General features: G+C 49.1%; 9 protein-coding genes and 1 pseudogene across 23 annotated transcripts; 4 read left to right on the top strand and 6 right to left on the bottom strand.

Moving 5' to 3' along the window:
• Nucleotides 1-12,040: 12,040 nt before the first annotated feature.
• On the bottom strand, nucleotides 12,041-29,560 carry MTFMT (mitochondrial methionyl-tRNA formyltransferase). 4 transcript variants are annotated; one of them, XR_016439351.1, is made up of 10 exons: nucleotides 29,358-29,557; nucleotides 29,063-29,275; nucleotides 26,702-26,824; nucleotides 24,994-25,096; nucleotides 24,252-24,327; nucleotides 23,692-23,783; nucleotides 22,944-23,025; nucleotides 22,046-22,128; nucleotides 16,907-17,256; nucleotides 12,041-12,307 (listed from the first exon to the last, which is right to left on the bottom strand). XR_016439351.1 is itself a non-coding variant. In XM_090029189.1 (9 exons), the coding sequence occupies exons 1-9, from the start codon at nucleotides 29,507-29,509 to the stop codon at nucleotides 17,056-17,058; spliced, it is 1,125 nt and encodes a 374-aa protein (XP_089885315.1). In that variant the 5' UTR covers nucleotides 29,510-29,557; the 3' UTR covers nucleotides 12,041-17,055. The 4 variants fall into 4 exon arrangements, 2 of the variants coding, with proteins under 2 accessions (XP_089885315.1, XP_089885316.1); XM_090029189.1 differs by having other exon boundaries at nucleotides 12,041-17,256; XR_016439352.1 differs by lacking the exon at nucleotides 12,041-12,307 and having other exon boundaries at nucleotides 17,191-17,256; nucleotides 22,969-23,025; nucleotides 29,358-29,560.
• Nucleotides 29,561-33,767: 4,207 nt separating this feature from the next.
• SLC51B (SLC51 subunit beta) lies at nucleotides 33,768-54,250 on the top strand. Its single transcript, XM_090029117.1, has 7 exons — nucleotides 33,768-33,834; nucleotides 35,817-36,032; nucleotides 42,252-42,347; nucleotides 45,715-46,083; nucleotides 46,778-46,921; nucleotides 50,527-50,617; nucleotides 52,869-54,250. The coding sequence occupies exons 3-7, from the start codon at nucleotides 42,311-42,313 to the stop codon at nucleotides 53,083-53,085; spliced, it is 858 nt and encodes a 285-aa protein (XP_089885243.1). The 5' UTR covers nucleotides 33,768-33,834; nucleotides 35,817-36,032; nucleotides 42,252-42,310; the 3' UTR covers nucleotides 53,086-54,250.
• Nucleotides 53,873-82,087, bottom strand: RASL12 (RAS like family 12). The gene is made up of 7 exons (XM_090029118.1): nucleotides 81,388-82,087; nucleotides 80,315-80,557; nucleotides 79,623-79,748; nucleotides 75,618-75,674; nucleotides 68,251-68,324; nucleotides 65,289-65,479; nucleotides 53,873-56,104 (listed from the first exon to the last, which is right to left on the bottom strand). The coding sequence occupies exons 3-7, from the start codon at nucleotides 79,738-79,740 to the stop codon at nucleotides 55,720-55,722; spliced, it is 825 nt and encodes a 274-aa protein (XP_089885244.1). The 5' UTR covers nucleotides 79,741-79,748; nucleotides 80,315-80,557; nucleotides 81,388-82,087; the 3' UTR covers nucleotides 53,873-55,719.
• Nucleotides 82,088-93,341: 11,254 nt separating this feature from the next.
• KBTBD13 (kelch repeat and BTB domain containing 13) lies at nucleotides 93,342-95,686 on the top strand. The gene has a single exon (XM_090028977.1). The coding sequence runs from the start codon at nucleotides 93,712-93,714 to the stop codon at nucleotides 95,149-95,151; it is 1,440 nt and encodes a 479-aa protein (XP_089885103.1). The 5' UTR covers nucleotides 93,342-93,711; the 3' UTR covers nucleotides 95,152-95,686.
• Nucleotides 95,687-109,754: 14,068 nt separating this feature from the next.
• Nucleotides 109,755-124,286, bottom strand: UBAP1L (ubiquitin associated protein 1 like). The gene is made up of 7 exons (XM_090028563.1): nucleotides 124,155-124,286; nucleotides 123,846-123,996; nucleotides 120,917-121,661; nucleotides 120,575-120,618; nucleotides 117,343-117,552; nucleotides 111,813-111,914; nucleotides 109,755-110,676 (listed from the first exon to the last, which is right to left on the bottom strand). The coding sequence occupies exons 2-7, from the start codon at nucleotides 123,969-123,971 to the stop codon at nucleotides 110,542-110,544; spliced, it is 1,362 nt and encodes a 453-aa protein (XP_089884689.1). The 5' UTR covers nucleotides 123,972-123,996; nucleotides 124,155-124,286; the 3' UTR covers nucleotides 109,755-110,541.
• A 6,201-nt stretch (nucleotides 124,287-130,487) lies between these two features.
• Nucleotides 130,488-141,562, bottom strand: PDCD7 (programmed cell death 7). 2 transcript variants are annotated; one of them, XM_090028575.1, is made up of 6 exons: nucleotides 140,803-141,561; nucleotides 139,871-140,009; nucleotides 138,429-138,665; nucleotides 137,474-137,561; nucleotides 135,570-135,731; nucleotides 130,488-131,486 (listed from the first exon to the last, which is right to left on the bottom strand). In XM_090028575.1, the coding sequence occupies exons 1-5, from the start codon at nucleotides 141,517-141,519 to the stop codon at nucleotides 135,614-135,616; spliced, it is 1,299 nt and encodes a 432-aa protein (XP_089884701.1). In that variant the 5' UTR covers nucleotides 141,520-141,561; the 3' UTR covers nucleotides 130,488-131,486; nucleotides 135,570-135,613. The 2 variants fall into 2 exon arrangements, with proteins under 2 accessions (XP_089884701.1, XP_089884700.1); XM_090028574.1 differs by lacking the exon at nucleotides 137,474-137,561 and having other exon boundaries at nucleotides 140,803-141,562.
• On the top strand, nucleotides 132,568-135,563 carry LOC149852062 (E3 ubiquitin-protein ligase Mdm2 pseudogene; annotated as a pseudogene).
• Nucleotides 141,563-142,335: 773 nt separating the features above from the next.
• On the bottom strand, nucleotides 142,336-181,167 carry CLPX (caseinolytic mitochondrial matrix peptidase chaperone subunit X). Of its 4 annotated transcripts, XM_090028564.1 has the most exons (16): nucleotides 181,010-181,166; nucleotides 179,249-179,428; nucleotides 174,557-174,717; nucleotides 172,011-172,128; nucleotides 162,558-162,712; nucleotides 161,861-162,020; nucleotides 158,943-158,984; nucleotides 155,440-155,616; nucleotides 153,200-153,364; nucleotides 152,857-152,945; nucleotides 151,231-151,395; nucleotides 150,141-150,440; nucleotides 145,741-145,833; nucleotides 145,394-145,500; nucleotides 144,098-144,188; nucleotides 142,336-143,448 (listed from the first exon to the last, which is right to left on the bottom strand). In XM_090028564.1, the coding sequence occupies exons 1-15, from the start codon at nucleotides 181,077-181,079 to the stop codon at nucleotides 144,098-144,100; spliced, it is 2,073 nt and encodes a 690-aa protein (XP_089884690.1). In that variant the 5' UTR covers nucleotides 181,080-181,166; the 3' UTR covers nucleotides 142,336-143,448. The 4 variants fall into 4 exon arrangements, with proteins under 4 accessions (XP_089884690.1, XP_089884691.1, XP_089884692.1 ...); XM_090028565.1 differs by lacking the exon at nucleotides 158,943-158,984 and having other exon boundaries at nucleotides 142,336-144,188; nucleotides 181,010-181,167; XM_090028566.1 differs by lacking the exon at nucleotides 179,249-179,428 and having other exon boundaries at nucleotides 142,336-144,188; nucleotides 181,010-181,164.
• Nucleotides 181,168-185,582: 4,415 nt separating this feature from the next.
• SPG21 (SPG21 abhydrolase domain containing, maspardin) lies at nucleotides 185,583-198,960 on the top strand. Of its 4 annotated transcripts, none has more exons than XM_090028578.1 (10): nucleotides 185,583-185,674; nucleotides 188,663-188,849; nucleotides 188,961-189,049; nucleotides 193,526-193,687; nucleotides 194,986-195,066; nucleotides 195,551-195,696; nucleotides 196,288-196,396; nucleotides 196,786-196,893; nucleotides 197,511-197,651; nucleotides 198,302-198,960. In XM_090028578.1, the coding sequence occupies exons 3-10, from the start codon at nucleotides 188,987-188,989 to the stop codon at nucleotides 198,422-198,424; spliced, it is 933 nt and encodes a 310-aa protein (XP_089884704.1). In that variant the 5' UTR covers nucleotides 185,583-185,674; nucleotides 188,663-188,849; nucleotides 188,961-188,986; the 3' UTR covers nucleotides 198,425-198,960. The 4 variants fall into 4 exon arrangements, with proteins under 4 accessions (XP_089884704.1, XP_089884702.1, XP_089884705.1 ...); XM_090028576.1 differs by having other exon boundaries at nucleotides 185,594-185,674; nucleotides 188,663-188,740; XM_090028579.1 differs by lacking the exon at nucleotides 185,583-185,674 and adding an exon at nucleotides 187,459-187,627.
• Nucleotides 198,961-199,236: 276 nt separating this feature from the next.
• Nucleotides 199,237-226,792, bottom strand: ANKDD1A (ankyrin repeat and death domain containing 1A). 5 transcript variants are annotated; one of them, XM_090028571.1, is made up of 16 exons: nucleotides 226,697-226,773; nucleotides 225,401-225,804; nucleotides 219,165-219,268; nucleotides 217,823-217,921; nucleotides 217,154-217,252; nucleotides 215,262-215,366; nucleotides 213,549-213,647; nucleotides 211,837-211,935; nucleotides 210,014-210,112; nucleotides 208,615-208,713; nucleotides 207,992-208,090; nucleotides 206,897-206,995; nucleotides 203,802-203,897; nucleotides 202,482-202,683; nucleotides 200,810-200,941; nucleotides 199,237-200,330 (listed from the first exon to the last, which is right to left on the bottom strand). In XM_090028571.1, the coding sequence occupies exons 3-16, from the start codon at nucleotides 219,210-219,212 to the stop codon at nucleotides 200,269-200,271; spliced, it is 1,437 nt and encodes a 478-aa protein (XP_089884697.1). In that variant the 5' UTR covers nucleotides 219,213-219,268; nucleotides 225,401-225,804; nucleotides 226,697-226,773; the 3' UTR covers nucleotides 199,237-200,268. The 5 variants fall into 5 exon arrangements, with proteins under 5 accessions (XP_089884697.1, XP_089884695.1, XP_089884694.1 ...); XM_090028569.1 differs by having other exon boundaries at nucleotides 225,103-225,804; XM_090028568.1 differs by lacking the exon at nucleotides 225,401-225,804 and having other exon boundaries at nucleotides 226,697-226,792.
• Between the last annotated feature and the right edge of the window lie 46,426 nt (nucleotides 226,793-273,218).

The following is a 273,218-nucleotide window of genomic DNA, read 5'->3' on the forward strand; positions in this document are numbered from 1 at the left end:
GATTCCAGTGAGAGCAAGGTAGCACCACTCAGACCCAACGACCATCCGTCATCAAGGACACTACACAGAAAGAAAGGGATTTCCTCATTCAGTCACAACCAAAATTACTTGGGGCTTATGCAGCCTGCCCTCCAGCTGAGCTGAGATCCTGCTGTGGAGTTTAGACTGAAGCACCCAAGGTCATTTATAAAATATTCTGCAGAAAACAGGAAAAAAAGTTATATTTTAAAAAATCCTGCTGTTTGAGCAGGAGTAGCTAAATGCTACAGTTACCAGTGCACTACAAAATGTCACGAGATCTCCTGCTCTGCATGGTATTGCTTTTACTGTCATTCATTAGTCTATAAGGTACAACTCTACCCTGCCTTCTGCCTGATCTCCGACTAACACAGCTAACTACCTCTCACTGTCTTTACTTGAAATTCAAGATGAGCATGCACAATCCAATTGCAGCATCCCTCCAGAGTCCAAGTACTGCAGCTCCCCTAATGAACTGGCAACTTAGCCCTCAAACTAAGCCTCAGTGGAGGGTGAATGCATGTGAGGTTTCGGCAATTTTCCCTGCCCTCTGAAAAGAGAACAGCTGTTCTGCTTAGCCAGCACTGATTTCTGATTACTCAGGCTGCCTTACTTGACCTCCACACTAGGAACTGAATCATGCTAAGGTGCTGGCACTTTATTCCACACCTTATCAGCAAATGCCCCACTGTGTGTGCTCTGCAAAAATAATCAGTCCTCAATACTTACTAGGTTACATGCTCATATACCGAAAGGCTTTCCAAGCACTGCTTTCAGAAACTTGGGCTGAGATCTTTAGAGGTGCCTAGAGAATACAGATACCCAAATCTCATTCATCTCAACCATCATGCAAAAGACACTGGAAATCTTACAAATCCTCTTTTCTGCCATAAAATTATTATAATAAAAGTGATATTTTTTATATATAAGTGATATTCTCAGACAACTGGGAATTTCCTAACTGTGGCTATAAAAATGTGTTTTTGTATGGGAGAATAATTTAGTAGCCTTGAGCAAAATGGTGTTGGTTAAAAACTAAAATAGCAAGGAAACCTGAGTGACATTGGCTACAGCAAAGCTTAAACATTATTCCTGAATTATAATTGTGTATGGATTTATTGAATAGTTATGGTGAGCCTCAATAGAGGCTTAATTGGTCTTCATGTTTTAAAAAAAAAATATTTTTTCTGCATCAAGGAGATTAGGCTATTTATATATGGCATTAAGAGAGGCAAGGCTCAGATGCAGACAGTGCCATCTGCCGGTTCCTGAATGATCTTGAATAACAAAGTCACAAGTAAGGAAACATTTTTTGCTGTAGTTGGGACTGAAATTGGGGCACTTTGCAACGGTTAATTGCAACGAATCTTAAACAAAGTATAATCTGAAGGTTTTCTCCTTTACTCTGATACTAAATTCTTGACACAAAAAAAATCCCTCTTCCAGGGCTTCGCTTCTATGATAATGCCTGATACAAATGTTGAGTCTTCTTTCACAGCGCTATCAGCTGATACCAAAAAAATAGCACTGATGCTCTCCGATCTGATGGTGACGCTGTTGAGTTGCTCCATATCACTCTAAAATGTGGCTCATGAAATGACAAGGGGCATGCTCCAATGACTGAGTGGTTCTGCTGGATGAATATTAATATACAGCCAAACACAATGGGATTCATACTCAGGCTTTAGGGGTGGTACCAAGATGATTTTCTTTCTGCCCAAACCTGCTGAAGGCATCATCTTGCTGTAACGGCAACTTTATAGAGCTGCAGCCAGGTCCAAAAGCAAAGACGTTTGAGTACCAAAACCAGGGACATAAGAGGAATTATTTTAAAATCACTTCTGTGACTGAGGCAGATGAACAATATAGGCTGATGGCCAGAAAACCTTTAATCCCAAATCATCTGAGTGTTCAGCAGCTCATTAATTTAATGGAAGTTGTATCTCATCATGCCTTCTGGCCCATGCTGAACAAGCCTTGACCCATCTTTTCGATCCCTTGGGATCAAAAAAAAAAAATGGGGAAACGCTGGCACTACCCATGCTATCTGTCTGGAGACTAGAGCACTTCAGTCGCTATTATTCAATCATAATCCCTAGACTACTTCTAAATTAAATCTGCCCCAGTATTCCTCATACTTCTATCACAGAGCGATTTCTATTACTACTTTCTTCAAAAGACTCAATTATGACACTTCACCACTGATCAGCTTCTCAAGGATCTCGCAGTGGGCAACTGCTGGTGAAGAACAGCAGGAAAAAGCACTGAAAAACAATAGTTTTAATGGCTAAACACACATCTTCCCACTGGGAGTGGTACTGAAAAGAAAAAAGAAGAGGTCAGAATTGCTGGCCCAATGACAATTGATATTTTAATATTTTTTTCAATCCCACATTGTAACTGGAAGAAAATGTCAAAATATTAGACTTTTTTGTGGAACAGAAGAGGTCCAAGAAATTTCAATGCAGAAAGAGCAGTCAACCGAGCACGTAGCTTTGGTTTCACAGATCAACTGGAAACATTTCAATTCAGCGAAAAACTCCATGATCTGGCAAGGTGACTTATTTATTTCAATTCTATAAGAGTTGTAGTCTTAGTTTCTCACAAACCCATTTTTTCCCTATAGACTGGCCTCCCAAATAGACTACACTTATTATTTTTAATTTTACTGTGACACTGAGACCCCCTTGCCATGAACCAGGATCTCATGGTACTAGCTACCAGGCAATACACAGAAGAAAGAGATGTGTGACCCAAAGAGTTTACCATCTAAACATAAGACAGGGTAACAGATGGCTACATACAAGCAGTTGGAGAGTACAAAGAAATAAGATAATATTATTATCTTATATATCAGATATCTATTATGAGAGGCAGAAATGGATCTTGGAGTCATCATTGATGCCAAGATGAACATGGGCCGGCAGTGTGGGGAGGCGGTCAGGGAGGCCAACTGCACCTTGTCCTGCATCCACAGATGCATCTCGAGCAGGTCCAGGGAGGTGATCCTCCCCCTCTATGCGGCACTGGTCAGGCCGCAGCTGGAGTACTACGTCCAGGTCTGGGCGCCGCACTTCAGGAGGGATGTGGACAACATGGAGAGGGGCCAGAGGCAGCCACTTGCATGATTGGGGGCAGCAGGGCAGGCCCTGCGAGGAGAGGCTGCAGGACCTGAACCTGTTCAGCCTCCACAAGAGAAGGCTGAGGGGGGATCTTGTGGCCTGTTACAAACTAGTCGGGGGGGACCAGCAGGCACTGGGGGATTCCCTGTTCCCCCGAGCACCGCCGGGAGTGACCAGGAATAGCGGTCACAAGCTGGCAGAGGGCAGGTTTAGGTTAGATATCAGGAGGCACGACTTCACGGTCAGGGCGGCTAGGGTCTGGAACCAACTTCCAAGAGAAGCGGTGCTGGCAGAGGAGGCTAGATGAACACCTTGTGGGGGTCGTTTGACCCCAGTACTCTTTCCTGCCATGGCAGGGGGTCGGACTTGATGATCTGCTTGGGTCCCTTCCCACTCTACTATGAAACCATTAGTGTATATGGCAGATGCTGGTCTCAATATACCACCTACCTAACTGTTGTCAAGTGATTTGTAGGCTCTGTGGCAAAACAGAGGTTGAAGGAGCATCTGGAGGACAACAATGTGGATGTTCACTGTGGGACTTCAAAAGAGTGAAGGCAGCATAACAGAAAGCAAAGAGGGGCAATTTAATAATTGAATATTGAGGTTGGAATCATGGGCCCTATAATACTGAGTGAGCCGTGATGGATAGGATATGGATAAGCCACAATGGGTCTTGAAAATAAAGGCACTCGGTTACGTCTGATACAATAGAGAAGGGATAGGGTCACAAAGAGAGGGGGATAGGGTCAGAAGCCTAGGGTAAAGACAATGTTTTTGAAGCAGCCCTTCTGGAAGGAGATGAGTTAGCAAGATAGCATGCATCAAGACCATAGGAGAAAAGTACTGAAGTAACCAACACACAAGAAGACAAGAGCTAGGACAAATCTTCCAGCCATGTAGGTGAACAGGAAAGATTGTAATTCAAAGCAGATTCTTTTATTAAGAATGCAAGACTTGGATGCAGTTTGGATCCAAGGTCCTAGGGGGAGATGCCCATGTTACAAGCCAGAGTGACAGACAGGATGGAAGAGTTGTCCATCCACAGGCTCTGCAAAATAAAGGGAGCAGGGAGAATTTGGTGGGTAAGGATTAAAAACACTGTTTTAGCCTCGCTGACATTGAGCTAGACAGCCAGAAATGGGCAAACTTTTGGTTTGGACAGCAGGAGAGAAGTCTGTAGCAGGGGACAAGCTGTCTGTATCTAAACACACACACACACACACACACACATAATTACATACGTATATATACAGACACACACACACAGAGTGTGTTATTGTTAATGTGCCCTGAGTCCAGGCCCCGGGGTAGAAGAGGTAAATGAGAAAGAGTACCAAGTGAAAGTTCACAAACAAAGCCGTTTAGCTTCAACAAACAGATGAAAAAAGTAAAGCAGCAGGCAGGGCATCTACAATTTAAAACTGCTAAATATTTTCCACCATTTTAACACTTCTGCAATTCATAAGACCAGTCACTTACAGCCCTTGATGCAATGGAGTTATTTAAAGTTGACACAAATTTTCAGCAAGATCCAGGCTTTTATCTTAACATTGTTCCAGGTTTAGATTATGATTCAGAGGCCTGACCTTCTTGGAGGACTGTGCGTTTCGGAAAGCCAGTCACAAGAGATTGATCGATTTAAGAGAAAAATGCTGTGACAGCTACTTTAACAGATGCTTCTTTAAAAACATTTCTCTCCATTACCCAAAGCACTTTAACAGATTTTGCTTTCCCTTACCCAATGCATCTCTCTCAGTTATTTCTCCTTCATACCCACCCACTCAGAATGAATTCAGGCCTGGTGCTTAATGTGCAATGACATCCCGTTCTCCTGCCCATCCTAAAATGTGCATACGCACTGCCCTGGAAGATCTGAAAGTGGCCAGTATGGCAGTCCTAGATAAGGCCACAAGGGACGCATCCAAATGAGCCCACACGTGCCTCTTACAGTGTCTCAAACCCCTTTGAGATCCCTGCCCAGCCCCAGTCCCAGCCCCCTGCGGCCCCGATCCCTGCCCCTCCACCCCATCACCCCCACAATAAAACAAAAACCAAACAGACCCTGGCACTTACCAGCAGTTCTAGCTGCCATGGGGGTCACTGGGGCCCTGCCTGCACAGCACAGCAGGGGGACAGCCCCAGCGGCCCCAGCCCAGGCCCTGCTGCCCTGGGGGGGGCTCTGCCAGGAGGTCCCACAGCCCCTGCTCCTGGGGTGAGTAGAGGCTTTTTTTTTCTTTTCTTTTTTTAAGTGCTGGTGCCTGGGGTTGGGGGGCAGTCATGGGGGCCTGGAGGTGCAAGTGGGGGCTGGGCAGGGCTGGGCAGCCTTTGAGAGGTCTGGGGGAGTTGGGGGGTTGGGGGGGCTGCAGGAGCCAGTGGGGGATGGGGCCAGGAGGGGCATCAATTGGCGGGCTGGGGTGGCTCATGTGGACCTGCAGGGGGAGGGTAGCCCCTGCGGGGTCCATTTGGTTCCTGCTGGGGGGGGTTTTAACCCCTGGTGGGGGGCTGTTACCCCTGGGGGGGCAACAAAACATAGGTATTTAGAATTCATTTTTATTATAGATTCACAGATGCTGGGGTCGCAAAGGACCTCAACAGATCATCAAGTCTGACTCCCTGCCTAGGCAGGAAAGAGCACTGGGGTCAGATGACCCCAGCCAGATGCCTATGTAGCCTTCTCCTGAAGACCCCCGGGGTAGGGGAGAGCACCACCTCCCTTGGGAGCCCAGTCCAAATTCTGGCCACCCGTACCATGAAGAAATGTTTCCTGATATCTAGCCTAAATCTGCTCTCTGTCAGTTTGTGACCATTGTTCCTTGTTTCCCCAAGAGGCGCCCTGGTGAACAGAGCATCTCCGATCCCTTGCTGCGTCCCCCTAATGAATTCGTAGGCGGCCACAAGATCCCTTGCAGAGGCTGAAAAGATCCAGGTCCCTCAGTCTCTCCTCAGGGCTTGTCCTGTAAGCCCCTAACCACTAGTGGCCTCCTCTGGACCCTCTCGAGTCTATCAACATCCTTCTTGAACTACGGCGCCCAAAACTGGATGCAGTCCTCCAACTGTGGTCTGCCCAATGCCACATAGAGGGGAAGTATCACCTCCCTGGATTTATTTGTCGTGCATCTGCTAATGCATGATGAAGTGCGGTTAGCTTTGCTGATGATTTCATCACACTGACGCCTCATGTTCATCTTGGAGTCCACTATGGCTCTGAGATCCCTTTCCATTTCTGTGCTGCTGAGAGGGTCACTTCCCAGCCAGTAGACATACTGGATATTTTTGCTCCCTAGGTGCAGCACTCTGCACTCGTCCTTATTGTGCTGCATCCTATTGTGTACTGCCCACTTTTCTAACCCGTCCAGGTCTGCCTGCAATCGTTCCCTACCCTCCGGTGCGTGCACTTCACCCCACAATTTAGTATCGTCCACAAATGTGGACAGAGTACACTTCACACTCACATCCAAGTCACTGATGAAGATATTGAAGAGCACAGGTCCAAGGATCGAACCCTGCGGGACCCCACTACCCACATCTTTCCAGGTCAATACCGACCCATCTACTACTACTCTCTGGGTGCAACCGCTAAGCCAATTTGCCAGCCAGCGGACCATGTAAACATCTGTGTCACAGCCTCTTAGTACATGTATGAGAATGGGATGAGATTCTGTATTGAAGGTCTTGCTAACGTCCAAGAAAACGACATCCACCTCTACTCTTGCATCTAAGGATTTTGTGACCCTGTCATAAAACGAAACCAGATTGGTCAGGCATGATCTACCTGCTACGAATCCATGCTGGTTTCCTTGCTGCATGATTTTTCCTGCTGGACTCCCACAGATATGATCCTTCATAATCTTTTCAAAGACCTTTCCAAGGATGGAGGTGAGATTGACTGACATATAATTACTGGGATCCTCCTTCCTCCCCTTCTTGAAAATAGGGACCATGCTGGCCCTTTTCCAGTCCTCCGGGACCTGACCCGAGAGCCACGAGCACTCAAACAGCCGTGCCAGTGGTTCTGCTGTGACACCGGCCAGTTGCTTCAGTACCGTCGGATGCAGCTCGCCTGGGCCTGCCGACTTGAACACATCCAGTCTATCCAAGTGACTCTGCGCCAAGGCAGCATCGAGCGTTGGTGTCCCTCTGATGCCCCTCTAAGAACCCATTTGGAGACTTATCTTGAGCCCTGGTCAGGAACACCGAGGCAAAAAGCTCATTGAATAGCTCAGCCGTATCCCCCCTCTCTGTCACTAATTGCTCCTCCTTGTTCGGTAGGGATCCTATGCTGCCCTGCACCTTCCTTTTACTCCCTACATACCTAAAACAAGATTTTTTCTTGTTTTTAATTTGTGTTGCCAGCCTCAGCTCTGTAGTTGCTTTGGCTTTTCTAACTGCCTTCCTGCAAGTGCGGGCCAAGTAGGTCTACTCCTCTTTGGTAGCTCCCCCCTGTTTTCACCACCTATATGCCTTCTTTTTTGCCCTTAGGCTGCCCTGGATTTCCCTGTTCAACCAAGGAAGTTTTTTGGCTCCTTTCCCTTTTCTCTAGTACTGAGATAGTTTCCCTCTGTGCCCGAAGGATCACTTCCTTTAGAAACAACCACCCTTCCTGGGCTCCCATCTCGCCAGTACTCCTATCCTGCAGTGCACTGTTGACTAGATGCCTGAGCACGCTGAAGTCAGCCTTCCTAAAGTCAAGCACTTCCACCCTACTAGTTATTTTACCCACCCTACGCCATATGGTGAATCCCACTGATCGGTGATCACTGTCCCCAAGGTGACCGCGAATCTGCAGCTCCCCTACCAGGTCCTCCCCTGTAGCCAACACCAAGTCCAGTAAGGCATTCCCCATAGTGGGACTGTATGCCTCCTGCGCTAGGTGAAGGTCCTGCATGCAGGTTAAGAACCTACGTGAAAGGTTGGATTTGGCTGACTGCTCCTCCCAGCAGACGTCCAGGTAGTTTAGGTCCCCCATGACAACCACGTCCCTAGACCACAGGGCTTGAGAGCTGCCTCAAGAACTCCAAGTCTAGCTTTTCCTCTGGGTGTGGCAGTCTGTAGCAGACCCCTACCACCAAGCCCCTTTTCCCTCAACCTCCATGTATCTTAACCCACAATGCCTCAGCTTTCTCCTCCTCTGATCCCATTTTGATCAGAGTAGATGTGTCCTTTACATAGAGAGCAACCCCGCCCCCTTTCCTCCCTACTCTGTCCCTTCTGTACAATCTGTAGCCATCAATGTGTACAGCCCAGTCATGGGTAGGGTCCCACCAAGTTTCTGTTGGCCCCACTAAATCGAAGTTATTATCTGCAAGCAAGAGTGCGAGTTCTTCCTGCTTGTTCCCCATGCTCCTAGCATTAATAGAGGCATTTGAGCCCTCTGAATGATACCTTTGCCCCGCCCTCCCAATCTGATGCCCAAAGGGCCTCTTGGTACTTACCTGGGGTATACTGCTGCATGTCTCGCAGTCTGTAGGTTCTAGACTCTCTCCATCTCCTGCCTCCCCATCCCCCATCATACTTAGTTGAAAGCCCAGCATAGGAGGTCAGCCAACCTGTAAGAAAAGAGACTCTTACCTTTTGTGGAGAGATGAAGCCCATCATGTCCCAGGAGGTCCCTTGCATAGAAGTGCAGAACGTGGTCCAGGAAGCTAAAACCCACACGACGGCACCAACTCCGGAGCTGCGGGTTGACTTCTCTGACACTGGTGATGTGATGTCTCCTGTGACTGCTGACTGGGGGGATCGATGAGAAGACCACCTGCACCCGTCTTCCTAAGCCTGTTCCCCAGAGCCCTGTAGTCACTCATGATATGGTCTGGACTACTATGATGATAGAGACACCGTTAGGTGTCCAAATTGCTTTAACACTGTAGATACAGCAATAAAACATGCCCAACTGGCCGCTGTCTCTGCCTCTCCTCTCTCTCTCTCTATATATAGTGGTCTTTTGTTTTAATCGTGGAGGAACATGGATTTTGGGGTATTTTACAGAATGACTTCGGGATTTTTTTTTTTTTTTTTTTAAATCACAGATTTTTCACTTTTCCAATAGGGAACACCAGAATTCCTGCTAGGGACCCTGCCTGCGCAGAGCTGGCATCTTGGACCCAGATGAAGGTGGCTGACCTCCTGGCCACTTGAGGCCAGGAAGACATGCTTTGACAGTTCAAAGCAGGTAACCACACTGGGAACATCTTCCAGGTGATAGCTACCCAGATGGCCAGGCAGTAGTGCTGCACAAAGGCCAGCCCTGCAGCCACAGCACACTGGCAGCCGGCCCAGATGCCTCTACTCGCCGTGCAGTCCCCAACTGGGTCTGGCAGGTGCACAGCAGGTCACAGCCAGGCAGCAGCCCCCACTGCCAGACTGCTGCAGTGGGTAAAGCGTGTAGGGAAGTCTCATAGCTGCTGCAGCAGTCCAGCTGGCCCAAGGGGTAGTGTCCCCACATACCAACTGGCCGGGTCCCAGAAGCTCCTGAGAGCGAGTAGCCTTGAGCTACTTGCCAGGCAGCTTTTTATACTGCTGGGAGCAGCACAGGTACTGGCCTCAGGCTCTAGCTCCCCCTGGCTGCAGATCCAGGAGGAGCCAGGCAGGGTTATTTTGCCCCACATGACCCAATTCGCCCCACACCAAAGTACATGTCTGGATACATGCACTGAGGCAAAAAGCCCCAACTCAAATTTGCACTGCTTCTATTTGAGCTGCTGCAAGCACCCAAGAGGTTTAACCCTGACCTTCTGGCCTGAGCAGAGCTTGGAACATACCTACTAGGAAAAGAAACTGTACTGAGTGAGCAAGGGAACCCAAGCCATCTATGCCCGCAGAACATATGGAATCTTGTTATTAAAAATCAATTTTCCCTTAGTATTTCAGTAGTAACTTTGCAGATAGGAACTGAATGGAAACAGAAACTGTGTTGTCTTTGTGAGCTCACAACATCGTTCTGCTGTTAGTCCAGGTTGCCCCCAAACAAAGGACTGGATGTATTCAAATCAGCTGGTTTGGACGATCTCCACCCGAGTCCCAAGGGAATTGGCTGCGGTCATGGTGGAACCCCTGGCACGGCTGTACGAGCACTCGTGGTGCTCTGGTGTGGTGCCAGAGGACTGGAAAAGGGCCAATGTGGTTCCCATCTTCAAAAAAGGGAGGAAAGAGGACCCAGGAAACTATAGGCCAGTTAGTCTTACCTCGGTCCTGGGGAAGCTCCCTGACAAAATTATCCAGGAGCACATCTATGAGGGACCAGTGGGGGAGATTATGCTTAGGGGCAACCACCACGGGTTCATTGGAGGCAGGTCCTGTCAGACCAACCTGGTGGCCTTCTATGACCAGGTCACCAAATCCTTAGATGCAGGGGTAGCAGTGGACATCGTCTTCCTGGACTTTCGGAAGGCCTTCAACACTGTCTCTCACCCCGTTCTCATTAAGAAACTGGGGGCTGTGGTGTGGACACCCACACAGTCAGATGTGTCCCCAACTGGCTGGAGGGCCGCACCCAGAGAGCGGTGGTGGACGGGTCATTTTCGACCTGGAGGGACGCGGGCAGTGGGGTCCCCCAGGGCTCGGTCCTCGGGCCGGCACTGTTCAACATCTTCATCAGTGACTTGGACAAGGGGGTAAAAAGCACCTGTTCAAATTTGCTGATGACACTAAGATGTGGGGGGATGTGGGCACGCTAGAAGGGAGGAATAGGCTGCAATCGGACCTAGACAGGTTACAGGGGTGGGCAGACGAGAATAGGATGGAATTCAACATTGATAAGTGCAAGGTGCTGCACCCGGAAGGAAGAGCCAGCACCACACCTACAGGCTGGGGAACTCCCTTCTCGGCAGTGCAGAGGCAGAAAAGGATCTTGGGGTCATCACTGATGCCAAGACGAACATGGGCCGGCAGTGTGGGGATGCGGTCAGGAAGGCCAACCGTACCTTGTCATGCATCCACAGATGCACCTCGAGCAGGTCCAGGGAGGTGATCCTCCCCCTCTATGCGGCACTGGTCAGGCCACAGTGAAGCAGTCAATCAGTCCATTTCATGCTGCTTCTGAATGTACCAGCCCTGGGGGATTATGTGTCAGGAAAGTCCCTCTTCTTAGATCAGGCCAAGAAAAATGGTAAGGATTCATAAAGACATTTTTTGGCTCTCACTAACAGACTTAAGATCAGCCCCTTTACAGCAGACTAAAGGCTCTGGGAGAGAGGTACAAAGACAGAGACTTCTGCCATTCAGCACCCAGGAGGTTGTGATGGGAAAAGACATGAAATCCTGCTCCCTGCCAGAAGCTTGAGGGTGCTGGACTTGTAGGTCTACTGAACCTCTACAAGCCAGAGGCTGCTGAGATCGATGCTGCACCCCTCATCACAGTAGATGAGGTGGGTTTCTAGACACTGCCCTTAGACCACCGGCTGACAGACTGCCCTCCCCAGAATAAAAAATCCAGTACAATCTTCAAGTCCAGTTGAATAGTTCATGTGCTCTTCTAAACTTTATAGCCATTTCCAGGCTTAGGTATCTATAAACACCAGAAGACAGTTACCATATTTTTTTGGGGCCCTGTGTGGGAGGCCAGTAGGGGGTGCTCCTGCACTGAGCCACCCACTGTACTGCCCAACCACCTTCCAGGCTACAAGTGCCTCCCTGGGGGTGCCACACATACAGCCGACCCCTTCCTGGAGCACACCTGCAAGCCTGGGGGTAATGCCATCACCATCCAGGGTCTGGATTGATCTTGGCCCTGTGCCCCCCGAGAAACACAGGCCTAGTAGTCCCTGAGGGGTACTTGACCCACTGCAAGAACTTGGGGTGCTTCCCTCAGTCTGAAGCACAAATAGTGGTTTCCCTTAGTCAACCAAACCAAGGGGACCCCAAGGCATAATCTAGACCCTCTCCCAGTAAGTCTCCCATGCTAGGTACAGAGGAGAACTTTATTGGTTACAAAGAGTAGATGTGGAATAGGGTACAGGGTAGAGCAATAGCAGAGAAATACCTTAGAGCAAACAATGGCATGGTAGCCTTTGATCACACTTCTGAGTTACTGCAAGCAATACATCTAGTTAGATTTCAAGAAGCTTACTCATGAGTATTATCCAGAGGCAGGTGGAGATTCCCTCCGGAGGCAGGCAGTTCATTGAATAGGAGTTTCAAGAGAGAACAAGTTTCAGATGGTCCAGCTTCTGAAAAGCAACAGGATTATGACAACTCAGCTGGCTCCACTGAACAGCTTTAAACATAAAGTCACTTTTGGGAATTAAATTAGTCAGAAACTTGAAAAGCAGCTTGACTTCATATGTGAAATTTAAAATTGCAAGAAAGCAGGTGCAAAGACTGGCACACTGAAGGATGACACACAAAGCACCAAATGTTGGTAGTTTGGTCATTACTGTATAATGAATAATGTTTTGCTGGTCTCAATTCTCTTTGCCTCTGGTCAAGAGGACTGCCCTTCTTTTCAGATATTGACAAGTTATATAGGACGAAGCTCAACACATCGTCAAGGTGTTTGAATGACTACAGAATGGTTCCTTTTTTCAATATAATATATTCCCCAGGCAAAATTTTACTATAGTTTCTTCTATTACACATTTTCCTCTCCCTTAGATAGGTGTCATCCAGACATCAGCTACAATGGTGTACTAGTCTTGCAGAATATTTTAATCCTAGAATTGAAAAGGGGGCAATAAACAGCAATTAACATGAGCGTTAGTTCACAAAAAGTTAGTAAGAGTAGCTATAAGGTTCAGAAAAAACAAACAAAAAATAACTCCAAAAAACCAAGATCTCTGGCTGGCATGGTCACAGGAAATAAGGACTTTAAATATGCTAAGAACAAAGCTAAAACATAGCTGTGGCACATATCCATTACTAGGTGAAATGTTATAAATTACTCTTCAGAAGCCAGAAGCATCCAATAAATATTTGTTTTCTGTATTTGAAAGGAAACATGACGGTTTCTATCACTTACGAATGGATTACTTCCCAGTCTTTTAAGTAACAAAGGAGGATGTCAAACATCATCTAAGTATAAATATTTTTAAATCAGCCTACCCAGATATATGACAAAGAGCCCAAAAATGTTGTCTAAGGACAGAGGTTTATTTTTAAAAACAATCCTTAAGTTCCAAGGAAATTCCAGAAAAGTGAAAGAGTACTAAGAGTGTTCTAACATTCAAAACATTGCAGACAGGATTACTCGGGTAACTACAGGCCAGTTAGCTAGTCCCATACAACATGGTAGAAAACCTGACATGGGTTTTGATCAATAATATAATGGTTAGCTGATGAGTATACACTCGATTCCATTGTCCAGTTCATTAATGAAGATACTAAACATCAGATGCAGGACAGATCCCTGGGGAACCCCACTGGATACTTGCTCCCAACTAAAACAGAGCCATGGATGATTACTCATTGAGCATGATGATCCAACCAGTTATGTACCCACCTAACAGTACTTTTGTCTTGTACTTTCTTAGCTTGTTAATGAGAAGTTTGTGAGAGAGAATGTCAAAAGCCTTGCTCAAGGCAAGGTATATCACATCCACTGCCTTTTCCCCATACACAGAGCCTGTCACCTTATCTTAGAAGGAAATTAGGTTGGTCATGCATGACTTGTTCTTGGAGAATCCCTCCAGCTGTCTGTGATCACCTTGCTCTCCTTTAGGTGCTTCTCAGTAGATTGCTTGAGGACCTGCTCCATGATCTTTCTGGGTATCAAGGTCAGACAAACTGGTCTGTAAATCCCTAGATTCTCCTCCTTCTCTTTCTTAAAGACAGGAAATATATTTGTTCTTTTCTAAGTATCTGGAACTTTCCCGACCTCCACAAGTTCTCCAAGAGGATAGTTAATAGCTCCAAAATTACCTCGGCCAATTCCTTCAGTACCCTAGGGCACTTCCTATCTGGGCCTGCCAACTTGAGAGCATCTTAGATTTGTAGATTCTAACTAATTCCTAACCTGGTTCTGCTATAACCCTTGAAACTATTTTTTATCAATAATCCAGAAAAAAAACATAAAATCTAAATGCGACTTAAACTGGCAGAATAGTAAATAACAAGGATAAGGTGGTCATACAGAAGAGTCTGGATTACTTGGTAACATGGGTCCATTTGAACAAAAAGCATTTTGATTCCAAATGCAAGGTTATAATACTAGAAAAAAGGCACAGATGCCAGAGGTACAAAAAGCACACCTGAATCCTGGAAAATCCCTGATTCGATCTGACCCGATTCGGTGGCCAAACCTCCGCACCCAAATCAAATCAGAGGACCCTTTAAATTCTCCGAATCAAATCAGAATTTTCCAAATCAATTCAGAGATTTGGCGATTCGGACATAGAGACAGCTTTAAATGTTTTTTCTGCATACCTCTAGGTAGCAGGTGGCTCGTGAGTACTGCAATGCTGGGGCACGTGGAGTGTCCCACAGAAGCATAGGCAGCATTGAGTGTCCCATAGAAGCATGGGGGGCTCCTCAGCGTGCTCAGCAGCAGACCCCGAAATGGATCAGAAACACTTCCAGTCCACTTCCGGGTCTGCCGGAGAGCATGCTGGGGGGCCCCCTCGTACCTCCTCTGGCTTGGCAACTGGTGCCTCCTGGGACTGGGGTGCATTTGGGATTCCTCTGTGGCTGATTGCCAAGCTGGGGGGTGCGGACAGAAGGGGCCCCACGGACTCCCCGGAAAATTCAGAAGTGCACCAGAAGTATCGTCCCTATGGGACACTCCATGCATCCCAGTATCGCAGTGATCACAAGCTGCAAGTGCTACCTCAAGGCATGTAGAAAAAGCATTTAAAGCTGTGTCTATGTCCAAACTGCCGATTATCTGAATCAGCATTGAATGTTCAGATTCAGATTCAGCTGAGTTGAATTGGGGACAGTGAACCGAATCAACGAATCGAATCACTGTCCTCAATTCAGGCCGAATCCGAATCAAATAGGGCCTGTTTCGCAAACCCTTGGTATCCACATTGCAAAAAAGACTTGGAAGATTTGAAGAAGGTACAAAAGAGCAACAGAAAAGTGATCCACAGGCTGGGACAAATGCTTTACAATGAAAAGATGTAAGGGACCTTAGCTTGAAAAAGAGATGATCAAGGGATGACCTGGTTAGACTCAGAGGGTTTAAACTTCTCCAGGGGAACGGAGTTGGAGGTAGAAAGAGATCCTGGGTGTTAATAGACTCTTTAATGAATAAGGTTTATAGAAGAACTAGTGGCTGGAACTCAAACTGGAAATAAGGCATAAAGTTTGACCTTTTCCAAAGATTAAACAGCTTCACCTATGATAGCACTTGGGAGTGGGTTTCACCATCTTTACATGGCTTCAAAAGGCTAGGCATCTTTTTGGTGATTTCCTAGCCAAATACAAGTTATTGGGCTCAAAACAGGGATAACAGGCTAGAGTTTAAGGGCCATAAGGGGAAAGACTAGATGATCTAATGCTTTCTTCTGGCCTTAGCCTCTAGGTCAGTGATTCTCAACTAGGGTGGCCCAGCACTGGTTAGTACAGTTAGGTTTACAAACATGATTCACAAGATAAACTCAGAGACTTAAAAAATAAATCAATGGCTGTGCCCTTTCTGAGTTCTCTGCAAGAGAAAGATTGCTCTGTTTTTTTTGCCTACAGAAAAAGAGTGAAAACTAAGAGCTGACACATTCCAAAGGGTGCCTCAAATCTAAAAAGGTTGAGAAACACTGCTCTAGATACTATAGCAAATACTGAATATCTGAAGGCTGATCTATCCATCCATCTATCTAAATGGCTTAGTCCATCTGTCGGTGTGTCTGTCTGTGCATAATGCTCTTTAAATACAAATAGCTTGAAAACTGTAAGATCAGAATATTTGTGTCTTCAGATAAATGTCTTTGCTAAACTTTAGCATTTGTTTAGTGACCACATCAGTATGATCCCAACTTCCAGAATTGGGAAAAAAAAAGTCAGGAGCCAGGGCTGTTTCAACTGAGCTCCTCCCAGGAGGACACCGGCAGCTCAGCGCAGCAGGGAGGGCAGAGGGAGGGGCCAGCTGAGGAAAAGCGGGAGCCAGAAGTGTGAGGCAGTGGGTGAGCTCCAAATAGGGCAGGAGGTGCCAGGGGGCAGCATGGAGGAAGCTCTGGGGCATGGGCGGCTGCTGTAAGGCGCGGAGCTTGCCTGCCCTTGCTCTTGCCCAGCAAAGAGGTGCGCAGGTGGCAGCCGTGCGCACTGGATGAGAGCAAGTGCAGGAACGGATTGGTACCTTCAAATGTTCAGCCTATTTGGTTAAGTTCTATAAATATTTAATTTATTTAAAAAATATAAAAAGTAAAATCTGTTTGTTTTTGTTATCTGAAATTCATCTGTCATTCTTGATGGATAATTTGCTAGTTTTAGATAATGGAGGAGCATACTGACAATTTCAAGAGAATGGTCATGTACAGAATTTGCTGGCAAATGTCCTGCTAAAGAAATACTACAAAGCTCTGCCTGGTACCACATGGCTACCCTGCATCTTTGCACAGATAAATACTTGAACCTAATGGGATTTAGGAAAATTGTTTCTTTCATAGAAACAGGATCTTGCAACTGGTGAAGCATTTCAACACTGTTTCCTGTATGATTTAATGGAAAAATCTGCTCTAAGTGTCTCAGAAAGGTGAAATTAACAAAACATTGATTTACCCTTTGAAGTCACACTAAAAACCCCAAACTTCAACTTTAAAAATTATGTATAAAAAGAATTTATTGTCCAAAGGTAAATAAAAAGATCAATTCATAGTCTTCACTATTTACAGACTTACGTTTCTTCTCTTAAGGAAATAGTACTTTGGAAAAAAAGGTTTTGAGGAAATCTTCACTGCTACCAAGATCAGCTATTCAGTTTTGCTTATAATAATAAAATAAAATATTTATTAATTTACAGGTGCCCTGCTCAATGGTTTTCATGCTGTTAGCGTGTTATAGTGTTCACCACCATTTCCTTTCTTCCTGAAGCTTTCTTTGTTGTGTTAAGCTTGAGCGTTTGAAATCTGCAATCCTCAAGAAACAGTTCTGAATTCCGCCGGAACCACAGATGCAAGTATCCATTATAGAAGTCAATAGCTGTAAGCTTCTTGTTCTTTATGACAGTTTTGACTCCAACCCAGCCTTCCTAGGAAGGGAAATAAAAGATGTACACTGTTTCTTCCAAACTACTAAAAGCCAACATATTTAGAAATTTATTAATTTAGGAATGCACTAATTTAAATGCTACAAAACACTGAAGTTGTTCAGTTTAAAAAAAGTTTACATTATCTGAATCAACCTTTGACTTGTAAATTAAAATCCTGTTACCAGACACAACAAAAGTACTTTAATCTACAACATAAAAAGTTTTATTTGGCTGTCACAGGGTGGGGTTCCTAGGGACAGCCGTGATGCCCCTAGGGCCCTGTAACCATGCCAGCTTCACCCTATGGGTGCCTTCTATTCTCACCTGCCAAGTCTCAATGGGTAAGAAAGATAATAGATGGTAGATAGGGAGGCTGCCCTCAAGGTGCTATGCAGTCACAGTCCTGGTGGACCCCACTAAACTGTGTGGGTTCTTAGACCCCTTGCTGGGTCCCTCTCTAAGTAAGTGCCTTATGGGACACCCCAAGCCTTATGGGCTACATGCATGGCGCAAAAACCGCCCCTTTATTATGCTCCATGCCTAGCAGATGGTATGCAGATGTTGTCTCGTGATGAGGCCTCAGCTTAGTTCGGCCTCAGTAACTGTGCCCTCTGGCGCTAGGGTCTCCTCCCCACATTGCTGCGCTCTCTGGTGCTGGGGCTCTGCACGGTAGCGTGCCCCAGTGAGGTCGCCTTCTCCCCAACAGCCTCATCCCAGTCCACCAAATTAAAAAGCAACAACATAAATATGATCCCCTGAGCTATAACATAACAGCAACCATAACCCTGGATACTTTATAGTCTCACCAGGAGCAGCACAGGCACCCAAGTGTATGTGCAGCTTTTCTACATGAACTCCACTCCCCCTGGCAGCTGCCAAGGCCCTAACTGCCTTCAGTCCCAGCCCTGGGGCTTATATAGGATAGTTGGACAAGCGCTGAGGTCCCGGAGGGGAGGGGAGCCAGGTGTCCAAGAAGAGTGGTCGCTCCTTAAGGAGATGATCCTCCAAGCCCAAAGGAAGGTAATCCCAACGAGGATCAAAGGGAGCAGGAGAGCACACAAGCCTCTGTGGCTCACCAAAAGCATCCGGGAATGTCTTCTTGCTAAAAAGGAGGCTTACACCCAATGGAAAGAAGGGGTCATAGATTTCATAGACATTAGGGCTGGAAGGGACCTCGGGAGATCATCGAGTCCAGCCCCCTGCCCAAAGGGCAGGAAGTCAGCTGGGGTCATAGGATCCCAGCAAGATAAGCATCCAATTTACTCTTGAAGGAGTTCAATGTAGGTGCTTGAACCACCTCCGCTGGCAGACTGTTTCAAACCTTGGGGGCTCGGACAGTAAAGAAATTCTTCCTTATGTCCAGCCTGAAACGGTCTCGCAGGAGTTTGTGACCGTTCGACCTCGTCATCCCTTGGGGCGCTCTGGTGAACAAACGTTCCCCCAGATCCTGGTGGTCACCCCTGATAAACTTATAGGTGGCCATCAGATCACCCCTGAGCCTGCGCTTTTCCAGGCTAAAGAGTCCCATGGCTCTCAGCCTGTCATCGTAAGATCTGTTTTCCTGACCTCTGATCATGCGCGTGGCTCTCCTCTGGACTCTCTCAAGCTTCTCCACATCCTTTTTGAATTGTGGAGCCCAAAACTGGATGCAGTACTCCAGCTGCGGCCTCACCAAGGCCGAGTACAAGGGGAGAATGACGTCCCGGGATTTGCTCGAGAAGCATCTATGGATGCAAGCCAGTGTTTTGGTCGCTTTACTAGCCGCAGCATCGCATTGCAGGCTCATGTTCATCTTGTGGTCAATGATGACCCCCAAGTCTTTTTCTTCTGTAGTGCTAACCAACGTAGCACTGCCGAGCTTATAAGGAAGCTGCAGGTTTTTCCTCCCAAGGTGGAGAACCTGGCATTTTTCGGTGTTAAACACCATCAGGTTCTCATCTGCCCATTTGCTGAGCTTGTCCAGGTCAGCCTGGATCACCCGCCTATCTTCTGGCGTGGATGCTTTGCCCCAAAGTTTGGTGTCATCGGCGAACTTGGCCAGTCCACTCCTGACTCCAATGTCCACATCGTTAATGAAGATGTTGAACAGGATGGGTCCCAGAACAGAGCCTTGAGGGACCCCACTGGTCACAGGGCACCATGATGAGTGACTGCCATCAATCACAACCCTCTGGGTCCGACCATGAAGCCAATTTCCCAGCCAGCGGATCGTGGTGGAGCCAAGGCCACAACTGGCCAGTTTGGCCAAGAGGTGATCATGGGATACCAGATCAAAAGCTTTTTTGAAGTCAAGATATATGACATCAATCTCTTCTCCTTTGTCCAGGTGATAGGTCACCTGGTCATAGAAGGAAATGAGATTGGTCAAACAAGACCTACCCGCAACAAACCCATGCTGGCTGTCCCTTAGGATGTTAGCCTGGGCCAGTCCCTCAAGGATGGCCTCCTTAATAAACTTTTCTAGGATCTTCCCCAGGATAGAAGTCAGGCTAATGGGCCTGTAGTTAGCCGGATCCACTCTCCTCCCTTTCTTGAAGATCGGCACCGCATTGGCCTTCTTCCAGTCTTCGGGCACTACACCAGAGCACCAGGTCATCACCAGGGAGGACTATTCTGTAGTTGCTCGGGGATGTACGGGGGCAGTTAGGAAGGCCAAGGCAGAGATGGAACTGGGAGTAGCTTCCCAGATTAAGGATAATAAGAAGGCCTTTTTTAAATATGTAGGGGGTAAAAAGAAGGTCCCGGGTAATGTGGGGCCCTTGCAGGACGCGATGGGAAACTTGGTCGTCACACCAGACGGCAAAGCTAACGTGTTCAACGATTTCTTTGCCTCCGTCTTCCTAAGTAGGGACCAGAACAGCCGCCTCCCTGCTGGGCCCCCCTCGGCCCCCGGGGGAGGCACACCTGGGCCATGGGTTAGCGAGGATTTAGTTAGGGAGCTTCTGGAGGGGTTGGACATATTCAAGGCAACCGGCCCCGATGATCTCCACCCTAGAGTTCTAAAGGAACTGGCCAAGGTCATTGCAAGTCCCCTGGCACAACTTTATGAGCACTCGTGGTGCTCTGGTGAGGTACCGGAGGACTGGAAGAGGCCAACGTGGTCCCCATCTTCAAAAAAGGCAGGAAGGAGGACCCAGGAAACTATAGGCTGGTTAGTCTCACCTCGATCCTAGGCAAGCTGTTCGAGAAAATTATGCTGGCACACATCCAGGAGGGGCCAGCAGGGGACTGCATGCTTAGGGGCAACCAACATGGGTTCATCAGTGGCAGGTCCTGTCAGACCAACCTGGTGGCCTTTTACGATCGGATCACCAGATCATTAGATGCAGGGGTAGCAGTGGATATAGTCTTCCTGGACTTCTGGAAGGCTTTTGACACTGTCTCTCACCCCGTTCTCATTAAGAAACAGGGGGGCTGTGGTGTAGACACCCACACAGTCAAATGGGTCACCAACTGGCTGGTGGGCCGCACCCAGAGGGTGGTAGTGGATGGGTCCTTCTCAACCTGGAAGGACGTGGGCAGTGGGGTCCCCCAGGGCTCGGTCCTCAGGCCCGCACTGTTCAACATCTTCATCAGTGATTTGGAGGGGGTAAAAAGCACCCTGTTCAAATTTGCTGATGACACTAAGATGTGGGGGGACATGGGCACACTGGAAGGATGCAACAGGCTACAATCAGACCTGGGCAGGTTACAAGGGTGGGCGGATGAGAATAGGATGGGTTTCAACACAGACAAGTGCAAGGTGCTGCACCTGGGGAGGAACAACCGGCACCATACCTACAGGTTGGGGAACTCCCCTCTTGTTAGCACGGAGGCGGAAAGGGATCTGGGGGTCATCATTGACTCCAAGATGAACATGGGCCGGCAGTGTGGGGATGCGGTCAGGAAGGCCAACTGCACCTTGGCATGCATCCACAGATGCATCTCGGGCAGGTCCAAAGAGGTGATCCTCCCCCTCTATGCGGCACTGGTCAGGCCGCAGCTGGAGTATTGCGTCCAGTTCTGGGCACCACACTTCAAGAGGGATGTGGACAGCATGGAGAGGGTCCAGAGGAGGGTCACTCGTATGATCAGGGGGCAGCAGGGCAGGCCCAACGAGGAGAGGCGACGGGACCTGAACCTGTTCAGCCTCCAAAAGAGAAGGCTGAGGGGGATCTTGTGGCCTGTTATAAACTAGTCAGGGGGGATCAGCAGGCACTGGGGGAGTCCCTGTTCCCCCGAGCACCGCCAGGAGTGACCAGGAATAACGGTCACAAGCTGACAGAGGGGAGATTTAGGTTAGATATCAGGAGGCGCGACTTCACAGTCAGGGCGACTAGGGTCTGGAACCAGCTTCCAAGAGAAGTGGTGTAGGCCCCTACCCTGGGGGTGTTTAAGAGGAGGTTAGATGAACATCTTGCTGGTGTCATTTGACCCCAGTATTCTTTCCTGCCATGGCAAGGGGTCGGACTAGATGATCTGCTCAGGTCCGTTCCGACCCTAGAAACTATATGGGCCCAGGGCCCTGCCATCTTCCAGTCAGTTGACCAGATACAGCTGCAGGCTAATTCCCTTGTTAGCCTGCTGTCATAGTAACCTGCACCTGTGGGGTTTCTGCCTGGCTTCTAGGACCCTCTCCCTAGGGAGTTTCTGCCTTTAAAGGAGCAGGCACCTTAGTGCCCTGTGACATTGGCCTAAGCCAACAAAACAGATGCATAAAAAGTTAATACACTGATTATTAAAAATAGCAGAAACAAGACTAAACATCATTAACATTCAGAAAAACGAACGGAAAACAAAGAACCATTACCTTGCAACGAACCACCAGTGCCTGGGAATGTTTGTCGTATAATACAGAGCCTGGAACTGTTCTGTCTTCATTTACTAAATGATCTGCAAACAAATGAGACGACTTGCATTTTCATGTTACTGAATAAGAGTGAAAATATTAAGCTTATATTTGTGCCTGTCTTTGAAGCACAACAATTATCTAAGAACTAGTAATTGCTCAAAAACACTTTGCTGTGCTTTATCCATTCCTTCATGGCGTACAGCAAAGAACAGCAAGTCACAACAGGTGTGAAAGTGACCCATGAGTGGCAACGGCTCTGTAGTACAATGTCTCATCTTATACAGGGCAAAGCTCCTCCATATTAATAAAAATATATTTTGTCTGCAGATTGAACAGTAAGAAGCCACACTCTGCAGTGTCTCATATTTCCAAGTAAAGGCAGAAATATCATCAGCTCTCCTAACAGACACTATCCATCTCCTCAAGGGACTTGCAAAGAGGGAGAGTCAGGGCAAGACCACAGAGGAGCTAATTTTCCTTGAAAGAGACACAAAACAACTTGGGACCCATGTCATTAAAGCAGCATTTCCCTCAATTATCCTCAGGTTTGACAAGGTTCCAGGGCTATGCCTGCTGCTCCCATAATGAAACCATTAAATATATTTTTAATCAGGCACAAATGTAGATGTTCACCTCAATGCACAGGGAGTGAAAATATATAAATCCCCCTGCACAGAGACAAGATCATTTCTCATTTAGAGGCAAGCCTCCCTTAAATTCCGTTCAACATTCAATTTTGAAATCTGCTTCATTTATATGTTGCCTTGTGCAGCTACACATTCACTTGCACTTAAATTAATTCACTGCGCCTGTGTAAATTTTACAGCAAAAGTTATTAACAGATTAAAGTAAATACCAACGAAGTCAGGCTTGTTATGCACCTCCACAAAATCCAGAAGTCTAACAGGACTACCCAGCCAGAGTGTCTGCAACGGGAACTAGAAACAAGATCACACACAGCACTTTCACAAGAGTCTCAGTTAATCAATATTTATCATCATATGAAAGTTACCTGCAGTAAATGGTACTAGGGCAGAAATTTAGGAACTGTTCCACAAAGGAGTTTATACATTGTAATGTACACAGTGCTGAATTGTTTCTTTGTGCATTCCTCCTTTATGAGCTATATTAAGTTATAAGACTAATTTTGAATATTTTTTGCCAGCCACCAAAATGGGTTTGTATTAATAACTTGACAACTTATCTGCCCACTGTTAACTTTTACTTAATACAAGAAAAATGTACAGGTACAAGCTTCATATAATTATAGTGAATACTGGAAGAATTTAACTTAAATTATATTACTCAGAATTTTTTTAAATACAACATCCCTCCTCCCAACACCTCTGAAGTCCTACTTACATCATTCCTGTTTTACAGATGAAGAAAGTGAAACAGATTTAATCAATTTGTAAAAAAAGTAATAGACAATTGTCACCTGAGCTAGAAATTCTCCCAAGTTATGCCCCCTATTCTCACCCTACTAGCCTGCTGCATCTCTCAAAAGAATCAAACCGTCATTTGAAAGGCTAGCAATTCTAAACACAATAGGGGGTAGAAACACTTTAAAAGGAAGGTTCCCCCAAAGTCCTATCTGGTCTTACTTTAGTTCCTATGGCACGGTGTAGTCGCAGTATCTGTTCAGCAGTTTGTTCTTCCCATTTTATACAACTCATGGCAGCAGTGATCTTAGGAGCTAGGATCAAAGCAGAGCGAGAGCCATTATTTTCTGCTTTGTGTTCGTTCACAGCTGAACAATGAGGTGAAGACAACTGCATAACTTATCCTGAGCAATGTCAGAACCAGAGGGCCTTGCAAGTTGATGACACTTTTGTACAAGCCCAGTAGCACATTTCCTAATGCTTCTGACGGGCGCACTGCTTATGACTGAACCCAAGATTTTCTTTTCCAGTGGGTGTTGGGAAGGCAAATATGGCTTCAATCTAAGGAAAGATCCTGCAGCATTCTTCCCCTTGCTCCAACGTGGCTGTGCCACAGAAATCACTAGGAGCTTTGCCTTTGGCTATGAAAATCAGAGCCAGCCCTACATGAAAGCCAACACACAACACATCTAAGAACACATGATATGGAATCATGGAGCCCAAATTCAACCTCCCCCAGTAATACAAAACAAAGAGAGGTTTCATTAATACTCTATACCTACCAAACGTTACTCCCTCCTGCGGTTGCTCCCTTTTATTTTCTAAACTTTCGGGCATGTTTTTCAAAACGGAAAGAAGCTGCAAAATGAGATTTTGTAAAGGACAAGATCAAATGTAAATGGCATATTAGAACTACATTAAGTATACTGCCAGAAACATTCTTCCAAAACAAGAACCCAGCATATATTTTGATCCATGCAACTTTCTATAAAGCTTACAAAAATCTCACTTCATTGTACCTAGAATACACCTACCTATACTATTCCATCCCCAAATCACCCAACCTCCAATTAAAAAGTGAATGTTCCTCAACTTTCTGCTGGTACATGGCCTAGCAGCATTGAATCAGTACTGGAACAAGAAGAAAACTGATTTATAGTCAAAGGAAAAAATTGCTGCTGACTTTAGTGGAAGTAGTGTCAGACCTGGCGTTTACATAGTGTTCAGAATTTCTTGCTTGGCTGTTTAAGCTAGAACACAGGCAGACTGAAATGAGATCTCTCTTTTACACCGTTGTACCAGTACTGCCAATGGCTCTTTTCAGCAAGACTTGATGTTCAGAACTGGCAAATCTCAGACCACCCAAGCTTGTAGTCAAAGGTTGCAGTCAACTCAGATGAACATCAACAGCAGTTCTGTTTATGTACTGGGAACCTACTTTTTCTCTTCAAGGAGCTTCTTTTGACAATTCAAAACAATAATTGCTTAGAAAAAATATATGGATAATAGGTTGTATAAATTTACCATGTTACCACCCAGTTTTGCTAATATTGCTTCTAGCTCCTTTGCTGTGCAGTGGGGAGGAACAGCAAGCTTTTCTTGCTTAATAATTGGACCAACATCAAACCTAAAAACAAATACACTGATATTAGTTTCATCCTTTAATAAATTATCACTTCACTCATACGTGAACAAGCATGCAGTTTTGCACAAGGCTTCTGTATTAACTCAAATAATCACTCTCCCTTTCTATTTGAGTAATAACTACTATGTTAAAAATGGCTTCACAAGACAACAGGTAAAAAACAGAGAATAGTATGACACAGCTGAACAAAAAACTAACCAAATACAGGATTTCCAAATCAAAAGGCAATATTTCAAAAGAAAGATGGACTGCAATATTCAGGCCTTTCACATCTTGCTGAGGTCTATTATTGGACAGAAGCTGGCAGGAAGAGTAGGTGGCACTTTGAAACCTGACACTAAAAGGGGACAGCATATACTTTTTTAAAAATACATGCTATAGGATAGCACTTCACACGTGTTCATTTTCAGAAGAAAACAAGTCTGTGCTGGGTAAAGTAGTGCATTGGCAGGGCACCCAAGATGCTTGCTAGGGCTCCATAAACTAAGTGCAAACTCCTTCAGACCCGTGCTGAAGACTAGCCCTAGCTGACCCAAGCGTTAGTAGGTACCTCATGGTTCAGGCTGAGGAATCAAAGGTGGCCAAAAAGTGATCTATGTCACTTCCTTGTACTGCAACTAGCTGTAAGAACTAGTATGCCTTAACCATGCCAGACTCAGGAAAACCACCAATAACTCGTGCATCAACCATTTACCTAGAGAAGCAAATTATCAGTTTCATCAAACAGCTGCCTAGATTCCAAGTCCTAGTCCTACAGAGTCCAAGACTAGCTTTGGCTTGTACAAATCACCAGCATATGACTTTGAAATGGTGGTTCAAGGTAATTTGTGAGTTCACTCAAATACAAGATATATAACGAGTCAGCAGGTCAGATCAAATTGCTGAACTACTTTCAAGTATTTTAAATATTAAGGATATGGATATGTGCACATATCCATTTCTATTAGCTAAAGTTAACATTGCGTAGTCAATATTTATAAGTTAACTTAACATTGGTAAGGTGCAGCTGGAATACTGCACCCAGTTTTCGGTGCTGCACCTCAATAAGGATGTGGATAACCTTGAGAGGGTCCAGAGGGGGGCTCCTTGTATGGTAGGGGCCTACAGGTAAGGCCCTAGGAGGAGAGACTGAAGGACCTGGATCTTTTCAGCCTCCGCAAGAGAAGGCTGAGGGGTGATCTTGTGCCCATCTACAAATTCTGCTGGGGTGGGGGAGCAACAAGGAATAGATGCTCTGTTCACCAGGACGCCCCTTGGGGTAACTAGAAAACAATGTACACAAACTGACAGAGAGCAGATTTAGGTTGGATATCAGGAAGAACTTCTTTATGGTAAGGGTTACCAGAATCTGGAATGGGCTGCCAGGGGAGGCAGTACTCTCCCTTACCTTGGAGGTCTTTAAGAGAAGTCAGGACAAGCACCTGGCCCCAGCATTCTTTCCTGCCTGGGGCAGGACATCGGACTCTATGATCTGCTGCAGTCCCTTCCAACCCTAAAAATCTATGAAATCTAAGATTTCTGAGATGCAACAGCATGAGAATGGATTGCTTTTTAAAAAAAAGAAAAAAAAAAGAATATTTAGTGTACCTTTTGGGTCTAATCTGCATAATTGTCACTCCAGTTACTGTATCACCATGAAGCACTGTGTGGATTACTGGAGCAGGGCCACGCCACCGTGGGAGACAGCTGGGATGCACATTCAACACGCCACTGAATCAGAATATTTGTAATTAAAGCAGGACCAGTAATTCTTTAATATGCTTGAATATGTATTTATGATAACAGCTTTTTTTTTTTTTTAAAGAAAAAGAAGGCATGTTTCAGGATTTTAGTGCTTCTGAAGAGCTTTCTTTACAATGTCATATTTAAAATGTTAACCCTAATAAAGAAAGCTAAAAAAATACACTACAAGCAGTCCTCGACTTAGAGCATTTCGAGTTACGTTTCGCACTTGCAGCGTTTATAATTTGACACCCTGTTTCAATGCCACGCCACGCCAGAGAACAAGTTCACTGTGTTGCCCATCTCCCTGGAGAACATCTGTCCAAACTTCCTTGGATGCTTTCTTTAAGAAAGCAGATGAGACTCCAGAAAAACCTGCAGCCTGAAAACTCCAGCCAAGAACCCTTCAAAAAATCCAACCAAGAGCCCTTCAAAACATCTAGCAAAGTCACCTCAAAGAAGTCCTTCCAAATCAATACAATTGCTTTTTACACTATAAATACATTCATGTAGCTTTATTACTCATCTATAATTGATTGAGTACAAGATTCTGGGGTATTTTTGGTGAAAATAGGGTATCGGGCCTTAGTTCAGGAACCAATCCCCCATTTATAACATTGTTTCTATGGGAAAATCGGTTCTGAGTTGCAACATTTCGACTTAAGCCACAGTTGTCAGGAGTCAACTGTGTCCAAGGACTGCCTATACCGTCCTCCCTATAGTTACTTTATGCATTTGAAAGCTTCTGCAAACACTCTGTTTCAAAACATTTGCTGCCAACCGCGCACCATGTAACCACCCTCTCAGGCAGGAACCTCCTGGCAGAACCAGTAAACATTCCTCGAAAGCTGAAAGACTTGCCAGGGACCTGGTGACTTGTCTATAAACTCATTGGGGGGACCAGAAGGGTTTGGGAGAGACACTGTTTCCCCTGGCGCCCCCCGGCATAACAAGGAATAATGGACAGAAGTTACTGGAGAGGAGGTTTAGATTAGACATCCTCAAGAACTACTTCACAGTTAGGGCAGCCAGGAGCTGGAACCAACTTCCAAGGGAAGTGGTGCTGGCTTCTACCCTGGGTGTCTTTAAGAAGAGGCTTGATGCCTACCTGGCTGGACTCATTTGAGTCCAGTTTTTCTCCCGCCCAGGTGGGGGGTCAGATCTACAAGGTCCCTTCTGACCCAACTTCTATGATTCTATGACTTGCCAGTAGGCAGCGATCCGATCCGGCTGCTTTGGATGGTAGCTATCCAACCCAGAGCTCCGAACCGGGTTTCTGCCTCGATCGGCAGAAGCAGCTCTGAAGTTTCAGAGCCACCTCGGAGATCCAGCCATAGAATATCATGGGGGAAATCAATGAAATATCTGTAACTTTGTTGTTTTTTGTCCGATTTGAATGAAACTTGCAGGGATGGCAGCCTCTGCTGAGGGCATGAAACCTGCCAAGTTTCAAGAAGATCAATGCAGGTGTTTGGGGGGAACTGCACCCCAAATTATTGAAAGCAAAACTCCTGTCATGTTTATGTGTCACAACACAGGGGGGTCAAAACTGCAGCGGTGGTAGTTCTTACTGAGGCCACAAAGTCTGCCAAGTTTCAAGGAGATCGGTGCAGGGGTTTGGGAGGGAACTGCACCTCAAGCTGCGGAAAAGCAAAACTAGTGCCATGGGTGACCCTGTGTGTGTTAAAGTGCAGCAGGGTGAGAGCTGCAGGGATGGTGGCACCTGCTGAGGCCACGACGCCTGCCAGCTGTGGAGGCGATCGGTGCAGGGGGGTTCTGGGGCCCTGCACCCCTAGCTGCTGATGGACAAAACTCATGCCATCAATTAGCACCTTCCTTTCAAAACCATGGCAAAAAAATTGATGCGCCGTTTTAAATTTCCCAATAATAATTTGGCATGCGGTGCTTTGCGCAGCACTGGGTTCAGCCCCCCTAGCTTTGGCCTACATCATCTCTAGCCCAGGTGCATACTCAAGCAGCGCACCCCTGGTATAATAGGTGGCAACCCTGCCCAGGCCAGATCCGACATCTGTCATAGCACGGCTTTACATACATACACAGCCCTTCTTCCAACCTACGGCACGCATTCGTCTGTAAAGATAAAATCCCCCAGGAAACTGAGCACTGGGGGACTTGTTACAAGTTTTAAGAAGTTAGGGGGTACTCGCTACTTAAAAGCTTCGGAAACGCTGGCCTATGCGACCCAAGCAGGATCCTCCGACTTACTACGGGAACTGCTGAATGAGGTCCTCGCTGAGGAGGTGCCCGAACGACGCCACCACCCCGACGTCGAAGCAGCCCCGGGGGCCTGTGTGCGGCCAGTGGTGGAGCGGCAGCTGGCACTGCGCGGCGCAGGTTTCCACGGGAAGGCTCCTCGTTGAGGACGACGGCAGAGTCACGACCTCCAGGCTGCTCACCAGAGCGTCCTGGCGGGGCTCCCTGGGCCGGGCAGGGGACAGCGGTGAGCGCAGGGGACACAAGCCCGCTGCCTCCCCCGTGACCCCGCCTCCCAACCCCGCACCTGGCGGCGTCCAGCGCCCTCAGCGACTCGACGGCGAAGTTGTCGGTGCCGAAGAAGAGCACCCGCCAGGGGGGCCCGGGCCCGGCCCAGCACAGGCCCCGGGAGCCGCCCTCAGACGCCCCGCGCCAGGCCCGCAGCACCCAGCGCCTCATGCCGCTCCGCCGTTCCCGACGTCGCACAGCGTGACGCAGCACGCAGCGACGGCGGGGACGCGCGACAGTGACGTCGTGTCGCCGCCGCTCCCCTCAGCGGAGGGGGCGGGGCTGCTTCTGACGCATGCGCAGTGGGGGGAGGGAAAGCCACGTGGAGGGAGCGTCGTGCTGACCCCTGTGTAGAGAGGCTGGTTGCAGGGCGAGGGGGGAGCTTTGTCCCCTGCTCCATGCAGTTCAGCTAGATTCGTGGATAGTCGTACATTCATGGATATTAAGGTCAGAAGGGCCTGACCCCCAGCTCTGTTCCTCCCCTGCTCAGCCTCAGCCAACGTAGCCCTGTGTCCGGAAGAGCTTGCATCGCTACTACGTGGCCTTTACATCAGGGATGAACAAACCTGCTCGCCTACACGACTGCTTGTCCGTGCACTCGGGGTGGAGCAGCAAAACGTGCGTGTGCATGCATGCATGTGCAAGCACATAGGGACCCGGTGATGTACTGGGCCCCTTCCAGCCCCTCACAACCTATGAATGATACCTATCCGCTTTATTGTGTCCTTCGACTAGCATGTGTTTAGGGATGGAACTGGGAAATAAAGAGTTCTCTAGACTGTAGGAAGCTGGCACAGACACTAGCAGAACTATCACTCTCAAAAAAAAAGAGTTTTTTAAAGTCCTATAGCTAGATAATACTCCTATTTCCACTCTCTGGATACTGAAATAATGTGAGGAGACCTAATACTTTACATCTTATGAATTTTATAGATGCTTCTCTGAGTTGTTATACAAGCAGTCCTCAGACTTACACCACAATTGGTTCATGAAAACCACGTCTTAAGTCAAAATGTTGTAACTTGGAACCAATTTTCCCATCGGAAACAATGTTATAAATGGGAGATTGGTTCCTGAACTAAGGGCCGATACCCTGTTTTCACCAGAAATAACCCAGCATTTTATACTTAGTCAATCATAGATGAGTGATATAGCTACATGAACGTATTTATATTGTAATTAGCCAATCACATCGATTTGGAAGGACTTCTTTGAGGTGACTTTGCTGGACTTTTTGAAGGGCTCTTGGTTGGACTTTTTGAAGGGCTCTTGGCTGAAGTCTCCCCAGGAGTCTTGGCTGCAGGTTTTTCTGGAGCCTTGGCTGCTTTTTTAAAGAAAGTGTCCAAGGAAGCTTGGACAGATGTTCTCCAGGGAGATGGGCAATGCAGTGAACGTGTTCACTGGCATGGCGTGGCATCAGATCAAGCGTCGTAAAGTCAAAACTGATGTCAGAAAGTTGAAATGGTGTCAATTTATAAACACTGTAAGTGCGAAACATTGCAACTCGAAGAGTTGTAAGTCGAGGACTGCCTGTATCTTAATCTCAGTGTTCTACCTTTCCAAATGTATGTCCTTTACCTTTTACATATATGCTTTATGCCATGTTGTAGACCTGCTACTAGCTTGTTTCCGCTCTGGTAAGATAGGAAAACGTCACATTCTAATCTAGGGCTTTGCAAAACGAATCCTCATGGAAATCTGCGGCTAGCATACAACTTGGTCAATTTAGCTCAAATCTGTATGTGCTTGCAATCTAGGTCTTCAGAGTCGATACTAAAAAAACAAACCATCTCTTTTGAACACAAGTCTGGAACCTTTGACCGCATGATTTAAAGTGGCTGCCTTCAAACATAGTGCAATGTGCAGAGTAAGTGGAAAAAAATTCAGTCAAAGAGGGTGATGACACTGCAGTCACACTGACTTCCTGCTGGCTCTGAGCAAAAGAAATTAGAGAGAGAGTAGCTGCTGGGTTTGAAAAGTGAATTTCTCTGGGTGTGTTTGTGGCTGTGACATTCTTTGCCTGAATGGTGATCATAACATAAAGAATGTTCTGTTCTGAAAACCAGAAGGTCAGGATCAGTGCATCATGAGCTGCCTTCTCCCATACGAATGAACATATCTTATCCTCTCTACCAAGAACATTCTTCTCTGCATGAGAAAGATAGTTTATGTATGTAACTCCCATCAGGCTTACTTTAAACTATGCATGCAAATTCTCTAATGTGTCCTGGTATCTTTGACACTAAAGATGTGTTCCACACAGTATCTAAGAATTGGGAAATATGGGAGATATTCCAGTGGAGATATGTAAGTTAGCCGGAAGGTAGACTACAGAATCTTTATACGTACACTTGGGGCAAAGTATCCATAGATGGCATTGCCCAATGCAGGCGTCACCAAACATTTAATTTACTAGTTTCATTTTTAACTGGATCACACAGGTTCACTCCCCTTTCCACTCCTGTTTTGCCCCAGTATTAGTTTTCTTGATAGGTCACTCCTAACTTGGTATAGCATAAATGCTTTATCATTGCCTCCACTCTTTTCAGGGAAAGCAGAGAGGGAACTCTTTATCATGTTTTTTAATTGATATAGAAAGAATGCCACAACAGACATCTTATCTCATATGGGGGAAAAAACACTTAGGCCAGGCGAAAAATGGCACATATGCCATGCGAAAAATGGCATTTATGCCCCACACCCTCAGACAGGAAAAATCTATTATATGGGACAAAAAGATGTTGTTTTTGTTCCCCTCTTCAGAACCTGCACTTAGAAAAACGATTGCTCCTAAAAGCATCAGTCTTCAATTACTGTACTGATCCCATCAAATCTAGCTATCCACAGTAATAAAATTAATGAGGCTGTGTAATGTCTCGCATAATTGACTCGATCAAGAGTGCTCAACCCCCAGCCCGCAAGGGCCCCCATGGGTTGGAAAATTTGATGGTGAGGGAGCAGTGGCAATTAATACCACCGTCCCTCCCCCACTGCCAAATTACCAAGCCCCACAGAGCTGGATCACTCCCCACCACAATAAGCTTGGGCCTGGGGTGCCCCCAGCAGTAGCTAGATCAGGGCTGGGCCCCACATGCCAGATTGGGTCCCTACCGCACTGGCCCCATGTATTGGATTGAGCCCATGGGCCTGATCTAACACTCACTGCTCAATATATCAGCTAGGAAGTACCACATGGCTGCATTTCCTACTGATCTATGCAGTGTATGTCTGGTCTAGCTCTGCTCTGTTTTCAAAACCGGTATTGAAAATGAACCCCCCCGCCCACCACCACCACCCTTCTGCTCCTACTCCATACATTCTAGAAACGAATAAAAATTGATAAATCTCCAAAGAGTAGGAAGGGGAATCGCCCCATGACAGTCTTCCTCTCTGTATTTCTGGGTTTGGAGCTTGAAAACTGGGAGTGGGTGGGCAGACCATACTTTTTAGTGGCTGCCTTGGGGCCAGTGCGGAGCCAGGGTAGTATAATAAAAAAGTATAATAAAAAATATAATAAAATAGCAAATTGAAGCCTCAGAGCTGTATCAGTTCCACTCCTTTCATCCTGTCCAAAATTATTCTTAAGGAGGCTAGAAATACTGAAACTGCAGGCTGAATTCTTACCAGACTCATTCATAAAATAAAGGTGTTTCATTTGCTGTGATTTCATGGTTTGAACTTCAGTAACACTATTTTTACTCCCAAATAATATCTTGACCACTGTAACGTAACTGTGTCACATAGATCTTTTATTACAACTTACTGTTCATATTCTGTATCTATTGTAACTAAAAGCCTACCTGGATATAAACTTTACTGCAGAGTTAAAGCAATGGTTTTATTGCTATTTAAATGTAAAGCTCACAGACTTTGCTTTTCTATTGGATTTGAACTCTGCTTTGGTGCACGGCAAAAAAATGTTTAGTTATTCTGTAACTAGGCACTTGGGGTCAAAGACACAGAAGGAATTAGAAAAGGGCTATATGAACTGATAAGCAAGGCTAAAATGCCAAGGACAGAGTCTAATTTTTTCCTAGAAATGCTGAAGACAAATTTGGGGAGGAGTGAGACCACACAATCAATGCCCCGGCTGTCTCTCTGCTTCCAAACCAGACATTGAAAAACATTTCCAAGACATAAAAAGGTATTTTCAACTGAACAGTGCATGTGACATCAGTGGATATATCAAGCACAACACCTATGGTAGTTGCTAAAAAAGGCAGCGTACATACTTTTTACCCTGGAGAGCATTCAATCTGGCTTGGGCAAGGAATGCTGTGGGCTGACAGCATTGCCAGGGCATAAGGACTCCAGATATTCAGTGGGAATCTTTGGTTTAATGTTCACAGACATTGGACAGAGCCCAAACAAATCCTCAGCCAGGCCCTCTTCCTCCGAACAGCAGGCCTTAGCCCTTTTTCTAGCATAGAGCTGGCACTGGAGCAGTTATGCCGAGCTGTTGAAAATGCAGGAGGAATCTTCTGAGTGCCACGCAGGTGAGTTTCCAGCCATTTGTTTTCTGCAGGTCCCCCTGGTGCAGGACACAATCCAAACCTTTGTTATGGAGGAATTGTTCTGGCTCCAGGCTCCTTGGGATCTGCAGGAGGTTAGGGCCTAATAATCAAGCTTCCTATTTAGATACCTAAATAAGATGCCTCATTTTAGGAGCTCTGGTTTGGAAATGTAGGCAAATAGGGCCAAGTCCACCCTGCCTTGGCTTTGAGGCACCCACTGAGGAATATAGTAGTGTTAAAACATCGCTGATGATCAGCTTCATAAAGGAAAGATCTTAGTATTAGCTGCATCCTCCTTTCTCTTGGAGACTGGACTGTGTCTGGGCCAAGATTTCCCCTGACTTCCTCACACCAATGTTGAATTGAGTAAATAAGGGGTGCACAACAGGACTGGGTCCTGCAACTGGTGAAACTGCTTGTTGAAACTCTAATATACCAATAGATGCATCATTTTGTATGAACAGTGACAAGGAAGAGCAACGCTGTACAGCGGCCCAAAGAATGGTGATAAAGCCGCGGCTGGTATGGCAGGGACTTATTAAATCATCCAGCTTGAAAGAAGGAAAAGTACTACAGGAAGCGTAGGAGAGAGAATACATAAGTTCCAGCAAATCCCCTAGCTTCTGGCTCTGGGTCTGTCTCCTTGGACAAAGAGAAGAGCCCTCCATACCCGCAAGGAATGCATTTCAGAATGAAAAGCTATAATCCTGTTGCCTGCCAGCCTGAAGCTTAATAGTAAATCATATCTGTTTGGAGAGGCTAAGTGTCTGTTGGATAAGCTTTTATTGGGGCAGGCAGGGATAGTTCTGAATTGCAGAGGGGGGCTCAGCAGATGAATCGTTCTAGGACAGCACCTTAACGTAAGAGGCTTTAATTCGAACTGGGAAATGCATGGAGACTGCAACCAGCATCCCCAGATCCTATGCTATTAAGCGAGACCTTGGCTGCTAAGAGCCTGACTGCTGCTTTGGAATGTACTTTTTTCTTTTGGCACATTGTTCAATTTTGGGCTAAGATACTTAGGTTAGATGAGCAGAAACAAAGCTAATGGGCTCCTGGGGCATTCATCCTTTTTTCTGAAATCTAGTTGTCAAAAATACTCCTTGCTCAGATACTATGCCATTGCAGGCTTTTACTGCTGATAGTGCTGCTGCAAGGATCCTGCTCTACATAATTGCCATATTTATACTGCCTTCAGCCCTTCTTTTGTAATGCTTGCTGGATGGACTTCAGTATGTTATGTGGCGCAAACAGTTATTGTGACATACCATATTATCCTTTTATGAATAAGTGTTGCCATTCTTTATTTGCGTAACCCACACTACCTGAACATAACTTGGCATAATCAAACTTGAAATTTAGAAATAGCGGATCAGAAAGGACCACATTTTGATTTGGAGTTGTAGGCTCCCTAATGCCTCTCAAAACAAGGTTTCTTAATAATGTGTCTATTAATATTTTATTATTAATTATCCACCTTACTTACCCATGGAGATGATAATATTGCATTTCCTCTCATTGGTGCTTTGGGCTTAATTCCTGAGATTATTCACATTTGCAAAATGCTTTGAGCTCCTCAGCTGCAAGGAGCAATATAGTAATGATTATCACAATAATTACTATTGTTGTAGCCATCATTGTCATAATAAGTATAATAATTCAAAGGATAATAATTATATGGATTATAATAATAAGGATGATGATGATAATAATAATAACAGCTTCATGTAACAAAGTCCAAACCAAGAAAATAATATATGTATGTGTGTGTATGTATGGCAGATATATCTTTTTAACCACAGAGCACTGTTTCAGAATGGAATTTTATTCACACTTCCCTTTTGACATGGATTATTTCAACAGCTCAAATAAAGAAACAAATAGTTCTTACACTTCATCATAGGGAAAAGTTCATTCACCCTATGTTGCAAGTGGCCCTGCTAAATGTGGGTGTGATTTTACAGAACTTTGACAAAGACGTACCTGTTGGTTTATTGCTTTCCACATGACTGCAAGTAGCTGAATGAATCACTGCATACGACTTAAAGAAAGTTGCAGCAAAGATCACCCTGCTAAAGGGAAACGCTGAATTGTGCTCCGCAGAGAGAGGAGCCTTCAGACCCCGACACAGGACTCAACATGAGACTATAACTAACTTCTCGAAGAACGACTTATTTCTGGTGAGTGAACCTTTCACTGTTTCTAAAGGGAAGCGTCCTTAGCTTTCTCAAGGGAGAGTGGAAAGATTCCTTGAGATTTTGTGTCAAAGGTACATGATGGTCTTAAGGAAAGGAGGAATTGCCTGTTACTGTCCGAGAAGAAAACACAACAGGAAAAACGTCTTCAAACGTTTAAGCTGAGATATATGGGAATCCTTGAAAATATAATGCAAATGAAAACTGTTTGGTATCACTTGGATTTGCTTCCAAAATTTTAAGTAGGCAAAAGATAAGAAATGGTAAAAAAAAAAATTGCTTTTTAGAATATTTGAAATATTAGAGCTTTGCTCTGAAGATACTGCCAACTTTGAACTCATCCTACAGTTTAACTTCCTTGGACATAAATTAGTGACTCCTGTTTATAAGATATTGCTGGTCTATCAGTCCAGTACTTGAGTTAGTCTGGAGTCTAGGAGAGCTGTTTTCAGGTACTGTATGTGGAATGACATATTATCCAATTTAACTGTTCAACATCTTCATTAACGATGTGGACATTGGAGTCAGGAGTGGACTGGCCAAGTTTGCCGATGACGCCAAACTTTGGGGCAAAGCATCCACGCCAGAGGACAGGCGGGTGATCCAGGCTGACCTGGACAGGCTCAGCAAATGGGCGGACGAGAACCTCATGGTGTTTAACACCGAAAAATGCAAGGTTCTCCACCTTGGGAGGAAAAACCTGCAGCATCCTTATAGGCTCGGCAGTGCTACGTTGGTTAGCACTACAGAAGAAAAAGACTTGGGGGTCATGAATGACCACAAGATGAACATGAGCCTGCAATGCGATGCTGCGGCTAGTAAAGCAACCAAAAGGCTGGCTTGCATCCATAGATGCTTCTCGAGCAAATCCCGGGACGTCATTCTCCCCTTGTACTCGGCCTTGGTGAGGCCGCAGCTGGAGTACTGCGTCCAGTTTTGGGCTCCACAATTCAAAAAGGATGTGGAGAAGCTTGAGAGAGTCCAGAGGAGAGCCACACACATGATCAGAGGTCAGGAAAACAGATCTTACGATGACAGGCTGAGAGTCATGGGGCTCTTTAGCCTGGAAAAGCGCAGGCTCGGGGGTGATCTGATGGCCACCTATAAGTTTATCAAGGGTGGCCACCAGGATCTGGGGGAACGTCTGTTCACCAGAGCGCCCCATGGGATGATGAGGTCGAACGGTCACAAACTCCTGCGAGACCGTTTCAGGCTGGACATAAGGAAGAATTTCTTTACTGTCTGAACCCCCAAGGGCTGGAACAGTCTGCCAGCGGAGGTGGTTCAAGCGCCTACATTGAACACCTTCAAGAGTAAATTGGATGCTTATCTTGCTGGGATCCTATGACCCCAGCTGACTTCCTGCCCTTTGGGCGGGGGGCTGGACTCGATGATCTCCTGAGGTCCCTTCCAGCCCGAATGTCTATGAAATCTATGAAATTAACGTAATTAAACAACATCACTGGGAATAGGTTCCAGCTGACCAAAGACAAACGGGGATCCAAACCTGATTATTGTAATTGTATTATCAAATTTATCATACTTAGTATGATAGCCCCCACTCCTCCAAAAAAACTCCTGCCTGAGCATATGCATTGGAGGTCTGGGCGGCCCTCATGCGTACACCATGATCCAGGAGGATTGACGGTTGCCACTTAGTATGATAACTATAGAGCAAGAAGACAAGACTGCCATAAATAATGTTTTATCAGATATTGTAAGTGATTGCCTTTCTTGAAGGTTAGGCTGAGCATCTGTGACTTGTCTCAGCTAGATGAATCGTACATGGAAGCAGAAGACCTTAAGTGAAGACTTCAAGGCCGGCTGGCCAGTTCATTTGATTTGCCATATGTTCCATTTTACAAAGAAATCCACTGGGAAAGAGTTCAGCTTTCCCTCAATGTGATCAGAAAATTGCAGCTGCAGTTATATATTATATAAACATCATTGCATCCAGCTTGAGGATGGTGTATGTATGCCTTACTGAGAGGCTTAAAAAAAATTGATGTGTATTAATCAAATTGCCTCTTTGCAGATGGAGGAGATTTGCTAGATTGGATGCTGGGGCTGTATGAAATATGCCCAGTAAGAAGCCACAATTTTAATGTTTTCTTACATCTCATTGTGATTTAATAAAAACGGTGCAATTGCATTAAAAAAAAAACCCTTCAAAACCCCACAGCTCCTGTTTTTTTGAGCAAAAACCTTGAGAATTTGGAAAAGTACATGCAGATGACTTTTTTTTTTTGCCAAAATATATACAGTGCAAATTTTGCACATTTCAGTGTGAAAAACCAAATGGGGGGAAGGAACTTTGTAGAAAAGATCAACCCAAAACGGTATGACAAAAAATGTTTACCAAAAGTGATAAACAACTTCCAAAATTTCACTCAAGCCCCAAACGAATCAAAGCTAGGAACATTTGGAAACCAACTTTCTGTTCTTGGAGCTTCCCACACGGTTGCAAGGGAGAGGTCTGCAACCGGAGGGGCTATTACTGGTTGTTGGGAGTGCTGGGTGCAGGAGGAAACAGGGAGGAGATTAATGATCTTGGGAGGTGTCACCAGCTGTCCCATACCTTCCTACGAACTAAAAAAGGCAGTGATTTGAACCATGAAATTTGGTAATTGAAGACAGTTGGACGAGACAGCTTGAAATACCATGTTTGATTTTAGATACCAGCCTCTCTCAGGACCGGATAGCTTATTTTCACAAAACACGTCTGGGTGTAATACAGATAGATGCTTATAGCTGCTGTTAGGATGCTTGAACACGGGGAGGGTTAGTTCCCTTAAACTGAAGTGGTGGGTTTTTAGCTTTGTGGTTTTTAATTGTAACCCACCCTTTCAATTCAGGGGCTTCTGTCACAGCGACAGCCCACCATCAGCTCACCTTGCCCCTGCTCCCGCCACAGGCAGGCTCTGCTGGAAAAAAACCCAACCAAAAATGGCAAGGGGCCTGATCCTTTTTTTCCCCCCCAGCACACCTAGCTCACCTTTCACACGGCGGGGGGAGTGAGCTGCTAGTGAGCCAAGTGGCCCCTGAACTGTGGGGGGCCCGGTCCTTCCCCCCCATGGTGGTGGCACCCCCCAGGGTCACCCAGGCTGGGTGCTAGGTGCATGCAGCTCACAGGCAGCACCCACTGGATCCAAAGTACATGGGGAGCTGGAAGCCTGGGCATGCTCAGGGGAGCTCAGGCTTGGCGAGCTTCTACCAGCCCGTGCATCATCCCCACCTTCCCACTGCCTGGGACTGCCTGGGAACAGGCTGGCTTGCCCCTGGAGCAGTGCAGGAAGGCAGCAGGAGGGCAGCTGGGTGTGCTGGCAGGCAAGGAAAGTGGTGGGGATGGTGCATGGGGTGCTCGACGCCTGCCAAGCCCGAGCTTCCCCGAGCCCACCTAGGCTTCCAGCACCCCGTGCACCGTTCCCACCGCCTTCTCTGGCTGCCGGGCATGTACACATGCATGATTTTTTTTTATCCATGATGGGACAATTTGCCCTAATCAAACTGAAATATATCAGAGGTGGTCTAAGTTACTATGCTCAAATAAATTTTTATACAAAAAAAATTGTGCATGTGTACATGGTGACACCGTTATTTAAGACAAATGACAATTTCTTGTCATTTTTTGTCTTTATAGAATCATAGAAAATGAGGGCTGGAAGGCACCTCAGGAGGTCACATCTAGTTCAACCCCCTGCTTAAAGCAGGACCAGCCCCAACTAGATCATCCCAGCCAAGGTTTATCTTAAAAACTGCAAAGGACAGAGATTTCACAACCTCTCTGGGTAGCCTGTTGAAGTGTTTTATTACCCTAGTAGTGATAAAATTCTTCCTACTATTTAACCTAAAATTCCCTTGCTGCAACTTGAGATTGCTGCTCCTTGTTCTGTCATCTGATAACAGTTTAGCTCCATCCTCTTTTGAACCCCCTTTCAAGTAGTTGAAGGCTGCTATTAAATCCCCCTCAGTCTTCTCTTCTGGGCTAGGGACAGACATTACACACAAACCAGTTTAAGTGATCAGAAACCAGGTGTACATGGCTCCACCATCACATGTACAAGCACCCTTAGACACCAAAACATTGTTTTTCTAGAGGTACAGACAGAAGCGACAATTTTCACCTGATCTGGCCCCTAGAAGTACTCTGTAGCCATGACCTAACGCAAGTGCCTGGCTGCAGAGCACTTTAAAAGGGCCCGACTCCGCAACAATCAGAGCCCTCATTACATGGGCTGCAAAGTAGAGCACCTTCATTAACTTGTGTCTGCGCGCGCCAGAAGCAAGGCTGGGTTGTTTCAGCCCAGCCCTGCTCCCAGCACTGTTTTCAGAATAGGAGTGGGGGAAGGGAGTGGAGGGAGCTCATTTTGGGGTTTGCCCAGTTGATGCTGGAGGGTGGAGCAGGTGGATTGGAGCCCCCCCACCCCAAGGTGGGAGGCTTCAATCCCCCCGCCCCCGCCCACCACCCTCCAACTCCAGGCTGGGTGAACCTCAGAACAGACCTCCTTTCCCTGCCTTTTTTCCCTCCCATCCTGAGACAGGCTGGGGGTTGGGGGGTGTGGGGGGCAGAGCTAGGGGAAGAAGCTGCAGAGACGCAGCCTCTCTCCGTGGATCAGCTCCATATTGGAGCTCAGTCCCCCACTCTCACAACCCAGCAGTTAACGTCTGTTGGGTCAGGAGGATCAGTTTAACTCATAGCGCTTGAGTTAGACCAGGGAGCTGCACTTCTGTCTGCATCCATATATGATGAATTATCTATATGCCGTTTTGTCCTTGTTTCCTGTAATCTAGTGCTATTGTCAAACATGTAAGACATTACACAACCATACCTGCGCATGTATTTCAGAAACCACGACTTTCTGTCAAGAGGCAACAAGAGGCATGCTTAGCGCTAGGCCATTAAATGTGACCTCTGAATTGTACGGAGATGAAAATCGATGATCTGTGGCAAGAGTAAATGCATCATGAGGTCTATAACTGAGAGCACAATTGTTTCATATAATAGTCAGGTCCTTGCTAATGTGGATTCTATGTAATATCTTAGCAAGTAAATAGTGATGAGTAATTTTAGGGGTCAGAGGACAAAATATGAACGGTGGCAAGTGAAAATCAGGGTAGAAAATGGATGCACAATTCCATGCTGTTATATAATCATTAATCCAATTTGGAGCCAGGGTGACTCAGTGATAGGTGATGAGACAGGGTGTCATTCACCCAGAGAGTGCTCGTAGTTCAAACCTACACTAGTTAGTCTGTGACTAAGTTTTTACCATCTCAAGGCTGTTCAGTGACCTATGCAAATTCAGACTCCTGTTCTCAGTTGATAAGTACCCTTATCTCAGGCACTGCCACTTCCATTTGCCAATAAGGGGAACTTACCAACAGGGTCTCAACAAAAAGGCTGATAACTGAAGAAGCCCCAGAGACTGCTCAGCCCTTGGACCAGACGTACCTCTCCTTCCAGGGCAGAAGCAGGTGTCAAACAGGGAGAGTCAGCATGGCTGTATGGGCTGGGTGGTGGCTGCTGCCAGAGGAGAGAGAAGGGGCAGGGGGAAGGGTAGCTGTTTCAGTCAGCAGTGCAAGGAATGGGAAACACCTTTCCACTTAGTCCAGCACCCAGTCCAGCACTGGGGGAGATCTCTTCCCCCCTGGGTAGCTAAGCTTCCCACTTTCAAGGCCCACTCATTTGCTCTGCTTTCCTTGACCGTCAGCACATGCTCTCCCCTTCTCCCCTCATCTGTGACATATGTTGCTGGAGTGAGTCAGGAGAGCCAGAAAAGGAACTTTTGCCACTTGAGGAAAGTACCCGAGGCAAAGAGCTTTGCTGAGGAAGGAGCTCCAGCAGCAGGCCAAGCCCAAACTCAAGGGATGACCTCTCCCTGGATGACACATCCTTGCATCCCGGCCGGGTAGCTCAGCCTAGGACAAGGGTGGGCAAAATGCAGCCCGCGGGCCGGATGCGGCCTGCCAGGCCATTCTATCCAACCTGCAGGGCTCCTAAAAATTTAGAAAATTATATTTATCTGCACCTGGCTGCCTGTCATGCGGCCCGCAATGGCTTGCCAAAACTCATGAGTGGCCCTCCACCCAAAATAGCCCAACCCTGGCCTAGGAGGACATAAGCCCCATCATGCTGAAAAACTACCACAGCACTGGTTCTATCAGGAGAGAATTCATAACTGGGTGACTCATTCTCTTTGCCAGGTTTCGATATCACTTCCTTTGAAGAAGGCCTTATCCACTTCAGGACTGCACCTACAAACATGAAGCTGCTCTGGATAATCCTGTTCCTACTGCAAGGTAGAGTTGGCTTTGAGGAAAGACAGTGCGTGTGGAGCAGCTCACACGCACAGAATTAGGGTTTTCTCTCTACTTCGTACTGCCTTCAGGCTGGGCAGGTGCATCTGTTGCTCAGGATTACAAAATGCATTGCTCCACAGGGCCTATTTTTTTATATGCACAGGGTGTGTCTACATGTGCATTTGTGGTGGCTTAAATTTACTGTGCAGTCAGTGGGAATAGGCGGGTGTCTAGGGGAGCCTGGGTGGTTCACATGAGCCTCTTGCTGTAATACATTAGGAAAGATATTCTAGGAGGTAAATTAGTATTTGACTCGCCCTACTGACATTTGAGGGGAAAGACACACAGGGGCTTAACCCACTTGAAAGTGCCGTTCATGCAAACACGAATGCTGTGTCGTGCAAACAAAAATGCACTGCACCAAAAAAAAGCTGCATTCAAATTTTCAGGTGGCCTACAGTAACTCCCATGTCGCCTACACACACCCTGTATGTGCAGGCATTAAAGTGCATTAACGCTGCATGTGGACTGACTTGAGACTAAAGTTAGTCCCAAGTCAGTCCACAAACAGTGTTACTGTGTAGTAAGGTGTCTACACATGCACTACTACGTAGTAATTAATCAGGCATAAACTTGATTCCTGCATGATGCAGGTATCAAATTCACACTCCAGTTGGCATAAGTCACCATATCTACTGTGCAGTATGGGCGTGCACATGTAGATGCGCAACTGTACAGCGCAGTAATATTGGTTACTACACAGTAAATGTGCATGTGTAGATGCGCCCACAGTTGCTCATCCGCACTGACACACACTGTCTGCAGTGGCCATCTTGACATGCAACTTCCCACTGGGACCTCACATACCTGTTTGAGCATGCCACAGGTGTGCTATCAAGGCCACATGTCTAAACATACAACTGGACCTCTGTCCTTTTGATAATCTGCCTCTGTATTTTCTAACACGTGGGCCAGTTCTTTCCTATATATTGCCATAAATTTGGAGCGGCTTCAGTGAAAGTTAATTGCAAGTTTTTCCCCTCCATTGCACACCTGCAGTCCCATCGATATTGTGACCGGTACATGAGTGACACTAAAGGCAAAATTTGACCTGCTATCATTCTTTGTAACAGTCCAAACTTATATTAGGGGCCTTTCATAGTTCCATAGTTGGTCGGGTCAGAAGGGACCCAGGCAGATCATCAAGTCTGACCCCCTGCCATGGGCAGGAAGGGATGCTGGGGTCAAATGACTCTGGCTAGGCGGCTGTCTAGCCTCCTTTTGAAGACCCCCAAGGTCAGAGCCAGCACCACTTCTCTTGGAAGTTGGTTCCAGCTCCTAGCCACCCTGACTGTGAAGTAGCACCTCCTGATGTCTAGTCTGAATCTACTCTCTCTCAACTTATGGCCATTTTCCCTTGTTACCCCCAGTAGTGCTCGGGGGAACAAGGACTCTCCCATTGCCTGCTGGTCCACCTGGCAAGTTTATAGGCAGCCACCAGATCCCCTCTCAGCCTTCTCTTGTGGAGGCTGAAGAGGTTCAGGTCCCATCGCCTCTCCTCATAGGGCCTGCCCTGCTGCCCCCTGATCATGTGAGTGGCCTCCTCTGGACCCTCTCCATGCTCTCCACATCCCTCCTGAAGTGCGGCGCCCAACTGGACGCAGTACTCCAGCTGCGGCCTGACCAGTGCCGCATAGAGGGGGAGGGTCACCTCCCTGGACCTGCTCGAGGTGGATCTGTGGATGCAGGACAAGGTGCGGTTGGCCTTCCTGACCGCGTCCCCACACTGCCGGCCCACGTTCATCTTGGAGTCAGTGATGACCCCCAGATCCTTTTCTGCCTCTGCACTGCCAAGAAGGGAGGTCCCCAGCCTGTAGGTATGGTGCTGGCTCTTCCTCCCAGGTGCAGCACCTCGCACTTACCAATGTTGAATCCCATCCTATTCTCGTCTGCCCACCCCTGTAACCTGTCTAAGTCCGATTGCAGCCTGTTCCTCCCTTCTAGCATGCCCACATCCCCCCACATCTTAGTGTCATCAGCAGATTTGAACAGGTGCTTTTTACCCCCTCGTCCAAGTCACTGATGAAGATGTTGAACAGTGCAGGCCCGAGGACCGAGCCCTGGGGGACCCCACTGCCCACGTCCCTCCAGGTCGAACATGACCCGTCCACCACCGCTCTCTGGGTGCGGCCCTCCAGCCAGTCGGCAACTCATCTGACTGTGTGGGTGTTGACACCACAGCCCCCAGTTTCTTAATGAGAACGGGGTGAGAGACAGTGTCGAAGGCCTCCCGAAAGTCCAGGAAGACGATGTCCGCTGCTACCCCTGCATCCAAGGATTTGGTGACCTGGTCGCAGAAGGCCACCAGGTTGGTCTGACAGGACCTGCCGCTAACAAACCCGTGGTGGTTGCCCCTAAGCATGATCTCCCCCCCGGCCCCTCGTGGACATGCGTCAGGATAATTCTCTCAAAAAGCTTACCCAGGACCGAGGTAAAACTAACTGGCCTATAGTTCCCCGGGTCCTCCTTCCTCCCCTTTTTGAAGATGGGAACCACGTTGGCCTCTTCCAGTCCTCTGGCACCACACCAGAGCCCCACGAGTGCTCGTACAGCCGTGCCGGGGGTCCTGCAATGACCGCAGCTAATTCCCTCAGCACTCGGGGGTGGAGATCATCCGGACCGACTGATTTGAACACGTCCAGTCCCCCCAGAAGGTCCCTGACTAGGTCCTCTCTGACCCTGGGCCTGGGTGCGCCTCCCCTGGGGCCTGCGGGGATCCTGGTGGGGGGGATGTCCCAGTCCCTGCTCAAAAAACTGGAAGCCAAGAATTTGTTAAAGAGATTAGCTTTGTCGTCTGGTGCTACCACCAGTTTACCAAGCGTGTCCTGCAGAGGCCTCACATTACTTGGTACCGTCGTTTTACCCCCTATGTATTTAAAAAGGGATCTGCCGTTAACAGAGGCATGTTTGGATTGAATTATCCAAGATTAGATAGTGAAACAATATGGGTCTCGTAGCGAAATTTAATGATCCCTCCACAATTATACTGAAAGAGAGAGGGGGAGACAGATCCCAGGCACAGCTCCGAGTCCAAGTAGCAAAATTACAGCTTGGAGACATGCACAGGGATGCCGAGATTCTGCTTCCCGCAGTGGAGAACAACAGCTCTTAAGGGATTGCCAAGAATGGGGTAAAATCCTGGTAGACTTGATGACAGCTCTTCCAAGAGAGAAACATGGTTTCTGCAAAGGTTTCCATGGGATTTTCCCTAAACCCAGGGCTTTGATCATGATCTGAACAGTGCTTTGTCGGTAGCTACATATGCCATGCTGACAGGAGGACTGCTAATGCTCTGCTTTCTCTACAGGCACAGATGGTTTTCTGATTAAAAATACCAAAGTCAACCTGTGTCTACAAGCAAGTACAGATAAGAACTTACTGATAGAGGACTGTAATTCTACTTTGAAGTCCCAACACTGGTTTTGGCAAAACAATTCCTTAGTCAACCGTGGCACAAGGAAATGTCTATCTGTGGCTGAGGTCAACAGAGTACAGACAAGTCCCTGTGACAGTAGAGCACTTGTAAACTGGGACTGCTTTAATTTCTGGCTTCAGCCTATGGGAATCCAGAAATACTTGGCAGTAAAAAAGAATAAAGCTGTTCTCACTGACACACAGAGCCCAAATTCCCAGTGGCGAGGCCGAGGGGAACAGAATATATGTGATGAGAAACCAGGTAAGCACTGGACACCGAAAAAGGTGAGCCACTTATGATGCTTGTGTAACATGAATGCAAATACACCATGACTTCACCTACATCTTTTTGCGCGTGATATGCAGGGGTGAAGTCTTTCACCAGACAATCACAGTATTTCTCTAGCAGGCAGACAGGTTGGGGACCCTGGATGCCATGGCCCAGAGATGCACTAATCACGCTTCTTGATAAAGGCCAGGAGTGCAGTGGGGAGCCCAGAACAAATATGTAACATGGAATTCACTATAGACAAGGTAGTGGCTCGCTTCAGATTACCTGGGACTTTTAGGAAAAGGAAGCTCTAAGTGTAAAAGAGCTAGACCCCGTTGCACTGACATCAGGGACAAGAGTGCCAGAGACCTCCATAGGTATAGGATTTGCACTTAAATTAGAGATCCCTTCCAAAAACCAGGAAACAGGGGCCATCACAAACATTTTTTTGCAGATTCCCATACTTTGGATGTCTTGAATCAACTTTTTAGCTTCAGACTCCACATGCTCATCGTCATTCAGGCACACACAACACCATTTTGCCTCCCCCCAAGACCGGCCCTATGTTAAAGAAATAACATGGCAACCCTGTGAACCACTAGCAAGGCTCTTCTCTTTGGAGCAGTTGCAACAAAAACAAAGGGTGTAGTATCTCTTCCTATGTTTCTTGGCTTTTTTCCTCCAGCAAAGACAAAAAGAAGCAGATATACCCCTATGGCTCTTGCAAACACAGGCACGCGCAGTGAGATGGAGGGTGACACCACCCCTGCAGCGTCTCTGTCTCAAGAACAGCTGAACGATTTGCTGTGGTTTTTCCGGAGAGAAGATTGTAAGTCCCGTTGAGAGACGTGGTATTTGTTGAAGACAACTGTCTGCTCATACTTTGTTGGCTAGTGGCAGATGTGCAGAGGCATTACCCCAGTACTCATAGTTTCATAGTTTCTAGGGTCGGAAGGGACCTGAGTAGACCATCTAGTCCGACCCCCCGCCACGGCAGGAAAGAGTACTGGGGTCAGACGACCCGAGCAAGGTGTTCCTCTAACCTCTTCTTAAAGCCCCCCAGGCTAGAAGTCAGCACCACTTCTCTTGGGAGCTGGTTCCAGACCGTAGCCGCCCTGACGGTGAAGTCGCGCCTCCTGATGTCTAGCCTAAACCTACCCTCTGCCAGCTTGTGACCGTAATTCCTGGTCACTCCTGGCGGTGCTCGGGGGAACAGGGACTCCCCCAGTGCCTGCTGATCCCCCCTGACTAGTTTATAACAGGCCACCAGATCCCCCTCAGCCGTCTCTTGTGGAGGCTGAACAGGTTCAGGTCCCGTCGCCTCTCCTCGTCGGGCCTGCCCTGCTGCCCCCTGATCATGCGAATGGCCTCCTCTGGACCCTCTCCATGCTCTCCACATCCCTCCTGAAGTGCGGCGCCCAGAACTGGACGCAGTGCTCCAGCTGCGGCCTGACCAGTGCCGCATAGCGGGGGAGGATCACCTCCCTGGACCTGCACGAGATGCATCTGTGGATGCATGACAAGGTGCGGTTGGCCTTCCTGACCGTGTCCCCACACTGCCGGCCCATGTTCATCTTGGCATCAGTGATGACCCCCAGATCCTTTTCTGCCTCTGCACTGCCAAGAGGGGAGTTCCCCAGCCTGTAGGTATGGTGCCGGTTGTTCCTCCCCAGGTGCAGCACCTTGCACTTGTCTGTGTTGAATCCCATCCTGTTCTCGTCCGCCCACCCCTGTAACCTGTCTAGGTCCGATTTACAGCCTATTCCTCCCTTCTAGCGTGCCCACATCCCCCCACATCTTAGTGTCATCAGCAGATTTGAACAGGGTGCTTGTTACCCCCTCGTCCAAGTCACTGATGAAGATGTTGAACAGTGCGGGCCCGAGGACCGAGCCCTGGGGGACCCCACTGCCCACGTCCCTCCAGGTCGTCCACCACCACTCTCTGGGTGCGGCCCTCCCGCCCGTTGGCGACACATCTGACTGTGTGGGTGTCGACACCACAGCCCCCAGTTTCTTAATGAGAACGGGGTGAGAGACAGTGTCGAAGGCCCTCTGAAAGTCCAGGAAGACGATGTCTGCTGCTACCCCTGCATCCAAGGATTTGGTGACCTGGTCGCAGAAGGCCACCAGGTTGGTCTGACAGGACCTGCCACTGATGAACCCGTGTTGGTTGCCCCTAAGCATGAAATCCCCTGCTGGCCCCTCATGGATGTGTGCCAGCATAATTTTCTCGAACAGCTTGCCTAGGATCAAAGTAAGACTAACCAGCCTATAGTTTCCCGGGTCCTCCTTCCTGCCTTTTTTGAAGATGGGGACCACGTTGGCCCTCTTCCAGTCCTCTGGCACCACACCAGAGCCCCACGAGTGCTCGTACAGCCGTGCCAGGGGTCCTGCAATGACCGCAGCCAATTCCTTTAGTACTCTAGGGTGGAGATCGTCCGGACCGGCTGACTTGAACACGTCCTGTCCCTCCAGAAGCTCCCTAACTAGTTCCTCACTAACCCTTGGCCTAGGTGCGCCTCCCCTGGGGCCTGAGGGGGGCCCATTGTGGGGGGGGGCTGTTCCGGTCCCTGCTCAGGAAGATGGAGGCAAAGAAATTGTTAAATAGGTTAGCTTTGTCATCTGGTGTGACGACCAAATTTCCTAATGTGTCCTGCGGGAGCCCCACATTACCCGGAACCTTCTTTTTGCCCCCTACGTATTTAAAGAAGGACTTCTTGTTGTCCTGGATCCGGGAAGCTAGTCCCAGTCCCATCAGACACCAAACTTTGGGGCAAAGCATCCACGCCAGAAGATAGGCGGGTGATCCAGGCTGACCTGGACAGGCTCAGCAAATGGGCAGATGAGAACCTGATGGTGTTTAACACCGAAAAATGCCAGGTTCTCCACCTTGGGAGGAAAAACCTGCAGCATCCTTATAGGCTCGGCAGTGCTACGTTGGTTAGCACTACTGAAGAAAGAGACTTGGGGGTCATCATTGACCACAAGATGAACATGAACCTCCAATGCGATGCTGCGGCTAGTAAAGCGACCAAAACGCTGGCGTGCATCCATAGATGCTTCTCGAGCAAATCCCGGGACGTCATTCTCCCTTTGTACTCGGCCTTGGTGAGGCCACAGCTGGAGTACTGCGTCTAGTTTTGGGCTCCACAATTCAAAAAGGATGTGGAGAAGCTTGAGAGAGTCCAGAGGAGAGCCACGCGCATGATCAGAGGTCAGGAAAGCAGACCTTACGATGACAGGCTGAGAGCCATGGGGCTCTTTAGCCTGGAAAAGCGCAGGCTCAGGGGTGATCTGATGGCCACCTAGAAGTTTATCAGGGGTGGCCACCAGGATCTGGGGGAACGTCTGTTCACCAGAGCGCCCCGAGGGATGACGAGGCCGAACGGTCACAAACTCCTGCACGACCGTTTCAGGCTGGACATAAGGAAGAATTTCTTTCCCGTCTGAGCCCCCAAGGTCTGGCACAGTCTGCCAGCGGAGGTGGTTCAAGCGCCTACATTGAACACCTTCAAGAGTAAATTGGATGCTTATCTTGCTGGGCTCCCATGACCCCAGCTGACTTCCTGCCCTTTGGGCAGGGGGCTGGACTCGATGATCTCCCGAGGTCCCTTCCAGCCCTAATGTCTATGAAATCTCTGCCTTGGCCTCCCTGACTGCCCCCCTACATCCCCGAGCAACCGCAGTATAGTCATCCCTGGGGATGGCCCCTCCCTGCCATCGGGTGTGCACCTCCCTTTTAGCTAGGAGACATTCCCGGATGCTTTTGGTGAGCCGTGGGGGCTTGTGTGCCCTCCTGCTCCCTTTGATCCGCATTGGGGTTACCTCCCTTTGGGCTTGGAGGATCGTCTCCTTAAGGAGTGACCACTCTCCTTGGACACCCGGCTCCCCTCCCCTCCAGGACCTCAGTGCTTCCCCAACTATCCTCCTTAGCTCAGTGAAGTCGGCCCTCCTGAAATCTAGGGTTGCTACCTCGCTGCTGGCCTTTGCCACCTTGCGCTGGATGGTGTCTCCCAGCAGGCGATGATCGCTGTCGCCCGGGTGGTCGAGCACCCACAGCCCCCTCACCAGGTCATCGCTCGTGGCCAGCACCAGGTCCAGCAAGGTGTCTCCCCTGGTGAGAAGGTAGCAGCCTTGTCACACCCCATCCACCCTAGCACTTCCAGGGCCCAAAAACCCAGAGTTTCACAACTGCAGCAGGACCTGAACCTGCAATTTTCTGATCCGAAGTGAGACACCTTATCCGTTAGGCCACGCAGCCACTCTCTGCCCGCTTTATGAGCTCTCTGCACTTTCCTGGCCCCTCTACCCTTAGAGCCAGTGTACACCAAGCTGCCCCATTAGGCCTATCTTTGCACAAAATGTTTGGCTGGGACAAAGTTGCCAGCATGCCTTTGCATGTGCCTTCACTTGTCCATGCTTTTCTTCTTGCAGCGTCAACGTGGAATTACTCCATCCTAGCCCTCTCCTTTGTGGTTCTAGTTCTGGGTCTTCTCCTCCTGGGGATGAATGTTACGGCCAATAGGTAAGACACCAAACTTTAAGGACTGGCTATGAAACCCACAGGTGGGGCAGGTGGAAGAGCCATGCTACTAAGACAGCAACGGGGCAGTGTGCACAGGAGTTAACCGTCAAACCTTCGCACACTTTGCACCATGGGCTCTCAGAAGGGGCAGGACTGCAATTTCCTCAAGGCTTGTGCTTTGTAGAAGTCCACAAAATACTTCAGGCAAAACGTTTTGCAATGCAAAATTCAGATTTTGGTCAACCAAGATAAATTGCAAATTTGTTTGCCCTTCAGCAAATTGTTTCAGGGCAAACCAAACTTTTTTAAAATCCCCAAATTATAAAGCATTTCATGGAATTGATATGCTTTGATTTTTCAAATCCAAAGGACATTTTCTTTCAAAATGTACACCGGTTTTCTGTAAAAAGCTGTTTTAAAAACACTTTGAAGGCCCTCACAAACAAAACATATTGGCTCATTGCTGGCCGGGCAGGATATTTTGTTCAACTTTTGTCCAATTTTCTTGGACTTCACAATTTTGCAAAAAAAATGGAAGCAAAAGAAAAATGATTTTGGATCAGTCTGGAATATTTTATTTGCAATATTCAGTTGAGCAGTGAACTGGAAAACATGAAGGCCACGTGCCCCCGGAGGCTGGTGGGGCACAGCGAGTTCCCGCAGGCAGCCACGGCGCTGTTGGGGGGGGGCAAGCACTGACCGGCAGGTGCACGTGCACCCCCTGTGCGTCGCCAATGCTGGAAAATGAGTTATACTTAAAAGCAGCAAGGGGGAAGGTACTTATGCACTAACACGCTGGAGGCTGTCTTCATGCCACTCTTCCCTGACAGTCACCCAGCCTTTTTAGCCTTGAGGCACCCCCTCCAAACCTTCTGTGAACTGAGCCATACCCCATGTCCAAAGCTAATGTATTCATTACAGTGCTTCCCTGCTTGAAGAGGAGCCAGGAAGGAGAAGTATCCAGCAGGGAAGAACCAGTGAGCAGAGGAGAGCTGCCAAAAGGGAAAAGCCTACCCTTATCTCCTCCGGGGAGTCTGCATCTAGCTCACTTACCACCTCCTCCACTTACCTCCTCTCTCCCAGAGGCACCCTTCAAAGGCTGTCCTGGCATCCTGGTTGAAAATCAGCAGCGTAGGGCATAGCTCCTGGATATTTTTGTGAAAAAACTGTATTTTAAAAAACAGCCTTCCTATTATGCTTGGCTTTGAGAAGAAGAGAACACAAATGAATGCCAGTGTGGATCTGCACCAAGTCAGAGCCACTCCCGAAGCTACCCTATATTTGTCCTTCACCACCTGGTTGGTAGTTCGAAGCCGGTAGGCACCTGTAATGGCTGAGCATTTTTTTCTGATGGTCACCGAGTGGTCTGTAGAGAAACAATTGGAGCAGTGGGCCAAAAAAGACATGGCGGTCAAAGAAACCATAGTAAGGCTTAACGCTTTGCATGTCCATCTTCCTTTCTCTGCATTTCCTAAGTGCTGTTCAAAGGCAAGTGGCTTTGATGATCTCTACAATTCTGCTCCAGCACAGGGCTTCTGAGGACAGGCAGTAAAGAAGGCTGGTGAGGTGTCCATGCAGCAATACCGCGCATTATTGAGGCACATTATAGCTGAGGCCTTTGCCACAGCTTGGTACTCTTATTAATCAGGGACTAGTCCCTCCTGGTCTGTGCTCTTCCACACTGACAGCTCCCACGTCCCTCTGCGGTGCTAGAACGTGGGCACCGGATGCAGCCGGCGGGGAAGCAGCCCCAGGCCTTGCGCCACGTTCTGTGTTATCCCTCCTCTTCCTCTGGGGAAAAAAAAAGGCATGCTGCAGTATTGCTGCCAACCCCACCCTGTCAAAAACCATGAGACAACCTCTTAAAAATGAAGAGATTTGGAGTGTAAATCATGAGATGCTATTTTTGAAGTGTGTATATGGGGGAAGGGGGTTATTTGTGAAGGCGTGGGGGGCTGTGGGTGCGTATGCAGCAATGGCAACTTATAGCGGGTGTGTGCAGGTGCACGTGCACCCCCTGAGATTGGCCGTGCACCCCCTGGAAGCGGCAGGCATGAAACTGGAAACTGGAAGTGGCACCCACCGCACAACGCAGTGCATCTGGAGTTTCCTATACATAATCAGCTCCCGTGTTCCCAGACCAGAGGACTTGAAGGAACGCAGCGTACCCCTGGTGGAAGTCTTGCTGCCACGAAGGGTCTGCCCCGAGCCTCCCATCACCTCTCACGTCTCTTTTATTTCTTCCCCCTAGGAAGAGGAAGATCCTCCTGTATAAAAAAGCTGCAGAAGGCGCGCTGTTAGCAGAAACGAGAGTCAAGCACGTCTTCATGCCTGTGGGGGAACAGAGCAACTTGAACCCTTTAACCCAGGATTTGCTTCCGAAAGAGCAGAAGGCTGGAGACGTGCTGGTGCAGTGGAGGGACGGGACTGTCACAGCTCTGTACGCAGACAAGTTTGAGGATGCGTGAGAGCGGGTGCAGTCAGTGTGGAAACAGCTCAACCCATTTCAGAAGTATTGTGCATCTCAGTTGACCTGGAAAGCCAGCACAGTGCATCGAACAGAACAAAACGGAGAGCAGAGGAGGTTTCTCAGCATAGCAGCTCTAGGCTCAGATACAGGCTGACCCGCACCTTCCCCCCTGCTTTCGATTGCCCTACAGCCCGATCTTTACTCTCTGCTGTCAGCCGGCCCAGGGATACTTCAACATGCCCGTTTTGCCCACCCTCTCTCAGATGTCGCCTGCCTCCATCGCATGAAGCCAAGCCAGACCGGGGGGGTGGGAGGCCGAGGAACGTGGCTTTCACAACAACTCTGGGAAGAATCCTTGAGAAAATGGTGCAGCTAAGCAGAGAAACTCAAACTATTCCAGTTGCCTTTATCAGCATATTGGGCAAAGGGGTTCACATTGTATAATTGGATATATGTGACTCTACTCTGCAGACAAATGCAATTCCAGACAGCAGCAGAGCAGTTACTGTCCCGAACTGTATATAAAATACCCCCCAGAAGTCAATAAAACATGCTGTCTTTCCTAGGGAAACTGCCTGTTCACTGTACACGTTGTCCTTCATCAGGATTTATTCACTGTTCTGCACAGACAGTAGGGAAACACCATCCAAAAACTCAAGACACATGGTAAATACATTAATCCTATGACCAAAAGCATGAAGTGTCCCACTCAAGGAGTCTTTTTGTTTTCAAAGTCCTTGCAAAAGAACATTGCATTGTAAAAAAACACACCCTTACAAAATATGTATTTTTGGTACACTTTATTTCAAGGTATAGGCAACATTTTTATATCATCTGAAGCTTTCTGCTTTCTATACAATCCAAATCATTTATTCTGCACTGAGATTTTTTTTTCTAAAAAAACCCCTTCTTTTGATTTATTGCTTAAGCAGTGAAATGCTGAGGCTGTTCACATACATGCCACCTTCCTTGTTTGCATCTTGAGTAGGCCGTAAGCATCGATACACTTCACCCTCTCTAAAGTTTCTGGATTTTAAATTTGAGAAGAAAATGGGGGTTCTTTGGTAATAACTTTGACTGGAAGTTTGGCAGAGATGCTAGACAGGCTTTCAGGCCCAAAGTCATCTGAAGGCAGTCGGTCCAATAAAAGATATCACCAACAATTCCTGGCTTCCTGTATTGCCTGGACACCACACAACACTTTGGTTTAGCTGACAGTCGTGCTTTCCCGGGAACCACGGATCAGCCGCCCGGGGCCCCGTTTCCACTAGAGGGCCCTGTGGTCACGACATGAAATCTCTCTTCCCGGGGACGCACGGTATCAGCACTTTGCTGGCGTTTGCAGCATGTACTGCAATCGGTACTTTCATCTGCACAAGCGCCGCAGCATATTGCCCAATATGGGATTTGGGACTGTCTGAACCAGCGGCATTTTTAGCATTTTTGTGGCCCTGGGCAGAAGAGCAGGGAGTGCCAAGCAGCACAGACTTCCCGGCTGCTGCTGCTGCGACAGCCCTTCTCAACCGGTGCCTGGGGCCAGCGCCCCCCTTGCCCGGCTCTTGTCGTGCTACTCTCTGAGCCGGGGGCCTGCCCCTGCTCTCACAGAAACTGGGAATTTTTCAGCTGATTTCAATGGAAGTCAAACTGGACTGACATCTGAATTTCCATATAAATCCATCCAGTTAAAAGGGAATCGAAGCTGTAAATTGATATGTTAGTAACTTTAGGGGGGAAACCTGCAAAGAATATTGCCAGTCATGGAAAAGCTGGAAAATTCCTCGTTACAAAAAAGCTTCCAAATCTCCTTCAAAAATCACCCTAATATTGGAAAAGACGGAAATGCAGCGCTCGCGTACCCGGAGCAAGCTTAACTCCGACTTCCATCTGCTCGGCCTCCCCCAGATTCCTGCCTGCGCACGGCAGGACTTCAACATTGCCAGCACGAACCAAATGCCACCCTGAAGGCCATGCCACTCGTTTCATCAGCATTAGCACAGACTTTACTCTGGGCTCAGCTATTACATGTGTTGCCCATTTTAGCTAATCCTCTAGTGTGCATTACCAAGGGCTGATTTTTCAAGACACAGTGCTAATTTGCTTAAGAAGGACAGGATGTGGCTTTGAAGGAGCAAAAAGCAAAATATATTTAACTCACGGCCAGGGCAAGGATAGTCCACTTCTCATCCTGTAGACAGCACATATAACATAGGTTTCCAAAATATATATATATATGTCTATGTACACATATAAAATACAGACGTCTTGCTTCTGCTATAACCAACAGCGACACTAACACCCAGTGCAAATGATAGGAGCAGTGTGCAAATGCCATGTCCGTAGTAAGCTGCAGGGAATGAACAAACAGGCAGTCATTCAGAGGGAAAGGACCAAGTTGCAGGGTCTTCTGCACTCTGTCCTGGGCCTCAATCGTTGCATCCTAACAAAGTGCTTTGTGTACAGCTAAGTCCATGTGTACTGTGGACAGCCGCTAATGCCAGGCAGCCAGCCACTGTTGCCCCAGAACAGCCCCTTGCAAGCTGTACTTGGAGAACAGTTCTCCAGGTCCCCCAAGCCCCGGGGGCTGCTGCTTTCCCTCAGGCACCGAAGCAGTCAGGGCCAGCAGAGTCAAGCCTTAAAAGATTTTAAAGCCTTTCAATAAGGTCAATGTGGGAGCTTTCCTCTTGCTCTGGGCCCGGGAAGATTTCACCGTGACCAGCTTGGCTTGTGCAACAGAGGGAATCTCTTTGTAGTTGACTGTGGAGAGCGTGTTGAACGTGCAGCTGGCCAGGCCGTGTTTGGAGGCCACGGGCGTTGGTGTCACCATGTGCAGGCACGGCCTCTCCTCGGTGATGAACAGGGGTCGGACGGTCAGGCTCTTCTCCATCTCCCGCCTCATCTCCCGCACGGCTTCGTGGAACACGTGCTGCACAGATTCGAAATCCAGGCAGGCGGAAACTTCATAAAGCAAGCACCCGTACTTGGCAGCGAGAGCCTGCCCGTCGGATTTGGTGACCTGTCTGATGAAGGAGAAGAGGACAGGAGGTGAGCAGAGTGTGGGGCGTGAGCCGTGACCGCTGGGATGCATGGGGAACGTTTCCTCTAGCGGACGCTACAGCCCTTGAAACCACAGTGGCCTGCAAAGTTGGGACTAGGGTTGCCGACTCTATTCTGGGAGGTTTCATCACGTGCCGTAACGACATTAATTACAGTGCGCAGACTCTACGGCAGGAAGGCACATGCACATTACTATTACGTTTTAAAACCCCACTGAACTACTGTATAAATCAGATGAGATATATTTTATTTAATGCATGCCCTATCATTTATCTCCTGGGTGACTCTCAGCAGTCTCCTACGGATTTATATCTAATTCCTGGAGACTCCAAGGCAATCCTAGGGGGCTGGCAACCCTATTAGCTCAGAAACAGAGGCTTTAGGACCCATACCAAAGCCCACTTATCTCATAGGAAAGACTTCGTTTGACTTGGCTGCACTTTGGATCAGGCCTTAGCTGCTGTATGCCTTGGGTTTCTGTCCCCACGTGACGTGAGGTCCAGCCACAGTGTGTTGCTGGCACTGCTAAGGGAGGGCTCAGACCCCAATGCAGGAATGGGCTTTAGAAGCTGCTCGACTCCAGAGTTGGTCCAAAAGTCTTCAAAGTTCATGGCACAGCTCCTGCTGACTGCAAGGATGCAGGGTCAAGTCCCGTATACCTTACAGACCAAACTCCTGTATTATAGGTGGATGAGAAATTGCCTATTCAGATATGCCTAGCGGAATATGCAGAAAACTCAGGCACCCTGTATCACATCGTACAGTAAAGGCATACTGTGAAATCTCTCTCCCTTCTCACATGCAGTCTTCATGAAATAAAGGCCTGGCTCACGGCTGGCTGCTTCACCCCATACTGCTACCCCACGGGATAGCCATCCGTCCACGCAGTCACGTGGCTCAGAGACAGCATCACACGGCCGGCAGTCAGTCCGAAGGCACAGGGTGCTGGACGCTCCGGAGCACGCGGAGCTGGCTGAGGTGAGGATGATGCCACTGTCCTCTGTCCCAGCAAGAAAAGGAGACAAGGTGAGCATCATTTGTGCTCTCCTGTTAGGAAGACCCCACTCACTGGCACAGCTGCAGCACCCCAGCACCGCGTCCCTCATTACAGGACTGTTCATGAGCACTGAATGGGGGAGGCAAACTGGATGCAGAAAAGGCGGGAGTGCTCAATGCTTTTTTGCCCCAGTCTTCACAGGCAAAGTCAGCCTCAGACTACTGCACCGGGCAGCACAGTTTGGGGAGGAGGTGAGCAGCCTTCAGTGGTGAAAGAACAGGTTAGGGACTACTTAGAAAAAGACGTGTACAAGTCCATGGGGCCGGGTGGGATGCACCCAAGGGTGCTGAGGGAGTTGGCTGATGTGGTCGCAGAGCCGCTGGCCATCATCTTTGAAAACTCTTGGTGATCAAGGGAGGTCCCGGATGATTGGAAAAGGGCAAACATAGTGCTCGTGTTTAAGAAAAGGGAAGAAGGAGGATCCAGGGAACTACAGACCAGTCAGCCTCATCTCGGTCCCTGGAAAAATCATGGAGCTGATCATTAAGGAATCCATTTCTGGGCACTTGGAGGAGAAGAAGGTGATTAGGAGCAGTCGGCAGGGATTCACCGGGGCAAGTCAGGCCTGACCAACCTGATTGTCTTCTCTGATGAGGTGACTGGCTCTGTGGATGTGTCGTACCTGGATTTTAGCAAGGTTTTTGATGCAATGTCTCACACCGTTTTCACAGGCAAGCTAAGGAAGTACGGGCTGGATGAATGGACTGTAAAGTGGGTAGAAAACTGGCTGGAGCATCGGGCTCAGAGAGTAGTCATCAATGGCTCGATGTCTAGTTGGAAGCCAGCGTCAAGTGGAGTGCCCCTGGGGTCAGTTTTCATAGTTTCATAGCTGGTCGGGTCGGAAGGGACCTGAGCAGATCATCAAGTCCGACCCCCCGCCACGGCAGGAAAGAGCGCTGGGGTCAGACAACCCCCGCAAGGTGATTGTCAAGCCTTGTCTTAAAGCCCCCCAGGGTAGGAGCCAGCACCACTTCTCTTGGAAGTTGGTTCCAGATCCTAGCTGCCCTAACTGTGAAGTAGTCCTTACGGATGTCGAATCTAAACCTCCTCTCCAACAACTTGTGGACGTTATTCCTTGTTATGCTGGGGGGCACAAGGGGAAACAAGGTCCCTCCCAAGCCCTTCTGGTCCCCCCTAGTGAGTTTATAGACAGTCACCAGGTCCCCCCTCAGCCTTCTCATTTGGAGGCTGAACAGGTTCAGGTCCCGTCGCCTCTCCTCGTCGGGCCTGCCCTGCTGCCCCCAATCATGCGAGTGGCCGCCTCTGGACCCTCTCCATGCTGTCCACATCCCTCCTGAAGTGCGGGGCCCAGACCTGGACGCAGTCCTCCCGCTGCGGCCTGACCAATGACGCATAGAGGGGGAGGGTCACCTCCCCGGACCGGCTCGAGATGCATCTGCGGATGCATGACAAGGTGCGGTTGGCCTTCCTGACCGCGTCCCCACACTGCCGGCCCATGTTCATCTTGGCATCAATAATGACTCGAAGATCCTTTTCTGCTCCCGTGCTTTCAAGAAGTGCATTTCCCATCTTATAAGTGTGCTGCTGGTTACTACTGCCCAAGAGGTCAAAAATGACCCATCCACCACCGCTCTCTGGGTGCGGCCCTCCGGCCAGTTGGTGACACATCTGACTGTGTGGGTGTTGACACCACAGCCCCCCAGTTTCTTAATGAGAACGGGGTGAGAGACAGTGTCGAAGACCTCCGAAAGTCCAGGAAGACGATGTCCACTGCTACCCCTGCATCCAAGGATTTGGTGACCTGGCTGCAGAAGGCCACCTGGCTGGTCTGACAGGACCTGCCACTGATGAACTCGTGTTGGTTGCCCCTAAACCTGACCTCCCCTGCTGGCCCCTCGTGGACATGGGCCAGGATAATTCTCTCAACAAGCTTGCCCAGGACTGAGGTAAGAGTAACTGGGCTATGGTTCCCCGGGTCCTCCTTCCTCCTCTTTTTGAAGATGGGAACCACGCTGGCCCTCTTCCAGTCCTCTGGCACCACACCAGAGCACCACGAGTGCTCGTACAGCCATGCCAGGGGTCCCACCATGACCGCAGCCAATTCCCTCAGCACTCGGCGGTGGAGATCGTCTAGACCAGCTGATTTGAATACGTCCAGTCCCTCCAGACGTTCCCCGACTAGATCCTCACTGACCCATGGACTGGGTGCGCCTCCCCTGGGGCCTGAGGGGGGCCCAGAGAAGGCATTTTGTTCAATGCCTTCATCAACGACCTGGAAGATGGGCTGGAGCGCACCCTCAGCAAGTCCACAGGTGACACCAAGCTGAGGGGAGCAGTAGATATGCTGGAGGGTAGGGCTAGGATTCAGAGAGACCTAGAGAAATTGGAGGATTGGGCAAAAAGAAATGTTGTGAGGTTCAACAAGGACAAGTGCAAAGTCCTGCACTTAGGATGTAATCCCATGCACCGGTTCAGGCAGGGGGCTGACTGGCTGGGCAGCAGCTCTGCAGAAAAGGACCTGGGGGTGACAGTGGACAATAAGATGGATATGAGCCAGCAGTGTGCTCTTGGTGCCAGGAAGGCTAGTGGCATCCTGGGCTGCATTGGTAGGAGCGTTGCCAGTAGGTTAAGGGAAGTGATTCTTCCTCTCTCTTCAGCACTGGTGAGGCCACATCTGGTGTCCAGTGTCCAGTTTTGGGCCCCCACTACAGAAAGGATGTGGACAAATTGGAGAGAGTCCAGTGAAGGGCAACAAAATTGGTTCGGGGGCTGGGGGACAGGACTTGTGAGGAAAGGCTGAGGGAATTGGGCTGATTTAGTCTAGTCTAGAGAAGAGAAGACTGAGAGGAGATATAATTGCAGCCTTCAACTACCTGTTCACCAGGGCAGCCTTGGTGTAAACCAGGAGTAATGGCCACAAACTCCTGGAAGATCATTTCAGGCTTAACACAGGAAAATCTCCTTCCCAGTCAGGGTGTCCAGACTGTGGAACAAGCTCCCTCCAGAGGTGCAATCACCTACCCTGGAAATCTTCAAGAGGAGACTGGACGGTCACCGCGCTGGGGTCACCTGCCCCCAGATGTCTTTCCTGCCCGGAGCGGGGGCTGGGCCCCATGATCTGTGAGGTCCCTTCCAGCCCCTTACAATGTACCTGCAGGGCGGTTGCAAAGGGGATGGAGCTGGACTGTTCTCCATGGGGGCTGATGGCAGAGCAAGGAGCAATGGGCTCAAGGGAAGTTGAGTTTAGATATTAGGAAGAATTTTCTTCCTAGGAAAGTAGTAAAACACAGGAACAAGTCACTCAGAGAGATGGTAGGATCTCCATCCTTGGAGGTTTTTAAGACCTGGTTAGACACAGCCTTGACTGGGATGATCTAGTCGGGGCTGGTGCTGCTTTGAGCAGGGGGTTGGGCTAGATGTGACCTCCTGAGGGCCCTTCCAGCCCTCGTCTTCTATGATTGTATGAATTGCCTTTCGAAGCAAACTTACTTCCCAGTCACTCATTGCACTCTCCACAACTGTGACACATGAAAGCAAACAAAAGTCCTACAGATCAACTGAGCCTCTCAGCGTCTTTGAGTAAAACAGAAAAAAAAAATAAATCAAGCTGAAGTAAAACTCCCTTGTCCCTGATGAAGAAAGAGTGAACCTCCTGTTCACTTCCCTGACTGCTTGCACAGATGTTCAGGAGAAAAGCCATGTGTTGCAAGCCGGGGAAGAGGCCAGGAAGAATCGTCCAGGAGACGCACGGGCCAGGGACGGATGAGCTGGTTTGAAGGACCACCAGGGCTGAGTGCACCTGGGCAGTCGCTGCAACCTGAACTGCTGCAAAGATTACAGCCGGCAGGTGACTGGATCTGCCCCTTGGATCACAGCAGCCGTCCTCTGGGTTCAAAGCCCAGCTTCGACCCGCTGTTTCTCAAGTCAGAGCTCCAAACACATCTAGCCTCTCTCAGACCTGAGCCTCGAAGCAGGGCCACAGCTCAGTAAAAGGCACCATCCGAAGCCCGCAGAAACATGGATCTGTCTCCTGGCACATAAAAGTGGGGAGCAGTGAGACCACTTACCCCCCGGGGGAGGAGGAAATCCCATGCAGGGGAAGCCACTGGAGTCTGCAGGGAGCAAGGCTGAATCAGGTGAGGCATCTTTAAAATAAGGGCCAGCACCTCCAGTTGGTCTCCTGGACCGGGATGCAGGCGCAGCTGCAAGGGGTATGCGTCAACACGCTCTGTTCAACTCTCCCCTGCTGGGCCTGGCATGCCAGACCGTTCCACCCGAACAGCGAGGCTTTTGGATGGAGCCAATGTCCCGCTGAGATAAAAAATCTCCGCTGGCCAGACAACGAGCCGCTGCAAGCGCTGGCATCCTCGCGGCTGGAGCCTTGGGCGGAGCCCTGTGATGCTGCCTCTCCTTGCAAGGTGCAGGTATGCACCGCTGAAGCCCTTCCCAACACTCGTGACATACCAGAAACGAGAACTCTTGGTTCCAGGATGATGCCTTTTATTAGACCAACTGGGAAATGGCAAGAGCACTGTCCTTTTCTGCAAGCTTTTGGGATCAAAGTCCCTTTGTCAGGCTCTGGGGAAAATATAGATGGTACAAGATGGTAAAAATAGGTAGGAAATAAACTTCGTTTTTGCTGAAGATACTTCTTCCTACAGCCTGCCCCTGGGGCAGGCCTGCTGTAATCCCTCCTTCCAGCGATGGGCCCTGGGGAACGGCCGTTGCAACTAGCTCATTGGCCAGGTCTGGGGAGCCGTATCCCAGTGCAAGTGAGACGCCCGACGAAATGCACAATTTGGCCATTCACTTGCGGGCCTCGATTGTCTGCAAATCCCGCACATGCAGGAGGGCCAGACTCATCTCCACGTGATTGGAGACCACAGGCGAGACATACACGGCCAAAGCCAACTCAAAGGTGCAGAAGCAGCTAGTCAGCACCGCAGCCCTCCTGTCTCCCTGCTCCCAGCCCGCAGGAGGTGATGAATGCCGCTGGGCGAATCCTCCTGCCAGAATAGCAGACAAGCGGCCGACAGGGCTGAAATGGGAGCAGAGGTCTCTAGGGGAATTAGCAGAGAGACCAGGCCCTCTGCCCTACTTGGGGAGCAGGCACTCAGGAGAAACCCCTCGCCCAGCGACATGAAGAAAGCATGAGCACGGAGGTCTGCCGAGACCCTGCAGTGGGGTTGTGGGATGCTGCCACAGACCACGTTGCTTTTATCCCCACTCCTACCCTGGGGCCAGGCCATGCGTAGAGGCTTAAGAGAATAAACCTGCTTCACTGACTGAACTGAAAGAAAGCAGAAACAAGTTGCTGTTTCATACAATCGAAGAAGACGAGGGTTGGAAGGGCCCTCAGGAGGTCACATCCAGTCCAACCCCCCGCTCAAAGCAGGACCAGCCCCAACTACATCATCCCAGCCAAGGCTTTGTCTAGTTGGGTCTTAAAAACCACCAAGGATGGAGATTGCACCACCTCTCTGGGTAACCTGCTCCAGAGTTTTACTACCCTCCTAGTGAGAAAGTTTTTCCTAATAGCCAACCTCAACTTCCCTTGCTGCAGCTTGAGCCCATTGCTCCTGGTCCTGTCATCTGCCCCCACTGAGACCAGCCCCGCTCCGTCCACTTTGCAACCCCCAGCAGGGAGCTGAAGGCTGCTATTCAATCCCACCTCGGTCTTCTCTTCTCCAGACTAAAACTGGAAAATAACTCCTTTATTTTCCAAATTGAAAATAACTCCATTTTCTCACCACAAGAAACATAACGGTGGGCATGGGGGAGTCCGTTTCCAACTGAACATGGCATTTGGCTCGTTTGGGAGCTTTTTATCACAGTGATACGAAGGTTTGGACTTCTCCACACTTTTTTGCAACGAGTGCCGTTCACATGCCCGGCAGGCCTGCCCTTGCCATGCCTCGGATGACTTTTTATCACAATGATACCAAGGTTTGGACTTCACACCTGTTTGCAGCCAGCGCTGGATTTGGCAGGGAGGCTGAGCTCCCCACAAATGCCGTGCCTTGTTGGCAAATCAACTCTGTGTCAGAAAAACTCCCAAACACCTTGCCCAGCTCAGTTCGTAGGTCTGGGGCTTGGTTTTTTCACTCGGGCAGCCGAAGCTCCTGCTTTCAGATCCAGAGGTCCCCAGAGATGACCCGAGGAGGAGCGTGGTCACGTTGGTGGCAGCCACAGCGAGGAAATAGTGGCCGATCAGGAAGACGGAGGTTACAAAGAGGCAAAAGGGAGTGAAGAAAAACTGAGCCGCCCCCGACAATGGAGCAGGCAAGGAGAAAGGAGATAAAATGGGACAGGCCCCTGTGAAGGACAGGGGGGCCGGAGTCCCTCAGTGCCGTGCGGACGCTGACTTGGACAGTGAACAGGGCCTCGCAAGCTCCAGCTGTGATCCTGCGGCCACTACTTAACCTTGGCAAAGAGAGGGGTGCCTCCAGAAAGGGCTTTGATTTCCTTCCTTTCAGCTCCCCAAGGGTTTGGAAGTGGGATGGGGCTGGCACGTTCTTCGCGTTTCAGAGAGATCCCGCGGCATCCTCGTCTTTACTCCACCCGAGAGGAAAGATCTGAACGCGGTGCCCGCGGCGCTGCCTCTCGGTAGAGCACGGCCCCCGGGGGCAGGATGCGTGCGGGGAGCTCTGGGATGTCGAGAAGCAGGACTCCCATATGTGCAAACTCTCGGGCCAAAGCAGCAGGAGAAGCCAAGCAAGCACAGCAGAGACATCTAGTCCCTGCAGTCAGCACCACGCACGGAAACGGCCAGAGAGAAAGGGACACGGGAGACGCGCAGAGCAGAGCAAGGAACTGGCCCAGACTCAAATGCCTCAAGGGGACGATCGGATTCTGTTGCGATGCAGCCTAAAAAACCCAGCTAAAATTAGCAGTGACCTCCCACAGCATATGGATATTAGGGGAAAAAGAAGAAAAAAAACTTAAGCAGAAGAGGCAACATCAGGCAGTCAGAACAAGCGTCCTCACGGCATGTCTATGGCTGTGAAGGATGTGAAGATAGGATACGAGGATTTGTATTGATCTGTTGCCTCCCAGCAATACAGAATAAATAACAGGGCTCAGAGCAGAGCCCGCGAGCACGTTCTTATGGTGGACAATGCAACACCGGCTGCCACTGGGCAAGGGAAGGTCAAAAGGAGAGAGACAATACGGCAGCGACAGCTGCACAGAGCAGAAAATACCCTCGTGTCATTACTACAGCCCAGTCGAGGGAGGGGGTGGAGGGATGGGTGCCCAGGGCCGGGCGGACCGGAGCCCGCTCGTCACAGAGTGAGTCCTCCCAGAGGGTGTTAAAACATTGCAAAAATCACTACCGGTACTGCAACGTCCTCCTGCTTCAGCAAAGAGATCCAGGACTGGATAGTATCCAGACTATCCTAAGCCCTCCAGGCCAGAGCTGACAATGGAGTGGGACAAAATTTAGGGGCAAATAGTAATTTCGCTGACAAACACCATTTCCACAGGACCAAAATTATTAGTGAAGTGAGGCCAATTATTTTGGTTGAGAAAAATTTGGGGGGGAGAGGGAACCACGTGGACACATCAAGGAGGTTCATTTTGCCAAAGCAATTAGACTGGATTGGATTCCTCTCAAATGGATGGGCATTATAGGAGGTGGATTGGCTTTTTGCTTGAAAACAATGGCTTTGTTTCAAAATAACATTTTTCCAAAAGGGAGGGGAGGAGAGGGGTCAAATATTTGGAAACAAAACATTTCACCTTGGCTTGAAATGAAAACTTTTGGGTCAGCCCAAGTCTTTCATTTCTCTGTGCCCCAAAACATATGACATGTAGGTTCCCTGAGTAACCTCAGGGGGAGCTTGCTGCTTAGATTGCATATATTAATATTATATATTCAGCAATATGATATGATATGATATGATATGAACAGAACATATATTAATACTATATATTCAGTGATATGGTATGATATGATGTATGATATGATACGAATGCAGAACACCAGGGCTAGCAAGCATCCACCTTTTTCCAGCATCAGAAACAGCACACACAATAAACCAAAGAATTAATACCAGCACAAAGAGCATCTTCATGGGATAGTCTGCATTAAACAATATCGCCATTCGGCGTGCATCAAGGACGGTTACCTGTATTGCTCCATATCTAACTTGTTTCCCAGCAGAAGGACAGGATAATTGTGCTGAACGCCTTTCGAGTGAAGGGAAATGATATCCAGGTACTGATGGCAACCTTCAAAGCTCTTTTTGTTGTCAATGCTGTAGACGACCAGGAACACGTTGGCCCAGTGGAGATAGCGCTCGCAGTTGAGTGGTGCATCCTACCGCGGTAACAGAGGACAGCATTATCACGGGCTGGTGCCACTATCACGGTCCGTCTGGGGGGCATTCACTCCTTGCGGGCTTTGTTTCAAAACTAAGCTCATTTCAAAAGGTTGTTTGACTTTGGACTTGGCTTAGCATCAAAAGGTTCATTGTACAGCAAATCGGTGACGTTAAGCAGATAGTGCTGCCCTGTACCATAGCAATCGGGAGCTACATAGCATCGGTGTCAGATTTTCACTCCGCCAGGGGTCCTGAAAGAGGAGCTGTTCAGGCAGCCTCTGGTCAGTTTAATCTGCGGGGTTTTTCCTTTGCAACTAAAAGGACTTCTTTTTGTGGCCTGGAAAGGGAGAGCATCTGATGAGAAGCCCTTTGGGTTGGAGATCCCTAAGGGGCCTAATTCAAAGCCCACTGAAGTCAGTGGGAGTCTCTGCGGGAGGTGGGCTTGAGGAAGGGGGAGCCCCCAGAAGAGAGGCGTGATGTGAGCAGAGGAGTTGAACTAAATCTGCTTCCCGCTGTCCCCAGACACAGCTCCACTTCACTTCACTGTGCCATAGGCTGAGCTTGGGATTTAAGTCTAAGGGACCAGATTCTTGAACTACAGACAAGTCTGCGATGACTAGGGCCATCTTGGCCCCGCTCCCTATGTACTGGACACCCCCCTTTTCCTGGCTTGCAAACAGCAGGGAAGGAGTAAGCCCTGATTTATCCCAGGTCTGTAGGACTGTCATACACCTATGCCCGCACAGGTATTAGCAGCTGATCTCAGCCAGATCGAGGGTCACGCTATTAGCAAAACATTCACCATTCGTGTCACACTGCAGGAAACCGAGATGACACGAAGTCCCCAGGCAGGGAATAATCAGGAAGAGTGGACTAGACTGGCATGCAGCCCAGGGGAAGCAGGGGCCGTAAAAGAGGAGCTGCTCCAGGGGATGATTCTGGAGTCAACCCTGATGTAATTGTTTCATAGCTGGGAGGGTCAGAAGGGACCTGAGCAGATCATCAAGTCCGACCCCCAAAACTCCTGGACCCGGGAGCCTGGGCGCACACCCAGGGTTGAATCTGCAACTCCACGGCCCTGGAGGCAGCACGCTCCCCTCTAGGCCGAACAACTAGACCACTGAGATCAGCACGTACCCCAAGGCTCAGTCCACCCAGGGTGGACCAAGCACCACCGATACTGTTGTCTTTTCAGGCTAGTTCTTTTCAAAGGAGCCCAAAAGGGTGCAGTGCTTGGCTCCTAACACATGACAGCGGGCTTAGGGCACTCATTGTGTTGGGCCTCTCTGAAAATCTTGTCAAAGACTTCATAATGGACACGGAGCAAGACATACAAGCCGCTGCCAAGCCACAGGTTCCACTAAGTCTGTAGGCGTTTCATTAATGCTGCTGATTTTACTGGGACAAAGCTTAGGTAGGAGTGATGGGCAGCGGCATAAACCCTAAAACAGGGCGTCTCAAAAAAACCGCACGCACGCTTCTGTCATCAGGAATACAGAGGCGTGGATCGAGGGGACTGATTCTTGCTCCAGCATCACTGCAAAACTTTCTTTCAGTGGTCACTTCCTCTGCACCAGTGGTTTTCAAACCCGGGCACGCAGCGCTCTGCCAAGAGGGACGTGCCCAAATTTTACATGGTGGTACTGCTGCTATTTGGTCCACACATGGTAAGGACTGGCATTGCCAGGTGTTGATGTCGGTAGCACTATTCCAGGAATAACCATGCAGAGATGCATCGGGTGGGGGTGGGGGTGTCGGGGGGGAATACATAAAGCGCCGTGAGTTAAAGCATCACCTCCACCCCGCAACCCAACAGACATTCGCCTGCTGGGTCAGGAGAGGGGATTGAACCTGCCTGCAGCTTCTCTCCCCCAGCCCTGCCCCTCCCCTGCTCCTGTACTGTCTGCAGGAAGGGAGGGAGACAGAGCAGGGGGAGCGCGCTGCCAGCTTGGCCTGAGCCGGAGGGAGAGGGGCTGCAAGTCGAGCCGCAAGGCAGGGGGGGCTCCAATCCACCTGCCCCCCTCCAGCTCAGGCTGGGCAAAGCCCAGCTGGCAGCTCACTCCCTTGCTGCAGAGAGCCCCCATCCCGCCACAAATTCATCCAAGGGAACACAAGTTCCTGAAGGCGCACCAAAGTGGAGCACCTTCATCTGATCCCTCCTTTGATGAGAGCTCGTTTGTCGGGTGACCGGCCACTTTAAAAGCGCTCTGCAGCGGTGCACGTGTGTCACGGCTATAGCGCACTCGCAGGGGGCCAACCCTGCAACGCACGTGCCTCCCACCTGTGCCGCATGTTGATCTCAGCACATCGTTCTGGTAACTAAAAAACCCAAACCTGCCCTGCAAAAAAGCCCAGAACAAATGAACGTGTTTTATTTTGGCATTTGCAGAAAGAAACCCTTCGATTTTTTTTTTCTGCCTGCCAACTCTGCTTTTAGCAACGTCTGCCACACTCTTCTAAATATCAGAAAGCATTAGGAAGAGGAACCTCGCAGGATGCAATGGGATGCTTCATTTGGAGCTTTTCCTTTGGTCTGAAATGAGTTTTATTTCAAGCTTTGCAGTTGTTGAAAATTTTGACAGTTTTTCAATTTGGGGTGACCTAAAACAGAAGCTGTCGGCTTGCTTTGGAAATCCCAGAGACCAGACAGAGCAAGCGCTCCCCCCGCTGCCACCAGACGGGCCCTGGGGGCAGCGGGGTCTCGCCAGATTCTCTGACGGCCCAGACAGCGCCCCCCTCCGAGCGCCTGCGCAGTCCTTCCCATTACCTGGTCAGCTGTGTCCATCACTTTTAACAGCACCGGCTGCTGGTCCACGATTTCTTCTGAGGTGTAGGTGTCCTCTGCAACACACAACGAACACAGCTGAAGGGGACTGCTTCCCTAGCCTATGCTACGTACCCAGCGAAGGGGAAAGTGCCGAACGCTGAGCGTCATCCCAAATATTAGCCAAGGGACCCCCAAGACCTTCTGTTGGAGTGAGAATTACTGACACGGTCACTGTAAAGAGCCCAGGGTTGGATCCTCTGGTGCCAGGGACGCTTCCTGGTGTCTTCCCACAGGTAGGTCCTGCCGGAGGACAAGAAGGTCACCTCCAGGATGCTCCTCCCAGAGCCTGGAGCCAGCCGCAGACCCCTGCCTGCCCCGTGCGGTGTGATCAGGAAACATCCTCTCTCAGCTGGCTCCTTCTGCTAAGCAATCGCCCTTTTAAACCAGAAGCCTAATCCCCTTTCTCGAAAGCGAATACAGCGCATCATTTCCTGCCCTGGAAACGAGGTTTACACTTCAATCATCACCGTTTCAACATCTCTCTTAAATTCAGTTTAACAAACAAGCCTACAGTAGGAGGGGAACCTATAGGTCATGTTTTGCTGTTAAAACCTCATCAGAATAAATCCTGCCACAAATGAGTGAGACAGGCATGGGAAAGAGGTTAACCCATTTCCGAATGAATGTGTTCTCGCTTGGCAAATAAGTGAATTCCTCTATAAATTCATTTGGTGAGGTTCATCTGTTGCTCATTAGGAGAGGAATGACACATAGCTGGCACAGGGGCTGCTGCTAGAGCGGAGGCGCTTTGATCTGACTTCACCTGGGTGAGGAGTTCACGTCTCAATTACCTTGAGAAGTCCAGGTTTGAAAAATTACAGCGAAGGCACGTGGTTTCTGTGCCCCCATCGGCCCAGAGAAGGAGCTGCAGAGCCCAAGGTACAACCACGGCAAATAAGAAAGACAGCAATCAACAGGAGGGAAGAGAACGAAAGCTTTGGTTCAAGGAAGGGAGGGGGCAGTGGGAGGAGGATGCTGTCTTGCTGCCCCCGTCTGCAGCGCTCACCCATTCCCGTGAGCTCCCCTTGCAGGGTGACTCAAGTGTCTTGCTGCAGCCTTGAAGGCATCAATTCAAGCCTCGCTCCGGGTTTATGCCAAAGACTGCCCCGGTCAACCCAGCCGTAGAGTCGAAGACACACTGGACACATCATTGCCCATGGGTGCTACTGGCTAAGGAACCAGTGTGCCTGCACAGGCTAGTCCCATGGGCCGCTAGGCATGACTGGACCTGGCTGATCGTCAGTCCCAGGAATCGGCTCTTGGTAATAACCATCCCAGTGCTTTGCATCTGCACTGTAACGGGCTAAGCACAGCCCCAGAAGCCAGGAATTGCTCAAGTGTAGTCAAGGCTGAGGCCCCAACCCCTTTCCAACCTTGGTCACCTTGCTTTTCTCATCTCCCTCTGGAAAATGAATAACACCCTAACGTGGCTCCTACATATAACATCCTATGTGGCTACTACACTCCCTTCAGCATGTCCCTCTGCAGCATAAGGCAGGGTACATCTGCACCTTTGTAGACTAACTGAGGTATATAGATAAAGCACAAGCTTTCATGAATCCACGTTCGGTTCATCGGAGGCCGCGTGCCACCACCACTCTGAAATGCATGGAGAAAAATGCAAGTCCTCTTGCTCCTAACGCACAAGCCCCTACCCAGGAACCTCCTTTAGCTACCAGCAATACAGACACTATGACACACTGTTGAGCAATGCTGATCCAATCCAGCACAGGGCATGCTGAGTGGCCAGCCCCTTGCGAGATCGATTTGCTGTCCTCACAGAGGAATGGGAAAGCTAGTGAGCCTGATTCACTGTTGCTTTACAACATTTGAACCCTGGCAAAACACCAGGGCCTTCCCTTCCACGGCGTTAAGCAGGAGTAACAATGGACAAACCTAGCAATGAGTGCAGAGCAGTCTCTCCCAAACCTTCAGCCGAGAGGGATAAAGCAGTGTGTATTTTAGTGCAGACCTATTGCCCAAATGCATCTGGGCATCTTCTGATAGGGGATAAGACAAGCCAGTTCTAGCACTGGTATGTTCAAAAGTGGCCTGATCTACAAAAGCAAGTAAACGATGCTATAGCAGGAGCAAGCAGCAGCACTGTGCTGTTTTCCATTGTGCTGCAGAGGCTGCCTTTTTTCTTGAGCAATGGGAGGAAAGGGGAAAAAAATACTTGCTAAGCAATGATTAGGACATGATATCAATAGTCTGCCACTCCCCCCCAAACTTTTTAGATTCGTATTTTTGAGAAGCTTTAAAACACGGGAAGGTTTCAACCTCGTCTCCATGCGCTACTAACTCATTTCTCCACAAGACCTGAAGGAAAGATTTTTTTTTTCCAGAGGCTGATTGCTGAGTTATTGGCTCTTTAGTCAGTCCTTGGAAACCATCCATATCTTGCTAATGTCCACAATCAATCATGTACAATTCTTCACTGTGTGCTGGATTTGGGCCTATAAAAATCGTTGCTAATTACCCAAACAGAGACTCAGTGGAAAAAATGCCCAGGACATTCAAGTGCAGTCAGTGCAAAATACAGCTATCTCCAGACTTCTGCATCTGTTGCTCTTTTTTTTTTTTCCTGCGGGGATAAAGTTTGCCTGCCAAGGTGAACACCGTTCCAGAATGCTAGTTTGCAATTGTGCCTGGCGTTTTGAACACGCTCGGCGCTTAATTGCACTCACAGCCTGATCCCAAAGCCTCACAAGCCAATGAGGATCTTCCCACCGACTTCAACAGGCCCTGGAAAAGAAAGGAAATGAAAAGATTGGGAGACTTTGTTTCTTTAAGTGATTAAACGCTGCCGCTGGCCTCTGGTTTTCCACTGGCTTTCATGGACCTTGGAGTAGGGCTGAGTTCACAACGTGTAAGGCTTCCAAGTGCCAGAGCCAAACTCAGGCCTAGTGCAAGCGGGTACAACTCCTCCCGTGACGAGGAGGGGAAGGAGCGCCCTGTGCTTTGCCCACATTCATGAGCAAGGGACCCGGGCAATTGGCTCTGGCCCCAAATTTCTTCTCCTGGCTTTGTGGTAATGGTAGAGAAAGTCCCTTCCCAGCTGTCATGACCGCGGGGTTGTTCTAGGCTGGCTCTTTGCGGCTGGGGTAGCTCATTAAAATCAACGTCTGTCTTTGGATTTACACTAGGAGCAAAACAATGAGCCCGGAGGGCTTGTTCCAAAGCCAAGATTGGCCTCAGAGACCCTCCAACATAGCTACAGCAGATCAGGAAACATTTGGAAGCATTTTGTTCAGTACTGAATTCTTTATGACAGTTGTGTTTCTTTAGGGCCATGTTCCTGGTTCAACCCAAAATGGTGCTAGGCCAGAGGGCCATCCTGCACTGACCAACAGATTTGGGAGGTAGCATGCTCCATCAGTTGTAACGGAGATGTCTGAGCCCCACTGGGGGGAGCGCCACGCGTCACAGCACATCTTTCTGTGGACAATTTCTAGCTGCAGAAGTTGATCAGATTCTTCTCCGCCCCCTTATATCAGTCTCTAACGTTCATCTCCTCCTGGCTGTGGGGGAGTGGGGAGGATCAAACGAGGTTTTGAATAATTCCAAGCTCATGATTCAATCCGCTCTGCAACAACAACCCAACGTGCGTGCATGGGATGGGGAATGACGAGCCTGTTAAGGGAACAGAATATACTTGCCCGATTCCAAGAGATTTTTCATGTGCAGCAGAGATAAAAGGAAAAATGAAACACGGGACATAAATGCTCATGTTTCAAGGCACCAGCCAGCCTCTAATGAACGGGGGTCAGGAGGAAACATCCCCCAGGGGAAAGGTTCTCTCATCACCACCTGGCATCTGGAACGGGCTCCCAAGGGAGGTGGTGCTCTCCCCTACCTTGGGGGTCTTCAAGAGGAGGTTGGATAGACATCTGGCTGGGGTATTATGATGCCAGCACTCGTTCCTGCCCAGGGGAGGGGGTCAGACTTGATGATCTGTTTAGGTCCCTTCTGACCCTAGAAACTATGAAACTGCCTATTGCAGGGGTCATGCATCTTCCCTTGAAGCAAACGGTGTTGGCTACTCCCAGAGGCAGGATAGGGGCTAGATGGGCCACTGGTTTAACTGAGCCAGGAACTTTCTTTGCTATTGCCTTCAGGAGCGTCTCGTCAGCCCCTTACTCCTGCAGATCGCTGCACCGCTCAACGATAAACCTTTCCATGGTACCAGGCAGGTGCAGAAACTTAAGCTGGTCCTCAGACCCGATTCATGGGTGGATGGGGACAGATCAGGAAAAAACAAAAACAGAAGTCCGTTTGCCTCCGTTCTCCCCGCAGAGGATTGTTCCAGCGTGTAGGAGCGGGCACTCCTGGCATGTTCCTACGGCCTTTTTTCCTTTATTCTTACCAGGGTGTCAGGGTGGGATGGAGGGACTTGAGCAGTCCACAGTCCTGGTGCTGACTGTGGGCAGGGGGGGATTATACCCCTTTATAAAGGAGCACATGCATCTGGATGCAAGAAAAACAGGAAAGAAAATCCTACAGTCTTTGCTCTGGCAAAGCTCCCACCGCTGATGTCAGTGAGAAACATCTCTGTGCAAGGACTAAGTACAGAGCGCAGGACGAATCGCTCTTGTGACTGCCGTCCCCCAGCCCCCTGGAGGTATGCAGCAAATCTAGACTCACTTTATTTTCACCCTCTCAACTTCCTCCCTCCCCACAGCCCCATCTTCCCAGCCACCAACACAGAGCACAAGCATCCCATGCTCCTGCACACTCATATTTCAGTTCTGTCATTTTTAAATAAAAGCAACTTTGACCCCGCGGAAGAGGGTTTCCTTTTATTTCTCCCCCTCTGGTGTCTGTCAGGGCTGGTTTTGTTTTCATTCTCATCAGCCCCCTGGGACAAGAGCTACGATTGCCCTTCTCTCATCCTTCTTGGTCCATCCATGTTCCCGTGATGTATTTTCTCACGTTGGAGCACAGTTATGTGACTCATAAAACAAGACACCAGATGGACTGTGCGGAGGGAACCGGTAGTAAAGGAACTACACGGTGTGAAATGACAAGCCGAGCCAAGCTGAGAACAGGAAGCCATTTCCTTTTTCTTATCCAAAAAAGGATCAGATCCTTCTTAACCAAAAAAGGATCCTCGGGGCAAGATCCTATTCCACCGACCAGGTGTCTAAGTCGACTTGGGCACCTATATGTGATCCTATTCCACCCAGTTCAGGTACCTGAAAATCCATGAGTGCATCCACCTCTGTAAGACACCATCCTCTTACCCTTCAGGCTGGCACAAAAAAAGCAGCGAGGAGGAGGACGATCCACCCACCGTCCATATTAACATTTTCTCAGGGACTTGAGCAGAGTGGAACAGGATCACACTTAGGCTTAGCTACAGAATCGGCAGAATAAAATATCGCCCTTTGTGCTCATCTGAGGAGACCCTGGCATCCTGTGTATAGTTTGCCTTGGTAAATGCTTCGTGGCAATAGGGGCTCAATCGTATTCAATGGGAAGCGCAAATTAATATGAACTGCACGGCAAGGTCTTACACTGCTGCAGCCCCCTTTTCTCTTCTAAGATCCCCATGGGAATAGACGGTTCCCACCTCTCACTTGCGTGCTGTGAATCTCGCATGTGGCTCTCTCGTGGGACTCCAAGCTCCACTGATTTGACGTGACTTGAGACCGCTCAGATCAAGCGGGCGTTTTGCCATCGACTTCAGCGGGAAGACGGCCTGGCTTTGGAGCCGCTAGTCTATGGGAGCTGAGGGCCCATTGCATGGAAGAACTGCACGGGCACCTGGGCACCAAGCGGGGCTTTCTGCTTGGAGGAAGACCAGGCAAGGCGTAGCACCCCCACAACTGCTCCCCACAAGGATCGAGCTCATCATGAGATGCCTAATGAGAATAACCCCTGCTACCTGCTACTGCCTCACAACCAAGGGGCTAGATCAGGCAATTATTTGGGCTGGAGGGCCACGGAGGGAGGCGGGCCAGGTCAGCACTCCCCACCCCCGGCCCGCGAAAACTCATCCGAACTCCCTAAGCTCTGCCCCCCGCTCGGCCGGGGGGCTGGGATGGGGCCGTGGGTGGGCAGGGAGCAGCCTTAGGAGTAGGACGGGTGTCAGGGGAGTAGGCCGGGTGCCCTGCCTGCAGAACTGGCACCTGTCACAGGGACGTGCGGGCAGCAGGTTGTGGCTGTGCCCTGGCCCCATATTGTCACTGCCCCGCAATCCCGACCCCAAGCCCAATCCTGGCCGTGCCCGCCTGCAGCCCCATCCCATCTCCCTGGCCTCGCTGTGCGGGTCCTGGGCTGGTCTGCATGGAGACACCACCCACCCACTCTGCCCAGCACCCCCAGCAGTGGGTGCAGGCAGAGGGGCTGGGGTGCCTGGGCAGCAGGGCCGGATCCAGCAGCGGTAGCAGAGATTGGCAGCTGGAAGGAGCCACCATCGCCAGGGCTGCCAGGAAGCAGGTCCAGCTGCCATGCCACTCCAGCCCTGTCACATGCCCGGGGGCGGCAGGACCAGCCACACATGCCTGGGCCAGGCAGGGGGCCAAGCCTGCGGACTGTGCAAAATCCCTTGGCAGGCCAGATCTGGCTGCGGGCCACATTTTGCCCACCCCTGGGCAGGTGAGTTATTCCCCATTGCACTGGAGCACAAAGGGGAGAATCATGCCCACTGTTTCAGCCTGAGACTAGCTGCAGAAGCACAGCTGGAATTGCTCTTAACATCAGCGGAGAATAATATTAATGAAGGCTCAAGTGCAAGACCCAGCTCAACTTGCAAGGCTGAAGCAGCCATAGCTGGAAAGACAGAGGAGGAAAGTTCCTTAGACATAAAAAATAAAAGCTTGGGCTTGTCACAACTTCTAGAAGCGCTTACAAATGCAATAAGACAGCAACTAACATCCCCAGCACAGCCCTCAGGTTGAAAGGCTTTCAGATGGTGACATCTGATCATATTTTGGCAACACAGATGTAAAGCGCATAGCAAATGAGATTTAAGGATAAAAAATAAAATCAATATTTTGCAGGTCAATTTGTGTCAAGGGGTTCATATTTTCCAACTCTTCAGCTGTTTTCAAAGAAGCATAATTATGGTTCCTTAAATGCCACATTCATGGAAACCTAGGCCGACAGAAGAATTGCTCTCCACTTAAAGGAAAATTGTTTTCTCATACGCCAGAGCGGAGAGCCAACTTGGTACCAGCTGGGTAAAGAAAGCTGCAGGAACTGGCTGCTTGGTTTGAAACGATACCAGTAATGGGGCAGGCAGAGAAGGGTGGTGGGAAACGGTATACAGGTGAAAACCAGGGGAAAAGAACTAAACGACTTACCCAAATTAGGATCGTATTCGCTTATAAACCTCTTGGTCAGAAACTTCACTGTTAGCGCTGCAAAAGGTGAAAAGAGGTGTTTAGTCTCCATTGTGTTTGTACCTACACACAACTCGCCCCCCTCGCTCGGTGGTAGCTAGAAGTTGCTGCAGCTTTGTGCCAAGGGAAACAGACCCGTTCTACATCACAAGGCAGTTTGGTGGCCCGTTTAGCTCTGCCCGCAAAATTAAAACATCTTTAGACCCTTCTTGCTTCCACCTCTTTTGCCTCTGTTTTAGTCTGGAGAGAGACAACCTTGTATGCAGGATATACATGCTTTTATCTTCCTGAACCCTAATTTCATCTTTGCTGACACAGAGGACATTTTCAAGGCCAAAAGATTAGACTGAACAAATCACAGTTCTCATAGGGATCCTGAGAGAGGAGGACTGAACACAGGGCTGGGAGCCAGGACCTCCCCTTCTAAGCCCAGCTCTGACAGTGACTCCCTTTCCATGGTCTTAGAAAAGTCATCCAACTTGCTTTTGCCCCAGTTTCTCTGTAATAACAGTATCTACCAGCCAGGCTTAATTAGCATAGGCCTGCAAAGTGTTTTGCAGATGCAAACCCCTAGACTGAAGTGTGCAGCGTTTGCCTGTACTGGAGCAGGTGGTTAGCACTGCAGCACTCTGGCTGTGTGCTGACTGCTAAGTGAGTAGTCAGTGCAATTCCTGCAGGCTAGCAATCCCGAGCTAACCTGTACCGGCAACGGCCGAAGAGCGGGGACTGGGAAGGGCTTGACTCCATGCTGTCAAGGTTTGAACTTGCCATCTCTGAGCCTGGAGATGTGGAGGTAGGCCACGCTAAATAAGCCTGAAACCAATTACTCTATGACAGGGCCCGCACTGACCTTGATAGATGCCGTTCCTTCAGCTGATACATATATTGCAATTAAGGCCAGTAAACAAGGGTTATGATAGGTGGGAAAAGTTGAGTTTCAACACAGGCTTTCAGCATGAAACTGGGACTTTTTGGCCTTTATTGTGGGGTGGGAGCAAAGAGAGACTCAGCCCAGAAGAGCTGCAGCACTCCCTGCGGGGAGCCAGGTTCAATCCCTGCACTGCCCAGCTCAGGGGGCCCGTTTCTGCGGGGGGAGCCCTCGCCCATGGCTCAGTGGCTGTTACGGGCAGGTGGGCCATTCCCACACCAGGAGTCATCCTGGCCTGAAGAAAATTCGGTGAGAACCAGTTCATTTTCCTGCAAGTTCCAGTTTCCACAAATTAGCGTTAGCTAACGACAGGGCATTTCATCCAGACTCCCCAGCCAGCACCGCGTGTCCCGCCGCGCGCGTTCCCAGAAGGACTGGTCACAACCACGTGCCCACAATGAGCAGGAACAGGAGAGCCCAGTCCTTTCCCGTCCCGCTCCCCCACAACACGCATGGAGCCAGAAAGCCCTGGGGGCCCGGGCCGCGCCGTGGCTTTGGTGCCCGGGTCTGCAGCAAGGAGCCTGGAAGCCTTGGCAGCGCGAGGGCCAGGCTTGCACCCTCACGGCGCCCACTGAGGTGCAAAATCATTCATTAGAAATAATAGGATGATGTGGTGTTACGTGGAGACAGAGGAAGAAAGAGATGGCTGGACCGTGGGAGCCGGTGCTTTCCAAATGATGAGCTGTCGCTATCTGGCTGCTATTTCTGCCCTTCCAAGTCTCTGAACATCGGCTGGGGCTTTTAAACCAGCTTTCCCCAGGCACGTCTCCTCTTTCTTTGTACCCTCCAGGCTACACTGATCAATTGTCACTGGAGTCAAAGCCCTGTTACAAGAGTGTAACCTTTCCTATCCCAACCCCCTGCCTAGCGTAGTCGGGGCTAGGACAGAAAGCAAAGCACTTGTGCACGTACTAAACGGTGAGTTAAGCGCTGACCGCCTGATCCTGCATCACTGACCACCATGGCAGGTTCACCGCGGCCTTTGAAGGGCGCAGCCTCAAGCACAGAGTCCGGGGCTGAAAGTCAAATACGTGCTCACATCTCTTGCTAAGCAGGGTCTATTATCTGTGTTCTCCATGCCTCTGCGTGTCCCGCAGCCTTACCCCAGTCAGAGGCACTGCTCAGCCAGCATCCCTCAGAAAACTGCTTAGGATCTGACGTTTCATGGAAGGATATGGCAATTTTCCACCACCAAGGAATGGGATGCCTTTGCGTCTTACCTTGGCCTTCGGTGTTAAATGTCTGACCTTTCCTAGAAGCTTTCAGAATATATTTGCTATTTTCTCCGCGCCTTGAATGGCCGGCACCGTCCGACTCAGAGTAAAGAGGCCTCTGGCTTTATAGGCGAAGCTGCACAAACAACACCCCCAGTAAGCCATTGAAAACTCTCCGAACACTTTTCCTGCAATGTGGACTCGATGCTGGGAGGCAATATTAAGTGTTTATAGGCTTTCTATGGAGATCAGCTTCATAACTGTTTCACTCCTGAGTAATACAGCTGTCCCATGTGCATGCTGACACTTATGCCACATAGCATTGCCATGAGCACACACAGCACGGCTCCCTGCAAAGTGCCCTGGCCTTGGGCTCAGAGTCACCTCTTGGGTCAGGCATTGAGCTGCCGGAAGCCACTAACACTATTAGCACTACCATCTTGTATTCTGCATGTCTTGTGAGCTGATTGCAACTGGGAGCTGTTGGGAAGGTGCTGTTGCTATTTCTACAGCACCTAGCACAATTCGATGGGGGTCTTTATTAGGGCCTGCAGGTGCTGTCACTGCAAAGAGTAGCCAGGCCTGCATCAGGAGAGCAGAACCAGTCGTATATGGGCCAGGTTTCATTCAGGGTTGCATTCACTTTAGGGCACCCACAACAATACAAGCTTTTCCCCCGGGAACTTAAGAGACGTTTTAGAAAGCATCAAGTGGCGTACAGGGAGCACTGGGTTTATGCAGGAACTGGGTCCCTGGCATCAGCCTGCACGGTGCACACAAAGGGAACGAAAGAAATTCAGATGCACGGGCAGGTCTCCGGGTGTTGGCGGGGAGGCAGCGATAATCAGCTATTACTCACGACGGCTTAACAGGCTCCACGAGGAAACGTCATTCCTGGGCCCAGCCGTTCCCACCGCACCTTCACCTTTCATTCATTCCCCATCCTGCCTGCCTTGCTCTGGTGTAGTGTCTTGAAGGGGAAGAGTCGTATGAACATGGGAGCTAGGCGCTGCTACATAGCTAGTCCAGTATAGTTGACTTTCCTCTTTAGGGGAACTTTAGGAAAGTCCTGCTGATGTTCCTCTTTAGGGCACAGCATCTATGCTAGCTAGTCTGCGGTAACTACAGAGTACTGCGGTAATACTTCTGACAGCCAACAGAGTCGAAGGGGTTTTGAGCCACGGATGCAGCTGCAAGGCACGTCCGCGTGTTGCTGAAGCATGGGCTTAACCGCAGAGGCAGGGCTTTCATTTGGACATTCCCCATGCTTAAGGCTCAGTGCACGCGTAAGCAGGTTGCTGGCTGGAGCCTCATCTGCAACTTCCCCCCATGAGGACGGAGAGAACGATGCCAAGATAGACCCATTTCCCGGATGCAGGTCTCACCCACTCAGCCCGTTTGCAAAGGTGACCTATGGTGCTAGAGGCATCTGGTGCCTGGGCTCTGGGCAGGATCGTGCAATACCCGAGACCCACAGAGCCAGTCTACAGTGCTGAGACCGCGGCGCCCATTCGCAGCGCAACGGGGAGGGAGGATTTGAACCCGGTCGCTTGGTTCGCAGCAAGAGCTGTGCAATCGAGACAGCACCTCGCTCCGAGCTCCCCCCCGCAGAGCTCAGCCCGGTGGTCGGGGGCAGGCGGAGTTACTCAGGGAGGGCAAGGCCAGTCACCAGGCCAATGGCAGGACTGAGACTCAAAGCCCAGTCCCCAAACCCCAGGCCACTGGGCAACGCTGCCCAAAACAGATGTGAAACGGGTGCGTTTCCCGCCCCCCCCCAAGTCACTGCTGGCACCCTCGTCCCCGCTCTCGCTCTCTTCCCCTCACCCGACTTGCCAGCTCCTCGGCATCCCAGGATGGCCACGTTGCACTCGGGCACCAGGCTGTGGGGCAGGCGGTCGGCGGCGCTGGGGGCGGCCCGGGGTTTGCCGAACTTCGAAGACATTCTCCTGCCTTTCGGAGAGAGCAAGAGGAGAGCGTGGCAGCGCGGCTCGAGGGTCGCGCCGCCCTGCCCTCCCGGGAGGGGCCCCGACGCACAGCCTGGGTGCCGCTGGAGACGTGGAGCCAGGACGGCGGGCTCCGAGGGCAGGGGCCGAGGCGCCTCCTCCGCTTGCTCGCGTGCCCTCCCAGGCCCCTGGCACCAGCTCCTCTCCAGCCCCGCTTGTCAGCCCGCAGCCGGCTCACCCTGCCCGGGCCCAGCCCCGCGGCGTGGGAGCAGGGTGCCTGCCTCCCCTCAGCAGCACAGAGGCACCCCCCGCTCAGGGCCGAATGACTTATCTTCAGTGAGCCTGAGCTCTGCAAAGCGCAGCCTGCAAAACCCCCCCCGGCCTCCTCGAAGCGCGCCAGGAAAAGTCCTGCTCCCCGCGTCCTCTGCTCACCTTGCCAGCCTCCCCCCCGCGCCCCAGGCAAGGCATCTGGCTGTGCCCGGGGAAGCCGGGGAGACCCCTTCCCCCCCTCCCGGGCACCCCACAGTGCGCGCCCCGTGCCAGGGCAAAGAGGAGGGGAACAAGAAGTCTCACCTTAAAGCCAGAGCCGGGTTGTCATGAGGGATGCCGGAAGGATGAATTTTCTGGGAAGACTTTCTTGCTTGTATCCGCGGAGCCAGGGCTGCCTCTGCACGCACGCACACGCGCCCACGTCTCCGCGGAGCGGTCCAGGGGGGCACCCACGCGCCGCGGCCCCAGCAGCTGCCACCCGCCGGGCGCGGACGAGCCACTGGGATCTCGGCGACGGCTCCCACGACTGCCTGCGCCAGCCCTGCGCTTGAATGAACGAGGCGGGGGGGAAGGAAGAAACCTCTGACTCCCTGCAACTTTAGCCACTTGAGCCCCAGCCAAACTCCTTGTAAGGAAAGCTGCTGCCTCTCTCGGGCTCGGCTGGCCCTGGTTCCCCATCCCCGCTGAGGGCTTTCCTCAGCAAGCTACGAACCCGGCCCCCGCAGGGCTCCCGGGGGGCTTCAGGGCGCCCAGCACAGCCCCCCGTGCCCTGAGCTGCGGCCCAGCGCCAGCCACTAGCAAGCCCCGAGCTGCTCTGCAAGCGCGCGCTGGAGAACGGCCTGCGCGGCCCGGCAGGCAGTGAGCTGGGGGCAGGGGGCGCTTGCTGGGAGAGCCCCCCGGGGCAAGCGAGATGCAGGGCTTGCAGTACCCGGGGCAGGGACCAGGCTCTGCGGGCAGGCTCTGGGCACAGAGTAAATCGACCGCCGCATCTTCCCAGGGCCCTCGGGAGGGCGCGGACACCGGTTTTCCAGCCCCCTGCTCCTTCTCGAAGGCGTTTTGCTAGAGGTCAGCGAAGGCCGTTTTATTTTCCAGAAAGTCATCAAGCAAAAGTGAAGCTCGCAGGCCCGAGGCTGCTTACCGGCGGGGGGACTAAGCCCCGGGAAGCTGCACCCAGCCCCGGCCCCCTGCTCTAGCCACTAAGCCCCGCTGCTTGGCTTCAAAGCAGACAGGGATCTGGAGAGTACCTGTTGCTGTAGCAACGAGATGCTACTGTCAAATTAAGCTGGAGCATCTCAAAGCAGCCCGGGGGCTTCGAAGCATCCAGCGGCGCTGGCTTCCCAGAGCCGGATGGCAGGGAGCAGAGCAGGAAAACTTACCCAGCGCTGGCGTCAGCCGGCGCTCCAGCGATGCAGAGCGGCGTCGGGGCCGCGCAGACCGCGTGGGCCGCGGGCCCGGTCTCCAGCTCCCCTGCGTGCGGGTGGGCCCCAGCACGCAGGATGCAGGCCTGGTCTCCGGCTCTGCCGGCTGCCTTGGAACGAGGGCTGCTGCCGAAACGTGAAATACTGCAGGGTTGTTATTGCTGTGCTCCATTCCAGCAAGGGCGGTATTTTTAAACCTTCCCAAAATAGCAGCTGATCACAAAGGTCCCTGCAAATCTTGCCTGTTCCTTGGAAAACAGCTCTGGCGACACTATCGGCTGGAGGCATCGAGCGTGCTCCTTTGCCATCCTGGGAATTCAGAGCTGCAGTGGGTCATTTTCCCAGCTGACAAATATAAATATGGTAACGGGGGCCCGTGCAAAATGCCTTGTTTTTCTGGAAGTTTTTGTGAAAGCCTTATCAGCACCACCCCCGCATCCCGTAATATACTGCTGCCATCAGCTGGGGCAGTATAGCAACAGCACGAGCTGCAAAGCACATCCCAGGCTTGCTAATCCCCCTTGGGCCCAATCCTGCAGCTCGTCCAGACAGAGCCCCTGCAGCCTGCGCTCTGCTCCCCACCCCACCTCCATCAGGAGCCCCTGCCGACACGGGCAGCGCCAAGCGGTCCAGGATTTGGCCTCTTGGGATGGCTCCTGGAGGCAAGTGCTGCTGGGAGGGGGCCGGAAGCCCAGCAGGAGTCAGAAGGAGCGCGGCGCAGGCCAAGGACGGCTCTGAGGCCGGACAAGTGGCCCCGGCCACTGCTGTGGCCACTGCAACAACCGGCTGCAATGCAGGTGCCCACGAGGCGCGTCGCTGATTTGCAGAGGGTTGAAAAAACAGCCGGGGGGGAAAAGGGTCACGGCCCTTCTGGTCTCGGGCAGCTCAGGCACCAGCCCTGGGCCCTTGACACCGACTCCCGGTGCAGTCCAGCCGCGCCGGCAGGTGGTGCGGGCACGCAGGAGTGATAGTCGCACACCGTGCTTTGAGAGGGGCCTCCACTAAGGGGCATGCCAGGGAGGGTGGCGCTCTACCCACCCTGGAGATGGGAGCACCGAGGCCCCAAGAGACTGAAGCCCGGCACGCTGAGCCCCACGCCCGTGTCTGGCTGCTTCTGGGCAGCGAGGCTTGCTACGTGCCCAGGAGTGCCCAGCTTTCGCTGTGCCGGGTACTCGGAGCAGCCAGCGCCTCAGCTGTCTACCAGAGCCCCCTGCCTGAGGGCCAGGCTTGATTTAACCTCATCCCCAAAAGTGCCTCCACCCCACCCCGCAACCGCACGAGAGTGTGCGCACCGCTGCCCCCCCGCATCTGGGCTCAGCTGTCCAAACCGGGCTTGTTCCTCGGCTGGGGGGGGCAGGACACGGGTCCTAACACCCCCCCCCAGCACAGCTGGCTCCAGTCTCCTCCAAGCTAACTCTGCTCCAGGTGCACCGGGGGAATGACATTAGCAGCTCTTCTCTTTCGGAAATGCCATCCCTGTGTATTTGCAAGGAAGCAGAGGTCAGAGCTAAGTGTTTTTATAAACCCCAGCCACAGGCGGGTATTTGGCAGGATAAATCATGGTAACAAATGCAAAGAGGACGTGCCTGAGACGCTGACGGATTGGAGTGCAGGGCTAATCTTTCCAGCACACAGAGTGGAAAAGCAGCTTTATTAGGCAAAGCAATGTAAATGTTTACACGATCTACTTTCAAAGGCTGCCATAAAACATCCTGTGATTCAGGCCTAAGGTGTGATGGCTGCATGGGTTTGCTGCGCTGCTTGGAGCCACAACTCACGTGGTGCTTCCCGGAGGGACGCGGGCCTCTGCAAACATGCTCCATTCTGCAGAGCTGCTATCAGACCTGGCAGGCAGGGTTTGCAGACGCGGCACATGTTGCGGCACAGATCTCTCGCCAAAGAGCAGGTCTTGCACAAGGTGCAGGGAGAGCGGTGTTGTCCAGGATCACGCTGCGGGAAAAGGATCCATTCTCCACATCAAATTCACGCTGCCTGGACCCAGCAGAGAGGAGGAGAGAAGAGAAGAGAGCTCCTCCCCGAAGCGCTCCCTCCCCGGGGCATTCAGGAAACCGCATGGCCTAGGAACGATGATGTGCACAGGGCTGGGAGCCAGAAGATCCTACTTCTGCTTAACCTGTTGCGAATTGCTTATATTAGAGCCGTGCCAGTCAACCCCAGCAAGTATCAGGACCCTGCTATGCGAAGAGTTTCCCATTTAGACAAAGCAGGTACAGAGGAGGAAAAGAAGCCGAGGGCAGCAACATGCTGCCCAAGGGCACGCAAAAGAAAGCAGCAGGGCTGGGGAGAAAATCCAGACCCCCGAGTGCAAGTGCAGTGTCCTGCCATTAGAGTAGGTGAGCTTACCTTTCTGCCTCAGTTTGTCCACCTATAAAATAGGCCCAGGGTTTTACCAGGGAAACGCTTCCCTACAGCCCACCATGTAGCAATTACAAAGCATGCTGACCACGTGAGGTGCTCAGTAAAGGCCACGTAACGTTATTAAGAATACTTGGGAAGGATGAGGCACGCAGAGACCTGGGACCTGGAGGAGGGGATGGCGTGCACCCCCCAGCAAGTTTGCAGATGCCACCAAGCTGTGGGGAGGGGAGGGCTGGGATTCAGGGCGACCTCGACAAATTGGAGGGCTGAAGCAAAAGGAATCTCATGAGGTTCAACAAGGACAGGTGCAAAGTCCTGTGCTTAGGACAGAGCAATCCCATGCACCGGGGCAGGCGGGGGGCCGACGGGCTGGGCGGCAGCTCTGCAGAAAAGGACCTGGGGGTGACAGGGGACAATAAGATGGATGTGAGCCAGCAGTGTGCCCTTGTTGCGGAGAAGGCTACTGGCATCCTGGGCTGCACTGGTAGGAGCATTGCCCGAAGATCAAGGGAAGTGATTCTTCCCGTCTCTTCAGTACTGGGGAGGCCACACCTGGTGTCCCGTGTCCGGTTTTGGACCCCTACTGCAGAAAAGTTGTCAACAAACTGGAGACAGTCCAGAGAAGGGCAACAAAAATGGTTGGGGGGCTGGAGGACAGGACTTATCAGGAGAGGCTGAGGGAACTGGGCTTTCAGTCTGGAGAAGAGAAGACCAAGGCGGGGTTGAATAGCAGCCTTCACCTCCCTGCTGGGTGTTTCCAAAGAGGCTGGAGCCGGGCTGTTCTCAGCGGGGGCAGACGACAGGACAAGGAGCAATGGGCTCAAGTTGCAGCAAGGGAAGTTGAGGCTGGATATTAGGAAGTACCCGCTCACTAGGACGGTGGTGAAGCTCTGGAACAGGCTCCCCAGAGAGCCTGCAGATCTCCATCCTTGGAGGTTTGTAAGACGTAGGTAGACAAAGCCTTGGCTGGGATGATGTAGTTGGGGCTGGTCCTGCTTTGAGCAGGGGGTTGGAGTAGATGTGACCCCCTGAGGTCCCTTCACACCCTCATTTTCTATAATTCGATGAACCCATCAGGCTGTCGTTGCATGAAGGTCTGGGTTCCCACTCACTCCCCTGAAATCCGGATTGGATCCAACATTTAAGAGGTCCTTACACTCAAACTCTGTGGCAGTATCCACGTTGTTGGGATGCCTCTCCTATCTCTGGCTCCCAGCTCCGGTGACATATGAATTAATTATTCAAAACAAAGACTGCAAGTTCCCTGTACAAATATCCAGCCAAGGGGATCACTCAGGCCATATCACACAGCAAAGCTAAACCTTGGCTGCAAGATATTCAAAGGAAACCTATAAATCTTATTTCTGGAAAGCAGGTTGATGGGCCAAGTTCTCGGCCAGCATAAATCAGCATCCGCTGAGACCAGGACAGTGCGGCACCTTATGCACTAACTTGTACCTGAAGCCAAGAGTTGACCTGATCCCAACTGGGGCATCGACTGAATGCTCTCCCAGAGGAGACACGTGGCAAAGATCATCCTTTTTGGTTCCACTTGCAAACTATGGTCCCAGCCTCGGGTATAACGCAGTGAGGGAGGGCGCCGCGGGTCCCAGGCCTGCTACGTGGGTGAAGAACGCGCAGTACACGGCGGGATCACGGCAGCTCTGCCTGGGAAAGGACGGACTGCGCGGGTGCAAGAAGTCACACTTCTTCCCTTGTTCGTTCCACGGCACCTGTTTTGCTCTAGCGCCAGATCTCCTTCCTCTGTGCTGGGCGAGCGAGGCACCACACCTGCCATCGCACGCTCCTCAAGAGACGAAACCAGCTGGCGCGCTGGGGAGCGCAGCCGCCCCTTGTTCAGCGGGTGCTGGGAGAGGCCCTGGATGCGGGGTGGAGGCCAGCGGTGGTAGGACAGCAGCTCCTCCTTCACCCTGCAAACCGGAGATCTTGAGTAAATGCACAGGCTGCGATTCTCTGCGCTGGCCAAAGCGGGATCTGGGCTGCTAAGAAAAAAGCTGAGAGTTTGGCCGTGTTATTCTTCCACCCGGCACCTCGTGTTGCGCTTTATCGTTCAGCAGGAGGGCCCTTCTGCTTCAGCTTGAGCTCTCCCCCACGCTCCTTCAGGGGACTTTGGTTTCGGCAAGCGCACCAGATCCCGGGCCTGGGGCCAGGGCGAGACGTGCAACGAGTCACGACTGCTGGAGCTCCATCGCGGAGGTAACGGCCAGGACGGGAAGCAGACTGAGGACGAGAAGGGACACAACAGGTCCTGTTTCTTAGGTAGAAACGAGTTGGTTTGTGTGTCTGGAGCGGGTATGCGTTACCCGTGCGCAGGGCAGTGACGACAGAGGTCCCAGTAATACGTTAGCAGGCCTCGCGGCACCCCGCTGCGCCCGCCGCCCTCCTTCGAAACGGCTACTGGAGGAGGAAACCCGACAGCCTGCGGGCGGTAGATCTGACGCCTCAGGACTGGCCGAGGGCAGGGACCAGCCGTAAATGTGCCGGCTGCGTTCATTTAAACGCGCACTCTTCTTTAGTAGGGTCTCTCTCCTGCAAAACGACATCTCCCCCAAAGCGACGTAACGGCTGGGGCAGGGAAGATGCGTTATCCATCTGGCACTGGAACGGCAAAGGGAGAACTGAGGAGGTGAAGAGGTGGAACAAGTCGCTTGTAAATGGCTCAGAGGAGGCTGCCTTTGTGCTGGGACGGAGCAGGAGTCGGGGTTGAGCGCAGCTGCTCTGTAAACCTGGGAGTTGTTCTCGCAAGATTTTGTCTCAACATTAGAGAAGTCCCGGGGGAAGAGCAGATCCTGCGCGAGTCCTGCCCGCCTCAATAATGTCAGACTCCTACAGGAGTGAGTCCCTTTGTCCTGAGCCTTTTGGTAGCGACCGAGTGTGAACCAGGAAAGCCCATCCCTTTGCCCCTGAATCCTTCCAGGGTGTCTAGCAGAGGCCTTAAGACCCAGAGTTTTGGACTGGAGACCCTGGATTCAGATATCCCAATTCCTGCACCAAGGCTTTGTGGGGACCAAGGCTAGCCCAGGGCTCCATGCAGACAGCATTTCCGCCCCTCTCCCACAAGCAAAGCAGATTTGCCTGCAATCGTGCGTCCTGCAAAGCATGCAGCACAAACCGGGCATGAGAGTACCAGAGCCCGGGCTGAAAACAGGCCCCTGGGGACCATTTTGGCTTAAACCAGCCGTACGCGGGAGATCTTGCACGTGCTGGACCGCGCAGCACTGGCTTCTGCAGCAGCACAGAGCTCTGAAGAAGGGGACAGATGTCTTAGTCCGTGGGGGTCTACCCCCGTGTCCTCCAAGGACAGCGGGATTGTGAGAAGAGGCTGCTCACATTTTCTCACACCTTGCAGCACCCTTCAAAGGATCTGGCAGCACCCCGGGGTACCCCAGACCCCCAGCTGAGAATCGCTGGATTGAACAGTCGCATCTCCCTTGGGCCCGGCGCTTTCCAGCTGAGACAGACCGTCCTTCCTCTTCCTCAGCTGAAGTCGATTCAGAGCAGCACTTGTCACCACTGAGCAGCAAACTGGCTCTGCTGCTGGCGTCCCAGCTGTGAGGCTGGGTAAGGAGGGAAATCCCAGCTGTGCCTGGCCTTGAACAGCTGTTTCAGAGGGAAGGGATTTAGTTTTATTTGCTCCACAACTGCCCAGGACGGTGTCCTTGGGTGAGTCCCTTTGCATAAGGCAGGCAAAGGTCTTCAGGGCCATGCGATATCTTTTATTAGACCAACTAAATAGTTGGAAAAAAGTTTTTTGTTTTGATAACAAAGCTCCCTTTGTGCTGCTGCAGAGAGGCGCCAGCGACGCCAGATACTCCACTCCAGAAGTCAGCCGGGATTCAGCTCCGCTAAGCCTCTGGCAGCCCGCGGGGCAGCCCCCTCTGCCCCCGCTTCGCTCCGTCTTCAGTGCCATTGCAGCCCACACCTTTGCTCGCCTCCACGCTCTTGTTCTGCCACTCGCTGCCACGAGACAATCGATCCAACTGCTCTTAACCGCTAACCGCTGCTTGTCACCGCGCCCCGGGGCCGATTTTCCGGGGAATCGTCTTATTCATCGTGGCTCGAAAAAGCACGTTCTTCTCTCCCCGATGTCACACCTCTGGGTCAACAGGCCTGCCCCGGCACTGTCCCCTTCTAGCCGCAAGGGCGCAGCGGCAGCTCCGGACCCGGGTACTTAATGGAAAGTGGAGCTGAGACTCCAGATGCGTGGACTGGCCCCAGGACTCCCAAATCTGCCGATCTGGGATCTGGCAGCCTCACCCCGGCCCCGGGGGGAGGGAAGTCATTCTAGCTGCCCGTTCACATGTGCTTCCCCCGTGTCTTTGGGATGCTGGGGCTAGTCGGTGGCCTGCTGAGACTCCAGCACAAGCTAGAGCAGCCCTTGACTTTGTGGTAAAGCGTCTTCTCCTTGGCACGTCACCGGCAGGCACTGGAGGGCACCCCAGGTGCCTCCCCTGCGTCTCTGGCACAGACCCAGGCCCACCCCAGTGGGCCAGACTGATGGGGCCATGCAGGGGACTGGCACCAAGCTGCAATGCCAGGTCTGCAGCAGCTGGGGAGACCCCGGCCTGCTGTATTGCCTGAGGTCTCTCTCTGCCCACTGGCCTTTCTGTTTTGCACCAATGAAGCAGCAAAAGGAGACAAAAAGCAACCATAGAAGAGCTGAGGCTAGAGCCCTCCTTCGAAAACCTGGCCCAGGATCATCGCCAACATTTCTCCAGGAGAAATGCATGCATCCATCGCAATGCTAGGCTCAAAAGCAGGAGCAGAGCAGCACAATGAAGGATGCTGGGCTTGTTTGCTGTTCAGGCCAGGGTAGAAGGGCTGGGGAACCCGGGACTCGTTCAAACTGGGATTTCTTTCCCCCTCACAGCAGTGATGGGAGCCGTTGGCAGCTGCCTCCTCGTGCAGTTGTTAACCCGTTTGCTGGGTCCGTTTGCTCCCTCCTCCATGGGGACCTTTGCAAGGCAGAGACATGCCTGGAGGACAGATGAGAGGGGTGTTGTTTTCTACATGCCAAGTCTCTGCTGGCCAGGAACCGCTGGGTTCAGAGCATCAAGTTGCTCAAAACACGCGGGGCTAAGAAGCACCCACCGTGCCTGAAGCCGTCTGGCAGCAGCCACGACCACCCGAGACCTGGCCAGTTTGGCTTGCATGCACGGAGGGCCACGAGCCCCTTCTCTCCCTCCCTTTTTAGGGGCTGGAAAAATGAACATCCTATTTGTGCCTCTTGCCCGATTTGAGGGAAGGGAACGTCTGCCGTGAGCTGTGTGAGATCCAGCACCGGGACAGTCACATTGTCCTGGGTCACTGCCCACCCTAGGGAGAGAGTTTCTGCCAGGACGCACTGGGGGAGGGTGCAGGGATGGCGCCTGCTCGTGCCCCCGCCGTCCCGAGATGGAGCAGTTCTGGCCTATCGGATGGCAGGCCTCAGTGGGTGCAGCCGAGCCGCTCTGCAGAAACCCCGCCCCCTCTGATGTGGGAGGGGCCAGGGAGCCTCGACAGCAGCTGAGTCGTGGCACCAGAGAGGGCAAATTGTAGGGTCAGGATGAAGGAACCAGAAGGAAACGCCGAGCAGCGATGCACGTATCCCGCCAGCCTCTGGCAAGCTGCCCCCTTCACCCCCGCAGAGCTGGGGCCCGCGACAACCGCCACATGTCACATCTGGGTCCCCCATTCGCGCTGCACAGCTGGATGCTTGCGTGCCTAGGAGCAAGGGGGGCAGGTTGCAATTGCTCCTCCAGGCCTTCGCAGTCTCCACGCCTCATTTTTGCAGGGCGCCCTTCTGTCACTCCTCTCTCACTGCTCTCCGTCGGGGTCCCGGGCAGCAGCGGGGGGAACTGGAAAAGCTGCTGGGAGGGGCGAGCGCACGGAGAAGTGTGCAGGCGGTCCCCCGCGGCGTAGGGACACGGGAATGGAGCCGCCCTGACCTTACAGCGTCCCGTCGTCGCCCCGTCACATTTTGCCTTGGGGTGTAGCCGCAGATTTTCGTCGGGATGGTTTCTGGTTTGCAGGATGCGCCGAAAGCAAAAGTTTATTTTTTTTTAAAAATGGGTTGAAACAGAAGCAAAATGTCTCAATCCAGCCCCCCCTTCGCCTCCCCCCTATTTGGAAGAGTTTATTTTTTTCTAATTTTCTCTCGCAGAGAATTTCAACAGTCTTCCACATCCGGGCTAGTTTGAAATGAAGCCAGACAGCAAGGCCTCGGCATCCTTCTGCGGAGGAAAGTCGTCCCCTGCATCTATCTCTGCGATGGGCTGAGAATAAAACCCCAGATGCCAGCCCCCCAGCCACACCGGCCCCCCATCCGAAACACCCCAGTGCTCAGCCGCTGCGGAGACATCCAAACCCCGCACGTAAACCAGAAACCCCGCAGCACCTAAGCCAGGGCTGGGCAAAACGCGGCCCGCGGGCCAGATGCAGCCCGCCAGGCCGTTCTATCCGGCCCGCGGGGCCCTTAAAAAATTTAGAAAACGAATATTAATCTGCCCCAGGCTACCTGTCATGCGGCCCGCGACGGCTCGCCGAAACTCAGTAAGAGGCCCTCCGCCCAAAATAATTGCCCGCCCCGACCTAAGCTCTGCGCTGCCCCACCTTCTGCTACGGCTGCTCCTGGGACGGCGTGCGTCGGCCGCCAGCTGAAACGTAAAGCTAAACACAGCGATGATTTATGTGGCTGCTAATTAGCTCCTTAAATAAACTACATGAAACGTCCCACATGGCAGCACCAACTGCCCGGCTCCGCAGCTCGGGGAAGTCGGGAGGCAGACGGCCCGTGGCCGGGAGCCAGGGGAACCCGATCCCTTCGTGGCTGGACGCGGCCCCCCCGAGCGAGCAGCGCCAGCTGCAAATCCAGGTGCTGAGAGCCAGAGGCTCTTGCTTAGGAGAAAGGCAAAAAGGAAAGAAAAAGGGGAGAGGGAACGTGCACGTGCCCGGCTGGAGCGAAGGGTGAGAGGGGGGCAGGCGAAAGACCCAGAAGTCTCAGCCGAAGCCAAGGGGTGGGGGGTGCTTGTGAACAACCCCCTGGGTGCCCTGTGCCGGAGGTAGCGCTCCTTCCCCCCATCGCCGTGCCAAGGGCAGGAAGCTGCTCTTCCCCCAGGCACTATTTCTGTCTCTCCTGCTACCCCCCATCCTGCACAGGCGGAGGCTCCCCAAGCTCATCGTGCCTGATCTCAGACCGTTTCGACCTATTCTTTAAAAAACAAACCTTTGCGTTCGGTGGATCCTGCCGACTCAGCCTCTAACCCACCCCCTGTCCCTGCAGGTTGGCACTGGCTAGAAGGGGCAGAGGGGGAGCTACAGGCCTGGGGGAGCCGGGTCGGCTCTGTGCCCGCTCCCCGGGGCTCCGCACACAGCGGGCAGAAGAGCGGCTTGCTGAAGGCTGCCGCGGCTCATCAGACGGGCCAGCCGGAAAGCTGTAGAGCAGCGGCTGCCAGCCAAGGTGGCACCCCCAGGGGTACCTCCAGGCGAAGCTCCCAGCCTTCGAGGAGGGACAGACGTTTCCGCTTAAGTTGCCCCCTCCTACACGTGAGCAGCAAGCCCACCTGCACCCTGGTGGGGCAAGGAGCCCGGTGCCCCGCTCAGCACTGCAGCCGTTACAGCTGCCCCGGCGAGGAAACGCTCCACCTCCCTCGCGGTGCCTGGACCAGGGTTCAAGTTGCACTGATTCTTGCGGGAGGGTCTGCAAAAAAAGTTAAGCTGGTTCATTGATTAACAAGTCCACCTAAGTGAAGGAGCAATCGGATCAGAGACACACCCCACGCCGCCACCGCCACCGCCACCAGGTTATGGTTTTCAAATCTTACCGGAGGGCTCTCATCCCTTGCGGAGGGGCTCAGCCCCACTTGACTTGCACCCTGGCCCGGACCGGGGAGGACGCCTGGGAGGAGCCCACGTGGAGGCGGGCAGATGCTGCATGGGGGGGCTCAGCCCTGCTCTAATCCGAGCTCCTGCCATGGCAGAAATCGGTGTTTGGCACCGTCGTCGCAGCACGAAAACCTCCCGTCCGACCCGTCATCTGACTGCCCTCGAACCGCACCGGGGCCTGTTCTAGAGCCGCCCGCTCCGTACCCCAGGCCTGCTAGCGTGCCGCTTGCTCCCCAGCCTGCGGCACGTGCGCTGCGTGGCGCCGGCGAACATCCGTTGCGACGACCCGGGCTGGAAGCCTCGGAGATTTGCTGAAGCGCGATAGCTAATTGCACTTGTAAAACTTTTATGAGGAAGAAAACAAACAAAGGAATCCAGGCTCTGTCCAGCTACGCAAAAAGCCACGGCGCTGGGTTGAAAGGCAGTGAACAGAAGCCAGCAGGAGATTGTGGTCCTCCGCCTCAGGCTCCAGCTCTACCCACGGACAACTTGTCCTCGAACCTGAACGTGCCCAGCAGCAAAACCGGCCGGAGCAGAGCACATCCCCTGTCGCGACACCCACCTCTGGATAGAGAGGTTTCCTTACGGATCCCGCTTCCTCCCTCTGCGCTTGCACCATCTGCGCTGGGCCAGCTCGCATGCCTGTAACCTCCCAGTGGCAGTGACAGCAACCACTGAGCTAGAAAAGCAACACTGTTAGGAAAGCACTAAATGTATTCTAGCCTCTTCTGATGGATTTGAACATCTGGAAGTCAGGAGGAAGAGCCAGTGCCATGAGACTAGCTAGCTCTTCAAGGCCTGCTGGCGACTGCTGGGAGGGTCGCAGGGTGGAAACCTCCGTACCCCTCAGAGAAAGAGATGGTCTTGCCATGAAGGTGCAGAAAGTGGAATCGGGAGCTATGGCCATTTCCATCTCGAACCTGGCTCACCCTAGGCAATATCCAACGTCTGCAAAATGGAGCCATGGTCCTTCTCTCCGTCGGGCAGTTGGTGCGAGGGGTACGGGCTAAATTCTGCTCCCAGATTTCATAGACATCAGGGCTGGAAGGGACCTCGGGAGATCATCGAGTCCAGCCCCCCGCCCCAGGGGCAGGAAGTCAGCTGGGGTCACAGGATCCCAGCAAGATAAGCATCCAAAAGTTACTTGGGTTTAGTCCTGGAATCAGGACAGGGCGGCCAAGAGCAGCGTAACCGAGGGCAGAGTTAGCTGGGTACCGGCAGCAGTACAGCTGCATCAGTGCTGCACTCTTCCCTGGCTAATGCAGCCCTCCTCACAGCGGGGCTGAGGCCACGTGCCTTGCCATGCAGCCAGTTTGCTTCTGCTGCCTCCTGGCACCTTCAGACCCGGCTCGGGGGGCTCCACAGCTGTGCACTGGTAGACCCAAATTGCCTAGAGGAGCCCACCAGGAACCCTGGGACAGATACCAGCTGAGCTCGCCAGAAGCGGCTGGTGTTTCTGGGCATCCCAGTTTGTGCACGCTCGACCTCGGAGGCCTCCCTACAGCTGAGAAAGTGCCGAGCCCCCAGCTTCTCCCAAAGCCGGGCTCTCGATCGTGGGACACGCAAACCCCGAGGCAAAAAAGATCACCAGTCACTTTTAGAAATCTTGACCTTCCTGCCTCCCCCAGAGCCCTTTTCAAGCTATTTTCAAGCCCAGCCAGGACGAGGTTGATCTCTCCAGTCCAATGCGAGCTCCACGTCGATCTGACGAACGCCTCTGCTACATCCCGTCGGCCTCTTCGCAGGCGCCCCTGGATTTGCTCAGGACAAACGCTGCCGCTATCAGTTGGCAAGTGCACTCCTAGGATGCCGTCTGAGCGGCATCCGCTTGCTGCTCTCGTTGCTGGCAGCTCCGATCACATGGGCCGCGGCTATCTTTAGCCGGAGGGCTTCGTATTACAAGCGAGCGGTTCGGAGCGGCTGGGAAGGCACAGAAAGATATCAAACCACCGAGAAAGAGATAGGAATTGCACCGGCTGCACGCTGGAAGGCGCCTTGGGTACCACTCCTGGCGTGCGGATGCATTACGAGGCACCGCCAAGTGCACGCTTGCTGAGTCGCCTCTCCGGCAGCCGGAGCATGACTCAGCACCAGAGCGGCCCGACGCCGCCCACCGAGACAGTCCGGATCAACGTGGAAGGGGCGTTTTTCGCCGTGGACAAGGCCCTGCTGGTGGAGCACAGCGACTACTTCTGCGCCCTCTTCCGCTCCGGCATGAGGGAGAGCACGCAAGAGGAGATCCAGCTCCAGGACCTGAGCGCCACGGGGTTCTTCATCATGCTCCAGGTCCTGGCGGGCGAGAGCCCCACGCTGAGCTGCGAGGAGACCGTCAAGGCGGTCGAATGCGCGGCGTTCCTGCACGTGAAGCCGCTGGCCAAGTACCTGATCAGTTCGATCAACTCTGACAACTGCATCATCCTGTATCAAGCTGCCGCCATCTTTGGCTTGCTGGACCTTTTCCACAGCGCCGCCCTGTATATCCGGGACAGCTACTCCGAGCTAGAGCAGTACTTAGACTGCCTTTCCCCCGACCTGCTGGACTACGTCGACTCTCTCGTGCCCAGCTCGTTTGTCGCGGTGGGGGCACATACGCCCACCTTTGAGTTCCTGGAGGACCTTTCGAGGACCATTTGCTACCTGGACGAGGAGAACAACGCGTGGAAGACGCTCTCCTGCTTGCCGCTGGCGGCCAGCACGTTCCTGGCCGGCATGGCCACGCTGGAGAACAAGATCTATATCGTGGGGGGCGTCTACGGGGCCAGCAAGCAAGTCGTAGACAGCAGCTTCTGCTACGACGCCGACACGAACAGCTGGAGTGAGTTCCCCAGCCCCAGGCAGCCCCGGTACGACGCCACGCTGACGGGCCACGAAGGCTGCCTGTACGCCATCGGGGGGGAGTACGAGAAGATCTCGCTCAAATCCGTGGAGAAATACGACGTGTCCTCCAACACCTGGACTTCCCTCTCCGACCTGCCCCAGCCCACGGCAGGGGCGCCCTGCGCCCAGGCGATGGGGAGGATCTTCGTCTGCTTGTGGAAACCCCTGGACACCACGATCATCTACGAGTACGAGACCCAGAAGGACGAGTGGCTTCCCGTCGCGGACCTGAAGAGGCCTCAGAGCTACGGCCACTGCATGGTGGCCCACCGAGACAACCTCTACGTCATGAGGAACGGGCCCTCGGACGACTTCTTGCGGTGCGTGATAGACTGCTTCAACCTCACCACCCGGCAGTGGGCGGCCTTACCCGGGCAGTTCGTCAACAGCAAGGGAGCGCTGTTCACGGCCGTGGTCCGGGGGGACACCGTGTACACCGTCAACAGGATGCTCACCCTCCTCTACTCCATCGAAGAGGACAGCTGGCGGTTCAAGAAGGAGAAGGCCGGGTTCCCGAGGACTGGCTCCCTGCAGACCTTTCTGCTCAGGCTGCCGAGCAGAGACCACAGCATTGCCACCTAGTCGCTGCCGTGCAGGCCACGGCACACAAGAGAGCTGAATAAAACGACCTCCCCTTCCCGATCCTCATCTCTTTCTTGCTTTCGAGCAGCTGCTGCTCCGGGGAGTCCCAGGTGCTCTCGCCTTCTGCGTTTGCCCTTCCAAGGGGCCGCGCCGGGGCGAGGAGTGCAATTCAGCCGCCTTGCCCGTGGTTGCCCTCTGCCCACAGTTACGGTGGATCAAGACCTCTGGTCCATGCAAGCCCCCCGGCGTTGTCCCCCGGACACGGGGCTGGCAGAGTCGCTGGAGACCTGCAAAGGAAAGACGCTTGAGAAATGCAAAGTAGTACCAGCTCGCCTGTGTTTTGACCGAATTCTGAAAACTCGCACCAAACCACCGCCCGAGCGCGGGGGGAGCCGGCACAGCGCGTCTCTGGATTACGGGGAAAAGAGTTTTCGATGCAAACGTCTTTAGCGCGTGTGAGCGACGGTTTCTTCGTTCAGGAACACGAAGCAGAGCGCCCTGTAACACGGCACGTGCTTCAGGCTCGGCCGGCAGACTTGAGGCTCGTTCAGCTGCCGTGTCAAAAATTAAAAAAACAAAACAAACCGGTGGGTCTCAGCCTTGTTTTCAGACTCCAGACAAATGCCAGCTCTTCACTTTCACATGGGTTTGGTTTTTTTTGCTATGGGAAAATAACAGAACAGTTTCTCTGTTGCGAAGCCCGCAACAGGTCAGGAGAGTTTTAGCACCAGGGATTTGTATGCAAAATCTCCGGGTTTCATTTGGGACTCGTGTGTCTGTGCTTGCCCACCTAACAGTGCTTATATTGCCTTCAGGCACCCTTGAAAGGATCCCACAGCATCCGGGGTGCTACAACACCCTCGCTGAGAATCGCTGGCTTCTCGGGTTATATTCCCGACACAGCTATTTCATAGATTTCATAGATTTCATAGACATTAGGGCTGGAAGGGACCTCGGGAGATCATCGGGTCCAGCCCCCCGCCCAAAGGGCAGGAAGTCAGCTGGGGGCATAGGATCCCAGCAAGATAAGCATCCAATTTACTCTGAGGAATACAGCTAAGGGCCTGTCTCCCTTTTCAGGGGACGGTGGGAGGTAGACTCGGGTATTTGGGCAGACCCCTTGCTCTACGGGGGGAGGACGGAGGCGCGATGTGGGGGGCTCTGCGCTGGGGACGCGGGCCGGAGGGAAAACACGGCCGTCCTGGATCGATCGCAGGTGGCTCTAGCACGGTCCGAGGCAGAGGCGGGCTCAGGGTTGGACCTTTAGGATCTGAGGCTGCATCTTCAGCCTAAAGCTGGGTCCAGATCTAACACTGCACAAATCCCAAGACACGAGAACATCAGATTTTGGCTCACAGCAGACAAACTGATCCGGCAGCCTTCACGCTGCTTCCACCCTGGACAGAAAATAGCCCGCGCCCAGCTTGGACTCGGGGAGACCTCGGGCCGGGGGGACCTGGGCATGTCACGTGAGCGGGCACAGTCCCCAGTCCCATCCTGGCTCCAGTCTCCAGGCTGGCAGGGAGGGCTGTCCTCGCTCACAACTCGGTGACCTTCTAAGACATTAAAGCACGAAGCCACGTCGTGCGTGGAAACTGCCGGGGAAGCCGAGCGCACCGTGCTGCAGCCACGTGAGCGCTGCCCCAGCAGCCGGGGCCTTCCCGAATGCTCTAGCTCCGGGACTGGCAAAGCAGGCTCAGCTAGCGCTGGCTGATCCCGCGGCACTGTTATGAACCACGCCACCGGTGGGAGCGATGGTCAAGCAACGGGCCGGCCGACCTCCCCAGCAGAAGAGTCCCAACATCAGCTGAGCTACATTAAAGGTGAATATGGCCCGGTTTGCAGCTGTGGGATGTGCAGAACATATTGGGCTGGATATTTCCATCCTGCCAGCCCCTCTCCTCCTCGGTGCGGTCCCTCCAGACGTGGGATGCACAGCTCGCACATAGGTACGGAGATGAGGAACGAGTGCCACCGGAGAGGTGCGGGGGAGCACGGATAGCCGGGCCCCGGGAGGCTTTGGCAGCTGGAGCGTGTCCCTGCAGGTGGAGTGGGAGGGTGCCCGGGTGGGGAGGCAGGGACCAGCCTGCCCAGCTGGGCTGGACTGGACGACCTGCCGGGCCCCTTCCAGCCCTGCTCCTCTATGCTATCTATGCCTGCTCGTGATCCCGGGTGCAGACTGGAGACTTGCTCACACTGAGATTGAGCCTGGCAGGTTGTACCGGCCAAGTGCGGGGAAGGCACCAGAGATCCAGGTGTGCGACTCATCCTCTCATGTCAGCCTGGCCTGAGCAGGGTCAAATATCCTGGGGGTTAAACACCCAGCAGTGCCTGGAGCCCCGTCTGCAGAGACACAACCTGCTCGGGGCACAACCCGCAGCCCTTACCGGCTGACACGGCAAGTGGGAAGAGAGTCACACGTGCAGCAGCTGCTGGACACAGGGAGCGACCTGGCCTGCACGGCTCGCTAGCAAGGAGCCACGAGAAGCACTTCTTGCCTCTGGCAGCCTGCAGCTCCCGTGCAAACGCCAAGGACGCCCACCGCAGGGGAAGAGCGCTAGCGCACGCGATGTTTCCTTCTGCCTAAAGAGCCGGATTCGCTTCCCCCCGAATCCCTTTGGGCAACGACGAGCAGCTTGCGCTCTTGCCACGCAGCCCGTGCGAAGCGGCCTGGGCTGGGGGAAGCAGCCCCCGCCGCTCTCCTGGCTCTGCGTGAAGAGCAGGGAAGGCCCAGAAAGCGCGCACGGCACGGGGGGCCGCGAACGCAGGTCTCCCAGCAAAAGCTGTCAGAGCAGGGGTACGGGTAGCGCCTTCGCCCGACTGCCCTGGAGCGCCTGCTAGTCCCGATTTCCCACGAGTCCTGTACGTCAGTCCCACTTTTCTGCTTACGTCTAGCTAAAAGATAGGAGTATTGCCACAGGATGTTGCAAGGTATGGGTCTGACCAGCTTTTCCTAGCATATTGCCGTTTAAACCAGGCTGCCTCAGCCATGCTGTAACATGGGCATTTTCCTTTGACCCACGTTGAATTCCCATGAGCCTCTGCCCTCCAGGTGCTTCCCCAAATCCCACAGAGTACCTCCCTGGCTCGGCATCTGTGGCAGCCCCGGCTGAGCCCTTCTGAGTCCGTCGGTTGGTTTTGGGGGCCAAAGGACACCGATAAGACCACCGAAAATAATTTAAATGCCCTTTACAGCAATAAAAGAAACCCCACGATGGGAGGGGAGAGGATGCACGACAGACGACGTGGGAGAGCTCTTAGCCATGCTGTTTCGTGCGCCGCTTGGGCTAGACGCAGCCTGGAGAACGTGCGAGGACCCACCCAGCACGGAGCAAACTTCGCACATACAAGCTGCGGACTAGGGGCCTTTCGGCCACCGTTCTCGATGCACCAAACAAAGCGGGGTTGGTATCGCTATCCCCATTTCACAGAGGGAAAGACTGAGGTCAGAAGGGTGAACTAAGGCCCAGCATCGCTGTGGAGTCAGGAATGAGGTGGGTCCCGTTGAGCCTGTTGGACTCGCGTGGTTGAGGCACACGGGCTTCCCTAGCCAAAGGCACGTGGGGCAACATCGCATCCAGCCATCCCCGACCACCTACAGCTCAGGCCAACCCAGCTGGAAACGGGTTCACCGGGCAGCCTCCAGAGCGAGTTCACACAGGGCTTCAGCACCCACCTCTAGAGACTCCCTTCAGCCCCTCTGCCCCCCGCGGCCCACCCCGACAACAGCAACGCCCAGAGCATCTCGTGCCCGGATCCCGCTCCAGCACCTGCACGGCCTCGCTCCAAGGACAGGGGATGGATACACACACGCTTGTCATTTTGAGACCTGGAGAGGATCCGTCGCAGCCAGTGCATCGGAGCAGAACATTTGCTCTCGGTCGACACAAGAAAACAAACACGCACCGTCCCTGGCTACCCACTGACCTGCCGCAGCCCAAAAACCTTTAAGATGGAGGAAAATACGCATTTCCTGTTTAGGTCCGGAGCCCGAGTGAAGACGTCAGCGAGGCCGAGAGCTCTCCCGGGAAGCCACGCGCACCTCGGTGCAACCACAGAGCTATTTAAAAATGATCCGAGTGCCAGAGACATGGGAGAATACAGGCATGCAGCTGGGATCACTTATGAGGATCTGCCGAGAGCCTGGGAAGAAAGCCCCCACCCCACTGATGGCAGCCCAGTAGGTCACTTGGAGCTGGGAGCCCGCTGGCAAAGGACGGTGACCTCTGAGCGGTCACTGTTAGCTGGGCACGGCGAAGACCAGTGCTTCTGGTCTGCAAGGAGAGTGAAGAGGGGAAACCTCCCTGGCTTCCTTAGTGAAGGCCAGAGCTCGAGTAGACCATGAAGGCAGATTTACCCTCAACACCAGTTGCTGTTGGCCAAAGCACCCACAGCAGCCATGACTCCCGCTCCATTTTGGGTGCCCCTCACTCCCAAAAACTGGACCTTAGTTGTGTTACAATAGCTTATCTATCCATCTCAGCAAAGCTCAAGGCCAGGTTGCACAATCCCAGCCTGAAGAGCATGGTGCTGCCAGAGGTTAAATAGATGAGGAAGGGAAAGGGTGAGAAAGGAAGATGCGTGTTGTCTGTTTTACAAAGGGGAAAACCGAAGCCTGAAGAGACTAAGAGTACAATTTTCAAGCCTTTTGTCTCTAAGTGAGACTCAGGCCTTTTAGGCTTTAAGTGAAACTTGGATTCTGATAATGAAACTTTTGCTTTCAAGGCCGTGAAGGTCCTGAATGCCAAGGAGGAGTTGGTAGCAAAACTGGCATTTGAATCCAGCAGTTCGAGCCAGTGCCTTCCCTATAAGCCATCTATCCTCAGTCAACCCTTACTGGGAACCTTCCTGGCCATCTCAATCCAGAGAGGCCTTCCTGAGTACACCAGAGAGATAGAGATGCCCTCTCATAAGGGAAAACTTTGGCCAAAACTTGCCTTTCAAAGTCCACTGAGACAAGAGATCAATTCTGTCCCAAACTCCCACAAGTTATGCAGCTGCACATCCCAACCTTTTCTCCAGCCCTGTTTGCATCTCGCTCCTTTATGACTTTTTCCAGCGTAACAGCTGCTCTTCTTCCACAAACAACCCCTCATATCCTAATGGAAGATGAAAGCGGAGCTTCAGAAAAGCCTGTTTTGGCCCTGCGTCGTCACCAGGAAGGAGAGGAGGAATTGGGGGTGCAGCTACTTCGGCTGCCGCACAAGGAAATCTGTTAGGGAGTCTGTAGTCGGCTGGGATCTCCGGGTTGTACGGGGGAGTGGACACCTTGCGAGGCACTGCCCAGGCAACCTCGCCGCCCCTAATGTTGAAGGGCTCGGGCAGAGCTACGTAAGCACGGTGGGCAATTTTCCACTCTTCCTGTTAGAAGCTGATCAGCCATCAAAGATGTGACGCTCCCAAGGCGATCTCTGCCGAGCACAAGCACACTTGTCCCCGCTGCGCTCTGGTGCCGAAGCACGTACCGCAGTACCCGGGTTAGTTGAGATCTCTTCGGAAATCAGACCTGTACTGACCAAACCTGCACCCGTTTGCTATTGCCCTTTCCCTGCCGTACCAGCTGCAGGACAGCCGAAGCCAAGGACGTTAACAGAGCGGCAATGCTATTCATTCCCAGAGCCTTTTTTAGTCGATAAGGATCATGTTCAGGGCTTAATCTGCCTGGCCAGAGAGCGGCTGCTGAGAGGAGGAGAACAGGGAAGATATCGGGGCAAGGCTGCCTGCATTCACCTTGAAGGTCTCATGTGTCTGGTGTTGGCAAAGCATCTGTTGTTTCCATCGCTGACCCTTTTTTGGAGACGTGCTGCACAGTTTTCACTCTGCTTATGGTTTCACCGGGGAGCGCACTGAACACTGGGCTGCTTAATTTCCTCCCATCATTTCCTCCTTTCTTGGATCCTGAGGGTCAGATCTGGGAAAATCGTGATCTTTTAATACCCAATTCATTTGCTTTTGCTTTCGGGCTGTTTGAAGAACTCCTACCCACTCTGTCATTTCTAAGACTTAAGCTCAGTATCTCCTGAAGGGCTTGTTTGGAGCTGGACTGGAGCAGAGATTATGCCCATCGGTGCATCTGAGGTTGTGAAGAACACGCCGAGCCAAAATATTATGCAACCATTTTCCCATAACTTGAGTAGGCCCCTACCTCGCAGTGTCTCCAGAACCTAAATAGAACAGAAGAGGATGCCAGCTCAGATGCTTCAAATTCTTACATTTCTGGCTCTAGCCAAGTCCTTGGCATTTTCCAATAAGCAGCCATGCAGCTCCGGGGCTGCCTTGTTTTCCTTAAAAAAAAAAAAAAAAAAGCCTTTGCCCATGTTCATTTCTAAAAATATTTGTCTGGTTCCTCTTGTCCTCTGCCATTGGTCTAGGTCCCCAGTGTCATATCCCCAGATTGCATTTCTTGTCCCTGAAGCCGTTTCCACTATTGCTACTAATGATTATAAAATGTCCCACTCTTCAGTCCAAGGATGCTCAATCTTCCCTCAGACTCCTGGTATGACTTCCCTTGAACCCAATCTTCGACTTCCAAGGAATTAGGTCTGCCTGGTCAGTTGGGAGCTGTGCCCAGAGAACCAGATGTGTGGGGCAGAATTGTGGAGAGCAAGGGCCTTTGTCATGTACAGGGCCCAGTGAGTGTTGGAAAACCCCAATATTACATCGAGTTTCACTGACTTCAGCAATGCTCTGTCTATCAGCAGAGGTTCACTGGGGCCCTACTGAGGCTTTGGCCAGATTTTTTTTTGCTTCCTATCCTGGAAATTGGTCCCTCCTTTCAGGCTTTTTCAATTTCTTGGTGTAGGAGTGTAGGAACATGAACCCTTAGAAGTGGGACAAACAGATCAACCAGGCAGAGCCCCAGCATGGACACAGCATGAGGATCCTGAGGCAGGCAGGTTAGTGTTCTCCTCACTGAGGGCCTCTGCCTGTCTGCCAAGGCCTTTCTTTTTGGCTGCGACAGGCTCACACCCAGCGCCACTACCAATGTGCTACAGGCGTGTCCTGCACTTCTGGGGCCACATCACACCTGACCCACTTTCCTGCCGTGACTTCAAGTTCAAGTAGGTGACCCTGTACTTGCCTGGAGGTGCTACCGTGGTTCTCTGAGAGTTATGGGGTGATCACAGTGGTGTATCTTCTGTGGGGCTCCTCCTCCCCTATAGCCCACCCATTTCCATTTGGGTGTTGTTGCCACTCTTGTTGATACATCAAGTATGGTGCAGCCTGATCTTCTCCATAGGGAGTCTGATGGGGCTTGAATCCACGTGTATCCAATCACTGCTTTTGGCTTTTCAAAAAAAGAAGATTAAACAGGTAACATGAACTCAATGGCTTGGACCTGGAGGCCAGGCAGGGCAATGATGCCTCACTGCTCTGAGTTGCCCCCCTTTCTTGTGCATGGGTTGCTTTGGGGCCTTGTGTACCCCTGCTGTCCCCACTATTGGGCCCCTTGTGCCTCTTGGTGAAATGACCTCTCTGTGCAGGACTTTCCTGATTTGGTGCTGGTCCAGATCTGGGTTCGTGTTGTGGTGGTCACTGCCATACCCATGCAAGGCCAGTGCTCCCAACAGATACTGTCTGGGGCATTCCCTGTCTGCATATGCCCCATTGGGCCTGTGCTATTTGGAGGCGTCTTCAGGGAGGTTTTCCCTGTTTCCCCCTGCAGGTTTCCTTAGTTCATCTACTTACAGCCCCACTGGGCTTGGGTCCCTTGGCGTGGTCTCCTGGGTGAGCACTCAGTCCTTGCCATGCTGCAATAGGGGAAATGCTCAGCTCCACCTGCCAGGAGCATCTGGCAGCACCTCTGGGGTGCTCATGGAGGGGAGAGCATCTACGGTTCCTCCAGCCATCCCGGCTAAGAGACAGCCGGTTTTCCCTCTGCCACCCAGAGGGCAGCCAGCTACCTACTTGCTGCTGGGGGAGTATCCAGCACCTCCTCGTGCCCCGTAACCGCGGGGAGCGCATCTGGCTCTTCCCTGGGCAGGCTGAAAATGGCTGGACCTGCTTCTGGCTTTCCCTTTGCTCCGGTTTCTGGCATACTTTTGGCCTAGCACCCCAGGGCTCCAGGCCAATTGGCGGACCACTTCTGGTAGACTCAGGGTGAGCTTAGTTCCCAATGCATGAGTTTTTTCATCCTCTATCAAAAAGAAGGGAGACATGGTAGATATAAAAGAATGTATATAAATCCCATTGAAAAGACAATGGTGCCAAATGCTTAGCTCATCACTAAGTCATGTCATTTGAAACAGTGCCCAGGGACTGAAGATGCCAGAGAAAACCCCACTGTATCCCAGTGAAGTCTGCTCTCATCACAAGTATCTTCATCAGAAACAAGAAATGGAAAAAGAGACTTCACAGAACCAGCTGCCAGAAGCGTTCAAATTTCATGGTTTAGCTTCAACTTCCCTACACTTGAAACAAGGTCCACACCAGACCTGTGAACTTTTCCCTTTTTAAATATTGTCTTAAAGTCAGCCAGGCCCCCCTAAGAAAATTCCCAGACCTCAGCAAAGTACTTCCAGGGGCGCCGTTTTAAATGGCAAAGATGTTGCTGAATCTGTCAAAAGACTGACTTTTAAAAAAGGTTTAAAAATGACGGTGCCCAAATACTGCGGACGATGAGAAAATGCGTGGCATATTGACTGACTCCCTGTACGACAGGCCCCATAAGCCCCATTATACAAGGCAACAGGACAAGCCTTGAAGAGCGTTTGCTTGCACTGGTTATGCGAACCCCTGAACGCTAGCAGCGGGCTCAGCAGGACTGCCAGGGAACCGTGAAATCTGAGCAGTTCTTTGGTCCCGACAAATCAGATCAGGCATTTTCTGGACACGTTTTAAAAGCATTCCTGTTCCATACAAGACAAAGACTCCAAAAATGCTTGATTTGCCGCCTCTGTCTGAACACTTAATGTAGCTCCATTAAAACTGTAATGGATATTGTCCCAGGCTTGAGCTGGAGACTGAATTTTAAACTTGCAGAGGTCACAATGCTCTTTGGTAAAAAGGTTTATTATGGATGCTTTTGAGCTGCAGCTGTGACTTTAAACATCTATGTCAACCCTAAAACTGAGAAGTACCACACTATTAATTACCCTCCTCGGTATATTGAGCTTTTATAGGTCCAATATAGGCTAAACAAAGGTCTTTCCATTCACCATAATGGCTTCAGATGCCTTAGACTTCAACCAACTGTTATTATACTTGCAAAACTACTGACGTCAGTGGAAATTACTAAGCACAAGGTTTGAGAGATCAGGTCAAGGCATCTTTCATTTGCCTCTGCCCCTGTGTGAGCTTCCTCGGCGTCCTCAAAATAGCCGATTGCTCTGGAAATGCTCCAGTCCCTTTGCGGGGAACAAGTCAGATCTCTGCACTTCACATTTCCAGTGCGCTTGTGAATCTGCAGAGCACATTCACTTTCATAAACACTTCATTTGTTACATGCTTTTATCTTCAGGCTCCCCCGGACCGCCCCTCCCTTGGCTCCCTTGCTTTCTATTAAAAATCAGGATCAGGTTGGGCTTTATAATATCAAAATCTCTTTATTTTGAAACAAGAACAACCGACTCGCTTTTGCACAGAAGCCCTGGTTCTCCTACGATGCAACGCGAAAGCAGCGTTTCTACCGTTCTGTCTCCTATCAGCCTTTTTTGATCCTCTCCCGCATTATTTGAGGAAAAAGTAACAAGCAAGGAACAGGCTGTAAATCTGTTTGCGCTGAAAATGCCAGTAAAATACTTAACTGTTACAACTGGAAACCTGCCACCGTTATTTGCAGACTGGCCTGCACAAACCCAGCAAAAGCAAAGCTCCCGGATTAAGTCAGTTAACACTTAACATTGTCTCCTAAAGAGCAGTGCACACAGGGCATCGTGCCTGAAAGCCACCTTCAGCTGAGTAATTGGTGCAAACCCATTTTAGAGTAGTTAAAATAACTATTACAGGCTTATGTAACCGAACCATGATATTTAACACAGCAGGCTTCTTTCCATGCCTTATAAGTATAGCTTCAAAAAGACCAAGCAATGCAAACCTTACCCCGTTTCCTACATTTTTTCTTCCTTTCATTTGCTTTCTTCCACAATGTATTGGTTTACTGAAATGAATACTAGTACAAGACAATGTTCTGCCTCTCTACACGTAGCACTTGAGCAAAGAAACGCACATTACCATTCCCCGAACAGTACAAGGATGTAGCAAAGTTCAGAGGGACATGCATAAACCCATCTCTCTACAAAGCTGAAGTGGAAGTAACACGAAGGTCATTTCCCATCAACTCTATATGCCACCCTTACATAGACCTTCTAGTTGCATGAAGGTAGAGAGAGACGTTATTTTTACCTGAACAGACAGGAGAAAAAAATATCTACTCCAGAAGGCCAAGGAGCCTCTAAATAAATGGTTTCAACCATGGCCCAGGAGCCACATTCATCCATTGTACAATGAGTGGGCATAACACTATTTGCAAATTTGATTTCCTGCACCGTAAGTTCAGCACTGGATGTTTTACAGTCATTGGTGTGGAACACGCAACTTATCTGCTCTTTCAAATCTTAATTGTGTTTACTTCTCCAAAGACTAAAGTAACGTTTTAAAATATTTCTTTAATCATCGGTTGACCTTTTGCAAGTTTTTTTTCTCCCAAGGTGACATCATCTTGGCACCAAGAAACGTGATGAAAAATTCTGTCTGTCGAATGGCCTTGCCTTATAAGGGCTGCGTTCAAAAATAAAAGCTCATATAACAAAGTGAAAAAGTCCTGAAGAGGAAACCATGTATGTGAGCTTCAGGACACAGCACCCCTGCTACGCATGAGAACCTGTTATACAAACCAGTTGTTCCAAGAGCACGTGTTGGGATTTGGAGAAACCATACCAGAGCTTTAAATTATTCCTACCAGGCTTACAGCGGCGGTGGACTCCCCGACATACGTACCAGTGGCACAGGGTCTGGCCCCATGCCAGAGCTTGCCATGTTTCATTCATGATGCAACGAAGGTGAAGGGAGACGGGAACATAGATGTCTCAGTATTAGCAACAGGCATTTGCTAGGGGGAACTATCCAAAACCCTGCAGCAGGCTGACAGCACATCCATGGAGACATTAATCAATGAAAGCCCAGCGGCCCACGTGGCTGGGATGGACTATACAATGAGCTGCAGCACAGGAAGAAGTGTGACCGCCCAAGGGCATCCAAAAAGAGCATTTTTTTTTAATGCAACCTGCTCTTGGAGCTGTAAACAAACAGAAAACTACCCAAGGAAGTGGTGTAACCAGGGTGAGGCAATCGGGGCAATTGTCCTGGGTGCTCCCATGGGAGGAAAGGGGAGTGGGCAAAATAAAACAGCTGCTACAACAGCTACGTGACCATGAGCACACCGGTGGCCTGGCACCAACCAGAAGTTGCTGCTGCCCATGCCCTGAGCACCTGGCTGCATCGCTGCACCCCTTGCAAAGGAGGAAGCCTCTTTGAACAGCGCCCGTGTGCAAGGTGAGGGGTGTATCAGCAGCCTCAGACCAGCTCACCCCGGGCAGCACTGTGAATTTTGCGACAAAAGTCCTTATTGAGCAAAGGTCTGCACATGGCCACACTGACTCCACCACCCCCACTGCGGCATGAGACTCTTACCAGCCCCACCAGACAGGGTCAGTCCCATCATGTCACTCTCTTCCTTGTGTCCCACAAACTGGAGCAGAAACATGAAATCAGTGACAAGCAATTCCTGGCCATCAAGGATGGTTTCAACAAGGACAGCCTCATCTTGAGGATATGCAGTGTCCAGTCTGGGTATTTGCGGACCATAAGAAAACTGGATATTTGTTCTCCACAAATGCCTTGAACCACACTGATCCCACATTCAACCTCGCTCTGATGTACCTTTCTGCCACCAAAAAACGCAAGTCAAGCCTGTTCGTTAGCCAAGGTGAACATCTAAATCCTGCAAATAACATTCAAAAAATACCCTGTAATTTGGGAATTCTGTCATTTAGTCAGTGTTGTCTTGAACGATGACTTAAGTCTTGCATCGAATCCAGCCTACCCATCAAATCCAGCCTGCCCTTCACTCCCAAAACTGCGTCTTCTAATGGAAGTTCAAGTCCTGACCAGAATTTTTGGATTAAGAGCAGACTTTTGCTCTTCAAAGATCCAGTCTATGTCCTGGATGGCTGACCATGACCCGAGGTGCTGAAGAGAGGCATAGCATGGGAAGACTGTGCCCAAAGCAGTCCTCTCTTGCCTTTCTGCCCCTCCTTCCTCCTATACCTTGGGCTTCACCGCGAAGCAGTGCACAGGAGCAGCAGCAAGCAGCAGGCACGGGGAAACTTTCACTTCACTTTTTTGCCATCATTGAAGCCCATCTCAAAAAGGGGGAAAAAAAAGAAAAGACGATTTCAGTGGCAAAAAAATGGGATCAATTCTTCCCTCAGCAGCCAACTCAACTGTTGGTCTAGAAATCACTCTACGATTCCCAGATGCCTTGCACTCCATGACACACACAGCCCGAGCTAGCTAGGTGCAGCAGCTGGAGTATGGGCCAGGAAGGTACGGTGCCCCCAGCCCATCCTTCTGATACTCCCCCCCACTTAAGCAGCACCTGGGGCCCAGGCCGCACTCACCCACCCAATGTACACTACTGGTGCTAACGCTATGGCGTGATTCTTGTTTGGCTGGTTGCCTGGGCCATTCCCAAACACTCAGGTCACTTCCTAGAGCTTTTGGTGGCCAAAAGTATCATCACATACTAAAACACATATCGCTTCTTGTCAAGTTTGCTCTTGGATGAAGAGCAAACCCTTCAGTCCTCCCCAAAAACAGCCAGGCAATTCCACTAATGTTACTGTTGCTTTAGCTGTGTCAAAAGTATATGGTTATTCTCGCTGCAACCGATCCACTCACAAAATATCACACTCCATATCATATCCAAAAATCCTCACATTTTCAAGTTTTCTAGGTTGCCAACACCGTGTTTGAGCACAGAGCTCAATTTCCATCTCATTTCTGCAGGGATCCATTCTGCACAGCTCATCTGCCTATCACCCTCTTAGACAACAGCCAAGCCGAATGGGTGAACCAGATGACTGAACAGTAACTCTGAGTGTATCAGCTCCCATCAAGGTGACTGATGGTCTGCTTAGAAAGCTTCTGAACACACCTCTACCAAACAGAGTGCAATCTATGCCAATATGGGGTTTTCCTTGAAACTTCACTCCAGTTTGCCACGGGTTTCTCATGTCCAAGCAGCCTTATACAGCCACTTCATGACATCCATGTTGAACTACCCTCAAGGCCATGAAAGAAACCTACATGGATAATGCTGATCAACACCTGCATAATGCTGATCAACACCCACAGAAGGTTCCTCATGTCACAGCTGGAGATAGTCTGGTTATCAGTGCAACATCTGGATTAAAATAGGCCAACCAAGAAACTGAATTATTAATCCCTACAGCTCTATGGAGCCATTCTGCAAATTAACCCCAGAACCTTCCAGCTGGACTTGCCATTAATCAATGAAAAGCTCTCATGTGTATCCCTGTTCAAAAAGATCATCGATAGCCTGGTCCATCATCAAACAAATTCTGGACCTGAAGCTGGTCTGAGGAAAGCTGCTGTCCTTGTTCATGTGGGAAGGATACAGAGCAGCTGAACAGTCTTGGGAACTAGCTAAATGTATTCACACATCTAGCAGCCTGGCTAGAAAATCCCGGTCCCATGCTTGTTGGAAGTCACCTTCCAAGGGTTGGAGGGGAAGAATCAAGAATTTATTGTTTGATGGCCAGCCTTACTTAGCAACATGTCCTTGTCCTAGACCAATCCTTTTTAGTCATGCCTTCACTTTGGAGGGCAGATTTTGATGGATGTCAGCCCAGTGCTGTCATCTATCTGTGCTGTTTATTTTTTCATACCATTGCCCACTCCAGTACCATTTCTCTTGACTCTGATCCATGCCTTTTGGCCTGCTTCTCACTGTCTGCTGTTCAGTGCTTGGCACCCTCTATTTCACTGGCCTGTTGGATAGAGATTGGGGCCCGAAGGGGTCTAGGCACCCTCCAAAACCATATCAAGAGCCTGTCTTTGCTCCCAAGGAATTTACAGCCTAATTAGATGAACAAAGAATGGAAATACAGTAGGCTTACCCCCAATTTTACAAAATGGGTGAAGGGGCAAGTCCAAAGTAACACAGAAAATCTGCAGTCGAGTTGAAATTTGAACTCAAGTTGCTTATGTCCCAGCTCTCAAGAAGTCCTCTGATACTGTATGAGGATATGATCAATAATTGAGCAAATGTTCTATATATATCACCAGTTTAAAAGCTATGGGAGAGAAGCACAGGGACAGCTTGTTCAACTTAGCTGAAATCCACTGGACTTAGAAATCTTTTGGAAGGACACAATGGAAAAAGTGGTAAATAGTTTGCAACTCATTAAGGACTGTCCCTGCTAAGTTGTGCCAGTTGGCATTTTCACAGGAAAAGAAACAATAAATACATTCCCCCCCCCCCAAAAAAAAAAAACCCTCTCTCAAAGCAATTACATCTGTATCGGATTCAAACTAAGATAAAGTGCTTGAGTTCATCTTTGTGAAAACATTGTCCTCTGTAAAGCTGCCAAAGCCCAAGTGACATCTAGCAAGGTGATCCGGATCAGATGCATTCCTCGTGTGCCGGTTACTCAAGGAGAGGGGAAAAAACCTCTTCACTCAACATTTTCCAAGTCTCAAAGTCTACATACAACCCACTTAGCTGAGCCACTGCTCTCCACTTTTGGGAAGGGTGGCCTCGTCCCAAGTTTTCTTCAATTGGACACAAGATAAAAGACCGGCAGCAGAATCGTTCCTCCAGCCCTGTCCAGATTTCACAGAAGGGCTGTACGTGCAAGCCTTCAGACTTGCATAACCCATTTTTCACTTCAGTGGACAAACATGTTACATTAGTTACCCACATCACTGCAATAGAAGGCTGTTTTCTTTGCTTGCACTCAGTTAATCACATGTTCTTTTTTACTTTCTGCTTTAAAAGGAGAAGCCAATATGATTTGGGTTACAACTGTCAAACAGGACTCAGACAAGTTAGTTACATATACATAAGCCAGAAGAGGTTTGGGCCCAATTCAGTCTTATCCAAGCTACCGAGATAGTTCACAGTGCACTTGTGCAGAGTGGGCAAGCAGAGAACTGTTTCTGACATAAAATCTTTGAATCCCTTGGGTGAGATGTCCAAAAACTCGAGAAGAAAATGAGACACAGCTCCGAGAGTTCGTTTCAGATGAGCTATATTATTTTTTTTAGCGTAAATTAAAATCATGCCTCTATAATGATATTGATGCCAAGGGTGCTTCAGTGGTCAATCTAATGCTGGAAAAATATCACTTTGTTGCCAGGCATTTGTCACTGCGATCGTGTCATGAGCTCTTCCAGTGCTTTATCTCTCTGATTCTCACACAGCAGAAGAACTTCTTTGATTTCGGCTTGCTGGAAACCCATATCATCAAACTGAGCTAAAAGATGCAGGAATTCAGCTGCCTGGAAAAATAAGGTAACAGAAAAGAGCAGTTTTTATCAGTCTGAGAATAGTCACAGTAAGGTTACAACTGAAGCAATAGCAGCATTGTGCACCAAAGCTGAAATCAAACTAAATCTAGCAGAATCATGTTACTTTTGGTTTCAGCCTTGCTCTTCAATGCTGAAATTATGCTAGCATGTTTTTATGGACACTTAGTGAGTTGAACAGAGCTACGGGCTCATTTTTAATGGTGGGGAATTATTACTTCTTCATTTCAAGACTGCATATAAGAAATCATTCAGTAATGTTAGGCTGTAACTTCACTATTCCAGATGAGTGGTGCCATGTGATTTCAGAGTGGCCCCATACAACAGGAAGATGAATGTTAATATTTGAGAGGAAATAACCAATATCTGAAACTATACTGCATTACTAGTCCATGCTATGAAATAATGCCGTGAAAAATATATCAGGAAAACGCACTAAGTGTCATCTGGAATTCGTTGGTAGTGCTTTTGCTGTCCCCCCAGTCCCTCAGTCTGTACCAGAGCTGGCCTCAGTGTTTTCAACAGCATTTTCCCTGCAGGTAAATCATTAATACATGTCTGTGGGTTAGAAGCTGGAAGGTTGTTAACTATTGCAGTGTAGCTTTCCTAACAAGAAGTGAGCAGAGTTCAGTGCGTGTTCAGAAAATGGGGCTAATGCCAGAGCAGCACAGGCACGAAGCTCTTGGCCAGGTCTCCACACTACTGCAAGGGGCACTGCCTTGCAACCCCCTGCCAAGTGAGACTGCATCGAGGCACAGCCCCGGTGCTGATGCACAGGGGAAGGCAGGCACTGAATGGAGAGCCCACGCAGAGGTCTGAGCACCCTGTGGTGGAGTCAACAGGGAAATGAACCACCGACGAGGTTGTGAATTTGTAATATAGCATTTGTCAGTGCGGGGGCTATTAAGTGTAGCAAGCAGGAGCATCAGCAAAGCAGGCTTACACAGATGCACTGAATTTCTAGTGTGTTGGAGCTGTACCCCTCAATAGCTCCATGTATTGCCCACTATGAAAGTGGCCCTGGATGGGGTGGGGAGGGGGTCGTTTTGTCTAGTAAAAAACCTAAGCAACGTTCGTCTTTGCTCCGAATGCACCAAATTGCTTCTGACCTTCTTCTCAGAGTACTGGAACATTTCCATGGCTTCTTCCACCTGCCCCTCTTCATAGCCCTGTTTCAGCAGCCTGTCGCAGGCACTAAGATAACTGAGAAACTGCAAAAGGAAAAGGGAGAGAAAAATGGGATTAATATAAAACACCCCTTCCAGCCTGGAGGGTGGTCCAACGAACACTGCTTGCATATGCAATACATTGTAAAAGAGTCCGCCTGCCCAAGCCTCCCAGCACAGGTCTCAAAGGTGCCCCGGTACCACCTCAAAAGCTTGAACTTATGATACACCTCTAAAATGTGCATGAGTTATAAGCTAGATCATGTAAGGTACTGGGCCACTCAGCACCTGGCATGATTAGGCTTCCAGTCTGGAATCCATCCTGGGGACTGCTCTTGTGGTTAACATGCCACTGGGAACCCTCGAGGGGATGAGCGCATCACAGAGACTCCCAGGCATATGTAAGAACAGACAAAGCGCCACACTGGGTCAGAGCAATGATCCGTCTAGCCCTGTATCCTGTCTCCGACAGCGACAGAAATTGATCCCGAAGAGCGTGATCTCTCCCCTATTCATTACCCTCGCAGGCATCCACCATTATAGATTTAGAGATGCCAGAGGAAACGTCTCCAACCATCCTGTTTTTCTTCATCAAGCAAAGCGCCTTACAAGCGAAGGTTGGACCGAATTTGAAGTTGGAGAAGAGCTTGTAAGTGAAGCCTGGAAATGCATATGGCTTGCGTGTCAGAGTTTTCCCACAACCGGTCAAATGCTGCACGCTACAATCGCACTTCAGGGACCTGGACTTTGTGTCTTGCAGTCTCCATCAGAGATCAGCTGTAGCTTCTCGCCAGTTCTTAGGCATTACAGAGGATGGACTAGATTCAATGCAGGATTACTTCATCCCGCGTAGCGTCTCATGCTTGTCCTAGCTGGTTGTCAATGACTCAGACAGCGGGGCTTCCACCACTCCCCCAGGACAAGATAAAAATCTAAGTCCTGCCCATTCTCTGTGTGTGAGAAATAGGAACAAAGACAGCCACCGCTGGAGGAATCCAAAACGTGAACCCCGCTTGCAGGGAAAAGATGATCTATACATCTCGTTTAACAGTTGCTTCTATTCAAAAGAACGTCTCGCTGCGGTGCTAGGTGTGTGCCGACCTCAGATTCTCCAGGGCTCCCAGGGTCACCTTTGATGTTCAAAACTTCGGCCTTCTATGGGCTTGCTCCACCACTCTGGACCCAAAGGACAGCCTCAAGGGAGGCCTGTGTGCTGTCATGATTGAAAGTAAACAGTTATTTTTGGCTTTCCTCATTGTTCTTGGAGTGCTGACAGCACAATTCCCAGCGGTATCTTTTAAATACCATAAGAGTCCTTTGCTATCCAAAACCATGCGACAGGCAACAAACAATAAGTGAGCTATACAATAGTGGGAAAAGGGCCCAAATGGGCCATTTGAAGGAGAGATTGCAATTCCATAGGGTTCCCTAAGGCTGTGCTGGTCATGTGAATGTGACCTATAACCTCAGTATAACTTTTACCAGTTAAGCATGCTGCAAATTAATGGTCTGTCAGACTCCAGCAATGCCACAGCAAGCGGGAGGTTTCAATAAAAGATGATCCTCGTTGCTAAAGGTCCAAAAAAAATCTTTCAAAAGCTGAGAGTAGAAGTTGGCAGGATTCATATTTCTCCAGCAGTGTAGTAATAAGGATCAAAACACGTCATCTGAATCCATTCCCTATTAACAACTCCAACCTCAGTTGATTTGCCATCTATACTCATAATTTGTTGCCTTTGTTTTCCTCAAGACTTTAATCCAATGGCGTAATTAAGGCAAGGCAAGCAAGGCAGTTGTCTTGGGCACTGACGTGATGGGAGAGGAGTGGGGGAAATGCACAACTATGCAGCCACGTGATCACGGCAGTGGTGCAGCAGTAGCTGGAAGTCACCACTGCTCTTGTGCATGGCAGCTGCCCCGGGTGCCCAGCTGTGTTGCTGTACCTCTGCTTTATGCCATCAAAAGCCAGAGCGGTTGCTATATTTCTCAGGCTATTAACAGGGGCATATGTTTACAACGTGCAGCAGGGAAGGCGAGCCGTTCGGGGACTCTCACGCTGGGCTAGCAGAACTTGGAACTTATACAGATTGTTGTCGACTGGATGAGTTTATCATCTCCAAAAGGAACCTCAAGACTGAGCAAGGACAGGTGTTTACATGGCGAACTGTTAACCTTTTACAGCTCCATCTCATCTTCAGCACGGGAATATGAAGAAAAAGCATACCCTTCCTATCCCCGAGGAATGCATGTGCTTAGGGCCAACAAGCTGTCCATCTTGGTTTTCAAGTATCTGAACGCACCCAGGAAAGGTTAGGCAGGCAGGCAAGGAAAACCTAAATACACACCGAGCTATAAAGTTTCTGTCTTCCCAAAGCAGTGGTTACACCCTGCATCAGGAATGCTTTTAACCATCCTTAACATAAACTGGCCCAAGTGCCTGCATCTCCTACCAAGGGAAGCTTTAAGTGATTATCATTTTAGCATTATAACAAATGGAATAGCCCACCAAAAATAAATCAACCTTAAGGATCTTTTTCCATGAACCTGTCACTCAGGCACGTGTCTACACCCTCATTCATTATTTTAATCACCATGCTAGAGAAACAAGCAATCACAGAAAAGACAAGCAGATGCAGTGACTCCTGGAACAAGTTTGTCCATGATTAACAAGCCCATGGCCAATGTCATCTTAAGGTACCCCTCTGATTCCCTATACTACTGGACAAGGGAGAAGAGATTGATGTCATATATCTTGACTCCAAAAAAGCCTTCGATCTGGTGATCCCACGATCACCTCTTGCCGAAACTGGCCAGTTGTGGCCTTGGGTCCACCACGATCTGCTGGCTGGGAAACTGGCTCCGTGGTCGGACCCAGAGGGTGGTGGTTGATGGCAGTCACTCATCACGGTGCCCTGTGACCAGTGGGGTCCCCCAAGGCTCTGTCCTTGGACCCATACTGTTCAACATCTTCATTAATGATGTGGACATTGGAGTCAGAAGTGGACTGGCCAAATTCGCCGATGACACCAAACTTTGGGGCAAAGCATCCATGCCAGAGGACAGGCGGGTGATCCAGGCTGACCTGGACAGGCTCAGCAAATGGGCAGACAAGAACCTGATGGTGTTCAACACCAAAAAATGCCAGGTTTTCCACCTTGGGAGGAAAAACCTGCACCATACTTATAGACTCGGCAGTGCTACACTGGTTAGCACTACAGATGAAAGGGACTTGGGGGTCACGGTTGACCACAAGATGGACATGAGCCTGCAATGCGATGCTGCGGCTAGTAAAGTGAGCAAAACGCTGGCCCTGCATCCATAGATGCTTCTCAAGCTGATCCCAGGATGTCATTCTCCCCTTGTTCTCGGCCTTGGTGAGGCCGCAGCTGGAGTACTGCATCCAGTTCTGGGCTCCACAATTCAAAAAGGATGTGGAGATGCTTGCGAGAGTCCAGAGGAGAGCCACGTGCATGATCAGAGGTCAGAAAACAGACCTTGTGACAACAGGCTGAGAGCCATGGGGCTCTTTAGCCTGGAAAAGCGCAGGCTCAGGGGTGATCTGATGGCCACCTATAAGTTTATCAGGGGTGGCCACCAGGATCTGGGGGAACGTCTGTTCACCAGAGCGCCCCAAGGGATGACGAGGTCAAACGGTCACAAACTCCTCCAAGACCGTTTCGGGCTGGACATAAGGAAGAATTTCTTTACTGTCCGAGCCCCCAAGGTCTGGAACAGTCTGCCAGCGGAGGTGGTTCAAGCGCCTACATTGAACACCTTCAAGAGTAAATTGGATGCTTATCTTGCTGGGATCCTATGACCCCAGCTGACTTCCTGCCCTTTGGGCGGGGGCTGGACTCGATGATCTCCCGAGGTCCCTTCCAGCCCTAATGTCTATGAAATCTATGATTGACCTTCACTAAAAAGGCCCATCTCCACCAGATCCCAATGTCTGTACATTAGGGGGTTGTATGAAGCAGATCTCACTGTATCCTGGTTTAATTCCAAGTGTCTCACTAGCCAGTTTGGAGAGCAGCCTATAAATCTCATCATTGTGGTCAGAAGCAAAGCACAGCTAGGGCATCTGACAGCCAAAATGGGTGGAAGGATGAATTCAGAATCAAAGAATGAAGGAAGCTGCTGCCCCTTTTTTGGAGCAAACACCAGGCCAAGGGCTGGGAAAGCCACTAGTAAGAGCATCCCACAAGTATCCTACGCTGAAGAACAACACAGATTCTCTGGTACGTGGAAAGGCAGAACATCTAAAAAGCAATATGAACTCTCTCACGCAGTGGATAATCAGCCTGTGGAACTCATTGCCAGGAGACAATAACACAACTGAGGCTAAGGACTCAGAAAAATTCAAAAAAAGGACTGGGCACTGACATAACCACCACCCTCCGGAGCGGTAAAAGAGCGGTTGTGCACCACCTACTAGGACACAAGGTCTCTGTAGGGTGCACCTTCCTATTACAGCTGGTGGCAGCCCTGGACCACACTCCTGATGTCAAAATGGTATTGAATATACATGGAACAGGGGCTACACTTTGTCCCTTTCTTTCTCTCTGTCAAGTGTGAACCCTTTGTGGATGGAATAAATAATGCTCGCTAAACTGGATTACAGGAAGCCTTGCATTAGCCCTAGAGCGGGTTTGGAAAGGATGGCCCAGCAGAGAGAGTGGGAGCCTGTGACTGTGGGAGACTCAGGTTTCAAACCTCTGCTTTGTCTCAAAACTCTTGAGCAGCCTTGGGTAAGTCAGTCTGTGCCTCAGATCCCAATCTGTATCATGGGGCTAGTAGCACTCCCCCACCTCTCAGAAGTGGTGAGAGGTGAAATACAGTGGAGTAGGAGGTGCACAGGCACCATTGCAAAGGCAAAGGTCATTCAAGTCCCTAAAACAGGCTCTGGTTCACACGCAGAAGAGGAGAACTGTAAGTGCTGTGTATGCATTGATGACAGGCGGGAATATTCTGTAACGTCGAGGCATTATCTGTACATATTCAAGCCATCCTCATGCTTTGGTGTTGGAGGGGGACCCAAAACATCGCAGAGACAGACACAGTCCAATGCTGAGTAGACAAGTAGACGAGTCACTGAGATAATGCTACTGACCTCATGACTGGGGAAAAATAAATCCGTGCTAAAATGTTTCTGTACTAGGAAAATATGTCTAGGCTGTAAAAGAGCATCGGGCTTCATATTAAATAGGAAAGCAGATCTTAAAAGGCGATGTCTTCCAGGCAGCATTGCTTGCTGAAAGTCATTCTCATTGAGGATTTCAGGCACAAGGCAAAACCCTCAATCGCTTTAATTCTTACTCGCAATGAAGAGAAACGATCAACTCTTCCCAAAGCAGAACTCCTGAACCTTTTTCTCAGAGCTGCAGCCAGGTAGCCCAGAACCCGAGGGCAGGAGAGTCATCCTTACCAGGTGTTTTCTAGACCACTGAAGGAAAGTAACATGAGCTTCACTAACCTGACCTAAACTCTGTCTTCCCGTCTTCTGGAGAGCGAGGATAGCTCTGCGGATCGGATAACCCAAGGCTAAAACTGGCTCGATGAGGTCACGCTCTTCCTGGCTCAGCGCCGAGAGCAGGTCAGCCGTGGAGTCCGGACGAGTTCTGTGGGAACTCAGAGGTCGCGCAGCCCCAGAAGGGGCTGGAAGGCAGGAGCAGGGGCTGAGGGACTGAAAAATAAACAAGAGGACTTTATGTTCACTAATTAGGACGTATCCACTTAGAAGGCACTGGTACGATGTGACACTATAAAAAGAATTCTCTTCCTCCTCCTGCAAAACAGCAAGGTAATTGCAGATACTTAAAAGCACTGCTCTGGCATTTGTCATTTAGTGCAATCTCATTCAACTGTGCAATCGGAGGGAAATGTCCATAAATGGACTATCCCGGTTTGCTTTCCGTGTGCAACTGCGTGTGCTTGGATAAATACAGGATTATGTGTTAGCTGTCATGCATGTGAATCTTCTGGTTAAGCATCCTGTTCAAATGCTTCCTACAGTTTACGTATCTATTTATTTTTGTGGGGGGTTTTTTTTGTTAAAGCAGAGCATCCTTTCAGGGATCAGAACTTGTTATGTTTCCAGGGAAACCTAAACAGAGCAGAGGTGACTATGCCTGGAGGTTGGAAACTTGGGAAAACCGAGCCGCGCACTTCCAAAATAAAAAGCAAACAAAGCAACTGGCGCGGCTGTGACCATCACTCTGAGACACCTACAACAATTTGTCCACAAGGTCTCTCTTCAAAGGAAACTAGATTTAATTAAACCCAGGCCTGGCTGCAGATACCGATCAAAGGAGATAGCAGGCAAGCGCGATTATGTGGTAAATGGGTAAGAACCAGCTTCTACCGTCCAGGGAATCCCGTTCCTATTTATAAGCTCTTTACTTGTCCTAGACTGGCCAAGCAAGAGAGGATGGCAGTGCCAGCTGGTGTGGGCAGTAAGGCTGCCCTGTCTCGGAAAAATCAACTGTCTGAACACGTGATCTCCTATGTAAGTGTCTTGTGTAAGCAGGAGAGGGAAAGGAAGCCATCTTCAGTCCTAGGAAACAAATCTCCTGCTCAGACACGTGCATCCTGTCTAGGGCCTGCGGGAATAGTTGTGAGACTTCTGGAGTGAGAGTCAAATGGCTCGGGACGACAGATTAGCAATTACATTTAACAGCCATCGTACGTACAAATACAGGCCTGTAATTGCTCTGCAATCCCCATCTCTCGAAACTTCCAGCCATCACGTGAGAACAACATGGCCTACCATGCATTTGGGGCACCATGACTGTAGCCTTTCGGCACGAAGCCATTCATCTCTCCAGTAGCTAGGATTGTACTCTATCACGCAATTTCAATTTAAGAGGACAAATGGAAATGATTCCTTTGTCGTGCCATGGCCTTTACTGTACAGTTAAATGATTCGAATTTACAAACTGACAGTGGAGTTAGTCCAAAGTGATTTCTGTCCCATCTAAACTACAAATTTAGTGCAGGTACCAAACTGGGAAAGCCAAAGCCCCTCTGTTTATGTGAAAATACGATCAAAGCATGCAGTGATCCTCACAGTAGTCCCCCTTCCACCCTAAACAGAAATGATAGAAGGCAAATTTAGCAGGAGAAAGCAGCCCAGTCTTCCTGCTCATTCAGTGCAAAGCCTCCCACTGGAACAGCCAGAAGGGCCTGGTGGCTTTATGCTGCATGAAAGCCAGGGCTGGTTGGGCAACCTACTTTATTTCCTGAAAATCTTTGCAAAGAAAAGAGAAATTATTGCTAAATGTTTCAGGAATTCATTGAAAACTAAAATAAATACCCTTAATTAGTTGCTGAAAACAGAGAGGTGTTTCAGTTGGCAGTCTGGGAAATCCAAAAATATTTGAAGGGGGGTGTTTTTCAGATGAAAATGGCAATTGGCTTGCAAAAGTTCCTTTAATCTAAAAGGCATGTTTTCACCACAAAAAAATGTCAGCAAAACTCTTTCAACCAGTTCTCTGGAAAAATGACCCGAGGAATACCTCACAAATTATTTCAGCCTTTTTGGTCCCAACACATGTAGCAGGGCACTGAGGTGCCTGCTCCTTGTGGAGCGATAAATAAGGAATCCAGCTGCGGGTTGCCAGGGTAACCGGTGGGAGTCAGCTGACCGGAAGGGGCGGGGCCTGGCTCCCATATAACCCCAGGCTGAGGCCAGGCAGGCAGGCAGTCTCCCGCCAGCAGCCAAGGGAGAAGGAGCTCTGCCAGAGCAAACAGAGAGGAGAAGCCTGACTGCACAAGCTGCTCCTGATTGCTGTTATGGGGTGGAGAATTCCCTGGTAGGAACTGAATGTGGTTTTAGGCGGATGGCTTAGATTTTATGTTATAGCCCAGCAGCTTGTGTTTTTTTGTGTTCGCTATTTAGACCGGAGGACTGGGTGAGGCTATTAGGGGTTGGAGGAGGCCTCATAGGGGCTCCACAGTAGCGTGGGGACCCCGGCGCCAGAGAGGGTGCAGCATTCGGGGGTGCTCTGACCCCACTCCTGAAAAGGGGAGCAAAGAATCAGAGGCCAGGCAAAGCTGAGGCCGCCTGAGTCTGGCAGGGGGTTTGAGAGCCCGAGGGGGAGATTTGGGGCCAGGTATAGCTATGGCCACCTGAGCCCCAGGACAGCGTGAGAAGCCCCAGAGAGGGGGCAGCGTGAGAAGCCCCAAAGCAAGGGGGCAGCGACTGATGAGTGCCAGAGGGCCACAGTTGCGGGAGACAAGCCAGAGCACCAGTGAGGCGCAGGCTGCGAGACAAGCCAGGGCGCCAGTAGGGTGCAGAGTGGAACAGACCCTAACAACGTCAGGTACATCCGCGAGGCTTGGGCTGCTGTGTAAGGTGAGGAAAGGAGCTGCAGATAGCACCCCAGGCATCAGGGCAGAAAATGGGCAGCCTCCGCTTAATTAACATCCTCTAATTAAGCAAGTAACAACAAGGCGTGGCAGGCGAGAAGGTGGGCGGTTGGCCCATAGCCGATGTTGTGGGGTCACTAGTGGACAGACCCCGAAGAGGCACACCTGTCACAGCATACCAGTGACCAGCTGTTTTCTTGGTAGTTTCCAGTGTTGAGAAACCTGTTTACAGATACTCTGTTGCCTCCTTCTCTCCCCCCATCATGTTCATACGGAGCCAAGGGACCACTACAGATAGCACCCACAAATGAATGTGGTAGCAAAAAAATGTATCTTACCGCAACTATAGGCTTGTGTTTTTTTATTGGCGGCATCAACCTAGTGGTGGGCAGCTTCCGGCGACTGCAGCAAGGGGTGGCTGGAGGGGTCAGGAAGTTGCGAGGGATAACTGAAGGTGCTGAGTAGTTGCAAGGGGTGTCCGGGGGTGTTGGGTAGCGGAAAGGGGTGACCAGGGGTGGTGGGTAATTGCAAGGGGTGTCCGGGGGTGTTGGGTAGGGGCAAGGGGTGTCCGGGGGTGTTGGGTAGGGGCAAGGGGTGACTGGGGGTGTTGGGTAATCATACGGTGTGGCTGGAGGTGTTGGGTACAGGCAAGGAGTGGCTGGGGGCGTCGAGTAGTCAGAAGGGGTGGATGGCGGGTGTCGGGATGAGAGCCCCTTTCAAAGACCCATCAGAGGCAGGGGTGTATCTTCGAGAGCACCGTCGCAGCAAGAACGGTCTTGGCGAGAGTTTCTTGTCTATGGAAGCTCTGTACAAAGGGTGCACTAGAGCAGCGAGCTTCTTTCTGGCTCCTTCCAACTCATTCTTCACATTATTAAACAAAACCAGGGACCTCCTCTGCTTGTTCAGATCGGGGCTATTTGATTCATTGCAGTGTCTTTCAGAGGGTGGCTCTAACAGCCCTGGAGATGTCTTTGGCCTGCGCTGATCCAGCTGAGGGAAACGAGGCACGGCCTTTACGATGGTTTTGGTCTTTGGGATGATTATTTCCTCCTTGCTACTTTCCTCACAGGTCGATGAGGAGTACTCATCATCCACAGAGAATTCATCCTCTTCCGAGTACCACTCCTCGCTTTCTGTCTCGGAGGGCACACCTCTGCCCCTGGGGCGGCCACAGCTCACATCCGCAGCGCTGAGGCTCATGCATCGCCGAACGTGGTTTCCAAATGTCACGCCATCCCTGGTTTTTCCATCAGTTGCCTCGTTCTTCTTTACCCGGAGGCCCAAGTTCTCTTTCGAGTCAACCAAAAGCAGCCAGCAAGGTGGAGCTGTTGGGACAGCTTCTGTGGTCACGTGATGCTGGAGAGTTGCTTGCCTAGACGCAGCCTCAATCCAATACAGCACCTTCCTTTCCAATGAGAAATCGTGCTGCCAAACAGCAATAAGCAAAGCAAGTCAGTATCTGCAGAGGCAGCGCTGCTTAAAAACATTTTATGGGTTCCAACCTGCACTTTGATTGCTTACAAGGAGACTAAAAGCACGAGCAAGGGTTTCAGGCTCGGACACCATGCCCAGCAGCTCCAGCATCTCTCCACTGGAGCCGCAAATGGAAGCATGTTATTGGCACCCGTCAGGGATTTGCCCCAGTAGCTGTAACCCTGCAACTGTATCAGCCACTTAGAAATAACTGCAGGCAAATCACATGACTCCTCTCCAGAACTTTTTTTTTTCCCAAATCTTTCTGTGAATCTCAAAAAACCCACTATCTTCCAGAGCTGAGCTCACCGAACCTTGCTGCCCTACCTCAAATATTCGTAGATGATCCATTATATTGCTGAAGGGGAGAAACAGAATAGTTGGCAGAGGATCTTGGCAGGGAAGTGGAAGGACTATTTCCATACACTTTGTTTTAGAAAGTAAATATGCTTGTGAATTAAGTCTGAAGACCTGATTGAGAGACTAGGCCTTCCAACGTGCCCTGAAGTTTGCCAAACTAGAGCTCTTATCAGCGGCTGGATAAACACAGCCCATCGTCTAGGTTACACATTCTGTTTCTATTTCTTTTGGAGAACAGGGTAAAGCATTTGCTAGTTATGAAGGGGATGGGACCCAGGTCCTCTGATCAAAACCCCAGCACACTGGGGGGTGTCAGTGCTGATCCCGAGTCCAGTCTAGCAGCTTTTGCCATCTCCCGAGAACATTATTTTTCCCAGAATAAACAAAAGCCAACATGTTCCAAGGAGATGAGGGCAGGCCTCTGTGCAAATAGCAGTTTGCAGCCCAGGAGGCTGCTCACCTTGCTGTCTGCAAGCAATTACCCAGCATTACACACATATTGCATAAGAGTGCATGCCGCAGTCTCCTCCAGGAATATTTCGAAAAATATCAGGACATCAGCTGTAATAATACAATAGCATTACAATGCCACAGCCACGGTTTTGGTGTATGCGAGTTGCTTAGCCACCGGGGCAGGGCAGGGCTGAAGTAGTGAAGAGGTGGTATGGGCATTTTTAAAAGCTTTACAAGTGCCTCAACATCCACGGCAAACAGCTGTAAAACCAGTAGCAGGCTTCTCCGCTAGGTAGTGCAATGACTCCACCTGATGGTGAGAACACATTACAAACACAGACCCCGCAACGCATCTGAACTTAACTTAAAAGTCCTGCCCATCCTGTGGTTAAAACCTCATGGGCAATAATTCACAGAATCCTAGAAGACGAGAGCTGGAAGGGACCTCAGGAGGCCACATCCAGTCCAACCCCCTGCTCAAGGCAGGTTCATCCCCAACTACATCATCCCAACCAGGGCTTTGTTGAGCCGGGCCTTGAAAACCTCCAAGGAAGGAGATTCCACCACCGCTTTGGGTGACCCATTCCAGCGCTTCACCACCCTGCTAATGAGGAAGTTTTTCCTAATAAACATCCCTTGCTGCAACTTGAGATCAGCGCTCCTTGTTCTGTCAATTGTAGCCTTGCAGATGCGCACCCTGAAATAACGCAAACATCTGAGGACACGGACATAAACCCAGACTACAGAGAGACAATAGGAGAATCCATACCAGAAACCAAGTTTTCAGCTGCAATATAAACAGGGCCAGCCTGTGAAGACAGAACCTGTGGCAGTACGTGCATACTACCTAGGTAGTTGTACAGTGCTCTTCTGCAGACAAGGTGCCCAGGTGAAGAATTTGAGCTGCACCCTACCAGCTTGCTCACCAGTAGGGAGGAGTCTCATTTCTATTGCCCATCCAATCTGGTGTTGGATGAGACTGGGGGGAAAAAATGGGTGTCAAGTTCAGAAAAGAAATATTTCAAGGGGTTTTTTCTCTTTCCTCACTTCTATTAGCAAGAAAGAGGGACAGAAAAAATTATTCTTAGCATCAATTATAGGTCATCCTGAGCTTAGCAGCCTTTGTGTTAATGTGATGGAAGCCCACCATTTTTTGCATCTGATGGCATACAAGGGAGTGGTATGGATGGTATCAGTAGTCACCTTTGACTGATCTTTTGCTCAAAATCCAGAGCAAGACACCAACACCAACCAGCCCACACTTCCCACAGAGTAGTATGATGGGCTGACACCGACCCTGACTCGGAGGACGGGCAAACTTACCATCGTGCTCATTAGGATCTCCGTGCAGTCAGGAACCTCAATGTCAGGGGGGCTGATTAAACTGGTCCCCTTTGCAGATCCATCCTCAAAGCTCCCATACGTTCTGAAAGGCACGTCATCCATCATGGTCCTGCGACGCTTTGCAATCTAGCTGACACCAGTTATGTGAAAAAAAAGAGGCAAAGCAAATTGAATGCGAAAACGTGGGGTAAAGATACTTCACATGTCTAATCTTAACAGACACACAAAAACAGAGGAGAAAAGGATACACTGAAATGAACACAAATAACAGTCAGCTTTTAAACTTACAGATCAGATGTCTGTGGAAAGCACTTCAATGCAGCCCAACCTAGCAAAGGAGAATAGCAGTGCCCATTAAAGCCAACTCTATAATGCTAAATACAGTAATTGAGACTTGCAAACTAGAAATATTTAAGATTTAAATAAGCCATGCACTTATGTGCAGCACGCAACGGGGAGTCTATTTGGGCAAGTCCCGCCGACACTGAAACCAGTGATTGCTCCCATGACAGCATTCAGATTTTTGTCTCGCTGCTCAGTAATTCTGTTACGCACATATCTGGGCTGTCCCGGGACCCACACACGGTTACTGCTCTTCTCCAGACTGGTTACACATGGTCCCAGGCAGGAGTGCTCTCCACTCGCACCATGCTTAGGCCGGCAGAGACACTGCCAAGAGAACGCCTTTCACAGATCATTGAGGAAGGTGCCTTTCCCCCATGGACCAGCCTAGGTCTGGCATGATAAGGTTTCCCTTGCAGTTCACATCTACACACACCTCAAATGTTCCTCGAGTTACGTGATCTTTTTTTCCACCCTATATCCCCAACATCAAGAGCAGTACCAAACACTCCTTTATCCTATTCCCTCACATAAGGTCACAGAACTCAATTTGATCTCTTGGCCTTTAGCTAGCTGCTCCTTAGCTAAAGTAGCTTTCCACTGAACTTGACCCTTGATAGCCACCAACCCCATCTTGCACTGATCAAGCGTCCTATTGTTTTAGTACCCATTGTAAGCAAGGCTACCTTGAAGAGGTGGCAGAAAGTACCAATGTGGCATTCAAGTCCCCAGGAAGAGCTCAGACTACAGCTTTACTTGGAAGAGGAGAACACACAATGTCTTCATCCCCAGCTGTTCTCCACCACCAGTCTTCCCTTTGTTCAAGTTCAGCTTCCCCATGCAGGCTCATTACATCCCAGTCCTGGTTCTGACCTGGGATTCATTATTTCCCCTGTTCTCACCTGCCTGCTCCCTCCCTCTGCCTGCCCACTTTGTTCCAACCCTTCTAACCACAGAACAGAGTTGGGGAAAGGGACCCATCAGCAGAGATAAAGGCCGAAATGGCATCAAAGGCAGACACTTCCCAATTTCCTTACCCTGTAGAAATGTATGGATGACCTCGGGGTGGCAGATGGGCAGACCATTTCAATTGTTAAACTGGCAGTCACCCAAGAGCATGGGGGAAGCGCAGCTAAGCATATGTCTAGCCTGATCAACAAGACCCAGAAGCCACCTTTGTAAGTTCAGGACTCAGGAGCAATCTCTCGGGCTTCATCCTATGCGGCAGTGTATTTAGTGAGGCACATGGGATGCATCTGCTGAGGAGGCACTGGAGCAACTTAACAAGCCAGAGATTACTGGAAGAAGAAAATCGCTGCCGTTGCAGTTGCAGGCACGGACACACAACACGCGTTCTGTTGCGACTCCATATTCCCAAAAAACACCACTTCTGACTCAAATGTTATGTTAATACAGAGCCCACGCTCCCAGATTTACTCTTATAAATCCTTCCCATCGGGATAACATCTCTTCCACAGTTAGTATTAATGACTCAATTTAGTGAACAAAAAAATTCCCTGGGTTCTGGCTTCTGCCGAGCCAGGGCAAAAGAACCGAACCCACTTCCGTAGGGACTCAGCAATGACACTGTGCAAATCGGTTTGTGTAACACTGATCACCAAGTTGTGATGGCAAATCTTCCAAGGAATCTTGGAATCGAAAGCCTGTGCCTATTCAAAATACCTGCAAATTATTCAAAATCAGTGCTTATTCAATGCCTGTGCTTATTCAAAATCAGCAGCTTCTAACAATCTTTGCAAATATGGCCGGGGAAAGAGTTGGAATCATGTTTCCTCAGATGCATTTTCCCCTTTGTTAACCCCCCCAAAAACAACCAAACCCCACACCTGAGAGAGGGTTAATTTGCAAATGAGGATAACCATCTCAAAAAGGAAACAAGATTTATACAGCAGCCGATTAGGGTAGTGGAAAGAATGTGGATCTAAAAAAAGGAGGCAGTACATAAGCCCCTCTCAAAGCCAGACGCCCATTCATTAAAGAAGCTGCTGAACACAGCCTCACGCACACTCCCTCGTGGTAGCCAAACTGTTTATGGCAAGATTACAAGCAGAGCTGCGCTGGATTACTTATACGGGGATTAGGTGTGCCCGGTGTGGCAGTGTAAACCAGATGGACAGTAACCAGCTTTGCAGAGCTGCACATGTACTTTCACTAACATATTTCATAGGCAACGTGTTGGAATCCTACACAAAGGCAGACCATCTGCTTCCATACATAAAAGATGCATCAGCATTAGAGCCTGCATAAATAATGGAAAAAAAACAGATTATGGATTTAAAAAACAGTTTGTATATGCTGTTTAATTTCCAGCTCTCTGCACTTTGTGTATGGAAGAGCCCACACATGCTCACGCACACGTGTTAAATGTTACCTGAAAGACACTGTGCCCTGCAGAAAGAGCAGGATGCCCTTAAGTATGTAAAAAGAGATGTCTCTCAATATAGGACTGCTTTCATTATTGCCAGTGGCAGTCAGGTACATATATGGAGAAAATAATATTGTGTTACCTTCAGACCCACACCTCTCCTCCCAAAAATAGCTGTTATTTTTTATGAATAAAGGGAGATAGGGAAGTGTGACAATGCAAGTCGCACTGAACAGAAAAAAAAATTGCATTCTGATAGTTCCAAAATATTTGCTATGCAAAACTTTCCAAAATACCCGTACTTATCTATATACTGACTTAATTCTAGCAATATAGCACAGCCGTCCTTAGCATTATAATGGTATTCATTCTATGTAAGGGCTTGCATACAGCCAGAGCCATCCCTAGGGGTGTGCAGGGCCTGGCGTGGGGATGGTGAGTGGCCAGAGCCGGCAGCGCTCGGCGGCAGCGGGGCCTATGCAGCACAAAACACAGGGAGTGGGGGCGGTTGCCCCGATTCACCCCCACCAGGGACAGCCCTGCATACAGCTATACCAACACGGGAATGGGAATAAGCTATAATAGTATCATACAACAGACACAATTCTAGTACAGTTATATTGATTTTTTTTAAAGTCACTCCTGTTCAAAACAAGGATACTGGTGCAAAAATCTGTGCACACAAAGTGTAAGTAGGAGAGATGCTACAGAGAAGACGTGCAGACACAGTACAGTCACAGTACAAATGTTTTCCAAACTAACCTCTGAAGAACCAGCCAGACAATTTATCTGAAACTATAACGGAAAATTCTAATTTTGAAAATTAGCTTAGGGACCTTGTAAGATCACAGCGAAGGGGAATCGCTTAAAAACTAAAGGGCTTCCAGTTGGTACTGGTTTATAGCAAACTACTTTCCACAAGGATTTTGAACTCAGTCATTCTGTGGCTGCTCCACATTCACACCCGGACAGCTGCGCGCTAGGGAAGGCTACAGGTTAACAAATGAATTGTGTAGCAGGTACAAATATAAGCATAACTTGTCAATAAAATGTCTTACCGTCATGCAAAATCTAAACTGCACTGGGATCAGACCCAGAGGGGTCTTGAAAATCTTAACAGTAACCCAGTCTCTTCTTTTGATCTATGATACTTTTCAAATCATTAAAATACCAAGAAGCAAACCTCCTTGACACAGCTGTAGGTAAATCAGATTCAAATCTATTTGAACACAGATTTTTAGAATCAGAACACAGGGTTGCACATCATATTTCTAAGTTGTGCAAGATTTAGTGTCATTCTTTAGTTCAAGATGAAAACCATGCTTCTCTTTAAAAAAAAAATCAATATTTTTCTTGAAAACAGTGTTGGACAATATGACATCTTTAGCACCTATCCTAAAACTATGTAACTAAAGTGTACTTTCTTGCAGGCCACATCAACTGGCATTTTCACATTTTGAGTACAAAATGCATCTTACCTGCAAATGAAAGTCATGCAGCTCTTACAGTGCAGTTGTGAAAGCTGAATTGTTTTACACACACTGGCAATTCATCTGCTACTCAGTTCTTTAAATGGGCAGAAAAATCAGGTGTTTCTGACTTAGTTTCAGATTATAGTAGCTTAAGAAGGTAGCCTGTGTCACCAAATCCTTTTACATAACAAAGGGCCTAATCACATATGGTGAGCATCCTCTGGCCCCCTCACTTTCCAGCCCACTCACTTTTATGAAAAGAGGGCTGTTGCAGCTGTTGTACAGGACTAAAGCTTTGATTTAAATCAAACAAAAACTCTCAGGATTTGTTCTGGTATTGGTGTGAAGCTAAACAGCAGTTACACACACACACACACAGAGAAACTAGAATCCCTGGCATTTCCTATAGTACTTCATTACAAACTATGTTCTACAGTGCTTATGAATAGATAAAAAGAGATGCAACTGCTGCATCTAGTAAAAGCCTCAGATTCATTCTAATCCTTTCACATCATTAATACGGAGCCTGCACACACTAAGACCACCTAACTCCAGACACAAGCTCCAGTTGAGCTACAAACACGTCCTTGTAAAGCCCCCAAGAAAAATTATGTCAACTCTGTCGTCAACTACAAGGGAAGTTTTTGGAGGAATGCAAGTAGGTCCGTTTTTGTATATCTGATGTGTAAGAATTGGAGAGATAAAAATGCCCTCTGTCACATGGGAGCCAAGAAGCAGAGCTGCAGCCCACTGGCTGGAAGAGCCACAACTCTGTACTACCTGCATCACCTGCTGCTCAGAAGTAGAAGCTCCTCCAACAAGGATCCCAATACACGCTTTTGTTGCTGTTCTACAAATGGGCCCGGTCACAGAGCGACTTGGAAAACAGAGCCAGTGGCGGCAGGGCTTGGAGCTCTGGCGCTTTTCCTGTGGGGTTACTTTGCCAGCACCCCCTCTCTCTCCCAGCCAGGCTTTAGGGCTTAGCTTACATAATGCCAAGGCCTGAGCTTCCACTCTTAACCTCCCATCCCCCATTTACGAGTTTCCAGTCTTCTCTATATTTGTTTCTGCTTTAAGTATAAAACTTTTGTACATTTTACTTTTGTTCAGATCGTTTGACACGTGGTATCTATTTACAAGAAAATAAGTAACAGGGCAAGAACAGTTATAGCAAATCACACTTTACCTTTTTTTAAATTTTCGTTCCAGCAGGCCGATTTACCAAGCTGTAACTGCACGGCTGGTTGACCGGGTTCAGCATAACAAAGGCGGTACTATTTCACAGTGTGGTTTCTGTCCAGCACACAACAAACAGATCAAAGTGCCATAAGCTGCTGCTCCAGTCAAGCATGTAAAAAAAGATCTAAGTATTTCAAGGGGTCAGCTCAACTTATAATGTGCTAATTTCTACAGCTGAGAATGAGCAAAACATTCTTCCAACAACTACATGAGCCTGCTTACTACCAATTTAAATGTTTTACTCCTGATGCCTTAGCTTGTTCCTAATTTTTTGTTAAAAACAATAAAAACACATAGTTGAGCAAATTAGATGTACATGTTTTCCATCTCTCATGTTGTAAAGACACATTTGAAATGAAGTTACAAAAACATTAGTATAAACAAAAGCTATTCCAAATCCATACTGACTGCCATTCTTAACTCGCTCATCTGGATCCACACGCTACAAGTCTCCAAAAATTTTGACTTGTGTAACAATGCGTATTGACGTTCAACAGTAATCGTGCAGGCATTCAGATGAAAATATAACTCTTAACGTATTGTGGTACCTCACAATCCCGGAATAATTTAGGGATAGGATTGTATCATTCGTCTCCATATTCTCTGGAAGTTTTTAATATAAAGAGACAGTGTTACCCAACCTTTGTTGCTGATGTTGTTGAAGTTTGCTGGGGCAGAAAAGGCTATTTTTAATACGAAGGAGGGAATGTTCAGTCTCACACACACCGAGACCACCTAACTCCAGATGTCTAAATTAGGCTAATATATTATGTCTAAACAGTTGTATGATAAGAGAGCAACATATTGCCCACTGCAAATGTGATCATCTTGGGACTCTCCTTGGAGTCCCCAGGTTGCAGTAAAAGAGCACAGAAAAGTACAATCATTGATTTCCAGAAGCTCTAGAGGAGTCAGTCCACAAGAATCTACAGCGTCTAACACAAGGGAAGGCAATTATTTCGGGTGGAGGGCCACTTAAGTTATGGCAAGCTGTTGAGGGGCCACATGGGTATCCCTGCCCCTTGAAGCGTACCCTGCCCCCTGGTTGCCGTATTGGGACCAGAAGTCCTGCCCCCTAACCCCTGATCTTTGCCACAAGAAGTCCCTCCCTCGTCCCCAGAAATACTCCTTTTGTGGGGGAGGAGTTTAGAACCAGAAAAAAAATAAGTCATACGCTGAAAGTCAAATGCCTGCTAGAACATATTTTAATTTTATTACAAAAAACAGGTGTCATGGTTTGTGTATGGCATATAGGAGGGATTGGATAATAACTCAAAAATAAAGTCTCACTCTTATATTGTGTGGGAGGGATATGGTGGGGTGTGAGAGGCTTGTGCGGGGGGCATGGCGTATGTTAAGGTGTGTGTATATGTCAGTGGGGGTTGGGGGCTAGAGTGCGGGGGGTGGGGACTCCCCCACAGTGTGCAGCCCCCACGGCCAGCAGCACCAGGGGGAGGGGCTCAGGGAGCTTGTGGCCGGCGGGTGGCTCCGGCCAGCGCTGCGCGCAGGGGCGAGAAGCACAACCTGCCTGGCTGCTTCCAGCTCCCACACTCGCACCAGCTGAGCTGAGCTGATTCCTCCCGCACCGGCAATTCACCCCACCCCACCCATTCTTTTCTTATTCTCCACGCTTCTGGATCTGCAGCCACGGGGGAGCTGAAAGGGCCGGCCCCAGCAGTATAAAAAGCTGCCCTGGCAAAAAGGTCAGGGCTACTTGATCTCAGGAGCTTCTGATGCCCAGCCAGTTGATATATGGGGAGACATGGCCCTTGCCCCCTCTACCCACTGGAGCAGTCTGGCAGTGGGGGCTGCTACCTGGCTGTGACCTCCTGCCACATGCGACAGCATCCATCCCCTTGGACCTGCAGCCCCACATCTGAATGCCTGCCAGAGCTGGATGGGGACCACACAGCTGCCTGGGATACGGTACGGGCACTGCAGCAGAGCTGTCTGCACCTCTGGGCCAGCTGCCATTGGGTTGTAGCTGCACCCATGTGTGCCCCTGCCCTGCCATCTGGGCAACTATCGCCTGGAAGACGTGCTCATTGTGGTGGCCTAATGTGAACTGTCAAAGCGTGTCCTTCCTGGCCTCAAATGGCCAGGTCAGCCATCTCATTTGGCCTCCAGCTGGATCCCTGGTGCCAGAAATCCATGTTCTTCCATGATTAAAACGAAACACCACTAGAGAGAGAGAGAGAGAGAGATCAGTTGGGCAATGTTTTATTGATATATTTACAATTTTAAAATAATTTGCAAGCCTACTAGTGCCTCTATTAGGGGTACACTGACACTGATACCGAAAGCCAATTTTTAAAGAGGCATATCGGCAGATACTGATCTGATTTCCAATACAGCTGCATGCAGTTGGTAAGTCTGTTGTAGTGGATGGGGAGGAGGGAGGGAAGGGGTGGAGGGGCAGATCAAGGTCCCTGAGGTGAGGGAGAAGTGGGGCTGGAGCCGGGGCAGGTGCTGCCCAGCCAGGGCAGGCTGGGGTACGGGACAGAGAAGGTACGGTTCTGTTGCTATGGGCACCCCGGAGGGCACGGGCAGGAGTGGGGGTGGTACCCTGGATCTGTGTGGGGGGCAGGCTGCAGCTGCAAGTTGCACCACGATCTTCCCAGCACAAAAGCCTGCAGCCACCCTATTTTGCTGTAGTCCCTTCCCAGCACTGCTGCCACCTACCCCAAGCACAGTCCCCACACACTGGGAACACAGCCCCCATCACAGCCCCATGCCCCCTGGACAAGCTGTGGCTCTGTCCCACACCCCGTCCCGGCTGGACAGCACCTGGCCCATCCCCACCCCGCTCCCAGTCCCAGTCCACCACAACAGACTTAGCAGCTGCACACAGCTCTCCAAGCTGCCAGGCTGTGCTCCTCACCACCTACGTGCTGTGCTATGGCTGCATGTATGCACGGGCACTTATCAGGCCAATTTCCAAGATAAAGAAAATGGACTGCATCTGTGCTGATCTGATATTGGACCAATGTATCAGTGCACCTTGATCATCATAAAATTAATTCTAAACTTCTATATGCTTTAGTGTTTGCTTTTGGTTTTTTTTAATCATAGAAAGATCAGACATCGCCCTGACTTTGTTAACCAGAGTGTGGGGACAGCTGGCCCAGAAGCCACAGCTCCTGCCAGCAGGTCCCATCCTGACTGGCAGCTGGGCATGCAGGGTGTGAGATGTGGGGGGAAGGAGGGAGTGGGGTTTGCAGGAGGGGGGTGGAGGAATGTGGGGATATGGGTATTGGGGGGGATGGGAAGGATGTAGGGTGCATGGATGGGTGTGGGGCTTGGGGGGGAAGGGTGGTGTTTGAAGACGGCTGCCACATGCCTGCCCACCCCCTGCAGCACACAGGCCCTGGTGCTGGCAGCAGCAGTCAACCGGGATGTCAGGGCCATGGCCTGCTGTAGGCACAGCCCTGGGGCAGCACAGCACAACCTAACCTGCAGTCTGTACATGGCAAATGGAGCCAGCCCAACCCGGCCTGGCTTGCCAGCATGCACCTTTGGACAGGACTGGGATTTCCTGGTGTCAAATTTAGAGTCTGCACTGCATAAGCGCGGGGAACATTTTTTTTTTTTTTTAATACTTAACATGCCTCTTGCAGCATCTCAAACTGCTTTGACAATTCCTTGGATGAATGGCCTAATGAAAGAAGAAAACTGCACAAGTCATTTCACTGACTTTTGACGAAAGCCTGTCATGGTGTGTAGTAAGTGGGCTATGCAGAGAAAGCAGCAACACCAATGATTCAATGGACTCTTCTTCAATTCCTGATCTTGATGCTCATTTAGTAAGTGAAAACTCTGATTGATTTGATCACAGTTCTGTTTCAGACCAATTCAGCGTTGAGTTTGAAGTAGAGTCAATTTATTCAGATTATAGCCACTATGAAGGAGAGGAAGTCACAGATGAGGATGATGACGTGTATCAAGTAACTGTATCGTGTATCAAGTAACTGTATCAGACTGCAGAGAGTAATGCCAATTCATTTGATGAAGATCCTGAAATTTCACTAGCTGATTTCTGGAAGTGACCTGGGTGTAGTAAAATAAACCCTCCCCTACCATGGCATTTTGCCACAGATCCTGGGCTCTTTGTGATGACTGGCTTCCCAATTAAAAGATCCACTTATCAGAAAAAGAGCAAATTAAGAAGTCCCATTCAGCTTGAACCTGCAGAAGGTTCTGATGTTCTAGACTACAAGAAGGTGAAGATGGATGAAGGTAAAGAGCTGGATGTTGAAGAAAGTGATGACACTGCAGTACAAGCCTCTGAATCTCAGTGAAGTGAGTACTCTCAGTCACTTCAAGAGCGATGTGGCTAGCATTGAGAGGGTCCAGGGAAGGGCTATTTGCATGGTCAAGGAGCAGGCCCTATGAAGAAAAGCTAAAGGGCCCGAACCTATTCAGCCTCCACAAGAGAAGGCTGAGAGGGGATCTGGTGGCCGTTTACAAACTTACCAGGGGGGACCAGTGAGAACTGGGGGAGGCTCTGTTCCCCCAGACACTACCCAGGGTTACTAAGAATAACGGCCATAAATTGTTAGAGAAGGTTCAGGCTGGACATCAGGAGGCATTACTTTACGGTTCGGGCTGCCAGGCTCTGGAACGGGCACCCAAGTGAGGTGGTGCTCTCTCCTACCTTGGGGGTCTTCAAGAGGAGGCTGGACAGGTATTTGGCTGGGGTGATATGACCCCGGCACCCATTCCTGCCCAGGGCAGGGGGTCAGACCTGGTGATCCATTTAGGTCCCTTCCAACCCTAAGCACTATGATGTATGTCTAGCAATCTCTTTTATAGATTCATAGATGCTAGGATTGGAAGGGACCTCGACAAATCATCGAGTCCGACCCCCTGGTGCTGGGTCAGATGACCCCAGCCAGATGCCTGTCTAGCCTTCTCTTAAAGACTCCCGAGTTAAGGGAGAGCACCACCTGCCTTGGGAGTCTGTTTCAAATTCTGGCCACCCTTACCATGAAGAAGTTCCTCCTGATGTCCAGCCTAAATCTGCTGTCAGTCTGTAACTATTGTTCCTTGTTACCCTAAGTAACGCGCCCTGGTGAACAGAGCATCTCTGGTTCCTTGCTGAGCCCCCCCTAATGAGTTTGTAGGCACCACCCTAATGAGTTTTGTAGCAGTCAAGAGGACAAAGAGTTAAGAGAGAAAGAGGAGACAGAATCCAGCAAAGAGCCCTGTGCCATATGTCAAAGTAGATTAAAAAAATGACTGCATAGTACATGGCAAGACAGGACATCTCATGTCATGTTTTACATGCACGTGAAAACTAAAAAAAAAAAAGCAGAATAAGCCCTGTCCTGTCTGTAGGCAGCCAATTGAGATGATTGTGTTAACTTATTTTGGTTAGAAGGATGTTGAACAGAACAAGCACAGTAAAGCAAAAACATTGCAAGATCTCATAGCCTGAAACTAGGATTTAAAAATCAAAAGAAAACAAACTGCTTTTGTACATTTGAAGACTTATTTTGGAGGTCTGTGCCTAAAAGATGTAATCCAAATAACATGTGCACTGGATTTACAACTGAACTCACTCTACATTTAGTCATTTTGGAGGTTCTCTAAACTAGAAATGTTTGTTTCAAGATTGAGCGCAAGATTTCCTACCAAAAGTCACATACCGTATGCAGATATTAAAATGACACTTGTATAAGTGGGTGGCACACATTTTAAAAACAAATTCAATGCTCAGAAGAGACTTCTTGTACGAGTTTATATTATTGGAAGTCCTCCTACCTCTCTTTAATCATTATACATAGCATTTGTAAAGAGACAGAAAAGTAAAAACAATAAATTCTAGTATAGCTATTTCTTAGTGAGAAGTAATAGAAGGTTAGAATTCCAGATAAATCTTTTTGAAAAATAACACTGTGACCCATTCATCCTTACAACGTAAATCAATCTGCATAGATAAATTAGAGGCAGTATTTCTGCTATAAACTAACCTCAAGAAATGTGAAAATTAGTAAAGCATTTTTAACAGTCATCTGTTTCAGTCAAAAAATGGAATGGAAAAGAGTGGGTTTGGAATGCAGGAGCCATTATCTTCACAGAAACAAAGGCCCCATTTTAGTCACTATGTAACTTCTGGTTTTGACACCACCCATGGTTGGTACTAATGGAAGAAGAGAGTTACTTACAGCCTGGTCCAAAACATTTTTCAGGTCTATTTCAAATGATTTGATAGTCTATCCTGGTACTGATGGATAGATCCAATTTGGTCATACCTATACACACCTTTAATGTGACACTCCAAAACTTCACACTGTCTTATGGTAAAGTTATCTGACAGCAGTGGCCCAGGTGTCACTGATAGGAGGAGCTGGGAGGACCCATCCTGGAGGGATGCAGCTTCCTTCAGGATGATCTGCTGGTACCAAATACCGGTCCCATTCATGCCTGGAAGAGAAGAATGTTTACAAAGGATGTCTGTTCCATTTCACTTCACCCATAAGACTCCTTATGATACCCTGATACACAAACATTTCTTTTCATACTGTCTGCTACATTAAGTCAACTGATAAGATCACTCTCTGAATTACATTTTTTAAAACAAAAGCTTGAAGGCTGAACTCAGTTTCTTACAAATAAATGTGTAAGTTCCAAATGTATAGGGTGTGTCATACTGCACACTGATGCCTCTAGCACAGGGACTGGCCACCTTTCTCAAGCCACAGGCCAGAACAGCCCTGATCCAGCCTGACATGGACTGGGTGGTCTAGATAACACATCAGCTTGGAGGAGAGCCACATAGCTGGGAACTACACCTGCATTGCTGGTGTTTTGATTTGCCCCCACCCCCCAGAAGGGAGCAGTGCCAGGCCCAGACCAGTTAGGGTGGGGAGGGCAGTAGTAGTGAGGGAGCAGCTGCCAGCTGCACAGTCCTAGTGCAGCTCCTTGCTGCTCAGCCCCTGCAGGGGTGGAGCAGAGGCAAAGCCCTCCAGTTCTACAGGCCTTAAGCTGCTGACCCTGGCTCTAGGACAGCAGCTCCCAAACTCTGACAGATTGCACACCACCAGTTTAAAACAATACAACCTTAAGTGCCACCAGCTTAAGGTGTATGGTAGGGTATGTGGGAGAATTGTGTATTTGTGGGGGGTTCAGGGTATGGGTATGTGGGGTTTGTAGGGGTGAGGAACCCCCACACTTTCCCCACGGCACAGTAGCAGGTGGGGGTGCTCAGGGCACAGGCACCCGTTGCGGTGCGGCTCCAGCCAGCACTGAACATCACATATCCTTTGGGCACATCCTTTGTCAGGCAGTCTGTATTGCCAGCACTCCCTGGGCATGGGAGGGAAGCCCAGCACTGAAGCCGGCTGACTTTCCCACCCCCCAGGGGAAGGCACCTGGGGCTTTCTTCCCATGCTGTGCAGCCTCAGTGGAGAAGGCAGCCAGCTCCAGCATGTGGGCCTTCCCTCCCACACCCAGTGAATGTGAGAGCTACACATGCGTGCAGGGAGCACTGGTGATACAGACAGGCCAGCAGAGGCTGCGCCTCTAGTGATGAGCAGCACTGGCCAGAGCTGTGCCCCACCAGGCGCCTGTGCAAGGCACAAGCTGTGCAAGGAACGCCCCACCTGCTGCTGCTGCCACCACTGCCAGGCCTGCGCGCCATGGGGGGAGCACATGGGAGTCCCCCTGCTGCTTCCCTACCTGTGGTCTGGAGCCAGCAGGACACCGGGAAGTGGAGCAGGTACCCGAGGGCTACCCCATCTGGAAGCTGAGCTGGCGGGGCTGGGCCCCTCTGCCCATAAGGGTGGAAGCGAGGCAATAGGGCAAGTTTGGGGCTGTGTGTACATGTGGGCACCTCATTCCCACCCTCATGGGTGGAAGGTCTGGGTGGGGCACACATACCACAGGTGGTATGCATACCACAGATTGGGAACCGCTGTTCTATATTACTGCAGAGAAACCAAAAATAATTTGATACAAATTATCCAAGTTTTCTTAGCCTCATAAAGGTGAATAAGGAAAACAGAGATTTATAACCACCTGAAGAAACCTGATTAGCATTTGTAAGATATAACTTTGTATTCACAAGTCAGTGAACCAGGAGAGGCTGCAGTTTTATCTTTAAATATATGTATATAACCAAGCGCCACTTTAGTATTGTATGTAGTAAAGATGCTATTTGTGCTCACCTGATCTGGATGAGAACTGGTACAGAATGCTCAGCTTGTAAATAATACTGTTGGAAGGGTCGAAGCAGATGGCCAAGGGGGAACTCGTCTGTTACAACACATTAAAAACTATTCGGTAAAATGCCACAAATTCTGCTAATTTGTACATTAATTTATCAGAAAGATCTACATTCAAATCAGCATCAAAAGTGCTTTCTATTTTCATACTAAAAAAGCACTACCCATATAAGTGCAAGTCCTCCTCTCCGCTGCCCACTGCCCAGCAGGGAAACACACAGTACTAGATGGGAAGGATGAACAGCATTGGCTGAATGCCAATACTAAAGCCTCTACACCCTGTGGGAGGTTTACCACCTAAACCAATGGTGTGCAACCTTTTGGTGCAGCTCCCAGATGAGCTATGTGGAACCCGTGTGCCAGGACTGGGCCCTAAGCCACCTCCAGCTGGGTACTGCATGCCCAGACCAGGCCCCGGGGCACCAACATGCACCGTCCAACATGCTATCTAGCCCACAGGACACCCCACAGGTCTGGAAATTTGGCAGCAGGAGAGCGGCAATTGCTGCCACTGTTCCCCCACCACCAAGTTTTTGGACCCATGGGGACCCCTGCAGGCCAGCTGGCATGACTCCATGGGCTGGATCTGGCCCACGGGCCAGGGGTTGAGCACCCCCAATCGAAACAGCCAATTCAACCTAAACTGCTTGGCTTACAAGATGTGACGAGACACTAGTTTATGACATGGTTGAATTTCCAGTTCTTGCTGCCACACCTTTTGAATTTGGTAAATGTAATGAAAGAACTTGACTGAATTTGTGTCATCTCCATGTTTTCATGGCATCACCTATTTCAGCGCGTCAGCTTTTGCAAATGAAGCTTTATGCTATCACTTCAACCTTAACCTTGCTCATTTTCACAAAAACTCCCCACCAAAGCAAAATTTGCAGCCATGTACCCGGATTGCCAAACAGCACGGACTCGATTTCACGTTTCTGCTGCAGAAGCTTCTCTCTTTCTTTCTTCTGCTTCTTTTCCATTTCTCTTTTCCTCTCTTCTTCCTGCTCTCCTTCTAACATGACTCGTAGAGCTCTCTCTTCAGCTTCATACAGTTCAGTGCGTTTTTTAATCAACGTCCTCATCTTCTGAATATTATGTTCAAAAGCTTCATCTGCTGATGGGGGTGGACAGACACCTACAGAATGAGAGCGATAACTTAAAGAAAAAAAATCAACCTTGAAAGTGGTGATAATTTCAGTTTCACACTGAGAGGCAATTTGCAGCATTTTGGACAAACCTGCGTCTAAGTCAAGAATTTTTCTCACAGCTATCTTTCGATAAAATGAGTTATGTGGAGGAGTTTGGAATGGGAGTGAACCGGCTATATTCCACATGCTAGAAAACAGATCCTTGAAGGCAGTATTATAAAAGCATCTAATTAAAAAGTTACAAGTCTGGAATAAAATCTGCCTGAGCAGCACCTTCCCAGTGCTCCTTCCAGCAAGGTAGCTGGCACATGAAGCTTGTTGGTTACCCTCAAGGATGCTACAGAATCTTCTTCTTGGTGTGGCTATTTGTTACATTCACTATATACTATTAAATGCATAAAACATGATTGTTCATGTCTACCATTAACTACTACTTCTTCATCACCATCACTACCAAAAGAAGCCATTGATCAGAGGTGGGCAATTATTTTGGGCGGAGGGCCGCTGAGTTTCGGCAAGCCATTGAGGGCCGCATGACAGGCAGCCAGGGGCAGATAAATATTAATTATAAATTTTTAGGGGCTCCGCAGGCCAGATAGGTTGGTCTGGCAGGCCACATCCGGTCTATGGGCCACATTTTGTCCACTCTTGCGTTAAATAAAACATTTAAAACAGATCAAGGGTACCTATTAGAGACCAATATTTTGCAAAGTCAGGGAGTGGTAAGAGGTTAAACTGAGGACGGTATTATTAAAATAAATACCGAAAAGCAACCGAGAAAGCCCGAATCAGGATTTAAAGTGTTAAGAGCTCTCTTCCAATAAAGCCCTCAAGTGAACCTTTTACTTATGAAAAGATGACCCTACTACATCCCCTATGCCGTCTGAACCCTTCAGAAACTTACTGAGGTACAAACGCTGAGCAAGATTTTGTCGTTATGGCACTAGATTCTCACCAGAAAGTGTGCAATATTTCAGCGGTTGCATGAACTATAGAGATAGATTTAGCTTTACTCCATAAGCAGCCAGAAAGAAGTGAGGCTGCTTGCAAAGTAAGCGACTAATTAATATCCTGTCTTCTACCTTGTCTTTAACAGAGTTTGGCAAAAGAAAAATATCCCTTACCCCTACTGAAACTGCTTGTTATTTATTGCCTGCATTTTTAATAGTTCACAAAATCCCACCAAATTTACCTTTTCTTCCTGCTGCTTCTTTTCTCAGTTTCCTAAGCTTTTCTAAGCCCCGAAGGATTTCCACCATTCTCTTTGTATCTGCCTGCTTCCTTCTTACTTCAGATAAGACGCTGTCGGCAGCAGCTTTAAGTTCCTGCTCCTGCATTGGGGGCAAAAGTAGAAAGAAAATATGAACGCCAACAGGTACTCAAGAATAAAGACAGCATCAAGAAGCATAAAGGGAATAACTGAAATCCGTAACAGCGTCCCAGGACTGATGAAGTGTCTCATCAACAGAGGTGCGGAAAGTCAATCAAGTACGTTTTAAGAGAACCAAGAGAATGGACAAAACACAACAGAGGGGCCAAAAACGAAGGTAGTGGTCAAGGGATATGGAAACAGGCCGCTCTTAAACCTTAACTCAGCGGTCCTGAACCTTTTTCAGTCAATGTACCCCTTGGTCTCAGAGTGAGACTTCACGTACCCCCTTTCAGCGGGCAATTAATTAACACAGGTTGTTAGACAGCATATGAAATATACTTCACATACCCCCGGGGGTACATGTACCCCCAGTTCAGAACTGCTGCTGTAACTCTTCTGGGCAAATAAATGGGGTTTTTAAATTACAGAATTATTTTGCGGTTCTGAAACCTTAACATCCTCAATCCCAAAGCAAACAAACCCTGCCGGCCCGTCTGCACGTCACGGAGCAACGCCGCCACGGAAGGACCCTGATACCAGGGGAATAAACCTGCCCGCCCTCCACCTCCCACCGCCAACACCAGGTTTCTTTTCAACCTAGGACGACTTTAACAATCTCTGAAATGCCCCTGGCTTGACAACGGGTGCATGTGCCCAAGTTTGCCCAAAAAACCCCCAAACCGAACAAACCAAAGGAAAAAAAAAGGGGGGGGCAGGGAGCGCCTATCCCGGGTTAGGCCGGCTCCGCTCACCCGCGCCCTCTCGGCCGCCTCGTGCCCGCGCCGCGCGCGCCACCGGTCGATGAGGGCCTCGCGCTCGGCGGCGCGCGCCTCCTCCTCGGCGCGGGCCGCGCGCGCCCCCCGCCGCCGCCGCCGCCGCTTGTCCCGGGCCCGCGCCGCGCGCTCCCGCAGGGCCGCCAGGAAGGCGGGGGCGCGCAGGGGGGCGGCGCGCTCTCGCAGCGCGGCCAGGGCGGCGCCGGCGCGCTCCCGCTCCCGCTCCGCCCCGTCCCCGTGCTCCTCGCCCGCCTCCTCCAGGCGGCGCAGGGCCGCGCAGCGCGCCGCCACCTCGGCCACCAGCGGCAGCGCCCCCGCCGCCAGCGCGCGCGCCCGCCGCTCGCTCGGGGCCGCGCACGGCGGGGGCGGCGGGGCGGGCGCGGGCCGCGCGCGCCGCCGCGACACCAGCTGCGCCACCCACTGCTCGTCCCGCTGCCGCTCCGCGCCCGGCCCCGGCCCCGCGCCCGGCCCGCAGCCCGGCGGAGGCGGCGGCGCCCAGGCGGGCGGCCCGGGCCGGCAGTAGGCGGCGGCGGCGGCCGGCAACAGCAGCGGCGGCGGGTCGGGGCCGGGCGGCGGCAGGAAGGGCGGCGGCCCCGGGAAGCGCGGCCCGGGCGGGGGCGGCGGCGGGAAGCCGCGGAACGGGCCCGGGGGCGGCGGGAAGCGCGCGGCGAAGGGCAGCGGCGGCGGCCCGGCCATGCTCCCTCCTGAGGCGGCTGGCGAAGGGCGGGGTCGCGCTCACTGAATATGCATGAGGGGGTGGGACCTGAAGGGCGTTGGTTGCTCATGGGGGCGGGGCCTGGCGGAGTGACTGCGCATGAGGGGGCGGGGCCGGACGGAGGCTGACTGCGCATGAGTGGTGCGAGGGTGAGTGTTGCGTATGCGCCAAGATGTAGGGGGCTGCTGGTGCTGAATATGCATGAGGGGGCAAGTGGTTAGGCCGGCTAGTGATGAATATGCATGAGGCGGGCGGGGAAGACAGGTCGGTCGCGTGATGAGTAGGTATGAGGACATGCGCACACGTGGGCCAGTGATGAATACGCATGGAGGGCAGAGTGGGGCCGGTCCATGGGCCTGGAAGGTGCAGGAGGAGGTGCAGCGGGGGGAGGGTTGCTAGGGGCCAAGCTGGCGCTGCCTCGCCCAAGCAGCTGGGCACGGCTGGTGCGGGGCCAGGGGGCCCCCTTGCTCCTCTCCTCCCCCGCTGTCACCGCCGGGCTTGGGACAAGCAGCGCTCTGCCACTGCACAGACCAGATCTGGGCTAGCGCCTGCATGCGGCGGCGAGGAGGACACAGGAAGAGTCGCAGCGAGCCAGCTCCATCCCAACGGCACCATCCCTTTCTCAGGTACATGAAACCATGTTAAAAGTCAACTCCAAAGCAGGAGGCGGATCTGCGGGAAGGCCACTGCATGGGAACCAGGAGAGTGAAAGCGCTGCCCAGGCAGGCTCCTCATTTCACCTGCCTTGCACCTAGAGCTGAGCCTGTGTCAGCAAGTGGGATGACAGAGATAGGCGGTTCATGAATATCTGCTGTTTTATTCAAACACCAAAGCTGGTTTGGAAGTACAAAGAGTAGTTACACAGCATTTTGTTTCTTTAAAAACTTTTCTTGATTACACATTTCTCAACAACTTTCAAAACTAAGTTGTTTGTTGGTTTTCATTAAAATGGCCTTCAGTCCATTTGGGGGGAAAAAGGTAATTTCTAACAGAATTAAAAACCATTTTACTTTTCAGTCTACAAAAAGGAAAAGGAGGATAGCATAAACTCTCAGACTTCGGTTATCCTAAGTTAAACTGATCACCTCCTGAATCTTTCCTGAGCTTTGAAAGTTAGCCTTTTCTGACCCATGACCAGAAAAAGAAAAACATCGCTGCAGCTGGTTTAAAGTCATGTTTACTGTATCTGTTTTCTAAAAGCACATAAAGTATGACATGACTTTCTTATTTAAATGTTAAATCCTAAACTATTCATGAGACAATGAGGGCTAGGACCAATAAAAATCAATAGTACAAACAATTACTGCTATTACTAAACTAAAAATGGTAATGAAGGTTTTCATTAGCAAGTATGAATCAAAATTCAGGACTTACGAAAAGCTAGACTCACATCACTGTAAAGAATAAAGCAGTTGTAGATATCCATTTTAATTTTTTAAATGAATCAAAAGCCATACAAGTCCTTTAGAGTTTTCACAAACACTTTCCTAAAGGATTATTAAATTTATTTGGGTGTAAAACAGAAAATCAGGGGTCTTTGCTTTGCTGCAGATCTAAAAATCAAAAGACAAAAACACAAGATGCAACACCAGCATTTAAGTGTGTAACTTTAAAAAAGCATGGTCATGTGTACAGTCACTATTGATTACATCAAAAATATTATACAATAACTTTACTGTCTTCATCTCTTAATGTTATAAGAAGATAGGTTGGGCAAATATCTGGCACCAAAAAATTGATGCACAATAGTTCCGATAATTCGAACAAAATGCATATATTAGAACATAAATATTTAAAAATGTTATGCCAACATGGTATATACCACTGCCTTTACATCTTCACTGTCCTCCACAAATCCAGCAGGTTTCACCGGCTCTCTCGGTATTCCAGAGGCTCTGTTAAACCTATAGCTAATGGCAAGGTAAAGAAGTTAGGAAATGGCATTAGATATTGTATCCAATTATCGTAAATGTGTTACATTTTAGCAGACTTGCAGAAAAGGGTCATAAAGCAGTATCTGAGATTTGGAAAATCCAGTTTCGGGCATTTCTCAAGACAAATGTAACAAATCCCTCCAGCACCCATTTGGTTCTGAAAATGAACAGAAACTTAACACTGACCTGAACTTAACCCAAGTGAATTATAAGATGAATTCATAGTTTATCTATCCTCTAGTTAATATTAAGCTTATTTTCCCATTTGTAGAGTAATATTAACCATAAAAGTTTTTTTAGCTGTTGGCAATACCTGCATTGGGTTTAGTTCCAGAAAGCAACCCAGGTGCTGCCAAGTTTGTTAGAGCATTTTTTTTTTTTAAACTGAACAAAAATAATGTACAATTTATACTTGACATTATACCACCAAAGTCCAAGTAATGTCCAGTGAAGAAAAATCAATGTGATGATACAATAAATACATGATCTGATTTATTTAATTGCAAGTTTTTTTGACCATGTATCATATGCTGGATAGATCCAACGCCTTTAGTGTCAGACTAAAGCCCAGCATGACCTTGTAATAACCAAGTGTGCTTTATGCAGGAGAGCCTTTTGACAGTACTTAATTGTTTGCAGCGTCTGCTTGACGTGGCCAGCCTTCCTCTTCAACTCCGGAGTCATACTCTTCCTCAGATGAATCTTTAGTCGGAGCCCTACAATTAAAATGAATTGATCAGGTATGTTAAAATCTGAGAAGAGAACGAAGGCAGGACGACTGGGATGGAGACAGCACATTTTCTACTTTAAAACACTCAGGCCAAAAGTTTAATTTTAAAAACCCAATTTATTTGCTTGAAAGAGTTAATCACAGAATTCTTTTGTGATAACTGGCAAAGCTTAACCTTGGAATAACGCAGAGCCAGTGACACATATTCTGCACTTAATTCAACTGTTACCGAGAGAATACTGGTTTACACATCAGCGGTTCCTTCTACAGGAGAAAATCAACATGCTGAATTAAGCCTCAGCATCAATGTGAAGTAAATAGCAGCATTATTTCCATTAGCCAGAAAAAGTATGTACCTTAATGAATGCCACATGGGAGCTTTACGAGACCTACAACTCCTGACTCCTAGTCCTGTCTCTTAAACACAAGACCTCTTCCCATATCTGCATCACACACTAGTTAATGAGACTTAAAAATCACCCTTTGTCCAAGTCTTTAGATGCTCTAACTCATCACTAATATAGTATCATCCTAGCAGCATTGAAGTAATTATTACAGGAATTAAAACAGGAATTCAGCCAACCAGCCACCTCCAGGAACTCCTTTCCCCATCCTTTCACCTTTGTGGCAAGCAGAGCCTCAACCCCTCTCAGGAATACCAGCAGAAATACCTTGCAGACAGCCCAGGTAGCCATCAACTTTGGGCTACATCAGACTAAGAGAATCAAAGGAGCCAGTTTTGACTTTTTTCTCCAAGAATTTCAATGTCCTGCCCACTCCTAAGGACTAACAATGATAATTCCCCCTCTTCTTCAGAAAATTCAACTCAATCACCCATTTAAACAGAGCGTTTTATGTTCTTGATAAAGTCATTGTGCTATTTACCCACAGACAGGCAAATGTCAAGGTAAAACAAATGTCATGAGTTTAAATGTATTTGGTGATTTACAGTAATTTTTATATTTTTAATCAGAATGATTTCTGATTTTTAAATCAGAAAGCAGCCAAGGTGTCTAGACTATGTAGTAAGTGCCCTTTACCTACTGTGTACAGCACGTAGAAAGGATTCTTTGTTTTAAATGGCGCACACAATTTTTGTTTTCTTGTTTCTAACACACCTAGTTGACAAGCATTAGGGCACTTGCCTAGGTGTGTTATCAGTCTGCTGTGGTATTGCCATTCCTATTTTACCTAATGTATCCTGGCTCTTTTTTGCCTTCTACAACATCTTTGTCAACCTCCACACATACAATGTCAGAATTTGGTACTTCGAACATGGGCTCCAGCAACAACTTCTCCTATGAGAAAAGAAAAACAAACGTATTACACCTAGTCCTTCACACAATAATGGTTGGTTGGGTACTCTACTAGAAGAAATCTGACCACCCTTACCACTGGGAAAAGGTTTATTCTCTATACCTGAACATCCCACTTAAATTACCCTTAAAGAACAAACTCTCTTGGCAAGGACAACGTGCATAATTCAAATACATCTACTCAGGATACAAATAATTAGTGCTACTTAATGAAGAGCTCACCATTATAGATCGAAGACCTCTTGCACCAGTCTTCCTGTCCAGAGCCAGTCTGGCTATGGCTTTCAGTGCATCTTCAGTCACATTTAATTCACACTATGTGTAGAAAAGTAACATTGGATATTTTATTTGTATGTCTATGTTTTTCCCATCTTTCTTTTAACCATGCTTGTGGCAAAATTGCCTGCAAGTATTTTAAATGATTAGCTCATCCTTTGGTAACTTTTTCCATACAAAGTATTCAAACAGAAAGATCTCACCCGAGCCCTCTGGACTGCAGCATCTTCCACTCTTATTTAGGGTTTTTACTTTGGCACTGGTCCCCTGGACTATGCATATACTTCACTATGAAAAAAGTAGCCCAAGGTCTGTCCCAAGCCACAGTGTTTTGGCAGATTGGCATGGTTAAGTCAGGCTAGTTTCTGCAGTCAACAGCACATGAGACTGTGATATGGCCAGTCATGCTGGCAGTCTTAGGTTCCCTGGTCCAAGGATGGAGGTTTATACTAGAGGTGCACTGATAGCGGTTTTTGGGGCTGATACTGATACCTGATTTTTTAAGGAGGCATATTGGCCAATACTGATCTGATTTCCGTATCAGCCTGGCAGCTTGGAGAGCTGTGTACAACTGGTAAGTCTGGTGTGGTAGAAGGGGAGGAAGAAGGGAAGGGGCATGGGGATTGGGGCAGATCAAGGCCCCCACAGAAAGAGAAGAGTGGGGCTAGGCCAAACACTGCCCAGCCAGGGTGGGGCAGGTGCAGGTGCAGGATGGAGCTGTGGCTAGTCCGGAGGGTGGCTCCTGCCACTGCATGTCACTCGTTCAGCGGCTCATCTGGCACTCGCCTGGTGGCTCTCACCACTCGTCTGGGATAGCAAGGGGGTGCAGGAGGTGGCTCCAGATCTGTGTGGGATGTGCTGGGGCTGTGCCAAGCTTTTCCCAGCTGGGCTCAGGCCAGGAGGTGACGGTCCTGGGAGGGGACTACAGCGAATTCTAGGGTGGCTGCAACCCCCCCTTCCCCGCCCAATTCCCAGCGCCATGGCTGCCCAACCTGAGCCCAGCCCAGCCGGGAAAAGCCTGGTGTATCCCCTGCCCTTGCCCCAGCCCGCCCTGGGCAGATCCAAGCAGCAGGAGCTGCTGGATGAGCAGGCGAGTGCCAGATAAGCCGCTGGATCAGTAGTGCACGCTGCTTCCTCCCTCCCCCTACCATTGATCCACGGCTCTGTCCCAAGCCCACCCCAGCCCCACTCCTCCCTCAGTGCGGGGGCCTTGATCTGCCCCACCCATGCTTCTTCCCTTCCCCCCACCCCTTCACCACACCAGACTTACCAGCTAGAGGCAGCTCTCCACGCTGCCGGGCTATGCTTCTCACTGCCTGTGCTGCGCTATGGATGTGTGCATGCACAGGCCATTTATCAACCAAGTTATTGGCCTGGTATGGCCGATTTCCAATACAGACATTTTTCTTTATATTGGTGCCAATCTAATATCAGACCCATGTATTCACCAGACCTCTAGTTTTCACCAGGACCCAATCTAACCAATTACATTCGAACTAGCTTCCACAAAATAGTCTGTTCTAATCAGTTTTTGTGCAAGTAGAAATGGTTCAATTTTTATATTACAGTAAAAGCTGTTATCTGGCATCCCCCAGGAATGGGGGATGCTGGATAACAAAATATGCTGGTTAATTGAGTGGCCCAGGCCACCACTTCTCCCACCACGTCTGAGGTGTGCCGCTGCCCCTCCCACGACATCACCACCCTTCCCGCCACATCATCATCCCTCCTGTGGGCCCTGCAGGCTCTGTGGGACAGGGAGCCGGGCCCCACATCCTGTTTTGCCCCAGGGCCACGGAGGCTTAGCATCACAGGCTGCTTTGCCCCAGGCCGTGGGGGCTCAGAGAAACCAGAAGTGCCACGATGGGCACTTCTGGTTTCACTTCATCTTACAAGCCGGCATGCCAGTTAATGGAGCATACCCTTTCGTAAGATACCGGTTAACAGAACTTTTACTGTACTATAAAACGTCTCTATAGTAGTCCAGGGCCTTGAACTAGGTCCAAACAACATAAACATGACCTGTTATGGAAAAAGGCCAGAGTAGCCTTATAGACATGGTACCAAAACAGCAGAGCAGGTGTGGACAAAATGACCTGTAGGGCCCCTAAAAAATTAGACAAGTAAAATTTATCTGCCTCTGGCTGCCTGTCAAAGATGACCCAGGAGGCTCCAGTGGCAGGACCCAGCAGCAGCAGGGCCTGCCCCCCGCCGATGTCCAGCTCACAACTGGAAGTTTCTGCCTATTAGAGGCTTCTGGCCTGGGACCGTTTCCCACCTCCCTCTATCCAAAAGTGGAGAATAAGATGGATGGAGCAGGAAAGGGCAGAGTGGGAAGAGGATGGCCAGCACAGTAGGAGCCAGCCCGGCCCAGCTGGCACCACACAGTTCCCAGCTGGCTCCTGCTGTGCTGTGCAGTCCTGGCCATGCAGCCGGGAAGCCCACCGCTCTGGCAACACATGGGGGCGGCCATGGTGGCAGCGGTGGGTGAGGAAGGGAAGTGGCAGCAGATGCAGGAAAGAAAGTGGCAGCGAGTGGGAGTGGGAGCAGGAGCCAGCTAGAAAATGTGGGGATTGGACTGGCTTCTGCTGTTTTCTGAATCGCAGCCAGGAACTGCACACTACCAGGAGGTGCCTGGCCAAGCCAGCGAGCTCCGTGCCACACTGTGCAGTTCTCGGCCACAATGCCAGGACCGAAGAATGCAGCTACTGTGGTTCCCAGTTGGCTCCTGCTGCTGCCTCTATGGCAGGGGCTGTAAACCTGCAACTCCCACACTCGCAATGGGGGAAGAACCACACTGCAGCCAGCTGCCTTCCCTGCCTCCTGCTGTGACTCTGCTGGGAGTGGAAGGAGCCCCAATTCCCTGCTTCACTGCAGAGTCCAGCAGAGCACTGCTTCCCCCAGTGCGAGTACGGGAGCTGAAGGCATGCAGCACAGAGCCCCCACGATAGAGGCGGACAGACAGGCTGCGCTCCTCCCCACCGCGTGCAGTGCTGGCCGAAGCTGCGCTCCACCAGGCACTAGAGCCTGTGCCGGGCATAAGCTCCCTGAGCCCCCCTGCCTGCTGCTGGCATTGAGGGCTGTATGCCACCCTCTCTCACACCCCACAAACCTCCATCCCCACATATGCACACACTCCCCCCCACACAATATAAAAGAGATTATTTTTGAGTTATTATGCAATCCCTTCTATATACACTACACAAACACAAATCATGATAAATGATCTTGTAATAAAATTAAAATATATTCTAGTAGGTGTTTGACTTTTACTGTATGATTTGTTTTTTTCCTGGTTCTAAGATGGCAAACATCACCCCCCCCACCCCCCCCAAATGAGCATTTCCAGGGGGGAGGGACTTCTGGTGGCAAAGGTCAGGGGCTAGGCCATGGGACTTCTAGTCCCAATATGGTGACCAGGTAGTGGGCCAATTGTCGGGGTAGGGGGAGAAGCAGCCCTCCACCCAAAATAACTGTTTGTCTCTGTGGTAGAGGTTTTAAGGACAAATACAAACACTGGTGAAAATGAACTAAATGTTATCATACCTTCCTTCTTCTTGCAATTTCTAGCCAACCCCCCAACCAAAAAACATATCACTTGATAACATTTCAAGGAGGAAAACTAGGATTCATGGAAACATGGCAGATAGGAATAAAAACAAAAAAACCCCCATCTTATACCTTTAGATTCCTGGACTCAAGGTTTCAAAGCTAACTTGAATCAAAACAGAATAAATTACACACCTAGCTAGCAGAATAATGTCAAAAGGTTTGCTGTATGTTTGGTCAAACCAGTCCACATGGGCATTTGCTGAATTTCCATCTCTCTCTCACGAGAAATTAGGAAACACAATTGGCAAATTATAACAGAGGTCAGAAGACAGGGGGGAAAAAAAGTAAGTATTTACACATTCTTTATGTCACCTGACCACTATATACAAGGAAAATGCAATTCATGCAATAACGTCTTGCTCAACTCCTTATATCTGGGAGTCTTCATTTCCTGGCATGAAAACAACGGGTGGCAGCCTCCAGCTTCCTTTATGCAGTGTATGTTGCTTTGCCATGAGATAAAAATAAAAACTGCTCAAAACTCACTGAATCTGACATTCGAACAGAGGAGTCAGCAAGCAGTTCACAGCAAGATTACAGAATCTTCCGTCAAGCTGAATTTACTTGCGATCATTCAGTCTCAACGAACAAAAACATCCTCCAGCAAGTATGCATTCACACAACTCCAATTACTTACCTTTGAACAAAGGGATGACTCTTTTCTTTAGCCATAGAGAAGACATTAGTATAGACAAGTATTGAAGGGAGGTCAAAGAATAAGACAAAAATCACACCTTATCCATGCTGAATAATGCCTGGTACTGAGGAACCACCGCATTTCGTGGCTCAGTAAGAATCCGCACGAGTGTTTTTTCATCTAGGCTGTGCAAAGGAACCACCACGGGCAAACGTCCCACAAACTCTGGAATCATGCCAAATTCAATGAGATCTCGAGCTTCAACATGGCGCAACAGGCGATCCTTTTCTTCAATGTCTTGTTGTGCGTCTGTCTCCCCACTTAAGTTAGCAAGGTCAGCTGCTGCTGCAGCCCTTCTGCCCTTCCCCAAATTAGAGGGTGTCCCAAAACCAAGATACTGCAAAACAGACATCACACATATTTGTGGCTTGTTAGAAAGCTAAGATTTGCTACACATGCAAAACATGCATCATCTGCAACACCACATGCTGAAATAATCTACTTGCAACCTCCATACGTTCTTGAAGCTAAGTTAATACAAAGTTAAGCCAAGTCTATATGAACCCCCAGTCAAAAACACTAGCTACACAAAAAAAACCCCCAGCTTTCCAAATATGCAGTAGTTCCAAACTTATCATTAGATATCTATCTCCCCTACTGAAAACAAAAGCAACTCAACTTCCTCCTACCAGAAGCCCTAGGTAGGCTGATTATGTCATCCAGAAAGAGGAAGCTTATACATATCCAATTACTGATCTAAAAGCTGAAATTGAACAAGTATTTTCTTCTGTTCACCTAAACATTACAAATAATAGCCACGGTCTGTTTGGCCAACAGATATTACAAGTGAAGCTGTTGGCACTCACGTAAAACAGGAAAAGTTTCCCCTAGTTTTTCATTGTTTGTTCTCAGGTTCACACTTTTTTCAATGGATTTCCTCCACTGAAGCCCTACTATCACATGCAGAAGCCCTACCATCACCACATGCAGAACTGAGTTTCACACAGGTATGCCACTTTTAACAAATAAGGCAGATTTTTTCCCCCTCAAACTTAGCTCTCTTCATATCAGAACTCAGTCTGAGGCACAGAGAAAAGAATCTGCAGATACAATTTGCCCTACGCCAGTCCTAAAAGCTGCTACCAAGAGGTACCAAAAAGAGCTATTTTAAAACCATGCATCCTCACCTTTTCATTTTTTCTCCTGCTGATAATTCTGTCCAGACCATTAAAAGCACCAGAAGCTACAAAGAGGACATTTGTTGTATCAACCTGCACCGTTTCACCACGCAGCTTACGAGAATTCTTTTCTGGAACATTTACGATTGTACCTTCTAGTAACTTTAACAAGCCCTAGGAAGGAACACAGTCAATACAAGGAATTAAATAAAGAATCTGCACACTTATGGGATGGGCAGCAGCATGCACAAAGCTGTCTTTTTAGCACCACCTCCCAGCCTGGAAGCAACCCACCTATGTCTGGGCTAATTAACACTGCCAGAAGTTAAGCTGTTAACTATCTGCAACACTGCACCATGACACCTACGCTGCTCCTAGTGTGTTCCTAGTGTATTTTAACACGTATGGAATACAATAGCCTGGAGGAGGATACTACTCACTAGCAAAGTAAGTTTATAGTCTAGATGTGACCTTGAACCAGAATGTGTACCAAATTCCACTCATCTTACTTGCAACGATTCAGTGACTGAGTACACAATTGGGGCAAGCTGGATTTGGCTCACAATGCAAATAATATCAAGTGCCAGAGGGCTAAGCAAGATGCTTGCCTGGATCAATACTGTATTCCAAAGCAACAAAACATACATCCTATAAAGATATTAAGAATTACTATAATTACTTTGCATTTCTACAGAAGAAGGGAGTTTAGAAACCAAATTTTCCATATTCGATAGTAGAATCTTCCTTCAAGTAACAAAATTAATTTTTTGTGGCCATACACTGATGAAAGTAAGGTTTAGCCACATGCAAATAAGAGTATTAGGCCAGTATGGTTCTCTTCAGGTCTACATAAAATTTTATAGATTTATAGATTTTAAGGGGCTGGAAGGGACCTCACAGATCATCGGGTCTAGCTCCCCCGCTCTAGGCAGAAAGACAGAGTAATTTCACTGCAGTCATTTTTTGTAATTCTACGTCAAATGTGAAGCAGGAACCACCAAAACAAATATCCTGTTTAAAGACCATCTGGCTCCAGGGCTGAAGTATATAATGGAATCCTGATGTTTGTTTTCTTGTAACTTGGTCTTCATTACTTCAGTGGAATTAGTAAGTTGCAAGTAATTTACCCAAGGCCAAATGCTGAGAGAAGCAGAACCACAATCTAGGTCTTTCACCCTCTCACATGCTATCTTCCACATAAGCAGAGGTATTTCTAAATATTTTTCACTTGTCCGTGAACTTTTAGTGACTTTAGGGATTTAAATAAAGTGAAAAAAATTAGCTACTGTTGTCCAGTTTATCTAACCTTTCAGCTGAAAGCAAATAAGAATGCCTTCTGACAAAATTATTTCATCTGAAACCAGAGAAAGGGTGCTGATAGCCAGAAGTTTGTCTACAGTTAGAATAGATTTATAGTGGGTCTGACAAGAGACCACCCACACAAGCATCTTGCCTCTTGCATGTTTTATCCAGGTCTTTTTCAGGGGGGAAAAGAAAGGGTAGAGAAGGGTGGTGGAATAGTAACTGAAGTGTTCTGGGTTTAAAAATGAAGAAGCTAATGAAATATGCATCTATAAACTTAGACACGATCTGGGACTTGATGGGTGAAGTGTTCCACAAAGATGAAGTACTTACTTGCTGAACGCCTTCTCCTCCTACATCCCGTAACTGATGAATGCCTGGCACACTGCCAATCTTATCTACTTCATCCAGAAAAACAATTCCTACAGTTATAGAAAATGCAATTAAGGAAGGCTCTCTTTGGGAGAGAGAAATATAACCTATGCACTCAGAAAAATGCAGTCTTAAAGAGAACAGGTTGCTAAAGCAATGTAACAGATTGCTGAACATTACTTCAGCAACTTGCTAGATGACATGAAACAAAAGTTTATGAAGAGATGTAACAGGTTATTTGAAAGGTTTGCTAAGTTTCAAACTGTTTATTCAGAGCTTCTGAAGTCACGTGGCTCAAGTTTACCTTGCTGGGCTTTTTCTACATTATAGTTGGCATCCTGCAGTAGCTTTGCAATGACGGATTCAATGTCTTCACCAACGTAGCCAGCTTGAGTTAAGGTAGTACAATCACAGATAGCGAAAGGTACATCAAGGCATTTAGCTAAGGTCTGAGCCAGCAGGGTTTTGCCTAGGAGAAAACCACCACACATATATTTACACAACTTGTTTTGTAGTATTCGTAAAAATCCTGTGGCAATATACAAAACCACAAATATTCTCCTTCCAGAACCATCATTCGTCATTAGACAATTAACTTCCATAATTCCATCAATAATGCTTTTAGATAAGTCTGTTCTAAAATGGCATGTGCCATCAGCTTTGGTCCTCAGCTAACTGAATATTTTAACATTATATGACATTTTATCCATGTGCTCAAAGCTGTCTCTAAGACATGGTTCAGAGATTACACCTTTTATTAGACCAACTAAGAAATCGCAGAACTTCTTAGTTGGTCTAATAAAAGGTATCCTCACCGAACCAAGAGTTCTAGAGTTTTAAATAAAATATTGGCACTCATCTGTTAATATTTGAAAATACGATTTGCAGATGCACACTGCAGGGACACATTACAGGGATACTTTCTACCTTGTAGCTTGATGATTACAGTCAAGGTTCTTTGTTGCATGAAATAATTTATTGTAGGGAATGCATTTTAAATTTTGCAGAAAACTAGTTAGTTCACAGAGACTTAAAATCTGGCAGTTGGAAAGGAGAGAGCTGTAATATAATCTAGTTGTGTTTGCTATACTAACTGTATTACAGTACTGTAAAACTAATTTCAGTTTGTTTTATGTATGCTTCAACTTACAGCAAATTGTTTCAGTTCACCTTTACTGCGACTCAGGCTAAAACAGCTAATTTGTTGCTTATTACGTGCCTTTCATTTTTACTTCCTTCCATCTTTCCTAATATTCAGGCACAGCTGCCCAAAATAACTATGCTAGACTAATATTTCTTGAAACAGGGAACTCATGCTATGTTTGTGGCATATCAAAATACATTACGTAAAGGTCTAAACTGGCTATTCACTGATGCCCACGTGAATACAGTCTGGTGACAAGGAGGTCACTCTCAAAACCCCATGTTAAATGAAAAGTTTCCAGACTTCTGGTCCACAAATGAATTAACTGAAGGCAGTTAATAGATAAACCTTAATTTTCAGTGAAAACCAGTTACATTATTGCCCTCTGCAAAAGGAGCTTCATAACAGAGCTGGTTTTCATTTGTCAATTTACCTACATGCAGGTTTCCAGTCTAGGACAAGACAAGGACGTTCCATGTAGACAAACCCAAGCTTTTCAGCATTTTGATGGGGGTTGGGGATTAGCCTTCAAGCACACAACTGGAATTGTATATGATGGTTTATATGGGATGAGTCTGCCTTGGACAGAGGGTTGGAACTAGATGACTTCCTGAGGTCCGTTCCAGCCTTACTCTCTATGTTAATCCTATGAGCTGTGTGCATATGGGGAGGAGGGGGAAAACTCCATACATACATACACACATATTTGTCTTTCAAGAACAGCAACTCATTCTGCCAATAGATATTAGTTCATAGCAATCCACCACATCTTATCAAAAAGGCAGATACTAAAGTGCTACCAAATGTTATTTTAGTTAACAGAAACCTGCAATGAGATTTTCAGAGGGTTGGAACACCTCAACACATTGCTTTAACATGCTTATGTCCTACTTGTAAAATAATACTAGGAATCTGCATTGGATATCGTAGAACAATTAAGATGCCAAAGCAACAAAATTAGCTAAGGCACCCCCTCACACACAAACACACACACAAAATTGGTTGACTAAAAGCTAAAATGCATCCCATTCGATCACTCCTAAAGACAAAAATCACGGAGCATCTTACTCATACTTCTTCTACACACTTTAGGCTCTCAATTTCTTAGGAAGTCTCATGCTTTGGAGAAAGAAATTGCATGCAACTGAAAACTGTAGTTGAGACCTGCTCGTCAAAAGGCAGGATAGGCAAGATTTCTTTTGTAACAGCTCTTCCCCTCAACGTTCTCAGTTTAAATAGATTACTTGCGTTTCTCTGCTTTTAGTCACATGCCATGCTTTTACTTACAACTGGTAACAAAAATATCCTCAAATATATTATCTACATCAATCCTATACATCAGCAAATATGAATGTGTACCACAGAGGAGTTGGAATCTATACAAACACTCTATTACACACCTGACCCAGTTGGTCCAAGCAGCAAAATATTACTTTTTTCAAGCTTTATGTCATCATGGGTTGAATCTAGTACTTCGCCTCCACGTTTCTCCTGAGGCATCTGCTGATTCACTTGCTGTTGCATTGATGCTCCTAAAGCATTACCATGTGGACTGATTCCAGCAATCTGCAGCAGTTCTGAAATGAACAACAGAACCATTGTTGGAGAACCAGGTTTAACGTGAACTGGCAGGGTATCTGACACAACTGTTGCATATGTAATTAAGTTTTTAACTGAGGTTTCTTGTAATCTTTTAGAGCGGGGTGGGCAACTATTTTGGCTGGCAAGCCACTTAACGAGTTTTGGTGAGTTGTTGAGGGTCACACACAAAATCTTTCAGAAGATACCATTTTAACCATTCATAGGTAAAACAAGCCAAACATCTACTATACTAGGGGTGGGCAATTATTTGGGAGCCTGAGCAGAAGCTACTGCTTGGTGCAGGAAAAAAAGCAGGGCCCAGCAGTGAGCACGGCTGTCTCCCCCTTCCTGCTGCAGGGGCCTTCTTGCTGTGGCCACCCAGAGCCTGCACCAGGGCTCTCCCTCCCTGCCGCCACCAGTGCACAGCCCCGGCCTCGACCCACCCCACATAGGGGGTCAGGGTCCCTGCAGTACCCGCTCCAGACCCACCCACTGCAGCCACAGTGAGTGGTAACAGCCAGATAGAAACTTCTACTCCAAGTGGGGGAAAAAAACGGGCCCCAGGGGCAGGCACACCCACCTCCCCCTTTGCCATTGTCAGGCCCTTCTCACTGCTGCCACCTGGGAGTTGCGCTGGGGCTCACCTTCTCACTACCACTGCCCTGCTGGGTGCGAGGGCCTGGGGCAGCCCGGAGGTGGCAGCAGGGAAGAGGCCCAGCAGCGGTGAGGGGAAGGTGGCTGCACCTGCCACCAGGCCCCACTTCTTTCCCTCACCAAGCAGCAGCTTCTGCCCAGCCCCCACCATAACATCGTGGGCAGGGCAGGCAGTGCAGGGAACCCAACCACCTGTGCAGGACAGGCCAGGGCCTGGGTTATGTACTCAGCCTGGCACTCAGACCCTGCCCACACAAATCCTGGCTGGCCTCCGTGGAGTTAGGACCAGTGGCGGCAGCAGCTGGATGGAGCCACCACTGCTAGAACTGCTGAGAAATGAAGTCTGGACACAGAGCCACCCCAGCCCTGCTGTGTATCTGGGGGAGGCAGGATGCACCATGGGCCAGACAGCCCCTGAGCCAGGCAAGACCAAGGGCTCGCTGCAGGCTGCCAAGTCCCTCTGTGAGTCAGAATATGGCCCATGGGCCAGATCTGCCAACCCCTGCACTATTCTATTTTTTTTATTTAAAAAAAATAACCGTGGTCCTGATTTATGTTTTTTTGAATAGTGTATATAGATGCACTTACATAATAGCTCAAAATAAAAAATGTATTCTTACATATTTTGTGGGGGGAGGGTGTGCATGTGCGGGTGGGTGTGTGCATGTGGGTGTTGTGGGAGGATGGGTGTGCGCGTGTAGGAGGGCTGCCCATGCACTAGGTCCAGGGAGCCAACCAGGCGAGCGGGAGGGAGGGAGGCACACATGCAGCAGATTGGGGCAGGGCAAGGAGGTGCATCCCACCCCCCATTCTGCTCCCATCCGGCCAATGATGCTCTGCATGAGGCGAAGCCATGCCTGCTCCCTCCTGAGGAACCCACACCACACTCCTGTCCACACTGACCAACAGAACTGCCCTGGCCTGGCCAGCATGCATAGCTTCCTGATGGGGCTGCTTCCACTGCTGTCTGGGTGCTGCTCAGTTTCTCCCCGCCTCTAGAGGCTCATCTTCCCCCTGCTCCTGCTGTGCCACTCCAACTGCCTTCCACCCCCTTGGCTGCCCACAGGTGGCTGCTCATCATGCCAAACAGCCAAGGGGGTGGAAGGCAGCTGGAGCTAGAGCTCCACACACTGGCTGCAGCTTCCCCCCTGCCTGGCAGGAGTGGCACAGCAGGGGCAGAAGGAGCCACTGGAGGTCGGGGGAGCTGAGCAGTACCTGGGTGGCTGTAGCAGCAGCAGCAGGAGCATCCCCACCAGAAAGCTGTACACACTGGCCATGGCCAGGGCGGTGTCTTTGGTGGGTACAGGCCAGAATGTGGTGCAGGCTGCCCCAGAGAGGACTCGGGCCTGTGGAGAGTGCTGCGGAGGCGACTGTGGGCTGGATACAGTCAATTGGTGGGCTGCATCCCACCCGTGGGCCATATTTTGCCCACCGAGTTTTATAGTTTTATTCTTCAAACCTGTAATTGTCTAAGAAAATACATATGGATTTAAACAAGTGTAGCTGGTACACACATTGCAAAAGAGGATTTGCATTTACTTATGTTTCCGCGCAAACATTTTTAAAAGTTTGAAGAGATTTCCAAACACAAACAGCAATGCTGTAGGCACTCATCTAAAATATTCTAAATTTAAAGTAAGCCAATTAGAAACGTCCAGGTCTCACATATACATAAAGTACCCTGCTTTGTATAAAAAAAAGGAGAATAAAAGTACATAGGTAGGACAGTAAGTAAGGTATAAAGGCAAATGTAAAATTGACCAACCACTAATATATGTACAAAATCCAGTTATGCTGTGAAAAGTGACTATACAAAACTATCCCATAACAACAGTTCTGAAACCTGCGTACATTTAATGGTAAACTAAGGGGGGGAGACGGGGGGGGGGGGCGGAATTTGTTTATTTGTTTGGTTTAATTTTTTTTAACACATTTCTTTATTCCTTAGTAATATAGTGCTAGATTTTATTCACACTCATCCATCACCATAATTTTAAATTAACTCTAATTGCAGTGCAGGATTTTAAAATTTAAGATGATGGAATTGAATAGATATGAATGAATTTATGAACTGGTCTGCAGAAGCCTTATTACTGGTCACAGGTAGCATATGAAATTAAAGAAGCCAGCTTTACAGTGCACTTCAGGCTAGGGGGAAAAGCCTCTTGAGAACTATGCAAACGTGTACAAGTGTCAGTAAGACGGACAAAGCTGTCTGACTGTCAGAGTACAAACATAACACGGCAAACCTACATATCAAACCTTGCCTGGTTAATGTTGACTGACACAAGGCATTATCTACAAAGTAATGATTTACATTTCCCTTAGCCTCACATAGATGGTAGCAGAAATTCATAGAGTTCAAATACCTCAATTTTGAGTAAATAAGTCTCAGCTTTCACTAGTTTTATCATTTAAAAAAATACAAATGCTTATGTAAGGTATCTTTAGAAAGCAGCAGGTAAACTTTACCTGCCGTCCACCTAGGATTAGAAACCGTGGTTACCTCAGTCACAAATATTGTTAAAGCAGTTAATGAACTACTTCTGGGAGTAAATCGAGCAGAATCTGGCCAGTAATTTCAATCAAATCATCACAAAAACCATGTTTTAATGTTAATTTCAAAGGGTAAATATTGCAGAGGAGGACACGAGGAGAGTTCACTTACTTGTAAATCTGTACTCATCCTCCCGTCTTCTTATTTCTAATTCTAAGAGAGGATGAAAACAGTAATATAAAGATTATAAATGCTCCACCTCTTGCCCTCATCTGAATACACTTCATCAGGGTGTAACAAATATATTTCTAACAAGAAATCCCCATGTGAATTCTAGCTTTTATTCCATTCTAATACTCATCCCCATATAAAATGACAGCAGGCTGCTTATTCAATACAATAATGATCTTAATGTACTGTATTAAGATCCCCCAAAACCTTGAAATAAGATACTTATAGCAATAAATCCACACCATAAACTTGACTTAAAATAAAGCACTGTAATATTTAGTTTAGCACAGGCGAAGTAATTTTAGAGAGTTGCTTCAAAGGATTATCAGTTACAACATGTTGTATTTGCACAACAAAGGTTGTAATTTGTTGTATGCTCTTTGTCTTTATTCTGCTTCTGTTGAGTGTCCTATACAATAGCCACTCTGAGACACCACCACACCAGCATCAGTGCGAGTACTACCATTTGTGGTTTCTTCAATTAAAAATTAGAAATAGAGCTTTGACATAAATGCAAAAAATGAAAGTTGTTATTAAAAGCAGTATTTCTTTGTACTCAGCATAACACTTAAGATTTTAAATCAAATTGAAACTCCCTATAAACCAACTACAGTAGAGCAATCCTACTTCTAAAAGTAAAGTAAACTGATATGACTGCATAAATATTGTGCAGCCAAAGTACTACCAGCAAGTAATCTCATTTAAGCTTGCTGGATATTTAATATTAAAATGACTGAACAGATACTGTTGATGTGGGAGCAAAAGTACAGTCAATTATTCACCAGGTTATAGTGCACAGAATATAGATTAAGTAGACTAATTATGAAGTAGTAAAGCAGATTAGCAAGAAGTTTATAGGTGGCTCATGTTTATAAAAAAAATTTTTCACCTGAAAAAAGCGTGCCAACAGAGATGCTATTTAAAACAAGTTATCAAATACAAATTAGTGCTATAAAAATGTACAGCTTATCCAAATAAATAGCAAAAAAATGTACATACAGTGAAGGATTTGCAGCACATGAAGATAACTCACTGGTTCTCAACTGGGGTAACCTGACTAGATAATAGTGCACCGTGTGCCACGTGCACAGTAGGGGTGTGCGAAATGGGCCATATTCAATCCAGATTTGGCCCAAATCAGGGGCAATGATTCAGTTCATCGATTCACATCACTGTCCCTAATTCGATTCGGCTGAATTCTAATCTGAAGACTTGATGCCGATTTGGAGAATCAGCGATTCAACCACAGATGCAGCTTTACATTTTTTTTCTACATACCTCGAGGTACCGGGCACAGCTTGCGAACGCTACGATGCTGGGGCAGATGGAACGTCCCACAGGAGCGCCCCCGACGTGCTTGGTGGTGAACCCTGAAGTGGACCAGAAGTAATTACCGAAGTAATTCCGGTCCACTTCCAGGTTCACTGGGGAGCATACTGGGCCGCCCCCCCAACCCACACACACCTCCCTGGCTCAACAATTGGTCGTGGGGGGGACCCTGGGTGCCCCCCCCCCCAGACGACACCAAATCGCCGAGCCGGGGGGCACAAGGGGGCCCCACAGCATGTTCCCTAGAGCACCCAGAAGTGGACTGGAAGTGCTTCTGGTCTACTTCTGAGTCTGCTGCCAAGCACACTGGGGAACGCCCTGCACGGCTGTGGGACACTTCATGCCCCAGCACTGCAGCATTCACGAGCCCCTGGTACCTCGAGGTATGTAGAAAAAAACATTTAAAGCTGTGTCTATGTCCAAAACTTGCCAAATCAATTCAGAGGGTTCCAATTCAATTTGAAGAGATTAAGGGTCCTTTGATTTGATTTGGAGATTTGGCCACATCAGGCTAAACCTCTACTGAATCAAATCAGGGACTGAAGCTTTGCACAGCAAGACGAGAAAGCAAGACTGACTGCACGCACATGCTCTCCTGCCCAATAAGAATGGTCTGATAAGCCCCAGGCAAGCAAGAGGTGCCTGCTTTTGCCTCAATCATTCCCAGTCCAGAATCCTCTCTCCCCTCCCAGGGGGAGGCGTGTGGGGCAGTTCCACCTTCCCTGCACACCTCACTTTCTAGGAGACACTACGCAGGATCAGACCAGGAAGGACTGTAGCAAGAGCAGACACTCCTGCCTGGTTTAGGTTTATCTGATAACTCTAACAGCATCAGGAGTGCGCACATGTGCCACTGCTTTTCCCAGTCTGGCTGTGCATAAAGTGCATAGGCCACTTTTACCAGGCCACAGCTGTGGCAACACCCGGGTTGACAGCCACTGAGGTAGAATAACAGTGCCTCTCAAAATCGGGAGTGCTGTCAACTTCAAAAAACCCGTGGAGGAGTTCCCTCAGTCTAAAAAGGTTGAGAATCACTGAAACAGCTAAACAAAAAAACACAACACAACAGCACAACTAAGGAAATTTAAAATCTGATTTTAACTGAACCCTTGATAAAAAGCAGACTAAGTAGGAATATTATTTATGTTTTTCTTTTGTTTCCTGCATTTCATTCCACCTAGGCATTCAAGACAGACCAGTCCATTTTGGTTTGAGGTTTTCATGCAGTAAACACAAATATTTGCAACTATAGAAAAATAGTTGCAAACCCTATTTTGCTGACATATATTAAACAAGTTATAATCATTCATAATACTAGCTTTTGCAAAAATGTTTATATTTACCTAATATTTTGACCTAAATTGCTTGATAGTGTTTTAAGGGACAATTAAGTCTTCTTTATACAAGAAATACAGCACGGAACTCAAACAAGGTTTAAATGCAATTATTAGATATTGCATGAACACTAGGAGAAAAAAAAAAAGAGATGGCATTTTATATGTTCAAAAAATATGAAACATTATACAAACCTCTAGGTGTTAAAGAAGCTTGCTTTTCAACTTCTGCTTGCTGTCTCAGGTTAGCAGGAATATTGTTGTAGATTCTTTTGTAATGATTGTACACAGCAACTGAAAGCACTTTCTTGGCAAATGACTGCCCAACAACATACTTGTCGAGGTAGTTATAAATCTGAAAAATAATTCTCTCTTAATTTCCACAACACCTGCACATCACCTGTTAGAGTTAAAAGCATTACATGGTGCAAAGATACAAAGTTAGAATGGGCCAAGTTAAAACTAAACAACCCTTCCCTCCACCTCAGGTTCTGAGGCATCCAATTCTGAAATTCTGTGTATTTAAATTAAAATTCAAGATTCTGAATCATAATGTGCATTGGGCATAAATGGAGGCTGAACTCAACCTGTTGTCTAATAGTGTTCATTTACAAATTGTTTCACAGCTTATGGTATCAACCAAAAATGTATAGCTGGCTTCAGGATACCCAGTACTTAAATGCAATTATATTCAAAATAATACCCCGCCCTGTAGAATGCAATAGCTAAATTTGAATCTTGGAGAACTAACCATCTTTTGGGTTTGTTACAATTGCACTTTAAATTTTGATACAGATTTTATAAAGCAAAACATTCCAGCATGCAAGGCAATAGTCTAATGTTCAATGATCTAATGCAAGGCAGGCTAGTTGAGTGAAATTAAGAACCATACCTTTTTCGGTGCAGGAGGTGGCTTTTGCTGGAATGCCAACTTCACAGCTTCTGCTGCCGAGTCCGGCTCTTTAATCATGCTCTTTTTGGAGTCTGCCTCCGACAGCACAACGAAGAAATGGTGACATTTTTCACACTTCACAAAACGAGTAGAAGCTGCAAAAAAAGAGAAATTCTTCAAGCAATATTCATTCAACTTGATGGTTGCTTGCTACACAGAACTCAAAAGATGTCTGTAAGAAAATATTTTGTAAATTCCCTCCTCAGCCTCCGCGGTATATCTGAGATTGGAAAATGCCAAATCAGGAGAGACAAAAAGTACCGTAAATATGCAGCATTTACCTAGTGCTTTTCATCTGCTTACTTCGGAAGCTTTACTGTAAAAATCACCAGGCAGTGGAACGTTATACACAGAGATAAGTAAAGCACTGTACCCAAGATGACAGCACAGACAGTATGACAGGTGAAAAACCAGGTTTCTCCTTGTTCAGGACCGCTATCTTCCCAGGTTCCCCCCACGACAGCATATATGCCCAAGCAGCATGAAGCGTGAGACTACAGAGAACCTAGATGCAGCTTGAAAAAGTCCAGTGGTCCTCAAGGGATCAGCAAGTAGGCAGCTCTTGTTGGACAGGCCTGAGCTACTGAACCACATGATGTGGATCCACTATCACAAAGCCCAGGTAAAGGGAAAGGCAGTAAATGGTGTCCTGAACCACATGAGAGTAAGACAGTGCCATTTGTTTTTATTCCTCTTTGCGCAATTAAACTGACTGCTGTAGAAGAGGAGTGCTTAGGACAGATTTTCCTAAAAACCAAAGGATATAAAATTTGGTTCAGTGTCATTATTAGTCAACTTCAAGTCCACAGTGAAAGGGGTTTAGCTCTTAGTAGTATGAATATTTCAACCTATGTAAATCACACAAGCATTTATACAATTAGAAGAAAAGGCAAGAAACTGGGGGGGCAGAGAGGGAGTAGTTTTATTTTCCTTGTCTAGAGCTACCTTTCAGTTACCACTTCAGAAATTAACTGCCCTGTTTTCTGGCCTTTTTTCAGAAGTCATAGTAAAATACCTAAGAAAATAATTTGTTTCTTAAAAAGAAACTTGAATGCTGCCTTTAGTATCTAGCTCTTCAGCAAACAAAGAAACATTATGAAAATGCGTGGACCAGAAGCAACAAAGCTATTGCCTTTTTCAGAAAGGCCGAGATGAAAACATCTCCAGGAGATGCCAGTAAAGAACAGAGACATCATCCAAATTAATTGTTCAGTTCTTGCTCCAACACTGGAACATCCTGTTAAAAGACCAGTACCCAATAAGTGCAGCATGACCCGTTTCAAATGATAACAATTGCTCTGTATCAAGTGACCATTTGAAAAATTCCATGTTGAGTCTCTGAAGTTTTAAAAAGCTTTTAAAAAAAATAATAAAGACTGCATAGTTCAATTCTGGCTAACAGCAATAACAAAACCCATTTATTTATGCCTTTTACAGAGCAGATGTCAGCAGGAGCAAATCTGATATGACACTTGCACATTCAAGAACTCCACTGTTGGATAAATAAGACTAGCGGTTGGGATGCTGCTACACAGTCCTGCAGCAATCATGCTGCTCTTACAGCTACTCCTTATATAAACTATAAAATGATAGTTTCAATTTAAGATATGTTAAAGCTCAAAGATACCATCATGGAATAGGGATTATAACTTCTAATTATATACTACTTGAGACAATATATTCATGTAACAGTTTTAGAAGTTTTATAAATGGGTCACAACAGGCCATGGACTATATTAGGGGTCCAATCTTATGGGGTTCCCAGAGGCCCCTCTATAGATTAGTAAAGATTCAAGAAAACCAGTCAATCCAATGGGACTCAGTGCTCAGGTTAAGCAACCCATTAAGCATCTCTGTGATGCTTAGTTTCAGTTCTCAAATTGGATTTGTGTCTCCAGAGATCACATCCTTGTTAACAGCAGGATATGGAGATGAGAGATAACAGACCTGATTATCCACCCATCAGCCCTCCTATCTCTCTGCAAGTTTGTGTACACAGAATCAAGCCCTTACCTCTCCCTAAAAGTGCAAAGTTTCAAGAAGTTAAATGAATAGAGGATTGGTGGTGGTGTAGATCTGAGCAAGGAGGAGGAGTCTGGAGATAAATGCAAGGAGAGAGGGGCAGTAAAACAAAGGAGAAACATTTTGAGCAGAATTTTGTTGAAATTGCAAAATATTCCATAACAACCACTTTGCAGCAGCTGCTCTCAAGCAAACAGGAGGAACCAAACTAATTCTTGAGAACTGGCTTAATCTGATGATAACTTGTGAACAAAATCATGACAAAATAGATGGAACTGTCATAGCCAAAAGTTCTCAACACTGGGCTAAAGAGAAATGAAGAATATATGCTGGCTATCCTGAACCTACTTCCATAGACTTGAACAAAGGTTATATAAACCAAAAAAAATGCACTCTTTGTAGAAAACATTAATTAAATTGAGGCTTCCTGACCAGTGATTTAAACTGTGATATAAATCATGATTTAAATCAATGCGATTTAAATCAAATCCACCCTGCTGTTCTCCCTCACATGATGCTAATACTTGGCACTAGGGTCACAATACATACAGCAGCTCTCTCTAGGGGCAGACTGAACATAGGGAAACAGAAAATAAATGAAAAATTATTAAAAATAAAGCTACTTTTATTTTATGGTGCTTTCTGTTGGAAAGAATGCAGGATGGTTTTACAATCTAATTCTCCCATGATCCCTTTAAGTCAAGGGTGTCAAACATATGGCCCATTGAGCCCGTGTACCCAGTCCCCTGGGCTACCAGAAGCTGAGGGGCGCAGTCTGCTGCAGAATATGGGGCCCTCTAGCCCCATTGCCCATAGCTGTTGGAAGCAACATTGGCTTGTCATTGCAGCTGTCCCCAGACCACAGTTCTTGGACCCACTATTGTTCCCTCCAGTCCAGCCATCACCAGACCTACCATCACCACAGTGGCCACGACTCTGAGGACACCCATGGTCCACGCATCCAGCCAGGTGAGTTTGGAAACCCTGCTTCAAGAGAACAATCCCCAGCAATGCAAATAGGAAAGTAGAAGCACAAAGATGTTTTTCTCCAAGGCTGGAGCAAGTCAGTGGCAGAGGTGACATTATAATCTTTTGACAAAAAGCCTCATACTCTGAGCACAGTAAATTGTGACAAAGGAAAATAAAATCACTTTGTTTCCAAGGCAATGCTCAATTTTAAATACAAAATGACCTAAGATATTAGAAAACTGTGGGAAAAATTCCTTCTGATGCAGGCCACTGTGGAAATGCTTCAGACTGTGAAATGGAACGCAGTGTCTTAAAGACTGAAACCACGGAGTCAAAAATAAAAATAAAAAAATAATTAAAAAAAAAATCAATCAATCAAACAAAGCAAAACATTTTGCACCACCCGTTTCACAGAAGCATACACTTTAACTCCATCCCTCAGAACAGAGGTAGAAACAGAACTGATTGAAAACTGATGGGACATTTCTCTGCCAGAGAATACTAATTTCTTGAAAGAGAAGCATTTTGTAGAAAGGAAATATTTGTTGAAAACGATGCAACTAAGCACAGGCAAGTTTCTACCAGAACTCTTTCCACCTTCTTGTAGGCTCAACCAGTCAGCTTTTCTCAGCCTCCTAGGGTCTGTGGTACCACAGCAACACCTATAATACATTTATAGCAACTATGCAGGGGACAGGCAGCTGTGATACGGAGAAGAACTGTAACAATTCCAGCAAGCTGCTACCAGGTCTCAGAGCATATCTTCTTTTGGAAACACCATGTGCTTCTGAAACCAAAATTTTAGAGAATTTCTGCTTCATGGAAAACTGTGACAAGTTTGGATTAAAGGTAAACTGGAATTAAATCAAATTCCAAAGTGAGACAATTGTCAATAATTATAAATCCCACATTCTGATCAATTATAGCTATAGGAAACGTTACAGATTTCCAGTGCTGACAATGTCACGATAACAAGTACAGCCAACTTTGTCACTTGCCTCCAATTTCAAACTACTTCACTGGTATGGGAAGGTCTGCAAGCATTTTTGATGGAAGTGTAAGCAGTGAAAGCATGGAGAAAGAGGCTGAAGTACTTGATGCCTTTTTTACCTTGGTCTTCACAGGCAAGGGCAGCTCCCAGACTACTGCACCAGGCAGCACTATTTGGGGGAGGAGGTGAGCAGCACTCAGTGGTGAAAGAACAAGTTAGGGACTATTTAGAAAAGTTGGATGTGTACAGGTCCATGGGGCCAGATGTAATGCACCCAAGGGTGCTGAGGGAGTTGGCCAATGTGACTGCAGACCTGTTGGCCGTTATCTTTGAAAACTCAGGGCAATCAGGGGAGGTCCCAGACAATTGGAAAAGGGGAAATATATCGCCCCCCTTTAAGAAGAGGAAGGAGGGGGATCTACCTCAGTCCCGAGAAAAAATCATGAAGCAGATCCTCAAGGAATCCATTTCTAAGTACTTGGAGGAAGAGAAAATGATAAGGAAAAGTCAGCATGGACCCACCAGAGACAAGTAATACCTGACCAACCTGATTGCCTTCTATGATGAGATGACTGGCTCTGCAGATGCAGGGAAAGCAGTGGGCATGATGCACCTTGGCTTTAGCAAACCTTTTGATATGGTCTCGCACACCATTCTTGCAAGCAAGCTAAGGAAGTATGAGTTGGATGAATGGACTGTAAGGTGGAGAAGAACCTGGCTAGATCATCCAGCTCAATGAGTAGTGATGAATGGCTTGAGATCTATAGTTGGCAGTCAGTATCACATGGAGTGCCCCAGAGGCTGGTCCTGGGGCGGTTTTGCTTAATATTTTCATTAAAGATCTGGAAGATGGGATGGCGTGCACCCTAAGCAAGTTTGCAGATGCTACCAAACTGGGGAATAGTAGATATGCTGGAGAGTAAGGCTAGGATTCAAAGTGATCTAGACAAATTGGAGAATCCGGCCAAAAGAAATCTCATAAGGTTCAACCAGGACAATCTGCACTTAGGATGGAAGAATTCTATGCAGCGCTACAGACTTGAGACCAATTGGCTAAGTGGCAGCTCTGCAGAAAACGACCTGAGGGTGACAGTGGACAATAAGCTGAATATAAGCCAGCAGTATGCCCTTGTTGCCAAAAAGGCTAATGGCATCCTGGGCTGCATTGGTAGGAGTGTTGCTAGCAGGTTAAGGGAAGTGATTCTTTCTCTCTATTCAGCACTGGTGAGGCCACATCTGGAGTACTGTGTGTAGTTTTGGGCCCGCCACTACAGAAAGGTTGCAGACAAGTTGGAGAGAGTCCAGTGGAGGGCAACGAAAATGGTTAGGGGGCTGGAGGGTATGGCTTCGGAGAAGAGGCTTAGAGAACTGGGCTTATTTAGTCTGGAGAAGAGAAGAAAACTGAGGGGGGATTTAATAGTAGCCTTTAATTACCTGCAGGGGGGTTCCAAAGAGAATGGAGCTGGACTGTTCTCAGTGGTGGCAGATGACAGGACAAGCAGCAACGGGCTCAAGTTGCAGCAAGCAAAGTTTAGGTTGGATATTAGGAAAGAAAAAACTTTTTCACTAGGAGCGTGGTGAAGCACTGGAACAGATTACCCGGAGAGACAGTGGGATCTCCAACTTTGGAGGCTTTTGAGGCCTGGCTTGACAAAGCCCCAGCTGCAATGATTTAGTTGGAGCTGGTCCTGCTTTGAGCAGGGGGTTGGACCAGATGACCTCCTGGGGTCCCTTCCAACCCTAATTTTCTATGATTCTATGGATCTTGACTTAGTTTCACACTGCCATGGCATGTTGGAACCTACAAATTGCAAAGGTATTTGTTAAGTCACTGTGTGCAGTTGTAAGGTGAAGACCTTGTCAAATGAACAGAAAAGCACTTTTCAAAAGATATTTGCAGAAACAAAGCAACAGCACACTTTTAAAGCAAAACAAAAACACTTGCAGCAATTCTGTGATTCCAAGCATTCTCAAAAATTGTTATGGAGAAGACAACCCTAGAGGAAAAAGGGGCGGGAAACATTAATCTAAGGGTGTTTAAGCACACTAAATCTTGCTTTGGAGGCTGGGAGAACTGACAAAATGGGGTGAAGAAGGCGGCAAAAAAGAATGCCAATTTTACAAAGCGCTTATATCCGTAGCATTCAGCCAAAAGCATTAAAGTCATATAGTTTGACTCCACATATCAGGCTTCAGCTTTAGCTCACCGAGCAAAGTTCTTAACACAGGACTCCTTGCTCCTCTGTGCACCCTGACATAAGGTTGGACAGAGTGCTGCATAAATGAATCAGAGCAAAGTCCCTTTATTCCTTCAAAGGAGCAAGAAAGAGGGTTGGAACAGCAAAGTATCACAAACCACTGTGCAAGGTTGGCAGCTTTATGGGACAGAACATTATGACCTTCAGCAGATAGCCAGGATGTCATTTCAACATCCAACTGCGCTTTACTCCTCTATTCACTAATGAAGTAGTTCTCCAACTCAAATTGTACGTTAGCATTTCATTTCTTCTAATCCTTTCAACACAAGGGGGGAGGGCAGGGAGTAATTTAGTGTTTAAAGAGCAAAACAAAATGCCAAGGAACTCTGTGTTTTCCTTAGTTTCCAATGATGCGATTAAAACCCTGAAGGTTTGTTGTTGTTGTTGTTACACAAGTGACATTACAGGCTATTTCACAAAACACAACCAACACTTAATATGTCCAGAATTGGAACCTGTAGGACAATTCTGACAAAGCAGAAAAGGCTTAGAACATAGTTTGCTTGCTTGCACCCACTCTACATTCAGATAATCCCTGTAAACAGAGTGATTAAATATTAAAAGTAGTTTTAATCAGGGAGTAATGTATTCAATTTGATCATATGAATAAGAAATGGGAAAAGGTATGAATAAGAAATAGGGAAAAGTCCCAGAAGGAAAATGCAGCACGAGGGAACAAAGGAATATTTGGAAAATGAAAGCAGCTACAGCTCATTTTTTTTAAGTTCATAATCACCAGGAATCCAACTACTGCTTCTACCTAATAATCCCTAAACAAAATGAAAAGAGTCTACTCTTACTTGTTGTGCTTTTTGTGTAATTAATTGAGAACAAACTCTTTAAAAAAGACACTTAAACACCAAAATCAAGGAGAGTAAAAAATTATAAATATTCAACTAATTAAAAAAATGGATATTCTCACATTGTACTTTGACACATCAGTGCCTGTAAACTTCTACTAGCAAGGTAGTGGTAGTCCTGTTAAAGCAAAGTAATTATTTCTAGTTGTAAAAGCCTCATAACATCAGTTGAATCCAGAGCAGGTAATACTCTTGATCTGGTCTTCTGAAAATCAAAACTACATTCATTTGTTAAGCCTATCTCCCCTATTTGAAATGCATAAATTAGTCTCCTAGTTGCATGTTAGAGAATCATCAAAACGTTGATGATACCTTAAATCAGGGATGTCAAATATACAGCCCATGAACCTGATCCGACCCATGGAGCCCTATCAACTGGCCCACGATACTCTGTGGATCTCGGAGTGGCCCCATGTGCTGCACACTGGATCAGCCCCCCATGCTGTATGCAGCACCTACAACAAATCAATCCAGGACATGTGCTGCATAAGGTACTCATGTGGGGCCAGTCCGAGAAGCACACTGCACAAGATGCCTACACTGGGCTAGCCCCACATGCTGGATCTGGTGCACAGAGCCAGTCTGAGGGACGAGCCAGCCTGCAGGCCATTCCTGTGCTATCCACTTGGCCCTGAGGGCTGAATCAGTTTGACACCCCTTCCCTAAATTGTACCTGAATTAACAGCTTGAAAGCTTGCTAGTGAATGGGGCAAGGATTTTTTGTGCTATATTTTCTGGACCTACTGTATAGTCAGGAGAGCTGTTGGACAAGCTTTCAGGCATCAAGTGCCCTTCCTCAGGTTTAAGAAAAAGAGGCAGACACAAGTTGTGCTAAACTGCAGAAAGAAGACTCCATGTAAATGCAAACAGTCTGCTTGAAGGGACAGAGAAGGACAGTGATCTAGGAGTGAAGAGGCATTATCAGGAGCTATTATAAGACAAAAGTAGTGCAGTAAAATAGGAAAAAACTAGATAGTGGCAGAGGGAAGACATATTTGAATAATTCTAGCTGAAAGCACAGAAATCTCAGTCAATAGGTAACACAGGCAAAGGAAGCCATGCTCAGAACATGCATCTACTTGTTCCTGGGTCTCTTGAAGGCAGTCAGCTAGATTAAGAAATTTTGCACCACTTTCACTAACACCCTTTCCACAAAAGCCCTGCATATTTACTGTGCTATAGCATATTTACTGTGCTTTGTCCAGTTTTGTACTTAGAAAATCAGAAGTACCAATCACTCACAGAATCAGAATGAATGGGAGCTCACTACTCCCAAAAGTCAGGCCACTTACAAGCTGATCTCTTGCCTGTCCTGAGAAATTAATATAACAGCAGGGCAAGTTGCTTGTGTTGCTGGTGTATTAAGCCCATGAATGAGGCTTGATTACTGTAAATCCCTCCAACTTTTCTGTTGGAAGTTTGTTCAAAAACAGCAAGCAAGTCCACTCACCAGTTTCTGCAACTACTATACTACATCCACCCGTTGTTCTTTACAATGGGTGTCAGTTGACCTTGTTTTTTACAGCCTTTATAACAGCATTAGAACTGGCTAGACTAGAGACCTTATCCTTGAGCCTTACAAAAACAACTTAATGAAGGACATAGTTTGGTTTTAGAAACTTCACCAGTACTACTTAGTAAGTTGAATATTGTGCTTTTACTGTGTCGGAACTCAGAAAATGTATTTACCACTATTTATTCAATTTATATGCCAGCTCTTTCCAGCAAAAGCTCAGAGCAGCTTACAATAAGAAGACAGAACTTAAAAATAGCAGAAACAAGAGATCAAGAACAACCGAAAATAGAATAGGAATATCAAGATAAAAAACAGATACCCTGCTGAACAAACACCACGCCCTCGCTTTATCTGGTAAATGCCCAACTAGGGAGGTCTTACAGTCCTTCCAGAGTATGCCCTAGGTTCAGGCTCTGGGAGGTCTCAAGGAGGGAGTTGAAGAACTGAGGAGCAACTGCTAAAAACAATTTCCCTGTGTTTTCACCAAGAGGACTTGATATACCAATGGTATATGTAGGAGGCTGCTCTCAGCTGACCTTGGGGATCGCGACAGGGTATAAGGGACACGGTGGGAAATTCAGATCCCTCTGGACCCCACCACTCCAACATGTTTTCAGCGTCAATAACAAAGTTTGGACCATTATAGTGCTCAACATGGACCAATAATTATGTTGAGCCCTTTCTTACCTCTGCTGTGTTAAAACACTTATCTTCTGCTTCAAAGAAATAGGAATCATCCAATATGAATCAACACAACAACATTTTGTTAAGACTTACACACAAAGGTTTCCACATGTGTGCACAGGTCACCACACTTTGGGCAGCGCAGCTGGTTTCCTCCTTTCCCAGAGTTTCCAGAACCTGATTTCTTGCTGCCTCCCTCACTGACAGATTTCTGACAATAAAATATAATTTCAATTGTTAGTTCTGGACTGTGAATTACAGATTTGTTACATTATATATGCCACTAACATAATGAAAAAAGGTTGGTAAATTTAAGAATTGGCTAAAATATCTACCATCAGGATTTTAAAAAGGCAGCTAAAGTCTGCCACAATAAAGTTTGAAAGTCTACACTTTAAAAAAATGATGTCACAAGGACTAGAACGTGGTCTGTTTTTCAAAGAGCAACTAGTGATTTGGATCCCTGACTTGCGATATACTGAAAAAGGACAGTTCTTCAGAATGTATCAAGCACCCACTCTGCCGTGCTACATCTACATTAGGAGCAATCTGCTGCGCCAACAAAGTACTCCTAAGATATATCTCACTACCAGGGCTCCTGTCACTTTAGTAATAGCAGCAACACTGCCATCAGGAATGCCTGGGCCTCATGGCCCAAACGTAGCTCTGCCAACAGGAATTTTTCTGCCCAAAAGCTAGGCCAGCCCCCCTGAATCCCTGTCAGCCATGCTGCACCCACACCACACCAAAGCTTTTGCCAAGAGAGCAGGGTCAGCTATGGAGAGCGAGTTTTCTGCACATCTAGCCAAATAGTTCAGCCAGCATAAAGCTGCAATACAGACACGATAAGATGTGGATACAGCTTATAATAACATAGCTTATTCACACACCCCAAACAAAATAAGCCAGCCTGGTAAAACGGCACTTTGTTGGTATACCTGTGATGATCACGTTGCATGACCTGTAATTAATAGAGCTATGCAAGCAGAAATCCACCATGAAGACAGTTATATTGGCAGAGGGCTACAGTTTAGACATGACCGCCAGAACAGGCCCTTCCAAAGTGTTTCATATTGGGCACTCAAAATCAGTAGTTCCTTTGGTAAACTTAAGTACTTTTAGGGCAGCAAAACAGAATCAGTCAGTCACGCCCCCTGCAATTCCACTGCATGTCATAAGAGACCTAAATAGTTCAACCTACACCTCTTCTATACCTCCATCCCAGGGCTGGGCCATCAGACCACATTCCACAAGCAACACGGAAGATAATGCCTCTCCCTTTTAAAAGTTTTAAGGAGTAAAAGCAGTATCGATGTTAACATATTATTACCAACACCTAAGTTAGCAGTTGCTGAAATAAATGGAGCAAGTCATACCTCAAAGTGTATTTCTGCCTTTCTGCAAACTCGTATATACATTTCTCATATCAATTACACAGCTACGCTCCCAATCTAACAGGAAGAAACCTAATCTTTAGCTACGTTACAGAGTTCCACCAACAGAACTATGTTGAACAGGAGGGCAGAAATACAGCTCCCTGAAACTAATGGAGCTAGACTGGCAAAACCCCAAGCGTAAAGACAAGTTCTGCCATACAGTGAGATGGTGCAATTCTGACAGCAGCAAAGCTTTTTACCCAATAATTACATAGTGTACAGGGGACTCTGCCACCAGTTTTTCTGAGAGGTGACTCATTAGTAGGGTGACCTTATGCTCAAGTTGAGACAGTCCCAGATTTCAGAAGCTTGTCCTGGCTAGCTGTTGGGAATTAAAAATGGGCGTCACAGAAAAGCAGAGGTGTGGAGTGCTCTGACTCCCAGCCAGGCTGCAGTGTGGATTTCCAGGATTTCCATATGGTCAGCCTACTTATAATGTAAACAAAAAAAAAAAGAAATGGGGAAGAGAGAAAGAAATATGTGCATCTAGAGAACAAGTGAGACATTTGTGCATACCCTCCAGTTAGACTTTTAGACCTAGCAAAAGCCACTCTAACAACAATTTATTGAAGCACCTGCCAAACTTCTGTGTGTGGAGTTAAGAGCAAACTTACGCTGGGTAATCATTCACTTGAAAATGCTGCTTATTAATTGCTAGTAAAAGAAAGAAAGGAGGGTTGTTGGGGTTTTTGTTGTTGTTTTTCTCTTAAATATGACTAAATATGTAATGAAAGTAGCAGTTAAACAGATGGTAAAAATAAAACGAATCTTTTCACAAAAACATTACTGATTAACATACCTGCAACATGTTCCTGTTGAAATTAGGGAAAAACCATAAAACACTTGGTTTAGAGGGAAACTGTCGTTAGGGAAGTCTGTCAATTGTCAAAAAGATGAGTTGAAAAATTCCTGGGCTACTTCCTGACTGGGCCTTCAGCATATTGCTGTGGTTGTATAATCATGTCTTGCTATATTTTCAAAACTGCTTAATTTCCTTTCTGCTGTGTGAAAGACCCATGCCAACAAAGAATATAACAACAAAACGCACACACATTCAACAGGAAACTACATGAAAATATTTTTGCAGCTTTAGTGATCTGACAGGTGACTTGGAACAACAATAAGTAAACGGCCCAGAAAGGAGCGCAGGCTTTCAGATGAGGTCACCTTAAAATACAAGAGTAGGTAGCGAATATCCAATACCTTATTGCCGTCCCCAGAGCCATCCTTGCTTGCACCGTCCTTTGAAGCAAAGTATGCTGGTGTTTCAGAAAAACATCTAAAGGGAACTCTTCTTAAAGAACGCGTTTCAAAGGCTCCAAGTCTTCCTAAAACAGGGAGACGACTGCGACCACAAGTAATACCTGGAAATGAAACCAATCCTTTAAAGGACAAATTGTTCTGCTTCCCACTCAAAATGCTGAACACACATACGCAACGTATTACCTATGATCAGTTTGTTTCATGATATAATAGAACACAGGTAAAATACTCGTTACTGCTGTATTCATCACCCACTGTTGGGGAAAATTAAAGAAAGAAAAATCAGACGTACTAGTATTTGTAGGATGACAACACCATTCCTGACTTCCTCAACCCCTTCAAGACAATAAAGTGAACTTTGAAGGAATAGATTACTCTCTTAGGGATCAAAAGGTTACATGTATTTCAAATTTTTTTATAATATGATTCATTCTTGAGTTCCTTCTGTGGTAGAAACAGAACAACTATATGCCAGAAGAATAAAAGCTTAAATCAAATCGAATTCAAGATCTTGCAATGACAAACACCAGGATTTCCATTAAGCTTAACAGTTAAAGTCAATAAAAAGTTCATGTGTAAAGGACATCTGAATTGTAGGATAAGTAATATGCAAAAAACATCCTGAGTATGTATATACCCGCACACATTACTATGGGAAAAGTTACTAGAGCCTGATAAAATACAGGCACAAGGGCGGATGCACAAGAACTGTGCAGTGAAGATTCCCAATGGCATTACAATCAACAGGGAGTATAGTAAAAGCTGTGTTAGCTAGCACGAGTGGGGAACGCGGCATGCCAGTTATATAAAAAACCCGGTTACCTGAGGCAGGGGTTTTTGGCTGGATACAGAGCAGCGGTAGCGCAGGGTGGTGGTGGTGGTGGCGGCCACCACGTGTGAGCCCCCCCTTCAGCTGGCCGGAATTCGGGTTAGTAGAAATGCCGGTTAACACAAGTTTTGCTGTACTACTCAGTTAACATCAGGGCTAGTGCTTAGCTACACAACAGACCCTGTCACTCCAGCTAGCCAGGTCCATCTGTGTTGACAAGAGCCCTCCAACAAAGACACAGGACATGCTGACAGATGGATTTTTCTGTTGACGTAGCTACACCACCTCCCCTGGAGTGCATAAGCTCTGCCAATAAAAGCCTTCTTCTGTTGGTACACTTGTGCCCATGCAAGGACTTTTGCCAGTATAGGTATGTTGATTATATAGCAAGAAACCCTTTTTTTTTTTTGCCTGCCCCCCACTCCAGTGTGAAACCCCTCCATATGGCAAAAAGCCCCTTTTGCTGTATTTGCCCCCTTTTAGGGATGCTTTCTCTTTTCTACCTTTTCTTCCTTCCTCCCTCTTCTTCATTTTTTTAATAGAATATAAGGTGTATTTGTAATATAGTTTGTAGATCTTTTATGGGTATAAAATAGTATTCTGCATCTATATGCCACCCCCCCATTGTATTTGGTCAATTTGTTGCATGTGCCATGGCATTTCACCATTTTATAGCTTTTTCACTTTGTAACAAATGTACTTTTTAAAAGTTGTACCATGTAACAACGTTAGCAACTGCAGGAATCTAACCCTGGCTTCTCTGTATGAGTGGATCCCTGAATGAATCTTGGTTGGCTGAGTAACACAGTAACTACAAAGAATAACAAGTTATCCAGCATCAATTAACACGTTGGACACTACAGACTAATGAGAGGAAATGATCAATACAGAGCCAGGAACTCCCTGAAACTTCACTGTTAAAAGGTACAGAAGCCCTGGTTTGAACTAATCAACACCGAAGACCAACTCTTGGGACTGAATACCACCCCCTCCCCGCCCTTTGACTGCTCCCAGAGCCCTATTCATCACAGCAGTGAATTAATCTAACTTTATCAACAGACTCCCAAGACCACAGGTACCTGCAGACGTGACCCCTAGGGCTGACAGCTGCCATCCAGCAACCACCAAGGGGAACGTCTCACAAGGTCAATGACCCCTGGATTGGGTAAGCCCAAAAATTGGGGAGTCAACAAAGTCTGCCAGAAAGGGATAAAAGGCAGCGAAGAATGACTCCCAATCGTGCCCTCTTTGACCTGACCAGCACCCTGCCTCCCCAGCCAAAAGGACCAGCTGGCAACCCACTTCTGAAGCAACATCACACCGAAAGAAGCCTCAACTGGCCATCGAAGGCAGACTCCAGCACTTGAGGATAGGTATATCTTGACACTGGTGCTTAGTGTTCATAGCTAGCTACTGTGAGTGTGTGCGTGTTTAAGTGGATCAGCCCCACGGTTTATGATCTGACTTTGGCATCCGTCTAATAAGCGGGAATTTTATGATGATCCTGCGAGTTGATCCTTTGTAGCCAACAGTTAGGAGGTGTGATCTTTTCATGCCCTTACACAGACATAGCTATGCTGGTAAAACTTAGCAGGCCAGGCCAGGTCCCCGACACCCATGTCCAAAATATAAATCACAACACCAGAGTAGTAACTTTATGCGTTAACCTAATGCTTCACCTGGAGCCATTCAATGATTTTTTTAAAAGCACACATTCAACAAACATTCTTCCCAAAAGAAAGTGCATTAGCAACTGTTGAGGACATTTAAAAAAAGAGAATCTCTCCTCTTGATCTGGATGCCGTACTGCTCCAAACAATCACCAATGAAATAAAATAGTTGATTAATCAAACCTTTCAACATTAAGTCAAACAGTGCTTCAATTCAGCTCTGTATATCGAAAACTCAGTTATACAAATATGGTATGCCACCTTCTAAATGTGCATCGCATTGATGAAAAAGTCTCAATAATTCAAAAAGTAGATGATCCAAATTTATTTCATGTCCTCTGACATTAAGATATTGGAAGCTGTGCTGTACTAAGGACTAAATTTATCTGAATTGCATAACCAACTCACTGTATACAAAAAAAAAAAAAAGGACCAACCTTTAGCATGGTACTACGAAATAATGTGACTGCAAGGGGAATTATGTGGCCTTTGAAATGTCTCCTGATTGTATGAAATTATGCATGTGTTTTGCACGTGAAGTAAAGTGGTCTTAATTTGGCAGATTCTGAATCCTTAACTTTGACTTGTAAACATTTCTAAGTCAATCCCCAAGAATTCTGCAGTTCATGTTTGAGAAAAATTATTAGCGAGAGAATAGTGAAGGTAATGATATGTAAAAAAAAAAAGCTTACCTTTTTGCAAAGAGTAAGCATGCATCTTAATGATTCATTTTTAATTTTAATAAGTGACACAATTCAAAAAGGATAGACACACCCAAGCTCTGGATTACACACCAGCTGGGAGTTTCCAAGCTGCTTCATATACCTGATAGACAATTCTGGAGGGATTCCTTGGCTGACCTCAGAAAGAAACTGCAACTTGGCACCTATAGGAATTACCATCTCATTGGTGGGTTCAATTTTAAATTCCATTAAATCTGTACTGGAGAAAGGGAAGAAGCTGGCAGAACCAAGTGGAAGAAATCTCATGCCAGTAAAATCTTTTTAAAAAAAGGGACCGAAGAGGAAGTGGATGATAGTGCGAGAGGAATTAGATTGCAGCAGAGCTGAAATGATTTCCAGTCACCTCTATGATGGCTTTCAGTTTTTGTTAATCATTTTGTTTCATTTTATTGTATTTTCAAGCTGACTTTTTAAATCAAATCCTGCCACTAAAGGAATAATCCTATAATTCTGTTCCAGGCCAACCTGCAAATATTTTTTGTCTTGGTTAAAAAACAAAACAAAAAAATCCTCAATGGGTACATTTAAATGTCTTTTCACACACAAATTCCAATAAATGTATGTGCTTAAAAAAACAAAAGGTTTACGACAGTAGTTTCAAGGCAAGTCTCTGCAGACATCTTCTACTGTGAAATGAACACCAGTGATATTTGATCAAATCAGATATACAGCTTTTTTAGAACAGAAAACAGAATACTTAAGAGGAACTTGGGCGGGGGGGAAATCAATATAAAAGTCACTCTCCATTAAATAAAATCCTTCATTTCACTTGTACATGACATCCAGTCCCCCCACCAAGTTGTAGAATCAAGTTTCCCTGTTTTTAAAGATTTCTATTACCCTGATGCTCTGAGACAAATGTAAATCTGACTGCCTACACAGGGTACATGAGGAATCTGTATGTGAAATACTGCCACCTCCAAAGTGTAAACTGAAAAGATGCATTTCTCCTTCAGTTAAAATTATTATAGGGATTATTATAAAAATAAGAGACAAGAGAATTTTCAAGCTGGTTGCATCTCTTCAGCTAAAAATTCAAGTAGTGCTCTAAGCAGTTATTGTGTAAGGGTGTAAATCTAAAGTCCAACAGCACTTCTATATGTACTCTCTCACAAACTTTTTTTGTGCAGTTCGGCTTATTCCATTTTTCAGCGAGTTATAAGACACTCATCTGGAATAGCTTTATTCCATATGATTTCCCCATTTCATCAGGTCCTTACTAGCAATACCAAAAAGAGCAAGTATTTTGCTTCCGAAGCCTTGACATACTTTCCTTTAAATTCCATGAAAGCTATCAATTTACAAGATTTTGTAGGGTTTTGATATCTATTGCTTGGCCTTAGCCTTGATACCACAGCCAATGACACATTCTAGATAACAGTGTCATCACCTGCACTCGACAGAAGAGGTGGCATGTAGTCGACACAGCACATTAAGTGAGATGCCCAAGGTGGTAAAATGCCTTCTGGTCTCTCCTCTTGGTCGCAGAGACACCTGCTTGTTTGGCCTTCAGCGCATGCTGTTAAGCTCATCTTTTCTCCCACAAGGGGTTCAGGATGATATAAGCAGGCTGAAGAGGAAAAGTTAGCCGAATGAACATGGAGAAGACTTTTTACAATGCTGCAATTTTAAAATTAAATTTTTGAAGAAATATTACAGTACACATTCCAATAGAATAGGAATTTTACCACATGCATATTTATTTACATTTCACAGATTTCATATAGATTTCATAGACATCAGGGCTGGAAGGGACCTCGGGAGATCATCGAGTCCAGCCCCCTGCCCAAATAAAACTAACTGCAAAAGGCAGTTTTACTAGGAATATTTCACGCTCCCATCAAATACAGTTACATTTTCATTCCATATTTCAGCCATGGCTTTGAGAAATTCAGAAATCTTCCTTTCTAACTATTCAGAAATTCTCTCTCTCTCACACACACACACACGCTTTAAACAAAACTATAGCATTCAGCTATATCAAAAAATGTTTAAAATTAAAAACCCCCCTCTCTGTCCCAGTTATTACCATGTTTGACTGCTGCTGTAGGTCCACAGTTGATACCTAAAATCCAGTACGCTCCAGATACTGATTACCTTCACCACCACCCTTACTGCTATTCCAAAGTATCTGAGCACTTACTTTTTTTTTTTTTTTTTTGGCATATATCCTTGAAACCTTGGCAAGAAAAGAAATGGTGAAAAAGGCATCATTCTGTAGATGAGTAACTGAGGTCCAAGAGACAAGCGCTGATCCGCAAAGTTTCTGGTATCTAACTGCCGCAGCCGTCACCATGAGCTTAGAGCAGAACAGAAAATTACACCCAGGTCCTTCCTGTGGTCACACTAAATAAACTATCTTTGGTACGACAGAGAAATCACTCCTGGATTTAAGACTAAGTGCCAAACCCAAGTACCAAAGATGCATGATAACCACTGCGGTCACCAAGATATAGCAAATAAGAAATAGTCTTCTCTAAAACTTTCACAGGAAGCGCGATTTGCGGACACAAGCACGCAACCATGGAGACGAGTTGAACCCCTGAGCAAAACCCAATTCTGATTTATTAATGTTTCATTCGGGTTGCAGCAGACTCGGTTGAATTTTGTAAGGCCCGACCTACCTGACAGTGGCCCTTCGAACCACAGGAAGTGCCGGACTAAGGGTCCTACCAACACTGTGCAATGTGAAAAGCTTTTGGCTGGAGCAGGACTGGCAGCAAGAACCAGAAACGGCCCGAACGGGACGAGCGCGGGAGTTGGCTTCTCTGCGCAAGGTTTAGGGATGATTTCGCAGGCGGCTGCAGGCCCTGACACACGTTGTAGGCCCTTAAGTTAAAAACCACATGCTCAAAAAAAGGACTCTCCTGATGCCTGAACGGGGGGGGGGGGGGAGGGGGTGTGCCTGGAATCTTGCAAAGAACAATTTTGCAACTATTTTTCATTAACATTAATAATATTGAAGTGCAGAGATTTTTAAACCGACGCCCCCATGAGGCACATAATAGTAATAATAAAGTGCAGAGGTGTTAAAAGCGACACCCCCCACGATGCCCCCCCACCCGGGGGAAGATGGCGGAGGGGGCTGCAGCCCTGGGCGGGGGCCGAGGCCGGCCCCGCGGGAGGCGCTGAGCGGCCCCGGGGCGGTTACCTCTGTGCGCCATGGGCAGCGAGGAGCCGAGCAGCCGCGCAGCGGCGGCGCAGGTGTTGCAGCCGGACATGGCGCCGCCGGGCCGCGGCCCCGCCGCACTAGGCCCGTCCGATAAACACCGCCCGTCGCCGCGCCCAGCGCTCTGTGGCGTCACGAACGGCACTTCCAGTCCCCGGTGAACTACAACTCCCGACAGGCCCCGCGCGGGCCCCCGCACCCGCCGGCTGCTTGGCCCAGCGCGCGAGGCCTTCTGGGGTGCGTAGGCGCCGTGGCGGGGAGCAGATAGGCGCAGGGCATGGCGGGCCACCGGGACCGCTGCATGCCGGAAGTTGTGGGCCGCTGGACGGGAGGATGTGAGGGTCACGCTTGTGCGCGGGGCGAAGAGCTGACAGCGGGCGCAAGGTGTGACTCAGCGCTCGCAGCCTGCACGTGGCCAGGCTGGCAGAGCGCTGAGTCAGCCCCGGGCCGCGTGCTGAGCCCCGCGCTTCATTTTGCTGCTGGGTGAAAAGAACTTCCTCGTGTTAGCTTTAAGCGCACAACCTACTAGTTTCATTGTGCGACCCCTAGTTTTTGTGTTGTGAGAATAACTATTAAGTTCCTATTTCGTTTCCCTTCACCGTTTAGTTTCTTTGTACGAGTTTCCCTCGCCAACCACGGTTTTGAGTATCCACACTTAATATTCTATATATATACACCATTTTGGCTAGCACGGTATTTTGAGTAACCACGGTTTTTCGTGGCTGTGGCTGCCATTTTTCCCATGAGCTTTTTGTCTTGCCAACCAGGGGGAACTTTCAGGAACCTAACCCCAGTGGTTGGGAGGGAAACCTGTATACTTTTATCATGTCCCCCCTTTTCTAAACTGAATAGGGCTCTTTATTCTCTTCTCAGCCAGAAGCCCCACCATACCACTGATCATCCTGATCATAAGCAACACACGGGGGCACGTGTTCCCCCCCCCCCACCGAGATTGACCTCCGTCAAAGCTGCTGCCAGCTTATGCGGGCAGTCCCCCCCTCCCCCCCCGGGGTCTCAGGAGACACCAGTCATTCATGATCCTGACTGCCGAACTTACAGTGCCCCTCCATACCACTGATCATCTTGATCATAGGCGATGTGTAAGGATGGCACAGTTGGGGGGAGGCATGTGTCCTGCCTCCCCCCCCCCCCGAGATTGGCCACCACCAAGGGCTTCTGCTGGTTGTCACCGCTTGCACTCCCCCCACCACACACACACACACACACACACACACACACACACTGCTGATGGCATCTGTGGGCAGTCCCCGCTCACCACCCTGGTGCCCCCCCAGTCAGGGGAGACACCAGTCATTCATGATCCTGATTGCCGAATTTCTCTGGACCCTCTCCAGTTCTATATTCTTTTTGAGAAGTGGGGACCAGAACTGGTCACAGTGTTCAGTTGATTCACTTCTTCAACATACATAATAACCATGACTTTCCCAGCCTGGTGAATCTACAGCTTGGACATGAATGGTTTCCTATGACAGAATTCATTTGCGCATGCACTTGGTCCGACAGATCTCAGCCACAAGAATCCTTACCCCAGGGCAGTGATCACTGACTTTCACTGCAAGCTACTAGTGACCACTTGAGGCACTGCAGACCAGAGTTGAGGGAAAAATTAGTACAAGATGAAGCTGCAAAGGAAGCCAGCTCCTGGCAAACTTGGGAAAAAAATGTTAACTGAGCAAAAAAAAAATGAGAACAAAATCACTGCAACCCAGAGTGTTAACAGTGGCAGCTGATGAAGTGAGCTCAGTCCCATAAAAGCTCAAGCTACGCATCTCTGATTGAGTTACTCCATAGCACTATTCTGCCTTCTGCCTAACGCTAGAACAGAACATTTCTGAGAAGAGATCCAAAATCAAAACACAGCAGGCCCCTTCAGAAACACCATTAAAACCCTATCGCCATCATTCTGTTGCCTTGAACAACTTCACTGTGCTGTGTAATGTTCTTCTATAGTTGTTCTATATTTGACTGAAAAAATATTTTGGATTTTGAATGACATGGCATACATAATCCTCCTTTCTGGATGCTTCCCCAAGTTATAAGCAAAAGATCTAATAGTGCTAACATGTAATATCCAAATAGAAGACTTGCAATCAAGAAAAGGCAGAGATCTTAGCTTCAGCCCTATTTACTCTACCTACTCAGTTCAACATGCATGTGTCAATGACCTGGTAACTCTACTAGAACAATTTTCAAGCTGAGAGCATATATGACCTTTTAGAGAGGTAAAATCACCCTTCCTGCTCCTCCTCACTACTCTCCTGTGCATGGATCTAGGGATACAAGATTCTTTGGGTAAATGTGATATATTTTAATAGACGAACTAAATAGTTGTAAAAATTGTTCCCTGCAAGCTTTTAGGCACAAACACCTTTCTTCAGGCATAAGGAAAGTCCGCTGGCGTTGTGTGATCTCCTGGGTGTCTTAGAAAAGATATCATTGTTGAGTCTGGCTTCTTTAAACCTGTCAGCTATTGCATTACAGCAGATGCTGACACCAAGTTGCTTCTCCACTATAACCCCTCAAATCTTAGAACCTTTTCAGGGATGTTGCATTGAAGGATACATCTCCCTATTTCATAGCTATGACCATTTTCCTTGACATACAACACGGCATTATGGAATATATTTTTACACAGGCCCAGCTCACCAAACAGTCCAGAAGCCCTCAGTAGAAAAGCTACCAGTGTGATGTTTGAGGAGAGAATTTGTATGAAATGCATCATATAAGCCAGGGCCCCAATGCAGTGACCACTTGCACATGTGAATAGCGTATATACAATGAGCAGTACTGTTGAAGTCAGGACAACTGTTGTGTGAAAAGTTCAACAAGTGTATCAGCGTTCAAGAGATCGCAGACTTCTGTTTTATCATACTGCATTTGTGATTTTTTCCCCTGTGGTAGGTGGCAGTTAACAGTTCATTACTTTTCTTTTCCATACACAGGAGAACAAAAACCCAAACAAAACAAACCCCTTCAAGAAACCATTTTCAAAACTTCTGTTAGCAATAAACTATTCTGGTTTACAAATTTAGATCCAAATATTCCCTTTAGGGGCATGGCTAAGTTCAAAATGATATGTGCATGGAGCAGGGAAATGGCAACACAACCCCATTTTATTACTCTTGGCAGTTCCTGTAATGTCCAAAGTATGATCTCATTTTATCTGAGGCTTCCTGCATGTGTAGCCATGGCTGAGGGAAGAGTTGTTCTCTGTAGACACCTCTTTTCTTGATGTTAAAATACTTTTCAACGGTATTCAACTATGGGTTTGTTTTTTTTAAGTTCTCCAGATACAGCCATCTGGTGGGTTTATGCCACAACAGCTGCACATACACTTGCTCTATAAAATTAGTCAATGATTTTTTTCCCCCGGTCCTTGCTATGCCTACTGGAAAATATAAATCCACTGCCCACTTTCAAAGCACAACTACCTCCAAATTAAACGAGTCTGCCATCTCAGTTCTGTAGATTTGAACTATGCAGCCATCCAAAAATCAGATAAGGTGACTGGAGCCAGCTCGCACCAGGATAGATACGGCCTATGGACCAGCCAAAATTCACTGAAAAACATCAAGTTCTATTCATCGCTATCTAAACCCAAATGGCCAGCTTGAAAACGAGAAAAACATAACTTTCCTCAGCTTCTTTTGTAAAAATTGAACCAACAAATCTGTGGCATCAGGTGGGCAGATACCTCCATTGACAATACTAGAGCTGCAAGTCTGCACAGGAGAGCAGAGTTTGGACCTTGATCTTTAGCACAGCGGTTCTCCACCTTGTCAGACTCGAGGTCCCCCCCATAGGCTCAAAGCCTCCCACAGAAAATGCCAGCTCTCAGCTTTCACTTGTTTGACTATAGAAAAACAAGAGCCATTGCCCTGTTGCAAAGAATCAAGAAACCCTGCAACAAGTCAGGATGGCTTAACACTGGATCCCTGCGTGCAAACAGCATTTCTCTCCTGAATCATGACCTAGCAGCACTAACGATCTGCGGCGCCCCAGGAAGGATCTCAAGGCACGCAACAGCCCCTCGTTGAGCCACCGTTCGACCACATGTATCCCACCGTCGCCCCTCAGCAATGAGCTTTAGCCAGGGGGTAAAACGCTGCTGGAAAGGGGCAGGCTTTCAAGGATATGGGGCTCAGAGCTGGCTCTCTGGAGGCCTCACGCTCCTTGGCGCCCTCCCAAAGCTCCAGCTCTCCGAGTCCTGTTAGCACTAGGAAGACCAGACTCCATTTTCTTAAAAAAAAAAAAAAACAGCCTCCAAGGGTCCTGAGCTGCCTGAGGGCACTCAGAAGCCCTGGGCACACCCTGAAGGCTCAGACACCCGGAAAAGAGAAGAAGGGGCCCCAGGCCACTCCTGCAGTAGCCTTATGATGCTCCGCCGCAACGGCCGCGCCGGGCACCCGCGCCTGCGCACTCTACCCCCGCCCGGGCTGTGCCTCAGTAACAATGGCGGCCCACCGCCCCCTCCCGCCTCGCTAGCAATGGCCGCCGCCCCCTGCTCCGCCCCTGTGCGTGGTCACGTGGTCGGCGCGTGGCTCCCGCGGGAAGGCGGTACCCGGAAGTCGCGGCCAGGACCGGAGTGGGCTCTTTCCCCACTCCCTCCTCCGTGAGGGGGAGCCGGTACGGTGGGATGGGGGCCAGGCAAGGGGGGGATGGGAATGGGAAAGGGCAAGGGCTGGGTTGGCATAGGCTGGGTTGGGCAAGGCGGGAGGTGGGCATGGGCTGGGATGGGCGTGGGCTAGGGAGTTGGGGATGAGCCTGCGCTGGCGGGGCACTGGGCGCAGGCCTGGCCCTGAAGTGGGGCTGGGCAGAGGGGTGACTAGTCCCTGTCTCCCGTCTGTGGGGTGTGAGCACAGGCCGGGCAGGGGCAGTGTAGGGAGGGGACAGGGCCTGTGCTACTGCCCTGTCACCCCACCCTGGCGGCAGCCCCGTCGTGCCCGTCCTGCAGCAGATGAGCGTGCGGCAGGAAGGGGCAGTGGCTGCTCCTGCCGCCGTCCCCCCGGGGCGCAGAAGTGGGGGCCAGGGCCGCGTTGCTGCATGTGTCGGACCGGGTGGCGCGTGTGCGCTGGAGGAAGGGGCGGCTGCTGCTCCGCTGGTCCTGGGGACGGCGCGGTGCTAGCACCAGACTTACAAGCACTCTGGAGCATGTAGTAACAGAAAGGGGCTGCTGGTGTGAGGTGGATTGTTCACAGCTAATAATTTACCAGGTGTTTAATTTCTGTCCTGGGACATAGACAAAGAGGCAGTGTTTTCCTTAAACAAATTGGTGTTTGAAACTCGTTTGGGTTTTTTTTAAAGGAAGTCTGTGGCACAATTCTGGACAGCTCCAAGGATTATGTTTCCAGCATTTGAATGAGCTGGGAAATTGGATAACCAGCGAAGTGTCATGATTAAGCTTTAATTGTGATGGTTATTCACCTATGAGGATTTTAACATTGTATTTCTGTGGAGACTTGCCTGCGCTGCTCAGGAGCTTCACAGGAATTGAATTTCCTATTGCTGACATTATGTTGTAGCAGTGCATACAGCAAAATCGGAAGGGGTGCAAGCATAGAGCAAAATAGCTCTAAGCTTGGAGCACAAGTCAAGGGGCAGTAATTTGTGGTGTGTGGTAGTTGCTGTCTGAGCTTGGGAGTCTGGGTTCAGTTCTTATTGGGTAGCTCTCTGCTTCAGACAAACCACAGCTAATGCCAATTAGGTTTTTTGGTAACGATCTTGATAGGAGCCCAGGGTTGAAAGGTGTGGAGGCTGATTCTTTGGAGTCTTATAAGGGGCCCCTGCAGATTGGTGTTCAGGTATGTTGGCAAGACCATGAGGATAGTAAAGAGAAATGCCTGTTCCAATCCTATTCTCTAGAATAACTCCATCTCCAAAGTTGCCAATTAATGCCTTGCACTAGCCAGAATTTAATGGCACTAATACAATCACAGGCAGCAAGAGAAGGGAGAGCAGAGAATAGCTGGAATTGGCTCACAATCCTGTGATGAATGAAACCATTTCTTTAGTGCTCAGTCCTGTCATCAAACTAAACAGATGCTTTCTTACATTTCTCTAAAGAATTTGCTTATGTGCTCAAACAGTGGGACCCAGATCCTGACTTGGGCTTCTGGCCACAACTGTATAATAAATTCAAATACAGTGTAAAGCATACACTACTCTTGCATTAAGGTGTCTGTGTATGTTTTGCTTGCTTTCGCAATTTCTGCAGCATATCATTGCAGCATTATTTCCAAAACTGTTTGTTTTTTGTGTAATGGCTAATCCAGATTTAGGCAGGGGATTTAGCAAAAAGAAGAGAGCAGTTCATTCTACTAATGACCAGCTGTCCTCCTGTTCCAGTAATATTCTGTGAGCCTGCTTCACTCGCCAGTCTGTTGGCTGGAGGCGGTGTTTGCTCTCCACCAACTTTTATGTGCTGCCAGGCTAGCACAAGTGGTAAAATACTTGACGCAAGCAGGAATTTATCCAAAATTGAAACACCAGTCAACCCAGTAGGGTGAGATTCTCACCCAATCTGGAAATATTTGCGATGCAGTGAAAATGAAATACTTTTTGCAGTTCGGAAAATAGTAGGTAAGAGGCATGTACTTCATATTTCTAGTAAGTGTTTCTTCACGGTTTGTTCCAAGTGTTTATAAACTAGCAAAATGGGATTGAATTCTAAAGAGCTGTATCTTAATCACTTTTTTTTTTTGTATAGTGGTGAAACAGATGAGGTGAATTTCCTTCGTTTAGGGTCTTGTCTGCATAGAGAAATTGAGTGGAATACATAGCAATTCTGACTAGAAATGAGTCGGTGCCCATTTAATTATATCTGAATATTTGATTAAAAGAGCAAACACCTTGCTTTGTTATGCTCTGTACACAGTGTGAAATGAAATGAATCTCTGGGGCAGAATTTCCCTTTCAAGCAATAGGTTACAGGCAGTCAGAATATAGCCCCAGTTTTAAGAATTATCCAGTGTTATTTGGTATACAAACAGAAGAGCTTAATCTATCAGTACCATGGTGTTTCAGTAGGCTAGTCTTAATTTCATTATTGCAAACAAATTGTGTCCTATATAGAACATGAAACCTCAATATACGGGTAATCTTGTTAATGCTGCTTTGTCTGGGGGGAATTAGCTGTAGTGGGAATACTCTGTCTACAAAGGCTATTTCAGAATAGAGCTCCTTGTGTGGACACTTCTGGAATAAACTCTGTTTTAATTTTAGAATTATTACTTTGGTTTGGGAAAATAGTGATTTTTCTGGAATAAGTTTTTAAATTTTGGAATAAAAACACTAATTATGCAGAACAACTGTTGGACGTTGCTGTTTTGGTCAGCTTCTCCATGAAGAGAAGCCCTGAAGCTTTGACTGTTCTGTAGAACAGGTATTGAGTAATATGGAGGTAGTGTTGAAGCTTGCTTTCAAGAAACGCTTATATTAGTTACAGTTGAATTACAGCATGTGTCTTGTATACTTGAATAATTGGAGGGCAAAGTATGAAATACATGGGCATATATAGCCTCTTTTCTGAACTGTTTAAAGATGAATGGAAGCGATGATAAAAACATCCACCTTTTAAAACAAGTTAAACCCTGAAATACTATCTTTCCTTTTCAGGAGCTGCTCCATTGGAATGGTCTGTAAGGAAAAGCTGCCTTTTTATCCCAAAAAGCTCCATCAGTTCATAATTAGAGGGTTAGTATATTAAAACATTCTAGTGATTGCATCTCCTGAACATCTTTAGCTTCTAATTAAAACTACGGATAAGCAAACTTGACACACATTAGAAGCCAGCTGATAAGAGGTAAAAGCAGATTTCATCATGAAAGGATTCTCTGTATATACAAGGCTTTGATGTAGTGGCTTAGTGGGAACCTACATTCTCGGTCTAAAAGGTGCCATATCTTTGTTTCAGATTTACCTAAGTTTCATCTAAACATCATGGGAGAGATTAAAGTCTCTCCTGACTATAACTGGTTCAGAAGTACAGTTCCTCTTAAAAAGGTACGTACCATTTATATCATTTGTTATGAAATAGAGCCTTATTTCACAAGGACCATGCTGTGCAGTACTGAGAACTGTCTAAGCCAGTGGTCAGCAATGTTTTGGAGCTGTGGGCTGGAACAATCTGACTCCAGTTTGGATCCTGCCCACAGACCCCTGCGCAGTGTCTTGCTTCATCCAGCATCTTTGCTGGAACTCCAATGACTGCTTTACATGACTCGCAGCCTGGCATGTCTACTGACGTGACCCACGTTACCATTGTGCCTGGTGTGATGCTTTTATTTTTGACGTAACTCTTCTTGAAGTAAACTCTGCTGGGTTCCTGGTGCCATCTGAGCTTTGGCAGTCTGCTGGAGAGCTGTGCTTGTCAGCAGTTGTGGCAGGTCATTTTTTATTCTGAAGTTAGGAATTGGCAGTGCAGTTTAGCTGCCTGCCCTGCATTGATGCTGCTGCTGCTGCCGCCTACAGCTCTGACTTCCATTCCCATCAATGTGATTTGGTTTGGTTTGGTTTGGTTTTATATAGAGCTCTTCTCATCTTCATGGAATCCAGGCTGCTTCCTGGAGTCCCACCTATAGAAAGATGCACTGGGGATGCTGAAGGAAGAAACTCTCTTTCTTCTATAATGACAGGCTCTTCTGATAGCTTCTGTTGTATCCAGCCACCTTCCTCTCTTGCTTAGGCTCTTCTCTGTAAGCTTGGTGAGGAACTGAAGTGTTTGGTGTGTGCAACCCTCTTATAACTTCTGCTGTGAGCTGCCAGTGTTGCAAAAGATTTGCAAAAAAGCACTGCTTTCCAGAAGGACTCTGAAGCCAGCTATGTATCTTGTGATGTAGAGATGAAACCATGTGGTTTCTCCAAGTAAACGGTAGATAAATATATCCATAGCTCTCAAACTTGAAGGTGCAGCTTTGGAGGAGATGACATCTGGTGAAGAGGGAGGGGGAAATATTTTCTTCCTGCCATCAGTGAAGCTTCTCCTCTCTTCACTATTGCATTGACTTTCACCATATCTAATTATGAAGAGCTTTGGGGGCCTGGGAACCCCGGAGATGTCTTTGGGCGGAAGTGTCTTAGAGTGGGGTTTCTCAACCCATGGGTCACAACCCAAAAGTGGGTCCCAGGAATATGTGAAAGGGTTGTGCCCAAACTTTAAAGATGTAGTCTCCTTTAAAATAGAAAAATGTGGGAAACAGTAGCTTTTCCCTTGCAAGCTAGCAGAGTTCCAGCCTGCGAGGGGTTGCTTGCCCACCCTGTCTCCCCCAGTACACTGGGAGGCTGGAGGATAGCAGGTAGGGAGTGAGGGGCACTGGGTTGGGACTGGCCCTCATTTACAAATGGGTCCTGATACAAAAAAGGTTGAAAAGCACTGGATTTAGAGATTCTAGGTTTGTCCTGCTTCAGTCATGAGTTATCCCTGCCACTTGTATCCCCCGCCCCTACTGTGTAGCTGACTTCCTCCCCCTTGGGCAGGGGGCTGGATCTGATGATCTCTCAAGGTCCTTTCCAGCCCTAATGTCTATGAAATCATAACTGGATGGAGGCCTTCTTCCTGGGAGAAGTGAGAAAAATAAATGTTTAAAGACAGAATTTTCATTCCCTCCCCGAGCTGCTGTTTGTAGCTCTGCTCCTGACTCACTGGGATTACTAAAGTGCCCGGGGCACATTTATAAGTCCAGGAGTGTTTGTTCTGGTATGCTGAATTCAAGCTTAGATAAACATTCTGCCTCTCTAATACCCACCATGTGGTCCGATGGGAGGATTCATTGTTCCCTTTCACTCTTTAACCCTGATGGGGCTTCTGGAGCAGACTGGTTCAGGCATTTCACCTGGCAGGCAGCTGTCTTGGGGATGAGAAGCGATTCCTCCAGTTGGTTTGTAATCTGCCAGAGAAAAGTGCTGTGTAAGTCACGCCCACAACATGTGCAGTGTGGGAGAGGGTGGCTCATGTCTAAGGCACAGGACAGAAGTTGAGAGCTCTTGCGTATGATCTAATCTGCAAGCACTTCCTGTGCAACTGTCATGTGAAGTGCATGTCCCACAGCTTCCTTCAGTGTGAAGTGGGGCAGAGGGAGCTTGAGGCTATAAAGTGTTTCATGAGTGCTGAATGGGGGGAGGAGTACAACTGCAGTGCAGTGCACTGCTAGGGAGCAGTGAATATCACTGACTAACTTATGGTCAGGAAGTGTATGCTGCTTGGATCCATAGAATGAAATCCTGGCTCAGCTGAAATAATTCAGTGGAGTTTAGATTAACTCATAAGATAAGCTTGCATCAGTTGAGCTTGTTATAAAGCAGTATGGGAAGAGGGGGGTGGAAATTTTTTGGCAGGTATTACACAAATCAGTCCCATATCCTCCCAGAGTGCCACCTTTATCCCCTCCCCCTGCCCGGTTTGTTGCTCTGCTTTCTGCTCCCTACGCTGCCTGCTGCTATGTCGGCTGTCCCCTCCGTGGTTTGCTGTGTCACAAACTGAGGCAGCACCAACAGTTGTTCTCAATTGGAGGTGTTGCCACCTCCAAAAAAAAAAAAAAAAGTGATGGAGAGGTCCTGTCTGACTCTACAAAAGCTGAGAACCACTGGACTATGCAGTAAAGCTGTGTTAAATGGCTATTTTCAGGTGGGACAAGTTCATGGTGCCCTGCATGCTCCATATTCATTGTCTGGCGGTGAGGAAAATAACTTAATTTCTGGCCCTTCATTTCCTTCCCACTTGTACTCAGCCTTAATTCTCTCTTAACACTTGCTAGTATCCTAGAATAAAGTGCTCAGGACAAGTTATTGTTATTCTTTTTAGAATTAAAGCTAGGCTCCTGTTTCAGATGCAGATGGCTGCAATGAATAGATTCAAGTCAATCTTACAGAGCAGCTGTGAATTGCAAGTTGAACTGCAGACGTGCAAGTCTGTCTGTGACGCCAAGTGCTCTGAAGTCTTGGCCCTAAGCCATGTCTGAACTGTTCTGGAAACATCACAAAAATTGCTGCTAACATGGGACTCTCACATGTCCTCTGAGCCTTATGCTGAGCAGACTTGCAGTGAGCCAGGCAGATCTAGGGATTTGTGATCTGCTGTTCTCCAGGAATCAAGAGAAGGGCTGCTTATAGAAAGTGGTTCAGAGTTGGAATATATCAGATTCTGGGGTGGGCCTGCTGTGGTATGGGGTAGATTTTATCTGGGAGTTTCCGTGGTTAGTTTGGCCTGTGGTCGGGTACCAAAGGTGAGCCTTGTAACAGTAAAGGAGACTCCTAAGCATCAAGTGGTACATCTGAAAAGCAAACACTGTAAACGTGAAGTACTTCTCAGCAACAGGAGGGACTGGGAATTTTCAAACTCCTGTTTTTCAAAGGTACCGTTCACCCAGGGCCCTCATTCCCGTGACTTGAGTTCCTAGCATCGGACAGACCTTACATGAGGCTCGTGTGCAGCAGTTCTGACGGTGGAGAGCAGATCCTGTCCTCCCCTTGAATGTTGCAGTGAATGCCTCCTTCACAGCAAAAACTCCTGCCGTCCCACTGCAGCTTGGTGTGGTGCTGCTTTGAGTAAGCTCTGTATAGCATCCCTCTTCTGATAGGACATGGTTGTTTCAAATTAGTGATCTGTAGTTGGTCTGCTCCGTCCGCTATCCCTGACTACCCTCCAGATCTGTGAGAGGCAAAGATGTTTGTGGGTGGTATCTCTTATTGGGCTAACTGCATGGTTAGGACCAAGTCGGACCTGGAGAAATCTGGATCTGCTCCCACAGCCCTATGTTGGTGCCAAGAAATGAAGCTGTCCTCCAGTCATTCAGAGGGTGATTTTTACCAGTCTGTAATTATTACACTTGATATTCCAGCTACCCCCTGGATAGTTAGTCTAGACTTTGGAAGCCAAGTTCCTTCTGGGCCAAGCATGCTCTGTCTGGTAGTGGTACGCTACTTCCTGAGATCCTGACTTGTTTGTACATGATCTTGCTGCTCCTTTGACTTTGTGTAAATTTTCATATTTTGATTTAATCTATTCAGTAGATCATGTTTATGTTGCGTGTTTATGTAACTCTTATGTCTGAGAGAGAGAGAGAAATCCTTCCTGGAGCAATTTGTGAAGGACCGTTTCATTCCTAAGCCACTATGACTTCCTTCTGGTAATTGTGAAATGAAATCCTTTGATGCAGTGAGGACTTCCACAAATCACTATCTATTATAGTGATATGACCTCTGAGCAGAGTGGCTTTAGATACTTGGTTACACGGTTTTGCCACAGCAGTTCTGTGTCTAGGCATGTTCGGCAGGCAGTGTAAACACCACGTATAATAGGATGGAGTAAAAGTTATTGTGAAGAGAAACAAAGAGGTGTGGGGGGACACCTTAAAAAAAATCTTATGCACTATAGTATGAGAGCCAGACACCTGAAACGTATGTAGAACATAGCTGTAGGCAAACCAATCCCAAGGAATAATGGGCTTCATAACTCCTTTTAAAATGCTCTTCTTTTCCCAGATCATAGTAGATGATGATGACAGCAAAGTTTGGTCGTTATATGATGCAGGACCCAAGAGCATCCGATGCCCCCTCATATTTCTTCCACCTGTAAGTGGAACTGCAGATGTGTTTTTCCAGCAGATCTTGGCCCTGACTGGATGGGGTTACAGAGTTATTGCTGTGAGTATTTTTAGTGCAACCTCCAACATCCTGTGTGGATTTATTTTTGTTACTGTAAATACAGTCAGTTCAGCGGCATCATAATGGTCTGTTCAGTTTTTATAACGAAATCACAGAACAGCTATGCTAAGGCATGTTCCTGAGGTACAGAACATGCAAAATTGAGCCCTGGCATTCTGTGCATTTACAAAGGGAGTACATGAAACACTTTTACAGATGCTCTTTGACTTCATATATTTTTTCCCCTCTATGCTTTGAGCACCTGGAGTTCTGGATGATCTTGAGATCACATGCATTTCTTAAGATTTATTGCTAGGGGGATTTTAAAGCAGCTGCTAGCATTCTTTTCAGTACAATAGCTACTTGCTCTGTCTCCAGGTCTACAATACAGGAAAACAATCATAGTAGTTGTTTTCTCTGGAAGGCAGCCATAGCATGGTGCAACTTAACACCTATTTACCCACTACGTTTTAAGAAGCTTTGCCTGGTATCTCTATGCTAATGAGTAACCTAACGTGCAACTGCTTGAGTGACTTATTCCTAGTGGAGCGATGGGTTGGGACCCTACCTTGAATGTCATGGCAGAACCATCTTTTTTTTTTTTTTGACTGCTTCTGTCTTGGTTCCTCCATCTTTAAATGGCTGCTTCCACTATAATTCCTACCTTTAGCTCCTCACAGTCAGGCAGTGCTCACTGCTTTTGTAAATAAAAATGCGTTTATATGCAACGAATTCTGACAAGTCAATGAGGTCTGATACTGGTCAGTCTTGTCTCTTCCAGCCATAACCCATATCTGATGCTCCAGAAAGAGACTACTTAGTATGCTTCTCTTCTCCAAAGCAGCTATGCTGTGTATTTCCGGAGGGGGTGTCATCCTTTATCTTGCAGATAATTTGTAGCTTGCATAGCTGCAAATATTAAGTCACAGTCCTTTGAATCTACTTAAAAGATTGTCTTGAAGTCTGTCTCTGTTGCAGTGAATTCAGCATGTGGTGATCCAAACTTCTTAGTGAAAGCTTAGGTTATGCAAATAGAGTAGTTCCAAATCGCTCCATCTTTTTGTGCTGGCTAATGGTTTTATTTGTGCCACTTTTGTGCAACATAATGAGGGGATTTTGCTCTTTATCCAGTAATCATGCTATTCAGTACCATGTCTAGGTTCTTTGTTTTTGCTGAAAGTACAAGCTAATGTGTAAGACTTTTTTTTCTGAACAGACAGGAGCTATGAGAAGGGCTGATGAAAGAACACCTTCATTCCCTTACTAATCACTGTATTAATTTTATCCTCATACTCTAGTTGCAGTATCCAGTGTATTGGGACCACCTTGAGTTCTGCGATGGATTCAGAAAACTGCTAGACCATCTGCAGCTGGATAAAGTTCGTACCCTGAGATTAGCAACTAATGTGTGGTTACAAATGTTCAGTAAAAAAGCCTGGAGTTTATTAAGAACTACTAAGCAAAAACTCTCTTAGGGCTGTGATGCAAGCTTTTTTTTCTTAAACAAGACATTCAAAACTAGGAATGCTGTCTAAAACTTCTAACTTTGGCCATGTTGATCCCTGTTTTCTGGTGTACCTCATATCTTGGTTAATTAAGTTTTTTGTTAACTATGAAGGTTAATCTTTCTTTAAAAAATGTAGCATGTAAGCAGATAAAAGTACTGTAACTTGAAGTGGAGGAGTTCTAGATTCTTTTAGAAAACAAAGAACTCTGAACTTTGTTCCCAACAGACTTAAAGTATAGGACAGGGATAAGATTTAACAGGTTTATCATTGCATTTTTGTAATGTTATGCACAGGTTTGGGGGGATGAATTTGAAGTTTATTATATTACAGATGTACTTTTTTGATTTTGAAATAGGTCCATCTTTTTGGGGCTTCTTTGGGAGGCTTTTTGGCTCAAAAATTTGCTGAATACACATACAAGTCTCCCAGAGTTCAATCGTTGATCCTTTGTAATGCCTTCAGTGACACCTCTATATTTAACCAGACATGGACTGCAAACAGGTGAGGAAGTCTTAAAAAAAAAAAAGAAGCTGCCATGCTAAGAGCCTACTATTTTTCCAGTAACATCCTGAAACATCAGAGAAAAGCTTAAACAGAGTGCTAGCCATTTGGGCTGGGAGCAATTTGGGAGCAGAGAAGGAATAAGGTGATGGGGGAGGGGGAAATAAATGGTAAAATATTAATGATTTAACAAGACAAATTACAAAGGAACTGCATGCTTTTTGCAATCTGGGTTTTGAAATCTTTAATTCTAGGCTTGGAGATTTTTTATTTTTTATTTTTTTCTACCGTGAACTCTTGTGACTCATGACCAGACTTATGAAAGATGGCATCAGAGCTACACATTTGTTGTTCTGCTAAAGCCTAATCAAACCTTGCATACAAGAAAGTGTGAAAGGTGTGGGGGGTGAAATACACTCTTGCTGGATAAGAAATTTAGCAGCCTTAGAAAGCAGTCTGTTGTTTCAGTAGGCGCTATCATTCATCCATGAGATCTTTAACGCTTATTTTGTGATTGTACACGTCGTGTCTTGCAAAAAAACCCACTTGATTAGATTAACTAAATATTTGTATGATCTGTTTTTATTTCAGTTTTTGGCTAATGCCTGCATTTATGCTGAAGAAGATTGTTCTTGGAAACTTTGCATCTGGTCCTGTTGATCCTGAAATGGCAGATGGAATTGATTTCATGGTTGATAGGGTAAGTGGCTGCTGAGTGTGGTTTTTATAGGTATGTTAAGCACTTCTAGAGAAATCCTCAACTCCAATGAAGAAAAACGTTGTCCTAGTTGGAAGTGCCATGTACCTTAACATCTAGAGAAGCAACATGTGAAGCAGTGGGGGTCCCATGCTTCAGTCAAGATGAACATAGTTATTTCTGCATTGTGGGGATACTATCACGATGCAAGATGAGGAAGATCTCCCATTTGTATTTATATATATTTTGGAGACATTCAGAGAGAAGTGGTTTTCTGGGCTCTCTCTTTTTGGGATGTGGCCAATAGCTGCTGTGTTGAGAAACCAAAGCCAAAAACCTATAAACTTGCCAAAATGAAATTTTAATTTCTAATTTTCACTTCCTTTATTAAGCTGGAAAGCCTTGGCCAGAGTGAGTTAGCTTCAAGACTTACCCTTAATTGCCAGAACTCCTATGTGGAACCTCATAAAATTCGAGACATTCCTGTAACTATCATGGATGTAAGTTGATCTTGTTTTGTGTGCATTTTCCTTTATGTATTGGAAACTCGCATCTTTCCTGGGTGGGACTTGGAAGTTCCATGAGTGATTTTAAATACTTGGAAGATCTAATTCTGTGTTAAATCTCTTTTGTCCTCTATGGATTATTCTGTACAGTGAATTAAAGGTAAAATTATCATGGGGTGTCTTGCAAGTACAACCTGAGCTCAGGGCAGTCTAACCTTTTGCAAGCATAGTTTGGCAGCCTGCCTGTAAACTTAAAACAATATATATGTTCTCCAACTCTAATGATTTTGGTGTCACCCTGAAGCCTGACTGTAATGCTAGCAAGCATATGTGATTAACAGGAGAGACTTATTGCCAGGCTTTACTTCCTTTTATGTTTCAAATAGTCCTTAGCGAATGTGTAATTTATACAGTACTATTGTAGCTTTATTCTTGAAGTTAGATTTCACTGTGTGATGAACATTGCACCACAAAGAAGCTGAGAAGGCAGCATAAAAGGGATAGGACAGTGAAGTTAAGGTAACTCCAATGGTAGCTTATTTGTAGCTTACAGTAAGTTTCTTCAAAAGACCTAGTGGGTTTGAGTGACGATTTGCGATTTTGTTTTCAAGGTGTTTGACCAGAGTGCACTTTCAACTGAAGCTAAGGAAGAAATGTATAAGCTATACCCCAATGCCAGAAGAGCCCACCTCAAAACAGGGGGCAACTTCCCTTACCTCTGTAGAAGTGCTGAAGTCAATCTCTATATCCAAGTAAGTCATTAAAATGCAAATCTTCCTAGCATCATAGTCCAATCTTCCTCCTCCGTTTGCTTGTTATTCTTTAAGCTATGTGGATGTAGTGGATCTGGCTCCTAGAAGAGCTGGTGTGGACTGGTTGGGCTCTACAGCAGCTACACTCATTGTCTCTGGCTAGATTTCATTTCCCTACTACCATATTTTCTCACATACAACACACCTTTTTCAGCTGTGTTTGGGAAAACTAGAGTGTGCATTATATGTGAGAAATATGAAGGTTTTGCTGTTTCTGGGCTTAAACAGTAAAATCTGCAGTAAGCCGTAGGAACAGAACAGTGAGCGAGCTTGGCTCCCCAGCTTCTGCTACTCAGTTACTTTTTTTTATAAGGAAAGATCTTTCTTCTCCATTCTACCTTTCAAAAAACAAGGTGCATAGTATATCCTGGGGTGTGATATATGTAAGAATGTGATATCTCTGCATGCAATTTTAAATTCTTGTGTTCCAAGTAGCTGGGTTAGATTTCTTCCTATATGAACTGAATACCATGCTTGTACAGAAGTGTGATGGGGTTTTCTCTGGGTTAACGACAGCGGGTAATAATGCCATTGTTTTTCCCCTCAAATATCCGTATCCAAACTTCAGAATTATTTTTCATATTTAACAGATACATTTACTGCAATTCCACGGGACACGATATGCAGCTATTGACCCCTCTATGGTTAGTGCAGAAGAACTGGAAGTCCAGAAAGTCAATCTCCACATCAGCAGTGAACCGGAAGAGCAGTAACTTTGTGACAGTCAGCTTGGTGGTCTTCCTGTGTACAATCAACTGTTCCCACTCCGCATTTTTTTTTTTCCTCCTCCTTACATTTACCGGTTATCACTGTGTAACTCCAATAGAACTGAGCTATTCAATGAAATGCAGCTGAAGACAGTTGATTGCAACAGTGTAACAGGATAGTTTTGTTTAACTTTTAGTCTCTGAATTTAAGGAAGTATCTTTTGAAGACTACACTTTTAAAAACTGAGACACGTTTTTGCTACCAAAGTCTTCACTGTCCCGTTCTTAATAGGAACAGTATTTTGTTTGTTTTCATTTAGCTGTATATATCGCATAAGCAGGTTGTGTACTTCCGTGCCCGCTCATGGTTTTGTTGACTACTTGGTTTAAAAATGATGAAGTGCCAATTTTGCCATCACTTATTTGCTTTATACGTTGAGTTGCAAGTTAGTTACTATTTCTAACTGAAATGAAAGCATTACAATTTTTAACTTTCTTGCAAGCTGTAATAATGGTTTTCAATAAAACTTCAGTTTCAATAAGTTGCTTTTTCTTATTAAACAGAATTGCTGTAACTTCACATGATGCTTCAAAGCTGTTCGTGGGTGTACACAGCAGCGCATAGTTGCCATAACAGCTATGATATCAAAGGGTATTCTTTCCTTTGGATTTGCTTTGAACAATTAAACTGCCTCAGTGATAGTTTCCAACTTGTATTAGGCTGGTGTTCTCAGACTGCCTGTGAATCATGGTGATATCATTTGTAAGAGTAGGAACAATAGGTTAAAAAAAAGACCCTTACTTTAAGGGAAAAGGTATCCTGGCTTATTGGAAAACACTTTACTTTTTCTTTCAGCATTGTTTTAAAAAGTTACAAAACTTCACATGACAAACCCTTGTTTAAGAAAGTGTGCCCTTTGTCAGAGGTGGTATGAACAACAGATGATTACCTCTTCTGTACTGAAACAGTAAGACTCGCATGCTGGCAGTTAGCTCAGGGCTGTCTGTCAGCCAATAATGTATTGGTGTACATGGGGATGGTTTTCCCTTTAGCAAATATGCAGCCACTTATGTTTTAAGAAAGGGGATTGACTTTTCAAATATCCCTTCCTTGAGCTTTGCAGGTGTAGGGTGCCTTTAAAAACAAACTGGGAATACTGACTTAACAACTATATCTTTTTTTTTCTTTTCTTAAATGTAGAAGAAGATTTTAAAAGGACAGATTCTAGCCAACTACTTAAGGTGTAGCCTCACCAAATACCTGCTAAAGGGAAACCTTCAAAGCTGAGGTCCAAAATCTGCTCACTTGAAGACAGTCCACGTAACTCTCTCAAAATACCTACGCCAGCAAGTAAGCAGTTCTGAGCAAACCTATGGGATAATAAACCACAGGTGATAGGGACAAAAAAAAGCCTAGATGTTTGGATACAGAGCACATTACGCTACAGTTTAAAAACAAAGGAATCTCCCTTCATTAACTTATAAAATAGACAGTTAAAAAACTACATACAAAACAACGTAAACAAGTTAAACAGTAGAAATGAGCATCAACGTTACTAGCACTGTAACGAGATTTGTTCACTGAGCTGCTATTACAGTGACCAGGTTCTGCTCAACAGCAAATACAACCCCACCCTTGTAGAAAGAGGCAGTTGGTTACTAGCATCTGCTGCTGTACCTTGTCTGTCTGATCAGATGGAAGTAGCAGACATGCCATTTATTATGACAAAAAGCCCTTAAGTTATGGCTGCCTTTTGATAAATAGAACAATTCCAGTTCCAATCAATATAGCTGTAGGAAAGTCTTCTGGTGTAGCATCATACCAGGGACCAACAATCCCCGTGTGGTGGTTACATTGCTGTACACTTCCTTGGAGAAGTGGCATCTGCATTTGCTTTTTTCCTAATGCTTTCTGTAAAACAAAATCAATAGTTCACATTTTCCTTCAAGCTCATAAGGGTGAAGGGTGGTAATTACTTCATGCTGAGTGGCAGCCTAACACTAGAACTCCCTTTTCCCTTGCTGCGGCCATGGCTGCTTGTCCCTCCCCTTTCCCCCCAATCCCAATTTAAAGGTTTTTTTCCTTGGCAAAGAAGGAGCTGCATTACTGTGTGGGGGTGTATTTGCTTTAGAAAGGCTTGTTTTGATGAATGGAAAGTATGGAGCAGTGGGAGCAAAGGTCGGGGAATATGAGTTAAACCCATGCATTCTGTAAAACAAGGGGGAAACTAAAATGAATGTATAATCAAAGCTTAAGATTGTCTGTGAGAACTGGTTATATTTATATAAGACAAAAAAAAAGAGAGAGACTTAAAAAAACTCGAGAGGTAGCCAAGTAACTTAAACAGTGTTGAGTTTGTGCTAATCAGAGCAAAAGTTACCAAGCATTACCTGCCAAGTCTCTTCTACCAATTCCAACCAGGCCTTCATATAATCCTTTGATTGGATTTTCTCCTGCCATAATAACACCGTGAAGCCAAATAAGCAACATCCGGTGGCCATGTTCCCTGTAGCTTTTAGTACCTAGTTAAGACCAGAAAGAAATACTGTACTTCACTGTGCGTGGGTTCTGTTAACTCGGCTTTGCAAATATAGCTGTAAACAACTCTGGAATTCAGTGTGCAGCTTTAAGGTAAAGTGTGGCCCTATTAGCTATATAGGCACCCATGCAAATACAGCTAGAAACATTTTCTTGAAGGAAGGGAGGACTGTGCTCAAACTTGTATCGAGCAGGGATCTAAAGGAGAGCAGTTCCTGGGAAAATGATGGCCTGTGATCAGATTTGTCTAATTATTTATCTTAGAAAGCAGCAGCATAACTAGGGATGGGTGACTTGAGGTACAAGTCCCAGGCACTGACTGAAGGGGAGATAGGAAGGCTCTAGCCATGGGAGATGCTGCTGCCAGGGGGTGGTATCAGTGCAGCCAGCAGCAATGTAGTTAACTCTCTCACCTGCACCTGCAGCTTCCTCCCCGCCACCCCCTCCCACAACTGCCAAATTTAGGGTTTCAAAATTGCTAGGTGGCAGCCACTGCCAAGTTAAGGGGCAGAGGGGGAGGCTGACTAGGGGACTGAACCAAGGTGCAAACTCAACCAATTATACCTCTGTTCATAAACTAAGGGTTACGATCTCCCCAGTAAGCCAAGTTGATATCCACTGTGAAAGCCTAGTGCCATACCTGGAAGCCCTGGAGTATATGACTTAATCCTAGCAGCATCTGTCTTTGCTTCTACCCCAAGCCCACAGTTACACCCCTTTATTGGCAAAGTGGGGCTAGACAGTCACTTCTGGGGAACAGTAAAGTAGCACCTGGTAGCTGAAAGGCACTGGGTTTGGCCCTTGTGCCCTGAAGAACCTGGGCACCACATCCAAAGTCACGTTCCACTTAAAAGAACAAGTAGGAAAGATGTTGGGATGCTTCATCCTACATGCATAGGTCAGCATAAGGCCTCAGGTTTCAGTGTCCACTCCAACTCCAGGAAGCTGCCTGGTATGTTCTGGACAAATAAAAGGACTTTAGGCTCTTCCTTGCTGCAGGGAAAGCTTGCTTACAGCCATATTTCCAGAGATGATGCCGGTCCTGAACTATCCTAAGTAATGTCTAGCTAGGCCTATAGCACTACTGTGTGTGGAGGTTGAATGGAAAAGGCACCAAGTTTGCTTGCTATCTTGCCCCTAGCCTGCCTGTCCTGCTCCTCAGCATTACCTTCCACAGGACCTGGATCCACTTTGGCTCTCTCAAGGAGAAACCAAGGGCAAATCTCTCCCACAGGGGTCAAAGTGGAAGCCAGCTCCCCCTGGGCACTTAGCCTGGCTAATAAAGTGGCAGTGCAGTGAAGAACAACTATTTAGCTCCTACAGAAAGTGTCCTGTGTCTCTGCCCAGGCCCTTTTAGCAGCAAAAGGTTGCCAACCCCTGGCTTAAAATGTTTTGAACAAAATCTGGGGGCTGTTCCAGGCCAACCAGCCAGCTCCTGCAGCTCTTGGCCATACACCAGAGCAGAAGAGTTATCCATGAGAAATGTAGAGGAGGAGGAGAAAATGCTTGGCTTGTGACATATACCTGTCCACTGCTGCTCAATGGCTCGAATATGTGCATCAGTGAATTTCCAGTAATGTGCCAGCTTCTTCCATTCATTGGGTTTGAGGTATTTCGTAGCTAATCTCCACATCACCGAGCGAATGTGTTGCGTTTCCAGCCTGTGATCTTGCTTAAAGGTCAAGTGTTTTGCTATCCAGGAGTCTGAGTCGCTGTTCAGATTGTCCTGCCGAGTTAAGAGAGGAGCTTCAGTGCTGGTTTTTTATTCAGGGAAGGAAAACACAGGAACCTGGAGTGCAGCATTCCTTTGTGTTCGAGAAGCAGTTTAACTTCCCTGCTGGCAGCAACGTGCAATACTGCATGTCGCTTCTGTTTGCCCACAATACAGCCAATTATCCTATGCTGATGTTCACACTGCAGCAGGATACAATGACTCTGTATTGTTAGCAAGATCAACCCCAGTAACAATTCCTGGCCTAAAGCCTACAAGTGCTGCTCTACCAAGAGGCTGCCTGTGCTTCCACTAGTACTTGCCAATCCATCACATCCCACATCTCTGGCAGACTGGGTGTCTCAGAGTTCATTCTGAAACAGCATATTTCTGTTTTATTAACTTGATGGTTTCATGCCTTGTTTAATAAGTGCTGTGAATGACACCATTGCTATGCCAGTCAACGCAGATAATGATTTGCATTTCAACGGTGCCTTCTGTTGGAGACTCTTGAATAGACCCAGAAACGATCATTCAATCCCCAGCTCCCCGGTGATAAAGGAAGCACTATTCTTACTTTTGCACACACACAAAAGAGCAATTGAGGACTCTGCCAAAGGCCCCTCAGGCAGTCTAAAGGCCTGGTGCAGAACACACTGTGCCTCTTCCTCCAAACCCCCTACCGGGATGTAAGACAGCACCTAAACAGCTTAGATATCCAACTTCCAATGGGCTTTCTTTATTAAACTCCCAAGCTCACTTGCCTGCTGGATGATGCTGGGCCAAGCAGTTTCCCTACCTATAAATGGAGGGTAATGATGCTGATCCTCCCCTCTAACATGCCCTAAGATCTACTGTCTGAGAATCTCTAAGACTCTGGCCCTCCAGGACAGGCTGGGATGTCTAGCAGCAGGTGCCAAGATCAGGAAGCAGGTCTGTTGTAAAGCTGTTTGGCCTCTTTTATAAAACAGGTGGTGAAAAAAAAAAGATGTTCATCATGCAGTCTGGTGCATTTCTTTCCCCCTTGTACCTCTGAGCATAGCACATCGCATGCTGTCTCAACTGCTGTGTAAAGCTTCATCTTGACAAACTGGAGGTCTTTGAAGATGCTCAGCTCAACACAAGCTGCCTACCTTTTCCCATTTGTAAAACCGATCTGCTTTAATAATCATATCTGCTAAGTTGATGTGGTTTCCCCGGGCTGCTACATCCAGAGAGGTTTTCCCTTGCTGAAAAAACAAAGTTAGAAAAACACAGGCTATTGATCACATGTGCAGAAGAGGTACAGTTACTAATCTTCTGTCTGTCTCAGGTGCATGGCTGGTCCTTAGAGCTGCTCTAGTCACACACCCTGCAATCTTCAGTGAATTGGTTTCCTCCATAACCTGGTGAGGGAGGGCAAAGATAATGACCGTGGGAATAACGTACTGGGCTGGGACAACAGAGTCCTGGGCTCTAGTTATGGTTTGTATTGGCCTTCTGGGTGCCCTTGGGCAAAATGTTTAACTGCCCTATGCCTGAGTCTCCCATCTAGGAAATGGGGATAAGGGGGTGGCAGTACCTGGGTCTGCTTGCTACAGTATGTAGGCATCTACTTGGGAAATGTGTTGTACAAGATCTGGGTGTTGTGACCATCCTTGCTGAGCAGCTGGAGAGCTGAGACCCAGAGAAACAATAAGTACTGCATGCTGCAGACTTGAGTACAATTGCAGCTTGTATAGATGAATCAGAAACAGCTTTAAGCTAATTAGATTGGCAGCACCATTGAAGCTCAGGGGTGGGCAAGATGCAGCCCGTGAGACGGCCCACGGGGCCCCTAAAAAATTTAGAAAATTAATATTTATCTGCCCCTGTCATGTGGCCCTCGATGGCTTGCCAAAACTCAGTAAGCGGCCCTCCGCCTGAAATAACTGCTCACCCCTGTTGTAGCTGCAGCCCAGGTATGTACCTAGTGCGCCCAGCAGTCTGTGCTGACCTCATCCACACTGTTCTTGGTTTTAAAGTCGGCCAGAATAAAGCCAGCTTGAGACAAGGCCTCTCCAGCTGCAGTCACGCCACAGCCCTCCCCGGGTGACATCCACATAGGAGTCAAAGCAGCTGCCCTCTCACCACCATCCTCCTAACAGCATCTAATAAGAGCATTCCTCTGGGTGTCACTGGGTATACATCAATAGGATGTAACATTCATTAATACAGTCTTTCATGGTGCTTAAATTACTTATGTTAATTGTAACCCCAGGATAATTGTTACCACAGGGTCCACTGCAACCCCCTCTGCCAAGCAGGAGCGGCCACAGTTTGTTCCTGAGTACCTTAAAGCACACCGCTCAGAGACCTGGTGGGTTCACCGCACTTTACAAACACCAGCTCCAGAACAAATGCTTGGCCCCAGTGCTTTTGCACACGCGCTCAGCATTTCAAGTCGGAGGCATCTTGCAGCTGTTTTGCTCAACAGGTTCACTGAGGTGCATGAAACTGAACTGACCAGTGCTGTCTCATGAGTTTTAGTTGTGCATGTATGAACAAGTCTGATTAAACACTACTTGGGAGGAAACAGCATGTTGACACGACTATTAACGCAGTATCTGAACTCCCTCGTATGTTCCTGGACGTGGTATGTGTATGTATCCCTAGTAGGCACAATTTATATATATATTATTATGTGTAAGAGACCTAGAGAGAGAGGACAGTTATTGGAAATAAATGCAGCAAGCCAGGAGGGTGATTCTGTGTGGGGGTGAAGCACAGTCCTCTGCTTTGCACTTGTGCCTGGTCTTAGTGTAGTGCCAAGAGCTGCCAGTTGGTGGTAGCAGCCACATTTTGGTTCCAGACTAAGACCCAGTCAGGCTGGGTTTGGCTTTTAATTAATGATTTCATAGACATTAGGGCTGGAAAGGACCTTGAGAGATCATCAGATCCAGCCCCCTGCCCAAGGGGGAGGAAGTCAGCTACACAGTAGGGGCGGGGGGTACAAGTGGCAGAGATAACTCATGACTGAAGCAGGACAAACCTAGAATCTCTAAATCCAGTGCTTTTCAACCTTTTTTGTATCAGGACCCATTTGTAAATGAGGGCCAGTCCCAACCCAGTGCCCCTCACTCCCTACCTGCTATCCTCCAGCCTCCCAGTGTACTGGGGGAGATGGGGTGGCCAAGCAACCCCTCGCAGGCTGGAACTCTGCTAGCTTGCAAGGGAAAAGCTACTGTTTCCCACATTTTTCTATTTTAAAGGAGACTACATCTTTAAAGTTTGGGCACAACCCTTTCACATATTCCTGGGACCCACTTTTGGGTTGTGACCCATGGGTTGAGAAACCCCACTCTAAGATGCTTGCGCCCAAAGACATCTCCGGGGTTCCCAGGCCCCCAAAGCTCTTCATAATTAGATATGGTGAAAGTCAATGCAATAGTGAAGAGAGGAGAAGCTTCACTGATGGCAGGAAGAAAATATTTCCCCCTCCCTCTTCACCAGATGTCATCTCCTCCAAAGCTGCACCTTCAAGTTTGAGAGCTATGGATATATTTATCTACCGTTTACTTGTAGAGATGAAACCATGTGGTTTCTCCATCACAAGATACATAGCTGGCTTCAGAGTCCTTCTGGAAAGCAGTGTTTTGCAAATCTTTTGCAACAAACAATTACAATGTTATTACATTTCATTAAAAAGCATGCCATTTATAGTGAATTGTAGACCTGATGCCAAGCTCTGGCTGAAAACTCTTCGAGTTTCTCACCTGCGCAAGCAAATACGTGCTTGGGAGCAGAGGGCTGCATTTGCCCAATGCTATCAACAATCTTTTTGTTAATCGCAGCTGCAGGGTTTCTTTGCACAGCACTGACCATTGGACAGCTCAGATTTTTTGCCCATTAACCCATTTGCACTTTAATCCCTCTTACTGGCTATCTAAGACCACCCCAGAAGAAGGTGGTTTGCATTTAATACACGTGCCGGCAGAGGTGGCAGTAGCAGGTGCTGACTCCTGCAGCTTTGCCTAGCAATCAGTGAACTGTTCTGCACCTTTCTAAAAGTCAGCCCACACCTTCCTCAAAACTCTACGCCCTCCTCCATTTTACCTTCTCCCTCCCAATTCCCCCTCATTTTAACTGCTTATCATCAAAAATATGCATCTTTTTCTAGCACTGGCTGTTTTTCCTGCACCTGAAAGTAACATAAATCAGCAGTCCTGTGAAGTCCTCTCAGATCTTTTTGGCCATTAAGGAACTTTACCTTGTCAATTAGCTTTAAGTTAACGCCTGCTATGAGAATCATCTCAGCTATGTCTTGTCTCCCATGTTCTGCAGCAATATGCAGCGCGGTCTGCTGCCTCTGTGTAAAAAGAAAGGAGAGATTCAACATTGGGCACGAATGCCGGCTGAGAACGACAGGAAGAAATACGGGCACGTATAATGGAACCAGCTGACACTGCTGAACTGCATATTCCTATACACGTTTTGCTCTCTCTACTACCTAACTCAGTCTCGTTGATATTAATGTCAAATGTCCCATTGGCTTGGATGCACCAGGGGACTCCAAGATGGGATTCTGGCTTGTCTTGGCACTATCGATGGGAAGTCTTTTGTGGTACATACTTCAGCCTAACAATTATCTGAGCCTGTAACACACCTTTGGGACCCCCAGTTGGACATTTCCAGCCATATATATCAAGCAGAGGGATGTTCGGGAAATGGACAGTCTTCCCTGTCTTCTTTCCATGGATAACCATATCAGATGGATACTGGCTCTACCTCTCTAAGGCCTAAATCAAGCTATACCATGCTGGTGATTTCCCTTAAAGTCGAAACAAGGGCTGGTCCTTTAGTGGAAAATTCCAGGTCGCATACAAGAAACCAAGCCAAGAAACAACATAGCAAATCGATACAGGCACTAAGCCAACTCAAATGCATACTGAGAGCGGATTTCTAGTATGGCGATAATGAACTAAAAATCCAATGACCGGCTGGAAGAGATCTGTTTGTGTAACAGATGCATTGCTTGCAACACCGCTGTTTGGCCTAAGAATCAACCAAGGTCCATTCCTGGTTTTCACGTAGAGTCTTTCTTAATGTTCTCCAAATTATCCATGTGCCCAAACCTCTGCTGCTTGCTCACAGCTCAGGGTGGTAAGGGCCTGGACATGCAGACCTGTATACAGACCAGCCAGGGAACCTCACCCACAGAGGGTTCATGGGGTCCAACCAAGGACCTGCTTGGAAAATGCAAACAACTCAGCCACTTCGGAGTTTTGTGAGCTGAATCTCCATGTTCCCCATGTTTTGAACGCTGTCTGTTACATATGCACCCCTGCTCAGTTCCCAGTCTTACGTTATCTGGGATGTCCAGGTCACATTCTGCATCGATGAGGAGTTTAACCAGGGCTGGGAAGTTGTTCAGCACCGCTATGTGCACAGCTGAGGCATTTTGCTGTGGAAAGAAGATGCGTTATTTGCCACGGCTCTATAGCTTATATGCAGCATTCTGCCTTGCAATCTACTTATTAAGGGTCCCGGCACCTGGGCTAGGACACAAAGGCTATGAATCCCCAATTCTAAAACACTCCTTTTTCGTTGCCATTCATGCACCTATCGGATCAGCAGCAACTGACATTTTTATGGATTCCTCAAGGGAATGAATTACAGACCAGGTGCAGCCTTGCTCCTACTGGTATCAATGAGGACAAGATAGGAAACGAAAGCAAGCTGTTGCTTTCAGGCAGACAAGTCTTCCGAAGGCAAATGCCAGAGATAGTTTATAGGCAGACACACCTGCTCAGCCTGTGCCAGCACAGCATTTGCCGGGCTGCATGATGGGGAAGAGCGGTTTACGATGGCCAGAGGAGGTGCTCACAGACAGCAGATCCAGGTCTCCTATCATCTGCCTCCCATGACTGTATCCAGAATCTGGCCCCATCTGTTTAGAAAAGCTCAAAATCATGTTGTGCAGCTTACGTGATTGACGGCCTCTGCATGGATTCCAGCATCCACAAGGACCCGGGCTATATCTTCATAGCCGTGCAGTGCAGCATAATGAAGGCAGTTCATCTGTTTCTGAGACATGCACCAAAAAACAGGTGGATATTAAGCCAAGGCATTTTATCAAGCAAAGGACCTTTCTCCCTCTGGGCCTTTGTTCATTCTGCTTCTCAGAGGTCCCAGCCATAGCCGCTTCCTCAGAGAATGCCCTTCCCTTCCCCTGGGGAACTGGTGCAAGCCACAAGGGGCACAGCAATACTGGGGTGATGATCAGATGTCAGCTGGAGACAGCCCAAAGCCAAGACACGAACAGCTTTACCATGGAGCTGTCACTCTGATTTAATGGTGTCTTGATTCTGCATGTCCTGCACTGATAATCGCTTTTCTCCAATGCAGATGATTTTCACTATCACCCAGTCACCTCGATATCCTTTAGAAACCCCAAATGACCTTTCTTTTGGTGAAGGGGTGTAGGTTGTAGCCGTGTTGGTCTAAGGACATAGGCAGACAAGGTTCTTTGGGTGAATCTGGTATCTTTTATTAGACCAACTATTAGGATACAAAGCAGTATCAACTACTAGGATACAAAAGATGCAGGTCTTCTTCTTGGTGGCATTTTGGTCCCCAAACACTTTTGTCCTGATACACCAAACCCTCTGTCCTGATATACTGGTCTCTTAACTGGAGAACGCGAGTTTTCAGAGGGAAAGAAGAGCACTCCTTAGTCCATCTGATTCTAGTGACAGACCTCATCCTCAGAGGGAACTTCACTTTAATTAATGGGGAATGGGTCTCCTAGCCTGATTTTCTATGACAAAAGAAACGGTGTCTTTGCTGTCCTAGGAATAGTGCAGCATAAATACCTCAACTATCAGCACTGCCCACAAGAACGCGGGTGTCTGTTCTGTTAGGGTCTACGCTCTCTGAGAAGCCATTAAAGAAGTCCCAGGAACTACAGCTGGGGGCCTGTTGCATGACAATGAACAAATCATTGTACAAGCTTGGGAAAGAAACAACAGGAATCTAATATTGCCGCAGCTCAAACCTGTCTGAGCTGGCCTGACACCGAGTCCTTGCTTCAATTGCCAGATTACTTACAAAAAGGCACCCCGAGACACCTCCAGCGGGAAGACAAAGGAGACCACTGTCAGGGCTTCGGGGCAAGCAGGCTGCCACACAAGCGTTTGAGACCTACTCCTTTGGCAAAGGGCTGTGTCACCCTCCATTAATACTGATGTCACACAGCCGCTGGAAGGTGGAAGGGTAGGACTTAACCCTTCTTACGTTGCCACCTGCACACAGAGCAAGCCGTACAGCTGCTGCCCGAGTGGGAAACGACTGAGAATAAAGCCAGCTTCCAACAGTCCTTGCTTACTTGGGTTTGGAGGTTGACGCTGCAACCAGCTTCCAAGAGGAGCTTTACGCAGTCATAATGCCCTCCGTCGGCAGCCGAGTGCAGGGCAGTTTGTCCTTCCTGGGAACAAGAACAAGAGACAAAGCTGAACCTGGGCATGGATGCCAAGAGGGGCCTTTCACAGAGCAAGGCTCGGTACCGGTGAGCTGGATGCGCCAGCTGGGTGACACAAGGGAGTCTGTTCAGAGGCGTGGGATCCTTGGGCCTCTTCAGTCAGCAACGTGCTCCCGTGCCGGTTGTACATACCAGGGGTTCACGCCCACTCCAGACTAGTGTTAAGGAATCACTTACCACCATCGACATTACTGATAGCGTGGTGTTTGCCACAGCTTTCAGAGTCGTCTCTCACCTTCCTTGCATCGGCAAAGCTCCCTCTGAAGTCAGGCTCCACTCCGCACTGACTTCAGAGGGAGCTTTGCCTATGCAGGGAAGGTGAGAGAGGACTCTGAAAGCTGTGGCAAACCATGCATAATATTCTGTCCCTGCACCCTCTGCCTCCAGGGAGTGATTTCACCCACATGGCCTACATATTTAACAACAGGGGCAATCTAAAATGGACTCCATACCAAACGCCTGGAATTCATCTACTTCAGCTGACTGCTGCCACAGCCATCAAATTAAAGATATTTTTAGGGCAGCTGGGACATTTGGTAATAAAAACAAACAGGATGGCATATTGCCCACTTTACAGTTGGGTAAGCTGAGGCACAGGGTCACAAATGATATCCCAGAAGTCACAGTGAGTCATGGGAAGAGTTGGGAATCTATGCCACTGGACTGCTGCTCCTGTAACTACTACAGCATACTTTCCCCTATGAAGAAGGCCCCATGAGCTTTTCCAAGGACGTTTATCTACATTCACTGCTACTGTGTGCACAAGGCAAAGCTGATCAGGGAGGGATTCATGCAGAAGTAGCACTGGCTGATAAAACTATCAGATGAGACTGCTTCCCTTCCCTTTCCGATCACCTTATTTACTATGCAAAGACAGCAGTTAAGATTTAAGTTTATCAAGGATTAATTTAAATTGGGAGACTGAGTGAAACCGCCCCAGGGCTCAACTGGATATTTGCTAGTCGAGACTTTAAGTAATGTTCTCATCACAAACTGGTAACCTGAACAGCAGAAGATATCAAATCGAGAGACTAGTTGTTCAGTGAACAGATCAATGTTCTTATGCAGGACTTGATGCATCTTAAAACAACGTTCATTAACCACGTAGGCACCTGAATATTCAAGAGCGTGGGACTGTAGTGGGGGAGAAAAGGTAATAGTCAAGTTAGTTCAACAGTTACATGAACTGTGAGTTGTTTCCTTCCCCTCTAGAGTGGTCCTTCTCCAGGGTCTTCTGAACCTGTATTAAACAAACTACACAGGCAGTGCCCTTGTCTTCCCTGCTTTCGTCTACGGCACGTGGCAGAGTATTGCTGGTGCTTCTAATTTTGCGCTTTATAGTTGTGCACGAGGCTTTGCAGGGGCACGTTTGGGAATTTCTTGGGCAAATGACAGCCTGAGAACACAAAGCCCCTTCCAGGCCTGTGTTCCTACAACAAAGGTAAAGGGAGTCAATTAGTGTTTAGTTTGGAGTCAATAGGGATATTGCTTCTTGCAGAGAAACTGCATGTGTCCAGCACTTTGGATCTGCACATTTTAAATAAACCCAGCGAGGTCCATAAGCCAGTTCTTAGCACGGAGCCCAGGAGTCCTGACCGCACCAGCCAACACGGGAGGCTGCCTCTAAAAATCAGGAGGGATGTTTGCTTGGGTTTCTTTTATTTACTCACCATGTTCTTTTCATCCAGGTCCACTCCAACTCCGACAATCTTCTGTAGCACCGCCAAATGCCCATTTTTAGCAGCTAAATGTAGGGCTGTATTCTTTTCCTGCGTGCAAACATTGCTTCTTGTGTAAAACCTCCATGGCCAAGCACTCGGGCAAAGCAGCTCTGTATGAACCGGTTCCCAGGATGATGCAAAAAAAGCTTTTCTAACCATCAGCAGAACAAGACTGAACAACCTTCCAGCAGCAGTAGTGGGGCGATAAGCCAAACTGGTTTTAGGAGGAAGCTGAATACATTTAGGAATTAAACTATATAAAGTGGCTGCCTGGGGATAAGACTTGATGACCCTGGATGTCCCTGCCAGTTTCTTGTTTCCGTCTGACCCAACAGCAAACCTGGGAGTCATTCTTTTGTCAAATAATCACCCATTAAGAAAAATAACTGATTCAGTTCTGATGAAGGGGTGCTATGTCTGCCAAGAAACTAGAGCACCAAAGGGAGGCAAAGACAATTTTCTGTTTAAGCATTTAAGCCAGGGGTTCTTAGCCTTTTTTGTGCCATGGACCCCTTTGGCAGTCTGGTGAAGCCTATGGACCCCTTCTCAGAATAATGAGCGTCTGTTGACAGGAAGACTGTGATCACGTGCGATCTAGCGGCAGGTCTAATAACTACCATAATTTCGAAGTAGTGATGAGCGTAAATGATATTTTGAGATATCTGTAACAACTGTAATGTGATATGAAAATAACTGTGATTTCTATTGGTGACAGTCACAGGTATTGCTAATACTACTGTGGTTTGTTGCCTACATTCATAATTGAAGGAAATGCTAAATTTCAGTTAGAGGTTAGTGAAAATAAAGATGTAATTTTTTTCCCATCCAAGTTCATGGACCCCCTGAAATCTATCCACAGACCCCTTGGGGGTCTGTGAACCCCAGGTTAAGAACCCTGATTTAAGCGCTGCTTTTGAACAATTCGCTTCTCCCCACTCCTCAAATTTAAATCCTTGTTGAATGCAATTCTGGCAGCAATTAGACAATGAATAAGCTTCCCATCACCGTGGGATCTCATCACTGCAGTGCCAGTGCTACTTCTGATTTCTGACTCCAGAGCGCTGGAGTTTGGGTATCTGAGGACTTTCTCCCCAGGAAGCAAATGTCTCCTGTCTCTCTTATCCATCTGCTTTACTTCTGCGTTCCTCACTGCCACACTACAGGAGCTCCACAAGGCTCAGCAAATCACAGGGTACGTATTTTCCTGTGAACAAGCTGAACGTGTGCCGCTCTCTTCTGTCACTCCTCTGGCACTAGCCTCCTAACAAATATTCTCTTGTGGAGTGAGAAGTATCTGTCCTTCCCACACTGGGGACCTAGCAACTGTCTCCAGGAGAACAAATAAATTGGCTTTATTCCATAAATTCAGGCTGCCACTTCATCGTAATGCAGGGTTAGGGTTATAACCCCGTGGTCCACAAAGTCCCCCCCAGCTCCAGGGCCTATCCACAGCTTCAGTGCCTTCCTGCTGGGCTTGCAAATGGACGGGGGAAGAAGTCCACGGAACAGGCAGGACACAGAGCTACCGCAGACCAGCGTACAGCCAACCGGCCCGAGCACGTGCTCACCGACCACCCAAATCGAGACCCTATTGCCAATCCCTTGCATCATTTAGGTCATTATTCCAATGCTCTGCCCCGAACACCAGCTTCTGTCTGTACCTTGTCTCGCACGCCGCGGGAACACCCCACTCGGATTAGGAATTCCACCGCCTCCAGCCTCCCGTGCTCTGCAGCCAGGTGAAGGGCCGTCCTGTCCATCTGCAGTTCGGAAGTGAAAAACAGAAACACCAAGGCAAAGGTTGACAGCTGAGAATAACCTGGATACCCGACGCATGGAAGATATCAAATTTTAGCCAATTTTTAAAAAAGAAATCTTCATATTTTCCCAAGCGGGAAGCAACTGTGACCACCTGAAACCTGAGATCCTGCTCTCACCTTGGTTCAAAGTAATTTGCATCATCACCGATCCTCACAGGAGGCGAGAGGCTTCATACCAGCTATGAACTGCCTGTCCAGAGGAGTTTTGCATCTACTGACTCCTCTGTGAAATCCTATGAAATATGACCTTTCATTTCTACCCAGGAGAACTTTTACAATCTTTTCTCCGATGCCTGAAGGGTGTCTGTGCCTGAAAGCTTGCAATTACAGAATTTTTTTTGCAAAAATCTTGTTGGTCTAATAAAAGGTATCACCTCTGCTATGAGTCCTGATTGCCTTTTCCTCTAGGCCAATATGGCTACAACCTGGATGCCTAACACTAGCACTAAGGTAATGACTCTTGCTGAAGGCATTAGAAGTAGACTTTCCCCAACAGCTACGCACTACAAGAATAGTTTTGTCTCCTCCTGGCAGTAACTAGCATTGAGCCTTAAAAGATTTTATACATCGCCAGCAGTTCCTCTGCTTTCACATTTGGGGGTGATCTTAGGGAAAAAAAAAAAAGAGCTGAGATGAACCACCTGCCTGGCACTAACAACTCCATGCCCTTTGGTTTCATCTGGCAAAATAAAAGGCAAAGAGAATGTCAATATTTATTTCAACACGAAGAAAGGAAAATAGGCAGCTTATCAAAAGGTATTTAAAGCTTAAAAGCCAAAGAGAAAGCAAAAATGATCTGAAGCTTCAATTATCCCATGAGTCATTTTTTTTTTTAAAAAACACCTTCTTGGGTGTAGGTAATTGCTGGTGCAACCCACTTTATGTGCCTGGGGAAGAGAAAGGATCCCCGCAGGAGTGGTGTGGGGCGAAGAGAGGGCAGCAAGGGCTATGACTGAAGACAGCGAGGGGGCAATGGCACTCGGGAGCTGGGCTCAGTCCTGTGCTTCCTGATGACCGAGGCGGGACCCGCCTGCAGCAATCAAGCAGGAAGGAACCGCTTGGCGACAGGGACCGTTGTTTACCAAAGGCATGCCCATGCCCTGCTATGTCATTAATGCGGCCTGGCTTGCAACTCCCCAGGGTGAGGCTGCCGGGCACAGCACCATCCTGCCACTCGGAGTCCATAAGTACTGACTATACTTTCCTGGCAATTCCCATACAAAACTGCATTTGGAGGAGCTGGGCATTTTGCCCCGGACGAAAATCAAGTCATTCTCGTGATAACGTCTGGCTCAACCGTCCCACCTCGCACCCCATGGACAGCTTCCAGGACACGCTTAAAACAAGATGCAGTTCCACAGGAGGACAAGTACGAGGAGTGGGGCTGGAGGGAGAAGCCAGCCTGCGGCGTTGCCCTGGAAGCCAGATCCTGGATTCACCTTCTCCACGCATCTAAGGAGACGCGATCCCAGGACTCAATCCTGCTCCTGCTGAAACCCAGGGGCACGCTGCCAGGAATAGCACGAAAGTGAGGCTGCTTTACGGCCTTACTACCTTGTCCGTCTTGTCCACGCGCACATTCTCCAGGTCCTCCACGATGAACTCCATCACCTTGACGTGACCTCTCTGGGCCGCGCAGTGGAGCAGGTTCCTACCATGCTAGAGTGGGAAGCAAGCCACATTTGCTTAATGAGTCAGAAGCTGCATTACATCACTGCTGTAATAGCTTCTTCCTGGTGAAAAAACCTCATTCACTGCCTTCCTGCAGCTCCCCGGCTAAAGCCAGCCAGGGCTGCAGATGGCTAATTGTTTCCCCAAAATGTTGATGTTCTCTCTTTCTCAGCAGAGGTTTATTTTTAAAACATATCTACTGCTGATTTATTAATGCTCCTTCTTGTCTCTACAGCACCTTCCATCTGGGGCTTTCAGAGTTGCAGACTGCAGAAACCTCTCTGGAACAAAAAATATGATAGCTATGTACTAGCGCAGCTAGGCCCAGAGATGAAACAGCTTCCCTAAGCCTGTGGCCACCCAGTGGGACAGAGACAGAGCCAGGAGTGGCACGCAGCTTCACCCGCTCCCCTGTATCCCCTGCAGGGAGTCAGTAAAAGGATGTCAGCTAACAGGGAAGACTGAGCAGCTCACGCCAGCACTGAGTTCTTCCTATTGCAAACCTTTCCCCTCCCATGACTGTGCAATGCAGGACGTGGCATCTGCTTGCCACAGATGAAGCAAAATAAATATATACACATCCCTGCAAAGGGCAGGTAGGTTCCTTTGTCCTGATTAACTCACTGTCTCGCTGCAGCTATTTCTAGTCTCAAGGAAAAAGGCTCTAGTCTTCTTATTCAATCACATATAAAACGCTTGTGCTCTCCGTTGTGCAGGTTGGATGCCTGGGGCTGCCTCCTAAAAAGACCATCTCTCAACACAATGGACTGGCTGCACGCTGGGCTCCTGAGAGAGAGCCGAATAGCCTCACACACCGGGAAGGACACTTCAATTTATGTATGTCAACTCCTGAAGCTACCGCAACCTAGCCAAGAATCGGATCAGAGAGGTCACGGCAGCCACTGAAACAGGCGGCTGCTGACCCTCCGTATAGGGGGCAAGAACCCGTTGTCATCCCGCTCCATCTCAGGCGACTGCGGCCCAGGAACAACCACCAGCCTGCGATGGGCACTTCCGTGTGCTGTGCCCTCGCTAGAAGAACTGGGCAAAAACCGTGGAAACAGGCCCGTGTTGGACAGCCTTGCTGTGGGTAGAGGCCTTCAAGCAGGAGTGGCAAGTGAACCAAAAAGGATGTGGCTGGGTGTGATAATACGAGGCTCTCTTCTTAGAGGCAGTCACAGTGCAGAAAATGGACTGCCATGGCGGACACAAATACAGAGCCATGGGCATATCCAGAGGGCTTTGGGGAGTGGACAGTGCTGGCACTGTACATTTTCCCCATCATGTTAATAAAATAAATGATGGTGCCTGTGTGCCTGGACACTGATGGGACTGGGCAAAAGGAGCAGCAGGACGAGAGATCCTGGGATAGGGGTTGCAGGAGTTGCCCCGATAGTACTCAGGAGTAACCCCTGCAGCGATTGCCCCCGGGGTGCAGGCAGCTCCATTGTGCCCATACGGACCCAGTCATGGGGCACTGGTGCCTCCTGAGTCTGGGGGGACACCAGCAGAAGCCAGCAACAGCGTTAGCAGTGGGGACAGGGCTGGTGAGCACCCACAGCTGCCAATGATGTCAGCGGCAGGGATAACCCTGTTGGGGAGGGGCACGTGCCCCCCCACCAGTCACCTACGGACCCAGCTTTGCGGCCTGTTGTGGCAGCCGGTCTCTCAGCTCTCCCATTCTCTGCCAGCTGCAATGACCGAGCAACCACCCTCCCCTATTGCTCCCTGGCTCTGGACAGCCGAGGACAGGACACAGGAGCAAGCTGCCTCACCTTATTTACACAGGTGACCTTGGCCCCAGCGTTGACGAGGATCTGAAGGATGCGCAGGTGGCCGAACCAAGCCGAGAGGAGAAGCGCGTTCATTCCAAACTGGAGGAAGGAGCACAGATCTCTTCAGTCTTGCCATCCCCCCAGGCCCACCCCACAACAATACTGCCAGACCTCGGAGGGAATCTGCATGAGCAATACTTAATTTTTAAATATTTAATATTTAATGTGGGGTTCTCTTTTAAGAGCCCTTCCTTCCCCCTGCCAGTTCGATCCCCCTCTCCTCACTGCTCTTCCTGCTCTGGGGAGATCAGTAGCTGCTGAAGAACCCGTCGATCCGCTGATAGGAAAGCGATCCTCCCTGTCAGCCCATTGCTCCCAGGTAGGACTATGTTGGCCAGACACCACTTGTTGGCCAGCAAACCACTAACACAACAGGTCCACCCTCACAGCCTGGCTGGAAGCATCAGCGTGGCGGCCAAGGATGAGATGGGACCGGAGTAACTACTGCCTTCAGAGCAAGGCTGAGACGCAGTGCAAGGGAAGCACACACGGCTTCTGCTTGTGCACCCAACCCATTCCCCAAGCACTATGCTGAATTTGAGATGAGATTTCCCACCCCGCCACCCCACGACCTGCAACGAGGCCTTCAAAGGAGAGGCACGGTCATACATGGTCTTCATCATCCAGCGCCATGTCGTGCTCCAGAAGCAGCCGCACAGCTTGCTCGTGCCCAGCTCCAGCGGCCCAGTGCAGAGCAGTTCGGTCTATCTGGAGAGGAAGAGAGAAAGTTGCCAAGTGGCTACAGGCCTGGCCTGAAGCCTTGGTTGCACTGAAGTCAATGTCCAAGCTGCTTTTGACCTCACTGGGGCCAGGAGGTTACTTGCAGTTTGTGTTCAGTCAGCAAACTGCATCCTTCGCTATACCGCTTAGCAACGAAACATGGGAATAGGGGCAAGAGGAAGACTACTAGGGTCTTTTGCAGCGCTAGTCTCAGGTCTCCAAGTTTTTGTTTTATTAAGAGTTGGAAGCCACAGAAGCAATGGTCAGTGCCCCCTCGTGGGCTTGGCCCACACAGCACAGCTGGCCAGCAGACCTCCTGCCAAGCTGCCGGCACATCTCTGCATGCACCCACCTTTCCCCTCCCTCCTACCCCACCCCATGATGTGTGGAATAAGACTTCTGCTGCTGCCCAGAAGGCACGAGGAGATGCCCCCACGCCCTCAGCCAGGTGCCGCAGCCCCTTCAGCAGCCGGGCTGCACTTCGTGCGGTGGCAGCCCACATGCTGAGTGGAGCTGCGCTGACCCCCCCACCAGACAGGTGTACGTGTGCTCTGGTGGCTTGGAGGCAATGGCAGGCATGTACCACCAGAAGCCGAGCCCAAACGCAGCCCCACGCGAGCCAGGGACAGCCAGAATCCACAGCACTTTCCCAAAACATTTCTGTGAATGCTGCAAGAGACCCACCTGTGCACACGGGTCCCTCCCAATGTGTGTGGGCAGTGACCTGGCCTGGAGCAAGGCCTGCCCCCTTACTGGAAGCCCCACGGGGCAGGGACCGAGACTGGCACTACTGAGTCCTGCTCCATAGCACCTGGGCTTCCTAGATGCCTTGGCAATAACAGTAATGATTAATGTTAATAAATGCTGGCACACCGTTCTTTGAAAATGTGGCCCTTAAAATGTTGGGTACAACAAGGGGCTCGGATATTGATACAGGTACTGATCGCTGTAGTAGATGGGTGGATGGGCTGGATTGAACATAGCCTTAAGTATGGCCACGATGCTGTGATCCTCGACTTCCTGTGCACTGATCGCAGCTTTCAGATCCTTTCAAGCTGCCCCGAGATGCCAGCACGTTGCAACACCTGCTCCACGCTAATGGGGTGACTTTAAGCTTTGCCCAACCAACAGTAACGTGATGGAGCATGGAGACGCAGCCTGAACACCACCCCGTCTGTGCTACCTGCAGCCCTCGCGGTCCCGCTGCTGCCAGAACGCCTGAAGGACCTACATTGTTTCTGGCTTTGATGTCCACCCCTCTCCGGATCAGCTCCTCCATCCTGGCCGTGTCATTACGCTTCGCGGCATCGTGGAATTCTTTCTCCGAACAGAGCACTGAAACGCAAGAGAGGGTCACACGTGGGAGCCATTCAGACACGGGCGCTTTGCAGCTGCCAGGAGTAACCTGCCCCTTGCTCGCCGCTTCCACTCATTCATTAACTCTGACACGTCTTTGGGGGGGGAATTCCAGAGCCCGGTACTTCCCGCTCCCTTCCAGACACCTGCAGACGCAAAACGCCCTGCCTTACCCACCTGCGTCTTAGCCAGCGCTTTATCTGGCCCCACCGGGTTCTTTGTCATGGCAAATTAATTTAAATCATGATTTAAATCACCGGTCAGGAAGCCTGGAGTTAGACTCCCTAGGCCTGACGAAGGGTGACCATGCCCGAAAGCTTGCTAAGAACTTCTTTCCAACTACTCAGTTCGTCAAATAAAAGAGCCGACATCTTTTATTATTATCAAAGAACCTGGCCTGCCTTGAGTTAATCATCGTTTTCTACAAAAAGTGCGTTCTTGCGGTTTGATATCTTCTATTCATTTCACTGTTTGAAACTTTGCACTCTTAGAGAAAGGTAAGGGCTTGACCGTAGGTTTGCAAACTTGCAGAGAGAGAAGGGGCTGATGGGTGGGTAATCAGGTGTGTTATCTCTCATCTCCATACCCTGCTGTTAACAAGGACGTGATCTCTAGAGACACAAATCCGGTTTGAGAACTGAAACTAAGCGTCACAGAGATGCTTAATGGGACCTTCTAGCACTGGGTCCCATCAGGTAGAGTGGTTTTCTTGAATCTTTACTAATCTATAGCGGGGCCTCTGGGAACCCCGTAAGATTGGGTCCCTAATATAAATAGGACACAGCAGGCCGTGGACTATAAAACTTCTAAAGAGGTTACGTGCATATACTGTCCCAAACAGTATATAATTAGAAGTTATAACCCCTATCCCATGATGATATCTTTGAGCTTTAACATATCTTAAATTAAAACTGTATATAGGTTTATTGTTTTAAACAAGCATCTTAAGAAAAAAAACCCACAAAAAATACAATTTAATAAAAAAACTGATTTAAATTAAAAAATCCAATTTTTTAGATTAAAAAAAATGTTGCTTTTTAGCCACCTTCCTAAGAACACAATCCTTCCTCCTGCCCATCCCAGCACACTTCCCCCTCTGCTACTTGTGACTTTACTCTGGAACAGGCCTACTTCCCCCATTTAAATGAGGCACGGGGAGCTCATGTAACTGGCCTGAGGTCACGCAGCAAGTCAGTGGCAGAGGTGACCCCCACCCAACCCCGACGCTTCCCCTTCTTTAGGTCACGTTCAGTGCAGCGAGCAGTGTCTGGGGTTAGGGCTTCTCTCGTAGGCCCTGCTTCTAACGGCCTGCGGCTTTACCAAGTGTTAGGAATTTGCCCTGAGATGTTCCACACGGTGGGAGCATCACAGGCTGAGCTTCCGAGTCGTGAGAATGAAGTTAGGGAAAAAATGTGCTGCTCTGCGCAGGTTCAAAAACAGATATTTTTGCAACTGCTTCATTGCTAAGAAGCTTGGACACCTCCAGGCCTTTGCAGAAGAGGCTCGACATCTAGCACGGTGCTTTCGCGGGGTCAGGGATGTGACTGTTAGCATGTGACCCGCCTCTGAATGCACTCACGTTGCTAAAGGTTGTGTCGGTGCGCATGTGCCAAGAGTTGGATTCAGATCACGCAGGCAACCTGCAGCCTGGCCCATCCTAAATTCGGAACGGCTGAGCTTGCGACTTTGTTCCTTCGAAGCCCAGTATTATAGGTCGAGGGTCTGGTTCTTATTTACACCCCCTTCCAAGCCTGTCGATACAGCCAGAGCAATGCAAAGGGGCCTGAGTGTGAGAATGTTGCATCCTCTTAATCAAATGTCTTAATTAATACCTATGGTGAGCCTGAGTCAGCAGAGTAACATCATCTAGAGAGGTTACTTCCCAGTCTCCTACAATAGCTAGTGATTAGTTTTTATATGCTATATTCCTCTGAATGCAAGATGCCCTTGAAGATGCACCCACGTTTTCAGGTTCTCAACTTCAAGAAAATAATCACTCGACACATTTCCAAGGATGCAACTTCTGCAGGATCTATAAGGGCTTTTGACCTTTCAGAAGAAATATCTGGTTGCAAAAAGCTCACCTTGTACTTGAAGGAATATGGGAAATTAATGAAGAAGGACTACTCTGAACACCACCACCGCTGAGAAAAGCAGAGTTTACGCTGCACAGATAGAAGTGATCGAAGAGGATTTACTAGTCAGTGTGGGCATGGTGTTAGCTCATTTTACCAGCTCCCTGCTTTACTGGAGAAACCTCCCTGCTAACAAGTGAAAACCAGCCCCCATCTCCTTGCAGCGAAGCTGGCAGCATGGCTTTAGCGCTGGATTTATGTCAAGACATTGTCGGCCACCCCCATCCAGCAGGTGCTTTCTCTTTTATCGGGTCCCGTTTCTGTTCCAGTCTGTTCGGCGCGATGCCGCCGACGGGTGATTAATTCAGACACGAGGCTTGTCACATCTGGTTGTGGATCCTGCACGGCACCCCTGCGCTCTGCTAGTTTTCCTTTCCCCTCCCGGCTCTAGCGCGCTCTACGGAGGGATGCTCCCCGCCATTCACGAGCCAGAGAGCTCATTTTGCAACGTGGATTTTGCTCGCTAAGCTTGCTCCCTAGGGGCTAGGCCATCGATTGCCTCCAGCACCATCAACCAAGGGGACAGGGAATCCCTGGTCGAGGATAAGACTCCCCTCATGTGCCTTTTCCACAAGCTCCGCACCCCCTATAAAGGGACCACAGGAAGACCGTGAAGAAGATGCAGGATCCGGGGTTTCCGCTGGCTGAGTCTCCGCACGCAGTCCCTCGCACGCTAACGATCATACGAGATGCCAGGACATCCATGCTCGCAGCCAGCCGACAACTGCTCATCCCTGCTCCCCTAAACACGTGAGCTTTTGATGCTAGAGGTTTCCCTGCCCAGGCGGAGCGCTCCGGCAGAAATCTCCCCGGCAGGACACAATCTGGCCTTGTGATTTCACATGCTCCTCCGGATCTGGCCCCTCACCCCCAAATGGGTTTAACCTGGACAGTGGGAATGAATCTTCAGCCACAGTTAACAGGTCCTTCTCCATCTCCCGCCCCTGTCCTCCTCTCCTCCCCACGAATCAGGAATGCATTTCAGAGAAAAAGAGAGAAAAGCAGGAGGAGGAGGAGGATCCCACAGGTGCGAAGAGCCAATATTTACTTTTTCAAGAACTGGCTCGGAGACGCGTGATGTTTCCAGAGATGCGTAGGGCTGCGGCCACCTTTGCTTTGGGGAACAGCTCCGCGGGCAAAGCTGCCTAAGCATTGGGTTTCCTTGCACATGCTGGTGTTAGCCGAGTCAAATACAGTCAGATCTCAGCTCCCGCGCTGAGTCCTTATGTGGTTCTTAATTCACACTTTTTTGTTTTAATCAGACTTTCAAAGGCAAACGTGGATTTCTAGTTCCCCCTTTACCCAAGATAAGGCTCGCTTTTCTTGCAGCGAGCGGCACAATCCAAAGAATAAAATTACAGGAAGACTGAACTACGTGACCTCAACGGCGAAAACCCTAGACTGGGGGTGGCTAACCTGCGCTATGGGTGCCACGAGTGGCATGGGGCAGACTGGGCAAGGCACAGGCATAGTGCCAGATGGGGCAGGGAGCAGACCGTCAGATCAGACAGGGAGCCCTGGGCAGGAAGCAGAAAGCAGAGCAGCAGACCGGGTCTGGGAAAGGGACTGGAGTGGCACTCAGCCAGAGCGCAGGGCTAATTTATAGCATGCCTGGCAAAAAGGTTGGTGCCCACTGCCCTAGAAAATACCTAGAACAAGCATACATGGGATTGTTACTTAGCCGCGCAATCCTTGCCCTCGAAAGACGAGCCGCTGGCCAGCGAGGGATTACCTCTGCGAGGCACTCCCACGCGTGAGCCGTCTTGCAGAACGGGGCATCCTATTTGGAAAAAGAAAAGTGTAACGCGTGCCTTGCACAGAAGCAGCCACGGAGCAATGCTCCTCCACTCGGGGAACGTCAGAGGTTGAGCCGAGCTCGCCAGGGTAGCGTTATCCAGGATTCGTTCTGTTTGTTCAGTTATCACCGAGAAGGTCACGCAGGGCTTTTAATAACATCTGATTTCTCTTGCATCTACAGACCCAAATTCTTAGACTTCTGCTTTCATGTGTCAGTTAAACGTTTGGTCGCAGCTTTCTGCGAGACAAGAGGAACCTAAGGTAAGAGAACAGATGTTGCCAAGAGCTGTCACAGGCTGAAGTTAACGAATATTGCATTAGTTGCCCGCCATCTGTTACCACTTAATGTGCGGTAGGCAAGGTGTCTCGGACAATGTTCACACACTTCAGTCATCGGGAACACAGAGGCACGCATGCGGATTGCGCCGATTCTTGTTTCCTTGGAAAACGAGCGGTGTAACTTCCCCCGCAGACTACAACAGGTGTGCAAAATGCCCACCACTGACATCCAGGCACTTAGCAGTACACAGGGGTGTATACGTTTTTTTGGAGGCAGCCTGCATGATCGAAATCTGTTGCATTTCCATAGAAAGATCTACCTAAGCGAGCACAATATATGCAGAGTTCTTAAAGTCATTGAAAAGACCGGTGGCTATATCAGGGGTGGGCAAAATGTGGCCCGGGGGCCAGATGCGGCCCACCAGGTCATTCTATCCGGCCCACGGGACCCCTAAAAAATACAGAAAATTAATATACATCTGCCACTGGCTGCCTGTCATGTAGCCTTCAATGGCTTGCCAAAACTCGGTAAGCGGCCCTCTGCCCAAAATAATTGTCCGCCCCTGAGCTACATCATAGCAGGACACCTGCCAGGCCAATACAGCTGCATCTGGCTCCCCCCGGATCTGTTTCTTAAGTAATTTGTGTCCGTAAGATGGCAAACTCGGCGTGGGGTGGGGGGCGAGGCAGCGTCACCACTGCGTGGCACTTAACATAAAGCAGTGCCAAGCCTGCCTGCAATCCTCCCAGCCGCCAACACCACCTAACCAAGACTTTCCGCCCAGACGGCACCACGAACACGTGTAATTGTGGAGCAGCTGCGCCCTGCAGGGCCTGGCTCCACTGAAGGCAACGGGAATTCAGGCGCTGACTTTAGCAGCAGGAGCAGGGTTGCATGCATGTAGCCGTAGCCTGTTCGAGGAGGTCCAGCTCCGGGGCGGCGTCTTCACACCACCCGGCAACACCAGCAGGCATGAGAACGATGCACATAGCTTACATACATGAGGACTGCAGGCCGTTTCACGTGCAACGTTCGTTTCCGCCGATCAGAATAACAACTCGCCTAGGTCGCCGCTGATCCGGAGTGGCAGAGCTGCATTCGCACATGTTAGGGAAGCAGAAAGTCTAGTCTCTGATTAGTCAGGAGATGCCCAGCAGCCACTGACTCACTCGGACTGTAGAGAAATAAGGCTTTTATCCCAAGATCCCCAGTTCAAACCACAGCTTGGGCTGCAGTGGCTGCAATGTATTACTGGACAGGGTATGAGAAAAATGCCCGCAGGATTCAAATCAGCACCGCAAATGCCGTTTTCATCGCTGCACCCACTTAGGCAGCAAAGTTTCCTGCGTGTGGAGTACCTCCCTCAGCATTTTTTAACATTAGACTCGACAGTGCCTGGCATTCAGAAATATAAATTCTGCTATACTAAACCAGGTACAAAATAATCTGAATGATTTCTCATCAGTGCAATGCATCACCTGGAAGTTACTTTGCAAGGGAACAGCAAAGGACAGTGGCATGCAAAAAAGGTAATAAACCAGAAATCATACTGGGACACAGAACTGATTATGGCCACCCCAACCTTCAGTGTGTTTTCATACCTTTGTGTTGGGCCGGGAGGAAACGTCCACAAGAATGCAACCAAAATCTATCAGTCTATCACTGACAACAGTGAGGAAGATGAACTGTAGTATTACAGAAGCGCACATTGTTTCATAGGAAAATAAAAACAGAAGTGGTGGGTCCCCATCCAGGTTTTACAAAACTTACTTATGAATTTTATGGTTTAGTCCGTTGTTTTGTTCCTGGCGATTTGCTCCACTTGTAAAAGTACCGAAAGTCACTTGCTTCACCAGGATGCAAAACCATCCCTCTCCCACCCCCCAGGCGAAAACTAACCTTTCCTGGTTTTGCTAACCGAACACAAGGCAATCAAAAAGGTGTTATGCAAAGTAAATCAAATGTTTCTAAGCCTTTCCACTTGGACACTTCAGCACATTAATAATGCAGTTTCATCATTTCCTCATTTGCGACAGTGGGGCAGACACCGCCTGTGCTAACAAAAACGAATCCACTAGCAGGGAGGAGGTGCAGGCAAGCCTCCCTTAGCAGGGGGAGAACTGAAATCCAGGCTCCGCTCCTTTCAGGGTTGTCGTCTCGTCCTCCGTGGTTTCCAGCCGCGTGCCGGGCATTACGTTGCCCCACTGCCTTCGTGTCACCCTTCGCGCAGCACGCAGCGAGCGCGCTGTGTCTGCAGGGGGTACTCTACGCAGCATGCAAACATCGGGCCATATTTCTAACTCCTATAAAGATAAAACCAGTGTTCTGGAGTAACGCGTTGCTTGCTCTGCTCCAGGAGCCGAGCTCTGCTCCAGGGCCCCCGAGTGGACAGAAAACCTGGAGCAGCGGGGGGTTTCTGCAGGTGTGACCGAAAGCAGAATATCTGAAGAGCCGGTCCGAGAGAGCATCAGACACCTGACAGCAAAGGAAGTCCCCGGCTTTAAGCCTAAATCCACCCTGTGCGAACTCCATCTAGCCGGGAAGACGTCAGGCAGGATGGGCTTAGAAAACCTCTCCTTGGCAGGTCTGCAGCTGAAGTCCCGCTCCTCTCGCAGAGGTGGCGGAACAGGAGGGGCACGGGGGCAATAACCGCCCGCGCCCCTGCGCGCCCCCGGCCCAGGCCTTGCCAGGGGCTTGCTGCCCGCAGGCTGGGGAAGCCCCCAGGGCGAGCGTGGCGCCCCGGCAGCCGGCGGGCACTGCCCTGCCTCCCTGGGTCTCCCCGGGCGCCCGTCTCAGGCATGCGTGTGCAACGATAAGGGTGCGTGCGTGCGGACACGGGTGTGCATGGACGTGCGTGCGTGTACAGAGACCGGGGGAGTGTGCACGGACAGGCGTCCGCGCGCATTGCAGGGTGTGCGTGCCTGGGTATGTGTGCGTGTGGCACCGGGATGTATGTGCCCGCCTGGGTGTGTGCGTGCAAAGACTGGGGTGTGGTGCGTATGGGCCCAGCTGGGTGTGTGCAAGTGCACGGACCAGGGCGCGCGCGCCCAGGTGTGTGTGCGTGTATCACCGTGTGTGTGTGTGCATGCACCGGGTGGGTGCGCGTGTGTGTGCGCACGGCCCGGGGTGCGTGCGCCCGCCCGGCACCGTCCCTCGCAGCGCAGCGCCTTGTCCCGCCCGCCCGCGGCCACTCACGCGTGTCGTCCTCGGACACCAGCTCGTCCTCCATCCCGCCGCCGCCCGCGCCCGACGCGCCGGGGGGCGGGGCCGGCGCAGCCGCCGGAAACGCGGGCACGCGCCCGGCCCCGCCCCCCGCCCCGCCCCCGGCGCTCGGGCCAGCCTTGTCCTGGATGGCGGGGCGGGGCGTGCGGGGGCGGGGCGGGGCGGGGCGGCGTTCGTGACGCTGTACTGAGTGCACTGCGGTCGTTGTACCGCGCTGCGTTGGACTGCGTGGCGTTCAGTGTGCCACGGGCTAGTACACGGCCTTCACTGGGTTGCACTGCGTTCCTTATAGCACACTGCATTGCACTGCGTTCATTATGCTCTATGGGAGTGCCTGGCATTCATTGGGTTGCACAGCATTCACTATACTATGTTGGACTGCGTGGCATTCATTATGCTGTGTTGTAGTGCGCTGCATTCATTGCATTGCATTGCATTCCTTACGGCACACTGGATTGCACTGCATTCATTATGCTCTGTGGTAGTGCCTGGCATTCATTGGGTTGCACTGCATTCCTTATAGCACACTGCATTGCACTGCATTCATTATGCTCTATGGGAGTGCCTGGCATTCATTGGGTTGCACAGCATTCACTATACTATGTTGGACTGCGTGGCATTCATTATGCTGTGTTGTAGTGCGCTGCATTCATTGCATTGCATTGCATTCCTTACGGCACACTGGATTGCACTGCATTCATTATGCTCTGTGGTAGTGCCTGGCATTCATTGGGTTGCACTGCATTCCTTATAGCACACTGCATTGCACTGCATTCATTATGCTCTATGGGAGTGCCTGGCATTCATTGGGTTGCACAGCATTCACTATACTATGTTGGACTGCGTGGCATTCATTATGCTGTGTTGTAGTGCGCTGCATTCATTGCATTGCATTGCACTCCTTACGGCACACTGGATTGCACTGCATTCATTATGCTCTGTGGTAGTGCCTGGCATTCATTGGGTTGCACTGCATTCCTTATAGCACACTGCATTGCACTGCATTCATTATGCTCTATGGGAGTGCCTGGCATTCATTGGGTTGCACTGCATTCCTTATAGCACACTGCATTGCACTGCATTCATTATGCTCTATGGGAGTGCCTGGCATTCACTATACTATGTTGGACTGCGTGGCATTCATTATGCTGTGTTGTAGTGCGCTGCATTCATTGCATTGCATTGCATTCCTTATAGCACACTGGATTGCACTGCATTCATTATACTATGTTGGATTGCACTGCATTTTAATTGGATTGCATTGCGTTCGTTATACTACGGTGCTGTGCATTGCATTACTTGTCTCACACTGCATTCGTTACACCGCACTGCAGCGCCGTGTATTGTACCATGGGACATCACATCTTCTGTTCGTGTTCCCCAGGCTTCTGGGCTTCGCCGGCTGCCGCCTGTGCCAGGCTGCTGTCAAGCCTCCCTCAGAGGCATTGGGTGCTGGCTGCTGCTGGGGCCAATGCTGGGGGCCCTGGCTGGAGGGTCTTGCCACCACCCTGCTCAGAGTCAGACCAATTGCCAGACTTGGGGTCAGGAAGGAATTTTACACCAGGGTCAGACTGGGAAGGACTGCGAGGAGTTTTGCCTTCCTCTGTAGCGGGGGGAGGCCTCTACCCAGCATCTCTGGAGCATCTATTGACAACACTTCATGGAAGCAGGGTGCTGGCTGCCGGGTCCCCTGCTTTACCTGGGTAGGGCAGGTTAGGGTGTCAGGGCTGTCCCGATTCAGGGTTGACAGCCGGTTTATGTAGTGTTTAGATTATGGATTGCATGGGATGGTTTGGATGGGGCTGATCCTGCCTCACGCGGGGGTGGGACCTCTGGAGGCCCCTTCCAGCCTGGCTTCACTACGGCTCTATACATTACATCCTATTAGATCTTATTGTATCATCCTGTATCATACTGTTGTACTGGATTGTGTATATTAGGATAGGTATTATATATAACATGTAATGTAGATATATAATGTGTGTGTGTGTGTGTGTGTGTGTGTGTATATGTGTGTGTGTGTATAGGTATTATATATAACATATAGGTATTATATATTACATTAGGTATTCTATCTTATATAGGTATTATACATAACATATAATGTAGATATATGTGTGTGTGTGTGTATATGTGCATGTGTGTATGTAATCCTTACTGAAAAATTAGCTGTAGTGGACTCTTAAGATAAATCCTGAACATTTAATTTAATGCTTAACATAACTTGGCAATACTTTTATTTTTTGCTTCTTGCCTATACCAGCTTCATTTCACTTCCTTCCCTTAAACCAATGAGGAGTCCTCTGCCTTTCTAGCCTCAAGCCACCTCTCGGGAGACTCAAGGTCCCCATCAGAAAATGCCAGCTCTCGTGGTTTTTTTGTCTGCAAAAAAATAGCAGTTTAGTTCTTCTATTGCAAAGAACACCCCAGAGCAGGGCAGGGTGTTTTTAACACTGCAGATTCCTATTTGAAATCTCTGGGTTTATTTTGTGAGTCCTGGTTGCACTCTTGACAGTGCTAATGCTGCACAGCACCCCTCCGGGGCATCTCAGAGCACCCCAGAGTGCCACAGCACCCTGCCTGAGAATCACTGCCTTAATACAGATCAGACAATCTTTACCTGAATATGAAATAGTCAGGACAGATGCTCTGCATTCACAGTCATTTAGCTTTTCAAACCTGCTGTCAAACAAAGATGCAAGGCTTTGGGTTTTTTAATTTGCCTCGTGGAAATGTTGCCCCTTTCTATGAGACCCATGGCCAAGTTTCCAGCCCCCTGTGCCGAGTGAGACCCGCAGCCTGCCTGCTTCACTCCCGTAAGTAGGACTGTTGGGTTAAATCAGCCTCTGGTGCAGCATTTTCATTTAGCTGAGTTATCTCAGCGATGAACTTGGTCTGGGGGTTTCAGAGCTATGCGATAAGTGGTTTCTTTTTCTTTTCTTTTCTTTCTGACTCTGGTCAAAGCGGGGACAACCAGAATATTCCATTTCCAGATTTCTTTGGGGTTTTTTAGCTTTTATTTTCATCATTGAAGTCTGACAAACTTGGAATCCTTTTGAGACAGCAACTCAAAACATTTCATTTGGAAGATGCCAGACTGAGACATTTCAACTCTTTGGAGGTTTGTTTTTGGAGCTGAAACTCTTTGTTGTTCAGTATCCGTTGGTGCATTTCTTCCATTGACCCAAAAGTGCATTGTTTGGCGAGTAAGCCATTCATGTCAAGCCAAGGAAGCACAGCTCTATCCACTGAAATCCTCTACCGGAGAAAAAAGAACCGGACATAACCCGTACTTTAAAGTACAGCTGTGAGCTCTGCTGCTTTAACTTGCGTGGTTATGTTTTGCTTCCTAAATCTCCGCATTTTGAGCTGGAAAATCCTTTTCTGCCCCTGAGTTGCTGCGCGCAGTTGCTGCCTTCTATCCCAGAGGCGAGCGATGGGCCCGGCGGCCCTGCAGGCACGGACACTGCACCGGGAGACCTCTCTGCAGCTCCCTGGCGCTGCTCCCCCAGGCCCTTCCAAGCTAACAAGCCCGCTTCCGCGACTGCAGCTTTCGAGCAGGCCTTGCTGACGGTGTCGGACGCCCCCCGGAAGAACAAGGTTGGTGACTGGTGTCCAAGCCAAGCTGCATCAGCAGGAGCCTCTCGAAAGTCCCGCAGCAATTTCCACGAGATATGGAGACTTCACTTCCCGTGTTAAATCACGCCTGGGGACCCTCATTATTCATCTTGGCCCTTCATTCCCATCCCTGTTTTCTCCTTTGCAGTCCCTAGCAATCAATTGCTATGTATCTAACTCGGGGCGGGCGGCTATTTTGGGCGGAGGGCCACTTACCGAGTTTTGGCAAGCCGTCGAGGGCTGCATGACAGGCAGCCGGGGCAGATGAATATTAATTTTCTAAATATTTTAGGGGCCCTGCGGGCTGGATAGAATGGCCTGGCGGGCTGCATCTGGCCCCCGGGCCCCCTGAAATGGTTTCTCTGTAGGTGAGGGTGGTTTATAGGCTTCCTGGTGGGCCTAGGATTTGGTTTTGACCCATTTTTAAATCAAACCCTCCCTCTGCAACGGAGTAGAACAAATATCAAAAGTCTGTTGCTTTGTCCTAGCTTGTGCTCCCTTCGCCGGGTGTGTGATTGGAGGGAGCTCACATCATTTCCTATTCTTGCCTTCCCTTTTTACCTGCTCGGTTACCCTCCATCCTCTGGCCTAAGAAAGCCTGATGATGGGTAGGCCAAGCCCCAGCCCCACGGACGTCCAGGGACTCTGCTGGGCAGACTTGGGGTAGTGGGTTTCTGTTGCTGGTCACTGGTTCCCAGGACAAGGTGCTCCTGGGAAGAACACCTAGTACATCCATGGACTGAGCAGAGAGGAGAGTTAGGAGATGGATTTGGATCTTTTTTAAAAAACAGAAAATAGACCCTCAAGCAAATCCACCTTGGGGCATCTGCACTGGGGTTGCACCATCCCAGCCCTGGGACCGGGCCATGGTGACAGCTTAAAGAAGCCCTTTGCAGGAGAAGGTGTTTTCAGGTCTTTGATCCAAAGTCAAATCGGTGCAGCTTGAAAGCTCCTGGGAGGCCCATTGGTGCAGGTCCATTAGCTGGTACATTAAGTGTCCAGCAACCTGCTCCGTCTGAATGCTGTCTCCAAGTGCTGCTGACCATTGTGTAATGTAGGTAGTTTATTGTAGATGCCCGGTGGTCAGCGGAGGGTGATTTCACTCTACTACCGCTGCCTCGTATCACTGAGAATCCAGTGACCCAGCGTTAACATCCAACCGTGCAAACCTGGGCCCCGATCTGCATTTGACTTAGCGCGTGCGTCGTGCCATGCACTGGGAATGGGTTGGCGGTGCAGCGCTTGGAAAGCAATGCACCACCATCCGTCTTTGCATGGATCGGGGCTGCTGGACAGAAGCTGGCGCTGCCCTGAAGCACACCGCTATCTAAAAGCAGGCCTGGCAAGCAGATCAAAAACTGTGAGCTCAGCACTGTCAACCACCACTAAGCACTTGGAAATCCTGCAGCAGACTGCCCCCACTCTTAAAATCATCAGATTGACTGAACAATCACGAGGGTTTTTGTTTTTTCTTCTAATACTACGTGACAATTTTTCAGGCTGCAGGAGCACCGTGCAGCTTTCCTGCCCTCGAGAAAGTCTGCTCAAGGCTGAAAACAGGCAATGGAGGACACTCATTGCTGATCATGTACGGAGAACAGCTCCCTGCTGCTACCGGGGTAGGACTATCAGTCACCTGGATGAAGGGGCAGGGTTCAGCGGCTGAGTCACTTGGGCAGGTGCCTTTCATTAGCTCTCAGGCGGCAGGCATAAGAAGCCCAGTAGTAGGGGAGTCTTGCTGGAGAAAGCTTGGGGTCTGGGGGTGTCTATAGGGACTAGCTGGGGTTCAAGCACTTCTTCCAGTCATTTGTCAGGGGAAGGAAGCCGGGTGAGCTGGATCAGACGCTCTTCCTGTGACCTGGTATAGTGACGTGTGTGCTACCCTGGATTTGTGCTGTTTTGGGCTTGCATCTTCTAATCAGCGGAGCAGCTTTCTCTATTTCTCACCCTGCGCTAGCTGTCACCTTGTCATTGTTTCTGGTTCCTGCTCCTTCTTCTCTGCCGCAGCCTTGTAATCTTGCCTCACCATGATCTCTGCCTGCCCCCCTTCCATCCTGTTCCCTTTAACAGCTGGATTGATATTTAGGTATGTTATGGTGCTATTTAGTGGCTAATTGCCCCTGAATGAGCTGCAGTCCCTGCCCTGGCTTGTTTGCTAGCTGAACAGCCAAGCCTGGCCCAGGTGAAAGGCTGTGCTTCTGCTGCTCTCCTGGTGTGGCCTTTGTCTTCTCAACTTGCTGCTTGTAGTAATCCCCCTTCTGCTCTTGCCACCTCCTTGTCCCCATGTCCTCTTGTCCCTGTAGCATCTTGTCCTGTGTCTGATTTAGGTTTAACTTGCTCAAACAAAGCTGTCTGCATGCTAGAGCTGCTTCCTCAAAGGAACTCCAGTGATTTTTGGCAGGGTTTTAACTGTTCTTCATGTTTTGTGAACGTAGCCCTCCAGACTCGATTCTCCTCTGGCTCGACCTTGCAGTGGCACTCATCTCTGGATGAGGGAAGAATTGGGACTTTGACTGGACTACCATCACTTCCAGGGGGCGATGAGGTCTAGATATTGAAACATGACATCCTAATATCAAAGGCTGGAAGAAACCTCAAAGGTCATCTGGTCCGGGAGTGCAGGAATAGAGGTCTACGTGTTGACATGCATCCTGTTATTTGCTTCCTGCACTAATGTATCCCGGGGCAAAGGCTATATTCCAGACTCCAGGAGGAGGGACCAGGCGCGGGGATAGAGGCACTGTACCAGAGTGGTCTAGGGCTGTGCAAAGCTTCGGGTGGTGGCTAGATTCGGTGGCTGGATCTCCAAATCCAAATCAAACCAGGGGACCAATGAAAAGGAATCGATTCAAAGCTGTCCGAAAAGATTCAGAGAGCTCTGATGATTCGGGCAGTCCCCACCCACCGGAGCAGGGAGCTGGAGCTGACTCTGGGTGGGGAGGGAGAGCCATGGGGGGACCCCTGCCTGTTCCCCCAGCCTCCCCACAGCTGCCCCAGCCCTTTAAAGAAAAGCCTCCGACTCACTGGTGCCGCCAGGCGGGGGGTCATCTCTGCTGCCCCATGCTGCATGGGGGGCTCTGCATGAGCCCCCGCCCGCCCCAGCTCCAGCCCTTTGAGAAAAAAATGAAGAAAACCCCCAGGGCTCACCGCTCCTGCAGCAGCCTTGGGGGTTTGGGGGGCTCGTGCAGAGCCCCCCGTGTGGTGTGGGGCAGCAGAGATCACCCCCTGCCAGCAGGAGTGGTGAGTCCGGGGGTTTTCTCATTTTTGGTGTAGTTTGTGCTGCCGGAGCCGCAGCAGGCAGGGCAGCCATGGGGAGGCTGGGACAGTGGGGGGAGAAGGGATGGGGGCTCATGGAGTGCCGCCCCATGCAGTGGGGAGCAGCAGGGACCCCCTGCCCAGCAGCACCCACCGAGTTGAGGTCCCCCCCCGCCCCGTGCCGGGAGCTGGGGCAGGCGGGGCAGCCATTGCCGGGCTGGTAGGGATGGGCCCAGCTGATTCGGACATTTGGCAGCAGCCGAATCTCCAAATCAGATTTGGTCGAATCGTTGTCCCAAATCGATTCGAATCGCTGTCCCCCAAATTGGCCGAATCGGAAGCGAATACTAGCCACTTCGCACAGGCCTAATGTGGTCACTGTTGAGGCTTTAATGGAGCGAGATGCAATAGATGTGGGATATCTCTTCTTCTCTGCATCCACAGGACGGAGCATGCCCAGGGATGCTAGCAGGATGCCCATCTTAGCCCTGCTTCTCAGAGGGACTGGCATCAGCTTGCCCAATGCCAAACGGTGACTGGGTGTTTTATCAGTCAGTGAGTGTAGTGCTAAGGGTTAGACTTTGGAGACAGTCCCGTACAAGGGAATGTCCCATCCGGTGAGGAATTTGAACAGGATCCCTGGGGAGTGAGGAGAAATCCAGATGGAGGGAGCCGGGCGCAGCGCTATCGTTGAAAGTCTGTTCTCTTCCTCACTGTCGCTCACTGGTGTCAGCAGTGGCGAATGGGGAAGATTGGATGGATCTGCAGCGTTATCCTGGCAGAAAGCTGTAATTCAGGGCCTGGAAGCTGCCCTCGGCGAGCAACAAAGGCCTCTGCGAGGACAGTCCCCTCTCTGCAAGGCAGAAGTGTAACAACCTCAGACACCATTAACCATGGATGCATTACAAGCCCCTCCTTGCCATTCCTTGTCAGGCAATAGGGCTAAGAATTGGAGAAAATGTAGACAAAAGTTTGAGTTGTATTTAACTGCTATAGGAACAGAAGAGAAAACTGAAGTTAAATCGTCCGTTTTCCCGCATGCGGTAGGGAAAGAAGTGCTTGAGGTGTGCAACAACTTTACATTAGCTCCAGGCCAAAACATGAAGTTAAATGAGATTCTGAATAAATTTGAAGTATGTTGTGTGCCAAAACGCAATGAGACTTTTGAAAGACATGGTGCTGTCTGCTGTCATCTGGTTTTTGTGTGCACATTTAAAAAAAAATGATATCGCAGTTAAAAAAGGCTCAGCAAGGCCTGTGTTTTTGGGGATGCGAGCCCCTGATTCTCTGATCAGGGCTAGAATCATTTGGGACATTATAGACCATGGATTGAGAGAAGCTGCTATGGGAAGGAGACTTATCCCTAGAAAAAAGTATACAGATTTGTAAAGCAGCTGAAACTGGGAAGGCTCAGGCCAAAGAGCTGAATGCACCTGAGAGCATTGTCCATGTAATGCGTAGTGAAGACAGACAGAAAAGGCCACTTCAAATAGTGGTCCCCCCAGCTACTAAGGGTAGATGAAGTACGGGCAAGCATGCAGCCGGTGTGCAATGCAGCGTGGCTCCAAATGACGTGCTGCATTAGGAAAGCTCTGTTTTAATTGTGATCAGAATAATCATTTTGCCAAACGTTGCGAAGTGCAAGCCCATAAAGTCCAGGTGCGTACGGTTGAAGATACTCCAGAGGGAGAGTATTATATAGACATGGTACAATCAAGCGGAGCTGCTGAGGCAGACTGGATCCTGCCACTGGAAGTGCATGGGATAACAGTTTCATTCACACTGGATCCAGGGGCTCAGGTGAACCTCTTACTGGAGCAAGATTATAAAAGGCTGAAAAGGAAACCAAAACTGAGGCCTACAAAAGTAACTGTAACTGCCTGTTCAGGAGGGAAGATGCCAGTCAAGGGAAAGTGACTAACCTGCATCAGACATAAAAATGTGGCATACAGTCTAAGGAGGTGACCTCTATTTTGGGCCTAGCATCTTGGAAAAAGCTCCATTTGGTTAAATGGGTGCTTGCATTGCAACACTGGCTCCGGTTATGGGGACCTTTATCCTGGGATATCAAGACTTGTTTTGAGGCCTTGGTTGCTTACCAGGGGAACATACAATTCGGATAGGTAAATGGGTCCCCCCAGTTATACACCCATGCACACAGGTGCCTTTTGCCATCCATGATAAAATAAAGACAGAGCTATAAAGGATGGAGGAAGCCCAGGTAATACAGAAAATTGAGGAGGCAACAAGAGTGGGTGAACTCCCTCGTTATCGTGGAGAAGAATAATGGACAGATGAGGATATGCTTGGGTCCAAGGGATCTCAAGAAGGCCATAAAGAGAGACCATTTTAGAGAAGAGACGATGGCTCAGATTGCGAATGCGCAGTTCCTCAGTAAATGAGATGCTGCTTCGGGATTGTGGCAGCTGAAGTTAACAAAGGAAAGTTCAAAATTATGCACATCCAATAGGCCGTTGGGGAGGTATCGACTTCTGCATCGTACCTTTCGGTATAGTGTCGGCTCCAGAGGCGTATTGCAAAACTCGACCTATGATTTCTGAGCATATTCCATGTCTTACCAGGTGAGGAATTTGACCGTGATCCCTGGGGGGTAAGGAGAGGTGGAGATGGAGGGAGCCGCGTGGTCTGTGCTGCGCGGTGCTGACCTTGAAGGCCTGCTCTCTTCCTCACTCCTTGTGGTCGTTATTCACTGTGGGACCTAAATCATTACAGTCAGCAGGGCGTATTTCTTTGCAGTTTGGGGATCGTCAAAGAGACTGACCACTCCTGGTCTATACAATTATTTGGATGGGATGACTACTTAAGGAGCCTTGGTGAGCTCTTGAGGGCAGGGGGTGGGGGTTGGCCCCCTGTCACACTGTTCATATGGTGCAGGAGGGGGGTGTTGGCCCAGGGAGATGCCAGTTTGCCCTGTCTGCCCCGCACCCACTGCCAGTGGGGTGAAACGGAGCAGGCCTGGGCCTCCTGCAGCAGGGTGCTCTGGGCTGGGTGGGTGGGCTGGGGCCGTGGGTGGGTGGGAGGGGAGCAGCATCCAGGAGCAGGGCAAATGGAGACAAGGCCGGGGTCGCGCGGTGGTGACGGCGCAGGGCCAGGACCCAGGGCGAACCGTGATCTGCTGCCCGCGTGTCCCTGCAGCGGTCACCAGTGCCTTGCACTGAGGTTCCCTGCAGAGCCGGCACCGGTCCCAGGGACTTGCAGAGACTGGATGGCAGCTCTGCCCTGTGCGGCCACCACCCCACGATCCCAGCTCCAGCTTCCTCCACCTGTCCCGCTCTGGCACCACTCCCCGCCTGCCTGCGGCCCCATCACGTCCGCCCGGTCCCGGGCTGCTCCTCATGGCAACCCTGCCTGCTCTGCCCCGAGCCCCTGGCAGCGGGTGTGAGCTGGCAGGGCACGCACCTGCTCCTGGGTGGCCGTGGCAAGGACTGTCAGGAAGCCAAGTCTGCCTGGCCCTGTGGACCACGATGCCCAGGAGCCGTGGGGGGACAGGGTGGGCTGGGCCAGGTGGGACCAGCTGCATGCACCATGGCCTGGGCTGCCCCCGTGACGGGCCCAAGGGACCTGCCATGGGCCGGGTGGAATTGCCCGGCAGGCCGGATCTGGCCCATGGGATGTATTTTGCCCACCCCTGGTATAGACAAGTCCATCAAGTACGTCGGAGCCACAGGCTCCAGGTGACTCTGGCTCCCTTGACGGCATGGTCTGAGGGATGGTCTGGAGGGAGATGGCTGGGAGTGGGTCCCTGCGCGGGAGCCGGTGGCAGCTGAGGGGAGCGTGACCCTGGTGGGGGTCTTCGTGGAGGGCTGGGGGTGGCCTGAACAGAGGGTGAGGATTGGTCAGGTCCCTTTACCATATTCTGCTGTCAAAGCACTTGATCGGTCTCTCTTTCCATGCAGTAAACCTTTCCGTCTCCCCTCATTTATTTGACTGACCCGTGTGTGTTAATTTACCCCAGGAATCAGTTCAATAACCTGGGCATGCCCATTTGGAAGCGGGGTGCCAAGCTGGCACGAACCCAGGGTGCATCTTGGGGTTAGTTGCAGCGCGTGGCTCTTATGGACAGTGTAAAAACCAGAGGGCCATTGAAGTTAACGGGGGGCTTTGCTTTTGGTCTCAATAATGACGAGACTCCAGGGCCCTGCCCAGCACTAGCAGTCCTAGTCTATCGAGGAATAAAACAGAGTGGGGATGGGGGGTCCTTGGAAGGAAGGGGAGGGGTGTGCTCTGAAGAGGTTTCTGTCTAGGTTTGATCACTGCTGCTATTATGTTTGCTGGCCTCATTTGAGTTGATCTTAACTTTTCTTTTCTGTATAATACAACCAGGTGCAAGGAGGAGCCGGACAGCAGCAGAGTGAAGATCAGAGGAAAACAGGCAGCCAGAACACATGGGGTAAGTGAGAGGACTGCATGTATGCATGCTCTGGTTATCTCTGAGTGGTTATGATGGAGGCATTTAGCAATCCTTATGTGTCTCATGAAGTGCAGGACAAGGTGGGGATGAGGTGTGCCCAGGTTGTCGCTGCAAAAGGTGGGGGTACGCAGCACACGTGAGTGCCTGCCAGCAAGGTGTTCTGGGGTTTGAGTAACACATCCCATCAGTAAGGTATTGCTGCACTTAAAGAAAGCAAAGTGCAAGCTACCGGGGCCGTGAGACGTGTGCCCACCGAGGTGTCTTGCAGGTGAACCGGCATTGCTGGAGCGCGCGCTGGTGAGGGCCCTCCCCGCCTAGCCAGCCTGCACCAGAAACCTGCTTGTGGAGCCTGGATAAAATAACACCCTTGGACTTCGTTTTAAAGGTGCAATGTGATGAGAGCGGATAACGGCTCATCTGAGGGAGGGTGGCAGAATTATTAGTTCATCCAGTAAAGGATGACCAGATAATATGAGCCTGAACCAAGCTGCCTGGCCTGTGAGGCTTTAGAGTTAGCTTCCAGTGGGCACGTCTACACATGACACTTTACTGCGCACTAGACCAAATTACTCCATAGTAAGTGTCACTGTCTACACGTGCAGATGCTTACTTATCCAGTTGCTTATGAGCAGGGATCCTGGTTTTCCCTGAAATTGCAAATTCTCTCTTTTTAAACCCCGAAATCAGTGATTTTTTTTTTTTAAATGGAAGGCCTCTCACTCCCCTTCCTGTCCCCTCCAGCCCTGCCAGAGGGGTGCCCCAGCCGCCAGGGCTTTGGGGCAGGGACCCAGGTCCACAGTCCCCTGCCCCTGGATGAAGACGGGGGCTCCTGCAGCAGTGGGCCTGGCTCCCTGCAGCTGTGTGCACTCCCAGAGGGGACCCATGCCCCCCAGATCTGGGGGGGAGACAGATGCCTGCTGCCTTCTGTGGGTCTACACTCCCACCCTGCTGTCCTCCCCGGACCCTCCTGCTGTTCCCTGCAGCACCGGGTTGCACCTGCCAAGCTGCAGAGGCCCCAGGGGAGGGCAGCAGGGTGGGAGCCTGCAGTGGGCAGCATGCACCTGCCCCTGCCCTGCCCCTGGGGGGCAGGGAGTTGTCCCCCCACCCTCCCCCCAACAAGCCACCTGCAGCCCCGTCCTAGCCCCAGTCCCTGTTGGGGCCCTGTGGCCATGCATCAGCCCCAAGCCCCATGCACCACCTGGCTGGGCAGCAGCCCCAGCCCTGCCCAACTCCCTCCCCTCTGTCAGGGGGCTTCAATTCCCCCTTTCCCCCAACGCACACACACTTACTTTTGAGAGCTGCTCTCCAGGCTGCCTGGGGCCATGTGCATGCACGTGTGCATGGTGCCCCTGCCCCACCGCCCTCCTGCTCCCCCCAGCCCCTCGCAGGCTGGAGCTCTGCCGGCCTGCAGAGAGCTTCTTGCAAAACTGCAAAATCCATGCGTTTCTCTAGTAAAATGAGAAATCCACATTTGCCTCTGGTAAAAGCTAAAATCCACTGTCTTCTCTGCTTTCCCATGGGAAACAGAAAACCCCAGATCCCTGCTTATGAGTATTCATCTCTGGACCTGGGCCGCCTACTGATTTCGGTGATCTAGAGGATGTGGAGTTTCAATCGAGCGTTAGGGTCCTGAGGCAGCCGCAGTCCTGCACTGCCCTTCCCAGGGACAGCTGCACGCGTGTTTCTTGGGAACAATAAAGGGGACAAAGGGTTTCTCTTCCCTCCGCAGTGTATAGACACAGCCTGGGTACCATGAGAAAGGGGTGCGTGCATGGACTTATTTCCTTCTGCCACCTGGCGGACCCGTGTAATAACTGCACGTTCTCGGGCCTGGCCTCCTTGGCAGCAGAAACCAGAGCAGCGTTGGGCAGGGACAGGTGACCAGCTTGAGTTTTCCATGCTGTTCTCTTTTTTTTGTCTGAACTAGTTGCAGGAAACACCACCTCTAACTCGCAGCTCGCTAATGAGGTCCCTGCAGGAGGGCTCCAGGCTGCTCCAATGTCTTCTCCAGTGTGGGCTTGCACTTTGCCTTGGGCGAACAGGGCCACCTCTCCTTTTCTGTAGGAATTGGGATTTTGGTGCAAACAGCCCTTTAGGTGAAGGAGGAGGCCCGGACAAGTGGGTAGCCCCCAGGGTAATGCCGGTAAGACAACCCCTGCTTGCATGTTTGAAAAGATCCCTGTTGCAGACCTGCAGTGCTGAGTCCAGCCCTGTCTCTGCTGATCCCTTCCTGGCCCTGCAGATGTGTCTAACCTGCTGGCAATCGGGGCTCGTAGTAGAGATGATATCTTTCATTAGACCAACAAGATTATTTTTACAAAAAAATATTCTTTAATTGCAAGCTTTCGGGCACAAACACCCTTCATTGGGCATCGGAGAAAAGATTGTAAAAGTTCTCCTGGGTAGAAATGAGCTCTAACCTGCTGGTAGTGCGAGTCGCTTGTTCACTCTGGAGAGCAGGATGTGGAACGGGGCATCTGCACTGCTCTGGTGGTACCTTTTCACCCTGTTTTATAGGAGCCCCCTATAATATGTGCTCTATGCCACTAGGTTCGGGGACGGGGCACTCGCTCAGACCGCCGTGCCTTTGGGGTCCTGTCCTCAAGTCGCCATTCAGCAGAGACTGGTGGGGTCGTAAATGGCTTTACCTTTATTAGGAACAGGATTCATCAACTCGCATGCTCAGTGTACAGGGAGAACTACAACTACCCACCCCCACAAACCCACAGGGCATCGGGGGGAGAGACTGGGTCAGCCCACTGCTGGCCCCTTAAAAGTACCCTCCATATACCACACCCCCTCCCTTACTCTGGGAGCTCCCTCTTAACTAGGTGGGTGTTCATCAGTGCTACTTTAATACGGGAGGTTTCAGGATCGCGGAGCCAGAGGTTGCTCGCACTTGGCTTGCCGGTGGGGTCTGGCCTTTATCGCTATCCCGTTATATATCCTTGTACTTCACAGGCAGTCTCACCACACGGCCACTCTTAGCTTGCGTGGTGTCATCAGGGTCCTCGGTGGGTACTGGTGGTTTCTCCGCAACGTGATGAAACTCTTGCTCATGGCGGTCTGGTTGGTCTTCTGAAGCTTGCTCTGCTGCCGTCTCTTGAGGTTCATCAACATGTCCTGCTAGTGCCGACAAGTAATCCTTTCTTAGGTGTCTTCTGCTCCTCCTGTAGACATTATCACTGGGGGTTGTTACTGCACAGGAGCGCAGTTCATCCCTTTTTTGCCGTGACGGACTCTGGTGTCCAACATGTACTTGTTTGCAGCCTTACTTTCTCCCCATGTCGTGGGGTGGCAGGGATGCAGCCGTGCGAGCGTAGCGCTCCTTTTGGCGCCTTTGAAGTTTCTGCAACTTGCGGGAGGTGATCGATGGGCGTGTAGGAGTCGGCGCCGCCGTAGCAGGCAGGAGACTGTGCAAAAGTCTCCCCATTGGAAGCTGCGCGGGTGCATGCTCAACACCGGTAACGGGCGTTTTCCTCGGATTGAGTCAAGCCAGATGTAGACTGGGGCCATCCTGCAAAGTCTTCTTAAGCATTGGTTTGATGGTCTGAACTGTGCGTTCAGCCTGGCCATTGGATTGTGAGTAACCCGGGCTAGAATGGGTGATGGTTCTGCCCCAGTCGGTCGCAAATCGTTTCATCGTGTGACTTGTAAATGGCACGTGATCGCAGACCGTGTCTTTAGGTATGTCATGGCGAGAAAACGCAGACTTCATTCTGGCTACTACAATGATGGCCGTGTTGTCTGCCAGGTGCAAAACTTCAGGGCACTTGGAGTAATAGTCGACTACGATCAAATGCGGCTGTCCCCGTAGGTCAAAAATGTCCTCTGCCAGTTTTAGCCAAGGTAGGTTTGGGACCTCATGCGAGATCCTAGGCTCTTTCTGAGCACTGGGTTGGAGCTCTTGACAAGGTGCACAATTCACAACCCATTGCTCAAGGTGGGCATTCATTTTAGGCCAATACATGCTTTGTTGACCCCGCGCTTTCAACCTTTGTATGAAGGCGAGTGACGCAACGTGAATATGTTAGTCCTCCCACTGCTTGGAATGATTATTTTCAGCCCAATCATAAGCAAATCATCCTGAATTTGGATTTGGTCTCTGAGAGGCCAGTAGGGCTTCAGTTCAGGTTTGACTTGCTTTTTGCCTGCTCGGCCATCCATTAAGATGCTGCGCTCTCGGGGCCGGTAGGTCCTGGTTGGACTTTGTGTGCTCCTGTAAGTGCTGGAGTCACTGGTCGCTGAGTGGCTCCATTTCTGTCAGACCGTCAATCGCCTTTTCTGAGTGGAAAAGACCAGATAGAGGAGGAGGAGTGAGTGGTGTAGCTCTAGAAAGCGTGCCAGCCACTAGCATGTCTTTGCCTTTGGTATAGTGAAGAGGAAACTGGCCCAAGCGTCCAGGTATAGTTTGCAAAGGTCCACCCTGGTTGCAGGTGTGCCCATATATAGGGTACTGACTCCTTTTGCAGACTTTGGAGCCTCTCCCTTATAGGGTACTGACTCCTTTTGCAGACTTTGGAGCCTCTCCCTTGGATTCGCACACTTTTCTGCAAAGTGGTTCACTCCCAAGCATTTGTGGCGTGTTTTTCCAAAAGCTGGGCAGGACCAAGCCTTTTGCAGGCTCTGCCCTTGCAGACACAACTTGGGCCTGAGCCCTTGTGAGAGCCTTTCTCTGCAGATGCCCACAGCCAGTGCTAGGGTGAGGGCGGCATTTTCCAGAAGCCTTTCTTTGAGTTTGCAGTTAGTTATGCTGAAGATAATTTTGTCCCTCAACATAATATCCTCAGCAAGTCCGAGTTCACAATGCTGTGCTGTGCTTCTGAGCTCTGTAACCATCACTTATGCCTGCAGCCTCATTGCGTCCAAGCTGCCGGAACTGAGACCTTTCAAAGACGGGGTCTTTCCTGGGCTCGCAGTAGTTGTTGAATGCTGCCAGCACCTCTGCAAGGGTGTTGTTGTTAGGGTCTGCAAACACCCCTTGCACGTTGCTGTAGACCTCTAGGGCTTTATCCCCCATGCAGTGAAGCGTGACTGCAGTTTTATAATCCTTGGCCTCTTTTTCAGCCTTTGTGGCCGCAAGGGATAATCAGAGCTTCTGTTCCCATCTCCTCCAATTCTCCCCAGGATTTTCAGGAAAGCATAATGCCGGTGGAGGTTGGAAATGCTCCATTTTTTTTCTCTTTGAATGAAAATTGTAACCCCCTTAATTAGGCTGCTGGTGACTCCTCCGAGAGAGACGGGTCACCTCTGACACCATATAGTGTTTGCTGTATGCCACTGGGTTCAGGGACGGGGCACTCGCTCAGACCGCCGTGACTTTGGGGTCCTGTCCTCAAGTCGCCATTCAGCAGAGACCGGTGGGGTCATAAACCGGTTTATCTTTATTAGGAACAGGATTCATCAACTCGCATGCTCACAGCTTGCAGGGAGGACTACAACTACCCACCCCCACAAACCCACAGGGCATCCGGGGGGTGGGGGGGAGCCATCCCACTGCTGGCCCCTTTAAAGGTACTTTCTGTATACCGCATCCCCCCAATCCTGCCTGGGGCTGAGCATTTTACGCATATGAGCTGCCACTTGCTTTCAGCTCCCTTGCACTTAATGCAGCTCAGGGGATGCTCGACTGGGTCCTAAAAATTGAGCGAATGTGGTGGCAAATGCCACCTGCAAAGCTGCTCGCCTTTCCTGGGGAGAGCTGCTGACACAAGCAATGCGCTCTGATCCGCTGGCGTCACTGCAAAGCCTCCCCCTGGGCTGTGCGTCAGCCCTGACTTCCCCGCTAGGCCCTGGCAGGGCAGAGCAGATGCACCTGGGGCCGCACGTGCACGGTGTCCAGAAGATCCGGGTGCCACAGACTCCTGCTGCTCCTTGGCAATGTCGAATCTCGCTGATCCCAGAAAGGGAACTGAAATGGAGGCTACTGGAGTAAACGTGCAACCCCTACACCGCCAGCATATGGCTGCAGTGCAGGGTGCTGCCCTTGGACAGAAGGAGGGCTTGGGTTGGGGGTAGGAGCGAGGTGCATGTGCACGTTCATGCCCATTGCTTCCTACGAGAGAGCTCTCTGCAGTGTAGATTACACCTCAGACTCTGCTCTGCCTCAAGTAGGCTTGCACACTGGTTGCACTAACACTAAGAGCATTGCAGGATGAAAGGCCTGACTCGACAGACTGCAGACTTCCTTACATCAGTGCTGGTGAATGAGCTCCTGGCCATCAGTCCCCTTCAGCTGGGAGAAACTGGGCACGTGGGCAACAGGTCAATATTGTTTTGCATGAAGAGGCCTGCTGTGGCCACGCGCCATCTGTGATGCAGCTGGAAGACATAACTGTCATATCTGTCTTTTTCTGAGGGTCAAAAAGGGGCCCTAGCTAGAAGATGCTGCTGCCTACACAACAGGTGGAGCAGAGGCCAGACATACCAGTGCTCTTGCTTTTATTTCTCCAACAGCAGAGATCGCTGCCGCAATCTGGGGCCATTGTGCAAAGCACCGAGTAGACCTGGAGAGCTGGTCTGCACTGCCTCGGGTGGTGCTAGGGAGGCACCGCCGTGGGAGCACGCGTGACCCCTCACCCCTGCTCAGTGCTCATCAAATACTGGGTAATAAAGATGGTGCTGTGGCTTGGCACCTGCCCTGGCAGCTGCATGTGGCACGCAGGAGCAAATACATTTCCATGGCAGTGCTCCCTGACGTGACTGGTGGCAGCGTAGACCTGTCGGTCCTTATCCCCAGCAGCTGCCAAGCCACGGCAGGCGAGAGGCACTGTGCTGCCTCTGCTCTGCCTTGCCCCTTATCTCCATCTGAACGGAGGGGTTGCAGCCGGGTACCTTTCTGTAGGAGAACAGGGCTGGAAGGGGCTCTTGGGTTTTGATCCCCATGTGGTTGCTGGTGACCTGGCAATGTGTATTGGCCCATGATGATGTCTGCTCTTTTTCAGAGTACAGTCACAAAGCACCCACAGCAGACCTCAAGGAGGGCAAAAAACCCCAAACTTGAGCAGCTAAGAAATCAGTCACGGGGAGGGAATTTATTTCTTCCTGGACCCTGCAGGCAACAAGTAAGAGCCCTGGAGCTTGGGATCAACACGGCACAATCTGCTTCTGCCACAACAAATGCCGTAAGCACATTAAACACTCTAGAAAAGGCTGGTTTCTTGCTTGTCTTCAAGATCAACCCAGTTGTTTTTTGCCTGTCAGATGCCATAAGTGGAAAGCTATCCAAAGTCCAAACCTGCTGTAAGCCTTCCTAATACTCAGATGTCTGTCTAGCACTTGTTTGTGTTCACTGTTGCAAAAAAACCCTAGGATTTCTGAAGAAAACAGCATTTGACTGTGAAGTAACAGGTCAGAAGCTAAGATGCCCGAGTGGGGGAAGCAAATGCAACGGCAGTTGCTTCCTAGATCTAGTAGGCCTTTATGAAGCTTGCTCAGAAAACTCACACTGAGGTTTGGCTGAGAGGGACCTACGTGAAAGAACCGAGGTGCATCTCTGTCTTCAAGTATGTGATGATCCCCTTGACGTCAGTAGGATCTCTGACAAAATCATGCCCCTGAGTGAGAGCATATCTGAACTGGGGTTGGCTGCCCTTGCCTATCGCTTGGTCTTTGTCTAGCTTGGGTATCTTGAATGGCTATGGCCCCAAACATCAGTGAGTCTGTAGCGGGGCTGGGTTGGTTCCTTGCCCTCAGGTAGGGAGTGGTAGCATTTGCTTTCTGCTGAGGATTACACAAATGCATTCCCTCTGGCCAGCGTCTTCCTCGCAGGTGTATTTGGTTATTTTTAAACCTATTAATACACCAGATTTGGAATCGCATCCAACAGGTGGCAACTACTTCATTGCGAGCACAAAAACTTGCACACTGGCCTGTTAATCAGGAGGCAGCTGTTCGATCCAGCTTCCGATCGGGCTGCCAGGGATCTGATCCGGAGCTCCAGACCCGGTTCCTGCTTCAATCCAGCTGAAGTGGCTCTGAAGCAGTTCGGCGCCGCCTCGGAGATCCGGCCATAGGGTATAATGGGGAATCAATGAAATATCTATAGATATTTCAGCGTCATTGATTTGGTCATTATACCCTATGGCTGGATCTCCGAGGCGGCTCCAAACTGCTGCAGAAGCCTAACAAAGCCAGCGCTTCGATCCAGACATGCTGCTTCGGACGCTGAAGCATCCGAAACGTCTCCGGATCTGAAGCGTGGTCTGAAGCCTCGCACAGCCCTATTAATCAGTCCTCTCCCTCCACCAGTGACCAGAACCAGATGCCTCCGAGGAGTGACCCGCCCGTGGCATACCAGAGAAAAGCCCCCCTGTAGCTCATGGCCCATGGGGGCAGCCTGGTTCAGGCACACCAGTGTGTGTAGCTAGCAGTGCCCAACGGAGCGATGTGTCCAGCACCACAGCCAGCCACCCGTGACTCCCCAACCTGAAAGACTAGCAGTGCACTTACAGCCTGGTTGTCCGGGGGAAGCAGTCGGTGGGTATCCGGAGCAAGGCTCCAGCTCTCCCCTCTGGATCTACTGGTGAATGTCAAGGGCTATCGGCTGTACAGGAGGGATGGGACAGGGGGGAAAGCGGGGCTGTGGCGATCTACATTAAGGAGGAATGCCCATCCTCCCCAGGTAGCGCAGGGTCAGAGGAGGGGCACACGGAAGTGCTCTGGGTTAGGATACGAGGGGGTCAAGGGGAAAGAGACTTAAAGGTGGGGGTCTGCTACAGACCTCCCGACCGCGGGGAAGAGCTAGACCAGGAATGCTTAAGTCATGCCTTAAGTCACGGAGGTAGATAGGTCAAAACACGTGGTCATCATGGGCGACCTGAACTTTCCAGACATCTGCTGGGAAGAGCAGCCAGCCAGGTCTGACTGCACACGTAGGTCCCTAGCCCAAATGCAGGACCTCCATCTAACTCAGGGGGTGCACAGCCCCACCGGGGGAGACGCCTTGTTGGACCTGGTGCTGGCCACGGGCGATGACCTGGTGCGGGGGCTGCGGGTGCTCGACCCCCTGGGCGACAGCGATCATCGCCTGCTGGGAGTCACCATCCAGCGCAAGGTGGCAAAGGCCAGCAGCGAGGTAGCAGCCCTGATTTCAGGAGGGCCGACTTCACTGAGCTAAGGAGAATAGTTGGGGAAGCCCTGAGGTCCCGGAGGGGAGGGGAGCCGGGTGTCCAAGGAGAGTGGTCACTCCTTAAGGAGACGATCCTCCAAGCCCAAAGGGAGGTAACCCCAATGCGGATCAAAGGGAGCAGGAGGGCACACAAGCCCCCATGGCTCACCAAAAGCATCCGGGAATATCTCTTAGCTAAAAGGGAGGTGCACACCCGATGGCAGGGAGGGGCCGTCCCCAGGGATGACTATACTGCGGTTGCTCGGGGATGCAGGGGCGGTCAGGAAGGCCAAGGCAGAGATGGGACTGGGACTAGCTTCCCGGATCCAGGACAACAAGAAGTCCTTTTTTAAATACATCGGGGGCAAAAAGAAGGTACCAGGTAACGTGGGGCCCCTGCAAGACACACTAGGAAATCTGGTCGTCACCCCAGACGACAAAGCTAACCTATTTAACAAATTTTTTGCCTCCATTTTCCTGAGCAGGGACTGGATCAGCCCCCCACCGGGCCCCCCTCAGGCCCCAGGGGAGGCGCACCGAGGCGCAGGGTCAGGGAGGATCTAGTCAGGGAGCGTCTGGAGGGGCTGGACGTGTTCAAATCAGCGGGTCCGGACGGTCTCCACCCCCGAGCGCTGAGGGAATTGGCTGCGGTCATTGCAGGACCCCTGGCCCGGCTGTACGAGCACTCGTGGGGCTCTGGTGTGGTGCCAGAGGACTGGAAGAGGGCCAATGTGGTTCCCATCTTCAAAAAGGGGAGGAAGGAGGACCCGGGGAACTATAGGCCAGTTAGTCTTACCTCGATCCTGGGCAAGCTTTTTGAGAGAATTATCCTGACGCACGTCCACGAGGGGCCAGCAGGGGAGATCATGCTTAGGGGCAGCCAACACGGGTTCATCAGTGGCAGGTCCTGTCAGACCAACCTGGTGCCTTCTGCGACCAGGTCACCAAATCCTTGGATGCAGGGGTAGCAGTGGACGTCGTCTTCCTGGACTTTCAGAGGGCCTTCGACACTGTCTCTCACCCCGTTCTCATTAAGAAACTGGGGGGCTGTGGTGTCGACACCCACACAGTCAGATGTGTCGCCAACTGGCGTGAGGGCCGCACCCAGAGAGCGGTGGTGGACGGCCTGGAGGGAGGTGGGCAGTGGGGTCCCCCAGGGCTCGGTCCTCGGGGCCGCACTGTTCAACATCTTCATCAGCGACTTGGACAAGGGGGGTAACAAGCACCTGTTCAAATTCACAGATGACACTAAGATGTGGGGGGATGTGGGCACACTGTAAGGGAGGAACAGGCTGCAATCGGACCTAGACAGGTTACAGGGCCGGGCGGATGAGAACAGGATGGGATTCAACACCGACAAGTGCAAGGTGCTGCACCTGGGGAGGAACAACCGGCACCATCCCTACCGGCTGGGGAACTCCCTTCTCGGCAGTGCAGAGGCAGAAAAGGATCTGGGGGTCATCACTGATGCCAAGATGAACATGGGCCGGCAGTGTGGGGACGCGGTCAGGAAGGCCAACCGCACCTTGTCCTGCATCCACAGATGCATCTCGAGCCGGTCCAGGGAGGTGATCCTCCCCCTCTATGCGGCACTGGTCAGGCCGCAGCTGGAGTACTGCGTCCAGTTCTGGGTGCCGCACTTCAGGAGGGCTGTGGACAGCATGGAGAGGGTCCAGAGGCGGCCACTCGCATGATCAGGGGCAGCAGGGCAGGCCCTATGAGGAGAGGCTACAGGACCTGAACCTGTTCAGCCTCCACAAGAGAAGGCTGAGAGGGGATCTTGTGGCCTGTTACAAACTAGTCAGGGGGGACCAGCAGGCACTGGGGGGGTCCCTGTTCCCCCGAGCACCGCCAGGAGTGACCAGGAATAACGGTCACAAGCTGGCAGAGGGGAGATTTAGGTTAGACATCAGGAGGCGCGACTTCACGGTCAGGGCGGCTAGGGTCTGGAACCAACTTCCGAGAGAAGTGGTGCAGGCTCCTACCCTGGGGTCTTTAAGAGGAGACTGGATTAACACCTTGCGGGGTCGTTTGACCCCAGCACTCTTTCCTGCCATGGCAGGGGTCGGACATGATGATCTACTCAGGTCCCTTCCGACCCGACCAGCTATGAAACTATGGAGCCGTAGCGAGGTGCCTTAACCTCTGTTACTGCCCTCTCCAGATTTGGCAGCCTATTATGTGCCCAGAGAAGATGTTTTCTTCCAAGCCAACCCCCAGTGCTCTGGGCTTCCCTTTGAGAAGGGTCTCTTCCTCCTTTGTGTACTATACTTGCATGTCTGGTCCTCTTTTGAACCCAAATGAGCCCTTTCTCCTGGCAGGGAGCTCCACAGGCTGGGTGCATCGCGCTGACTTTTCTTTTAATGCCCTCTTAATCTTCTGTAACCGGGGGCATCCGAGTCCCCTTCCCTTTCTGCCAGGTGGTATCTCAGGTACCTTCCTCCGGTCTCCTGCTTGGCTCCCAGCCCAACTCAACAGCTCAGCCTTTAACTCTCTTGCCTATTAGGAAAAGCACCACAAGGGTTTCTGTGCCCTTCAGAGCATCTTCCCTCCGCTTCTGCTCTGGGGGCTGTTTGGGAGTGTTACACTATTTTAGGTGACCACACGAGGGTGCCAGTGGTGTTTGGAGAGGCTGTGGCGTTTGTCCCTAGCTCCTTTCGTGGTCTCCTGCTGTCCAGGGGCCCCGCTCCCAGGAGCTACGTCGGATTCTCCACTTCATGCTGCGCCCCTGCACTGACTGGCGCGACGTGCCAGTGGGCAGGGTTCCCCCGTCGCAGGCTGAGTGCAAGGCCTTTGCACCTTCTTGCCGGTATATTGGGGAAATGGGATGCAAAGGGGGGGTGCTGGGACCTTGTACGGAGGAAGCATCGTGACCGTAGGGTGGAGAGGAGCTGGGTCTCTGTGCGGACTTCTGCGCTGTGCAGCTCTGCCCAGCTGGCTGTTTGACTCTTGAAGGGAAATTGATAACCTTTGTCTATGCCGGCGGCTTCTGCCAGCGTGGCTTTGTGGAAAGGTTTGTCAGAATGCCTTGGCCAACAAAGTGACAAAGTTTTATCCCTTCAAGGACCGCTTAATCTTCCACATTTCCCAGGTGCAGGTGTCTAGCTTGGCTGGGCATTACCTGAGGTGAGTGCTGTTGCTGTGAAAGTCCTGCCGCAGTTTTCCAAGGGCCCTTTGCCTGTCTGAGCTCGGAGGGCGTCCGCACCCTCAGAGCTACTGATCCCACCCCTGGACAAAAAAACTTGGGTTCAACTGTAGGCATGGGTGGATGTTTCAAAAAGGGGGTTCAGATGCTATGATGCATCATCACACACGACACACCCTTTTTTTTTCTCCAGTTAAAGTAATTAAAAGCCCTGCTACTAAGTAGAATTATTTTATTTAAGATGGAAGCAAAAAATTTATATTAGAATGTGCATTAATTTGCGATGTGACGGGCTGGCTGGCAGTGACCTGGCCCAGGGGGTTTGAAAGGGCAAAAGATGATTGGAGGACTTGGGATTCCCTTTCCTCACCGATCAGGCCCCAGATACTCACCCCCCATGTCCCCTGATCGGGGATTCAACACCTTTGTTGAATCCTGCCCCTTGGGACATTGCAGTGCCCACTCTGCCCTCTGATTTATGCCTGTTATGTTCCCAGTATTAAAAGGTATATGGTTAAGTCCCCAGTGGTGGTCTGGCTCTGCTCTATAGGGGGAGGAGAGTCCCTACACCTCCCACAGCGCTTGTGCACCTGCTTTGATCCCTTCAGTTGGAGAGGGGGTACCTCTTGGAGTACTGCCCGGGTTACAGCTATATGCTACTATATATAAAAACCAAAAGAAACTAGGTAACAGTAATCCAAAGATGTGTTTTCTTCAGTTCTAGAGTCATAGTCAAAGATACTTTTTTCTTCTTTTAGATTCATAAAACAAAATCAGGCCTTCTTGAGCATCTGGACACTGTTTCTAAGTGTTTTCCACACCCGAGCTAATGTTGCCTGAATTGATATTTTCACACGTAGTTAATGGCTTTAGCTAGAGTTTAAAAAAAAAAAAAGTCTGCACAGCTATGAAATAGGAGCAACGCTCCTAGGACTTAACAGGCAACAGCATTGCACAAATAAGGATGACTAGAGTAGTGGAAACATTACAGACCATTTAAAAGGAACGAGGGTCGTTTCCTGTGGAATTAAAAGTTTAGAAGGAATTGAGCAAATTCTAATGAGCCATGAAGTAATGGGCTCCCTCTCTGCCTAAATAGAAATGCTGCTGTCACTTTTGGGCAGTTGCCTTGAAACTTTTGGGTTGACCAGGAATCAAAGGGGGGTGCAAGTGCACCCCCCACCCAGATGCACCCCTGACTGCAGGTAATTCCACTGTCGTCTCTAGGCCTGACTTCGGTGTCAGAAAATAACTACTGGGGATGCATAATTTGGGATACTGTTCACCTGTTCAATGCTTTTGCACCTGCAGGCTTAAAGGTTATAAGGTAAAAAACAAAGTTAGCCACGCTGAACAGACTAGCTGTTGAGAAAACTATCCTGGAGCCACGGTGGGAGGGTCTGATGGCCTCAGGCTGTGGAGTTTGCTGGCTTCAGACTGATTCTTGCCACTGTCACGTGCAACTTTGGCCACCCTAGTGCCTGTGCCTCAGCCTTCAATGGTCATTTGTGGGTACAGTTTAGATGTCCTGTCCCTCTTGCTAGCTCTGTCTGCAAGATCTGGGGAACAAAGCAGCAGTTGGAAATGCAGTTAAGTTGGGAAGTGTTATTGGGAGCTTGCAGACATGGATAAATCTGGGGGATATGCCAGCTGCCTGCCTTTCAGGTTTGGTGTGGGCATGATTAAGTCCTTTTTGCAGAGGGATAGTTGGAGAAGGTGCTACCTGAGACCTGATTTGAAGCTAAACTATGCAAGCTGAGGGATTTTTTTTCTGATTGCAAATGCAAGGATTAGGGCAGTGGTTCTGAACCTTTTACGAATTGTGACACCCCTTGGCAAATGCCAATTCTCTTTTTGGCTACAGAAAAAGAGCAGCTCTTCTGTTGCAAAGAGCTCAAAGACCATAAGCAGTCCAAATGCTGTTAACACTGTGGATTCCTGTTTGAAATCTCTGGGTTTATTTTGTGGATTATGTTTGCACCCTAACAGGGTTAACATGGACAGTGCTCTGTGGTGTCCTCAAAAGGATCTCAAGGCACTCCAGGATGCTGCGGTACCCAATATGAGGATCACTGGTTTAAGTATTTATTCTTTGGTGAGCTATGTGTATGCAAGAGGGAGCCCTTGGAGGAAGAGAAAGAGAAGGTTTTAGTAGTCCCTCCCAGGGACACAGAGCTGATAGGAAGGACAGACTATGATAGGGTTAGCCAGGAAGGGTAGGGTAGGGTAGGGTAGGGACAGACTAGGAAGGATAGGGTAGGGCAGGGCAGAGACAGGCTAGGATAGAGTTAGCCAGGAAGCCACCTGCTTGCTGTCTGTTTAGGGAAGAAGGGTTTTGCAGGCATGAATCAACAGTTTAACACCAGAAAACACACCTCAGGATATCTTGTATTCCCTCCCTTGCTGGGAGCAAGCCTGAGTGTTGGCTCCTTGCTTGGGCCAAAAGGGCATCCTGTTTAGGGTTACCATATGTCCAGGTTTTCCTGGACATGTCCTCTCTTTGGATCCTCCGATCTCTCTGTCCAGGCAGGTTTTTTTGTTGGGTTTTTTTTTTAAATATGATCAAATGTCTGGAGTTTGGGTCAGCTCAGCTTTGAAGTTTTTCCTGGTTTGCCCCAGCAAGCAGCTGCTTTGGGCTGGGGGGAGCAAGGGGAGGGTGATCTGGAAGCAGGGCGCACAGGCACGTGACCAGCATGCAGTCAGGTGGGGTGGTGAGAGTAGCCCCAGCAGTTGGATGCAGGTAAGTCTATAGGGGGTAGGGGGTGGAGGGCCAGGTCTGGGGGGCACTGTCCAGGGCGCGGGGTGGGGGGGAGCATGCATGTGTAGTGTGTGGCAGGAGTGTGTATAGGGGATGGTGGGGGGGGGGAGGGTCTCTTCCAGAGCTAGGGGAAGCTGTTCAGGCACTGAGGATGGGGCGGGGGGAGGGGATGGGCTTGTTTCTCCAGCAGGGAACTGTGGGGCCCAGCTAGCAGCATGGGGTAGGTGGCTTTGCTTGCAGGGGCAGTGTAGCTGGGAGACCCTGGAGGGAGCATGGGGATGTGGCTTGGGAGTGGGGGGGGGGGGGGGTTCAAGAGTGCGGGGCACTGGTAGCACCAGGGGGCTATGGGTTGGAAGTGAGGGGCAACAGAATGGGCAGGGACAGGGCACTGGCATATCACTGCCCCCCACAATTGTATACCCCCTCCTTGCCCCATGCAGCAGGTGTCTGCTGTTTTTGGAACTGGAAGTGTGGTAGCTCTAATTCTGTTCACCCCTTTCCTGCTGAAAGGAAAAGGTGCTGTGTAGCTCTCCTGGGGCAGGATCCCCCTGGCTTCCACACATGCTGCAGTATGTGGCACGGACACTACCACTTGTGATTCTACCTGTGCCTGAGACCTTACGAAGATCAAGATCAGCACATGGGTGTCCAAGCGACTGTCTCGCAGCAGTTTGGATAGATCAGATCTCCTGAAAACACTGATGTGAGCTTCACAGCTGATCTCTGCTCCCTCTCTCCTGGACATAGAGGCTGAATGTGTGGCTAAAGCCCACATGGGATGGTGAGAGAGGGGTTTTTAGTTCCCAGCTGTGCCACCGAGGTTCTGTGTGATCTTGCACAAGTCGCCACAGCTCTCTCTGTACCTTGGCTCCATCTGCAGACTCTGGCTTGGAGACCGATTCTCACTCCTTTCTGTAAGAGCTCCTCCCATGTTGTATGAATAATTGATGACCTCTTCATGTTGGTATAATGGGTAACCTCAAACGTTCAAAGATCAGGAATTGCACTGCTTAAAACAGGGGTAGGCAATTATTTTGGGCGGAGGGCCACTTACCAAGTTTTGGCAAGCTGTTGAGGGCCACATTTCCCTCTGTGGCACAGGGAAACAGGAACAGCCCTGTGGCCCAGGCCAGAAGCCTTTGCTAGGCAGAGTTATCTGGTTGGGGTGGAGGGCAGGGCTGGGCAGGCCTTGCTGCTGGGTCCTGCCACCAGTTTCCTCTGGGCCCTACTGCCCCTGGGTCCTGTCATCTTTGACAGGCATCTAGGAGCAAATAAGTATTAATTTTCTAAATTTGTAGGGGCCCTGTGGGGTGGATAGAATGGCCCCTGGGCCGTATGTTGCCCACCCCAACTTAAAACCACAATGTCATCCTTTATTTATCTGTTCATACCATTGTATGTGCAAGTAAACTCAGCCCATTTGATGCACGATTACCCATGTAATGTTGCACACAAATGAGCCATGATATTGCATTATGCATTGGCAATTGCTCACTTCCCAGTTTAGAAAATCAGATCCACAATTTTATTATCATGCAGGGGATAGGAAATTTAGAGCAAGGCCTTTCCTCCCCATTGCTGGGGACACAACAGGAGACTAATTGTCCTGGACTGCTACAGCACAGCAGCAGGGATAATTTCAGTTGTGCTATGAGAACACAGCAGACAGATGGGTCATCTCTAGGAAGTTTTCTTGCCTAGTGCATTGTGCAGCTCTCAAGGACTGGGAACAGATTTTCAAAAAATCTGAGTCTGCACTGATTCAATCTTTGCAGGTTAATCTTGTCGGCAGACTACGTTGAACCGGTTTGCAAGTTCACAGATATTCCCTCTGCACTGAGGAAATGCAGGCACATGCCAACAGTGGCTCAGGCTAGAAGCTGGGGGGCACTAGAGTAGCCCTCCCTTCCCTCCCACGGGGCTGAGCTGAGGGGTGTGTGGCCAGGCCCAGCAGGATGGTCTGATTAGGGAGGGGTTTAAGCCCCCACCCTGCCTGCACAGTCCTAGGCTTTTCCTTGCTCACTGTTCAAGAGGCAGGAGCCAGACCTCAGCCCCTGGCTAGCACTGAGGCAAAGGGTGGTGGGGGGTGCAGTGCATGCATCTGTCAGTTTGATACTGAGCTTTTCAATCTCCCTCTCCATGATTCCTCATACTGTCTGCAAACCTGACAGGTGAGGGAGCCAGCAGGGGCCTGATAACCCAACGTTTAGCAGCCCATCAACAAAACAAGTCTCTCATTTAGTTCAAGCTCTTCTGCATCTTTTTGCAAGGAAGGAATGGAGAGACATTACCAGCTACCTATTGATTAGCTCCAAAAAGCCGTAAGCGCACACTGTCCTGTCTGCTTTTGTCCTGCCCAGTGATATTGGACTTGCACACAAATGCCATGTGTGCACACCCAGCCTTAGCTAGCATATCACACGCTGGCTAGGATCTGTGGGGATGGGGTCCATTCTATGGGAGGGAGGGAGGAATCCCTGCTTGAGCAGTGAGTGGTGTTGCGGGGGGAGGTAGGGAGAAGCCCAGCAGACCCTACTGTGCCTGCAGTCTCCACCGGAGCTCCAGCCAGGGAGCAGAGGGGTATGGCCAGCCCTGTTCTCTGGCGCAGAGAGTCCAGCCCAGCCCAGGGCTGCAAAGCATCTGGGATTCTGGGGGACTCTGGTTTAAGTTAAACCCAGAAGGGGTCTGGGGCAGACATTGCATAAACCAATTTGACCCAAATCAGTTAAGTCTGATACTACATTCAACCAGGTTTATCTTAAACCAGTTAAAAAATGACTGAAACTGGTTTATGTGCACTAAGCTTATGTTCTGTTACAGGTTTAAACCAGTTTCTGATCACTTGAACTGGTTTATGTGTAATGTCCGTCCCTAGCCAAGAAGCTAAAGATACTGTGACAGCTGTCCCTCTTCTCGCCAAACCATGCCCTGATTATACAGGGCTATATGTCATTCCTGGGCTACAACGGTTGAAATTATTGGTGTGTGATCTACCTGGGCATTATTCTCAGGGTCTAAGCCCACCACTTGGGGCCATGTCAGGCCATAGTGGTATATTCTTCCCATTGACTTCCTGGGAGTTGTGTATACAGGCTGATGGCTTAGTGTAACTCAGACATAGGCAAGGGAAGAGGCTAAATAAAAAACCTTTATTTTCCTGTTTTCCAGGAAAGTTGCAGGGGTCAACATTAGGGTGTTAAGGCTGCAGGTTGCACTCCAGCCTCACCACAGGCCAAGAACTTGGCTTCTTCATACCTGGGGTGCTTCTGGAGCTGCTCTAGAGGCCTGGCTATTTTGGGCATTTTCTTTGATAACCACTCTGTTTTGGGGAATGGAAAACCTGGGGGGTGGGCTCGCAGCACCACACACAGATATAATCCCTGGAACATCTAACCAGTAATCACACTGGGCCTTCAGAAACCTTGAAGGGCCTTTGCAAAACCACGCTGGGAGTCTATGAGGAGATCCAGGAGGCTCCTCAAAGAATGCATTCATCCTCTCATAAGATGGCCACAGAGGAATGACTTGTTAGAGAACCCCTTGTCACTTGAGGGCTGTGCCAGTAATAATACAAGCCCAATTTTGAACTCAAATATTTAGTTAAACAGAGACTGCCTGGGTTAAAGGGAAATAGCACCAGAGCCATGCAGTTTTTCATCGGTGTCCACATTAACAGCCTATAACTTATTCATAGATTCATAGATTCATAGATGCTAGGGTCGGAAGGGACCTCAATAGATCATCGAGTCCGACCCCCTGCATAAGCAGGAAAGAGTGCTGGGCCTACATTACCCCAGCTAGATACACATCCAACCTTCTCTTGAATACCCCCAGGGTAGGGGAGAGCACCACCTCCCTTGGGAGCCCGTTCCAGACCTTGGCCACTCGAACTGTGAAGAAGTTCCTCCTAATATCTAATCTAAATCTGCTCTCCTCCAGCTTGTGGCCATTATTTCTTGTAACCCCCGGGGGCGCCTTGGTGAATAAATACTCACCAATTCCCTTCTGTGCCCCCCTGATGAACTTATAGGCAGCCACCAGGTCGCCTCTCAACCTTCTCTTGCGGAGGCTGAAAAGGTCGAGTTTCTCTAATCTCTCCTCGTAGGGCTTGGCCTGCAGGCCCTTAACCATACGAGTGGCCCTTCTCTGGACCCTCTCCAGGTTATCCGCATCCTTCGTGAAGTGCGGCGCCCAGAATTGCACGCAGTACTCCAGCTGCGGTCTGACCAGCGCCCGATAGAGGGGAAGTATCACCTCCTTGGACCTATTTGTCATGCATCTGCTGATGCACGATAAAGTGCCATTGGCTTTTCTGATGGTTTCGTCACACTGCCGACTCATGTTCATCTTGGAGTCTACTAGGACTCCAAGATCCCTTTCCACTTCCGTGCCACCCAGCAATGGGCCACTTGTTTTCCTGCATCTAATGGGCATTTCAGCTAAATTGTCATGCCTGTTCCAGGCAGAAGCCAGTCTGCTGGGTCTCTTTTATGCAGAGAGGCACCTTGCTATATGTTGGCAGGTTAAACCCACAGCTCTGGTCCATCTGCCTGGCTGGATCTTCCATTGCATTAGCAAATCCAAGGTGGTTGCACTGAAAAGCAGACCTGTCCCTCGGCATCCTAGTGGACTGTAGGCTTTCTGTATAGTTGGCAAGTGGTTGCTGAGACAAGGCCCTTGCCTAGCATAAGCAGTGGGTATAAAAGATCATCTAAGTTTAATGTGTTGGAATGTGCACCCACACCTAGATCTGCCAGGCAGCCAAGTCCCCGGCGTGAGACACAGGGGGCACGTCTACATGTGTTTCTTACTGTGCATTAGATTAATCTACTGCTGTGGTCTGGGACATGGCCCAGGGGCAAGTAGCCAATGGCTTGGGGTGGCTGTGGGATGGGTGGGGGCAAGGTGCACTAGGGCCATGCAGCAGTCAGTGTGGGTGTGGAGTGTGGCTAGCACAGAGGTAAGCAGAAGCCAGTGGCATTGATCATCACTGCCAGGGAGAGGGCAAGTAGCATCCATGGTGCGCTGTACACAGGCTCTCAGGACAGTGCCCTGGAGGGCTGTGCCAGCAGGCTTCAGACTGCTCAGAGCCAGGGAAGCATGCGGCCAGGGACCAAGGTGTGGGGCATCCTTTTAAAGCAGGGGCGGGCAATTATTTTGGGCGGAGACCACTTACTGAGTTTTGGAAAGTCATCGAGGGCTATAACAGGCAGCCAGGGATGGATAAATATTAATTTTCTAAATTTTTTAGGGGCCCCGCAGGCCAGATAGGGGCTCCTGGGCCACATTTTGCCCACTCCCATTTTAAAGTCTGGCACTGGCACCCGGGCAGCTGTGGCTGGAGCTTGGAGCGTCCGTCCCCTGGTTGCTGCTGGGGGGCAGAGGAAGGCAGGAGTAGCCCTAGACCTGACTGCTCCCATCCAGCTCAGATTTGCTCCTGATGCTGGTGCATGTGTAGACGTGGGCCTGGGCACAACTTAATGTGTCTGAATTTACTGTGCAGTAAATTCAGGTGCATTAAATGTATGCAGAGACACGTCCAGGATATTACTGTCCTTTTGTGCTCCTCATCCTTGGAGTGAGGAGTGGGTTGGGGTGATGTGGGGTTTACCCTGCTAGGGCATGTGAACTCCTTTATGAACTTAATTATACGATTTTTTTTTTTTCCCTTCATGAGAGATATTTAACCTCAGAAAGATCCAGGGGACAGAGCTCTCTAGGTAATGTGAAGAGTAGGATCCGAGAGGCTCATCCCTCGACTGCGAACAGCTTGTGCAGGTGGAAGGTTTCCAGAGAAGTGCAGGTCCCTGCTTCACAAGCAGGTGAAGACCCTGGGTTTTAGCTTGGCCGAGCCAACAAAATTCCCCGTGTCTGTGAGGCACAGCAGCATAAGTCATTGTTGGCTGCATATCTACATCGATACCCAATGTTAATGCATCGGATGTAGCTGGTGCTTCTGCCTGGCTGCTTCATATGAGTTCGAGAGTCCCTGTAGCATCTACCCTTGTGGTTAGAGGAGTCATAATGGAAAAATGAACAGTTCTCTGTATGGGGTAACAGTGGAGTTTTCACTTTCCTCTGGGTTCCTCTTTCCCATACCGTGCTAATAAAGCCTGGGCTGTCCTGTCCAGCGTGCCCACGTGGACCCCACAGTACAAGGTCTCTATGGGCCATAATGCAGGGGTTGGCAGCTGAGGAGCTGCCTTATGCATGCGAGACCTGCCGTGCAGCTTCTCACCGAGCAAATCGTGGCCCATCGGTTCCCCTCTGGGACAGCACGTGCAGGTGAGCCTGGGGAGCCTGCAGCATGGGACAGCAGGAGCTGGATCACGCTGCTTCCAGCCTCCTCGCTTCGCTCTGCCCTATGGCCTTGTTGGCGCTGGGCAATAGCACCGTGTCAGCAGTCGGCTCAACTGTGGACAAGGGCAAGCCGGGCTGCAAAGCTGCGTTGATCTGAACTGGAGTACCCCTCCTGCTCCCTTTAGATTGCATAGGAAATTTTTTGGGTCTGATTCATTGACTCCACTGATGGGGGGTGGTTCTGCTACAGGGTCACTTTGAGGCCAGTGAAACCTTTGAATTGTGTAACATGCATGCGTGCACACGCTCGCTGCGTTTTCGTTCATGAGGAGCCCTGAGCTGGATCCTGGGATCTCATACAGGAGGGTAAATCCGGAGTCATTTCAAAAGCTTGCATGGTCCAAGGGCAGAATCTCGTGACCGTCTCTTGGATCGAACCTGGGCTCTTGTTTAGACGTAGGGTCTGGCGTCTGGGAGCCTGTCTTGGGACACAGGTCTTGTAGAGCTGCTGGAGGAAATGCATTTGCAGAAACCAGCTTCTCCAACCAAGACCCACTTCCTCCTTTGCTGTGACTTCTCTTATTTTGTCCTAGCTGCAGTTGGTACTTTAGCGCTTGGAGAATTTATGGGATTCAGCAGAAAACTGAGCAGTCTCCACTAAGAGATGCAGAAGCTCTGCAGAAGCTGAGACTGGTCCATGAGCAGCTCGGCATTGGGTGGAACGGCGAGCTGAAAGCTCGGTTCTTCAGTGAGCTGCCTGAAACTGCACTGAACTAGCTGAGCTCGACATGGGCCGGCATGGGCTACACATATTTTTCATAGACATCAGGGCTGGAAGGGACCTTGCGAGATCATCGGGTCCAGCCCCCCGCCCAAGGGGCAGGAAGTCAGCGGGGGTCAGATCACCCCAGCAAGATGAGCATCCAAGCGTTTCTTACAGGTAACAAGAGTAGGTGCTTGCACCACTTCTGCGGGGAGTCTCCTCCAGACTCTGGAGACTCGGACGGTAAAGAAGTTTTTCCGCATGTTCAGTCTAAAATGGTCTTCCAGCAGTTTGTGTTCCTTAGACCTTGTCTTCCCTTGGGGTGCCCTGATGTACTTATAGGCTGCCACCAGGTCCCCCCTGAGCCTGCACTTCTCCAGGCTGAAGAGTCCCAGGCCTCTCAGCCTCTCCTCATCAGGCCTGTTCTTGGCCTCTGACCATGCGCGTGGCTCTCCCCTGGACTCCCTCAAGCCTCTCCACGTCCTTCCTAAACTGTGGAGCCCAGAATTGGATGCAGTGCTCCAGCTGTGGCCTCCCCAAGGCTGAAGACAGTGGGAGGATGATTTCTTGGGTCTTGCTTGAGATGCATCAGTAGATGCATGTCAGAGTTTTCTTTGCTTTGCCAGCTGCGGCATCGCATTGGCGGCTCACATTCATCTTGTGGTCAGTCATAACCCCCAAGTCTCTTTTGGTTGTAGTGTTAGTGAGTGTAGCACTGCTGAGCCTATAAGTATGATGTGAGGTTTTTCTCCCGAGGTCCAGCACCTTGCATTTCTCTGTGTTGAATGTCATCAGGTTTTGATTTGCCCACCCTGCAACTATCTAAGTCGGCCTGAATTGCCAGCCTATAGTTTCATAGTTTCTAGGGTTGGAAGGGACCTGAGTAGATCATCTAGTCCGACCCCCTGCCACGTCAGGAAAGAGTGCTGGGGTCAGACGACCCCAGCAAGATGTTCATCTAACCTCCTCTTAAAACCCCCCAGGGTGGAGCCAGCACCACTTCTCTTGGAAGTTGGTTCCAGGCCCTAGCCGCCCTGATTGTGAAGTCGCGCCTCCTGATGTCTAGTCTGAATCTCCCCTCTGCCAGCTTGTGACCGTTATTCCTGGTCACTCCTGGCGGTGCTCGGGGGAACAGTGACTCCCCAATGCCTGCTGATCCCCCCTGACTAGTTTATAACAAGCCACAAGATCTCTCCTCGGACTTCTCTTTTGGAGGCTGAACAGGTTCAGGTCCTGTAGTCTCTCCTCGTAGGGCCTGCCCTGCTGTCCCCTGACCATGCGAGTGGCCTCCTCTGGCCCCTCTCCATGCTGTCCACGTCCCTCCTGAAGTGCGGTGCCCAGAACTGGACGCAGTACTCCAGCTGCGGCCTGACCAGTGCCGCATCGAGGGAGAGGATCACCTCCCTGGACCTGCTCGAGATGCATCTGTGGATGCACGACAAGGTGCGGTTGGCCTTCCTGACCGCGTCCCCACACTGCCGGCCCATGTTCATCTTGGAGTCAGTGATGACCCCCAGATCCCTTTCCGCCTCCGTGCTGACAAGAGGGGAGTTCCCCAGCCTGTAGGTATGGTGCCGGTTGTTCCTCCCCAGGTGCATCACCTTGCACTTGTCTGTGTTGAAACCCATCCTATTCTCGTCCGCCCACCCTTGTAACCTGTCGAGGTCTGATTGCAGCCTGTTGCATCCTTCCAGTGTGCCCACGTCCCCCCACATCTTAGTGTCATCAGCAAATGTGAACAGGGTGCTTTTTACCCCCTCATCCAAATCGCTGATGAAGATGTTGAACAGTGCGGGCCCGAGGACCGAGCCCTGGGGGACCCCACTGCCCACGTCCCTCCAGGTCGTCCACCACCGCTCTCTGGGTGCGGCCCTCCAGCCAATTGATGACCCATTTGACTGTGTGAGTGTCGACACCACAGCCCCCAGTTTCTTAATGAGAACGGGGTGAGAGACAGTGTCAAAAGCCTTCCGGAAGTCCAGGAAGACTATATCCACTGCTACCCCTGCGTCTAATGATCTGGTGATCTGATCGTAAAAGGCCACCAGGTTGGTCTGACAGGACCTGCCACTGATGAACCCGTGTTGGCTGCCCCTAAGCATGCAGTCCCCTGCTGACCCCTCGTGGATGTGTGCCAGCATAATTTTCTCGAACAGCTTGCCTAGGATTGAGGTGAGACTAACCGGCCTATAGTTCCCTGGGTCCTCCTTCCTCCCTTTTTGAAGATGGGAACCACGTTGGCCCTCTTCCAGTCCTCCGGTACCTCACCCGAGCACCACGAGTGCTCGTACAGCCGGGCCAGGGGTCCCGCAATGACCGCAGCCAATTCCTTTAGTACTCTAGGGTGGAGATCATCCGGGCCGGCTGACTTGAATACGTCCTGTCCCTCCAGAAGCTCCCTAACTAAATCCTCGCTAACCCGTGGCCCAGGTGTGCCTCCCCCGGGGCCCGAGGGGGGCCCAGCAGGGAGGCGGCTGTTTTGGTGCCTACTTAGGAAGACAGAGGCAAAGAAATCGTTGAACACGTTAGCTTTGCCGTCTGGTGTGACGACCAAGTTTCCCATTGCATCCTGCAAGGGCCCCACATTACCCGGGACCTTCTTTTTACCTGCTGTGTATTTAAAAAGGGACTTCTATCCTCTAGCGTGACCACACCCCCCCATAATTTGGTGTTGTCTGCAAACTTAATCATTCGGCTTCTGACAGCCGAATCCAGATCATTTATGAATATATTAAAGAGTACTGGTCCGAGTACTGAGCCCTGGGGGACACCACTGGTCACCACGCACCATGTTGACTCCGTTCCATCAACTATCGCTCTCTGGGTCCGACCACGGAGCCAGTTCCCCAGCCATCAGACCATAAGGTTGTCGAGGCCACAGTTCCCCAATTTTACCATGAGGACATCATGGGAGACCAAGTGAAAGGCTTTTTTGAAATCTAAATATATGGCATCAACATTTTCCCCTTTGTCCAAGTTATGCATCCACCTGGTCATAGAAGAAAATGAGGTTGGTCAGGAAAGACCTACCCGCAGTGAAGCCATGAAGTCAGAAAGTTGCCTTTCTTGATGGTTTCTTTGATGATTTTTTCCAAGATCTCCATCTCTTTCAACTTTCTTGCAGTGGGGGTCAGAACTTGAAAGGAGGCTGAATATCTGCCTGCCCCTGCCACCTTTAGATTTAGACCTGACTGGATTAGTTCTGTTCATCTTCCTCTTGCAAGGTACATCTTCATTGGGTACAGAGCTGGAAAAGGGAAGAGCCTGGCTACATATGGAAGCATGGAAAGTCACTTCATCGAGGTGATCTCTCCTACCCTTTGTCTGTTTTGCACTTTAAAGGCAATAAGGCTCCCTTGCAAGCCGGTTCCAAAATATGGAATGGGCTTCCAAGGGAGGTGGTGCTTTCCGCTACCTTGGAGGTGTTCAAGAAGAGATTAAACAGGTATCTGGTTGGGGTTACTTAACCCCAGTGCTCTTTCCTGCCTGGAGCAGTGGGCCAGATCTGATGATCTACCAGGTCCTTTCCGACTCTAGAAATCTATGAAAACTATGAAGCCGGTTGGGCAGCAGATGCCTCTTGTTCAGTGCTTGGAGCCTCTAAGAGCTCCTCTAATGCAAATGTCACCAAATTATGTGGCTCAGGGGGTATAAATGATACCGGGGAGTGCAGTATGAGCTTCAAGCTCATACCCCGAGCTTTAAGCCATCAACTGATGTGCACAGATGTCCACTATGGCATGCACTGTAGATTAGGAGCCAGTAGAGACTCATGCCTGGGGGAGGGAAGTAGCAGAGAAGGGTGGAGGATGGGATGCTCTTGGGTGAGCGTGTTATGGCTACTAGCAGCCATCGTGCCATGACTTACTCCTGGAGACTGAGGAGCTTGAATGGTGCGAGCATATCAATACAGTAAGGGAATAGTGAGGCTAATCTCGCTTTCCAGTGAGGCCTTTTAGGTAGCAAAGGGACTAGGGCTAAGGATGACTTTCGTAACATGCCTCCATGGCCTAGTTCATCCTGCTGCTGCTGGGTGATGGCAGAGTTTCACAGACATAGATTTCATAGACATTAGGGCTGGAAGGGACCTTGAAGATCAACAGGTCCAGCCCCTTGCCCAGGCCCAGGAAGTCAGCTGGGGTCAAAGGCGTCCAGCAGGAGTAGAGAGATTCCCCGGCCTATAGGGAGGCACAAGCTATTCTTGCACTGCATTTGATGTCTGCTTACAAGGGCTGGCTGGGTGCATCTTTGCTTCCTCTCCCGCCGTCTGCAGCAGAGCCCTGTGAAGGCGATGCACAGCTCTAGCGAACATGAATAATCCCTGTGCCCAGAATGGAAAAGCAGATGTAGAGCCAAGCACCTCACTGCTCTTGCCAGCGGACACTTAATAGATGGGTTTCTTATGGAACTGCAGAAATAGCCATCCGCCGCGCGGGATGTTTCTGAGCAGTGAGGCAAGAGGAAGATGCTGATTATGAAACCTGAAACGAGTGACACTGCAGATAAGTGGAAGGCCTTGGAGCCAGTGATAAAGCTCTTCTGAAAGGGAGGATTTTTGTTTGCCATGAAGTCTCCCAGATTTTGAAAAGACCCTTGATCTCTGTGGCTGGCATACCTGCAGTCCTTCCCACCCCAATTCAGATGCCTGAGTGCCTCTCGGCCATTTTACCAGGGGCTCCAGGTGAGATGCCTGCTGCAAAACCCAGTCTCTGTTCACTTAATCAGGCATGTTCTTCTGACACTAGAGCCAGGGCAGGCAATTATTTTGGGCAGAGGGCCACTTACTGAGTTTCGGCAAGCCATCGAGGGCCGCATGACAGGCAGCCAGGGGCAGATGAATACTGATTTTCTGAATTTTTTAGGGGCCCCGCGGGCTGGATATGGTGGCCTGGCAGGCCGCATCCGGCCCCCAGGCCACTTTTTGCCCACCGCTGCGCTAAAACAAGGTGCAGAAGTGAAGCTGTTCTGTAAAGCAGTCCTGCAACAGCAGAGATTTCAGCTCAGATTCGGGACTTCTGAGCTTTAAACTAGACGAGCCAACCATCATACGCGGGCCTTGCTTGGCAAGATGCTGATGTCTTGCAGCAGTTCAACACAGACGCCTCTGACCTGGGAAATGACACCCGAGTTCACTACATGTGCGTTTCGTGCAGAATATGAAAGAGGGAAATGACTTCCTAAGTGCCGAAGTCCTGTTTTCAAACCCATTTTAAGCACTTAAGCATTTAAATCCCATTGAAAGTTTAGTGGGTGCTCATGTTCCTACCTGCCTACTTTTGAAAATGAAGGCTTGCTTCTGGAGATCCCCCCACAACAAAAAAACAGACTGTTGTGGTACTTTGTGTTTACTGGGTCATTTGAATATAATCACAATGGTCATTTCCCCTACTTGTTTTAGACTATGAACAGTTAAAAGATACAAATGGATCCGTGTCCCAACACAATGTAATTTCCCCCGGCAGAGAGTTGAACTCATTATCATTAAGAACGGATTAGAAAAAAAAAAAATAACTTGCCCAATAAAATGTGGCCCTTGAGGAAAGCTAGAACTGCTGTTGCCGAGGGAAAACAACCGTCCCGCTACGCTCTCCTGCTGGCGGCAGTCTGCACCAGGCCACGGACATGCGTGCTGTGCCGACCTTTCCAGGATGAAGGATGCTCAGCTCAGGCCCTCTGCCTCGGCCAGCGCCTGCAGTTGTTTGTGGACTCGGTGGCTGACCTCTCAATGAGCATCGGGCCAGCGCAGCGATCCTGGCCTCGGCTTGCATTGCAGTCTTGCAGCCTACATGCTTTTTTTAAAGAAAAAGCTCAAAAACTCTGGTCAGTTAAACAATCTGAAGCTTTTAAGCAATATAAGCCAAACTGTTCAAGTGCCACCTGGATCTGGTGATGACAAACTACCGGGCAATGCCTAGGGGGATACCTGGGCTTGTACCTTCACCTCAACACCAGCTCAGTTAAACTGTCTTGACATGGGCAGGGCCTAGTGGGGCGACCCTCAAGTCTCTGACACTTATTTCCTCAAGCAACTTAGTGCCTCGTTTTTGGGGGGGGGGGTTGCCCCCCATGTGCTTTAAAATGGAACTGGCAATCAGGACTTGTAGTAAAGATGATCTCTTTTATTCGACCAACAAGATTTTTGCAAAAAAAGTCTTTAATTGCAAGCATTCGGGCACTAACCCCCTTCATCAGGTATTGGAGAAGAGATTGTAAAAGTTCTCCTGGGTAGAAATGAAAGTTCATATTTTGTAGGATTTCCCCGAGGAGTCAGTGGATAGAAAGCTCCTTTGGGCAGTTCATAGCTGGTGCGGAGGCTCTCGCCTCCCGCGAGGATCGGTGATGATGCAAATGACCTTGAACCAAAGCAGAAGCAGGGTCTCAGGTTTCAGGTGGTCACAGTTGCTTCCTGCTTGGGGGAAATCGGATTAAAAGGCTAAAATTCAATATCTTCCATGTGGATACCTTAAACTTGGATACCTTAAAATGGAATTAATATTCTGCCTCTCAGGCTTGTAACCAGCACTTACAATAGGATGACTGGCATTTTCAGGGGAAAAAAACCAGCATGCAAGAGAAGTGCAACTCAGTGTAGCTAATATTACTGAGTCTGCACCCGAGGAAGTCAATGAAAGGTTTTGGTAATTGTGTAGCAAAGCAGGAGACCTGGTGTTAGATTTGGAGCGTGGGCAGCGCGGCACCTAATAGGAGCAAAGTGAAATCATGTGAGCGGAGACATGGTACTTCCAGCCAACCTGTTTCTGACCCATTCAGCAGTTTAACAAGGGGGTAAGGGGAGAAGGACAACACTGTGAGGACGGCGTAAATGTGATGTTGGAAGTATGGCAGACAAGGGTTCTTCGGGTGAATCTGATCTCTTTTATTAAACCTACTCACATAGTTGGGAAAAAAAAACTTTTTAGCAAGCTTTCAGGTTTAAAAACCCTATTTCATTTCTGGCTTGTGGTTTATTTCTAGGGCCCGCAGCATCTGCCTTTGCCTCTGGACACACAAGTGCACAGAAGAGCTTGTGTCCCAGCCTTCGTGAGCAATGCCACGGGCTTGAAATTGGAGCCCAGGGGTGGGGGGAGCGGAGCCCAGCAGCTGGAGCGGGATGGTTTGCAATGAAAACTGCTGGTGTTGCATTTCAGCCACAGCCACAGCCATACATATATATATATATATATAATTTTTTTTTTCATTGCGCTGCTTTAAAGGCTTTCCTTTTAAAGAAATGGCTGCCAAAGCCTCTGCAGACACGGCCCCTCTAAGGGCTGCCGCTTTCCTGGGGTTTTCTGAGGTTTGGCACAGCAAGTGAAAGTGGAAAATATTTCCCACAACAGAGAGGTGGTTTGCATTTAATTGGGCATAAACTTGACTTGGTCTGTGATGGGAAAGCACTTGGGCCTGGCCCTTCTCTGGTTTCAATCTGCCCAGCGCCGCGCAGATCAAGAGGAGAGAGCAAACGGCACGCGAGCCGCCAGCCGTCGCGTTGCTTCAGCAGCAGTTGGAAGATGCTCGGATGCTGCAGCGAGATGCCTGGGTTGAGAACTGCTGTAGAAGAGGTGATTCATATTTTAGTTGGTCTCAGCAGATCATTTAAAAAAAGAAAGACGCCCAGAACAAGAAAAAGTCAAGTCTTTCCCCAAGCACCGAGAGGCCAGAGCTGCTAGGTAATTGTGAGCGCAGAAAACGGAAGCTGTCACATGATTATCATGTGGTTTCCACCACAAGGTCCCTTGGGCTTTCAGCAGGGCTTACCCACATACCCATGCACCGTCCTCTACATACAAACAAACAGATCCCCCTCCTCACCACAGGTTTTCTTGGTGCTAAGATCTGCCCACAACGTCCCACCCACACGTGGGATGCAGCCCTGTCGCTTCGTGCATTTGAGCAGTGAGCACGCAAAAAAGGAAAGGGCCGTGACAACCTCTACATGCCTGTAACGTTCCTGTTTTCAGAGGCCTGCTCCCCCTTGGCCCTAGGGGCTGCATTTCCAGTTATGGGAGCGAGCGGGTTTTTTCTGTGCGAGACTGAGAAAGACCAAGAAGAAAGGAAATTTGCTTGAATAACAACCGTCGCAGGAACTCGGTGAGATCTCTGGCTGCGCTGCAAGCAAGAACTTAGAGCAGTCCCTTTTTCAGGGACTTCACCAGTGCTGCGGCGGCTGGTGGCAGAATGGCCCGAGTGACGGACCGAGAGCCAGGAGCTGCTGCAGATTCATGCAGTCTCTGACACCGATTCTTGCAGTGGCCTTGGGCAAGTCCCTAATGGCCTGGTGGTCAGCCCTGCCGGGCAACAGGCAAATTCCCCTGAAGGCAATGGGGAAAATCCAGCCCCTGAATTCTCTGGGCTGCTGTTCACCTTCTGCGTGGGGAGGGAAGGAAGTCCTGCTTCCTCTGGGACGTGTTAAAAGCCTCATCATGGGGCAGGTAGCTCCTCCATGATGTCTATGCAGCACCCACTACAGCCTAAGTCCCCTGCAAAGTGAGTTAGAGTATTGCAGAAGAAGAAGAAGCGTCCAGTGCTGTTATTGCTAATCTGTTTGAATCCAGCCTCCCATCCAAACCCCGTCACCCCCATAGGGAAGCCTGGCTAACCCAAGATGCTGGATATCAGCTCAGAAGGTCCAGGTGCAATCACGAGCTCGCCCCAGGTTTCTTGAGTGATTTTGCTATATGGCTACATATAGCTGCTGAGGATTTTTGCAGCCCTTTCCCACCTGATGCACAGCATGGGGGTAGTAACACTGCCTTCCCTTTGTCTGTTTAGATTGGGGCAGGCAATTATTTTAGATGGAGGGCCGCTTACTGAGTTTTGGCAAGCCAACCCGGGCCGCATGAGAGGCAGCCAGAGGCAGATAAATATTAATTTTCTAAATTTCTTAGGGGGCCAGATAGAATGGCCTGGTGGGCCACATGTGGCCCGCGGGCCGCATTTTGCCCACCCCTGGCTTAGACAGAAATTCCTTTGGAGCAAAGACAGCCCCTTAATTTGTGTGCAGAGGACAAGAGCCACCCGCGAAGCTGGAGTCTCTGCCGCATTGCCACAGTACCACTAATAACCATGCAGTGCCTGATCCTATGTGGCCCGGGGGAAGGGGCAGTGTTTACCAGACAGTCTAGAGAAGCCCACCCTGGTGCCAGGCTGGAAGAGCACTGACCCCATCTTGGCCCATGGACGCGGCCAGTATAACTTCCCAGCAAGCTCTGGATGAAGGCTCTTGGCCCTGGCTGTGTCATCCGTCTTGGTAGTCACACCATCGAGAGGAGTGGCAGCTGGTGTGGAGCAGGTTGTGGTGCTAACAATGCAAGGACTAAATAGGCAAGACCAAAATGAATCCAGTGTTGTGATGTGTGATCTTCATGGGGCCACATGCTAAACACCTCTGTTTCTCTAACCTTTCCGTCGCAGTGCTTGTCCCTCCCTCCAGCTCTGACATCAGGTCAGTCCAGGGTTGAAGAAATAGGGCTGCATAAAACCTCCCCTGAAATTTTGCACCGCTCCAGCCCGAAGCGGTCTGGGGCTCTCATGCCTGGACCAGTCTCCTGCATGCCAGCTACAGCTAGGGCCTTGCTATCGGATGGTCTCGCCTGCCTGCTTGCAGACTTCTCCTGGGTTGACATCAGCCTTTGTTTGCCGCTGGCAGAGGAGGGATCATAGCCCCAATCCCTGCTTGAGCATGATGTGCCAACTGGCCTTGACTGCCTCTTCGTTTCTATGAAGTCTGCTTACTTCTTGATGTGATGCTTCGCTGGGTCTCTGAGCATGGAAGCAGAAGGGACAAGATGGCATGCTGGCCCTGGCAGGGTTTCTGAATGAGCTGGAAGCAGGAAGAAGTCACCATTTCTCTGGCCGGTCGCAGGAGGGTGTGGGCTCAGCCAGGCATCTGGACTTGGGGGCCCTTCCAAACCATCCCTGCGCGCTTGCCGCTTGCCAGTCACTACTGCGCACACTTGCTGGCCTTTTAGAAACCGGCAAAAGGAAGGTTTCCTGTCCCATTGCAGCTGCCCCCCCAAATCCTGAACGGGGGGCAGGTTTTGCAATAACGAGGCCGCAAGTGCATTAGTCAGACATGACGTTTCCCAGAAGAGCGGCCTGCTAGCAAGCTTTGCTTTCGGTACAGACCCTGGGCTCGCCCGGAAAGCTGGTGCAGGAAGCCCCTGTCCATCTTGAACCCTTTCCTGGACGTGCCTGCAAAACGGACCTGTTCCCAAGGACGAGCTTTCCCTCTGGAAAATCCTAGCCCACTCTAGTCTGCCCTTAGCCAGTATCCTGCTCTGTCCTCCCTGGAAATACCGCTATTTTTTTGTTAAACATCTAAATGGCCAATTCTGGACTAGGTTAATGTTATTTTCAATCGCTATGTTGTAAGCTCTGAAGTCTGGCTTGCTCAGCCCTGCTGGGATGGCTCCTCTGCAGCTTGTCCAAGCCCTGGGGGTTTCTGGGGGGCTGCGCAGGACCCCAAAAGGTGTTGTTGGCTCGGTGCTATGGAGCAGAAGGGATCTCTGACATGCTGGGGCTGCCTACAGGCAGCGGAGAGGGTGGCTGTAGCTGGCGAGAGGCCCTGGGGTGTTTGAAGCCCTAGCTGACCTGCTTCTATCAGCTGCTTGCTACGGTGCACGCTCACTTCCCCCAGCTCAGCCCTGACGAGCCTGCAGCCTGAGATCTCTGCGGGCAGCAGAAGCGAGCTGATTTCCTCATGACGATGCAGCTATCCTTATAAGGGAACAGGCCGTCCCGGACCAAGCCGCACGGTTGTCATATGCGCTCAGCTGCCATCTCACCAGGGTTTGCTGCACGGCTTGTCTGCAGGGCATGACTTAGCTGCAGTGTGCTCCAACGGCGCCGGGCCAGGCAGCGCTCTGCAAAGTCTCCCTCCGCTTCTCTAGCAAAAAATGAGTTGCTCCCTTGTCCTGGCCCCCATCACTTGCTACCGGCTGCTGAATTTAGATGTGAGTGACAGCAGGGCACTGCATGCTGGTTACCCCAAGGACCACCACCCCATGCCCCTGCTCCTGTCCTAGAAAGCAACTGGCAAGGCCACTGTTGGGGCACCCTCAGTCATAGCTCTTAAAATCTCTCTCCATCACAGGGAGCAGTGACGGCAGGACCCGTGCTTGGCGTGGCTTCGCTGCCTCATTTCCGGCCTGTGTGGAGCGGGAACATCCTCGAGAGCGGTGTGGAGGTGCTTTAGAGGCATCTCTCTCATTAAGTCTAATTAAGGCTCTGCTGTTGCCATGAGCCATGGGTATTTTGACCCCACACCTACGTGAAGCCCTCTTGGCCCTGATGGGGCTTCTTGTGGGGAACGTGTTGCAAGACCCGGGGTCTCAATGGTAACCAGCGACTTGGGGGGTGGCGTGGGGAGCTCCCGGCATCGACCTATTTGGTATGAAGTGAACTTGGGCTATTGGGCTGGGTGGTTGCTGCAATCCAGGCTCTGCTGCTAACTTCTCAGCACAGCTTTGTCCCTTGGGACAGAAGGGGACGGGGCTACTGAGTGCTGGCCCCTGCTGCGATGACTCCCTTGCAGCTTGTCAGAGCCCTGGGGGTTTCCATGGGGCTGCACAGGACCCCGAAAGGCTGGCAAAAACCTTCTCTGATATGCCACCAGCATGGCATTTGGGCTATGAGCTCATGAATTTGCATCTCTGTTTTTAGAACTGAAAACTAGTTAGTTCAAAACCAGCCAGTTAACTGAAAGAAAACAGTCCCCCTCCCCCCCTTTTTTTTTTTTTGCAAAACAGGTGCTAAATAGGTCTGGATTGTGAAAGAAATTGGAAATAGTCCAGTTCTGGGCATTAATGACTGTTTTATCCCCTTTTCCAGTAAGTAACCCCCCTTTCCCAGAACAACACAGGTTTTTCTAAGCCCTCCCCTCCCACCCCCGGATGAGCAGCCACTGCTGTCTGCAACCACCATCGAGGAAGACTTCGGTTCAGAGGCTGTGTTGCCGTAGCTGGCCACTGTTCACCAAAGCATTCCCTCCAAAGGGGCAGGTGGTTTCACCCAGCGTCCAGTGCAGATCTGCAACCAGGCCATGGCAAACTGGCCTTAGGGAGTTGTGTGTGGACGTGTCGCACCACCACCAATCCTCTGACTGATCTTTCTCTGGCTGCGAACGTCTGTGAATCGGCTGCTTGGCTGCCTCGGCTGGAGATTCCTAAATCTTGCAATGAAGTATAAGACAAGTCCTGTCTAGATTTGATTGCCGGGGGGGGGGGAGGGGCCCTCATCAAGAAGCATTTTTCAGTGAAAGCGTTGTTTTTTTTAAACTTTCGGCCTGTCATACGGAGAAAAAACACACAACCCTATGATTTTGCAGCACCTGACTAACATAACCCCTTGACTGAACTGAAAAGAAGTGTTTTGCCCAGCTCTAGTGCCAGTCTTGTCTCTTCACAACCTCAGAGTGGACCCAGATCAGACGGCACATGAAGAGTAGAGGCAAGATCAGACCCCCCCACCATCTTATGACTCGCAGGCCTCTGTATAAACCACAATATCACTTTTTAATTCAAGGTCAATCTAAACATCTTTAAAAACTGGATGAAGCACCTGCAAACCATTTGGATCCCAAAAGGGAGCTGAGCTCTGAAGCAAGCCACGGCCCCCGTCCCTTCTGCACAGGCCACCACTGCAGTGTATCCTGCCTGCGGCTCAGTCTGCAGCGCTCCAGCGCTAGTCCGTAGTGTTGTCCACCCATGCTTTCCTCTCTCCCACCCTCTTCCCCATGTGCACCCTCCCGCTCTGGGATCCAAAGGGCCTCTTTCCCTCAAACCTCTCCCAAGCGCTTCCAGTGCTTAGCTCACCCTTTGGTGGGGTGAATCTGGGGTCTTCCTTTGTCATCCCCGCAAGGCAGTGAAGAACAGCTCTTGCTAGATGCAACAGGCTGCTTGTGGGGTGGGGGACGGGACCGTTCCCAGAAAACCGAACCACTCCTTTCTCACTCCTGGCTCATGGTTGGTTAGCTCCTGAGCTAGCTCAGATGAGATTGCTTGCACAAGCTGTTCTGGGAACAATGCCACAGTCCTTTGCTCCCTTCCCTTCTTCTTCCTACTCATTAATAGCAAATGGTCCTTATGCTGATTATGTTGAAGGGGGGTGTTATT

The sequence above is a fragment of the Crocodylus siamensis genome, chromosome 15 (genome assembly GCF_052110815.1).
Source record: "Crocodylus siamensis isolate JL-2025a chromosome 15, ASM5211081v1, whole genome shotgun sequence".
NCBI classification, from domain to species: Eukaryota; Metazoa; Chordata; order Crocodylia; family Crocodylidae; genus Crocodylus; species Crocodylus siamensis.

Coding starts and splice junctions, on each gene's coding strand:
- KBTBD13 (XM_090028977.1), top strand. CDS start 93,712: ATGCATTACGAGGCACCGCCAAGTGCACGCTTGCTGAGTCGCCTCTCC.
- SPG21 (XM_090028578.1), top strand. CDS start 188,987: ATGGGAGAGATTAAAGTCTCTCCTGACTATAACTGGTTCAGAAGTACA. Junction 189,050..193,525: donor GTACAGTTCCTCTTAAAAAG/GTACGTACCATT, acceptor TTCTTTTCCCAG/ATCATAGTAGATGATGATGA. Junction 197,652..198,301: donor AAGTCAATCTCTATATCCAA/GTAAGTCATTAA, acceptor CATATTTAACAG/ATACATTTACTGCAATTCCA.
- PDCD7 (XM_090028574.1), bottom strand. CDS start 141,519: ATGGCCGGGCCGCCGCCGCTGCCCTTCGCCGCGCGCTTCCCGCCGCCC. Junction 140,010..140,802: donor AGGCGGCCGAGAGGGCGCGG/GTGAGCGGAGCC, acceptor CCCCCAATGCAG/GAGCAGGAACTTAAAGCTGC. Junction 138,666..139,870: donor AGAAGCAGCAGGAAGAAAAG/GTAAATTTGGTG, acceptor CTCATTCTGTAG/GTGTCTGTCCACCCCCATCA.
- SLC51B (XM_090029117.1), top strand. CDS start 42,311: ATGAAGCTGCTCTGGATAATCCTGTTCCTACTGCAAG. Junction 46,922..50,526: donor GTTTTTCCGGAGAGAAGATT/GTAAGTCCCGTT, acceptor TTCTTCTTGCAG/CGTCAACGTGGAATTACTCC. Junction 50,618..52,868: donor ATGAATGTTACGGCCAATAG/GTAAGACACCAA, acceptor TCTTCCCCCTAG/GAAGAGGAAGATCCTCCTGT.
- RASL12 (XM_090029118.1), bottom strand. CDS start 79,740: ATGTCTTCGAAGTTCGGCAAACCCCGGGCCGCCCCCAGCGCCGCCGAC. Junction 75,675..79,622: donor CCGAGGAGCTGGCAAGTCGG/GTGAGGGGAAGA, acceptor CACCTTTTGCAG/CGCTAACAGTGAAGTTTCTG. Junction 68,325..75,617: donor CGAATACGATCCTAATTTGG/GTAAGTCGTTTA, acceptor TGTGTGTTGCAG/AGGACACCTACACCTCAGAA.
- UBAP1L (XM_090028563.1), bottom strand. CDS start 123,971: ATGATGGATGACGTGCCTTTCAGAACGTATGGGAGCTTTGAGGATGGA. Junction 120,619..120,916: donor GACACCCGCCATCCACCCCT/TCTGACTACTCG, acceptor AGCTGCCCACCA/CTAGGTTGATGCCGCCAATA. Junction 111,915..117,342: donor GAAGACAGAGTTTAGGTCAG/GTTAGTGAAGCT, acceptor TTCCTTTTGCAG/TTTCTCAGTTATCTTAGTGC.
- MTFMT (XM_090029189.1), bottom strand. CDS start 29,509: ATGAGGCGCTGGGTGCTGCGGGCCTGGCGCGGGGCGTCTGAGGGCGGC. Junction 24,328..24,993: donor CAAAACTGGGTGGTAACATG/GTAAATTTATAC, acceptor CTCATTTTGCAG/CTTCTTTCCGTTTTGAAAAA. Junction 17,257..22,045: donor CACTGGTGGTTCGTTGCAAG/GTAATGGTTCTT, acceptor TTCCCTTCCTAG/GAAGGCTGGGTTGGAGTCAA.
- ANKDD1A (XM_090028568.1), bottom strand. CDS start 226,730: ATGGAGGACGAGCTGGTGTCCGAGGACGACACGC. Junction 217,922..219,164: donor ACATCAAAGCCAGAAACAAT/GTAGGTCCTTCA, acceptor CTTCCTCTCCAG/ATAGACCGAACTGCTCTGCA. Junction 210,113..211,836: donor ACCTGGATGAAAAGAACATG/GTGAGTAAATAA, acceptor TCTTGTTCCCAG/GAAGGACAAACTGCCCTGCA.
- CLPX (XM_090028564.1), bottom strand. CDS start 181,079: ATGTCCGGCTGCAACACCTGCGCCGCCGCTGCGCGGCTGCTCGGCTCC. Junction 162,713..172,010: donor ACATGTGGAAACCTTTGTGT/GTAAGTCTTAAC, acceptor CTTTTTTTGCAG/CTTCTACTCGTTTTGTGAAG. Junction 152,946..153,199: donor TGTAGAAAAAGCCCAGCAAG/GTAAACTTGAGC, acceptor CTATAACTGTAG/GAATTGTTTTTCTGGATGAA.